Raw genomic sequence first — 288,358 nt, forward strand, 5'->3', positions numbered from 1 at the left:
GTCTCGGCATTGGTAAAGTTAGAGCTATTGGCATTGCTCATGACATTATTGTTGTTTATGTTTTTGTTTTTAAAACATTTAAAGAAACGGCATTGTCATGAGCAATGCCAATAGCTCTAACTTTAACAATGCCGAGACCGTTGCATTGTAAATGCTTGTTCTAGCTCGTTTGGGGCAGCTTTAGGAAATTCCCCACGTGTGGTGAACTTGTATCACTTTTTTGTGTTTCAAACACATTTTTTTTTTAAATTGGTTGTGCCTAGCAAGTCCCAAGAGTCGATACAGTGCAATTTTTCCCAAATCAGACCACTCTTTTTAATGTTATACATTGATGAGTATCAGGTGTTGCATATGTGCCATTTTAAAACTGGGAAGAGGTATATATATTCCCCATTGACTTCCATTAAAGCAGAAGCAATTTTAGACGGATGACAGCTAAAGTAAAAGTCATTTGGACTTCAAAAATCGCGAATCCCCCGTTTGAATCGGTCTGTTGGGATGTAAGGTGTTAATTTTACTGCGTCGTTAACATACATTCAATATGAATTACTTATACTTTATAAGTAAAAGTGAAGCCCTGACATTATACCCTTCTCACCAGTTTTGGTACACCCCAGGCTTCCGTCCGGCACGTACAGCGTAGTAAAACATCCTGCCGAGCAGAGAGAAGCGTGAAGGACGGCAGAGAAGGGAGCAATAGCCGATTCTAGCCTTAAAGAAACTCAACATGGGATAAGATAAGAAGCACATGCATGTCCAGCCGCTTCTCTTACCACCCCTCGAATCCAGCCCAAACATCCGGTTAACCCTAAACGGCCACGCCCCCACGGAGATAGCGCTGATTGGTCCAACATGGTAAGGCCCGCCCAGATCTACTTAATCGTGGATTTACAACACAACCATTGAACACAGTATCGGCCATATTTGCCTAGTATTGAAGAGAAGGAGCTGGGTACCAGTCATGGAAACAAGTGACGATGACGGTCTAATATTGTTCCCAGTTTCAGAATGGTGTGCGCCCTGCGTCTTGGACATCTCCGGAGAGTTCAGTTTTACTTAGTTTTGCAGTTGTATGTACCGCGAGTATGACTCAAGCATTAGAACGCTTTTACAAAAGAGTGGCAGTTCGAAACAAAAGAAAATCAGACATTTAAAACAAGCATTTTCAGTAGAGATAATACAACGGGATGAGGAATTGGGGAAATACATGGAAGAGACGTATTTATTTGTCTCAGGAATAGAAGAAATGTAAGTTTCCAGCTGTCCTAACGACATCTTGGTGACATTCGGAAACAAGGGGGAATCTACATACGAGGGGGCAGTGAGGGGGCAGTGCGAGAGGTGTAGCGGTAGGAGACATCCTGCTAACAAACACACCACCGCCTTTCTCCGAGGCAGAGCAGAAATGCCTCAGAGAAAGGCAGCGTCGTTTTCGGATTCGGGGGCGTGTTTTGCTGTTGTCTCCTCCTTGAGACTTCTTGCAAAAAACACGCCCCCCGATCCGAAAAGGACGGGGCCTAATCTGAATGACTGACCTCTTCTCCAATGGCTGGCCAGCATTCAAGAGGCCAGCCAATGGAGAACAGGGGAGAAGAGGGGCGGGTTCAAGCCCCTCTTCTCCAAGTCATTAAATCTCGGAGCGAGACTGCGCAAGCGCAGCCTTCGCAGCCGAGACCTAAAAAGTGGTATGAGAACCACGACAGTTCTGCAGACAGTGCCTAGGGCACTTAGGGTCACTGGCCCCTTACGAAACCACCCAAGGTAGTGAGGAAGGGGACCCACGGGAGACGGGTGCAGTGTTTAAACTACAGTTGGGATCCCTATTAAACCCTATGGGAAATGTCGCGGTTGGAAATTACAAGAATCTGGACACTTCTAGCGGGAGTTCAAGTTCAGCAGCTTAGAGTTAAGCTTTTGGAGGGCCCACACCCACGACAGTACCGAGGTACCACTGTTACCTGCCCCAGGGAAGCCGGGTGCATAGGTCGTTTTCGATGTCGGGTCGCGATCTCGTTTTCAATGGAAACAGGTGAAGAACTGCTGCTGGCGTGAAGCGTCGTCGATGTCGTGCAGATTGAAGATGTAGATCTTGAAGGTAAGGACCTGAAAGCAGAGGGGACAGAGTCTGGGTCACTAGCCAGTGACCAGGGAGCTCAGGAGAAAGAGCCCTTTAATGTCGGGTGGTTTCAGGTTGAAGACAGGTAGCTTGGATCAGTAGCCATGAGGTCCAGGAGGCTTCAAGGAAGGCCAGCTTCTGGAGGGCAACTGTCCCACAAAGGATGAAGGCCGCTGCGGTCTTAGTGTCCGGATTGGATCCACTAAACCTTGGCAACCGCAACCCATGCAAGGATCACAAAACAGCTACGGTGCAGACCCACGAGGTCTGAGCAAGGTCTCCAGCAAGGAGACTGTAGAGCAGGCCTGGAGCAACCAGGGGAGCCCTTTAAAATAAAGATTGACCTCCGCTAGGGCCTACCAGTCGAGAGACAAGGGACCGCGGAAGGCGGCAATTTGGAGTGCGTAAAGATGAGCCCACGGGTTGCCGGAGCGGGCTGGAGCGTTGTCCTTTGGCACAGGTAATGCTGAGAGGTTGGCTCAATAATGGGCCAAAGCACAACTTCCCCACTGGTTGGAGTCGTGTGCTGTGCAAGAGGTGGCCGGTGTCCTGGGGTATTGGGGATCTCAGCACCCACGGGGTCCACGGTGCTGAGCTTTGCTGTGCCCACTTACTGGCCTCTGGGATGTTGGAAAACCCACCTCAGGGTAGGCAGAAGTCTTCGATGTCCATAGGAGCAGTGGAGTTCCAACCGGGTCACTTGCAGTGTTTCAGGTGCCTGCCAAGCAGGGGGGTAACTCCTTTACCCCAAGGGAGATTTCTTCATTCAGCTGTGCGGCAGCAAGTCGAAGGTTCAAGTCTTTGAAGTCCAAGATTAATCTGAGGCTCTGGGGACCCTGCACCCACCTTTATCCAGAGATTAGGGGAGTGTCTGAATCAGAGCCCACCAATGAGAGTTCAGGCGGGAAAGGGTGGCTACACCCTCTCCCATTTGTGTGTTTTCCCGCCTGGGCAGGGGACAGGATGCCCCTGAACCGGTTTGAGGCGGTGTATGTAGAAGTAGGCACTGGTGAAGCCTACGTGCAAGTTTGAAAGACATCCTATGGTGCACCCACCCAGTTCCAATCCTCATAGTCTGTCTGGGGAGGTGGGAACACCTCCCTGCAACAAGATCCCTATTGTCCAGCTGCTGTGGCTGGAGTTCTGCCCAGCAACAGGCAGCCAGAGTCGTGTGGGTGGCGGGTAGCATCCATTTTGTACTACGTGTGCACTTTTAAATTGGTGTCTAAAATCTGCCGCTTTTACCATATCACCCCTCTAGCAGGGGGAATCATGCCCTCACTCCCATGGCTGGATTGGGGGTATGATTCCACGATCTTTGACACCAAACATGACATGGTTCTGTGCAGTCACTCAAGTTATCACGCTATCGCGATTACTTATAATGCGGTTAAGAGTATATGGTATGGCTGCACTACAAACAACCCAGCAATAGATTTACGAAGGTTGCAGAGGGGCCCTACTCAGGTAGGGGTTCCCCCTCACACATATCTCAGCACCCTGCCTTGTAGGATTAGCAAGGCCTGCCTTACGGGTTACCTATGAGGATATATGTGTTGTATTAAGTGTGATACAGGATACCTATATCCCTGTAAGGGGTGCAAGCACCACCTTACCCAGACTACAGTAGTGGTCTGGTGGTGTCAGTTTGTATGGCTGTCCCAGGGGTGGCACAATAAGTGCTGCAGCCCCTGGTAGGCCTCTGAGGGACCCATGCCCTGGGTACCTAGGGTACCATCTACAAGGGGCTGATAAGGTGTCCTCAGTATCCAATTGGTATGTACCTAGGGTACTCACATCAGTTTAGAGAGGAAGCAGATAGGCTGGGGTCCTGGTTAGCAGGGCCACAGCCTGGCTAGAGTAAGAAAACAGTCAAAACATCAGCAAAAGATTGGGGGCAACTATGCAGTCGATGCCACTCTCCTATATAACCCCCCCCCCCAAATGCAGGGACATTAAACTAACCTTGACCAGTTGAGTCTTCATGTTCTAAATGGAAATATCTGGAGGGGCCATCTGCATTGGCATGGTTGCTCCCAGGTCTATGTTCCACTGTATAGTCCATCCCCTGTAGGGAAATGGACCACCTGAGTAGTTTGGGTATTCACCCTTCATCTGTTTTAGCCATAGGAGGGGCTTATGGTCGGTTTGAACAATGAAGTGAGTGCCAAATAAGTATGGCCTCAGCTTCTTCAAGGCCCAGACCACAGCAAAGGCCTTCCTCTCTATAGCTGACCAACGTTTATCTCTGGGGGTCAACCTTCTGCTAATAAAATCTACTGGTTGATCCTGGCCCTCTTCATTCAGTTGTGATAATACAGCACCTACCCCCACCTCAGATGCATCAGTTTGAACTATGAATTCTTTGGAGTAGTTGGGGCTTTGGAGCACATGGCCTGTTTTAGGTCATCAAAAGCTTTCTGACAGCTGACAGTCCACTGAACCTTTTTGGGCATCCTCTTAGAGGTCAAGTCATTTAAGGGTGTCACAATGGATCCATATCCCTTTACAAATCTTCTCTAGTAACCAGTCAGGCCTAAGAAAGCTCGGACCTGAGTCTGGGTGGTTGGAGCAACCCAGTCCATGATGGTCTGGATCTTGCTCTGTAGTGGTTGAACCTGGCCTCCACCCACAAGGTGGCCCAGGTACACAACCTGACTCTGCCCTATCTGGCATTTGGTAACCTTGATAGTGAGTCCTGCTTTTGCAGGGCTTCCAAAACGTTCCTTAGGTAGATCAGGTGATCCTCCCAGGTGAAGCTGAAGACAGCAATATCATCAAGATATGCTGCACTAAAGTCATCCAGGCCGGTGAGGACTTGGTTCACCAACCTTTGAAAAGTGGCAGGTGCATTTTTCAAACCAAAGGGCATTACAATAAAGTGATAGTGCCCACCAGGGGTTGAAAATGCTGTTTTGGCTTTTGCAGATTCAGCTAACCTTATCTGCCAGTAGCCAGCTGTCAGATCAAATGTGCTCAGATATTTGGCTGAGGCCAATTTATCTATGAGCTCATCTGTTCTGGGAATGTGATGTGCATCAGTCCTAGTGACTGCATTGAGTCCCCGTCCCCTGTAGTCTACACAGATCCTCATCTCTTTCTTACCATCCTGGGTGTGAGGTTTGGGTACTAGGACTACTGGGCTAGCCCAAGGGCTATCTGAGGGCTCAATAACTCCCAATTCCAACATATTTTGGACTTCTGTCCTTATGCAGTCCCTGACATGGTCAGGTTGCCTGTAGATCTTATTCTTCACAGGCAGACTGTCCCCAGTGTCCACTTCATGAGTGCACCAGGTGGTCGGACTTGGAGTCAGTGAAAACATATGTCTGAATGACTGGAGAACTTGTCTGCAGTCAGACTGTTGCTGGGCAGTGAGGCTGCCTGCCAAAGCTACACCATCTACTGACCCATCATAAGGGTTGTGAGAGAGCAGGTCTGGGAGAGGGTCACTCTCCTCCTCCTGTCCCTCATCAGTTGCCATGAGCAAGCCCATGTCAGCCCTGTCCACATATGGTTTCACTCTGTTTACATGAAGTACCCTGTGGGGACTTCTGGGAGTGCCAAGGTCCACCAAGTAGGCGACCTCTCCCTTCTGTTCCAATATGGTATGGGATCCACTCCATTTGTCTTGGAGGGCTGCTGGGGCCACTGGCTCCAACACCCATACCTTCTGTCCTGGCTGGTACACCACCAGTACAGCCTTTTGGTCATGTCAGGCTTTTTGCAATTCCTGACTTGCCTCAAGGTTTTTTGTCGCATTCTTCATGTACTCAGCCATCCGGGAGCGGAAACCAAGTACATAGTCCATAATATCCTGTTTAGGGGGTTTGAGAGGTAACTCCCATCCCTCCTTTACTAGACAGAGTGGCCCTCTGACAGGGTGGCCAAACAAAAGTTCAAAAGGGCTGTAACCAACCCCCTTCTGTGGCACCTCCCTGTATGCAAAGAGAAGGCAGGGCAGAAGGACATTTCATTTTCACCTGAGCTTTTCTGGGAGTCCTTTGATCATACCCTTTAGGGTCTTGTTAAATCTTTCAACAAGCCCATTGAGGATGATAAGGGGTGGTGAACCTGTAGTTAACACCACACTCCTTCCACATTGCCTTGAGGTAACTACTCATAAAGTTTGTACCTCTGTCAGACAATACCTCCTTAGGGAACCCTACCCTGGAAAAGATTCCCAGGAGGGCTCTTGCCACCACAGGTGCTGTGATGGTTCTAAGGGGAATAGCTTCTGGGTACCTGGTGGCATGATCCACTACCACCAGTATGAACCTGTGCCCAGATGCTGTTGGTGGGTCAAGGGGACCAACAATGTCAATCCCTACCCGTTCAAAGGGAACCCCCACCCCAGGTAGTGGTATCAGGGGGGCCTTTGTGGACTTATCTGCCTTGCCACTGGCCTGGCAGGTAATGCAAGAGCTACAAAAACTCTTACAGTCCTCACTCATTTGAAGCCAATGAAAGTGAGGGCAATTCTGTCCCTAGTCTTATTTTGGCCTAGGTGTCCTGCTAAGGGAATATCATGGGCTAGTGTGAGTAGGAAGCCCCTAAACTTCTGAGGTATGACCAACCTCCTGGCTGCACCAGGCTTGGGGTCTCGACCCTCAGAGTAAAGGAGTCCATCATCCCAATATATCTTATGAGTTCCACCAGCATTCCCAGCAGCCTCAGCAGTAGCCTGCTGTCTGAGGGGTTCAAGAGTGGGGCAGCGCTGCTGCTCCAGGCTCAAGTCTGCCCTAGAAGGTCCCCCTGTCCCCAAAAAACTCAACCTTATCAGGTTCAAGTTCATCTGAGACAGTTCCTTCTTCAGGTGTCAGATCCTCCTCTGCTACAAGAGTCTCTTCAGACTGACCCTGGTGGGAAGGCACTGCCTAACCCCTGCTACTCCTCCTCTTGGTAGGTCCTTGGTCCATTTTTCCAGGATCCAAGGCCTGTTCAGTTTCTGTCAGCTTAGCTTTTGACCTTGTCAGGGCAAACACTTCTGCAGGGATACCCAGCATTGCTGCATGGGTAGTCAGCTCCACCTCAGCCCATGCTGAGGTCTCCAAATCATTTCCTAGCAAACATTCTACTGGTAGGTCTGCACTCACCACAACCTTCTTTAGGCCAGTTACCCCTCCCCAAGAGACGTTAACAACTGCCAGAGCATGGTTAGTACTGACATTGCTCGCATTGGTCACTTGGTAAGTTTCTCCAAGTATGATTTGGCTATGATCCACAAGGTCCTTAGTCACCACGGTGACACTAGCCCCTGAGTCCCTGTATGCTAGAGACTCCCTTCCATTTATCCTAGGCTGTTGTTTGTATTTGCCCAGACCACTGGGACTCACAAATAGGGACAGGTCCCCATCACAAACCAGCACAGCCTGAGTAGGTGTTCTGACTAGGCCAGAGTCCTCTCCAGATCCAAGGGTCAACCCTACTATACCCTTGTTCTGTGTACCCTACCTATAGCTGGACTAGGGGGAACAGGTGCCTTAGGGGCAGGTGTAGTGGTACTGGTGGAGTCTTTGGCCTTCTTACAGTCTGAAGTCCAATGGGTTTTCTGCTTACAGTTTTTACACCATGGCTTCCTTGGTTGTTTAGCTTTGTTAGATTGGGGATTTTCAGATGCTGCTTTTTGGGGGCCTGTTGAAGACTGCTGGTCTTTTTCCTTTTCCCCACCCTTCTCAGAGTTTTTGGCATCTTCCTTTTTAGTTGCACCCCCCCCCCCAAGGGCTGGACCTTTTGCTTGATCCTGGTTCTGACCCATTTGTCTGCCTTCTTTCCCAATTCTTGGGGAGATGTCAGATCTGAGTCCACCAGGTGCTGATGCAATAGTTGATTCTGACAGTTATTAAGAATCTGCTCCCTCATGATGAGATTGTACAATCCTTGATAATCATTTACTTTACTGCCATTTAACCAACCTTACAGAGCCTTGGTAGCACAATCTACAAAGTCTACCCAATCTTGATTTTGTGCTTTCTGGGCATCTCTGAACTTTAACCTGGATTGATCAGTGGTTAGACCAAACCCATCTATCAAAGCACATCTCAAGATATAATAATCATCTGCATCCTCTTCCCTAACAGAGAGGAGCTTGTCTCTTCCTTTGTCAGCAAAGGAGAGCCATAAGATTGCTGCCCACTGATCTACTGGGACCCTTTGAACTTTACAGGCCCTTTCAAGTGCAGTGATCCATTTATGTATATCATCACATGACTGATAGGGGGGCACAATCTTATGCAGGTTCCTATGGTCAGGAGCTTTCTCTCTACCTCTAGAGGTATTATTACTGCCACCAGGGGTCTCTAGACCCCCACTTTCTTGAAGCTTTCTGACGCTCCAGGGACTCCCTGTCTAATGCTAACTGTTCTCTCCTGAGCTGAAACCTAGCTTGCTCAAACTGGATCAGTCTGCATTTCCTCTCTTGGGAGGAGTCTCTTCTCTGAGAAGAGGCAGAGGTCCTTTTGGATCTCTCAGAATGGGCAGACTCCTCTGAGGGGGATCTGTTCCTTCTGTTTGGATCCACCACTCTCCCATTAGGGATGGAGGGGGTACCCCTTGGACCTCCACCTCCATGTATAGAGTGGTCTGGTTCTTCCAGGTCAAGTTCATTATCCTCTTCCTGGTCCTCATCAGAGTCCACCACCTGGGTGTCCTCTTCTGTGGGATGCCCGCCCAACCTGTCTACCTCATCAGACACTAAAGTCTGCTTGAAGACTGCAATGAGCAGAATTTCTCTGAGATGTTGTGTGTTGGCACCTTTGGTTGTCTTCAAATGTCTAGCAGTGCACATCTCCCTAAGCTCAGCAAAAGTGAGATTGTCATACCTGTCGACTGGGACCTTTGAAGGTCCTTCCAGGGCCTTATGGGCTCCTGATCCTGAAGACATTTCTAGTGTAGTGGATTGTTGCATCTACCTACACTAGGTGTGGCCTACTGAACCCTTTCTTGAGTTGTAGTCAAGGTGTGCTAAGCCCTCTACACACAACTCCTAAGTTCAGTAGAACTTATTGTATTCTAAGCTGAATTTATATGTACCTTTAGTACCAAAGTGGCTTTCACTTTAGAAATTCAATTTGTTATCTGGTAAAACAATGGCAAGCTTGAATCCAACCGCTGCACACCAATGTGAGAAGTTGGCCTGGCATATGCTGTCCACTAGTTATAGGGGACACCTTGCACCAGTCCAATTCGACTCTTAAGGTGATAGGTTAAAAGACAACCTTTAAAGAAAGCTATCCTAGTGGTAGCTGTGGAGAGCAGCCTTCAGGCTAAGTCTTGAAGGAGTGTCAAGCTTATTGTTTTACCATGGATACCTCTTGAAAGACCAAATAAAAGAGTAGTCCACACAGGTATATATTCAAAATATATGTATTTATTCTAAGAACAAATCCCACTAGTCTCTTGTGAGGCTGGAGGTAAAGATACAATTCAATAAAGCATTTAAACAACAATAAATAGCACTGGAATCACAGGGCCCCAGGGGGGGACCAAACCATATATTAAAAAAGTGGTATAAGAACCACGACAGTTCTGCAGACAGTGCCTAGGGCACTTAGGGCCGCTGGCCCCTTACGAAACCACCCAAGGTAGGGAAATGACGCGGTTGGAAATTACAAGAATCTGGACACTTCTAGCGGGAGTTCAAGTTCAGCAGCTTAGAGTTAAGCTTTTGGAGGGCCCACACCCACGACAATACAGAGGTACCAATGTTACCTGCCCCAGGGAAGCCGGGTGCATAGGTCGTTTTCGATGTCGGGTCGCGATCTCGTTTTCAATGGAAAAAGGTGAAGAACTGCTGCTGGCGTGAAGCGTCGTCGATGTCGTGCAGATTGAAGATGTAGATCTTGAAGGTAAGGACCTGAAAGCAGAGGGGACAGAGTCTGGGTCACTAGCCAGTGACCAGGGAGCTCAGATGAAAGAGCACTTCAATGTAGGGTGGTTTCAGATTGAAGATGGGTAGCTTGGATCAGTAGCCACGAGGTCCAGAAGGCTTCAAGGAAGGCCAGCTTCTGGAGGGTGACTGTCCCAGGAAGGATGAAGGCCGCTGCGGTGTTAGTATCCGGATTGGATCCACTAAGCCTTGGCAACCGCAACCCACGCAAGGATCATAAAACAGCTATGGTGCAGACCCACGAGGTCTGAGCCAGGTCTCCAGCAAGGAGACTGTAGAGCAGGCCTGCAGAAACCAGGGGAGCCCTTTAAAGTAAAGATTGACTTCTGCTAGGGCCCACCAGTTGAGAGACAAGGGACCGCGGGGCGGCAATTTGGAGTGCGTAAGATGAGCCCACGGGTCGCCGGAGCGGGCTGGAGCGTCGTCCTTTGGCACAAGTAATGCTGAGAGGTTGGCTCAATAATGGGCCAAAGCACAACTTCCCCACTGGTCGGGGTCGTGTGCTGTGCAAGAGGTGGCTGGTGTCCTGGGGTATTGGGGATCTCGGCACCCACGGGCTCCACGGTGCTGAGCTTTGCTGTGCCCACTCACTGGCCTCTGGGATTCTTGAAAACCCACCTCAGGGTAGGCAGAAGTCTTCGATGTCCATAGGAGCAGTGGAGTTCCAACTGGGTCACTTGCAGTGTTTCAGGTGCCTGCCAAGCAGGGGGGTAACTTCTTTACCCCAAGGGGGATTTCTTCATTCAGCTGTGCGGCAGCAAGTCGAAGGTTCAAGTCTTTGAAGTCCAAGATTAATCTGAGGCTCTGGGGACCCTGCACCCACCTTTATCCAGAGATTAGGGGAGTGTCTAAATCAGAGCCCACCAATGAGAGTTCAGGCGGGAAAGGGTGGCTACACCCTCTCCCCTTTGTGTGTTTTCCCACCTGGGCAGGGGACAGGATGCCCCTGAACCGGTTTGAGGCGGTGTATGTAGAAGTAGGCACTGGAGAAGCCTACGTGCAAGTTTGAAAGACATCCTATGGTGCACCCACCCAGTTCCAATCCTCATAGTCTGTCTGGGGAGGTGGGAACACCTCCCTGCAACAAGATCCCTATTGTCCAGCTGCCGTGGCTGGAGTTCTGCACAGCAACAAGCAGCCAGAGTCGTGTGGGTGGCGGGTAGCAACCATTTAGTGCTACGTGTGCACTTTTAAATTGGTGTCTAAAATCTGCTGCTTTTACCATATCGCCCCTCTAGCAGGGGGGAATCATGCCCTCACTCCCTTGGTTGGATTGGGGGTATGATTCCTACATGTTTGACACCAAACACAACATGGTTCTGTGCAGCCACTCTCAAGTTATCACGCTATCGCGATTACTTATAATGCGGTTAAGAGTATATGGTATGGCTGCACTACAAATAACCCAGAAATCGTTTTACGAAGGTTGCAGAGGGGCCCTACTCAGGTAGGGGTTCCCCCTCACACATATCTCAGCACCCTTCCTTGTAGGATTAGCAAGGCCTGCCTTAGGGGTGACCTATGAGGATATATGTGTTGTATTAAGTGGGATATAGGATACCTATATCCCTGTAAGGGGTGAAAGCACCACCTTACCCAGACTACAGTAGTGGTCTGGTGGTGTCAGTTTGTATGGCTGTCCCAGGGGTGGCACAATAAGTGCTGCAGCCCCTGGCAGGCCTCTGAGGGACCCATGCCCTGGGTACCTAGGGTACCATGTACAAGGGGCTGATAGGGTGTCCTCAGTATCCAATTGGTATGCACCTAGGGTACTCACATCAGGTAAGTTAACATATAAATTAATAAAACGAATTTCGTTGCATGCACAGCATCGCATTTGGGGTTGCAGTGCACGCAACGAAATTCGTTTTATTAATTTATATGTTAACTTACCTGTAAACCTCCGTAATCCATAGTTTACGACCCTCCACCCTGCCCCTCCCCCTCCCCACGTCACTGCCCTGCAGTTACTCCTACTACCGACCGCGGCTGCTCTAAACCTATGACTTACAGTCTGCATACAGCTCCTTGATGCCTGTAACTTAATCACTGTGCTACATTAGAAGGCTTGCAATTTATGAACTGGAAATAACAAAGTGATCTCAGTGTCAAAAGCAGTAACCCGCTTACCTCAATTAATACAAAACAAATCTGCGATCTGCATGTTACACAATGTGCTTTGCAACAGGCACATTAACCCTAGATGCTACTTTAGGAGTTAAAACTGTGTCTGGACAAAGCACAGAACTCTCCCAGCACTGTGTTAACCACTAGAGTTATCTTACTGCTCTTATAATCCCCTAAAAAATCCTGCGTCTGCAGCAGGTGTCTTAACTCTGCAAGATATTTTAAAATTCAGTCTCTTTCTGACCAATTAGGTAATCTCGAACCGATTGACTGTCGCATATGTGCCTGTTGCCAATCTCTTTACTACAGATTTATTTTTAAATAAGTGTTTAGGTTTAGTGTCAGACTCTACTTTTAAAGCTTTCATCTCTCGTGACTCAACTCACTTTCCTCAGCTGCATCTTGACCCCCAATTTACGGGTTCCCAGAGCATTATTTCCAATACCAGCACTGTTTATAACACGCCTGAGGCACTTAATGTCGGTCACACCTCAAAGCAAGCATATCGCATTGCAGCTGCACTGCATGCTAAGTAAGGCCTGCTCAGAAAAGGTGTATGACACGTCTGATGCACTTCATGTCAGACACACCTCAAAGCAAGCGTACCGCCTTCCAAATACACTGGCCAGGCATCCCTCATGGAAGTCACACGCATGCCAGGTACAGCTGATCCCAGGTAAACACCACGGATGGCAGTCACTCATGTCAGCTGTACTTCATACCATGTACGCCTCATAGCGGGTACACATGTCAGCTTTACTTCACGTGTACATGCATATGGTATTTCTATGTATGGGTCACGCACATTCCATGCCCTGCACACTTCGTGTCAGGCACACTTTCAGTTCATTCATGTCCTGTAAACCCCACTGCAGGGACAGGCAGGTGGACCCCATGACAGGCATGACTCACATCAGGCATAGGCACACCACGGCAGGTACAGTTCATGCTTGGCAAAACCTTAAGATACACCTCCTGCCATCGTCACCTGATTTGACTAGTGAAATACATTGCAAGTACCTTAAAAGCAAACCGTGAAGTCTCAACCCAAGCTCGGTCAGTTACTTTAAGGCAATCGTCAGCAGTCGTTGCAGCAGGATATGTGATGGGATAAGGCTGCCACCCATAGGGCAAAATGAGTATTGTAACCGTATATTTTGTCTGAAATTAACATCTTCATTAGACAACCACAGATAACACAGATTGGAACTTGTAACTTTCAAAGAACAAATTATAGACATCCCACACTCATTTAAATTAGATTGAACAGTCAATCACAAATGTATATATTCTATTAATGTCAAATTGCACCTTTCCATACAATGGTTACACATGTGGCTACTTTATTCAATCTGCTCGGGAGGTCTTGACTCTCGTAAATAAAGCATTCAGCTGAGGGTAAAGAGGTCGTCATCACTCCCCCTCCTGGATATCTTAAATATGGATGCACGCGCCTGCTGTTCTGCTACATTTTCCAACCAATTACTAACTAGACACTCAACTCTGGCAAAATGAGTTATTAAACGCATGGAGAAATGAGCCATTATCCAGTTTAGGTTACAGCTTCCCACGGAAGCAAACAAAGTGCGTGAGCCCCCTTAACATACCCCGGTGTCAGCATACAGCATTGGGACACATTCTGGAAGATTTCGCGAGACCATGGTATGTCGGGTCCAGCTCAGGAGCACCTGCTGGAACCGTAATCCGACTGGTTCCTCTTCATCCAAGAATGACAGAAATCCTTCCACATGCATATATAATGTTCCCGCTGGGAGAAGGAGCAGAAGCTCAGTGGCCAGATGTGTGTGCCGTGAACTCCAGTTTTGCCACCCCCTTCAAAAACACTACTTTAGTTCCGAAACTCCCTCTCACTTCCACACACAAACAAAATGAATGCAGCTGAGTAAAATAAACTAGTTGAACAGTTTAGAGTAGTCCAGTCCCAGAGCTGTGCCACACTGAAATAAGGACCTCCAAAGTCCAATATTTCCTGGCACGGTATTGTGTGAGCCAGTATCACTGGACTAGCACTTACGCTGGGGGACAGGAGTTGCTCCACAAACTCTCTCCACGAGGGCAGGTCCTAGGACCTTTGGGGTCCCGGGCAGAAAGGGATTGTGTGAGGACCCCCTAATTTGCATACAACGTGAAATCACAGAAAATTACATTATAGGAAGTGCCATCAATTGACTATTGTTGAATGACTTTGCAAGAAGCAACTGTCTTGATGCGGATATCAGTAAAACTAAAACAAATATTAACACTAATAAAACAAGCACATATATTTTACATTTCAAATAAATGGAAATACATTATATTAATCACACTAAATGAAAACGTTTGGCCTAGGACTTTCCAAAACTTATAAGCTCAATCAAATATTAACAATTTGTTTCCAGAATGGTACATTAGTCAACATGTGATAGGAAGAGCAGATGGTTTGTGGATAATGACTGCATCATGATTTAGTTTTTTTTAAAGTTGACTACCTGCTGTTTCCTAAATTGGAGCCGACTTCGGGCTCTCCAAATGGATATGGGAATAACATTCCAGGTCCTTAGAGCATAGATGAGAAACCCCTTTTTCTTTTTGTTGCACATCATCTTCCATCTGAAGGTGTCCTTGCTGCTGGTGTGTGGAGAGCCACCGGAGATGGAAGGTTCTCATCCAAGAAGGCAGGTCAGTCCTATAGTGAAAACCTAGCCAAAAGCAGCAGAGCACTGTACAGGGTCAATGACAAGCGTAAGGTTAAGGAGTGATGGGAAAGGTAGCTGGTTTGTGGAATGTTAACATATTGAGAAAGCTTTGCAGATGATGCAGCTGAGCCTGCAGTTGGCGCAAGCCAGCATTGAGGACTTGTGGAGTTCCATCACAGTGTTATAATGAGTTCATATTTTTTCATGCTCTAGTGAGGTGTGTTGCAGCATGCAGAATGCCCTTAAGAGGGCCAGTGTGAATTAAAATTCCAAGATGGTTTCCCAGATACCCAGTGCATGATAGTGTATGTGCAAAAAAGATGTGAAAGCAAATAAAACTGTTGAAATAGTTTGACTTCTATCAAAGGCATCACCCTGGTCACTGAAAAACACCAATAACTACCAGAATACATATGTAGGCTAACAGCAATTATAGACATTTGCCATGAGCCATGGCTACAACATCCCTATCAACATCCTCTGAAGCCTTTAAGTATTCTGATACTAATAATTAGTATGCACATACATGGTTCCAGAGTGCATCTCATTTTGTAAATTAGCATGATGCAACTTCAGTTAACAGACTTGAGATACATCTCCTCTCACTCGATTTCTCCTAATTTTGAACAAAACCTGGAAAGCACACGTTTAAATGCAATAATTAATGCTGCGAGCCAGGGCCATTTCCTTGGGCCTCACAGTGCAGTATAATGGATGCAAGGCCTATGGGAGAGAGACCATGCCTCTAGGGTTGTATCTGGTTAGTATTTTACCATCATGGTTAGCATTTTCATCTCTAAAACAGAGCAAAAAACCTCAATAGAACTTCTAGGTATGCCCAGATGAGGGCCCTGTGCATACTGTGTCACTGGAACCAAGCTATACCTGGCTGGCAATTCCTAACTAGGGCGACACCTGTCCTGGGCTGCTTGAGTTTTGGGTCAGGGAGGACCTGGCCTAGTAGTTCGGTCTGAACTGTTTCCCCTGGAGCAGGCTCAAGACTGATTTGAATATGGCTGGGTCCAAACTGAGATGGTATGCTGTGCAAAATAATGATAGAGTGCAATAAAACCTGAGTAATTACCAGTTGCTGTCATTAATTCAAGCACTCCATTCATCACTTTTTTAAGGACAGTAAAATACAGCCATAATTTGGGCGCATTGGACCCATAACCCCCCGAGCCCACGGTACAACTGCACTTGCTGCACTACTGATACCTATACCCTTCAGAGGGGCCTCTTGCCCTTGCAGCCATGGACCAGTGCTGAAAGACCCAGAACAGCAGGATTCTCCCTTGAGCCTTTCAGCATGGGACCGTGGCTGGTTGGCCTAGCAGAGGATGAGCCTTTCTTGACCTTCACAGTATGAGATCATGGCTGTGCGGTGCATGAGCGAAGGAAACATTGGCATAGTAATGTGGTCATGAGCCCTGATTCAAGAAAATGATGCCAGACAGTAAAACACAGTCATAATCTGGGTGCATTAGGTCCAGAACATCCATGAGCCCTGGTGCCACTGCACCTGCTGCACTATTAATCGCTAAAAGCCCTCAACGAGCCTCACAGCCATACTCCTGCTCTGCTAAGCTCATGGACTGACACCTCCTCCCTTGAGTGTCCAACTACAGCCAGCTACAATGCACAGGGGAGGGAGGGCCTCTCCCAGGCCTCACAGCTCTAGAATATGGCTGCAATGGCCATGGAAGAGAGGCAAGTAGCACAGCAATGGTGCCATGGGTGCAGGTGCAAAGTAAAAGTGCCCCCTCACTCTTTTCCACTGGCTACACAGTAAAACAAAGCCATAATTTGGGAACATAAGGCACGTAATACCCCTGGGACAAGTGCCACTGCAACTACTGATGGCTATGCTCCTGACCGATGGCTATGCCCTGCTCAAAAGAGAATGTATTAGGTCCCTCTAATTTGCATGCAATGTGAAGTCACAGGAAATGACATCACAGGACATGGACGTTGACATTGACCTATGCTCAGAGCCATGGTACAGAGCTGAGAAACAGTTTCAGTGGGGCCCAGATGAGGGGGATACACAAGGCTCACCCCCATGTCTTGGGCCTCTCAGACATGGTGTAGGCAGGGGGTGTGGAATTCCCAGAACCTGACGTTTTGGGTCAAGGGCAACAAGTTGTCATGTTTATTTTGTCTTTGGGACAAGTTGTCTCACCCCCTGCAGCACAAACCTTTTGGCTGCCAGATTACAGTACTACATTATGGATCAAGGAAGGGCACTGTCTGCATTTAAGGTAATATTTGTGTCCATATGTTAAATCTGTTCAAACTTGTATTCATGGCTCATTAATACAAAGCCTATATTTAGGAGGAGCGCTCTAAGGAAATGTAAGTTCAGACTGCACTACTGACAGTGGTTCTAGCATAAAAATGTGTGCACGCTTTTGCAAAGTTTAATAATATGAGGCTCAGTATAATGCTTCCAGGATTCTTTCTGATTAGATGCAACTATATGCAAAGCAAAATCGATGATTCTTTGCTTACAAAATCACATGTTCATAAAAAAGTGCAACTAGAAAAAAACGTTTTATCTACTGTGACATTTTAGATGCCATTTCTTTGTAGCATCATTTAGTAAAATGTGTTGACGCATGCTAGTATTTCCCAAAAATATTTATAATGGAAAATCAATGTAACCAGTTTAAAAAAAATTATAGGAAATATGAAAATAAACAAGCATTGGCAAAGCCTATCGGTATGACATTAGTGGTCAGCCTTTTGGTTTTGTCAATGCAGATCTTGTTCTGACAAGGTTTTTGCAAAACATTGTTGTGGGAGCTGCCAGGCCCTCATCATTATAACAAACATTGTCAAAAGCAAAACTATTTTTGGTCTCAAAAACCTCCCATTGCCACAGTAGTTCCTGGCACTGAACAAAACTACTTTGGGTGCCGACATTCTCTTTGCAAAGAGCAGAATGTTGTCACTCACAGAGAAGCGGCCTGGTAGATAGAGAGGGATAGAATTCTAATAAAAACAAAACTTCTTGGTTAGCGCCAGACCTAAATAGGGGCCTAATTCTTAAAGAAAGACATAAAAGTACACCCATGGTATGTACTTGTATTAGTGCAGATTTATGGCTTTAGTGATTCACAAGAATTTACAGAAGTAGGTCAGGAAATCACACTCCAAGAAAATATTTTTGAACTGATTTTTAGCATGAGTAAATATGTACGTGTAGATTTGCTCATGTGAAAATCTGTTGAGTGGTAACAAGTTCACTTTCCACCAAATACTTTTTTCCCAACCCCTTACTTCTGCCCTTGTCAGGAGGAAATTTCCAACCTTTCTCTGCCTGGGAAAATATTAACTCTGTCTGAGAAAATATTAAAGACTATCTTTTTAAAATCCCATAAAACATGCAAATTAGTAGGTTTGCACAGACTCAGAAGGCATCCCAAACCATGGGGAACCTCCAGCCTCATTATGTAGATCTGCGATAAGGTGGCAAAATAAGGGAATTGCTGGTATTCAAACCCTACTACGGTATAAGCTCTGACATAATCAGAGAGGCTGTTATCAGATCTCTTATATAATGAGATTGCCGCCATAATTTGTCGCCGCACCAATGAAACAAGTGGATTTTGTTACAGGACAAGTAGATTTATGAAGCAACCTGCTCCATGGACAAGTAGATATTTTATTAAATTCTACACCCCTGTGTAGGGCTGAGAGGATAGGGGAGGGAGCCCACTAACCCATGGGCCTCGCAGCTCATAAGCATGGCTGCAAGGCCCAAGGGAGAGGGGCCCTCCCCATGGTCTGGCAATGCTACATCATGGCCACGAGGCATAGATTAAGGGTATCCACTCCCCTAGGCCTCACAACCATGGTCTAGTGCTGTGAGGCCCAGAAGAGAGACCCATGATAGGAGAACCATCTGCCATTGGCCTCACAACAATAGTGTAGCACTGCAACTCAGGGGAAAGGTGTTCACCAAGATCCACAGCTCTGAGACCCATGGGAGTGTTGTTCCATCCTCTTACCTCACAGCTATGCTGTAGTGCTGCAAGGCCCATGGGATGTGGCACCGCTGCCCTGGCCTTCACACCCATGATCTGGTGCTGTAAGTCCCAGGGAGGAGAGCTCCCTTCTCTGGGCCTCACAGCCATGGTCTCAGCCATCGATGCAAGAGTCAAGTAGGGTGGCCAAAGTTCCATTATCACTTCACAGGACAGTTTATGCCTTTGGAGAAACACTGAACGTGTGGAGACACATTTTGTGTGCAGAGACTTTGGAAGATGTTTATTGGGCAGCAGGGGAACTTAGAGTCACATAGCAGATTTTGGGGGTTTCATTCTAAATCCCTTCTCTCAAACATGTCATGTTGAAAGATAACTCAGCTGGAGATTGATTTTATCAAGCATGATTGCTCTTCATTGTTTATTTGATTTCGAATCCCTTTACCACCTCCTGGAGTAAGTTTTGACTGTAACAAGTTTAGGAAATGAACTCTGATATACAACCAGAACAAAAAACTCTTAAGCTTTGAAACACCAGTGGTAAATATCACTATCTACTGTCCAGTCAGTACCCACTGCCACAGGACCTGGTCCAACTGGCAGGTTTTGACCATGGAACTAGGATATTTGACATATAATCTCAGTTTTGTGATGGAAATAATCACCATGTTCGACAGCTGAGCAGAGTTGATAACAGAGTGGTGATTCCTTGGGAGGGGCTGCCCCTTCGCCTTGCCATCAGAATCTGTAGGAGAGTAGGGTCTGCTATCCTATGGTCAACCCAAATTTTTGCTTTTTGCTTCACTGGTTTTTGACATATTGAGGCTGTGGGCCTGCCAATCAGACCCCCAGCCTGCTGTTCTCTCTACTAAATTTACACTATGCACTCTAGGTGCACAACCAATTGGAAGTGGATCACCCTGTGAGCCCCTGTACCAGTGTACACTAGGTACCCAGGGCATTGGTGTATCTAAGGCCTACCAGGGGCTGAAGCATGTATTGTGCCACCCCTGGCCTGGCCTAACAAATTTGACACAACTGGCTGATCACTCAGCCGGGGTAAGTTGGTGTAACCACCTCTTACTTAGGTGTAGAATACCTATACCTAACCTTAAATGGGACACATGTTAACCTATAAGTCACTCCTATGGCAGGCCTTAACAATCCTGAAGGCAGAGTGCTTGGTTCCATGTGAGATGGTGCTCTGGCATGAGCTGAGCCTGTCTGCAGTGGTCGGAACCACTTCCTTCTACTGTTTCCAGATATCGTCATACCATATACTCTTAAGTGCATTATGAACCTCGCGGTTAAATGCTATCTTTGGTTTGGCTTTATCAAAACATGTCGAGTAAGGTGTCATACGAATTGGAATACTAACCCCTCGCCAATTCTGGCGACGGGGTTAGCATTCCACCCTTCTAGAGGGACACGACATGTACAGTACCTGAAACCCGGGTAAAATCAGACATAGCCTCAGCTCCACAAAATGGATGCTGCCACCACAGACACAAGTCTGCCCTCCTGCTGCTGGGAGTCCTTCCAGCTTGGGAGGTGTGGACAAAGGGTTTCCTGCCAGGGGAGGTGCGTGCACCACCCCAGACAGGATTTTGTGTATTGGTCAGGTAGGGCTTGAAAGAAACCAGACATGCCTGAGGCTCACAAGGAGCCTCGGTGCATATGCAAGGTTCAAACCGGTCCTGGGGCACACCAGCCCTGGACCTGGGGCGAGCTGGACAAAGGATTGGGGGTGTAACCACCCCCCTTCCTGGTCCCACCCTTAGGGAGGGACCTAGCAGGTAGTCCGGCCCCTAGAATCCGAATAAAGGTAGGAGCTGTGTCCTAAGACTTTAGACATCCTGGAATCAACTTAACTACAAGAAGAAGACTGGAACTTCGACGCTCTGCCGCACAGAGGACTGAAGCCAATCTCCCCTGTGGTCAGGGAGTGACCACCTTGCTAACGCAAGCACCATCCAGCGAATCAACATCTGCTTTGCCGCCGCCTCCCGCCGGAGCCCGAGCCCAGAGACTGACAAGACCTGGACCTCCAGACCTCTCACCGCCCGATCCACAGTCCCTGAAAAGAAGGAACCCGTGGAGGCACCGAGACACGTGGAGCCAGCCATCTTGAAAAGACCACGACAAGCTGCAAGCGCGACAACCGAGGCTCCCTCCAAGTTGTGCTTTGGGTCCTGAGAAGCCCAACACCCGAGCAGCATCTGCACCAAAGGTGAGCCCTCCAGCATCTCCACGATCTGCGTGGGGCCCCTCTGCATTTTGCCACTCGACGCGCCTAACCGGTTGCTGGCCCATTGGCTAGTGGCCATCTTGGCGACGAACTTCAAGAACTACACCACTGGTCTGGTTGCTCCAGACTGGCCCTTGCTTCCCTCCAAAGGAGCAGTCCCTCTGACCTTGCTGGTCAGAACCATCAGCTTATTTTGTTCTCCACAACAATTGCTTTTGCCAAGGCTTGTTTGCTTCGACCAAGTCGCCAACACCGCCGACAGCGAGAGCCTGCGTGGGACAGCTCGTGAACCGACTCCTGGACGTCGTTGACCTTCAGGGACCACGTGGCTGCAGAGACAAGCTGCACCTTTCCTCCTGTTTGCACCCGACATCGCCTGGTACCCACCTGGTGCCACGCTGGTCACTGGCTAGTGACTGTGAACACTGTCCCCTCTGCTTACAGGTCTTCTACAACTCCGATCCACCCTTGGATCCACCGCATCCCTTCCGGACCGACCGCCTGCAGCATCTTTGTCTTCAGGCTCCATTGAACATATAGAAGAAACCCGACGCACTTCGAGACCTATGCACCCGCTTCCTGTGGGTGAGGTAAAGCTGGCACTCCGGTGCCCAAGTGTAGAGTATCATCTCTAGTGTCTGTGTTTCCAATCTTGAGTTCATAGTCCATCCGGAAGATCCTTTTTGCAGTAACTTTGTAACTTTTACGCACCCATTGAAAACCTATGGGAGCCCGCGTGTGACTATTCGCTCTGCACACGCAACCCGTGGACCTCCTGGTCACTAACTAAAGTTAGGTCCTTGTAGGCCCAGCGATTCTAGAGGCCCTAGGCCTTTTCCCTTTTCTGTTCGTGGTACTTATACCACTATTTTAGTATATGGTTCGAGTGGCCACCAGGGCCTATCCATATAAAGTGCAACTTCTGTGTATTCTAACATATTCTTGTTTAACGATTTGTGCTCCTGTGCTCATAAAGAGTCTAGGGGATACTTTGAGAAATAAATACATATATATTTTCAATATATATCTGTGTGGTGTCCTTTCATTGGTATAAAGGGGGGTTACATTTGGTAAAACAGCCTGCTTAACACGCTTTGACGAGTTTAGCCTCAAAGACTGCTTAGCCTACGCTACCACTAGGGCAGCTAGTCCGAAAAGGTTGACTTACAACCACACCATAAGGGTTGCTTGGCATGGTACAAGGTGGTCACTTTAACTAGTGAACATCATATACCAGGCCAACTTCTCACATTGGTGAGCAGCGGTTGGATTTGAGCTTGCTGTGTTTTACCTCTGTAATTTCTTTGTTACCAATTGAAAGATCATACAGGTACCTTTAGGTACATATAAAACAAGAATAGATATACTTAAGTTCTACTGAACTTAGTTGTTGTAGAGCAAAGGGAGTAGCACACCCTGACTACAACTACTAGATAGGTTTAGTAGGAAAACCCAAGTGTAGGTAGATTGCAACACATCCACCCACACTTAAGAGCAATGGCTGGGGCAGAGGGGTCCAATGTACCCATCTCTGTTGAGAGTGACCCCCAGAGGGCACCATCCATCTTTGCTACCCTAAATCAAAATGAGCTCAGGCAGTTGGCAAATATCAGGGGCCTTAAACAGCCCAAGAATCCTACTTCTGCTGAACTCAGAGAGCTTTTACAGGCTGATGAATATCAGAAAGCTCTCAGGAAAGCCTCCCAGTTAGGCCCCTTAGGGACTGGAACAGGAGGCCCCCCTTCTGAAAATGCTACTGAGGTACCCCTTTCCAATAGTCACCCCTTAGATGAGATTCATACTACAGAGGATGAAAGTGAGAAGGGTACTGATACAGAAGGTAGTGCGGATGAAGGGAGAACTAGCCCAGAGCCAAGTGTTATACGTGGCCCAGCTAACTTAAGGCTACTGGGGACTGACAATGGGATCACCCCATTGGATCTCCCTAGTGGACTTAACCAGGGGCTTGGGAGGCAAAGGAATCACTCAGGTGAATCTAATGCTTCTCATGCCTCTAGAGGCTCTCAAGGTCACTCCAGGAGAAGGATGACCACCCCTCAGAGGAGGGAACATGAGGCCAGAATGCAGGAAGCTCAGCTGAGAATCAGGAATCAGGAGCTAGAAGTAGCTCTGATGGAAGAGAAACTGAGTAAGGCTAGGCGACCTAAAGAGAGTGGGTCTATACCCACTGGTGGCAGCATTGTCCCTAAGGACAAAGATAGGGTCTTTGATAATAGGAACCTGTCCAAGGTTGTGCCCCCCCTACAAAAGTGGGGATGACATCCACAAATGGATGACTGCTCTTGAGAGAGCCTGCAAAGTGCAGCAGGTTCCTGAAGACCAGTGGGCAGCAATCCTCTGGCTCTCCTTTGAAGGAAGAGGCAGAGACAGACTCCTCACTGTTAGGGAGGAGGATGTCAGAAACTACAGAGTCCTGAAGAGTGTCCTAGTTGATGGGTTAGGCTTAACCACTGAACAGTACAGGTTAATGTTCAGGGACACCCAGAAGACACAGGCTCAGGACTGGTCTGAATACATTGAATGTGCCACTAAGGCTTTGGAGGGTTGGTTGCTGGGAAGTAAGGTATCTGATTATACAGGATTGTACAATTTGATGATGAGAGAACAGATTTTAAATAACTGTCAAAACCAGCAACTGCATCAACACTTGGTTGACTCTGATCTGACCTCTCCCCAAGAATTGGGAAAGAAGGCAGACAAATGGGTCAGAACCAGGGTTAAGCAAAAGAACCAGAACCAGGGCCAAGGGGGTGATCAGAAGAAAACAGACCAAAAGGGTGGAGATCAGAAATCTAAAGACCAGAAGTCTTCAACAGGGCCCCAAACTAGTACTAAAGAGGGTGGGTCCCAGCCTAAAGGGAAGAAGAAAGAAGGTCAAAAGAAACCCTGGTGCAATTCTTGCAAGAATACAACTCACTGGACTAGTGATTGTAAAAAGGGTGGAGCCCCCAACACTGTTGCCCCTAAGGCACCTGCTCCCAGTACTACTGTTAGCAGTGTTGGTCCCCAGACAAAGGGTGTAGTGGGAATCACTATGGGAACTGAAGGAGATTCTGACTTAGACAGAACCCTGACCCAGGCAGTCCTGATCTGTGATGGGGACATAGATTTGTCCCTGACTGTGAGCCCCAGTAACCTGGGCAAGTACAGACAGACTCCTTTAATTAATGAAAAAGTGGCTCAAGCCTACAGGGACACATGTGCCAGTGTCACTATGGTGACACCAGGCTTTGTGGACCCTGGACAGTACATACCAGGTGAAAATTACCTGGTGACCAATGCCAGCAATGCCACTACTTCACATAGTGTGGCAGTTGTTAACTTCTCATGGGGATTGGTAACTGGCCTCAAAAGGGTTGTGGTTAGTGCAGACCGCCCAGTAGAATGTTTGTTGGGCAATGACCTAGAGAGTTCTCAATGGTCTGAAGTGGAGTACAGGACACATGCAGAGATGTTAGGTATATCACCACATGTCCTTGCTGTGACCAGGTCACAGGCCAAAAAGTGCCTTACTGAACCTCAGGTCTTGGATCCTGGAACAATGGACCAAGCACCTACCAAGAAGAAGAACAGGAGGGTCAAGGCTGTGCCTTCCCCCCTGCCTCAGAGTGATGATCAACCTTCCCAGGAAGCTGATCTAGAGAACCCTGAAGGAACTGTCCCTGAAGAGCTTGAACCTGATCAGGTTGAGTTTCTGGGGACAGGGGGACCTTCAAGGGCTGACTTGAGGCAGGCTCAGTTATCCTGTCCCTCTCTTGAACCCCTCAGACAGCTGGCTGCTGCTGAGGCTGCTGGGAATGCTCAAGGTACCCATAAAGTGTATTGGGATGAAGGGCTCCTTTATTCAGAGGCTAGAGACCCCAAGCCTGGTGCAACCAGGAGGTTGGTTATACCTCTGCAATTTAGGGGCTTCCTTCTTACCTTGGCCCATGATATTCCTTTAGCAGGACACTTTGGCCAGAACAAGACTTGGGACAGGCTTGTCCCTCACTTTCACTGGCCTCACATGAATGAAGATACCAAGGAGTTTTGTCGCTCCTGTGTGACCTGCCAAGCCAGTGGCAAAACAGGTGGCACAACAAAGGCCCCCCTAATACCACTACCTGTGGTGGGGGTCCCCTTTGAAAGAGTGGGAATAGATATAGTGGGTCCCATGGATCCTCCCACTGCATCTGGGCACAGATTTATACTGGTGTTAGTGGATCATGCCACCAGGTATCCAGAGGCAATTCCCCTTAGGACCACTACAGCACCTGTTGTGGCCAGGGCCCTGCTGGGAGTATTCTCCAGAGTGGGGTTTCCTAAGGAGGTGGTTTCTGACAGAGGTACCAACTTCATGTCAGGATACTTAACAGCTATGTGGAAGGAATGTGGTGTCAACTACAAGTTCACCACCCCTTATCACCCACAATGCAATGGGCTTGTTGAGAGATTCAACAAGACCCTAAAGGGTATGATCAAAGGATTACCTGAAAAGCTCAGGCGAAGATGGGACATCCTTCTACCCTGCCTTCTGTTTGCTTACAGAGGGGTCCCACAAAAGGGGGTTGGCTACAGCCCCTTTGAATTGTTGTTTGGGCACCCTGTAAGAGGCCCACTGTGTTTGGTGAAGGAAGGATGGGAGTTACCTCTCAAAAAGCCTAAGCAAGACATAGTGGACTATGTACTTGGTCTCCGCTCCAGGATGGCTGAGTATATGGAGAAGGCATCCAAAAACCTTGAGGCAAGCCAGGCCTTACAGAATGCTTGGCATGACCAAAAGGCTGTCTTGGTTGAGTTTCAGCCAGGACAGAAGGTATGGGTGTTGGAGCCAGTGGCCCCAGCAGCACTCCAAGACAAATGGTCTGGACCCCATACAATCCTGGAAAAGAAGGGAGAGGTTACCTACTTGGTGGACCTAGGAACTCCCAGGAGTCCCCACAGGGTACTCCATGTTAACATGTTAAAAGCATATGTTGACAGGGCAGACATGGGCTTGCTCATGGCTACAGATGAGGGACAGGAGGAAGAGAGTGACCCTCTCCCAGACCTGTTGTCTCAGAACCCTGAGGATGGTTCAGTTGAAGGAGTGACCCTTGGAGGCAACCTCACTGATCATCAGCAGACTGAATGTAGACAAGTTCTACAATCATTTCAACACATGTTTTCCTTGATACCTAGCCAAACTGACTGGTGTACCCATGTGGTGGACACTGGTGACAGTCTGCCTGTAAAGAACAAGCTTTACAGACAACCTGACCACGTCAGGGACTGTATAAAGGCTGAGGTACACAAAATGCTGGAATTGGGTGTCATTGAACCCTCAGGGAGCCCCTGGGCTAGCCCAGTGGTTCTGGTCCCCAAACCTCACACCAAAGATGGCAAGAGAGAGATGAGGTTCTGTGTGGATTACAGAGGACTCAATGCAGTCACTAGGACAGATGCACATCCTATTCCAAGGGCAGATGAGCTCATAGATAAACTGGCTTCTGCTAAGTTTTTGAGCACATTTGACTTGACAGCTGGCTATTGGCAAATCAGATTAGCTGAGGAGTCTAAGGCCAAAACAGCATTCTCAACCCCAGGTGGGCACTACCAATTTGTGGTGAGGCCCTTTGGTCTGAAGAATGCCACCTTCCAAAGGTTGGTGAATCAAGTCCTTACTGGGTTGGATGACTTTTGTGCAGCATATCTTGATGACATTGGTGTCTTTAGCTCCACCTGGGAGGATCACCTGATCCACCTGAAGAAGGCTCTTGAGGCTCTGCAAAGGGCAGGCCTCACTATCAAGGCCACTAAGTGCCAGATAGGGCAGAGTAAGGTTGTGTATTTGGGCCACCTTGTAGGTGGAGGCCAAGTTCAACCACTGGAGAGTAAGACACAATCCATCAAGGACTGGTCTCCTCCAACCACCCAGACTCAAGTTCGAGCTTTCTTGGGCTTGACTGGGTACTACAGGAAGTTTGTTAAGAACTATGGGTCCATTGTGACTCCTCTTAATGATCTGACATCCAAGAAGATGCCCAAAAAGGTTCAGTGGACAGTAAGCTGTCAAAAGGCATTTGATGACCGGAAGGAGGCCATGTGCTCTGCACCTATCCTGAAAAGTCCTGACTATTCCAAAGAGTTTATTGTCCAAACAGATGCTTCTGAGTTGGGTGTGGGAGCTGTGCTGTCACAACTTAATGTAGATGGTCAAGACCAACCCATTGCTTTTATTAGCAGAAGGTTGACCCCCAGAGAGAAGAATTGGTCAGCTATTGAGAGGGAGGCCTTTGCTGTGGTGTGGGCCCTGAAGAAGCTGAGGCCATACTTGTTTGGCACTCACTTCAAGATTCAGACCGACCATAAGCCCCTCTTGTGGCTAAATCAGATGAAGGGTGAAAACCCCAAACTGCTTAGGTGGTCCATTTCCCTACAGGGGATGGACTTTACAGTGGAGCACCGGCCAGGTACTGACCATGGGAATGCAGATGGTCTCTCCAGGTACTTCCACTTAGGACATGAAGACGAGACTGGTCAAGGCTAGTTTAATGTCCCTGCGTTTGGGGGGGGGGTTGTGTAGGAGAGTAGGGTCTGCTATCCTATGGTCACTCCAAATTTTTGCTTTTTGCTTCACTGGTTTTTGACATATTGAGGCTGTGGGCCTGCCAATCAGACCCCCAGCCTGCTGTTCTCTCTACTAAATTTACACTATGCACCCTAGGTGCACAACCAATTGGAAGTGGATCACCCTGTGAGCCCCTGTACCAGTGTACACTAGGTACCCGGGGCATTGGTGTATCTAAGGCCTACCAGGGGCTGAAGCATGTATTGTGCCACCCCTGGCCTGGCCTAACAAATTTGACACAACTGGCTGATCACTCAGCCGGGGTAAGTTGGTGTAACCACCTCTTACTTAGGTGTAGTATACCTATACCTAACCTTAAATGGGACACATGTTAACCTATAAGTCACTCCTATGGCAGGTCTTAACAATCCTGAAGGCAGAGTGCTTGGTTCCATGTGAGATGGTGCTCTGGCATGAGCTGAGCCTGTCTGCAGTGGTCGGAACCACTTCCTTCTACTGTTTCCAGATATCGTCATACCATATACTCTTAAGTGCATTATGAACCTCGCGGTTAAATGCTATCTTTGGTTTGGCTTTATCAAAACATGTCGAGTAAGGTGTCATACGAATTGGAATACTAACCCCTCGCCAATTCTGGCGACGGGGTTAGCATTCCACCCTTCTAGAGGGACACGACATGTACAGTACCTGAAACCCGGGTAAAATCAGACATAGCCTCAGCTCCACAAAATGGATGCTGCCACCACAGACACAAGTCTGCCCTCCTGCTGCTGGGAGTCCTTCCAGCTTGGGAGGTGTGGACAAAGGGTTTCCTGCCAGGGAAGGTGCGTGCACCACCCCAGACAGGATTTTGTGTATTGGTCAGGTAGGGCTTGAAAGAAACCAGACATGCCTGAGGCTCACAAGGAGCCTCGGTGCATATGCCAGTTCAAACCGGTGCTGGGGCACACCAGCCCTGGACCTGGGGCGAGCTGGACAAAGGATTGGGGGTGTAACCACCCCCCTTCCTGGTCCCACCCTTAGGGAGGGACCTAGCAGGTAGTCCGGCCCCTAGAATCCGAATAAAGGTAGGAGCTGTGTCCTAAGACTTTAGACATCCTGGAATCAACTTAACTACAAGAAGAAGACTGGAACTTCGACGCTCTGCCGCACAGAGGACTGAAGCCAATCTCCCCTGTGGTCAGGGAGTGACCACCTTGCTAACGCAAGCACCATCCAGCGAATCAACATCTGCTTTGCCGCCGCCTCCCGCCGGAGCCCGAGCCCAGAGACTGACAAGACCTGGACCTCCAGACCTCTCACCGCCCGATCCACAGTCCCTGAAAAGAAGGAACCCGTGGAGGCACCGAGACACGTGGAGCCAGCCATCTTGAAAAGACCACGACAAGCTGCAAGCGCGACAACCGAGGCTCCCTCCAAGTTGTGCTTTGGGTCCTGAGAAGCCCAACACCCGAGCAGCATCTGCACCAAAGGTGAGCCCTCCAGCATCTCCACGATCTGCGTGGGGCCCCTCTGCATTTTGCCACTCGACGCGCCTAACCGGTTGCTGGCCCATTGGCTAGTGGCCATCTTGGCGACGAACTTCAAGAACTACACCACTGGTCTGGTTGCTCCAGACTGGCCCTTGCTTCCCTCCAAAGGAGCAGTCCCTCTGACCTTGCTGGTCAGAACCATCAGCTTATTTTGTTCTCCACAACAATTGCTTTTGCCAAGGCTTGTTTGCTTCGACCAAGTCGCCAACACCGCCGACAGCGAGAGCCTGCGTGGGACAGCTCGTGAACCGACTCCTGGACGTCGTTGACCTTCAGGGACCACGTGGCTGCAGAGACAAGCTGCACCTTTCCTCCTGTTTGCACCCGACATCGCCTGGTACCCACCTGGTGCCACGCTGGTCACTGGCTAGTGACTGTGAACACTGTCCCCTCTGCTTACAGGTCTTCTACAACTCCGATCCACCCTTGGATCCACCGCATCCCTTCCGGACCGACCGCCTGCAGCATCTTTGTCTTCAGGCTCCATTGAACATATAGAAGAAACCCGACGCACTTCGAGACCTATGCACCCGCTTCCTGTGGGTGAGGTAAAGCTGGCACTCCGGTGCCCAAGTGTAGAGTATCATCTCTAGTGTCTGTGTTTCCAATCTTGAGTTCATAGTCCATCCGGAAGATCCTTTTTGCAGTAACTTTGTAACTTTTACGCACCCATTGAAAACCTATGGGAGCCCGCGTGTGACTATTTGCTCTGCACACGCAACCCGTGGACCTCCTGGTCACTAACTAAAGTTAGCTCCTTGTAGGCCCAGCGATTCTAGAGGCCCTAGGCCTTTTCCCTTTTCTGTTCGTGGTACTTATACCACTATTTTAGTATATGGTTTGAGTGGCCACCAGAGCCTATCTATATAAAGTGCAACTTCTGTGTATTCTAACATATTCTTGTTTAACGATTTGTGCTCCTGTGCTCATAAAGAGTCTAGGGGATACTTTGAGAAATAAATACATATATATTTTCAATATATATCTGTGTGGTGTCCTTTCATCGGTATAAAGGGGGGTTACATTTGGTAAAACAGCCTGCTTAACACGCTTTGACGAGTTTAGCCTCAAAGACTGCTTAGCCTACGCTACCACTAGGGCAGCTAGTCCGAAAAGGTTGACTTACAACCACACCATAAGGGTTGCTTGGCATGGTACAAGGTGGTCACTTTAACTAGTGAACATCATATACCAGGCCAACTTCTCACAGAATCACTGACACCCCGGTTGTGGTCTAGTGGACTAGTTAGAGTTACAGAACCAGGAGTTGTGTTTTTTAACCCAGGCCTCCAAATTGGCAAAATTGTGAGTTCTTGGGCAATCACTTTTCTGAAATTATTGCCAGGGCCACTGGAATTATGCGATAGTGCGGCTGCTGCATTTTTCGCATAATTATAGATTTGCCACTTTGCCACATAATCCATCATCTGCTGCATATTCTGAATGTATGTAACAAAAACAATTTGTGTTTGTAGCTCAAATGGTTCAAAAGTTCCTAATAACACAACAACATGTGTTGCAGCGCAGCCGAAGATCCTTTGCAAAGCTAGATAGACTAGTTACCTTTCTGTTGCTTATTGCTACATTTGCATGTTAAACTGGTACTAATTAAGACCAACCAATGCCCAGGCAGTGTTAACAAGTGCAAAAATGATTATATAGTGAAGTAATGCTATCATAAAATGTGCCGAATTATGTTGCATAACATGCCTTTTCTTGGTGCATTATTTCCTGATCCCTGCCAAGATTAGGAGTATTTTGATTTAATGAAAAACACTGCTAGTCACAAAGATTTTACAAAATGTACTGAATATTTCCTGAGAGAAGAGAAGTGCGCAGTCATATGTAATAATCACCTAAATGCCGTACAGTGGTAAATATACTGCCTTTTTACCACGTAGTAGTGTACTGCAGACCTGGGTCTTCTAATTTAACAAACTGTTTGATCCCGGGAACATAACACTCTCCCTGTGCCTCGTCCACTGATCTGACTATACTCAGCACTTTGAAATAGGCTTAAGGTGATCAATAGGCACCAAAGGCGCAGTCCCTGGCTCTGGCTCAGCTCAAGTAGAGTTTGAACCACAAGTTCATAAGGAACGAAGCTTTTATGTGGCTTCTGCCTGCTACCCTCTGTCTATCGTATATCAGTTCAGTTGGACACTTCGATACAGAGATCATATATAACATAGCGATTTCTAAACGGTCTATCTATGCATCGCTTGACATATGTGACATCTATAGAACCAACACAATTCACATTCATTCTATTTGGTCCATTTTGTTATTTTTTCCTTCCAAATAGGTCTATCTCCTCCTCTCTCGACACAACATCCAGTAGTTAGAGAATATACAGTAAGTGGCATGTGCATCAGAAGTTCTGAAGAGACATAGTAGAACATGGGTATATATACACATTGTCAAACCACTTTGCATGAGATACCCTATTTCAGCCTTCTTTCTTGTTTCTGAACACATGACACTATAATCTTTTTCATTTTTTGCAAATTATAAGCATGGTGATTTCAGTATAGCTATCTCTGTGTAGATATTGCATGTATCTAATCCTCTGTTTTTTAGGCTTCATTTTAAACTCACAGTATACCCTTGGGTCCATTTTGAATGCTTTTTTATCCTCATCTGTCTACCCTCACTTATCATACTGACCTCGGCTATCAGTTTCTTCACTGAGGAGGCCCTCAGAATGTATATAGTACAATTGAATCTATTTTCGGCCAAGTCTGAACATGTGATATGTCTACAGGTTTTCCACAACGCTTTTCCATCTGTGGCTCTTCCTGAAGAAGGTATGGTTTCACGTCGAAACGCACGTAGAAGAGTGTTCAGAACGTTGGTTGCATTAAGAAACATTTGAATAATAACCACTAGAGATTAATTCATTTTTTCTGCATTGAGATTTTGCTTGTATATATTTCATGAATTTTAAATATATATTTTATGAGATGTTATATGTTTGCACTTTAGTGTTGATGTACTGCGTGGTTTGCAATTGTCCCACATTTGTATTGTTGGTATTTATTGTGTATTGTACCTGTATGTATATCATTAGATGTATTGTGGATTTTTTAAATTTTTTCCACCTTATGATTTATGTTATCTAATTATTTGATGTCCTCGAAGGCTACAATTTGAAATCAGTGTACATATTAAATCACATAATATTAATTATCAATCAAAAAATATAATAAATATTACGAATTTCATGTCCATACATGGTCTTTATTATGTAATGACATGGAAATCTATGTGGTTGCCAAGAGGTTCTTTAATCAATCAATCAGGGAATTGTGAAACGCGCTACTCACCCGTGAGGTTCTCAAGGCGCTGGGGGGGGGGGGGGGGGGTGCAAACAAGAGTCAGCCGAAGAGCCAGGTCTTGAGGCTCTTCCTGAATGTGTGCAGAGTGGGGGGCTCGTTCCAGGACTTTGCTGCAATGTAGGAGAAGGCTCTTCCACTTGCTCTGGGTCTGCGGATGCATGCAGTTTCAGCGAGGGTGAGGTCGGCGGACCGGAGGTTTCTCTTGGGTACGTGGAAGTAGACTCTTTCGTTGAGGTATTTGGTCCAGTGTTGTGGAGGGATTTGTAGGCGTAGGTGAGTAGCTTGAAGGTTACTCTCTTCTCGACGGGGAGCCAGTGGAGGTCTTGCAGATGTTGGGTGATGTGCTCCTGTCGTGGGATGCCGAGGACAAGTCTGGATGCGGTGTTCTGGATGGTCTTGATTTTTTGATGATTTGTTCCCTGCCCTTGGAACCCCGATCTATAACCAGGGGGTCCTTATTTCTTCACACTACTAGCCTCCGTCTAACCAGGATGTGGCATTACAGCTAGAGCTGCCGACTTTGTAATTGGCGAACCAGGTTCCAGTCTTGGCATCAGCTCAAGATACTGTGATTCTGGGCAAATCACTGAATTTCCCTCTGCCTAAAAAACAGAATGTGTCCTTGGGTAATGTAGCCGGTTCTCATGTAAAGCGCTCCAATACCTTCGGGTTGCGTTTACGCTATACAAAACTGCAAAAAATGGGTTTCATTCCTCATTCAAGGCAGTTTGCATCTAGGGTTGCCACTTTGTTGGTTGTCTGTTCCATTCTGTTGTGTTTCATGTCCAAGCCCTTATTTTTTGTCCATATATGTACATAATCAAAATAGCAAATATAGACAGAAAACACATTTAAACGTGTTCTAGAGCTGTGTTCCATCCCTGAGTAATAATTAAGGTAAACATAAGACAGAAACGTCTTGGTACAAATGAATAATACAATTTTCTTTAAAGTGCTATTTAGCATTGTGTCCTGGCCTTCACAGACTCCTAAAACTGCAGCAAATGGCCTGGATTTGTCTCTTGGAAATGAGCCAGCCCTATTTCATCCCAAAAGTTTCAGGTGAGCCTGAATGTGCATGGCGCAGGACCCCTCTTGTGCAGCAATGCCCCCTCCCAGACACCAACACTCATCTCTTTCACAGCTCAAGGGCTGAAAGAGTGAGTTGCTTGTCGTTATGATGGGCCTACCCCTAATCCTGGCAGCACTACACATGTCTGAGAGGTCCAGAAGGGGACCCTAATCCTGGGCCTCGCAGTGCTGGAGCAAAGGTGCCAGGCCCACATCAGGGGGGACAAAGGCACTAGTCCCCATGTTGGTGGCGAGAGAGTCGGGGCCCTGGGCAGCTGCCCATGCTTAGCACCGGCCCTGCTCTCCACTATTCTACTGCAGCACTGTGGGCGTGCTTCCAACACATGGGTGACATTCCATTCTTTCTACAACAGATGCCAGTGCTGCATTGTCTACCACCTCATAAATGTACAGGATTTCTGCTTTTACAGCACTCATCCACAGAGTAAAGTCTCCCCACTGCAGCTGCCAGCCCCTCTTCAAGGCTGCACTTTTCACAATTAAGTCCATGCCACAATTTTTTAACCAGCCAACTCATGGTCTTGTGCTTTTGATTCTCTCACGATCTGGTGTCCCAAACACATATCATGATGAGGTCTTCCTCAGCGACAGTTCATAAAATTCACCTGTTCTCCAATGACTGTAGTAGAACTCCAGCTACTTATGGGCTGCCTGATGAAATAACAATGGTGGGGTCCAAATCTTCTTTGCAGCAATGCTGACAGTAATTTGGCTACCCTACTTTACTAGTCACTGTTGCATCTATTCTTCTCTATGTGTCTTCTCTTCCCCATTGTCATGAAGTACGCTGGTGTATCAGACCTGGGGAAACAGACAAAAGAGAGAATTAGAGACACCGAAAATCTGTTCTTACAGCCGGGGTCACTCTGCACTGCAGACGTGTTGATATCTAAAAGAGAAAACTCTTTTTAGTGTTTTATCAATTGTATTCCATTTCCTAATATGACCCTCAATATTGCCTCTGACAATGTCTGTATAAGTGATCTTTTGTGGTTGGTGGAAACTCTGACTTTCTAGAGCTGAAACATGAAGGAAATCTTTATGATAGATGTACAAAATGACCCTAACTCTAATAAGAATTTCTTTACCAATAAACACCTTCAGTGATTTGTAAATCAACCTTTGCCCTGAATGAATTGCGATGTAACAAGTTCATGAGCTGTGACATAATGAACACACATTAGTGTTGGGTGTATCCTCATTGTAACATACATTCACTTTCCCACCAATGGCAATACCATAACACCATAAAAGACTAAAAAGTAATGTAATGTCTGTTAAGGATGAGAGTTCCTCTTGTGAATAATAAGTGCCAAAGTTTCAGGTGCAACAACTAAGAATCTCAATGCCTGACAAGGAATGCTCTCACACATGAGGAATTTACATTCTATGGGTCTGATTCCCAAAGTTAAGTTACACTTTTCTAGGTATACACTTTGTAGTACGTTTACTACAGTCAATGTTCACAAACTTCAAGAGTAAACACACTACAAAAGTGTAAGTTACATGTCTCCACCTCAGAGTAATGCGATTGGCTTATTCTTGTGTGGTTATTGTTCACCTCTCGCTGGCCCTCCCTAAACCTCTCTAATTCCACTGTAATCCAAACCTTCTAGTTGTAAATTCGACCCTTTTCCCAACCACTTACCTGTGTCCCTCCCATATTTACTACTATTGAATTCAGTTTCTTTACTTCCAATAATTAATTCTTATAGAAATACAATAATCAAAGCCAAACAACATTCACATTGTTCAAAAGTTAAAAAAATATTAATATTGTACAAAAGTTAAAACCGTTTTATCCTATTCATACAGTCAAGTCAAGTCAAGTCAAAGAATTTATATAGCGCACTATATACCCGGAGGGTCTCAAGGCGCTTAGGGAGGGGAGGAGGATTACTTGTCAAATATCCACGTTTTAAGTTGCTTTCTGAATGCTAGGTGGTTCTGGGTAAGGCGAAGGTAAGTGGGGAGTGAGTTCCATGTTTTAGCAGCCAGGTATGAGAAGGATCTGCCTCCCATTGTGGTCTTGTTGATGCGAGGTACAGTGGCGAGGGCTTGGCTGGAAGAACGTAGTTGGCGGGAGGGGGTGTAGAAGGACAGTCGTGAGTTGAGGCATTCTGGTCCGATGTCGTAGAGTGATTTGTGTGCGTGGGTTAGCAGTCGGAAAGTGATCCTCCTATTGACGGGTAGCCAGTGGAGGTCTTTCAGGTGACCAGAGATGTGTTCGTTGCGCGGGATGTCTAATATGATCCTGGCTGAGGCGTTTTGGATTCGTTGGAGTTTCTTCTGGAGTTTAGCGGTAGTACCTGCGTAGAGGGTGTTTCCGTAGTCCAGTCGGCTCGTGACCAGAGCATGGGTGACTGTTTTTCTGGTTTCGGTGGGGATCCAGCGAAATGTTTTTTTGAGCATGCGAAGAATGTTGAAGCAGGATGAGGATACGGCGTTGACTTGTCTGTACATTGAGAGTGAAGAATCCAGGATAACGCCTAGGTTCCGTGCGTGGTCTGTCGGGATGGGTGCTTTTCCAAGAGCTTCCGGCCACCAGGAGTCGTCTCAAGCAGAGGGGGAAGTACCTAAGATGAGGACTTCTGTTTTATCTGAGTTCAGTTTCAGACGGCTGTGTTTCATCCATTCGGCAACTTCTTTCATTCCTTCGTGTAGGTTAGTTTTGGCGGTGCTGGGGTCATTGGTGAGAGAAAGGTTCAGTTGAGTGTCATCCGCGTAGGAGATGATGTTGAGGTTGTGTTGGCGGGCGATGGTCGCGAGGGGACTCATGTATACGTTGAAGAGGGTGGGACTGAGTGAGGATCCTTGTGGTACGCCACAGATGACTTCAGTGGCCTCGGACTTGAATGGTGGAAGGCGGACTCTCTGGGTTCTACCGGTGAGGAACGAGGTGATCCATTCAAGTGCTTTTCCTTGTATTCCGATATTTCTGAGGCGTTGTAAAAGGGTGCTGTGGCAGACTGTGTCGAAGGCTGCAGAGAGGTCGAGGAGGATGAGGGCGACTGTGTCTCCATTGTCCAGTAGAGTTCGAATGTCGTCTGTTGCTGCGATGAGGGCAGTCTCAGTGCTGTGTTTTGCTCGGAAGCCGGACTGTGAGGAGTCGAGGGATTTGTTGGCTTCGAGAAAAGCGGCGAGCTGGTTGTTGACAGCTTTCTCGATTACTTTGGCCGGGAATGGAAGGAGCGAAATGGGGCGGTAATTTTTTAGTTCGGTGGGGTCCGCTGTGGGTTTTTTCAGAAGGGCGGTGAGTTCAGCGTGTTTCCATTTTTCCGGGAAGGTGGCGGAGTTGAAGGAGCAGTTGATGACGTCTCGGAGGTGTGGTGCTATGACGGAGTCTGCTTTGTTGAAGATGTGGTGAGGACATGGGTCTGTGGGGGATCCTGAGTGGATGGAGTTCATCAGGCGGATGGTGTCCTCAGTGGAGATTGGGTTCCAGTCGTCAAGGGTGTTCAAGGGGGGAGAATGTTCGGCATATGGTTCGGTGGGTTGGTCTCCGGGTTGGTTGTCGAAGCTGTTGTGGATGTCTGCAATTTTGTTGTGGAAGAATGAGGCTAGGGAGTCGCAGAGGGTTTGAGAGGGGGTGATGTCGTTGGAGTTGGCCGAGGGATTGGTAAACTCCTTGACGATGTTGAAAAGTTCCTTGCTGTTGTGGGCGCTGTTGTCAAGTCGATCCTTGAATGCTGTTTTCTTGGCCTTTCGGATTAATTGGTGGTGTGTGCGGGTGGTCTTTTTTCCAGGCCTTTTCGAGGGAGCGGCAGAGTTTCTTGGATTTCTTAAGATCATCGTTGAACCATGAGGCCTTCTTGCTGCCAAGTTTGATTTGTCGTTTTTTCAGTGGTGCTAAGGTGTCGGCGGTGTTGGATAACCAAAGGGTGAAGTTGGCGGCGGCTTGGTTTGGGTTAGAAGAGTGGGCTGGGGTGTTTAGAAGGAGCGATGAGGAGATCTGGTCGATGGTGATTTTGTTCCAGTTTCTTTGCAGAGTTGGTTGGAGGTGGTTGGTGGGTTTTGGCTTGTTGTAGGTGAAGTGAACGCAGCTGTGGTCAGTCCAGAGGAGATCCGTAGTGTAGTTGAAGGAGACATGTTTGCTGGAGGTGAAGATGGGGTCGAGTGTGTGGCCTGCGATGTGGGTGGGGGAAGTGACCAGTTGTTTAAGTCCGAGGTTGGCGAGGTTGTCCAAGAGGGTGGTGGTGTTGCGGTCGTTGATCTTTTCAAGGTGAAAGTTGAGGTCTCCCAGAAGGATGTAGTCTTTGGAGGGGATCGCGTGTGGAGTGATGAAGTCCGTGATTTCTTCACTGAATTTTGCGCGGGGTCCTGGTGGTCTGTAGAGGAGGGTGCCTCTGAGTGTGGTCTTGGGGTCGATGTGGATCTGGAAGTGAAGGTGTTCGGAGTTGGCGAGGTTGGTGTCAGAGCTGGTTGAGATGCGGATTGATTTTTTATGGACGATAGCGATTCCTCCTCCTGTGTGGCCGGTACGGTCTTTGCGTGTGATCTTATAATCTTCAGGGATGGCAATGGTGGTGTCTGGGGCGGAGGAAGCGTTCATCCATGTTTCTGTTAGGAAGGCGACGTCCGGAGAGATGGTGTCCAGTAGATTCCATAGGTCAATGGCGTGCCTGTGGATCGATCGGGTGTTGAGAAGGATGCATTGTAGGTGATTGGGGTCGGGAATTTGTGGTGTGGTCGTAGCAGAGATGTTGTCGGTGCCGCTGAATTTGCAGGAGTAGCAAGAGAAAGGTCCATGGGTGTGTCCGGGAGCGGCTTGGAAGCAGTTGGGGGCGCGACCGGGGTTAAGGGCTAGGAGGGTGGTGGCATCGTAAGTGATGCGGGAGGGGTGGGGGGTGCAAGGGCCAGGGGGTCTGGCGCTGGGCGCGGTCCAGGCGCGGACGGGCATAGACGGGCTTACCTTTGGCGCACCTTCGGCGCGGATTGGGCGCGGTCGCTGCGCGTGAACGCTGCGCGCGGGAACGGTTGTCATATAAGGAGGGTGGGGGGGAGGGGCGAGGGCGGCTCAGCTGGGAGGCGGGGCGGGCTAAGTAGGAGGACAACAACAACAAAATGGAGGGCGCTTGGGGGAATACACTAAAAGAGCAGGAAAGTCGCGCTGGCAATCTTAATAATGAAATATGCAAAGCGGCATACAAAGCGCACAGCAGGCAATTAATTTCACACAGTTTCCAGCAAGAAGCGTTACACAACGATACCGGAGCCAAAGGGAGCGACCACTCAGCTGGGAAGCGTCGAGTGAGTCACGGCGCTTCCAGGTAACGGAGCGCTGTTGTAGTCTGTGGGAGGGCGGCTCAGCTGGGAGGCGGGGCGGGCTAAGTAGGAGGACAACAACAACAAAATGGAGGGCGCTTGGGGGAATACACTAAAAGAGCAGGAAAGTCGCGCTGGCAATCTTAATAATGAAATATGCAAAGCGGCATACAAAGCGCACAGCAGGCAATTCATTTCACACAGTTTCCAGCAAGAAGCGTTACACAACGATACCGGAGCCAAAGGGAGCGACCACTCAGCTGGGAAGCGTCGAGTGAGTCACAGCGCTTCCAGGTAACGGAGCGCTGTTGTAGTCTGTGGGAGGGCGGCTCAGCTGGGAGGCGGGGCGGGCTAAGTAGGAGGACAACAACAACAAAATGGAGGGCGCTTGGGGGAATACACTAAAAGAGCAGGAAAGTCGCGCTGGCAATCTTAATAATGAAATATGCAAAGTGGCATACAAAGCGCACAGCAGGCAATTAATTTCACACAGTTTCCAGCAAGAAGCGTTACACAACGATACCGGAGCCAAAGGGAGCGACCACTCAGCTGGGAAGCGTCGAGTGAGTCACAGCGCTTCCAGGTAACGGAGCGCTGTTGTAGTCTGTGGGAGGGCGGCTCAGCTTGGAGGCGGGGCGGGCTAAGTAGGAGGACAACAACAACAAAATGGAGGGCGCTTGGGGGAATACACTAAAAGAGCAGGAAAGTCGCGCTGGCAATCTTAATAATGAAATATGCAAAGCGGCATACAAAGCGCACAGCAGGCAATTAATTTCACACAGTTTCCAGCAAGAAGCGTTACACAACGATACCGGAGCCAAAGGGAGCGACCACTCAGCTGGGAAGCGTCGAGTGAGTCACAGCGCTTCCAGGTAACGGAGCGCTGTTGTAGTCTGTGGGAGGGCGGCTCAGCTGGGAGGCGGGGCGGGCTAAGTAGGAGGACAACAACAACAAAATGGAGGGCGCTTGGGGGAATACACTAAAAGAGCAGGAAAGTCGCGCTGGCAATCTTAATAATGAAATATGCAAAGCGGCATACAAAGCGCACAGCAGGCAATTAATTTCACACAGTTTCCAGCAAGAAGCGTTACACAACGATACCGGAGCCAAAGGGAGCGACCACTCAGCTGGGAAGCGTCGAGTGAGTCACAGCGCTTCCAGGTAACGGAGCGCTGTTGTAGTCTGTGGGAGGGCGGCTCAGCTTGGAGGCGGGGCGGGCTAAGTAGGAGGACAACAACAACAAAATGGAGGGCGCTTGGGGGAATACACTAAAAGAGCAGGAAAGTCGCGCTGGCAATCTTAATAATGAAATATGCAAAGCGGCATACAAAGCGCACAGCAGGCAATTAATTTCACACAGTTTCCAGCAAGAAGCGTTACACAACGATACCGGAGCCAAAGGGAGCGACCACTCAGCTGGGAAGCGTCGAGTGAGTCACAGCGCTTCCAGGTAACGGAGCGCTGTTGTAGTCTGTGGGAGGGCGGCTCAGCTGGGAGGCGGGGCGGGCTAAGTAGGAGGACAACAACAACAAAATGGAGGGCGCTTGGGGGAATACACTAAAAGAGCAGGAAAGTCGCGCTGGCAATCTTAATAATGAAATATGCAAAGCGGCATACAAAGCGCACAGCAGGCAATTAATTTCACACAGTTTCCAGCAAGAAGCGTTACACAACGATACCGGAGCCAAAGGGAGCGACCACTCAGCTGGGAAGCGTCGAGTGAGTCACAGCGCTTCCAGGTAACGGAGCGCTGTTGTAGTCTGTGGGAGGGCGGCTCAGCTGGGAGGGGGGGCGGGCTAAGTAGGAGGACAACAACAACAAAATGGAGGGCGCTTGGGGGAATACACTAAAAGAGCAGGAAAGTCGCGCTGGCAATCTTAATAATGAAATATGCAAAGCGGCATACAAAGCGCACAGCAGGCAATTAATTTCACACAGTTTCCAGCAAGAAGCGTTACACAACGATACCGGAGCCAAAGGGAGCGACCACTCAGCTGGGAAGCGTCGAGTGAGTCACTGTCGAGTGAGTGACTGTCTACAAACTAGAACCCCCAGTATTACATGTAGTATCTGACAAATAGTAACATCAATACAAATTATCTGAATCAAATCCATTATTTAGAAAAAAAGAGAAGATTAAGTAAAAAGATCTTGCCCATATAAGCCTAATATAATGTCCAATTGCAATATTAGAGTGCTTCATAAAACATACAGTGACTTGTGCATCGCTGCATCCTCTAATCCCATACTTCCTTAACACAGGTGGGTTCTTTCTTCTGTCGCCCATAAAAATCAGACAATCTAATAAAAGGTGTACAACGTAATAGTTAAATTTGAACTCACAAAGACAGTAGCCAGGGTTTTCAGTGACTTTTCTTGTAAAACGATCAGTTCTCCTGCTAGGGTCAACACATATTTGAAATCATAAGATTGTACTACGTTCCCTTCTGTCTGGTACGTATAGGGGAAAGTCATGGCATCTCCAAAACTTGCTGTCAGTGCTACTGGCTGCCTCTTCTCTAGATGAAGTCTATCTAAAAGAATATTAGACTCTCCGACTCAATCTTTCAGAGAATATTTTAATGTTTTAAGAGGCATGCTACTAATGGTTCAAATACTGATTCCAAGCTCTGAATTAGCAATAAATTCATGAATGAAATTCAAAGATTGGGAATATCTCGTCAATTAATCCAACAACATTAAGGCGAAAAGGCTGTTTTTTTTTGCTACTTGACCGCATAGTTTAGAAAGGAAACCTCAAGGCGCGTAAATGAGCAAGTAAAGAGCATGAGTCAAAACCCAATGTTGCTTAATTGCCTGAATCATCACATTATTTAGGTAGGTCCAAAAATAATCTTTACACTAAGATTCTCCAAGGAATCCCAATCCAACTCTTATCGAGGGTCAATAATTCTGCACCATAAAAGTGCTTGGGGAATAGACTTACACAGTGTAGCCTTCCTAATAGGTTCAAATGTGTAACTCCCAAATCGTCAATTAAACTATTTCTAAGCATTTACGGTTGATAACATTAAGACTCCACTAGTTGCTATGTGCTTGTCCTATTTTAGATTGTTTGCAAATATGAATCCAAAATATATATAATCCCTTAGCTGCACCAGGGGAATATTATTTAAATACATACATTTTACATGGTAATTTCGAGAAAATCAGGGTTTTAGGGTTTTTCCACATTTACAGTAAGTTTGTTCTATGTACAGTAACAGTACAGTGCGCGTCCTTCCATGTACAGTAAGAGTACAGTGCCTGTAATTTTCTTTGAAGGCCTACTGGTGTATAATCCATTACAACAACCTCATCTGCATAGATGAGACTAATAACATGTAGTGTCCCAATTTTTTGTGAGAAAAAGTTTGTATTTCTCAAGGCACTTGGCAGATCTCAAATGAACAGGCTAAGAAGGGGGCCTAACACACATCCTGACCTTAAACCAGTTTACCAGAATGTTTTCATATAATACACTTGTATCATTTAGATCTACCCAGGCCCAATTATTTCAGTGCAATGTTTTGATCATGGTTAATAGTGACAATGAAGGGGGGCGTGGAGCTCCGCGCCGACCACAATACTTATCCTGGGCTGAGAGCCACGGAGGAGCACCTGGAGACCGGAGATTGAGCTGGCTGACCTGGGGAACCGCGGACGGAGGTGCGGACAAAAATTCTGCCCCTGCTGACTGCAGACGACTGAGTGAGGCAGAGAGCTTGTTCCGGATGTCCCCAAGATGGCACTGACGAAGGCGACCTGAGGCCTGTGAGACTGCCGGAGATCAGTGTTTGATGGAACCCCAGGGACTGAAGGGCCGCTGCGGACTGTGAGTGGTGGCGCCGGATCAGATTTCGGAGCAACCCTTGGGGACCCCTGGTCAAACAGGATTACTTTAGAAGCCATCCCAGAGTCATAGGATGATCATCCAACTACTTTAGAAGTGATTTTCACGTCATCAGACATCATCAAGCTCTTGAAGTCATCAGCAGAGTTTAGAAACTTGAGCCTGATGATTCAAGAATGACTTGAAAATGAGTATCTGATGACTTCACAAGAAGTAATTGTTTCTGATGACCTGAGGATGACTTGAAAATGAGTACCTGATGACTTCACAAGCTGTGATTGAACCTGATGATCTCAGGACGAGTATTTGATTACTTGACAAAAGGAAATTGTTCCTGCTGATCTGAGCATGACTAGAAATTGGGTTTTCAATTATTTCACAAGCACAGCTGAACACTTGAAGAGCCAATTCACTATTTTGCTCCATTTTTATGTTTAACATGTTGACTAGTTGGATGATTTTGTAATTATTTGCTTATTACTGGACAATGAACGCCATTTAGATATTACATAATTGTTTTAATTATCTGCAAATATGCATAATGTCTGATTAAGAAAACTGTGTGGAGTCAGTCACTGGTTAATTAGGACTGGGGGAAATTTGCATTATGCCTGCATGATTCTCGTAATGATGGGAATATTCCCAAAATTATGCTATTTTGCCAGTATGTGTAAATATGCACCATTCATGGTAAAACGTACAGCAAACCCTGCCATTTGTGGTTAACATTTACCGCTAATGCATAGGACTAATAATAATGTTAGCACCTGTTGTTCACTGTTCTTTTGTTTAAATGTGTCCTTGAGCCAAAATACCGAAAACTGATGCTGGGGCAAATTTCATGCTAAAATATAGCATGAAACGACAGATGTCCACTTCGCGCAATTATGTGTAATTTCATGTAATTACGTGAAAGCAATTTACAAAAAATTTGCGCAACCCTAGATACTATTTTTTGGTCTTTATTGACTTTTAAACCATTTGAACTGATATTAATGGTTAGAAGCAAGCATTGGGTGTTAAAAAGATCAATGCATGATACTGATATTGATAAAAATCGGACACTGTGGGCAGAGCTACTAATATTAAATGGCAAAGAACTGAGCAATTAGCGTGTAGTGTAGGGTGTGTGCACATTTTAAAAGGAAAAAAAGGCAAACTATACAGCACGTTTCTGTCACCAAATCCACTTGACACTTTAATTTGATGTATGTAAAGACACACATTTTGGTTAATAGCAACTGAGCAACATTTTTATGCGCTCTCATACAGAAAGGAAGTGGACTAAAAAAAATTAGAAAACATACACTGGGTGAGTTACACCAAAGACACAATGTGTAGAATTCATTACTAGACATAATAAACGCGAATTATGCTCAGTGAGACACACCACTTCCAGACGGCATGCCCGAGGCGCTTTGTATTTCATCATGATCTGCCGGGGTAATAGTTTGGGGTTGATTATCTCTAAAGATAGGCATTTATGGTATTTACTAACAATAAAGGCCAGACTACAGGGGATTCTTTCTCTGTTAGGTTTTGGGGGTCCTGTTGTTTCTGAGAGCACCCGCCCGTCACAGAGGGTAATTGCTTGGATTCTGTGGGAGTGCTGTAAACACAAGGCCTTGATGAAAATGCCCATTAGGTCTGGCAAATGTCATGTTTGGAGTCGGTGCTCGACTCCCTGCGCGTGGTCTACGCTATGGTGGCACCAAGCAGCTTTTCTTTGAAATTAAGTGAAAGGATGCAGCGTGGTAGCGGCTGGACCCTAGTCCATACGCCCTGCCTTTCATTTTAGCATGTATAGCTCCTAGAAACACGCTATGCAGCTGCTTAGGTGTTTTTTAAATTTATTTTAAAACAAAATGCAATGCGTCATTAATAACTACAAGTAAAGAACGTTTCCGTTGCCCCAAAGTTTGAGCCAGAATCATCGAATTTATAATGCTATTTTCCTTGAGAGTGATAGCACAGTGTAAATACCTAATTTGTAGCTTTAATAGGACATGAGGCAGTGTTCAATTAAAATAATGCAGTGGAGTAAAGTGATTTTCATGGGATCACACAATTTGGCTAAATGGGAAAGCTTAGTAAAGTGATAAGAATCAGGTGACAATCTATATGTGCATCTCCATTTGAGGGCCCTAACATGGGACAGTATTTTATGTCAATTTATTAGGCAAAAGCGCTAATTAAAATTACAAAAGCACCCTGCATAGCACTGAGAGCGCTGGTGCAGTCAGGAATCCTCTTTGCGGAAACATTCAGCTGCGGACACGCCCTGCTTCCAAGACGCTTCATTTCCCACTTCCAAAACATGAACCACTGAGCAGATAATAAAATGAGGGACTTCGTAAAAACTCTCGTTGGTGATGGGCGCCATCAAAGAGTGTCGCACCACCAGCACTAAAGACAAACCAGACTGGGTTTTTGAATCCAGGCGTCAGGTCAACATCCTGTCGTTCTGAACAAATCATGTACTATCCCCGTGCCCAGAGAAAAGATCTGACCTGTCCTTGAGTGATTTAATCTGGAGCTCATGTAAAGCAAGTTTCCGCTACATAAAACATGTAGTAAAGAAATCTTGCGCATACTTGAAAAACTAAGAAGCTCAATTTTTGGCATAGGATTAAAAAATATGTACCAACTCATAATTATGTTATTTCCATCTGACCTTTTCCGCAGCCGTTTTTCATGGTTATGTATTGGTTACGTGGTGCTACCGTTGAAACTACATGCCCCATAATGCAATACCGAGAAGAATAAGTAGAAGAAAGGGGACGTTGTTGGTGCCAGAAATGCATCTCAAACTAGCACATCAAACACAGCCAAATGCCAAACTATTTCACACTGTTTTAGATGTGGATTTCCACATCCTTTCACATGCACTCGTCTGTAAAGGTGCTATTGGACTATAGGGACTGGTCAGATTTTTTTTTACACACGCACTTCCGGTAACGCCGGAAATTCTGCAGTTGGAAAGCCATGTTTGGTGAGCGTTGTGATGGCGAGGGCAAGAGAGAGCCGTCGAGATCTTTGGGGATTGAGAGATGGCGATTGCTTTGTGGTTTCTGCAACTTGGTTATCCGGACTGATGCGGGAAGATTTTACAAACAAAATTACTGGAGATTGTTTATCTAGCAGGAGGTATCAGGTATTAATTGCGGGGCACGGTTCTGGGATAGCCTTTTTTTGCGGGTAGTTTTATATTGCGCGAACTCGCCCTGAAGTTATCGGAGCGCTTTATGCGAGCACCAATCGTGTTAAAGACACATTCATTGTTTGGTAGGCACCCGGAAGACAAGTGATTTGCCCAGAATCACAGGGTGTTAAGCCAAAGAAAACCCAAGCTGGTTCCCCAGCTCCAAATTCGCAGCTCTGGCTGTTGGGTCACATCGTCTCCAGGATGGGTTGTATTGCCACGTGTCCCAATATAGCGCGGAATGTATTTTGGTGTTTAAAAAGGCATGACTTCGTTGAGGTTTTCCCAGTAGTACGCCACATCATGCTGGAGGCAAGTTATCCGCTTTTCCATGTGTTTGGATTCAGATGTTCGGATGATCTTAATTGGGGTCAACGGCCGCGAGCGTGATCTCTGCTAGATAAAATAACCGTCCCCTTTCAGTTTTGAGGAAGGGGGATCTAGTACATGCAAAACGGTCACACAAAAGCTTAGTTTCAAGCAGCGACTTCTTATATAAGAAGAGATGTATGGTTCTTCAGATATTTTTGGGAAATTAACTTTTGCTTGAAGCGTAAGGGATAGAGCAAAGCAAACGCGGTCACAGCACACTCCAGCTATCTTCAATGCTCGCTGGCCCCTTCTTTTAAGGAACACTGTTTTACATATTGCGACTTTCGTTAAATACTTTTAAGTGCAACTTTATTTTTCTGAGCACTCTTGGCAGCTGGCGTCCTGTGCTAGTGTGCAGTCAACGAGGCTCTTGTTTTTCGCAGTGTTTTTAATATGAGAGGACTGGCTTGATGTTGAGAAGCCAGGCCCTCCATGAAAATGTTGAGGCCTTCTTATGTGACCAAAACCAGGTCCAACCTGATTTGCTGTGCCTCGTGGAAGTCTAGATTTGCATCGGAAGAGCTGCCACTCCCTTGGGAGTGCCAGATCAGCACAGGCTTCTGCATGGGCGTAGGAAGTGTGGGGGACACAGGGGACATATCCCCCCAGATTTAGGATGGGGTGGGGGGGCAGAGGGGACAAGGGTGGGGTGGGGAACGAGAACATGCAATAATTTATTGTGCCCATCTTTAATTCACAGGGCCTTTAGCGTCCAAAGCACTACCTCTAATGACCCTGCAGGCAGAGCCAGCCTTTGCTCAGATAGCGCCCTGGGCGAGGGACATTTGGCACCCTTGCTGATGGTAGTGAATTGAATGGGGCAACAGAGGGTTACTTTTGTGTACACTAGTCAGTACCTGGGTGAGCAGGGACTCGCACTTGAACACAAACATCCCGGACCTCCCGGAGCTCACCTAAATCACATTTAGCTTAGCTGGCCAGGCAAATGATGCGTTTGATGAGGTTAGCCAGCAGGGGTCAGAGTGTGAAGGGAGGGTACGAAATGGTCTAAAGGGGTATTAATATCACCTGCCATATGATAATGAAGTACTAAAACCACTTTAAAATGGTAAATCAGACAGAAGCAAACAGGCAGGGACAAGGCTGTAGCAATGTGAGAAGGGCGCTGCTGTTGGCATAACCATAATGCACACAGCTCCATGCGCCCCTCAGAAAATTGGTGACCAGGGCTTGGGCTCAGCTCGAAAGGCCCACCCTGACTGCACATGACCTTTCACCAGCCTCCAGTTACCTGCGACCAATCTGACAGTCAGAGGCCACCCGCCCCCTACACTTTTTTGTTGCACTGCTACCCTCCAGGAATTGTTTATAATCTCAGCCGCAGCTAACTGCAGTCTGCACTTCCGAGAGGAAGGGAGATAGGTCCTTTGTTGATTGCTGTCTGATACTGCCCCTCCTCAGCCCTACCCTACCTGCCCACTTGAAGACCCAGGCCTGGAAACAGCAGTAAGATTTGAAGAAGTAAATTAAGAAGATTTGGGAAAATACAGTATTTGCCTGGGTGCTTTACCACTCTTGCAGCGAGCATCCTCAAAACACACACACAGGCATGCACACACATGCATCACGCGTGCACACACACATGGGCGCGCACACACACGTGCAAGCAAGGTTTTCCATGCCCCCCCCCCCCCAGGAATTTTGTATCTCCTATGCCCCTGGGCTTCTGGAAGGAGAATGTTTTGCCGTTCTCCATTTGATGTAAGTGCCAGGAGCAGGCCATGTGTCTAACTCCCATTGTGCCTGTCAGCCATCTGCCCAAATGTCTATTTCCATACCTTCTGTAATCTTTCTGGTTTTGCTTATTCGACCACCGTCATAATGTTCATATTGTAATGATTTCAGCTAAATTAGTTACAGAATTGGGTCATTGCCCTGCCTACAAATACATTTTATGTACTAAATAAAGCATGTGTGTATTGGCCCACCTGTTCTGCCTATTTTCCTGCTGTTTACAACTCAGTCTGCAGCCACCACAATTCTCACTGTGATTAGATTATCCATACAACCACTGGCATATACCAACACAACCACCACTATATTTGCACACCACCACCATCATACATCAAATGAACCCACTTTGGTAAGGTTCACCCACTGTCATGTCCACACTCCCTCTGTCCTTATCCAACACATTCACCATTATAGGTATGCACAACCAACATCTTGGGACAACTTATCCACCATCATACCACGATACCAACAAGATACTCCAGACTTCCACCGGGGTACATCCACATAAATGCCATCATGTACCAGCACATCACCATCATACATCAGCAAAAAAACACTATGCACCCATTTATCACATTTTACAACAACCATCATCATACAAGCCGCACCAGATGTCCACACAATTAACCTCATGTTCGCTATAGTACATCCACAGAACCACCATCATAAGCTAACATAAAGAGAAATAAAATTCCGTAAGAAAGCTATAGTTGATGGGGAGTAAAGCTATGGCAATCTTGAGTTAAGGTGCCTCTTTAACATCCTGTTACACCTCTTTATTAGATAACCTCTTCTGCTATCAAACTCGCCATCACCCTTATTCAACTCCACTCAACGTAACTTATAACTGCACACCAAGTGTTAAGTCTGCAGAACCACAAGTCTGCAGAACCACGAGTATGTCCCATATATTGATACACCCAGCATTAATTGTCTACATCATCTGCAACAGTATGCACACCATTATATATATCTGCACAGCCAACATTCTATGTCTACACACGCTGCCCATGGACAGCCACACAATCCAGTATGTAATGTTGGAATGGCCGTGCCCTGTGTGGGGTTGGCTGCCTTGCGGGGGGGTTGCCTCCGTATGGGTCGGCCACAAGCCCTGACCGTGCGGACGGCTGGCTTTACATATGGTAATAAAATATTACTTTTGGTTTAAAATATAAATAGAACTTCCCTGGAAAAAAGCCAAAGCACCATTATAGTTATATGAAATGTTCAATAACAACATACCGTTTTCAACGGTAAAAACTGAAATAAACCAGTTAGGGTTATCTCAAGTAACTATAACCTGTGCCCTCGCCAGGCATTGCTAACTACCCCACATTTATATCACTCATGACATCTTCTATACCATCATTGATAAGATCACTGTGACATTTTCAGTTAAATTATTGATAAGAAAGCTGTGCATGGTGGGGAAGTGAGTTATAGTTACTTGAGAACTATGACTGGCAAATTTCTGTGTTTTTTTTGAGTTTCAACGTAATGTTACTGAACATTTCCACTTACTATAAGGTTACTTTAACCTTTTTGTTTTTTCAGCAAATATATAAATTCAATCAGGTTTTGGTGTTTTTTTTTTCTATTGAACAAAAAGCTGTGTTAGAACAACCAATATATTGTAGGATACCGTGAAATATGCAATTTTTGTTTTACAGTTGCCTGTGAAATACGGATTTTATAACCGTAACAAGTCCCCAAACCACTCTGCTGCAAGGTTATCTAAATCCTGAATAAAAAAAATGCATATTGTATGGCTAATTATCTACCAGTATTTGTATCTTTTAGAGCTAGAAACAACATTTTCTGGTGAAATCTGTAAATTAAATGGCAATTGCAGTAATTCTATAATGATGCCATAAGCACTGCAGGCAGACTAGCATAAAACCACTTACCCTCGCCATTTCGATTTTTCTAATGAACAAATTGTTTATTAAAGATAAAACCTAAATATTCTAATTCCAACCAGTTCTCATTTTTAGGTGCACTTTGAAGCCAACAGTTTTTTTTAAGTAACCACCCCAGAATGAACATGCAATGTAAAAATCCATAACAGGTAGCTGTGTAATATGGTCCTTTATATTGCTATCTCTTTACAAACCTAGACTATCCTCATTATGCTTTCTACCCCACCCTTGACAAATAATTAAACTCTAATACTAGAGCACTATACAATCTGTCAAGAAATACTCCTGCATCTTACTATCGCCATTAGATTTCCAGTAATGAGATTCTTGACACATTTCTAATCCATGCCTTCAGTGCTGCTCATGGGACATCCCAGGTAATTATCCAGATATATATCGGCTCAAACAACGCAAGTTCAGCTTTTTATCATTTCCTAACCACACTGATTGTTCTCGGCACTGTCGAGATTCCGCTCCTTCACCTCCTTGAACTCATGCAATGGAACGCTCTCCGACTTGTTAAATGACAGAACCCAAACAGCTTCCTATGCATTTTCCAGTTGAGGATGTAACTTCTAACTGTGAATTCACCTCCATTTGTTATCGATTTGGTGTCCAAAAAATGGGATCATACTCAAGAACTGACTATTCACGCTGAACCTGTTTGCAAGGGCATAATATGCTCCATGCTTAATGTATCTACACAGAGAAATGTTCAGTTCAGTGTTCAAATAGTCAACCCTACAAAATGTCTGCAATCAATTTAATTTTGCTCCTTCAGCATTGATGTGGATTTCTTCTTCGTTTTGGCGTTACCAATAAGTCTTCAAAAACAGAACTTCCAATTCATCTACCATTAAAAGGTTACATGTAGGTGAGTAAAACACAGAACTTACACCACTGTAGTAACAGTTACACATATTCCATTTTTTGTTTTTGCTTAATTCCCTCATGTATATGCCTAATAATTGTTTTCTTTGACCCTCCAGGAAATCACTGTCCTTTATTAGCAGAAATGACAGCTAGTGAATGGATTGCACTGCTGTGTCCCTGAATGAAAAGCACATCGTTTCAGGCAGAAGTGAGAGCTTTATAAGTTGCGGGTGATTCTTTGAAAGGTAAGTGATTGATAACATATTAAAAGCCAGGTTTTTTCTTGGCCATATAACCTGCAGAACTTAATCGTACGACGACTCCCCCCCCCCCCCCCCCCCCCATTATTCCCCTTGTTGTTTGTTCACCAAATGGGCCACTTTAAACAAAACTCCTATTTTACTTTTCATTATAGCATGTTTATATGGGCATGTAGCATTTTCAAGCAGTCCTGTCTACCATAACAAATTCAAGAATGGTAATGTTTCCCCAGGTCTTAAAGTTGTCCGGGTCCGTTAATGTTTAGGTGCCCTTCTACCCCTCACTGCCACAGGGACCAGATTTTGTTTTAAATATGTAGCGCACGCTGGGAGTGCATTAAATCGAGCAGCAGTTAAAATATAAAGGGGAAACTTTTTTCAAATCACAGGAGGTGCAGGCTCGAACCTGCTTTATTAACTTGAGTCGACTGCTCTAACATTAGGCCACAGCCTTCGCCACCAAAAACGAGTAAAATCTTTAGTATTGTATACACCAAAGTGCGAGTTGTTGCTTATTTATCTGAAGCAAATTACACCCATTGACAAAGCCAATAGTCCTGGCTTGTTGTAGGTGTAACGATACTTATGTTTTATGGCAAATGAATGGACAGAAGCAGCAAACTTCCAGTGGGGCAGCTCTGTGCAAAGGAAAGTTGTTAGGCTTTAGTGAAGGGCCTGTTTGTTTTTGTTTTGTTATGGGGGCGAGCCTGCAGGCCAGGATCAACCCTGATTATGAGCCCCGGGCCTCGCATAACAAAAAAACAGGCGGTCCTAGACTACCGCCCCCAGGTCTTAAAGTGGGCCGGGTCCTGCCGGTGCTGACCGTTAATCTTTAGGTACCCTTCTACCCCTCACTGCCACAGGGACCAGATTTTGTTTTAAATGTATAGCGCACGCTGGGAGCGCATTAAATCGAGCAGCAGTACTTTCTGTTTGCAGAGGAAGCATGACAGTGTCTAGTGAACATGACTATGGCACATGTTTGTTTCAATGCATCTACATTGGTACAGTCTTTCTTCCAAGTACTCCAGCATTTCAAAAGGGTGAAAGAGGCCGGGACGACAGACTGCTACTTGGGGCTAGAACTGTCATTAGGGACCAGGGGCTAAACACCAGTTATGTGGTGGTGCTTTGTATTCAATTTCTGTTGTCAGTCACGTTTGCTCTTTTATAATTCAAACATTTAGTGCAAATTTTGAGCTACAGAAAAGTAACCCTGCTCTTAGCCATGCCCACTCCTGCTGCCCTAATTGTTATATGAAGATTTGGAGGGGACCCAACTTTTTATCATCAGAGATCTCATCGCACAAAAGTTAAGACCTTTGCTAAAGGTGGACATTTCTGTCCTCTTCCTGAAACTCCAACAGATTTCCTGAATACACAACTTGCTGCTTCACTCATAAGTTCATAAAGGAACTTTTTCTTTCTTCACCTTCTGCCCCCCCTCTTCATTAATGCTTTGCTCTCACCTGTGCCTCTTTGACCAAGTGACCTTATTGTTTCACTTAGGAACCCTGTAACCCTAACCATATCTCATCTGGCACACTGTATGAAATAATGAAATTTGAACTTTTTATAGGCAGCGAAGCGCTATTAAAATTCAAAAATAGTGGTGGTAGCATGATACTGATGTATGTTATTTTGTTTTTCCAGAGTTTATGAAGTCTGTGTGCAGTGGCAACGGCTGGCCATCAGAAGTATGAGAAGGAAGCTGGCTATAAAAATTTGCAATGCCAGAAGAGGATTATGGAAAACTCTGCATCTAGAATCAAACCACAAAGTTGATGGTTTTCGTTAAGCCATTTGTTCTTGTTGCAGTAGTCTGGCCTTTTTTCCCTGGATTTTTTTTTCTGGACTTTTTCTCTTGTTTGGTATTCTGACCCCTGTGGGGCCAAATATGTGCTTTAGATAAATAAAATTACATGTTGACACATCCCGTTTAATCATTTTTCCTTTAACCACTGTTTTGTTTAGTCTTTTGCAAATGGTCACCATGTCAAACAGCGTCAGATAATGCTCTGTACCTCAAAATAAGGCAAATCCCAGTGAGTCAGGAGTATGGGAGTAGCGGCACATGTTAAGCTTATCTGAATGCAAAGGTATGACATTGCTGCAGACCACTTCTTTTGTATGATGGTGCTTGTGATATTTCTACAGCACAAACCTAGCCAAAAATAGCAATTCACAGATTTATTTTATACAAGTGTCTACCCCTCACTGTAGAGTTTAAAAAGTAATCTTTCTAAAGCAGGAGAAAATTAATCTGATTATTAGGACCAGATTTATAGAAGTTTTGTGTCTGGTTTGCTTAAGTTTTATAATGCAGACCTGAATCAAAATCCTTTTCAGGATTTGCAAACCAGAGCAAATTTGGTATTTGGTACAACACTCATCCAAAATGGGAAACGTTTCACGTTTGTCTAGACATAGTATTTTTTGGGTAACGGAAGGGTACCCTTCCATTACAAAACCTTCCATTACAAAACCTAAGCTAGACTCCCGCAGACCACATTGCATTATAGTGCCAATGTGTGTGCATGGCTCTCAGCTGCCTAATGGTGCAGTGGTGCTAGTGAGAGGGATAGACATGACACTTTCCTACTCTCCCTGTTATGCAACACATCCCATTAGGGTGCTGCACTTCGTTCAGTGACAGTTTTGTAAATCTGGGCCTTACTTTAGAACTCGTGGCATTGCAAAAAAATCTTGGTATTGTGTAAAAAAGGCATATTACATCCAAGTTGCCTGTTTTTTTCAGGAAAGTACATTGAGGAGTTGGTCCTCCAAAAGTTTTCCTACCAGCAAATCCATATTCGTAAACTACTAGTGGGACCTTGCGAGGCAATATTGGCAGTCGGCTAATGTGCTCCTAACATGGAATTGTCAAGGTGTAATCCAACCCGGAATTATTTATTAGTGATCTACAGGCAATCTATATTATTAATTAAATCATCTGGGAGTAATCTACACTTGTCCTTCAATTGGATTAAAATCATCCAAGAATATTTCACAATCATCTGAAAGTCCTTATGTGTCATTTATTAATCCACACTCATTCTGTAGTTGTCCTTAAATACTACTGAGTAATCCATGCTCATTTTTGAGTTGTCATTAAATCATCCTAGAGTAATCTACACTCATACTGAAAATGTGATAGGGCCATTCTAAAGTAATCAATAGCCATCCTGAAGTGGTTATAGGATCGTCCAGGAATAATCAAGTCATCCTTAAATTGTCTAGAGCCCATCCTGAAGTAATTCTCAATCCTCCTGAAGTTGTCAATTAGTATTCGTGGAGTTGTAAAAGGTAATCACTCCCTGCCAGTGGAAGTCATCAGAACACCATCCTAGAGTAGTTTTTGTGATTACAGTAAGAGTCATCTCATTTAAATATTCTGCCCTATGGGCATACTTCAGGATGGCTTGGGATGACTTCCCCTGATAATTACAGGAATAGCCTGGCTGAAGTCATCAGATGAGTCCAGAATCACTCCAGGATGATCTTCCTTTTTGACTAGGGACGGCGCCGAGCGGGAGCTGCGGGGCCGCGACGACTGAGAGGGTCCGACTGACGGGTGAAATACAAGTGAGCAGCAGATGACGGCATTGGGGTGAAGAGGCGGATGAGTGGCCCGCGCTATCTGCCGATCGTGTGTGGAGACTTGTGGGGAAATACAAGAGGACGTCCTGGGCCAGGCGACTGTGAGATCTCCGGGATCGGAGCACCGAGGTCGCAGAGATCCGCCATTTTGAAGGCCTTGTTGAGCTCTGTGAACGGGACCCGGGAGGAAGTGTGCCCCAATGCAGAAGGGCTTGATCGGCGGGGCTCTGTAATTTGTGCCCGACTGTGCTCGCTCTTGATGCTGGTGGATCCCGGGGACACGAGCTGAGCCGAGAGCATCGCGACGCGAATGTGGGATGCACTGGAACGGACGCGGAGGAGCTTTAGAGGATCGAAGGTTGTAGCGGCTTCTGGAGGCCATCCAGTGGAGTCTAAGCTGGTGAGGGACCTGACACAGCCGCGCAGCACAAAACTCCGTAAAGTGGTGGGAACCAGAGGCACAGAGAGGGGAGCCGCCATCTTGGTTTTATCTGCGGCAGGAGGACATGCTTCAGGAGGCGAGTGACAGAGCACGTGCCACGGAGGTGCACCCTTTCAAGACGCTTGCACAGGGGGAGCAACTGGCTGGAGGTGTGCTAGAGCTGAAAAGAGATTCAAGGGTCCTTTTGAAACGCGGATCGGGGGCTGGGAGTGCTGCTGCGGCCCTTGACGAGTGCAGAAAGCCAGAGGAGATCAGGCAAAAGAGGTGAGGGTGCACCTGAGATTTGTGGTGGCCTGATAGGTGGTGACCTCGGTGGATCAGAGCGCAACTCACCGCTGTCTGGGGCGGGCAGCACGCCCAGTCTGGGAGTCCCCGCTTGTTGACTGCTTCATGCAGCGGAAGCAGGACGCGGCTGAATCACACCCGGAGGGGCTGATGCAACACCAGGTGGACCAAATATTCAAAGCTATCACGGACACAAAGGACGCACTCCAGTAGACATTGCCCAGATGTCACTGGGGCTGGGCCTCCTACGGGCGGATAATCCGAAGTTGGCCTACCGGGTGAAGCAGATTGAGACCAAGTTGGATGCCCTGGAACCCCCCCAGAAAGCACTGGACTCTCAGATGGGGGAAGTCACTCGCAGGTTGCAGGTACTGGAGGGGAGGGCCGAAGATGCCGAAGGGCACAATAAGCAGAACAACATACGGGTGGTGGGCCTGCCAGAAGGAGTGGAAGGGGACAATATGGTAGACTACCTGGAACAGTAGCTGCGGACTGAGGTTGCTCCGGAAGGCCTGACACCTTTCTACACCTTGGAAAGAGCACACAGGGTGCCGGCCAGACCGCTGGCACCTGGAAGATAGCCCAGGGCGGTGGTGGCCAGTCTACTCCACTATAGGACAGGGTCCTGCTAGCTGTTTAGAACCTGTTCTGGGGAGGGGTTGTTGGGAGAGTTTGAGGGTTGTTTTTGCGGTAGTTAGAACCACTGGTGTGCCACAGGAGGGAGTGCAGTTGTGGATGAGGGATAGTCAACACAATGGGGTCATCACCTGAGTTAAAGAGCTTTACGTGGAATGTACGGGGGATGCATACGATGTTGAGACGCCACAGGGTTCATGCTTATTTGGTGTGTAGGGGAGTGCAGATTGCCTTCCTTCAGGAAACCCATGTTGACCGAGCTGAAGGCCAGGCATTCCAGCGCAGGTGGAGAGGGCAGCTTTTTTATACGACGTAATCTGCTTTTGATAGGTGTAGGAGAGTAGAGTCTGCTATCCTATGGTCACCCCAAATTTTTGCTTTTTGCTTCACTGGTTTTTGACATATTGAGGCTGTGGGCCTGATAATCAGACCCCCAGCCTGCTGTTCTCTCTGCTAAATTGACACTATGCACTATAGGTGCATAACCAATTTGAATTGGATCACCTTGTGAGCCCCTGTACCAGTGTACACTAGGTACCCAGGGCATTGGTGTATCTAAGGCCTACCAGGGGCTGAAGCATGTATTGTGCCACCCCTGGCCTGGCCTAGCAATTTGACACAACTGGCTGATCACTCAGCTGGGGTAATTTGGTATAACCACCTCTTACTTAGGTGTAGTATACCTATACCTAACCTTAAATGGGACACATGTTAACCTATAAGTCACTCCTATGGCAGGCCTTAACAATCCTGAAGGCAGAGTGCGTGGTTCCATGTGAGATGGTGCTCTGGCATGAGCTGAGCCTGTCTGCAGTGGTCGGAACAACTTCCTTCTACCGTTTCCAGATATCGCCTTACCATATACTCTTAAGTGCATTATGAACCTCGCGGTTAAATGCTATCTTTGGTTTGGCTTTATCAAAACATGTCGAGTAAGGTGTCATACGAATTGGAATACTAACCCCTCGCCAATTCTGGCAATGGGGTTAGCATTCCACCCTTCTAGAGGGACACGACATGTACAGTACCTGAAACCCGGGTAAAATCAGACATAGCCTCAGCTCCACAAAATGGACGCTGCCACCACAGACACAAGTCTGCCCTCCTGCTGCTGGGAGTCCTTCCAGCTTGGGAGACGTGGACAAAGGGTTTCCTGCCAGGGGAGGTGCGTGCACCACCCCAGACAGGATTTTGTGTATTGGTCAGGTAGGGCTTGAATAGAATCAGACATGCCTGAGGCTCACAAGGAGCCTCTGTGCATATGCCAGTTCAAACCGGTCCTGGGGCACACCAGCCCCGGACCTGGAGCGAGCTGTACAAAGGATTGGGGGTGTAACCACCCCCCTTCCTGGTCCCACCCTTAGGGAGGGACCTAGCAGGTAGTCCGGCCCCTAGAATCCGCTTAAAGGTAGGAGCTGTGTCCTAAGACTTCAGACATCCTGGAATCAACTTACTACAAAGAAGAAGACGGGAACTTCGACGCTCTGCTGCACAGAGGACAGAAGGAAATCTCCCCTATGGTCAGGGAGTGACCATCTTGCTAACGCAAGCACCAACCAGCTACTCGACGTCTGCTTTGCCGCCGCCTCCTGCCGGAGCCCGAGCCCAGAGCCCGACAAGAACTGGATCTCCAGACCTCTCACAGCCCGATCCACAGTCCCTGCAAAGAAGGAACCCGTGGAGGCACCGAGACACGTGGAGCCAGCCATCTTGAAAGACCCACAACAAGCTGCAAGCGCAACAACAGAGGCTCCCTCCAAGTTGTGCTTTGGGACCTGAGAAGCCCAACATCTGAGCAGCATCTGCACCAAAGGTGAGCCCTCCAGCATCTCCACGATCTGCGTGGGGCCCCTCTGTACTTTGCAACTCGACGCGCCTAACCGGACCCTGGCCCGTTGGCTAGTGGCCATCTTGGCGACCTAACTTGAAAACTACGATGCGGGTCTGGTTGCTCCAGACTGGCCCCTGCTGCCCTCCAAAGGAGCAGCCCCTCTGACCTTGCTGGTCAGAACCATCAGCTTTCTTCATTTCCTACGACTCCTGCTTTTGCCAAGGCTTGTTTGCTTCCTTCGAGTCGCCGACACCGCCGACAGCGAGAGCCTGCGTGGGACAGACTCCTGGACGTCGTCGACCTTCAGGGACCACGTGGCTGCGGAGACAAGCTACACCTCTTTGCCTGTTTGCACCCGACATCGCCTGGTACCTACCTGGTGCCACGCCGGTCACTGGCTAGTGACTGTGAACACTGTCCCCTCTGCTTTCAGGTCTTCTACAACTCCGATCCACCCTTGGATCCACCGCATCTCTTCTGGACCGGCCGCCTGCAGCATCTTTGTCACCAGGCTCCATTGAACAGATAGACGAAACCCGACGCACTTCGAGACCTATGCACCCGCTTCCTGTGGGTGAGGTAAAGCTGGCACTCCGGTGCCCAAGTGTAGAGAAACATCTGTAGTGTCTGTGTTTTAAGTCTTAAGTTCGTAGTCCATCCAGAAGACCCTTCTAGCAGTAACTTTTGAACTTTTATGCACCCATTGAAAGCCTATGGGAGCCCGCGTGTAACTTTCCTCACTGCACACGCGACCCGTGGACCTCCTGGTCACTAACTGAAGTTAGCTCCTTGTAGGCCCAGCGATTCTAGAGGCCCTAGGCCTTTTCCCTTTCCTAGTCGTGGTACTTATACCACTATTTTAGTATATGGTTTGAGTGGCCACCAGGGCCCATCCATATAAAGTGCAAATTCTGTATATTGTAATACTTTCTTGTTTAACGATTTGTGCTCCTGTGCTCATAAAGAGTCTAGGGGATACTTTGAGTAATAAATACATATATATTTTGAATATATATCTGTGTGGTGTCCTTTCATTGGTATAAAGGGGGGTTACATATGGTAAAACAGCTTGCTTAACACGCTTTAACGAGTTTAGCCTCAAAGACTGCTTAGTCTACGCTACCACTAGGGCAGCTAGTCCGAAAAGGTTGACTTACAACCACACCATAAGGGTTGCTTGGCATGGTACAAGGTGGTCACTTTAACTAGTGAACAGCAGATACCAGGCCAACTTCTCACAATAGGGGTACACTGATATGGGTTAGGGCGGGGGTTCCCTTCCAACTGATTCAGCAGTTAGTGGACCCAGAGGGGAGGTTTGTGGTTGTCATGGGGCGTTTGGACGGGAAAGATGTGACATTATGCAGTGTGTATGCCCCTAATGTGGACCAGGCGACCTATTTTGCTCGACTATCGGAGAAGTTGGCGCCCTACTTGACTGGCTCGGTGATACTGGGAGGTGACTTCAACTCTATCACCGATACCGTGATGGATGGGTCTCACCCTCGGTTGCCTGAGGCGCCTATACATATGCTTTCGAAACTTCAACAGGACTGGCAAGATAAGTGGGAGTTGATAGACACATGGCGTGTGCAACATTTAGGGGAGTGAGACTACTCTTATATTTCTGCACTGCATGACTTGCATGTGCGGTTGGATGCCATACTATGCACCCCGGACATTCATGCGATGGTAAGACACAGCGAATATTTAGCGAGGACGATCTCGGATCATAATCCATTGTTGCTGGCGTTATGCTGGACTCGGTAGAGGCCTGCAATTCCTACCTGGCAAATGCGCCCGGAGGCCTTGGAGGACCCGGTATTCCGTGCTGAGGTGCAGGAGGGTATAGAGCACTATTTCCTCAAGAATGAGGGTACAGCATCGACCTTGGCACTGGAGTGGGATGCTTTTAAAGTGGTGGTAGAGGGCTTATGCATAACTAAAATGGTGGGTGTGCGGAAGACAGTCTTGCAGGATATAGAAAAGGAGGAGCTACGGCTGCGTCAGGTGGAGAAAATCCACCCTGAGAGCCCGGGGGTGCAGGCCGAGGTCTTGGCTGCGAGGGAGGGAGTAGCAATACAAGTGGAAAGGTTGCGCTGCTTCGAACATAAAGCATACTTGGTGCGGGCGCATGCGGAAAGGGATAAGGCGAGCACACTGCTGGCCTGGTTGGCCAACCCGGCCCCGAGGGGTACGCCTGTACTGGCCTTGACTTCACCTACAGGAGCACCGGAGTATACCCAGCAGGGGATTAACGGGCTGTTCTTGGATTACTATGCAGATCTATACGGGAGTAAGCTACAGGACACGGGCTGGAGGAATTCCTAGCTGAGGTAAGACTGCAGCGCCTCGAGGAGGACTCACTAGGACGGGAGATCTCAGTGGGGAAATACGTAGTGCGATTACACATATGGCGCGCAAGAAAACGCCAGGTACAGATGGGCTGCGTATGTTGATATCTTGGCCCCTAAACTGCTGGCGGTTTACCAGGAGGCCCGGGACCTGGGGAGGCTGCCTGCCTCCACTCGAGAGGACGTAGCTGGAGTAGATAGGACGTTTGCCTGCACCCGCGGACCGGAATAATTCGTTTTTCCCGGTTTCATCTAGAATCGCACAGTGATCTTCATGATCACAGGAGACAGGACGATTGCCTGTGACCCTTCACCACACCGATCTTTTAACTTTTAGAAGACAGGAGTAGATTCCCTTCACTGGGAAGCCCAAATTTGGAAGAATTCTTGCAGTACACCCTTGCTACTGCGTGCACACTCGCCCTCTGAATCACCCCAGGCCCTGGTAGGCTGTCCCCATTGTCCTTGTCCTGATGAAGACCCACATTGACTAAGACAGTAATGCCCTCCTGGGTTGAAACGTCGACATATCCCCTGGACCAGCTGAAAGACTCTGTATAAAGACCCATTTATTCAGTCTACAGAACTATTCAAACAGCCGTTGTATTCTGGCCTTTTATCAAAGAAACGTCAATACCACGAAAGTCACTTTGTATATATTACGCACCTCACCACAGCACTGAGCACCACATGTCACTTTGTCACAAATTACAGTTTACCTTTTGTCGTGACAGCCGTGCAAATTGAATGTGGGGATTTATAAATGACGTAATTTATAAAACTTTTCAAATACCCCCTCTTTTGGTCTCTATGTGTGTTGCTTATGAGAATTTGTCCTTTATGTGAATTAACCTATGATTGATCCAATGTTTTAAGAAATAGTACACACCCGACAGAACCAATTGTTTGTTCTGTATATGCCTCCACTCGAGAGGCTACCATTATCCCGCTGTTGAAGCCGGGGACAGACTCCTTGAATAGGTCGGCCTATCGCCCGTTATCAATGTTAACATCTGATTATAAAATACTAAGTAGGATTCTCGCGACCCGGTTCCTTCCCTATATGGTGCTGTTGGTCCATAGTGACCAGGCGGGCTTTATCCCGAAACGCACTACGGCGACTAATGTGAGACGCCTCCTCCGTATCCTGGGGGAAAATCATAGTACAGTCCCCACTGCGGCGGTTCTCTATGTAGATATTGAAAAGGCATTCGACAGCCTCGAGTGGCCTTACTTGTTCCGGGTCCTTCGCACTCTCGGTCTTGGTGATTCCTTTGTGGGGTGGACGGAGATTCTTTATAGATCGGCAACGGCTCGAGTACGTACAGGAGGGACGATCTCCCCATCTTGTTTGATAGGACGGGCAACGCGACAGGGATGCCCGCTCTCTCCGTTGTTGTTTGCCTTAGCCATTGAGCCTTTGGCTGCCCATGCCAGACTGGGGAGGCATTACCCCGGGTTAGATCTCCGTGGGGATACGCAGTTTACCTCCTTATATGCTGATGACTTGTTAATCTTTCTGGCAAATACGGAAGCGGCCCTGGAGGGTGCGAAGCGGTTACTCCATGCATTTGGTAGGCTCTCAGGGCTGGGTGTGAACTGGGCGAAGACTTGCTTGTTTCCGGTGGTCCCGTCAGAGGTGGGCCCATCCCAGGTGGCGGGCATTCGCTGGGAGCACCACTGTTTACCTTACCTTGGCACTAACATTTATCATAACCCTGAGGACTTGCTAGAGGGTAATGTGGGTAGGGCCATACGAGGACTTAGGAGCAGCTTTGCGTTTTGGAGTACATTGCTGCTCTCAGTGGCGGGCCGAGTGGCGCTCCTGAAGATGGTGGCGCTCCCTCGATTATTGTAATATTTTCGGACATTGCCAGTCTGGGTGCCGGGTTCCATATTCAAGCAGCTCCACTCCTTGGCTGGGGGATTTATATGGGGGTCTAGCAGACGGCGGGTCGCGCTGACTACAATGATGCGCCCAAGAGCCGACGGGGGTATGGCAGTGCCGGACTTTGAGTGGTACTATTTAGCAGCCCAACTGCAGTGGCTCACTCAAGCGGTGGCTCGGGAGTTCCGGGGCCCGGACGGACCTGAGGGACGGTGGGTTCCACGCCATATCTTGTCCTTTATAGTACTACAGCAGAGGCTGCGCCTTGAGCTGCTTACTAATGAAGAGCAGACATTGAGATTGTGCTGGAACCGGAGCCAGCGCAGAGCTGGGATCGCCCGACCGAATGCCCCAGAGATTCCGCTGGGTATGTGCACAGCCCTCCCACATGTCGGGGACTGGACGGCATTGGCTGAATGGGAAGTACTGGGAGTCCAGGTGCTGGGAGATCTCTATGAAGATGGAGTCTTATTGCCATTTCAGGCACTGCAGGATAGATATGGCCTCCCGGGGGGGGATTACTTGCTGCATTCAGCACTAGTCTCGGCTATGCAACGTTACTGGAAGGCGGGATTGTCGGAGCCACAGACATCGATACCATGCCAGTATGTGGTAATGGCTGCGGGAACCTTCAAGTCCATGCTGACTGAGGGGCTGAATCCATTGCGCAAGCTGTGGGGGAAATGGGAGGCAGACCTAGGCAAGGAGATCCCCGAGAAGACATGGACCCAGCTGGTTAGGAGGGCTTGGAAAAGTACGAGGAACGCCAGATTTCAATTAGTACAGTTTTATATTCTGCATAGAGCGTACTTAACACCTGCTAAGATTAATCACTATTTTGGAATGGACCCTGCCCAGTGCCCGAGATGTAGTTTAGAGGGGGCCAACTTTCAGCATATGATGTGGGGGTGTCCACGATTGGGAACGTATTGGGAGGAAGTGACTGATTTGCTTTGTGAAATCACAGACCGTCACGTGGAACCTGTTCAGGGAACTTGTTTACTGCACTGGTTCCCGCATACTTCTAAAACGAAGGTGACGAGCAAGTTTATAGACTTGGGCCTATTATTAACTAAGAGAGAGATCACTGCGCACTGGAAATCAGCAAGAGGACCCAGCATGGGGAGGTGGAGGGCGGAATTACTCAAATGGGCATTGAGTGAAGATACACTCAGGCTACAACAGGCCCTGCGAACTAATAACGAAAAGGCGCTGGAGGCAGCGAGGGCGTGGGAGGCCTAAGTTACTGCACTGCAGGCGCCTGAGATGGACTCGGAGGAGGGCTCGGCCCTGGAAGGTCCAGCGTGCTCACCAGGCTCCGCAAGACTGGTAGAGTAACACTGGGTATGCTCTGTGGAACGGTTATTGGGCTCCAATAATAGTATGTTAGTCTGTACTGCATTACTGCTGTGGATTTACCTGTACCAGGAGAATCGGATGCTCCTATATATCTGCGCTGCAAGTAGTTAAGACACACCGGTGGTAGGGGAGGGGGGGGGGAGGGTGTATCGGGACAAATGGTTTGAGGCTTTACATGATATCCTGCAATTGTTAGATCTATGTTGGGGCATGACGGCTCACTAGAAATGAATCCCTAGATGGGTCTGAATCTCTGTATTACTGAGTTAGGTACAGCGGTAGCTATGTGATAGACTTTTATGTAATTATTGACTTACTGTGAAGCCGAAGCTGAGAGAAGGGGCGGGAGGGATGGCAGGATCATGTTTTTTGGAAAACCAATAAAAATATAAAATTAAAAAAAGAAAATAGTGACAATGAATTACCCCAGCTGCACAGTTTCTCAAAGAAAGCCTTGATCTGCACAGTCAAAGGCAGCCCAAAAGTCAACAAAACAGAAGCAAAGCTTACCAACCTTTTCCATCGACATCCTGGATGCTCCCCAAAGGGCAACGCGATGGTCAACTGTAGAAGGATATTGTCTGAAACCGCCTTGCTCTATTGGGATAATTCCTGCTCCATATGCCCATGCCTCTGGTTGTTTCCGCTGAGTTTGGGTGCAGATCTTAGAGGGTATAATCAAGAGGGATATCCTTCTATAATTTGAAGGATCATAACTTTGTATCCTCTTGTGGAAAGGAAGAACTGATAGCATCCCACCGTGGGGGATTAGCCTTAAATACTGTAGGCAGCACATTATCTGGTCCCCCCACAGGCGATGGTTTCATGTTACTAATTATTTCAGAATCTGTCTCTACATGGGACAACATTAGCTGATTATCCGACAAGGAATCCTGAACACAATTCGTATTAGTAGACCCATTGGTGTGATATAGCTGTGTAATAAATTCAGTCCACTGGGCTTCTGTCACTTGGGCTTACAAATTAGAAGGTGAAATGACCATTTGACTATTTGCCAGACACCAAAAGTGTTTGGAATCATTTTTGGAATATTTTTGGGGGGGCAGGGCATTGAAACAAAAAGTGGGAAACCCAATCTACCCTTGGAGGCTTTGGCACGATAGCTGATAATGAGTAACTGCGCCTACAAGGATTTTATTCCAAACAATAAATCAGATCATTCAAAGAAATTACTTAATTGGAAAGCCCCAACTGGTAGCTAACAAAAGATTCATCTAAACATCAGTTCAATAATTTTGATATGAGTAATCAATAATAATTTAAACCACGGGTATGGATTTCTCAAAGTATAAAGGGGTACAATGAATTATATAAAAACATCATGACATAGGCTGATAAATAATATACAGAAACTGATAGTGCCTTCAAGTCATAGATGTAAACATCTATTCCAGAATAATCTTATATGTAAATGATAAATCCAGAACAAAACAGGGAACAGTTCCTTAGGGCAAACAAAAACTGCGGAAATAGATGAACTTGTTGACGTTTCAGTCTTTGTGGCATCAATGTCCGTTAGACCATCTTCAGGACGAAGAGTTGTACATAATGAATGTCCCTTAAATCTGGTCAAGTGCTTATCATTGAACCAGGTCAATCACAACTATTAAAATGGAAGTATCCAGGTCACAGACACCAGAGAAATTATTTGATTGAATCCTCAACAAGGTAGAGATAATCTCTTATGTGCAATCCAATTGGATTTGCTATTCAATACTGCTTGCTTCTGTCAAACACAGCATTGGGGCCGGGTCTCCTCAAACGTATCGCTATCACTGCGAGGCATGCTGTATTCAGGTATTGACTTGAAGCTCCGCCCACTCTCTGCCCACATTTTTCATTGGCTTGTGTCATTGTCCTTTGGAAACTGTGGCTTTTCATTTGTCAATGGGTTTAGTAGTCCCTCCTTAGTATCGCCTTGTCTTATTTTGTAACCTCCCATGGTGACACCCCCTGTTACATGTGTTGTTACTTGGTAGGCTTTAATTACAGCCTCTGAGCACTGCTTTGTTAAATGGCAGGACACCCTCTCTCACAATGCTTTTTTTTTCTTTTCCCATAGCACGTGGCAGCGGCCCCTTTGGTTTATTTGGGGCTCAGAATGTGGCTGCATATTTGTTTTTTTCACCATTTATTCGTGTTTTTTTTTTTAACTGCACCATGCCACACTTTCTCTTTAATAGCAGCCCCCCCTTTTCCTTAGACTCGGCTCATCTAAGGAAAGGGACGCAGCTGACATTAAAGTGAAAGCGCGGCATGGGGTGTTTTTACAAACATGCATTTACAATGCAATAGGTATCGCATTTACGAGAGTTTCCTAAATGCGAGACTTATTGTCTTATGTTTTCAATGTTGCCTGCCTAGGCATCAGATGTTTTACATACAATTTTTTAAGCACAGCCTTCCTTTTATACCACACCTTTCTTGGTAGCTTTAAAAACCTGATCTTGGGGAGGAGCCTAGCGCGCAACCAAGATGGCCGCGTAGGCTTGTGGCTCCCGAGGGCCTCCGCAACCTCCCACGTCTATCCTGTCATAATCCTGGTTTTCTAGACGGGCTTTTGTCTATGATCTTGCGCTAAGGTGCCACTCGTTTTCCAAATCGAAATCGGACTCCGGGAACCGGACTGGTGGCGATCTGAAGTTTGCGGCCTTCTCCGGCCTTGGTCCCGAACTCGAGTTGGTGAGGTGCCCGGGTGCGAAGTGAACAACAGCGGCATGCCAGTCTGGGCCTGCCCCGGACCCCGTGCTTTCACTTTCGGTTTCGAGTTGATCTGCGGAAACTGACGTCGGGACTTCGGGTAAGCAGCGCCGAGGACGGAGTGCATGGCCTGATTCTCGAACTGTAAACGGGCCTATTTCAGTTGGTGGCCCGGATCTCCTGCATTGGTCGCCTGGCCTTCCTCCGGGTGCTGGATGATGGCGGCGAGAGTGGACGGCGACAAGCTGAAACCCAAGTCTACCCGGAGGGGAGCTTATACCCAGGCCAACAACATGGAGCGCTATGCGCAGCCAAAGGGATCCCCTAGTGGATCACATAAATCGCCTGAGCGGCCCAAGGAGGCCTCGGGCGCATCGTCCGAATTGACTCTGCTGGATGTCATGGGGGCCATTGAGGAGATGAAGGCGACTGTGAACCAGCAATTTGATACCCTGGCTAATAAATTGGACTCGGTGTTGATTGATGTGAATTTGGTCAGAGCGGACCTGTCCAAAACAAATGACCGGGTCGACTCATTGACTCAAGCGGCGTCGAGCCTAACTGTGGATGTGGCCGCTTTGCAGACGGAAGTGCGGAGGTTGCGGCTCGCCAGTGACCTGACTGATCGTCGCCTTGAGGATTCCGAAAGCAGGGCCAGGCGGAATAATGTCCGTATTATTGGGGTGCCCGAACGATCGGAGGAGTCTGCTGCGGATCTTTTTGTGGAGGATCTAGTGGTGACTCATCTAGCACCCAAGCAAGTTCTTCGCTGTGGAACGGGCCCACAGGATTCCGGGTGGTGCGCCCAAGGTGGGTGCTCCCCCGCGGCCTATCATTGCCCGACTTTTTAATTTTCGGGATAGAGATGCTATCCTTCAGGCATCGAGGGTGGCTGGGCCATTAAAGTTTGAGAACTCTAATGTTAGCTTTTACCCAGACTTCACGCAAGCGGTTCAAAAGCAACGGTTGGGATTTTTGGCCATCAAACGGCGCTTGAGGGACATGGAGCTGAAATATGCGATGCTATTCCCGGCTAGGCTGCGGGTTGAGTTAGAGGGTCGCTCGCATTTCTTTGGCCGGCCGGAGGCGGTTGGAGAGTGGCTGGATGCCCTACCTAGGGGTCGAGGTCGGGAAGGTCGGATGGCGGAGAGCGGAGAGTGCTCGACGGAGTAGGAATAGAACTGGGATCATGGCTATGGACCGGACTGGTAACGTTTTGCACCTGTGGCTGCACTGGACTCCAGTTTGTAACACTTTGCCCTTTGGTATTTGGAGGTTGCGGGGGGCTTGCTGGGGCCCTTTCCTCCTTCTGGGGTTTTTCTTGTCTTCTTTGTAGTGAGTTTCATATTGGGGCGACAGGCACACTGCACGTTGGGGGGGGCTGTTTGGGCTCACGCAGGGGTGCAGGGAGGGGGGAGTTTTGTTGGGGTTGATGGGGTGGGGTTGGGGTTTGTTTGTTTGCATCACAAGGCGGGGTAATGTTTTCTGTTGTGTTATTATGATTGTGCTCTCCGGGAGGGGGATATTTTGTGCTGGGGGGGATGGGGGGTAAGGGGTTGAGACTTCTTTCATGGAATGTGTTATGCCCTGCATAGTATTTTCATATCTTGCAGTTTCCCAGTTCTCCTGCTGTTCAGCCACAGTGTGTGTTTGGAGTAGAATGTTGAGAATGCTGTGATGCATAGAACATTGGGAGTCTGACTGGGTGACAGATGACAGTTACAGATGGGCTGAGCAGCAGGCAGGCTGCTCCTGGTGGGGTTAGATACAACCAAGGGGGTTTGATACCACAAAGGTGTTTGCTGTGACATAGTACCAAGGACTGACCACTGGGCTACCCTACTCACCTTATCTTGTTACCTGTTCTACCTGTTTGATGTACCTGTGAACCATCTTGCTGTACAACTAGAATAAAGGTACTAGAACTAGAACCACTGAGGACAACACCTCAACTTTACACTCACTACTAAACCTGGCATACATGTAGCTTCAGCCCAATAACAACACTTAATGGGCACCCCTAAACTAAGGGTACTGTAACTGTGCAATGAGCGTAAACTGAACACATCCCTGAAATTAGAGATAAACCTGTGATTACCACCCCGACATTACATGACCTTCCCATATGAAGGGAAACAAATACTGTGGAAAATCACACTCCAAAAAAAAACATTACATAAAATTTGCAAACATTTTAAATGCAGAACATCTTAAAATTGTATGCCACACCGGTGAGCGATCTCTCACCCGAAAACATTTACGCCATTCATGTTGTGCAGTCTCCAACTCTCCAATTAGATATGAACAGCTCCAAAGTCGTGTATCAAGAACAACCTCTGAAAATCTGACTTTCCCCAAGTTCACATGAAGCGACATCAAAACTCAGCCTCGAAATGCTTTGCAACTGAAAGGATCAGCATCAAAACTGCCACTCACCGGCGATGTATAACATAACACCGTCTGTCCTCTGGAAACTTTATCGTAGAAACAGCGCTCGTGGAGAAACAAAAAAAACTTGGTAGGCAAAATTACGTGGTTGGCGGATATGGCACGCGCCTCCAATGGCAATTACGTGGTTGGCAAAAATAAATGTTAACCTCTCAAAATGGCGGCACGTATTCACACGCCGCGTCGAGTGGCTCACGGCACGCTCTGTGTGCCCAGCGTCTAACAACCAGCAGTATGAAGACTTCGTTTGACGTAATAGAAGACATAAGAAGCCGCGAACGTCTTCGTGAAGGTAGGCTTTCACGCGCCAAGCACAGCTCGTGCAACGTTTAAATTTAAACTTAAATAGGCGGTTGAGAGTCACCGCGAGCAGGGGCCTCAAAACGGACTAAAATCAATGTAAAAAACGAAACAAAAATATGTCTCACCTGCCACACCACGTAACTCGTAGTCGTCCCCAATTTGCAACTACACTTCACACACTTTCCTTGGTGTGAATTCTCCACGCTGAGAATGGCCCACAAAACTTTTAAATCACATCGAAAACAGCCAATAAATGGATCAAAAACACTGCAGATCCTTTTAAAATCGACGTAAAATCATGAGGCAAAAACATATTTTCAAAGCCTTCAAAACACCACCAGTTTAATGTTGAGAATGCTGTGATGCATAGAACATTGGGAGTCTGACTGGGTGACAGATGACAGTTACAGATGGGCTGAGCAGCAGGCAGGCTGCTCCTGGTGGGGTTAGATACAACCAAGGGGGTTTGATACCACAAAGGTGTTTGCTGTGACATAGTACCAAGGACTGACCACTGGGCTACCCTACTCACCTTATCTTGTTACCTGTTCTACCTGTTTGATGTACCTGTGAACCATCTTGCTGTACAACTGGAATAAAGGTACTAGAAGATCTTACATGGCTAACAGCGTCTACTTCATGTGAGAGTACAACAGAATGTGAATGGGCTGGGGGACAGGATGAAGCGGGGGTGGTCCTGCAGTTCTTGAAACGTATTTCGCCTGACATTGTGTTTCTGCAGGAGACGCACCTCATAGGGAACTCTTTCCATGCCATGAACAGGCGAGGATATCGCCTTCTGGCCCATTTTGGTTTCACCTCTGGCTCGAGGGGAGTGGGCATTTTAGTTAGGACCTCTCTCCCGTTGGAGGTGGATGAGGTGCTCCACGACGACAGAGGGCGCTACACTGCGCTGGTGGGGAGATGGGAGGGTAAGTTGATTTCGCTGGTTACTGTCTAAGTGCCGCCGGGCCTGCAGACGGCCACCTTTGCTGATTTGGGGCGCCTGCTACTTGGGCTTCCGGGGGGGGGTTTTGGTCTTGGGGGGGGATTTTAACGCAGTGGTTTCCGGAGTTGAAGATCGACACCCCCCTAGGGACCTCCCTCGGGCCCAGAACTGGCTGGGGGGCTTTCTGGATACCCTGGGACTGATAGATTGTTGGCGGTTGAAACACCCTGGACAAGCACAATATACCTTCCACTCCGGGGCCCACGGTAGTCTTTCGAGGCTTGACTATATGCTAGTGCCTGCGGCCCAAGCTGGGATGATTGGGGAGGTGCGACACTTGGCCCGCGGTATATCTGATCACTCCCCTCTTTTGCTACACTTAGATATCGCCATGGGGGCGGTGGGGAGGGTGGCGCCGATCAACCCCTGGTACCTACGAAACCCCACGATCCGTGCAGACCTGGTTAGGTCCCTGGAACACTATTTTAACGACAACGTGGGGTCGGTGTCTTCCGCCGTCTCCCTTTGGGAGGCCTTTAAGACGGTGCTCCGGGGCCAGGCCCTGTCTCTCATCTCCCATACCAAAAAATGCGAGGCGAAAGAGGTGGTTCGACTAGAAAATGAGATCACCGAGTTAGAGATCGATTTGGAGCAAGGTGTTACGGATGACAGACTGCATGTGCTGGGGCTTAAACAGGCCGACTACAAGGCGCTGGTTACTGAATCTGCTAAGAGTATGAGCAGGGAGCAACAGGGGCGTTTGTACGATATGGGTGATAAGGCGGGGAAGTTGATTGCCTGGTTGGATAAGAAGGAGAGAGCGAGTCGAGTGGTGCCGGTTGTTGAGAGGGTGGATGGTGTGTGTGTGACGGACCCCGGTGATATTGTTGATTGCTTTGCGGAGTATTTTCACGGGGTTTACTCTCCGGTCTCTGAGCGATCGGAGGAAGACTCTCGCCTGCTGCTTAAAGACATTGCTTTGCCATCTCTATCTAATGAGGATAAATTATTGATGGACGCGGCCCCGTCGCCGGATGAGATTGCTTTGGCCATTCGCTCTATTGCTTCTGGCAAGGCCATGGGTCCTAATGGCCTTCCCATCGAATTATATAAGTTGCACCCAGATAAGATTGCGCCGTATCTCCGGGACATGTTCCTTGAGGCACAGGCGGCGGGCTCCCTCCCCCCTGACCAACATCTTGCTACTATTGTTGTTATCCATAAGGAAGGGAAGCCGCGGGATCGGTGTACTTCTTACAGGCCTATCTCTTTGTTGAACGCGGAGCCCAAAATCCTTGCCAAGGTACTGGCCAATCACCTGATCCGGGTCGTGGGCGACCTGATCCATCAGGATCGATCCGGTTTTATACCCCATCGCAATACCGCTTTGAACCTGCGGCGACTGCATGGCGTCCTCGCTAGTGCGCCATTCATGCGTGAGCCGGCCATTTTGGCGTCCCTGGACGCTACCATGGCGTTTGACACCTTGGAATGGCCGTATATTTGGGCAGCATTGGCGAAGTTTAGGTTCAGCCCGGGGTTCATCGGTTGGGTGAAATTGCTTTATGATAACCCACTGGCACAGGTGGTGGTCAACGGACGGGTGTCGGCTCCTTTTGCTTTGGGTAGGGGCACACTACAGGGATGTCCGTTGTCGCCTCTTCTCTTTGCGCTTTGTTTGGAGCCCCTTGCGGAGTGGCTGCGGTGGCACCCTTCGATGCGTGGCCTTAGATGGACGCCGGAGTACGAGGATCGTGTGTCCCTATATGCGGACGATATCCTCTTGTATCTTGCATCTCCGCGCAAATCGCTCATTGTATTGGTGGATGTGTTGAGCTCCTTTGGTCGCAACTCCGGATTGGTCATTAACTGGGCTAAGTCTTGTGTGTACGTTCTCTCCGGGGAGGCCCCCCCCTTCCGCGGGGGTGCCCTATCCAGGTTGCGCAGTGGGGGTTTAAGTATTTGGGAATCTTTATAACCCTAGACCCGGTGGCCCGGTATGAGCGGAATCTTCTCCCCCCCCTTCAGTGCCTAAGGGCGGATGTGGCGGGTTGGCGGCGGCTGCCGCTCTCGCCACTCGGCCGGGCGGCGTTGTTCAAAATGATGTCGCTGGCACGCTTTTTGTACGCCCTACAGAACACTGTGGACGTAGTGCCGGCCCGCTATTTTCGGGAGGTGGAGTGTCTTCAGCGTCGATTGTTTTGGGATGGGCGGCCGCGGATCGCTCTCGCCAAACTAACCCTACCGTGGTACGATGGGGGGGTCGCTCTCCCTGATATTAAACGATATTATTGGGCCTCCCAGTTGGCTGCTGTCAATCACGGGATGTATGGGCCTGCTTTGAACCCGGCTTTTGAGATGGACAAATTGTTATTGCCAAGCGGGGATTATAATCGAGCACTATACTCGGGGTCCCTTGATGCGCGATTGACAGGCCCGACGCGGGTCGTGGTCCAGGTGTGGCATGCAGCCAATGCAACGATGGGGTGGAGGGATCGCTTGACTCGGGCAACGCCATTGTACGCTTCCCGGCGTTTGGGTTATCTGTGTACTACGAAAGGCTTTGAGAAATGGGATATGATTGGTATCAGCAAGGTAGGGGATCTCTGGACGAAACGGAAATTTAAGACGTTCGACATGCTGAAAACCGAATATCAGTTGAATGATAGGGAATACTTTCGGTACGCTCAGGTTCATCACGCCTTGTGTTCCGTATTCCCGGACGTTGCGGCTATTCCGGAGTCCTCCCCGTTGGAAGATAGAGTATTGGACGGCTATGTGCCGGATAGCACCATTTCGCTGATTTATAAGAAGTTTATCAATGATCGAATGGGATTGCTGACCTCATTGCGGGAGACATGGATTGCCGACGGTTTGAACTTGACGACGAGGATTGGGTGTCAGCGGTGGCCTCCCCGAAAGAGGTGGCTATCCCGGCCCGCTTGCGTTTCGTCCAGCTTAAGATACTTCATAGAGTGTACGTCACGGGGCCTGGTTTGATGCGTATGGGGTATTCGGTGGATGGTCTGTGTAAGCGAGGCTGTGGACTACTGGGGACTTTCCTCCATATCCTGTCGGAGTGTCCGGAGGTGACTCGGTTTTGGTGTAGAGTGCATGCGGTGTTAGAAGAAGTCACGCATGTTGCCTTGTTGCCGGAGGCACGGAGAAGTTTGCTGAATGTCTGGGAGCCGACTGATGACAATGTGATGCAGACGCAGTGGGTGACTCTGGGCTATATGGTAGCGAAGCGTGACATTGCACAACTGTGGGGCTCCCAGAGGCCACCAACGGTCTCAGCGTGGAAGGAACACATGGACTGGTGTATGTTCAGAGAGAAAACGGTGTATGTGGCGAGAGGCAAGCCTGGGAAGTGGATTAAGGTGTGGGGTCCCTGGAACTCCTATCGTGGAGGTATTTGCGCCCCGCCCCAGACGCGAGAGATGGATGCTGCTCTGTCTCCCTAGCCCGCGCATTCCTCTATGCTCCTGCGGCATGTGCATTTGGTTTCTTCTGCTTTGTGTGTGTGATGTTTTTCGTTTTCTTTAAAAATATGAAACCTTTCTTTGCTTGTCTATGGACTGCGGCTGCGGCTGGCTGAGTTGATTAGCACTCCAGTAGCTCTCTTATTGCTTCACCGATGTGGTTGTTAAGATGTGTCTATGCTTATAGTGTGCATTAGCGGCCGGCCTGTTGGTTGTAGGCCCATACTTGTATGTCTCTGAAACTGTAATAAAGGTTTTTCACAAAAAAAAAAAAAAACCTGATCTTTTTCATACAGAATGATTGCTTTTCTTAGAAACCTTAGTTGATTCTCTACCCCTTCTGAAGGTGGGTGGAAGGGGGTTATGAACCACAGAAAGGACCGTCCCTAGTTGTGTCTAAGAAATGCCCAATTTAGTGGGGGCAAATCACAAAAATTGACGGACTGGCATCACACACCACCAGGTGTCATGCTTCATCATCTGCCAGTCCTCGCCCTCTAAAAACCGCGTTTGATAGAGGGCGGGCATACACCTGAAGACAGGGATGCACTTTTAAACTAAGTGGGGGCCCAAACAAAAAAAGGAGTGAGTGAATTTAAAAACCATCATAGTATACCTGAACAATTTTTATTTTATGGGGTTACTATGTGGGATTAAAATATATAAGTGCGGTGAGTGGGGACCTTATCATCCCGTCGCCGCTGTGAATCAGTGATTGTTAATAGGGGGTCAACATGTTTCTGCCTGTATTGTCCACTTGGGTACGTGGCATTCGTCAGGACCTTAAATATTGGGCTCCAATCTTACCACTGGGGGCGTAGGCCTATAGCCAGCTGCCACCTGTTTAGAGAAACCTGTAAGAGAGAGGGGGTGAGACAAACATATAATACTCAAAATGGTTGTCATTCGGTAGACCTTGATGTGTCACAGTCACGCTCCATACTTACTGCTCTCTCCTAAAGTGAAAAAGGTGAAAAATGTATATGAGTGTCAGGCATCTGTGTTCACTCTGACATTCATGTGAAACAAATATAGAAGTCTTACCCTATTGGAAAAACCTATTTGCCCCATGGGAGGGTTAGGGGGGAAATCCTTGTGGCCACATTCTGGTGGGAGACGATAAAGGATGAAGACAAAAGGGTTAAAAACCAGACTGGTTGGGAAGGTATATCAAAGATACTGAATTAGTTAGCAGAAAAAACCGTCAGGGCGTGCTTGGTCTGCTATAGTTTCAACCTGTTGGAAGAAGAAATCAGAACAACGGCTTACAGTTCAAGGCATACTCCCCGCTAGAAAACCTAGTGCTGCATGCGTCCAGCCTCCTCCCCGGTGACATTAAGTGTAGTGCGCAGCAAGCTTTTATACTGTTGGGTGGGGTCGTGGCATGCGATATGGGTTTCAGGTGAGCGTGGCGCACAGTGATGATGCTGAATTTCCTGTGTCCTGAGCGAAGCATGCAGAAAGGACTGCACGTTGCCTGTTTGTTGCCTGACCCTCGTGGGGGTGTGTCAGCACATGGCGCTGCTCTATGACACGCCGCTTCCTGTGTCCCGTCATTACCTCAGATGATTGCCTGGGGTGGGGCGGGACCAGCTGTGGTCCAATGAAAGCGCCTGCCATAGTTTCTGAAGATACAAGGGAGTGATTTAACGTGTGTAGACACCTTATATAGAAATATGGGGGAACATGTGCCCTGCTCATGAGTATTATTTCATGATGAGAGCAGTTTCGAGTATTTACACAGAAGAAAGGAAGAGAAAACAAACCCAGATTGTTTACAGTCAGGGTGACGGTATGGTTAAACCTACAATTAGTGCACAAGTTGATTTTACAGCTACCGCATGATTGCTGATCAAGATGATTCTAGTTTTAGGGAGTAAGGGAAACTACGTATAGCTCTATTCACATGTATTACTGTGTCTATTGTTTGTGTTTTTGTCTTTATAATGGGTACTGTTAAAGTGTATGTTTTAGAGAGCGCTAAGGGAGGTTACTTCATTTGTAGCCATGGGATATCATCGTTCAATCCGTTTTTCCATGTCCCAAGGCGAAACACCCAACGCTGTTCTCTAACATGTAAGACATGTGAGTGGCAGCCATTGCGCTTCTGTACTACTTCCAGTACCGTCCATCTTAGATCTTTATCAGAGTGTTCTTTCTCAAGGAAGTGTTTTGTTAATTTGGTGTTATCTTTCTTCCTTCTGATAGTGCTCCGGTGCTCACTAATTCTGATCTTTACACGCCTAGTAGTCATGCCAACATACATGAGTTGGCAAGGGCATTTGAGTAGGTACACTACATTTTCTGTGTTACAGTTAGAGAAATTCTTCTGAGTCCATGGCCGCTCAGTACCTATGTCCACTTCTTTTGTGGTGGCCGTGAATTGGCATGATACGCAATCGCCACAGGGGTAATGTCCAGTTGGTCGTTGGTGGCCCCATAGTGTCAGTTGGTTGTCATCTGTAGCGGCTGGTGGTTTTGTATGGACTAGTTCATCCTTGATGTTCCCACTGCGTTTGTACGCAAATAGGGGTTGGGTCCAGACTTTGTCGCTGGTGTTTAATATGCGCCATTTCTTTTGGATAATGTTCTGAATTTTGTTGGATGCTGGGGTAAAGGTGGTGACACACACCATCCGGTTGGCCGGCTCCTTTGGCGTATTTTCTAAAAGAGCTGCCCGGTTGTTGTTTCAAGCTCTTTTTTTGGCATTCTTGACCAATTTTTTGGGGTAATTTCTTGCTCTGAGTCCAGGGTGTCTGCTTGTTCATGAAAGTCTAAAATTTCTGAACAATTTCTGCGGATGCGCAGAAATTGCCCTACCGGGAGGTTTTGTCTTAGGGCTTTGGGATGGAAGCTTTCAAAAAGCAGAAGGCTGTTTTTGTCGGTTGCTTTGTTGTGAACTCTTGTGCGTAGGCCTTCTGAAGATAGGTTGATTTCAAGGTCCAGGAATATTGCTCTTTCTTTGTCGATGGTATGTGTGAATCTCAAATGTGGATCAATGCTGTTTACCCATTCCACGAATGATTGTGCTTCTCCATTGGTACCCCTCCAGACGATCAGAACGTCGTCGATGTACCTCTTCCACATTTTGATTTGATCAAGGTAGGGGTTGGTTTCCTTAAAGATATGGTCCTCCTCAAATTGGTGTACGTAGAGGCATGCCAGACTGGGAGCGAATGTGCTCCCCATTGAAGTACCTTTGATCTGGTGGTATATCACGTCCTTGAATTCAAAAAAGGTCTCACATAGTGCCAGTTCTGCGCATTCCATTATGAAGTGTTGTGGTGTGACATAGTTCCAATCTTGGTTTAGAATTATTTGCTCTACCACTTGTAAAGTGCGCTCCTGTGGTATACTGGTATATAGCGCTTCAATATCCATGGTGACCAGTGTGTCTTCCATATGATTGATAGGCATGTCACGTAGGAGACAGAGAACATCCTTGGTGTCCCGTAGGTAGGTTCTTGAATTTTGGACAATAGGTCTCAGGAACCAGTCACAGAACTGGGATAGGGGTTCTAATATAGAACCGATCCCTGAGACTATGGGTCTTCCTGGTGGTGGGACCCTGTTTTTATGTATCATCGGCAGGGTATAGAACCTGGGCATCCTAGGGTTCTCATTAATGAGGAAGTCTGCTTCATGTTGTGTAATCCAGTTGTTGGCGGTGGCTTCTACCACGATGGACTTTATTTTGGTCATTAGGCGTCCAGTAGGGTCCGTCTGATAAACCTCATAGCTGGTTGCATCGGCTAATAGTCTCAGGCACTCTTGATCGTATGTGTTTGTGTCCAGGATCACTGTGTCCCCACCTTTATCCGCTGGTTTAATCGTGATGTCTCTGTTGGTTTTGAGATTTGACATCGCAGATTTTTCTTCCCGGGTTAGGTTTTGGAAGCCTTTTAGATTGTGAAAATCGATCTTTTCAATTTCTGCCAATACTGCCTGTTCAAAAGCCAGAACCTGACATGGAATGGATTGTATAGGTGGGCAAAAGGTAGATTTATTTCTTAGATCAGTATGTCCATCGTACTTCGGGTTTTTTATTTCAGAGTCTCCAAAGAAGGCCCTGAGTCTGATTTTCCGAAAAAAGTGTGCCAGTTCGGTATGTAGGGTAAATGGATCATTTTGGGGAGTGGGTACAAAGCCTAAACCTTTCTGTAGTACTGATTGTTCAGGTCCTGATAGTTGGTAATTACTCAGGTTCACTATGTTCGTGTCTGTTTGCTTGTTGAGGCTGTGGTGCCTTTGCCCCTGCTCCTTGTTACTGCGCCTAGTTGGTCTTCGGCGGTTTCCTCCCAGTGTACTCTTGGTCCTCTCCATTGTTTCTGTTTTCCTCTGCCTCGTCCCCTGCCCCTGGATAAAAAAGGTTGCGGGACGGGATAATAGCCAAAGTTCAGCGGATAGAACGATGGTTGCTGCCAAAATCCATACGGATTCATTGGAGGGGCGTACTTCTGTTGGTTATGGTGCAGTCTTTGTTGTTGACCTTGGTTGGTAGTACCTTCATTGTCTTCTTCGCCGCTTTCTGATGTACTGCGCTCATCTCCTGAACTGAAAGTCCAGTTCAGGGGAGTTGGACGGGGGCGTTGTTGCTGCTGTCGTCTCCTTGTAGGTTGGGGTTCTGGAGCCTTGTCGTAGTACTCATCAGTCGTATAGGGGTAGACTGTATCCCTATTGAATTTCAAGACATCCTTTTGAAGTTTGGTAATCTTTAACTGGGTGAGGAATTTCCGGTATTCTTGATGGTCGTTATTGATATCGTCTAATTTTTTCTTAAAGATTTTGATATCAATAGTCGTTTTAAGTCGACTCTCGCTCTGCTGGATCTCAACAAGAAGGGCATCCGCCAGTTGTCTTGCCGTGTTAATAATGAGCGCCAGCCAGTCCTTGGTACATTTCCAGGCTATACCGGACCGGTTGATCCTGAATTCTTTATTGTTCAGAAAGAGTCTGGGTTCGTTGGTGACTATCAGGCCCCTGGGAGCGGTGTTCTTCCTCAGGTATTCTGTCATAAAAGCTCCATGAAGAGCTGTTCTTATCTGTTCTTTCTTCTTGGTTGTTAGAGCTTCCCATTCGTCAGAGTTTTTTACGGTGCATGCTACTACTGTTTCTGCCAGTAGTGAGGGGGTTCTCAGTATTTCTGTAAAGGTGTCTTCGTCAAACATGACTTCCGTCTCCATTATTAAGGAGGTGGATTGTGGCTACACCACGGACTTCCAATGAAATTATAGTATATGGGACGTTTGGCTTTTATCCAATACAGTCCTCAAAAGACTCCCAGTTGTGGAGTAGGCCCTAGTTAATGTTCCCACAGCCAAGAGGCTGTACAAAGCAAAGAACCACAGTTACACCCAGGGTCTGGAGGGAACTAGAGGCGTTAGGGCACTAGAGAACGGTCAGCCTCCAACCAAAGCTATGAACCACAGAAAGGACCGTCCCTAGTTGTGTCTAAGAAATGCCCAATTTAGTGGGGGCAAATCACAAAAATTGACGGACTGGCATCACACACCACCAGGTGTCATGCTTCATCATCTGCCAGTCCTCGCCCTCTAAAAAACGCGTTTGATAGAGGGCGGGCATACACCTGAAGACAGGGATGCACTTCTAAACTAAGTGGGGGCCCAAACAAAAAAAGGAGTGAGTGAATTTAAAAACCATCATAGTATACCTGAACAATTTTTATTTTATGGGGTTACTATGTGGGATTAAAATATATAAGTGCGGTGAGTGGGGACCTTATCATCCCGTCGCCGCTGTGAATCAGTGATTGTTAATTGGGGGTCAACATGTTTCTGCCTGTATTGTCCACTTGGGTACGTGGCATTCGTCAGGACCTTAAATATTGGGCTCCAATCTTACCACTGGGGGCGTAGGCCTATAGCTAGCTGCCACCTGTTTAGAGAAACCTGTAAGAGAGAGGGGGTGAGACAAACATATAATACTCAAAATGGTTGGGGGTTACCCTTTTCTTTACTGAACTTTGAACTAAACAAATTCTCGAGAGGACCCTTTTTTACAGTATAGTTCTCCATGTTTGTTAATCAAATTAGGGAAGCAGGATATAAAGGTGTTCGATTAAACCAATCAAATCTCTTCAACCTTATTTTCCTGTTATACTCTCCTCCTTAGTTTCGTTTGTTACAGCACCTTCTTTCAAATTTGAATTTAATACACCCTTAATGCCTTCCAATAGTTGAATTTTCTTCACATTTTGTGAGTTTGATAAAACTAGAGCTTTTAGCATCCCCTGGAAAGTAGTCAGTGTGAGCACAGTGAACATAGAAAAATCAGAGTAGCCATCCAAACCTGGTGTTTTGAGCAGAGATACATCTTCAAGATCTCTAGCATCATCAACATGTACTCCACAATAGGACTCAAAATTGGAAAAATGTGGGTCTCTCTCTCTCTCTCTCTCTCCAGCCCTACATCTAATAAGGCTCCAGCAACCCGAGTTATCACCTGGGGAGCGGATAAAAGTTGCATGTCTCGACCCTTACCATAAACATTACTTCTGATACTTTCATTGACTCCTATCGACCCTTCCTTTTTGTTCTGCAAGTAATCTGCAACTCAAAAATGTCTTCACCAATCAACAGAGAGACAGAAAGAGTCAGGAGCTGACTAACAATCATGGTCCACAATAACGGCATTTTCTGCTACTTTTGTAGTTGGTGACTGACTGCAAATTAAAAATGTTAACTGCAGAAGTTAGCGAAATTGTTAAAATAAGGCTCCCATCTACAAACTTCATTTTAGGGTGGCACAGATGCTGCAACCTCTGCTGCAGTTAATACTATGTTGATATTTAGGACTAGGATTAGGGATTGAAGTTTCCAAGTTTGCAGTAGAACTTTTCAAAAGATGAGGTTCCTCTGTAGCTTTAAAGGCTTTTCTCACAAAATGATGAAGCAAGGTAGACATAGCAGATTTACTTTGCTTCTCATGAGACTCTTCGGAGAACCTCCTTGCTCTCTTCTTTGCTCGCAGTATCTCCATCAGAGTTTTATATCCCCCTCCTCGTTCTGCCCTCTCTCAGTAACGTCCAAGGTCTCAATAGTCTTGAAAATGTCAGCTGGCTCCACCAGCTCCACAGAATCAACAATCTCACGTTTTCATTGGAAGACACTACAAAAGCCATCTGCTAAGCCTGGCTAACCTGCCCAGCATTAACACTCACGCCTTTCTTCCTTTCCAGTAAGCTACCTACCATAGACTTTATTACGCTATGGGGCCTCAACTTTTAGATGACATAATTCCCTTATTTTCCTCAAAGTTCCGCAAAGATCTAACAAATTGTAATTATATTTATACAGCGCTTACTACCCCTGATGAGGCGTTGAAGCAATTTACGCCGGGCAGCATGGTTAGTTGTTAGTTCAGTGTAATTGTATACTGTTATATATCAGGATTAGTCCTTGGCATTCAAGTAAATCATTACATGTAGTCAATCCAGTTTGTTTATGGTGGGCTAAATTAATAGGGGTTAATGTGATCATTAGTGGGGGGATTGTGAACTCACGCACATGGTTGGTATGATTAATAGATGAGTTAGAGGAGATTAAGTATTGTTAGTTTGCATAGGTATGACTTAATTTGTAAATGAGGTGTGGGCAATTTGCAGAAAGACAACAATAGCGAATAAGGCAAACATACACGTGATAGAGTAGATTGTACTCAGAGAGAGAACATATGCACAGATTGGAAGGGAAGGCGAGGGACATTTGAAAGAGGAAAAAAGGAGAAGCGACAATCAAATGTTTTGATTAAAATTATCATGATGGATTTACAGAATGTAGAGAATATTTTTGAAAGATCATGTGGTTTGAGGATGCAAAAATGTAGAACAGAAACAACATTATTTACATGTGAAGATTGTGCTTCATATTTTTTACAGCCACTTAAATCACTTAAATCATCAGTCCACTGGTAGACTACTGCTAGACCTCCGATCCAGGCAGGTCAGTTCATCAGCTTAAGAGTTGAAAGTTAAAAATACTGGCTGGACACATATATCAAGAAATATTAAGACAGCCTCAAAAAAAGAAGTAACTTCAAGATCGTGGACGTGTGAGAAAATACACGGGAAATAATGTACACATTGAAAAGTATGTTCTGCAAATGCTAGAGTGGATGTCTTCTGGTGACTATTCTGAGGTTGGTACTCACAGTATTAATTATACAACAGAGTGGGATGCATTTGAATGCCTATGGTTTGCAACCACACAAGATGGAAGGTGAGAACAGCTTCCCAGTCTGTGGAAGCGTATTGCCTGCATTCTAGTGGCTGGAGGGTGGGAGATGGGATGCCTGATTAACTTCTGAAGCACTGCCTTTTGTAGATGATATGGGCGAGGCTGCGGGTTGACAGGGGCCAAGGGCCTTAGCTGAGGCCAAGCCTTTTATCTACATGATCACACTTCACGGCAGAGCCCTCACGCCTCTCTGTGCTTCTGTTGTGGTGCTCCAGGCTGGAGACTAACCTGCTGTGGGGCAGCATCACTAAACCAATACCAACAGTACTGCAGCTTTGTATATTAATCACCAAGTATGAGGAAAACAGATGATGGCAATACTAATACCCCCGACGAAGAGGGCTTGTGGTACACTATTTTAGGCCTGGGCAACAACCTCACTAACCAATCCACTCCACACCAGCTCCTTTTCCCCACCCCACAACACCATTAGCCACTGATACCTACTTTCCCCCAACCCACCGAGCCCCTACCCTGCTGCCTGACTCTTCACAGTAAGCAGAGGGAAGCTTGAAAGGGTCAGGTATGCTGCGGGGTCCTGTAATAGGCAAGGTGGAGCAGGCAGGGCAGGCAAAGCAGGCGGCAAGCAAGAAGCAAACAAAGTTGTTTGAAAATCCTCAGCCACCAAAGAAAACAATCAGTGCCCTATAACAAGCTGGCAAGAAGAACTGTAGAACCGTAAAATAAAACTGTAGTAAGTACTGGCAAACATTGTTCGTAATTGCTGTGTCACTCCTCTTCCCTCCAGCTAACTCGCCTACAGTCACACAAGTAAAACGGGACGTGCCGTGAAACAGGGTGACAATGGGAATATGGATTACACAGGCGTCAGTGAAGCCCGGATCTCACTGGCCTGTGCAGTCGTCCCAGTGCCACTCACTCATCACTCTTTCGTTCTTTGCCTTTCTCACAGCCTGCACCGCCTGTGCGTGCCTGAGCTCTGGATCTCTGGACACCAGACCCCCGAGTCCCAGGGCACATCTGCCCCCTCACTGTGATCCCAGACCTCGCTCGTCCCCCCTCTAGGTCCGTAAAAGCTGGAGAATCATGAAGCCTTCCAGAGAGTTCATTTGAAGCCTTTCACTCCTCTCACCAACGCTGTACATGTGGCATCCTCTGCTTTTTTACTAAAATCTATAATTACATGTGCAGTGACGCCACAGTCACGGCTGAGAACTCCACACACATATGTATGGGCAAAACTTACATTTTGAAGTATGTTTGCAGTACCTTTTGTAGTACTACAAAATTTACTACAAAGTGCAGTTTGAGAATTAGGCCCTAATAATCAAAAATAATCAAAATCATTGCAAGTCTTATGAGAGTCCCGTGGCACTCTGGGACATGTAGTCTACTTGTGCACTTTGCTAGTATGTGTCACAGCCGCAAAGCCTCATAACAAGCAGCACCCACACTCCACATGCACGGTTGACTACCTCTGTGAAGAAGAGTTCAAGCACAAAGACGTTTGGAGGGCTTCATCTCCGTGACCACCCTGATAACAGAGGTACACACTGCAGATCATGACAGTACAACGCCTCCGAGGCTGAAGTCTCGGCAGTGTCTCCGTGGGTATCTGGAGGACTTCTGGAGAATTCTATTAGTAAGCATGGTGCATGTAAATTGGAGACCGGCTCCCATGCCCACTCCTCAGGGCCATATCCATTTCAAACCAGTTCTTGCAGCTAGGATTATGAGTTTCATATTTATTTTCAGCATATACATGAATAGGAGTAGGACTGGAGGAAGATAGAGCAAGACATATATTTGCAGATTAGGAAGAAACAGGAGGAATTTTCATAAGCTCTGGCAATTTTAATCACATAGTTACAGGATGCACAATTTGCTTTATAGTAAATGGACCAACAAACTTGGATTGCAACTTGGAATATTTAAAAAAAATATAAATTCTTAATTACTAACCACACCTTTAACCTACAGACCTGACAGAAAGCCTTAGCTTTCTCTAATTATTTATATAGGAATACAATGGCTCCTGTGAAATAATACAGCCTGTGTTTGTGATAATATGCACAATTGCGATAAGGAGGGTTCAACTTATGTCAGAGGGGGAAGAAACCACATAGACCGATGATTCAGTATAACACAATTTATTAGTTTTCAAGGGAGAAAAAAGATATATACATTGTTCTAAATCCAGTCAAAAATATTTGTGCACAGTGTCCCAAGTGAACAAGGGAACCTAAAACATAAGTGAGAGTGTGATGATTATATACAAGGTTTCCACATTTTCATACAAGTCGACCATTATCAATTATATTTAATGAAAACAGCAGCTATATACAGTGGTAATGGTTCACTTCTTCTATGTGTCAATGACGTTTCGACCCTCTTAGTCAGTGTAGGGTCTCTTCAGGACTGAATGATGTAGGGACAACTATGGAGGAAACGATAAGAAAAGCATAAGGCCCATGTACCGGCACAAATGCGAAAAATGAGAAGGATATGTGTTAAAAAGTACCTATTAGTCCAATTGCGCAGCCTGGTGAAAATGGTGTGCCACATCATGCCATTCGGAGGATAAAAAGTAGATGGTGGACGTAGTCCTGTCACTGAGTCCTGTGTTATGGGTTCATTGAGGCAGATTTACAAGCCCCTTGCGATACATTTATGCCGCCGTTGCGTCACTTCTGTGATGCAGAGCCGGCGTAAACCATGAGCCATGTTGCGCCTTATTTACAATGTGACGCATCTAGGGAGATGCGTCACGTTGTAAAGCCCTGCGCCACATTAAACCTGCGTCAATACCCTGTGCCTGCTTGAAGCAGGCTTAAGGCGTGACGCAGCATGTTAGATATGGGCAGCCCCTGAGCATTGGTGGAGTTGCGTCGCTCTTGCGACACGACTCCAGCAATGTGCCGCCCTTACGCCATCAGATGCGTCACGCATCTGTCAATCCTTGCACCACTATGCGCCGCATTGTAAATGCGGTGCATCTGTGGTGGCGCAAGGGTAAACTTGCGTGACGTATCTCACCTGGCGCATCCCTGCTGATATGCAGGGATGCGCCAGTCCTTGTAAATCTGCCACTTTGTCTCTAAAGAATAATTGTAATCTTATCTTTCTGAAGAACTGGAAAAGTTCTGCCTTTAGGGTAAATAAATTAGTTCTCTCTGTAATGATGATGGACAAACCCTTACTCAACAGTGATATTTCTGAAGAAGACATAACATGATGAGATTGATTAAAAATAGGGATAGTCTCCATTCTATTCATGTCGTGACTTAGTATGGTTGGGGACCCCACTGGTAGTGTTTCCTGTGTGTCTGTCTCTCCACTGGGTATTGGTACCAGGTTTTTGCTTTGGCCTTGCCAGCCCGATCTAAAAAAGGTTGACCTGGGTGTAGGAGAGTAGGGTCTGCTATCCTATGGTCACCCCACATTTTTGCTTTTTGCTTCACTGGTTTTTGACATATTGAGGCTGTGGGCCTGCTAAACAGACCCCCAGCCTGCTGGTCTCTCTACTAAATTGACACTATGCACTCCAGGTGCATAACCAATTGGAATTGGATCACCCTGTGAGCCCCTGTACCAGTGTACACTAAGTACCCAGGGCATTGGTGTATCTAAGGCCTACCAGGGGCTGAAGCATGTATTGTGCCACCCCTGGCCTGGCCTAACAATTTGACACAACTGGCTGATCACTCAGCTGGGGTAAGTTGGTGTAACCACCTCTTACTTAGGTGTAGTATACCTATACCTAACCTTAAATGGGACACATGTTAACCTAAAAGTCACTCCTATGGCAGGCCTTAACAATCCTGAAGGCAGAGTGCTTGGTTCCATGTGAGATGGTGCTCTGGCATGAGCTGAGCCTGTCTGCAGTGGACGGAACAACTTCCTTCTACCGTTTCCAGATATCGCCATACCATATACTCTTAAGTGCATTATGAACCTCGCGGTTAAATGCTATCTTTGGTTTGGCTTTATCAAAACATGTCGAGTAAGGTGTCATACGAATTGGAATACTAACCCCTCGCCAATTCTGGCGATGGGGTTAGCATTCCACCCTTCTAGAGGGACACGACATCTACAGTACCTGAAACCCGGGTAAAATCAGACATAGCCTCAGCTCCACAAAATGGACACTGCCACCACAGACACAAGTCTGCCCTCCTGCTGCTGGGAGTCCTTCCAGCTTGGGAGACGTGGACAAAGGGTTTCCTGCCAGGGGAGGTGCGTGCACCACCCCAGACAGGATTTTGTGTATTGGTCAGGTAGGGCTTGAATAGAATCAGACATGCCTGAGGCTCACAAGGAGCCTCGGTGCATATGCCAGTTCAAACCGGTCCTGGGGCACACCAGCCCCCGACCTGGGGCGAGCTGGACAAAGGATTGGGGGTGTAACCACCCCCCTTCCTGGTCCCACCCTTAGGGAGGGACCTAGCAGGTAGTCCGGCCCCTAGAATCCGCTTAAAGGTAGGAACTGTGTCCTAAGACTTCAGACATCCTGGAATCAACTTAACACTAAGAAGAAGACGGGAACTTCGACGCTCTGCTGCACAGAGGACAGAAGGAATTCTCCCCTATGGTCAGGGAGCGACCATCTTGCTAACGCAAGCACCAACCAGCTACTCGACGTCTGCTTTGCCGCCGCCTCGTGCCGGAGCCCGAGCCCAGAGACCAACAAGAACTGGACCTCCAGACCTCTCACCGCCCGATCCACAGTCCCTGCAAAGAAGGAACCCGTGGAGGCACCGAGACACGTGGAGCCAGCCATCTTGAAAAGACACTCGACAAGCTTCAAGCGCAACAACAGAGGCTCCCTCCAAGTTGTGCTTTGGGTCCTGAGAAACCCAACACCCGAGCAGCATCTGCACCAAAGGTGAGCCCTCCAGCATCTCCACGATCTGCGTGGGGCCCCTCTGCACTTTGCAACTCGATGCGCCTGCCCGGTCCCTGGCCCGTTGGCTAGTGGCCATTCTGGCAAACTATCTTGAAAACTACGACACTGGTCTGGGTGCCCCAGACTGGCCCCTGCTGCCCTCCAAAGGAGCAGCCCCTCTGACCTTGCTGGTCAGAACCATCAGCTTTCTTCATTTCCTACGACTCCTGCTTTTGCCAAGGCTTGTTTGCTTCCTTTGAGTCGCCGACAGCAAGAGCCTGCATGGGACAGCTCGTGAACCGACTCCTGGATGTCGTCGACCTTCAGGGACCACGTGGCTGCGGAGACAAGCTACACCTCTTCACCTGTTTGCACCGACATCGCCTGGTACCTACCTGGTGCCATGCCGGTCACTGGCTAGTGACTGTGAACACTGTCCCCTCTGCTTAAAGGTCTTCTACAACTCCGATCCACCCTTGGATCCACCGCATCTCTTCTGGACCGGCCGCCTGCAGCATCTTTGTCATCAGGCTCCATTGAACAGATAGACGAAACCCGACGCACTTCGAGACCTATGCACCCGCTTCCTGTGGGTGAGGTAAAGCTGGCACTCCGGTGCTCAAGTGTAGAGTGACATCTCTAATGTTTAGATCTGAAGTCTTGATTTCGTAGTTCAACCAGAAGACCCTTTTAGCAGTAACTTTTGAACTTTTACGCACCCATTGGAAACCTATGGGAGCCCGCGTGTAACTTTCCTCACTGCACATGCGACCCGTGGACCTCCTGGTCACTAACTAACGTTAGCTCCTTGTAGGCCCAGCGATTTTAGAGGCCCTAGGCTTTTTCCCTTTCTTAGTCGTGGTACTTATACCACTATTTTAGTATATGGTTTGAGCGGCCACCAGGGCCTATGCATATAAAGTGCAACTTCTGTATATTGTAATACTTTCTTGTTTAACGATTTGTGCTCCTGTGCTCATAAAGAGTCTAGGGGATACTTTGAGTAATAAATACATATATATTTTGAATATATATCTGTGTGGTGTCCTTTCATTGGTATAAAGGGGGGTTACATATGGTAAAACAGCCTGCTTAACACGCTTTAACGAGTTTAGCCTCAAAGACTGCTTAGCCTACGCTACCACTAGGGCAGCTAGTCCGAAAAGGTTGACTTACAACCACACCATAAGGGTTGCTTGGCATGGTACAAGGTGGTCACTTTAACTAGTGAACATCATATACCAGGCCAACTTCTCACACTGGGTGATTGTCTTCTCAGCTGGGGCCTGGTTGTGTGTCAGAGTCGTCTGATCCCCCCCAAGGATTCTGAGAATGTGACTGGTTGATTCCTTCTAAATCTACCCCAGGTGTTCTGTCTATTTTAGTTTCCTGCAGTGGTGTAGTAATCCTCTCTAAGGTATGGGTATGCTCTTTCTTTTGAAAAGTTCTTGATTTCCTTAGTAACCTTATCAGCCTTTTTCTTCAATTCAAAAGAGTTGAAGTTGAAAGGAATACCCTTCTCTCATACAAAAGCCAACAGCCCCATGCATTACGGGATGGATTGCCCTTTGGTCAATTCCTTAGGGTACGCCGTGACTGTACACACAAAGCATACTATAAGCTGAAATATTCAAAACCAAATTGGTCGCAAGAGGTTACCCCAATAGACTAGTGAAGAAGTCTATGAAACGTGCCTGGCATTGCTTCTCAAAACCAAAGACAAACCCACTCTTGATAAAAATGTATGTGTCACCACCTTCGGTACCCATACTAACATGGTCAGCAAACTGATAACAAAAAATTGGAACATAATTAAGAGCACTGAACCCACAATGGAAACTCCTCTGTTTGCCTACAAATGAGGAAAAAACATTAAAGATCATCTTGTCAGGTCAGCGACAGATATAAAGACACACAGAACTAACACATTAGTAACTGCATAGGGTCTACATAAAATGAAAGGGCACCACAAATGTGGAAATTGTGTCTCTGGAATTTCACATTTAACACCAACACATTTGAACATGGTAATGTCAAACACAATTTAGAATCTTTCTCTAACTGCAACAAACGTAATGTGGTGAATTGTATATGGTGTCCATGTGGCCTTCCTTATATTGGACAAACACAGCAACTAGTCAAGGCCCGTATCTGCCAACACAGTAGTCGTATACGGAGATCAGTCACCAATGCCCCCCTAGTATCTCATTATAATGCCAAGAACCACACTGCTGAAGATATTTAATGGCAAGTAATCGATATCGCCATTTTACCTGAGAGAGGTGGAGACATCGCACAGATACTACAGCGTAGCGAATGCGGCTGGATAAATAGAGTTAACTCAATAGAACAAGCATTTACAATGCAACGGTCTCGGCATTGTTAAAGTTAGAGCTATTGGCAGTGCTCATGACAATGCCGTTTCTTTAAATGTTTTAAAAACAAAAACAAACAAAAATAATGTCATGAGCAATGCCAATAGCTCTAACTTTACCAATGCCGAGACCATTGCATTGTAAATGCTTGTTCTTCTAGTTTGTGCATTGGGCAAACTGTAGGATCTATTCACTGGCTCTACGAGGGTGGCAGGATTCTGCATGATATTTGGGCCATAAGTCGGTTGTTTGTTGAACTTTGCTAGTTGTCCGTTGGCTTTGTTTTTGATAATTGGACTGCATGATTTTCCTTTGGTGATGTTAGATGTTCTACAAACTTGAATCTGGGGCAGAGCTTCCACGGCTGAATAATCTTTACTAGCTCATGTTTTTAGTGCTATGGAGAGTGTGTTGATCATACCCTTTAGTTCATTAACTTCCTCCATAAGTTGCTTAGTCTGGGCCTTTAAATCAGTTATCTGGTTTCTAAACATAGCTGTACAAGAACACAAAACCCTATTAGTTGTATCATCACAACTGATACTTTCACCTTCTGGCCTCTTGGAACTCTGTGTTCCTCGGGGATTTCCAGTAGGGGTAAAAATCTATTTGAACATATAATGTCAGACTCAGTGGTGCATGTTAAGGGAGTGTATGAGCTTGGCAGAGAGGAGTTATTACTCTCTTCAAGCAAAGTATGTTCGTGAATAGAGGCTTGTTGGCCCTTTGAAGAGGATTTTTTAAACATATCAGAAATTGCCGGAGTAGCTTTTTTGGAGATTGTGGCTAAAGAAAGGGGGGTGCACTGGCCACGTTGGAAAAACTGCACGGTCCGGATGGGGCAAGTAAAATCTCCTCACAATCACCAACGAGGTTAACAATGCAATCCATGACAGCATGGGTTTTACAGAACGATTGTTTAGATGTTTTTTTTGCTTTTTTGCCTTTCTTCACAAGCACCCCCCCCCCCACCCCACACTATCCAGAGCTTTCCTCTTCCCCATTAGGTTATTCCAGAATTGTTAATTAGAGACAGGCAACACTGTATTGTTAGAAGGAAGAAATTAAGTAAAATGCAGTGGCAAAGACAAAGACAGTAAGTTGTAAACCAGAACTTGCCTCGCAATAGGGTTAAGACTACTTAAAGCATTGACCACCAGCCAAAGGAATGCATAAACTAACATATACAATGATTGAGGATATGGTTCCGTTGCCCATGGCAAGGAGAAAAAGTACATTTGGGGTCGTGGTCCGGAACTGCAAATGAAAAGCGAGTCACAGAGGGGTCGCCCTGCCCTGTCTCAGACAGGCGCAGACGGGCCCGCGCACGACCCGCAGCCGAATTTAAAGCGCCTCCTGGTGCTTTCGGATGACATGGATGTCGTGGTGGCCGGGCAAGGCAGGCTGGGCGATGTAGTCCCCCTGGACCTCCCGGTAACAGCAACAACAGTAGGGGTGTAGGTTGAAGCGGGACCCGTGCTGGATTTCGGGTGACACGGTGGCCGGGCAAAGCAGGCTGGGCAATGTAGTCCCCCTGGACCCCCCCGGTAACAGCAGCAGGGATGTAGATTGAAGCGGGACCCGCGCTGCGGGAGCCCACTGACGGATTTATAGCGCCTCCTAGCGCTTTCGGATGACACCGTGTCCGGGCAAGGCAGGCTGGGCGATGTAGTCTCTCTGGACCTCCTGGTAACAGCAACAGGGATGTAGGTTGGAGCGGAAAGGCTAAACAGCTCTGCTGGGGGAGGGGCACTGTGCTATGTCACAAATGGCAGCCTTGATCGAAAACAATAAATAAAAAAAAGGCCCAAATTATCCTAAACTGAACGGTGGTATCAAAACTCACATCGAAGGGATGAGGGAAACCTCCCGAGTCCATTCCAAAATCCGAGGGAGCGTTGGAGGTCGAGTAATGGTGCCCGCTTGACTTCAGATCTTCTTGCACATTCCGGAGCCCACCCGGCTCAGCACCGCGCCCAGCGAACAGCCCCGCCAACGAACAACCAACAGGGACACCACCAGCACCTCTGTATTTACCTCGTGTTTCTCCCGTCGCCCAGAGCCAGCCACGCCGTAAGCAGTGCGCCGGCTGCAGCAGCGGGTCTCTGTTGTAGAGTGCCTCTGGACCAGTATCACGTCTTGTGTGTCTGTCCTGTGGCTGACGGGTCTGCTTCTGCTCACCAACGTACTTGATTCCTTTAATGTTACTGGCAGCTGTGTGTTAGCTGGTTCTGGCAGTGGTCTGCTGCAGGACGTGGGGAAATGAGGCAGCCCTGTCGCAGAAAATGCTGATCAATCCGCGCCCTAGAGGTTTGTGTACCTCGAAACCAACGAGAGTAGTCCAGCTGTCCTGTTCCCATCTCCAGGTCAACCCCAAAAGTGCGAGCCTACAACACAAGCTGCCCGCCAGACAAAACACATCTACACCCGAGCCCGAGTCTGAGCCTACTAACGGTGCACCATTGCTCCAGAGACCTTCAAAAACCAAGGCAGAGCAAAATGCACACCACCGCCTTTCTCCAAGGCACAGCAGAAAATGCCTCGGAGAAAGGGAGTCTCCTTTTCGGATTTGGGGGCGTGTTTTGCTGTTGTCTCCTCCCTGAGACTTCTCGCAAAAAACACGCCCCCGATCCGAAAAGGACGGGGCATAATCGGAGTGACTGGACCTCTTCTCCAGTGGCTGGCCAGCATTTAAGAGGCCAGCCAATGGAGAACAGGAGAGAAGAGGGGCGGGTGCAAGCCCCTCTTCTCAAAGACATTAAATCTCCGGACTTCCGGTCTGCCGACCGGATGGTCCCGAGACCTAAAAACTACCATTGCTACTACAGCCATGCACAATTTCACACTGGGTAAAACCTTTAAACCCATAATCCTACTACTTCCGATGGTCAATCCCATTGGAACAAAGTAGGCCTCATAAAACGTGGGAAAAAAGCCCAGTTTTGCAAGACCAATTGTTAAAGCACACAATACAGAATTTCTGTATCCTTTATGTAACCGACTCTCCTGCAAGCAGGGCTTTGGAAAATCACAACTGTCAAAGCAGTACGCGTTATTTACTGCAATTTAGTCAACCTGTAAGTGCAAACAATAGCAAAGGTTGCTGGTGTCCCAAGATGGGATTCAAACATAGAGCTGAGATAAGAAAGTCCTACACATTAAGCCAGGACAGCAGTTAATTTATTTGATGTATCCAAATGCTAGAAAAATGAAACACACCAACAGCACTTAATCACAGACTGATTAACCCAGTTCCTGTAATACCTCCCTTCGCCCCCCACCTCACCCACCCTCCCTCAACCCTGGTGAATTTGAAACCTTACAATGTACGTTCTGCTTTTTTTGGAATGCTACCTTTGTCATAGTTCTTGCGATCTATCACAACTAAAAGACTGATGCTTTCTGGCCCAACTTGTATACATAGAATACAGAAAGAATTGAAAGACTGCAAGTGACTATGTACTATTATGAAACATTGCAACCCTTTAGAGAGCACTAAAAAACAAATAGTCAGAAACATGTTATTTGAAACCACAAGTGAGATAAGAGTTATTTGCTGGTTGAGTAGGCAGACAAAAATGTATTTTAAGAAACATTAATCAGCAAAAGCTAAAACCAAAATCTATTTAGTGCTATAAAAGTCGCTACACTAATTAACGTTTTGTTTCAAAATTCCATCATCTCAAGGTTTTTGTTTTGTTTTGTTTGGTGAAGAGGCTGAAAATTGTGCATCATTACATGGGGCCTTTGCAGATCTATTCAGCCTTCAGAGCTCTCAAATATTTGCTCACTTGTGCCTTCAATGGTATCGCTGTGTTAAAAATATAACCTGACGGAACTTTTACAACTGGCTTAAATCAAGGATTTACAGAGAGGTGCTCCCTAAAGGAAGTCCATCACCACCCCTTTTTGTACCGCTTTGTTCGCCATAAGTTGGCAGGGTATGCTCAGACGTGAGTCCCTTGCTCACTTTGCCTCTGGATTCAAGCAAGCCTGGCTGAAGACGGCTGAAATGCCAGAAACCGGTCCTAGGAAGCTTGTTTCCGGTCCAGGGAAGGCATGGCTTGGCAGTTCGGGCTGGACTGTTCCCATGAGGCACAGGGTCAGACTGATTTGCATATGGCCATGTCTGAACTGGGGTGGCAGAGTGGGCTAAAGAACGGTGATGGATCAAACCCAGATCTGTTGACTGGGTGTGAGTGTTTGATTGGTTCTGATGCTCCGTCCATCACCACCCCTTTTTGTACCGCTTTGTTCGCCATAAGTTGGCAGGGTATGCTCAGACGTGAGTCCCTTGCTCACTTTGCCTCTGGATTCAAGCAAGCCTGGCTGAAGACGGCTGAAATGCCAGAAACCGGTCCTAGGAAGCTTGTTTCCGGTCCAGGGAAGGCATGGCTTGGCAGTTCGGGCTGGACTGTTCCCATGAGGCACAGGGTCAGACTGATTTGCATATGGCCATGTCTGAACTGGGGTGGCAGAGTGGGCTAAAGAACGGTGATGGATCAAACCCAGATCTGTTGACTGGGTGTGAGTGTTTGATTGGTTCTGATGCTCCGTCCATCACCACCCCTTTTTGTACCGCATATCCATTAATAAACACAGAGTACGAGAGACCATGCACCAAGAATGCACATAAATCAAGGCGCCAACAGGCATCAATTTTCAGAAACGCCAACAAACGCCCAGGAATCCTTGCACAATAAATTACAAATATGCAAGTAACAGTGCACACAGGCTAAGTCACACATAACCATGTACTACAGAGTAATTAATTACTGCAGTGTATCTAGCCATAAACATATCAAAGTGGTATAAAGAGAAAATCTCACCACTCTGAGAATCATGGATGGCAGAGGCAACTCTGAATTTCTAATATTGGCAGAAAGTATGTGATTACTACAAATGTAAATAACAATAAAAACTATTTTCAAACCAGCACATTTTATATCCAGCCCCTGTAAGGATGAAGCCGATTGAGCAAAAAATGTAAACATGTTTGCAACTTGTCAACACATATTACTGTGGTATAAACACATGACTTGTCACTGGGTTCTAAGACGGTACGTTGTTAAGCACACGGGCATTAATAATATGAAGAAATGTAGAAGGTATCACAAGAAATTATATTTTCGCATTATGTTTATCGCTAGGACACTTGATATTTGAAACAGTACTGAATGTCAAAGCTTGGAAGGAAGGGGTGAAACAAAATATCTCAGGATAATTAAACTGGAAATGGGAACATAGGTTTCTTAAATGCATGTCTTCCAGAGCCTTAGACTTTATTTTGTTCTCTGAAAGTGACAGGAAAGTGGTATCGATTTGTTGGTGTCCACTTACGCATCCAACCCCCTCACCACATCCTTCTTGGATACTGCCTCTAAAGAAATAGAGTAGAATCCAGTGTATCTTATGATTAGATCTGGAGTCATGCTGGAACACGAAGGATGGTCTTGGTTTGCAGGGATCAATAGCTGACTTAGGAATACGAGGGCAAAAGCCAAGACTTCGGTAGCAGAAAGACCGAAGAACAAGTCAATCTCAGTGCAGTGCTTTTCTAATAATCGTTGTCTGTCATGCTCTCAGTTTGTGATCTTTGATCAAACAGATAAATTCCCCTTGATGCTTTTGAGTATGAAGGCACAGTCAATTTAAAAAGGTGCACAAACTGATTTAATTTTGCAGCCAAAACACAATATTTTGCAGGTTACTTAGGACATTTAAACCCAACAAGTCCCTGCTGAGGGTTTCGTTTAATATAACCTTTTAATTCATCATGTTTCAATCAGGCTTTCAACAATGTATCATATCACCCAATCAAAAAGAATGTATCTTTTTTCAGAATGAAATATGTTTCGTACAACAATAAAAGAACTGAGGTTACAATGTAAGGACATTGTGCACTACAAATGCTGTGGTCTCATGGTACTTCAAGGCACAGATAGGATTGTACTTTAAGGACTATTTCATTAAATGGCACTGAGTGGGTGAAGGAAATGGAGGGCTGGACTGTAAATTCCTGTATTTTGACATGTCATTGGCACAGTATAAAGTATTAATAAATACAAAGGTATTTTCTACAATTCGTGTCTTCTGCTTACATACATTGTTTCGTTAAGTCAAATTTGTGTCTGAACATTCTACGTACTAAAAATAGGATTCATATGCAATTGCATAGTAACTAAACATCTGCTTCCTACAGAAAAGTACTGGTACTATCAAATCTAAATTAGGACAATACTGCAGACAAGTGTTATAACCGTCCATTATGAATAAGGAAGTACAGCAGACATGCAGATACTGTCCCACTGAAATTATGGCAGCCCTGTTAGGAAGTATTGATATACAGATACAAAAAACTCAGCAAGTTAGTCACCAGCTGTTGAAATGTGCGCAGCCTGCAAGTCCCGAGTTTCATTCTCAGCAACACCAACTCAGCCTTTCATCTTTCCCAAATTGATATATTGAATACCATTAAATTGAATAGTAGCACCTGTTGTTTACAGCACTTCGTGACAGCAAAAATTGGGATAGACTGAGCAATGTTAAACCAAGATATTATTACTAAGATAGGAGCCATACTGGGAAGGACTACTGCTACCCATAGCGAGTAGAGCACCACTGAAAGAGGCTGCACTGTCCAGTACGATTACAGCGGTCCTGCTGAAAAGTGGTGGTACTACTTCACGGGCCGTATAGGAGACAGTTGAGTAGCTGTTCCAGTACGAATGTAGAAGTGACATAATGGTTTCAGGAAGTACATTTCACTTATACAGTCCATTATTTTAATATCATTGATAATTCAGTGAGTATGGGAACGGCAGCAAGCTCTCCACATGCCACCTTCTAACCAATGGGGAGTTCCCATGGCCCTTGCCTGGCATTTTAGGCAAACTGTAGATATATGAATTTTAAGTGCCCCATCTCATGCAAAGAAGGGTCGTTTAAAAATACACTTTGGGAGAATACTAAGTGGGCAACTTTTGGTAGCGAGCAGCCTTATATAATTAGTTCAGTTGTGGATATTTCACGGAGATGTTCTGAGGACACAACTTTCAGAAGCCAGAGTCTCTGGTCATATGGAAGCAAAACCAAACAGAAATTGTATAAATCTCTGTACTGGGCGGGGCTGAGTTAGCTGCATCTGGTCATTCGGATGCAGTCTTTAACGTGAATAAAGTGATGGCAAAAAAAGGGCGTGGGGGGTCAAGGTGTCAATTTGCATGTATATCTGGGCCAGTTTTTGACCACGAAGGGTTAAACAAGCATTTACAATGCAATGGTCTCGGCATTGGTAAAGTTAGAGCTATTGGCATTGCTTATGGCATTATTTTTGTTTATGTTTTCAAAACATTTAAATAAACGGCATTGTTAAAAACAAAAACAAACAAAAATAATGTCATGAGCAATACCAATAGCTCTAACTTTAACAATGCCGAGACCGTTGCATTGTAAATGCCTGTTTTAAGGGGGCCTCGAATGGGTCTCCATCGGGCTCTGTTTTGTGCCCTGGCATAGGCGGTCCGTTTTTTTTCCGGACTGCAGTGACAGCAGGCACATCGATGTGCACGTGGTGAGGGTTGTAGGGGAAGGGAAATCATTTCAAGAGAGTCCTTTTCTCTCTGGATTTCCCTTCTGTTTTTGAATCTCAGGAGCAGCAACATTTTCGTGGTGTCACCTGGGCTGTAAGTGGAAGCGTTTTCAAAACTATACACAAGCCATAGTTGATGCTTATTTATCTTATGCAACTAACAACTATTGACAAAGCCAATAGTCCTGACTTGTTGTAGGTATGATGTGGCTTGTATGATATATCTGGACGCAATGAGAGGAACAGCAAAATAAAAGTCGGGCGGTACACTGTGCTACACACAGATTTTCAGCTTACGTATTTTTAAGCCACCCCCTTAATTACACTGACCACGCCCCCTTGAGAGACCCCCTCGCCCCCCGTTTTTTCATCTCACTTAAAGCCCTGCCAACGAGTATGTGATGGTACCTCGGAAAACGATAGAACTGTATGACTCGTATATTAGTCCTCGTTTAGGACACTGCCTTCAAGAGGGCGGTTTTAAAGAAACACGGATATCAGCATGGCCAGCCACTAGCTACAGTCGCTTGCTTCCAGGGCAGGGCCACCTTCTGTGCCTTTCCTACGCGGCATCTAAAGTGCAATTTTCGGGAGGCTTAAGAGATCTCCTCTTGAAAATTGCGACATTTATACAAATCTTTACACAATGTATTCCCGGTTTGGCAGCTCCCATGTGCAATCAATTCGCTAAACAGTCATTTAAAGTGCAAACATTACCCTAGACATTGAACAGCTACATATAAAATATATGAATACAATTCGTGTAGAACACATGGGTTTACTTTTTATCGGAAAGGAATCCGTAATGTTAAGGTTGTGTAAATGTGTGTAGTTAATCTGTTGATTATTGGATTGATTGGCACACGTTGTTTCAAAAACGTGTATAGAAAACAATTGATTCCATGATTATCTCTGGGACTGAGCTCATCTCCTCTCGAGTGAGAGAGGGGAACTGGAAATAACCCACTGTGGAACATAACACAACATAGGATGCATGTCAGTGCAATGCAGTACGTTAGCATGTAATGTACATACCACGATAAAATATAACCTCCCTTAATACACATAACGACCAAAACATACTATGACTTAACATGCTATAGCATGTTATAAACAGGCCATAACATAGCCTACTACTGCATACCTTAAGATAAGACCAATAGCATATGTAACATTAATAATTTGAAAAAAATACCACAACATGATATGATAACACAGCATAACATACAACAGGATGCCGTTTAATGCAGTGCAGTATGCTGGCATAACTATAATAGCACACAATACATACCTAAGAATGCATTCCATAAAATAATATACCATAGCCAAACACAATAATCTTAATATATTATAACATAAGATAGCCAACCATGATAAACATAACCAGATGTAAAATATGTAACATAGAGCCCTTAACATAACATATACGCAGTAGTATTTTTAGAAACCCTATACTCTAACACCTACTATACGTGCTCCAGTCCATCTTATCAACTATCTGCAGTGCACTTCGCTCTTTAAACATTTTGTTTTGAGGACTTTTCGTTCACCCCATGTTGTCAACACAAATATCTTTAATGATGCGGAGAGTCAAAAGTGAGAGAAAATTCACCCACAGTAGAGTGCACTAGGAACGTAAGCCTGTCTGAAATCTTCCACTCACTGCACAGCACATCTGCAAACAGCCAAGTTTCTCTGTATTTTTCCCTAAAATCCAAGCAGAATCAGAAAATGTGGGTGTATACAGGTTGACTTCCTGTTCCCTGGATTTATTTGCCTTAATCCTAACGAGATCTGAGAAAAGGTAAGATTCAATGTGTCTGTGATTGTTGTTCAACTTTGAGAGATGAGAGCCGGTGCCTGTCAAAGTCGCTATTAGAAAGAAAGGATATCTCAGACAAACTATAATGTGTCGCTTGGACTGTATATTCCCGAGGCAGGCTGAAAGTACCCAATAACCGTATTTAAGGGCCAGAAACCAGTCGTCAAACACCTCTGTCCGGCGAGTGTCCTGTGTGTTCACGTGCTCAATAAAATCGTCTATTTTGTTCTCACGCCTGAGAGAGAGAAGGCCGGGTCTCTTTTGAGAGGGAGATGTCATCAGCGGAAGTCCCGGGCAGCGCCTCACAATGAAGGCATGGAAGGGGTTGTGTGTGTTCTAGCAGAATACGAGCTTCACCTTGAAGCATCCACCGAAGCTCCAGGGGACGAGCGTACCGTAATTACGAAATAATTGCGCACCTATTGCGACCTGCCGCCGTAGGCTCGCTTCTCTTTTCTTTTGTGCCTTTAGATTTAAAACAATGTCTTTTGAAGAATGAATCTTATTGTCATTCAGGGGAAAACAGTGTAAATACTGGGCAGAAGCTTCCCAAGAGCTAATAATCCACTACAAAGGGATTGAGTAATATTTAAATTGTGAACATGATCCCCGGGATATCCGAGGATTTAAGCAACGCACGGTGCAATCTAATGCAAGTGATGTGTACACACAACTGCTGAACACAAACAGACACTGATTAACAGTACACACAAAATAGCTCATATTTTCGTCAGCGTAAAATCGTTTTGTAGTTCGGACTAACAAACACGTCTTGTTTATATAGCGCCTCACAGTCGCGCTGTAAGTAACAGGAATGAAAACGTATTTTGCAACTTTTTGTGCGAAATCAACTATTTTATAGCAGAAGTTAATAAGTAATTTATCGCGGTTAGTATTTGTTTTAAATGCCATCTTGAACCAGAGAGTCTAAAAGGCAATCGTTTGAAATAACTTTATAAAAAGTCACCACTTACCAAGAATCCCAGCAGTTTTAGGCCGTGTAGCGCCATGCTGGGTGGTGTTATTTCTCACAGGAGCGCTAAGAGCAAAGCGGTGTTCGCATGTGGGCGCTGACGGGCTCCTGGGTGCAGAAGAAACGGCAGCCTGGCTGCTCCTCTCCAACCCCTCCAGCCCCAGCCTCTCCCCAGCTCCGCCGTTCACTGATTGACACAGGACACCTCGCGCTCCCGTCACTACAGGGCGCGGGGAGGGGACAGGTATGTAGATGGGAGGTCAGGAACTGCTGGGTGAGAGAGAGCCTTCCGAGGCAGAGGTGTGCTCGCGTCTTGTCCAGAGCTCTGAACGGGAGCCCACAGGGCGGACAGCCTGTCACTGTGTTTCACTGAAGGTGTTCGGGGGGTCTGGTGTAAGGGTGCAGGGGTTATCGACACTTCATCAGAGAGTTAGTTCCACGCCATAGCAATTACTTGTATAAAGATAAAAGAGTAAGAGAGGGAAATTGTAGAGGTGGTGAAAGAAAGAGGCGTGAGGCGGAATCAACACTAGGGCCCTGATTATAGGGCGACCAGAATTTTAAAGCCCCAAAACGGGTCATTTGACAGAAATAGAAGAAGGACGACAATTGTATTTAAACCAAGCGCATAGAATGAAAGCGCTCTTCAGCAAAGAATTTCAGAAGAGGCAAATAAATACAATTAACATTTTAAAGCCAGTATCATGCCTACTGATTACATTGCTTACTTATAACAAGTTAACTCTTCCTGCATATGAAGGCACGAGCGAAAAGCAAAACAAGCCGAGGGCACCAGAAGACACCACCGCCTTTCTCCGAGGCAGAGCAAAAATGCCTCGGAGAAAGGGAGCCTCATTTTCGGATTTGGGGGCGTGTTTTGCTGTTGTCTCCTCCCTGAGACTTCTCGCAAAAAACACGCCCCCCGATCCGAAAAAGACGGGGCTTCAACGGAGTGACTGGACCTCTTCTCCAGTGGCTGGCCAGCATTTAAGAGGCCAGCCAATGGAGAACAGGATAGAAGAGGGGCGGGTGCAAGCCCCTCTTCTCAAAGTCACTCCAACTCATTAAATCTCGGAGCGAGACTGCGCAAGCGCAGCCTTTCGCAGCAGAGACCTAAAAAGGGCTTAACTCGGCTGAAGAATGGAGAGGTTATGTCACCACACTTCACTAAAAACTTAAGGCACCTCGTTGACTGACCTGGTATGCCATAAGAGAGTACCCTTAGACCTAACATCGTACGGTAATACACCCTGTACACAGAGATTTGTTTGAAATATTTCAGCAGTATTTGGTTCCAATGTATGTGTACACACAGATTTTGAAAAATATACTGAGGCCTCCGTATTTCACCATTCCGTCATGACAATATGGAACACAGCACCTATGGACCTAACACAGTGTGGCAATAGATCTTGAAGAGAGAGATTTGTAAGGAATTGTTCAGTGTTATTTTGGTGCCATTGTATGTATACATATTAATTATGACATATGAAATTGCGTTATACTAAGATGCCTCCGTTTTCACAAGTCTGTATTGACAGGATGTATCAGTTGCTCAAATCACTGTTCAGGTTACCAAACGTTCACTGCGGTAAAATAGTGCCACCACGTAAACTGGTTTCGAGTCTCCCCCAGACAAGATACTGTCTACCTGTTGCTTAAACCAACAAGAGATATTAACCACCACTGATTAGGTGACACGCGCAACAATTCCACACTCCCTGTATAATATGTAAATATGCACGCAGAAATCCTGTGCGCTTGCAACCATATGTAAATATATGTTTACTCTACCACATGCGTTTGCGCGCCCACTCCACTGTGTGCCACACACTTTTATTATTTCCTTTAACCGCGTATCTCACACTGAGGTCTTTCTTCACTTTTTTATGTTCACCGATAACCGGATGAAATGCCTGAAAGGTCATCGCAAGTAAGGCCTGCTGTTCACTCTGCCTGAAGGCGGGAAAATACGGCATAAAATGTCAGTGCACCCAGACAGTGACTGTCATCTGACCCGGAGAGATAGCTGACTCACCCAGCTTCTTGAAAACACCCGCGTAGCATTGCCACGCTTCCAGACACTGATTCACGATCCTGGTAAGGAAGGGCCATAGGGCCACTAATTCACAACGCTTTCCTCAGCTTCCAAACTCTTTTCTGCTACTGATACAGGAACACTTACAGTGGACCGACACTGTGTTAACGATAACGCATCTCTGCCTCCCAAGCACATTCCTCATTCAGTCCATTTGGAACTGCGAGACCACTACGGATGAAGCGAGTCATCCACAAGCCGGTTAGGCCACTTGAATTCTTCAATTGACAGCCTTACCTCACTCACATTGGGGTAAGTGATGTCCGGATATTCACAATGTTATGATTATCCCCTTATCCCTCTATCTAGCTTTCCCCAATGTGTTAACATCACAATTAATGTGAGACTGTTTCCTCGTCTCTTCTCTCCTCACATTACCAGTACCCGGATGGGTCCTCATGTGAGTATCTACCTCCCTTTTATTCCCTTTGTCACGTGTGGCACACCATTTTCACCAGGCTGCGCAATTGGACTAACAGGTACTTTTTAACACACATCCTTCTCATTTTTCGCATTTGTGCCGGTACATGGGCCTTATGCTTTTCTTATCGTTTCCTCCATAGTTGTCCCTACATCATTCAGTCCTGAAGAGAGCCTACATTGACTAAGAGGGTCAAAACGCCGTCGACACATAGGAGAAGCGAACCATTACCCAGGGCGTATCACTGTATATAGCTGCTGTTTTCATTGAATATAATTGATAATGGTCGACTTGTATGAAAATGTGGAAACCTTGTATAAAATCATCACACTCTCTGGAGAAGTGTGGCTCAATGGTTAGAGCGGCAGACCCTGATGCAGAGGTCTGGCCTGGGACCAGGGTTCAATTCCCCGCCTCGGCGGGTCTTGGGCTCAAAATTCCACGGACCTGATAATTCTCGCCTCGGTGCCTATTCCAATCATGGAGTCCAACTCTGGGCAATAGCTTGCTTAATCTCCACAACGGCCCCCACAACGCTAAGGATGCCGGGCCTCCACCTTGGGGGTGCCCAGGAGTGGACACCTCACACCTTGCGGGTGAGTAGTGCACTATACAAGTATCAATTTACATTTACTTATGTTTTAGGTTCCCTTGTTCACTTGGGACACTGTGCACAAATATTTTTCAATGAATTTAGAACAATGTATATATATTTTTTCTTCCTTGAAAACGTATAAATTGTGTTATACTGAATCATCAGTCTATGTGGTTTCTTCCCCCTCTGACATTAGTTGAACCCTCCTTATCACAATTGTGCATATTATCACAAACACTGGTTGTATTATTCCACAGGAGCCCTTGTCTTCCTATATAACCATTTTCCCTGGTTCCTCAGTGAGTAGGCTACCCCTGTTCTGTCCTTCAACTTTTAGCTTTCTCTAAAGCATCTTCTTCAGACGTTTGAATTCTATGAAGGTCAGTTACATGTTCCTGCACTGAAGGAACTGATGCAGACACATGTAACTGCAATGGCAATACTTTAGGTTGTTGCCAATACATACAGAAAAGTGACATTTCTTTGTCAGAATGCTCAACAATTTTGCTAATCATAAAGTCTTACTACAATTCTCTTCTTGCAACACATGTCATACCTAACTGTTAAAATAAATTTGGACAGATACTGATGTTGAATGACTGGCTTTATAGGGGGTGGTCCGACCCATCATTTCGGATGGAGGGGGCTCTGGTGGGCTGTGATAAGATTAAGGGAAATGCTATATGAATCGCCTATCCTTTGAGACCTTTCTGAGATGGAGTGAAGGTCAACCCTTGGGAAGATTGGGTAGGCGGTACAATTACATTGGTGATGCCTCTGGTACAGGGCCATGACATGGAAGAATGAAGATAGCTTGTAGTAGTTTCCAAATGGGACCAAATTCAAATATCGAAGGTCAGTGATGTTTTGCTAGGCACCCATACCTCCAGAAAGATGTAAACTTCACATGACTAGGTTCTATAGATATTTACACTTATACTTACACACCATTGGGATTTCCTATCTGACTCTCCCACATATAATTCACTGCAGCCCTTCTGGGGAACGGAGGAACGTCTAAGATTAGAAAAATGTTGGTTATCAACTCCCCTGATCTCTTTGTGGATCTGAAGGAAAAGTGGGCTGCATGAGCAGGTCCCATGGATGAGACCAATTGGTGGGATGCCCGTATGGCCTAAGGATACTTGCCAGCTCATCACGGCTTTGGCTCATAAAACTCGAAGATCTGCCTCCTACTTACCTTATGCTCAAAAGGCTGTGGCAAGCTTGAAACCACCCTACGCATGAGTACTCTTGCCACCCAGGGATTGAAGGAGCCACTGGGATTTTAGTTTTTTGTGACACAATTCACAAAAATTTTCTCAAGGTTCCACAAAGATCCAACCAATACCAACAGTGCTGCTGCTTTGTATGCTAAAGATAACAGATTATGGCAGTACTAATACCACTGAGGCGAAGGCCTATGGTCGACTTGAAGACTGTGTTATACCTTTTTTATGTGTTTTACTTATTGTGTATGTATAATCTGTATGTTTTTGTTTAACCCTGCTCTTGTTGCTTTTTTGAATGTTCCTCAACTGTGCTTCATTAACCATTTGGAATGGAGTGTTGGTAAGGCAGTTTCCTCTGAGCTGTCTTTGCAACAGGACCTGTGATGCTGTGCTGCCTAATAAAGGAATATTTCTACTACTGGAGTACTTTGAATACTTTCAACAGACTGGTTTGGGCCAGGGCAACAACCTCACTCCCTAGACTGACTCCTCAGACTAAGCAGAGGGAAACATGAAAGGGCTGGGTTTGTTGCAGATGTGGGACTGTCTAATTTCTGCGGCATACTGCATAATGATCTTTAATACCCTACTTTTGTGTCCCGCGCCCAGGAAAGACACAGACACGGGCGTAACAGAGGACACGTCTTTATTCTTCTCCTACAATCCCCGAACTGCCGCTTCTCCCTGCGACTCCTCCCCTTCCTCCCACAACCCGGCCTGGATGTTGGGGCGAAGCTACGCCAGGCATGAGGACATGACATCTCCCCCTTTTGTATTTTAGAGGTTCAGCGTCTCTCTTATAGTTCTTCACTGAGTCGGATGGTGTTCCGAATGTCCCGTCGTGGTCGGCTGGGTCGTGATTGACTGTGAGGGTGTTCACTTCTCTGACCATGTGTCTCCAAGGTTCGTAGTGGTTCTTCATGACTGCTTTCTTCTTAACTTGACACGTCCGTGTCCCAGTCAGGTCTCCGAGCCCAGGTGTAGGCTGTTGGGTTGCATCTTTCGAAATGTGACACATTTCTGGTCATTCTCTTGTTTCCTGACTCAGCCGTGATCATAGTCCCTTTCCTTCTTGATACTTGTAGTGCGTGATGGTGGTAACGGCTGTCTGCTTTGGATTTCCTCTCTTGTCTCACTAGCACCCAGTCTCCTTCTTGGATGTCGGATGTTTTGGCGTGTCAGCGGTGATCAGTGTATTCCTTCATTCTTGCCTTCTTGTTTCAATCCAGTTCGACCAGGCTTTCGTGGTCTGAAGTCATGATTCTGGACCGTGTAATGGCGTCTGTGGTTGGTATCCGGGTGCGAGGGGTCCGCCTGAGCATCAGGGTGGCGGGGCATTGGTTTGTGGGGCTGTGAGCAGTGGTCCTGTATGCTCGGAGTACTTCGTTCAGTGCTGGCTGAATATCACGGTGGGTTAGCTCAGCTTGTTGTATTGTCTTTTTAATAGTGGCCATGAATCGCTCCACCATTCCGCTTGGGGCCACAGGGGAGTGATTTTCCGGTGTTTGAAGTTGAGATGTCTCGCGAAATCTGCAAATTCTTGTCCATTGATTGGTGGACCGTTGTCAGTCTTCACCACCATGGGGATGCCCCATGCGGCAAAGGCTTCATCAATCAGGTATGACGGTGGTCGCTTTGGTAGAAGAAATCTGGTGAGCGATGGGGAAGCGGGAGTATTCGTCCATGATAACGATGATGTATTTTCCCGAATTCAGTGGGCCAAAGAAGTCAACGGCTACGTGTTGCCAGACACTATCTGGGAGGCGACATCTGCAGGGGTCGTGTGGTTCTTCGCGCCCTACTAGTTGACAGTGTGGGCAATCTCGAAGCGTGGACTCTACCATCTGGTCGAGGGAGGGGAACCAGACATGCTCTCGCAGCGCTTCCTTCGTGGCTACTACCCCTCGATGTCCTTCTTGTGCCAGATTTACAGTTCCCTGTCGCAGCTGGGTAGGAATGACAATTCTCTGACCTCTTAATAGTAGGCCCTTGTCACTGATGGAAAGTTCATCTTTGACGTGCTTGAATGCCGCAAGTTCCTGCATGTTGATGGTGTCACTGATCTTCAGGTCCTCTAGATGTCGCCACGAGTCAGTGCGAACCCGATGTATGACATTTTGTATTGTGGCGTCATTTGCCGATGACTCGATGATGGCTTCAAGTGGGACGGCCGGTGGGCAGGCTCGGTCAATGACGAAATGAAGATATTCTTCAGCCACAGAGTGGCACGCCTGCGTCAGAGCCTGGGGGTGCCGTGAGATGTAGTCCGCCGGATTCTCCGCCTTCCCCGGTTTGTGAATGATGGCGTTTGTATAGTCTTGCAGGCGGAGGCCCCACCATTCGATTCGCAGAGGCATTTTCGCCTTGGGGTTCCCAAAGATGGTGATCAGCGCTTGGTGGTCAGTGATGAGTGTGAAGTGTTTACCATACACAAAGAGTTGAAAATGCTCACACGCCCACACAACTGCCAGACTTTTTTTCCGGTTGGGAATAGGCTTTTTCGGTGTCAATGAGGCTGTGGCTGGCATACGCGACGATGTGACGTTGGTCTGCTTCATCATCATATTGCGCCAGAATCGCCCCTAGCCCTACGGGGCAGGCATCTACCATGATTTCAGTCTTTCGTTTGGGGTTGAAGTAGGCAAGGTTGATGGCTGAACTCACTGCTGCCTTGATTTTGTGGAACGCTCGGTCACACGCAGCTGACCACTGGAAGCTTTGTCCTTGTCGAGTGAGTTCTCTGAGGGGGTAGCTGATTGTGGCATAGTCCTTGATGTACCGGGCGTAGTAGCTGGCCATCCCCAGGAACGAGCGAACATCATTGACATCATGAGGTTGTGGAATGTCCGAGAGCGCTGACACCTTGTCAGGGTCCGGTCTAATGCCCTCCTTTGATAAAAATGTGGCCGTAGAACTTGAGAGCTGACTTGTGGAATTCACATTTTTCCTGATTGAGTGTGAGGTTGGTGGTGAGTAGGACGTGACAAACCCGGTCCAGTGCTTTGTCGTGATCTTTCTGGGTTGCACCGAACACTAGGATGTCGTCGCTGTAGTTAAAGGCGTTTGGAATGTCTTGTATCACTCGTCTGACAGCCTCCTGGAAGATCTCCGCAGCAGAGGAGATTCCAAAATTGAGGCTTTTATACCGGAAGAGTCCTTGGTGTGTGGTGAATGTCGTGATGTAACGTGACCGTTCATGTAATTCAAGTTGGTGGTAGCTTTTGTTGAGGTCTAGTTTCGAGAAAACTGTTGCTCAGGCGTGTGATCATGTCACTGATGTGGGGTCCTGGGTGTTGCTCCCGTTCGATGGCTGTATTTCGGGCTCGCATGTCAACGCACAGGCGTACTTTGTTGTCCTGGCCCCTCTTGGGTACGACCACTACCGGGGACTCCCACGGAGTGGGTCCAGTTGATCTCTCAATGATGTCTGCTTTTAATAGGTCTTGGAGTTCGTCATCCACCGCTTGTTGTAAGTGAAAAGGCACTTTTCGGTGATGCTGTGCCACTGGTGTCACTTGCTCAATGATGTGTAGCTTGACTTTGAAATGGGCGAGCTTCCCTAGACCGTTGAACAGTTTCGGGAACTTGTTGACAAGGTCTGGCGAATCGTCTACTTTGTATAGCATCTCGACCAGCTGCAGGCATTCCGCCGTTGGTAAACTGAGGAGGCAGTCTGCTGCTTCAGGGCATTCGATCACGTGAATGTACGTTTGGATTTTTCTGTCCTTGTAGGTCAACGTGGTAGGAAACCGCCCTAAACACAGCAGTGGTTCTCTGGACATCCACGTGTAGACCCGCACTGCGGCTGATTCTAGTTTCGGCTTGGGATTCATGCTCTGGTATTCAGTGGCGCAGATGTAGTTGAGTGACACGCCTGTGTCCAAAACGAACTTGGCCGAGTGGTTTCCTATTCGAATGTGGAGTCGCGGGTATTTCTTCAGTCTATCTGGGTCTGCCAACATACATATTCGTCGCTGTCTTGTGATATAGGAGTGATGGAGGACGACTCTCTGGATGTTGAGCGCTGAGATCGGTAGGAGCTGTGTGACTGGGTACTGGATGTGGACGAGCTCGTCAAGTGGTCTCTCCGGCCTTGTACAGCCCTTGCATGGTGACAGGATCCTGTGGTCTGTCTGGTCTGTCTCGGTTCCGTGCGACGAGCTTGACAGGCGGCTTCGAAGTGATTGTCTTTCCCACATCGATGGTTGTTGCCCAATGGCTGGGCATTGACCTGTGTGAGAGAAGTCTTGGCCTCACCGGTAGCACTGTGGAAGTTGTCTACGGGAGTGATTGTTCTGTGTCCCTCGGCGGGGTGACCTCATGCGAGGCTGTCTTGCGAATCTCCCCGATGAGTGTCGGTCTGAGTGGCGCCTTGGTTCTGCGTGAGAGTGCACGCGGAGGGTTTGCTCTTTTTGCTGGACTTACTGGCCTCCATTTTCTTTGCGTGTTCTTCGGCTTGATCATTAATGCGGGTGAGTTCTTCTATTTCATCTAAGGTGTAGTGTTTCTTCAGAAGTCGGCGACGTAGTGAGTCAGATTGACATCCGTCAATGATGCGTAGACGTAGAGCGTCATCCATGTTGAAGTTGTCGAACTCACAATAGCGGGTAGACGCTTGAGGCGGGAGATGAAGTCGCCCATGGGTTTGCCTCGCTCCTGAGATGCGAGGTTGAAGGTGTAGCGCTCATAATCTAGATTCCGTTTGGGAAAGAACTTCTTATTCAACGCATCTCTTACATTCTCATATGACGCAGCGCTGGTCGACGGCAGGTCTTTGATGATTTGTTTAATGTCTTTACCTACTAGATTGCGTAGGGCTATGAGTTGTTGGTCGGGGTCACAGACTTGTGACCCCTTCATGAAATCCTCGAGCCAGCTCTTCCACGCGGGCCCCATGCTGCTACCAGACGTCAATGGTAGTGGCACAGGGGGGCGCAGGTATGATACTCCCATGGGCATCAGTCCAGGCGGCGGTGCATTGTGGGCCGGGCCAGTCACCGCTTGCTGCGAAGAGTCAGGGTCCGACATGGTGGGGGCACAAGTGTAGTTCTACTAAGCTTCAGTGGCGTCCGCAGCCGCTTAATGTCACTTTTGCAGGCCTCAGGTTTTTTTTTGGTGTGTTGCCTGACTTCAAAATGGCTGCCGCATCAGGACTAGGCTTGACCAATGAAGCGTGCCTGACTTCAAAATGTCCACCGAAGTGGACTCATGCAGGCATGCTTCACTTCTCTCAGAGCCATTGTGGCAGAGCTTACCCCTGTGCTTGTGTCGTCTCTCCGTGGGGTCGTGGTGCTGTCTTGAGTGTTAGACCCTCAGGTATCTCTCTTGGAGTTCAGGCTGCATACGCGCGTTGTCCTTTATTTCGCGCGCTTTCATCTACTCGGCGCGCCGCTCATGGTTGTAGCAGCGCAAGCTTCTTTTGAAGTTGCAAAATTGAAGAGGGGGTGACTCTGCATCCCACCTTCGTTGCCAATTTTGTGTCGCGCGCCCATGAAAGACACAGACACGGGCGTAACGGAGGACACGTCTTTATTCTTCTCCTACAATCCCCGAACTGCCGCTTCTCCCTGCGGCTCCTCCCCTTCCTCCCACAACCCGGCCTGACCTTGGGGCGAAGCTACGCCAGGCATGACGACACGACAGCGAGTTCTTAAACCAACAATAGATCCCTCACCTGAGAATCTGGAGAATTCAGGGGGTCCCCAGGACAGCGTTGGTGGGGATCAAACCTTGATCATTGAAAAACACATTGCAAAGCACTGGAACGCAATGGCTTCCCTGGCTCCAGCTGAATGGCGATCAGCAAAGGGCTGGTGCGCAAAGGAACTAATATACCTGGCAGGAAGTTGAAGTGAAGGCTTTTCTGTTAAGCTGCGTCACGCGATCCGATGAGAGAGTCGAGTGTGGAGCTCGGAGCCGTGCCGTGTGCGTAGTGCGTGGTGCGTGGGGGCAGAGCCTCAAGCAGTAGCGGGCCGTTTGGCTGGTTGCAGCGACGGTGACGGTTGGCAGTGCTGGCGGCTTGTGGCGGCTGCGGCGCCGTGCGATGTGCGGAGGAAAAAGCTTGGTGTGGAGGCGGTGGCGGGATAACGCTGTTGGGGCTCCCGCGATCTTCCTGCAGACTTCCGTGGAGGGAGTTGGTGAGGCTTGCTAACGTGAGTCTTCTGATTTTCTGATCTCCTGGGACCCCCAGTAGCTTCCCCTTGTGGGTTTAGTTCCCGCCGCTCTCCCCAGAGACCCATGGAGATCCATGTTGTCTCAAGACTCTAACTCCCATCCACCAGTATAACACCAGCATAGCATCTGCCTGTAGCCGCCTCCTCTGGACCGTGTTACTCACCGTGTTACTCACAGTGTTGAAGACAGTGGATAGTGTGGCTGCACTAACCTGCACTGCCTTGAACGGCAGCTGCCAAACCTGCTAGCCCAGCCCAGCCCGGTCTGGCTTGGTTGGCTCTGGCCTTGGTCACCCCACTTCTGCCCTGTGCTGCTCTAGTGCTTGATCTGCCCTGTTTCGCTCCCCCCTGCTCCGTCACCCATCCAACATTCCAGCTTACACTTTGGCACTGACCTCACTGGCTTCTTATTGGGACCCCTGTGTATACCCCGTATACCACCTCAGTTCCATTTTATTATAGAACTAATCGAGGTGGCAGGGCTACAAGGGCCACAGGGGTCGTAAGGCAGGTTATTGCGGGCAGGGAGGCAGAGGGCGGTGGAAGAAAGGGGGGGTGTTTAAGAAACAGCACCCATAGCCACCAGTCACGTGAACCCACTGTAAAACCAGTAGAAGTGGAACCAGCTTTTCATTGGCAACGCAGTCAAAACAAGTAGAGCGATGAGATCTGGGAGAACAAGAAAGGTGTTCTCATCACCGAAACCAAAAAAATTAAAACACTGGCAGCAGCGGCAGAGGGAGCCGCAGTGAAAGCTTTTTTATTTATTTATTTATTTATTTTTACATTTATTAGGCGCACAGCTACCCAGATAGGGTTTCCCGGCGCAATGAGTCTTAAATTAGACTAGGTAATTCAAGCCATTTGCTGAGTGAAGAGCCATGTCTTAATGTCTCGACGAAATTTTAGATAGGAGGATTCCGACTTCACATGGTTAGGAAGAGAATTCCAAAGTTTTGGACCGAGGTGCGAGAAAGAGCGTCCGCCCATTCTTGTCAATTTAAACCTAGGGATTATTAGATTACATTGGGTAGAAGAACGCAAAGCGCGGTGCGGTATGTAAGGGCAGATAAGTTCTCTCAAGTATACTGGAGCTGCACCTTGTTTAATTTTAAAAATATGGCAAAGAGCTTTGAATTTAATGCGGTTAATAACGCATAGCCAGTGAAGATCTTGCAGAAAAGGAGTAACAGAGTCTCTTCGCGCAATATGACAAAGAAGGCGCGCTGCAGAATTCTGAACCATTTGCAGCCTCCTAACAGGTTCCTTATTACAGCCTAAGTAAAGAATATTCCCGTAATCCAGTCGGGACATTATAAGGGACTGGACTACAGTTCTTTGGGTAGAAAAAGGAAGTATCCCAATTATTTTCCGCAACCATCGTAATATGGAGAAATAGGTTCCTGCGGTGCTTACTGCTTGTTGTCTCATAGAGAGTTGGCTGTCAATGATGAAGCCTAAATTACGGGCTTGGGTAACCGGTTGGGGAAATGAACCCATTTCTTGAGGCCAATGAGAGAGGTTCCAGAGATGTTCATCTTTCCCCAAAATGATGACCTCCGTTTTATCCCCGTTTAATTACAAGCAGTGGGCATTCATCCATTTCAAAACTTGGAGAAGACCGTTCCGTAAAGAGGATATCGAGTTGTCTTTAGGGGAGGATAACGAAAAGATGATTTGAGTGTCGTCTGCATAGGAGTATAGGGTGAGTCCTGCGTCATCAACGATGGTGGCAAGGGGACGCACATAGATATTAAAAAGTAGTGGATTAAGAGTGGAACCCTGGGGAACTCCATATGCAGAAACTCGAGAGGTGGAACAAGCCCCGGAGGAAAAGACCTGAAATGAACGGTCACTCAGGAAAGAGGACAGCCAAAGCAGAGCTGGACCTTCAACACCTGCTAACTGAAGAGAGTTCAGCAAGATAGGGTGAGACACGGTATCGAATGCTGCGCTCAGATCTAATAAAATGAGCGCCATGGTCTCACCCTGATCTAAACATTGCCGCAATTTTTCAGTTACTCCCAAAAGAGTAGTTTCAGTAGAGTGGTGCGTTCTGAAACCTGATTGGGAGGGGTGCAGATATCCCGATTTTTCAATATGGGTGGTTAAATGAGAGTTAATATGCTTTTCCAATATTTTAGAAAATCCTGGAAGCAATGAAATGGGGCGGAAATTTGCCAAAACCGAGGGATCGGCATTGGGTTTTTTTAGTAATGGAATCACCATTGCGTGTTTCCAATCCATTGGTACATGCGATTTCCGTATTGATGCATTTAGGAGAGCTCTACAGAGACTCAGTATAGGTGGAGAAAGTAATTTTAGAAAATTAACAGGTACAGGATCCAGAGGCGAGCCTGAATTTACCCTGGATAAACAATAATTAAATGATTCCTCATTGAGAAGAGGCCACTGTGAAATTTTCATCGTATTAGGATCGGAATCCTTTTACCCTCTGTTAGGGAAGGCATCCATTTGTCTCATACCTGTAGCAGAGGGAATTAAGTCCTGAGGTAAAGTAGGATCAAAATTGCTGTATATTATCTTTACTTTTTCAATAAAAAAATTAGCAATATTGTTGCATTTAGTAATATCCAGGGCAGGGGGTGCAGGAAGAGTATTTGCCCCGGATAGTTTTTTGACCACTGAGAACAGAACCTGAGGTTTGTTCAACGCATTAGTAATGGTCTTGGAAATATGCAGAGCTGTTGCTGCCTTACAGGCTGCGTGGTATTTGTGAAGGGCAGTCTTGTAATCAATTTTACAATTAGGATCATACAATTTTCGCCACTTCCTTTCCAAACCTTTGCATTGTGATTTCAAGCACTTCAGGTCTTCGTTAAACCATGGAACAGGAGTCCGATGGGAAGAACAGGTTCTCAACGAAAGAGGCAGACAGAGATTTACAGAGGAAAGTAGCCAGTTTGCTGTAGCTTTATTTAAAGAAATAAGTGGAAGTGTTGAGTCTGGAAGATTCCCTTCTAGAAGATCATTTAACGTGTCTATGTTCAGTTTATGCCAAGGTCTCTTATTCCTAGACTCATATAATGGCCTGGACGTTAAGGTATCAAGAACCTTGAGTTGAAAAAAGACCGCGTAATGGTCGGACCAACTTAGAGGCAGAGCTGGGTGATTGCATACAAATGAAAGATTCGAAAAAATAGGATCTAAGAGATGCCCTGCTTGGTGTGTGGGGCCCTTGTTATGCAAAGATAAACCAAGGGCTTCCAAGTTGGCTATCAAAATAGTACTGTCCAAATTCATAGGGTCCTCCAAATGTAGATTAAGATCACCCAAAATCAAAAAATTTGTGGCGTGTAAAATAAAAGGGGCAATTAAATCTGGCAATGATGATGACCAAAGTTTTGCATATCCTGGGGGGCGATAAATAAGGAGACCAGAGATAGTAAGTTGTGGAGAGAGGGCCAATCCAAACAAAGCGGCCTCACAACCTGGGAAAGGTTGGGACTCAAATTTACAAGAATAGCCCGATTTCAAAATAATCCCAATTCCGCCACCCTTTCCCGTGCTCCTATCACTTCTGACAAAGACATAATCGGGAGGGAGGGCCTCAGCAATATCTGGTCCAGAACCATCATGGAGCCAAGTTTCCGTAAGGAACAGGGCATCCGGTTTCCTTGAAAGTAAAAAGTCATAGATCTTATCTTATCTTATCTTATGCTATATTTATAGAGCGCACTGACACCAAAGGTTTCCTGGCGCTATGATTGAGATTGGAGGTGGGAGTCATAGTTTACATGAGTTTTGAGAAGAGCCATGTTTTTAGGCTCTTTCGGAAGCTTAGTAGGGTACCAGAAGTTTTAATGTGAAGAGGGAGGGAGTTCCATAATTTGGGTGCCAAGTAGCTGAATCTACAGCCGCCCAGTTTTTTTAGTTTGGCCGTCGGCGTGGTGAGAAGATGAAGATGGGCAGAGCGGAGGTTACGAACCGGACAGTGAGGGTTCAGAAGGGATTCTAAAAAGGCAGGGCCCTTGGACTGCCGGGCCTTGATATGAGCCCTATTTTTAGGGAGTGAGCGACAATTTAAGCTCCAGAAGTGGAAAACCTTATCCACTCCTAAAGATGACTTGTTCTTTCCAGTGGACAGTCCTGAGTACCTCTGGCGTTTTTTAAGACTGCGGCCAAATGCGAAGTGGCAATTATCACATACAAATCTTTGCTGTATACATGTGGCTGTAGTACATTTGGAAGAGGCCTGAACTCGCAACGACTTTCAGTTTGCCACAGAATATTTAATGATAGTAGGTTTTACAATAACGTGTGAAGGGAGTTTACCTGGCACTGGGCACGGCAGGGCGCGGACGGGCGCAGACGGGCTTGCCTCTGGCGCGCCCCTGGCGCGCCACCGGCGCGCCCGCTGCACGCGAGCGCTGCGCGCTTGCATCCGGCCGTCCAAGTAGAGGCTGGTGCAAGCTGATAGGCTCACGGTAAACTCGCGAGTCACGTGATCGTGATCGTGAGAAAGTCAGTAGCCGAGCGTTTTAGACCAGCGCCATGACTGAGCAGTGCAAACGGCAATAACAGTAAGTTTTTTTTAAAATAAGGAACAAAACGTTCCAATGGTTTCCTTTTTTTATAGTGCGGGTATGCGGGTGACAATCAGGCCGATACAATTTAAAAAAAAGAGAACAAATTTACTAAATGGCGATCACACATAACAATTACAGTATTAAAAAGAATAAGTGGCCTAAGCCCTCAGTGCAGCGATCTAATATTCCTAAATGCAACTCATAAAAACAAGGATCGTCTTCCAAACAAGCGGCATCAATTACAAAAAAAATTAAAACACTGGCAGCAGCGGCAGAGGGAGCCGCAGTGAAAGCTTTTAACCAACCGATGTCCATGTCCCCCCCTGACTCACTGAATCCCTCCCCCCATGGACGAGACCCTGTTGGTAATAGAGACCGCACTTCTTCGTTGTGTCATAAGACTATGCAACCCCTTTCGATTCTATAATATTTATAAAAAAACACCTGGAACAGTCAAGCCCCTTAACCCTCTACAAATTTTGGAGGAGCCTAAGGTTAGCAACTTTCAACAAATAACATAGGCAACCATTCAGTTCATTTATTTGTTTCGAAGGTTAAAAAACCATCATGAAAATACATAATAATCATAATATGTAATCACAAAAAGAACATTCTGAGCAACGTAACAATTGTTAAAAAGTAGACAGAGAAAAAGTTATCCAATAAAAAAGTTAGGTTATTGTAAAAGATAAAAACCTGTGAGCAACAGTGATACAAGACCCCGTATTATAATAATATTTCCCGTACCTCCCTAACCCACCCTTCATCATTCCCTTGTGTTTCTCAATTTAAAAGCAATTTTGAGGAAACTTATAACAGCGAATAAGGTTCGCGTTTCAGCGGCTCTTTGCAAGAACAATAAGGCAGGTTTAGCATGGATAATATTTGAGTCCTTTAAGACATCCACTAAAAATCTTTGGCGCGGTGTTTTATAAAAAGGACACAATAATACAAGATGAAGGGTGTCCTGCGGAGACCTATTGTCGCAGCCGCAGGCACCCTTCTGCTCAATTGTTTGAGTGAAACCTGATGGATAAGCTAAAATATGATGCAACAAATTGAACCTAAAACGAGTCATTAAAAACCTCTCGTGCTGACTGTACAATAAAAAGAGGTATGGTTCCATGCCAGCTTGATTAGAGACAAGGGAGTGGGCAACTGCCGAGGATTTAGCTAAATCCAACTCCTTCCTCCTGCCATTAAATTTGTCCAATAATAAGCTTTGAACGTAGTGTCTGGAGTATATGTCCACCCTGGAGGGGTCCAAGAATAGCATTTGTTCATCAATATCCCCCAGAGTGTCTTTAACATATTTCAGCCATGGGATTTGAAGGCATTTCTCTTTCGACAAGCAATCCTGGATGATCTGTCTGGATAGTCCTGCATTTGGATTTGTCCAAATTTTGAGCCAGGCCAGTATAGGTCTCAGTCTGATAATGTCAGCAATATATGTGATTCCCAGCTCTTCATGAGTAATTGCTGCAGTGATGCTCGGCGGAAGTTTTAACAGTTTTTTTAAAAATTTGTCTTCCTCACTTTGAATTAGTTGTGCCTCTCTGCAGCCCCACACTTCTGCTCCGTAGATGGTCTTGGAAATACTAACTGATCTATACAAAGTCATCACCTGTTCTGGTGACCAACGACCCATTCGACGTGCAAAGCTCAGTATAGCCCCATTAGCTGACACTAGTCTCCTTGCCCTCTCCTCAATCAGCGGGACAAAGTTTAACTTATCGTCAAATAAAAGGCCCAGGTATGGGAATGTTTTAACAGTGTCCAGGACCTGATCCCCCAGTTTGAATACAAATTTCTTTCGTGGTTTCTTCCCCGCTATCATAATGAATGATTTTTTCATGTTGACGGAGAGATCCAAATTCCTCATGAAATCCGCGAAACCCTTGATTAAAAGTTGCAGACCAACAGCTGTTTTTTTAAAAATAAGGAACAAAACGTTCCAATGGTTTCCTTTTTTTATAGTGCGGGTATGCGGGTGACAATCAGGCCGATACAATTTAAAAAAAAGAGAACAAATTTACTAAATGGCGATCACACATAACAATTACAGTATTAAAAAGAATAAGTGGCCTAAGCCCTCAGTGCAGCGATCTAATATTCCTAAATGCAACTCATAAAAACAAGGATCGTCTTCCAAACAAGCGGCGTCAATTACAAAAAAAATTAAAACACTGGCAGCAGCGGCAGAGGGAGCCGCAGTGAAAGCTTTTAACCAACCGATGTCCATGTCCTCCCCTGACTCACTGAATCCCTCCCCCCATGGACGAGACCCTGTTGGTAATAGAGACCGCACTTCTTCGTTGTGTCATAAGACTATGCAACCCCTTTCGATTCTATAATATTTATAAAAAAACACCTGGAACAGTCAAGCCCCTTAACCCTCTACAAATTTTGGAGGAGCCTAAGGTTAGCAACTTTCAACAAATAACATAGGCAACCATTCATACGTCACTAATTAGTAAAATCACACTGTCATTGGTTACCCCCAGTACTAATCCTAGCGTCAGGTTATCTGAGGAGGACTTGAAAACGCCCCCTGCGCTTCCCATGGTAACCTCTCCGGCCACCCAGCAGTCCTTATTTTGTCATTTACTTTCACCTCAGGAAAGTCGCATGTCACTTGCTTTAAAAAATCACTCATGGACTGAAACAACTAAACTAAAATCTAATGCTGTGTTACAACAATCAGACATTTTCACGTCCATGTCACTACAACAATTGTGTTCAAGCCCTTTACTTGCACAAAACAACCAACCTTCAAGCTTCGGAATACCAAGCCCCACCGTAACCCAACGGGAAAGGTCTCCAAAGGAGAATGTCATACCGCTACTACTGCAAACGCTTTCAAACGTAGCAGCAACTACAGTAGCAGTCAGAGCTACTGCTACAGCTGCAGCCACAGCTTTCACAAAGTCCGAACAAGGAACTGATACAAAAGACCTAAAAGATCAGTCGTCACTGGATCTATCCTTTTTTCTCAAAGATTCAGATAAATTATACGATTTGAAATTAGAACCTGATTCACAAGCTGCCCCTCTGACATCTATGTCAAACATTTGGCCACAACTGTTGCAAACTTTCCAATCCACAGTCACGGCATTAAACTATCATTCTGATAAATTGGACACGCAAGTCGACCTTTTGAACACCTTAGCCTTGTTTACAGCAGGTATCGACAATAAGCTAGAGAATTTAAACAATCTAATAATAAGGGCTCAATCATCTTCAAACTTGGACCAGTCAGTCTGCTGTTGTTCACCCATCATTGACAGCCTCTCAGCACTCCCAGCATTTTAAAACTGTGTTTTAGATGAAGTCAAACAACTATCAGGAGGCAGTGTCAGCAAGGGCCAAGTTCAGGACCATGTACAGTGTACAGACCCCATCAAAATAAATGACAAGCCACTGATATCAGGGGCCGACGGGATCCTAGAAAGCAAAGATGCGAAATCCTCTGTAGCATTTAAGTCGCACCATATAGCTCAAGGGTTGATAATGCCGGCCAAGCAGACACCACCGCTGTTGCTAAACCCCCAAATTGTGAGTGGCTCAACAAATGCGGTCGATCCTCCTAAGGTAGACCTGGATCCTAAGCCACCCACCTTGGCCTCACCCCCTTCTAAGATAATCTCTCAATCGCTCCATCCTCTTAGTAAGAGAGAGAAAAAACGTCAACGCAAACAAAGAAACAAATTAATAACAAAACCTGCGCTTGTATCCCCTAAATTGTTTCCACTGTTTAAGAACTCGGATAATAAACGAGCTTTGAGCCCTACTCCATCAAACCAGGACCAGTTGACTACAATAGCTCCTCCAACGCTAAACGTCCAGCAGTTCACTCCTGCACACCACCAGGCTCAAACCAATTCCCCCTCTGGCCGAAGAAGTCCTGCATCAAATCCTCACGAAGTTGTGGCTGTTGAAAAACCAAAAGAGTTTTTAACTGGTATGGACCAAGTAACTGGTCAATTACAAGCAGTAAACACAAACTCGCCTATTGAAACGATTACTTAAACTCAACCCATTCTTTATTCCCGTATTCAAACCGCTCCATTAAGTGCTGGAGGCTACCATCCAAAAGTAACCTTTAAGAACACATTAAAGCTACCTCAGGACTCTTTGACAACTTCGGAAGGGCTTCGAGATAATCCTTTGTCTTACCCTGGAATAGCTCCCGACCCTCTAATTGAAAAAAACACTTTAAACGACAAGGGTCATTGTCAATCAAGTCCTGTCAGCGATTCCCAGTGCTTCAAAATTCTTCTCGACCCTGAATATAAATCAAAAGGCCATCATGATGTTCTCAATAGAACAAACATCATCAAATTATCGAAAGGAGCTCCAGGCCTTGATAAATTGGCATCTGAAGATATTCAATATATAGAATTTCTTCCGCCAAGAGGGTTGCAACCCTCTGAAGTAACCCTGGTGACATTTAAATCTGCTACTTGGGCTCGAGTTCTCCTAGCTTGTAAAGACACTTTTCGGTCATGGGGAATCAAAATCTATCCCCACTTTAACCCAGGCTACCCCATGGCACTAGCCAAGCAACCGGCCACTCAGACACGTCTGTGTCGGACCTTGACCAGTGATAGAAGTAAACCATATTCAATTTTAAAAAATGCAGTAGGAGATGCACCTTTCACAGGAAGTCTATGGTCCGCACTCCCGAATTGCAATGAAACCCAAGACTGGGGGTGGCTATCAGCAGCTTTGTCTTGTAAAAACTTAGCCTGACCATTCGGACAAAAGTTGTCAGAATTGAACCCTTTGGAGGCTGTCAGATTTAACACCCCCAGCCTCAATTTATAAATTCCATAAATCACCAGCTGCAGCCTCACCTCTCCCTGTGTTTATGGAACATTAGTGGCCTTCACCTAAAAATGTCCTCACAAGAGACTCGAAACTTTACTTTTAGTCACAATCTAATTGCTGTTCAGGAAACATGGGCCACCCGCAATTGTCCTATTGATGGATTTATTGAATACTGAAAACCAGCCGTCAGAGACAGCAACCATGGCCGCCCCAAGGGAGGACTGTCTATCTACATCTCATGCAGCCTAAAGGGCCCAACAGAGTTATTAAACTTCGATGAGGACTGGTTGCTTGGAGTTAATGTTAGCTCGTGGTGAAAACAGCGACCTCTGCTGCTGCTTCATGTTTACATCAATCCAAGCGTACGGACAAAAAGGGCTCAGCTAAATCGCCTGCTTAAAATCTTGAGCGATCTGGTTGTGGCCTTTCCCTATGCCGACTGTCTGCTTACCGGGGACTTCAATACTAACTTGTTTCAGGGAAACCCGTCGGATCTGGAAGGTCTTCCCTCATTGTCTTTGTCAGCATTGAAGTCTCAGTCTAAACCCCCAAATCATTCTTACTGCGCATTGGGAGAGCTCTCTGGACGAAAGTTTTCTTTTTTAGACTATACCATTTGTAACTTAGCCATGTTTTCCCACTTGGAAAACTACAGCATTAAAGCTCGATCAGAGAGCGACCATCGCCCACAAGTCGTTATCATCAATACTAATCCAGTTTATCACAATTCCGCCCCAATAACCCATAAGGGAGTCCACTCAGAAAATTTAAAACACTTAAGATGTAACAATGAAATTAGTATTAACATCATGAAGGAATGTCTGTCTTTTACACTAGGTGGCCCCTCTTCCATAGCTTCTCACATCGCTGATTGGTCAAATTTTTTGCTATCATCTGTTAAACCTCTTTCCATTGCATTCGCACTCTCACACGACTATTTGTGGTTCCCAGTTTTCTATTTCAAGCCAAACCATGAAATTAAAGAAGATCAGAAATACCGCCCTGCGGGCAACCAGGAAGCATCATCCAGAATCTAACGATCGCCTGATCGACTACAAAGCTGCCCAAAAAAACTATAGACAGGCACACCAAAAAGACAAACAACTTCACCTTGATCAATTTTGGTGCAAACTTCTTTGGGAAAGTAAATACCGCAACTCAAGAAAATGTTGGGCACTACTGAATAGACAAATTAATGGAACAACCAGACAGGGGAGTGCAAACATTGCTGAGGCAGAATGGGTCACATTTTTGACTGACCATTTTAATGCCAATGGAGGTGCAGACACTCTAGTAACAAACACCTCCATCATGACCAAAGACGGGCGTTTGGAGCGCCAGGATAGCTCCCAAGAGCTGACGCAGCCTCAATGCGAGACGATCTCTATTACCCAAGCAAGGTCCAAATGGTTTGCCACAGGCCTTGTTTAAAGCAAACGTTCCCTATTGGACACAACAATTAGCAACCCTCTTTAGATCTGTGCTGAGTTGTTCAACCATACCAGACTCATGGCGAGGTGCAGAAATTCACCCAATATGTAAGTCCGTCGCCCATTCGTCCCCTAACAACTATAGGTTGATAGCCTTACTGGACAATGAGGCAAAGCACTTTGCGAGCATCTTGCTTGAAGAATTGAGCTCCTGGGCTGACCAAAAAGGTCTGATTCCAAAAAACAAAACGGGCTTTACTGCAAACTTAGGTACAACGTCCAATCTACTGGCATTATCAATACTTATTGATAAATCGCTTATTTCATCTAAGCTGGTCTTTTGTTGTTTCATTGATTTTAAAGCTGCCTTTGATCGGGTCCCCAGGGCAGCACTCTGGGCAAAGTTAAAGAAATGGGGAATCCCGGTCAAACTACTGGAGGCCATTGTCCAATTACACACTAACACCTGGATTCAAGTTAAGGTTGGTACTGGCACACATCTGTCTCGAAAAATTTTAACAACACGAGGAGTGAAATAGGGGTGTGTGCCCCACTGCTCTTTAACCTGTTTATTGCCAACATATCAGTCGAACTGGACGAGACAAATAGCCACTCCCCTAAGATCAGTGGTGTGCAGTTAAGTAACCTTCTGTATGCCGATGACCTTGCACTCTTCAGTCTTACCAGAGTAGGGCAGCAACAATTGTTAAACAAACTACATAGTTATACCAATCAGAACAGCCTAGAGGTTAACTTAAAGAAAACACAAGTGGTTATATTCGGTAGAAAACGCTATGGAGGTGGTGGCTGGACGTGCAACAATTCTGGTCTTGTTGTAGGAAAATCCTATAAATACTTGGGGGTTAACTTTGACTCGAGGGGCACCTTCGCCAAACACCGTAGCGACATTTCAATGAAAGCCACAGCTCTCTGACTGAATTTCTCAAAACTCTCAAAAAAACTGATGGGTCCGAGTCTAACCCCAATGATGAAAGTCATGAAAGCCAAAGTTGGCCCCACGCTGTCATACGGTATTGAAATTTTCAGGGGAAAAATTAGAGCAACATTAAATCAACACGTGACCAAGATTTATATAAGTGTTTTTCATATACCGAAAACTGCCTCCACCGCACAGATTACACTAGAACTGGGCCTTTTAAACTACGAAATCTCCAGCTTAGGTGCCTACTTAAATCTGTGCCATAAGCTAAGGTGGGTTGAAGCTGTGTCTCTTGAGTCAATGCTGTGGTCGGACATTAGCTTTAATAATCTAAGTGGGACCTACACTAAGTTCTTCAATGAATGTGTACAGCAATTTTCAGCAGGCGACCTTTGGAACCTAAACCCCAGTCAAACAGCCTTTAAAACCAGCATCAAGAAGCGCATTTGCATCCTGTACCACACCACCAACAAAGCTTCTCTTGCCAAATGCAAGCATGTATGGGCAGTAATCAATTCTTATCAGTTGGCATCACCGTCATCATATCTGCCCTGTACATATTCTTTGTATCTAAAACTGCGATTTATGGCGCTTAGACTGGGGGAATGGCACCTGCTGAAACACTTACCTATTTTGCGTCGCACGTCAGATAACCAACAGTGCAGGGGTTGCGGGGACCCGGTGGAATCTATGGAGCACGTTGTATACCTCTGCCTCGCACTTTTGACTCAGCGCAGATTAAAATTGAGGCCAGAATGGAATAGACTGGGAGTTCGGTCCTGCAGGCAGGCAATCATTGCGGCTTTGAACCCAGAGAACACAGCCTTAAACATAAGTTTTACAATTTTTATTTATCATGTATATCGTAAATTTAACCAGCAAATTGCAGGCCCGGTAGCAATCTTAAAGAGGGCTACAGGTGACTAAAAGAAAGCTCTAGACCCACAAAACCTCACTCTGGTCTCCCCTGTGTTCTCTATGCCTGCAATATTAGGGTATGCAAACCCGACGATTCTTCATCGATACCGACATTTGACAGCTGTTTTAATGAAACGTTTACACTCTCTGGGTCTCCTTGCAACTCTGGGCCTTCTTCTCAGACTCTGACAGTAACACTAATTTCTTTGTTACATTATCAATTTAAAAAAATATATATTTTGCTGCTACTTAGTTTTAAAACTCGTATTTTTAGATTATTCTTAGTCATTTTAATTACTTATTTTGTATATGTGTGGTATGTATGTCCTGCTTTTATGATTATATTTTAATCAACATAAAGTTATCTTACTACCTGGCAGGAAGTTGTCCTCAAAAGCATCAGGTGCTCTGGGGTAAATGGTGGGACTACTACAGCTGGTCATATATTATGTAATGAATCAAGATGTGTGTAGTTGACTGGAAAGTATTTACTGGGATTGCACTGAGCGAGTTATTATATTTTTTGTCCTGGAAATTAATAAAATGATGGCTATAAAACAAAATTGACTCAATTGTTCGGTGTGTTCATCCATTGGTGGATGATAAACAGCAGACTGATGAACTTCCATGTCTAACTTTTTACATAACACAAGCCAGAATTCTAAGGTGAATAGAGAATCTCTGTCTCTTATCAAAACGTGTGGTACATCTGTAACTGAATGATATTAAGTGCAAATATTTTGCTAACTGTGTAGAAAAGGGCAAGTCATGCAATGCAATAAAATACACATTTGTTTCAATTGATCAACAATTGCAAGAATGACAGTACAATCATGACTTGGATAATCTTACGATAAAGCCCATGGATACTGCGTGCCATGGTCTAAAGGGGGCAGGCATTGCCATTAAAAGACATAAGGGTTGCTTGTGTACACTCCTAATTTGGTCACAGCCACATTGCACATATTACTTCACACGTAGATAATGTTGCCCACCAAAATATCCATTTACTGCTATTATTGTTGTAGGTATTCCAGGATGCCCAGCAGTCCTAAGGTCATGAGGCTAACTCGTAGCTGGCTGCTGTAGCTCAACTGAGTTTCCCCTATACATCACTGATTCCCTATGTAACTTCTTGGCCATCACTGTCTCCCTATGTAACACCTTTCCCATGTCACGCTTCTGTTATGTCCCATGTAACGCTGCTGTAAATGTCTCCAGGTTGGGTCACTTCCAGCATACATATACTGGCAGGGGTGTCCCCTGTCTCAGTGTCAAGGAATGCTGTGATCATGTTCTCCTCTGGAGGAAACTCCCTTCTACTTTTTTTATCCTCTCTGTGTTCAGTGCATAGGCTTAACAACTGCTTATGCGATCTATTTGGACTTGTTCTCCGCTTGTTAACTTGAGGGAGGAATATACCAGGGTTTGTATGCATTAGCCACATACTGGGGATGTTATCAGTTTTTGGAGGTCAGGTACTGGTGCATGTAACTCATGATAACGTCAGCCAGAAGGTGACTGTAATGTTTACTCTAAGTTCTTTCTTTCATCCCAGATACTTTCCCATCCTGCTTATTTCCCCAATAAATACCCTAAAAATCTTCACTCTTCCTATCTTTCCCTATGCTATCCGACTATGTCCCAACTTTGTAACTTTTTCTTTAAGTTGCCCCTGGCATTTGTCCTGATTCTTAACCACTTTCTCTCTCCTCCCTACAAGTCTCTCTGCCTTATGATTCAGTAGATGTCTTTCAAAGACAAAAGGAGGGTGGAGCATGTCTGCACAATACAAAGTAAAAACAATCTGCGATCTGGCTTGCTTGGTGTCCATCCCCTGTGTGTGCACCTAGGGCCGCAAATTGCGATGATAATTTTCTAAATCATTTTCTAGTCTACAGGTGAGATGGGAAATGTTTTGAAAATAAGCAGGGTATTACTCATGGCTTTTGTCATTAGGCTTCTGTGAGTTTTGCTAAAACATTTGTCCTGCCTGCCACCTTTGTGTTTCTTCTTGGCCTTCTGCTAATACCACAGTATACATTATTGAAGAAACTGCAGTCTTGTAGGGTCCCATTCCTTGTAAGCTAGTCCTTACAAGTTAAACATGCAGGGCCTGATACACAAACTGTATTTTGTAGTATGTACAGTAATACAATAGCAGTACTACTTATTACAAAATGCAATTCACAAACCTATGAGTGGAACGCTCCATCTCTTCCATCTCTTATTTGGGGAGATACTCAAACACCTAATGTGGGCATCGCTAGGGGAGTGGCTGGAAAATGGGGCTTTTTACTAAATGTGAAGGGTTTACAGAGGGCTAAGGAGAGGTTAAAGGAAAGACAGACACCCACCCACAAAAGAGTAAGCTCATTGCTATTCACAAACCGCACTACCAAAGTTACTAAAGCCAAAAGGGACCCATAACAGTAGTAAATGTACTCCAGCTAAGGCCTGGAGTCCAGCACCACGAATGGCCAACCACTGATACTTCAATACCCTCCCATAGAGAATAATGGAGGTAGGGACTTAAAAAAACCCTAAAGGAAATAATACAAAAAGAAATTCATTGAGTTTGACTTTTTAAAAATAAATATTATGCAATGTAATAATAGAAAAATGATATATAAATAAAAAACAATTATTTTATGATAAAATGTTTTAATTAATTTTTAATTTAAAAATAAATGTAATTTAAAATAATAGATAAATTCTATACGAATTGTAATACACCATAAGTAAATCTAGATATGTTACTTTAGGTGGATTTTTTTTAAATAAATATTTAAAAGGCTTTTAAATAATAATTTTAACTTAGCATATTTAAATGAATTTAAATATGTAATTAAAAATTAAGGTAATGGTGTTGTAGCCTGTTTGTATTTTGTTCAAAATGTTAAATAAGTATATAAAAATAATAACAATAATATTGAATATAAAAATATTTTTACTGATTTGTTTTAAAATATAATAATCTTTGCACACTTTCCACATGCTTTACCATAAAGTGTGCTCTACCCAATAGTGGGAAATTCCAACTATGGCCCTCATTATGATTTCGGGCGGAAAGCCATCCAACACCTCGTCGGAGGCTTTCTGCCCGACATCATAGGTTTCTGTCACTGCCGGAGGGATACTCGCAGGGGAATTCCGCTCTTCTTCCGACATACTCAGGAAACCCATTGGAGCAGCGGGTGGATTTGTAATCCGAAAATGGCTGCGGAGCCAGCCTCGGTTCAGCCGTTGAGATTACAATGTCACTTTCCACCATGACAAAGGCAGGTGGAAAGTGACCCCCTGGGCCTCCACTATGGGGCCTCGGGGACACCTGAAGTTCCCCCCTAAATATCCCTGCACCATGTGACAGGCACCACATGGGGCCTGCCACACGGTACAGGGATGTTTGAAAACATATATTTTTCTATTGCAGCTTGTGCTGCAGCCCTTTTCCGGCCACCATACAAGCTGCAATAGAAAAATAGATATTTTGACCACCCATAGGGTGGTTGCATCCTAATACTGCGGTTGAAACCGCCAACTAATAGCCCGGTATGGTGTCGGTCGGACGCTTTGTCTGACTGACATTATAATAGGGCCCTAAGTGTAAACAGTTACTAGCAGTAACTGCACACTATGTGTAGGAGAGTGGCATCGACTGCATAGTTGCCCCCAACGTTTTGCTGATGTTTTGACTGTTTTCTGACTCTAGCCAGGCTGTGGCCCTGCTATCCAGGACCCCAGCCTATCTGCTTCCTCTCTAAACTGATGTGAGTGCCCTAGGTACATACCAATTGGATACTGAGGACACCCTATCAGCCCCTTGTAGATGGTACCCTAGGTACCCAGGGCATGGGTCCCTCAGAGGCCTAGCAGGGGCTGCAGCACTTATTGTGCCACCCCTGGGACAGCCATACAAACTGACACCACCAGACCACTACTGTAGTCTGGGTAAGGTGGTGATTGCACCCCATACAGGGATATAGGTATCCTGTATCCCACTTAAATACAACACATATATCCTCATAGGTCACCCCTACGGCAGGCCTTGCTAATCCTACAAGGCAGGGTGCTGACATATGTGTGAGGGGGAACCCCTACCTGAGTAGGGCCCCTCTGCAACCTTCGTTAAAACTATTGCTGGGTTGTTTGTAGTGCAGCCATACCATATACTCTTAACCGCATTATAAGTAATCGCGATAGCGTGATAACTTGAGAGTGGCTGCACAGAACCATGTTGTGTTTGGTGTCAAACATGTAGGAATCATACCCCCAATCCAACCAAGGGAGTGAGGGCATGATTCCCCCCTGCTAGAGGGGCGATATGGTAAAAGCGGCAGATTTTAGACACCAATTTAAAAGTGCACACGTAGTACAAAATGGATGCTACCCGCCACCCACACGACTCTGGCAGCCTGTTGCATGGCAGAACTCCAGCCACGGCAGCTGGACAATAGGGATCTTGTTGCAGGGAGGTGTTCCCACCTCCCCAGACAGACTATGTGGATTGGAACTGGGTGGGTGCACCATAGGATGTCTTTCAAACTTGCACGTAGGCTTCTCCAGTGCCTACTTCTGCATACACTGCCTCAAACCGGTTCAGGGGCATCCTGTCCCCTGCCCAGGCGGGAAAACACACAAAGGGGAGAGGGTGTAGCCACCCTTTCCCGCCTGAACTCTCATTGGTGGGCTCTGGTTCAGACACTCCCCTAATCTCTGGATAAAGGTGGGTGCAGGGTCCCCAGAGCCTCAGATTAAACTTGGACTTCAAAGACTTGAACCTTCGACGATCTGCCGCACAGCTGAATGAAGAAATCTCCCTTGGGGTAAAGGAGTTACCCCCCTGCTTGGCAGGCACCTGAAACACTGCAAGTGACCCGGTTGGAACTCCGCTGCTCCTACGGACATCGAAGACTTCTGCCTACCCTGAGGTGGGTTTCCAAGCATCCCAGAGGCCAGTGAGTGTGCACAGCAAAGCTCAGCACCGTGGACCCCGTGGGTGCCGAGATCCCCAATACCCCAGGACACCGGCCACCTCTTGCACAGCACACGACCCCGACCAGCGGGGAAGTTGTGCTTTGGCCATCATTGAGCCAACCTCTCAGCATTACTTGTGCCAAAGGACAACGCTCCAGTCCGCTCCAGCGACCCGTGGGCTCATCTTTACGCACTCCAAATTGCTGCCTCCCGCGGTCCCTTGTCTCTCGACTGGTGGGCCCTAGCAGAGGTCAATTTTACTTTAAAGGGCTCTCCTGGTTGCTCCAGGCCTGCTCTACCGTCTCCTCACTGGAGACCTCGCTCAGACCTCGTGGGTCTGCACCGTAGCTGTTTTGTGATCCTTGCATGGTTTGCGGTTGCCAAGGGTTAGTGGATCCAATCCGGACACTAACACCGCAGCGGCCTTCATCCTTCCTGGGACAATCGCCCTCCAGAAGCGGGCCTTCCTTGAAGCTTCCTGGACCCCGTGGCTGCTGATCCAAGCTACCCGTCTTCAACCTGAAAACACCCGACATTGAAGGGCTCTTTCTCCTGAGCTCCCTGGTCACTGGCTAGTGACCCAGACTCTGTCCCCTCTGCTTTCAGGTCCTTACCTTCAAGATCTACATCTTCAATCTGCACGACATCGACGACACTTCACGCCAGCAGCAGTTCTTCACCTTTTTCCATTGAAAACGAGATCGCGACCCGACATCGAAAACGACCTATGCACCCGGCTTCCCTGGGGCAGGTAACAGTGGTACCTCGGTACTGTCGTGGGTGGGGGCCCTCCAAAAGCTTAACTCTAAGCTCCTGAACTTGAACTCCTGTTAGAAGTGTCCAGATTCTTGTAATTTCCAACCACTAAATTTCCCATAGGGTTTAATAGGGATCCCGACTGTAGTTTAAGCACTGCACCCGTCTCCCGTGGGTCCCCTTTCTCACTACCTTGGGTGGTTTCGTAAGGGGCCAGCGACCCTAAGTGCCCTAGGCACTGTCTGCAGAACTGTCGTGGTTCTTATACCACTTTTTTAATATATGGTTTGGTCCCCCCCTGGGGCCCTGTGATTCCAGTGCTATTTATTGTTGTTTAAATGCTTTATTGAATTGTATCTTTACCTCCAGGCTCACAAGAGACTAGTGGGATTTGTTCTTAGAATAAATACATATATTTTGAATATATACCTGTGTGGACTACTCTTTCATTTGGTCATTCAAGAGGTTATCCATGGTAAAACAATAAGCTTAACACTCCTTTAAGACTTAGCCTGAAAGCTGCTCTCCACAGCTACCACTAGGATAGCTTTCTTTAAAGGTTGTCTTTTAACCTATCACCTTAAGAGTCGAATTGGACTGGTGCAAGGTGTCCCCTATAACTAGTGGACAGCATATGCCAGGCCAACTTCTCACACTATGAATTTAATTTTGAACATATTCAATTAAATGTAAACATTTTTATATATATTTTTTAAATCCCAAGCACAGTCAAATATTTACATTCACTTATTATGTATCCGAAATTACAAAGTTACATTTAGAATTAATTTACATTAATTTATTTTTTAAAGTGTTTCATTCAATTTTAAAATCTAAACAAGTTATTTAAATCTTATCCTAAAATAATATTTGTATAGCCAATAGGTAATTATAGTTAGAACAAACTTTTCCCATAGACAAAGCATTTTTTGATTTGCTAATAACTTTGGAACCGTTTGACGAATCGTAATTAAATTTTCCCCAAAAAGTAGTCTACTTTGCCTAGTTCTGCATGGAGAGTAACTATAACCGCTGAATTTCTATGGTTTTGGGTGGGTAAAACGTGAACCTAACTATAAAGTCCCTGTAACCTTTGAGTTTTTCAGTGTATATTTATTCCAACTCAATTCTCAGTATCACCAGAAAACAAAATCGCACTCACGAGTTACAAACAAGAAATCTCAGATAAAAATCTCAATAAGAAGCCAATCATCAACTTCTTGATGAAACTTGGTATAGCAAATTAACGCACAATCCCAACCAGCTACACAAACCACATTTACAAACAATACTGGAACAATGGATGGAACTCAACCTAATAGATATGTATGAACAAAAATAGCAAATCCCACAATTCCAACAATATATTTTCTACCAAATATTCAGAAGGATCAGAAAAAATCCAACAGGAAGGCCCATAATCTCAGCCAAAGGATCTCTACTATAACCTGTATCAAATTACATCAACTATTTTCTGGCACCACTGGTTAAAGATCTAAGCTCAGACCTAAGAGAAACAGGTGATCTTTTACAACATCTACAAGACACACCCTAGCAGGAAACATACAAACTAATCACCATGGATGTCACATCACTATACATGAGCATTGAACATGAGACAGGAATTCAAGCATGTGAGCACTTTTTGAAAAAGAGAACATACATTACTTTAAACACAATTAAATGTTGTTCGACATGATAAAAATGTGGTTATTGAACAACGTATTTCTATGCAATAAAGAGATGACCAAACAGCGGGGTCTGCCATGGGATTTTCTTTTTCACCAAGATATGCCACCCTAACAATGGGTTGGTGAGAACAAAACATTGTGTGTGCTTCTGAAAATGACATACATATGAGCAAAACTATCATGTGGCTGCGGTTCATCGATTCTTCATTTGGGATGGCACAATTGAAGTTTGAAAAACACTATAACATCCTCAACAACTACGCGGCCAACTTAAGATTCACATATGAAATAAGTAACTCCAAAGTCTTCTTTTTAGACACAGAAAGATACATATGTGACAATATGAAACATATAAAATTACATAGGAAAATAACAGCAACTAACTCAGTGCTTGTCTCAAATGGAGCATCCACTATGGGGAATTTCTGTGGATAAAAAGAAACCGCTCGCAGAACACAGAATTGGAGAAAAACACAGCTTAGAAGCACAAAAAAGATTTAAAGATTCAAAGCTAGACAATATCCAAAGAAAATCATAAATACAGGTCTTGAAAAGGTAAAATCAATGATGAAATCCAAAATATTATTAAAAAGAGAGAAAAAGAGGGGCGTAGCCAAGGAGGCCAACATTGCGGACGCACCTTAACGTCTCGCGGAGCCTAACCCCCAAGATCTGACATTAAGCCGGAACGCTGGCTGGCATCAGCGGTGCGGACGGCAGGGCACACCCCTAGAAACAACAGAGCAGTATCCTGGGCACCTTCCCAGTGATTCAGACCCTGGGACCTGGTGAGGAATGTCACCTGGGCTGAGGCTGTACTGCCGAATGGCATGAGGGAGCGGTCCACTGCGGGCCTGCCTCTCTGCTCAGGATTGCCTGAGGGGAGTTTGCCGGGGGGCGAAGGCCCGAGGGAGTTTACCCCACGGACGACCGGAAGGGTGCAGGTGGCTGTTGTGGTGTGTTGCTGATGGACCTTAGCGGGAGCACACCCCACCAATCAAGGACCTCACTCCTCTTCAGCCTGGATGCTGGCTCTGTACAGTTCCCCTCTTGCCTGGCTACCACGTGGAGGCCCTAGTGGGCCCTGGCACTAGCGAGTACTGTTCTGGCTGCCCTGGAGCTGATTAGAACAAACCTGGTGTGGCCCTCTGTGGAGGTGGCAGCCCGGGCCGGCCGATGTCCCGAGGGGTGAATTGCACCAGCGGGATCCTGCAGAAATTGGGGGGAAATCTCCCACCTCCCCCCTCCCACTTGATCGGCTGATTGTGGACCAAGCCGGTATGGTGTGCCGGTCTGGCTGGGTCGGTGAGGCCCTGAAGAAGACAACGAGTTGGAGCTGGTCGGGCTTCCGGAAAGGTACTGTACTGGTGTGGGCAGGGGTACCTGCCCGGAGTAAGGCTGTCAGGGCGGGACCCTCCACCCCACTTAAACTGCTCACCCGCTGGGAAAGCTGAGTATCTCTGGGTCTTTTGGCTGGCGGAGGGGTCTGCCCCCTTTGCCCTGAAACGGTGCGCTGCACTTGTATTTCTGTTATCAGCCGGACTACCTACTGGAGGTCCCGGCCTTCACTCCTGGGGCTAAACTTTCTTCTGCCAGTCCATGCAGTACCACCTAACACCGGCTGCGCCAGGCCAAGCCCAGACCCGGGGTGCAGCGGTGGGGGCTGGAGGGGTGTGGCCCCCTTATGAGTAGACCTGCGTCTAGGGGAGGGGCTGTTGTGGGCCCCCCTTCTTACCTGCAGTGACCGCCTCGCCCTGCTGGTGGGGATTTGCGGGCCCCAACTTTGATGAAGGACATTGATTTTCTGGGCTGGACTGCTGCCCAGTGTCTGTCACTGTGGGCCTTGTGGCTATCCGAGGATTCTGCCCACCCCCCACCCTGCTGTTGTCTGGAGCCTTCGGTGGGGAGCCACAGATTTTACATTACCCACCTCTCCGGCCCTCTGCAGAACTGATCCCAGTGCCTCCCTCCTATCCCTGGGGCCCCTGTAACTGAATGGGCCTTTGGGGCGTGCTCCCTGACTGATGAGGGTCCTACCTAACTGATTTTGGATCCCCTCCTGGAGACTGGTCTGGAAGAAACCGATCCTTGGATGCTTGTTTCCAGTCCAGGGAGGACCTGGCTTGGCAGTTCGGGCTGGACTGTTCCCATGAGGAACAGGGTCAAGACTGATTTGCATATGGCTTGGTTCAAACTGAAATGGCATGGTGAGCAAAAAAACGATGGATTTAGGCCCAGATCTCTGTACTGGGGTGAATGTATGAAATTGTTCTGCATTCTGTCCATTAAATGCTGTTTTTGCATTTGGCACCCCGAGTGGGACAGGTATGCCCAGACGTGGGTCCCGTGCTCTCCATGCCACTGGAATCAAGCTATCCTGGCTGAAGAGGGGTGAAACCCTGAAACTGGTCCTAGGATGCTTGTTTCCAGTCCAGGGAGGACCTGGCTTGGCAGTTCGGGCTGGACTGTTCCCATGAGGCACAGGATCAAGACTAATTTGCATATGGCTGAGTTCAAACTGGAATGCCATGGTGAGCAAAGAAACGATGGATTTAGGCCCAGATCTCTGTACTGGGGTGAATGTATGACATTGTTCTGCTTTCTGTCCATCAACTGTTGTTTTTGCATTTGTCACCCTGAGTGGGACAGGTATGCCCAGACGTGGGTCCCGTGCTCTCCATGCCACTGGAATCAAGCTATCCTGGCTGAAGAGGGGTGAAACCCCGAAACCGGTCCTAGGATGCTTGTTTCCAGTCCAGGGAGGACCTGGCTTGGCAGTTCGGGCTGGACTGTTCCCATGAGGCACAGGGTCAAGACTGATTTGCATATGGCTGGGTTCAAACTGAAATGGCATGGTGAGCAAAAAAACGATGGATTTAGGCCCAGATCTCTGTACTGGGGTGAATGTATGAAATTGTTCTGCATTCTGTCCATTAAATGCTGTTTTTGCATTTGGCACCCCGAGTGGGACAGGTATGCCCAGACGTGGGTCCCGTGCTCTCCATGCCACTGGAATCAAGCTATCCTGGCTGAAGAGGGGTGAAACCCTGAAACTGGTCCTAGGATGCTTGTTTCCAGTCCAGGGAGGACCTGGCTTGGCAGTTCGGGCTGGACTGTTCCCATGAGGCACAGGATCAAGACTAATTTGCATATGGCTGAGTTCAAACTGGAATGGCATGGTGAGCAAAGAAACAATGGATTTAGGCCCAGATCTCTGTACTGGGGTGAATGTATGACATTGTTCTGCTTTCTGTCCATCAACTGTTGTTTTTGCATTTGTCACCCTGAGTGGGACAGGTATGCCCAGATGTGGGTCCTGTGCTCTCCATGCCACTGGAATCAAGCTATCCTGGCTGAAGAGGGGTGAAACCCCGAAACCGGTCCTAGGATGCTTGTTTCCAGTCCAGGGAGGACCTGGCTTGGCAGTTCGGGCTGGACTGTTCCCATGAGGCACAGGGTCAAGACTGATTTGCATATGGCTGGGTTCAAACTGGAATGGCATGGTGAGCAAAAAAACAATGGATTTAGGCCCAGATCTCTGTACTGGGGTGAATGTATGACATTGTTCTGCATTCTGTTCATCAACTGTTGTTTTTGCATTTGTCACCCTGAGTGGGACAGGTATGCCCAGACGTGGGTCCCGTGCTCTCCATGCCACTGGAATCAAGCTATCCTGGCTGAAGAGGGGTGAAACCCCGAAACCGGGCCTAGGATGCTTTTTTCCAGTCGAGGGAGGACCTGGCTTGGCAGTTTGGGCTGGACTGCTCCCATGAGGCACAGGGTCAAGACTGATTTGCATAGGGCTGGGTTCAAACTGGATTGGCATGGTGAGCAAAAAAACGATGGATTTAGGCCCAGATCTCTGTACTGGGGTGCATGTATGACATTGTTCTGCATTCTGTCCATCAACTGTTGTTTTTGCATTGGTGTGGCAAAATAAGCACCTGGGCTCGCGTCCCCACTCATATTTAACTCCAGCGTTGTTGTCGGTGGCCCAGACGTGATCCACCTCCATACTGAGATACCGGCCCGATCAGGTCCATAATCGCCAAGATGGGCAAGGGCAGGCCTGCCAGCTCCCACATAGAGACAAAAATGGATCAATTCACCACTGGCTCCTCGGGCCGACCGGAGGGCGATGGGCCCAGCCCTTCGACTCCAGACCTTACTACAATAATACAGGCATTTCAGACTTCGCAATCAGCGGTCGAGAACCAGATACAGGAGGTTCGAATGTACATGGCCCTAATGCGCCAAGACCTCCGCAACGGCGCGACTCACGGAAGTAAATCCCGGATCTCCTCCACTGAAGATGACATCTCCACTCTTAAAAAACACAAGTATCCACTCTACTCACAAGAACGGTGGATCTCCACAGGCACGCGGAAGATGCTGAAAACCTCTCCTGGTGCAACAACATCTGCCTGATAGGCGTCCTGGAGCGGGTGGAGGTGGACTACCTCAGACAAGTGGCGAACCGAGGGGAGTGTTGGATAAAGTCTTGGATGCCAGTTGATCCTTTCTCTTCTTGGTTAGCCATTGAAAGGCCACATTGGGCCTTGATCCCCAGGCCTTCGCCGGGGACTCCAGCTAGCCCCATCATTACCCAAATACTTAACTTTTGGGACAGAGATGCCGTTCTTCAAGAAGATGAACAATAACTAGACCTCCGTGTTGGGGACACTAAAGTACTTCTCTTTCCAGATTACACATGTGAGGTCCAGCAGTGCCAACGCTCCTACACAAGCAGAAGTTGAGAGTGATGGGGCGCCAATATCGCCTACTCTTCCCAGCATGCCTTCGGGTTCTCCACCTGAACAAATCGCACTTCTTTGATACACATGAAGCTGCCTGGCAATGGCTTAGGTGGAGCACCGCTGCATGGTCCTGCTGTATCCCCCTCCTGGCACAGAAAAGCACCCAGCGCCCTGGGAATGCCGATTCTACCCAAACCACGTAGAAAATGCAACCGGTCACGGAAGGGGCACAGGAGGGGTCGATCAATGTCACCTATGGGGTCCTCCTGGGAGGCACCCCCAAGTCCTTCCGGCAAACTGTGAATCCCGCCTCAGGAGGCGAGGAAGAAGTAGCATCTAAAGAACAGGGGTGCTCATGGCAGGTCTTGGCTACCCCCACCAATCTGGCTCCTCTGTCCTACAGCCTCGTCATTTGATAACTAGCTGGCTGTGCTTCTACATGTGCTAATAGAGACCCAGCCCTTTCCTGGAGGCACGGGTACAGCGACCCAGAGGAGGCCAAGGAACTGTGTACACCTCCCCCTGGGCCCCGACCTGTCTGAGGAAGAGTGCCGGCAGCAGACGCAGATATCACGGCGCTCCGAGGGGGTGGGGAACAGCCTCTGTCCTTGCCGTATGACTCTAGACCTGACTGCCTATCCTGGGGCCCCTGCAATCATGCCAGGGGCAAGAACTCGAACCTGATGATGATACTTGCTCCTCATAGTTACACTGTCACGCCTGCCCACCCACCAGGTGGCAACGTTGACTCCTCTGGGCCCCTTAGGCACCCCTGATGGCTAAGCAGCCTCCACTTGTCTACTCCAGTCAACTTTGGCCGATCTATGTTAAGAAGGGAGTGCTCACATCCCATGAAGACATTTAGAATGTGATTAGACACATTGGGGCATATTTACAAGCTGGCGATAAAAAATTATCGCCGCTTTTGCGTCCGTTTTCGGCCGAAAAGCGGAGATATTTTATCGCCTAATTAGCAAGGCCACGCTAACGCGTGAAACCTTGCTGTAGTGTGGGGATTCCTAACGCCCAGCTTTGCATCTCTAATGAGATGCAAAGTGGGCGTTCCTGACCTAACATGACAGGAGAAATGTCACTAAGCGACATTTCTCCTATCATCAAGCCCCACGCTATGAAGCATAGCGGCAGGAAAAGTAGCGATAACCCCTGTTATCGCTACTTTCCTTACGCCTGCTTCAGGACTGACTTAGCCATGATATCCTATGGAAGGTGGATATCATGGCTAAGTTTGTGAGTCCCTATCAGCAACCTAACGCCACACTACATGAGATTATCGCTGGGTTTCCAGCGATAATCTCACGTTAGGCAGTTAGCGTGAGGATTTTTATCGCTGAGGAGATAAGCGTTGCTAATAGCACGCTATCTCAGCGATAAAAATCCACGTTACCCGGCGATAATTATCCTCAACTAAGAGCGCTGAGCGATAATTATCGCCGGGTGTTGCTGATATGCCCCATTGTTTTTTATTGTTTACACTCTCTTTAGGGTGACAGATGTTTCTGGGATAGAAGTATCGGGAGGGGTGGGCGTTGGGGTTATGTTTGCACACTGTTAGTCGCTTATTTGATTAACCTTTTCTTTTCCTCCTTAGGTTTTGGCACACTCTCATGCTGCATTCTTATGTGCGGTCCTGGGGTAACACTCCTTTACCACACTCCACTAGCCCACCTTGCAGAGTGTCACAGTGCCCTTTGGACCCCCACCATATGGGTGAACTGATGCATGTCCTCCACACCCTAAACTCACACATATGAGACCTTCCAAGTTATGACATGGAATGTTAATTTGGTGAGATGATGAAGAGTTCTACCTCTACTCAATTACAGTCTTTTTGATGAGACGATATCCAGATATTGCTGGTGAGATATATGTATATATATATATATATATTACCTACTGGCGGTCACCAGTAGGTAGTTATAGTTAGAACCTAGTTTCCATAGGAAAAGCATTTTTTGATTTGCTAATAACTTTTGCGTCGTTTGATGAATCTTCGCGAAATTCTCCCCAAAAAAAGTCTATCCAGGTCAGCTCCTATCCTGAAAGTTTGGGGTGATTCGTTAAGCGGGGGCTGAGAAAATAGGGGGGGTCCCAAAACGTGTTTTCTCCATGTTAATTTCCATAGGAAATTTTGAGACGGGCTACAGCCCGAACTGCTGAACGGAATTACCCCATTTTTGGCAAAAAGGTAGTGCTTGGATCAGAAAGTGACCTTTTTTTAAATGGTGTAAATCTGTTCAGTAGTTGCTGAGAAATTAAAAAAATAAAAGTTTCGATATTTAGGGACGCGGTGGAGTCGCGACCCCTCCCCACCACGAGCTTCATTCTTATTGGCTGCCACGACCACCAATTCTAATTGGCTGTCAACACTCCAAACCAGGAAGTGTTGGCAGCCATCTTGCGACTCGGTAGAAGCGAGTCACCAGAAAACAGAGAAACAAAGATATAAAACAAGAGAAGGACCCCTTAGGGCCAAAAAAAGCATTTTCTTTTTTAAATCGGCCGAAATTGTTTAAAAACAATGAAGTGCGGGCTCCCACGTTTTATTTTAATGAGGCCCCTGGGTGGGCTAGGTCCCGGAGGCATTTCTTAAAAATAATAGCGGGGACCCGGGGACCACCACCACCTCCCCAGGGCTTCACTCATGTTGGGAGGGGGCACACGGCCCTCCTTCTGGAGCCTGTGATGGCCCTGGGGACTGCCACCCCCCAGGGCTGGCTCATGCAGTGTCCCGGGGTGCCACTGCTGTTGCTATGACAGGGCGGGAGCTGCATGGCTCCTGCCCCTGTCATAGCAAACTTGCTTTGGATTTTGGAAGCGAGAGCAGGAAAACCTGCTCTCGCTTCCAAAATTCAAAGCTGATTGCTTTTCCACATGGGGAGCTGCATGTCAGCAGCTCCCAGTGTGGAAAAGCAATGCCGGCTCCCGCAGGACGCGGGGAGCCGGCGGGACTGTGGGGGCATTGGGGCTCCCCCCCACGGTCCCCAACGGTGAGGCCAGGCCCCTGGGGATGGGGTACTCGGGCCGGAATTGGCCACGGGAGGGGGGCCGACGCAGCCCTCTTCTCTTTTTTTTTTTTATTTTAAATAATGAACATGTCGGCATGCTTCGGGAAATGGGGTCCCCGAGGCGAATGTAAATTAGTGAAAGTGGACTTTTGTTTTTTAAAATGGAGTCACGACTCTAGCGCGGCTCTCAGCGCGGCCCCCCCATGTGAAAGCGATGGGTGCGAGTCTCTCAGTGCGGCACTCGAGTACTTCTTAAGTCTTTCAAACACCGAGGGGTATATTCTAAAGGACACATCGCCGAGTTAACGGCACTTTATAGCAACCAAAATGGTGATAAATTTAACAGACCATTCACAAGCTGGAGCAAACAGCCGATATCACCAGTTTAACAGCGATAGCAGCCTCAAAAAGCATCGTCATGGATGACCCCGGCAAATATTGCTAATGAGATGTAGAGTAGGCGTTCCCGTGCAAAAAGCAGCGAACACATCACTTCGCAAGTTTCTCAACCACCAGCAAGACCGTCGAAGAGAGTACAAAACAGGCGACAAGGTGGGTTAGTAGGAGAAAGATTACACCTGCTCTGAGCTGGTGTACAGTCGGACTAAAACCTGTAACATGAAAGGGAGCCCAGCCCAAAGCCACACCTGAATGACAAGAGATGCAATGGAGCCAACGATCATGCAGCTCGACACGCAACACTCCTCTGACACCCCCCGCCACCAGCCTCTTGTCTGCCATCCCCCCTCACCCCCACCCCTCACAAACAAATGTGACAGCAACCTTAGGAAATCTGGAACGTAACACATTGGCTGATGTTGGAGAATTATAATAAAGAAGATGCATGTGAGGTTGGACAAATAAGAATCTCAGCCATCTATGGATTTACATATAAAACATTTTATTTAAACAAAACAACAAAATAAAAGTAGGTACAGGCATGGCGTGTCAACCCTCGACAATTTGTGAATCACAACCTGCAAGAGAAAAAGAAAGATAAGATTGTGCATCATGCATCCATCAAAGGAGAAAGAGAGAAAGAGTGAGAGAGAGGAAGACAGAGAGAAAGAAAGAAAGAGTGAGAGAGAGAGAGAGGAAGACAGAGAAAGAGAGAAAGAGTGAGAGAGAGAGGAAGAGAGAGAGAAAGTGAGATACAAGGAAGAGAGAGAGAAAGAGAGAAACAGTATGAGAGAGAAGAAGAGAGAGAGAGAAAGAGTGAGACAGAGGAAGAGAGTGAGAAAGAAAGAATGAGAGAGAGAGGAAGAGACAGAGAAAGAGTGTGAGAGAGAGAAAGGAAGAGATAGAGAGTGAGAGAGAGTGTGAGTGACAGAAATGAAGAGATGGAGAGGGAGAGTGAGTGTTGACACTGTGGAGAAAATCATCACAGCTCACCTTCCTGCCACCGGTGTGTCTCCAACCACGTGCCGGGACATAGTGGAGTCCTCAAGTTTAGTCATCTGAAACATAGTATAGAATCAGTAATGGCAGAGTATATACAATTGCACACGTGTAATTCTCTGTTTCGCCCCTCCGCACCCAGGCTGCTACACCCCATCGACTCCCGCCACCATTTTAAAATGTGTTTTACTTATTCTTTCATGATATATATGTATCTTACATTCTTAGCTGACTTACATGGTTTAGTTTACATATGCTTGGTGACTGCATTGTGCCCCTCCCCTAGCATGATTAGATTGTTGGTAGATGTATTTATGTTCTTAAAATGATTCAAGATGTCATTTGTATTTGCGATTGCAATGGTTTAATACTATTTTATTTGTAGATATATTTATGTTTTATTCCTTGTATACTTTGATGGTTTTTTCACAAATGACCAAATAAAGTTATTATGATGATGATGACTCCACATTGGTTATTGAGGAGAAACATCAAGAGACTATTGCATATGATCTTATTCAGTCTCCTCAGTTTCCTGCCATATTAGGGCTGCCTTGGTTGTGCCAGCACAGTGATAAAGCCGGATTCTTTTCTATCTTACCATCACCAAGAATCCTCTCAGGTCGCCAGGATCTTTCTATCTGCTAAATAGTGTAAAGGGGAGGAAATCCAATTTTAACACATAATCAAACAAATGAAATGTGGAACTCTAAAGGATCACTGACTCCGAATTACAAATTTTAGGGGTTTATTACAAAGCCAAAAATAATTGCACATACAAGCACCTCACCACGAGGTTAAGGAAATAAATGGGCACTAATACAAAAAAGATCCTACGCAGGAGTCTCATCCGACCCAGGATAAGAAGTATAGTTAGCTCCAGATTCAGCTCAGATCCAGTTGCCAGAAACCTCGTCCACAGCACAGATTCGATTAGAGCTGGGCCTCCTTAGCTACAAAATTCAAAGTGCAGGTGCTTTCCATAACCTGTACCACAAGCTAAGGCAGGCCTGAGCTGGCTCCCTTGAGTCCATGCTGTGGTCAAACATCAGCTGCAACAACCCTGGTGTACGCAGAAATTATCAAGTAAACTGTGGAACCTTAATCCAAGTAAAAAAGCATTTAAATCAAGTATCAAGAAGCATATCCAACTGTGCTCCTATTTGTCTGACAAGGCGATCCTTGCCAAATGCAAGCACGCAAGCACACATGGGCAGTAATCAATTCTTACCAGCTGGCCTCTCCACTGCCATACCTTACTTGCACATATTCCCTGCACCTAAAACAGAGATTCTTGGCACTTAGACTGGGCGAGTGGCACATTTTGAAACATCAACCCCCTGTCATGCTTGCCCGTCTCGCACTACCAGCAAACTACAAAAATAGCCGGCTCCCGCAAGCGTGCATGTGTGGGAACTGGCCGGGGAGCTCAAATAGTCTCTGATCCCGAGCAGAGATGCTTCTCATTCCTGCCTCGGTAAAGAGTATCCTCTCCGGGTCACTTACCTGCACTTCCGGGTCGTCGTCCATCTGTGTCGGCATCCTTTCGTCGAGTCAGTGTTTCCTGGACCCACGTTCCTTTTCCTGGCTTCTCGCATCAACTCTGGGTCCCATGACACACCGGCTGTAGGCTTCAGTCCCCTGGCGAGTTTAAACCTGAAACAAAATGACAAAACAGAGAAAAAGCTGCATAATTCATTTACGGCACCAGTGCTTTTGCGCTGACTTTACTAACTATAATTTGAATCATTTCTTTAGTTATCTGACATGGGTGCCGAGTTTATAGAGGTCTGCTCTTGCTACTGATTATCTTTAATATTCCTGTAGATTCCTGAAAAAATAAGGAATATTGTTAGGTCTACCTGAAGCTAAGGTGAATGTTATAGATTGCATGAAATTAAACCAGATTGGTCGCACACTGCTACACCTACCAGGCGTGTTCCCCCAATGAAAATGGTCCCTGAAGGTCAGCGTCGGCGGATACACCTATGCTCGAGTGTGAATGCAAGTATGCGTGGCGTGTGCCATCCCTGGACACGTGTTTCGAGGTAGTTGCCTCTCGTCAGCAGGGAGTAGGAAAATGTGTGGGGTTGCTGTGTAAGCTGCTAAAATCGTTATCAGGTCTAGTACCTCCCGTAGCGCGCAGGTGCGTAACCATGAGTCCGTCGACTCCACCGGCTCAAGGGAGCCTGAATATAAAGTTAAACCAGATTGGTCGCACACTGCTACACCTACCAGGCGTGTTCCCCCAATGAAAATGGTCCCTGAAGGTCAGCGTCGGCGGATACACCTATGCTCGAGTGTGAATGCAAGTATGCGTGGCGTGTGCCATCCCTGGACACGTGTTTCGAGGTAGTTGCCTCTCGTCAGCAGGGAGTAGGAAAATGTGTGGGGTTGCTGTGTAAGCTGCTAAAATCGTTATCAGGTCTAGTACCTCTCGTAGCGCGCAGGTGCGTAACCATGAGTCCGTCGACTCCACCGGCTCAAGGGAGCCTGAATATAAAGTTAAACCAGATTGGTCGCACACTGCTACACCTACCAGGCGTGTTCCCCCAATGAAAATGGTCCCTGAAGGTCAGCGTCGGCGGATACACCTATGCTCGAGTGTGAATGCAAGTATGCGTGGCGTGTGCCATCCCTGGACACGTGTTTCGAGGTAGTTGCCTCTCGTCAGCAGGGAGTAGGAAAATGTGTGGGGTTGCTGTGTAAGCTGCTAAAATCGTTATCAGGTCTAGTACCTCTCGTAGCGCGCAGGTGCGTAACCATGAGTCCGTCGACTCCACCGGCTCAAGGGAGCCTGAATATAAAGTTAAACCAGATTGGTCGCACACTGCTACACCTACCAGGCGTGTTCCCCCAATGAAAATGGTCCCTGAAGGTCAGCGTCGGCGGATACACCTATGCTCGAGTGTGAATGCAAGTATGCGTGGCGTGTGCCATCCCTGGACACGTGTTTCGAGGTAGTTGCCTCTCGTCAGCAGGGAGTAGGAAAATGTGTGGGGTTGCTGTGTAAGCTGCTATAATCGTTATCAGGTCTAGTACCTCTCGTAGCGCGCAGGTGCGTAACCATGAGTCCGTCGACTCCACCGGCTCAAGGGAGCCTGAATATAAAGTTAAACCAGATTGGTCGCACACTGCTACACCTACCAGGCGTGTTCCCCCAATGAAAATGGTCCCTGAAGGTCAGCGTCGGCGGATACACCTATGCTCGAGTGTGAATGCAAGTATGCGTGGCGTGTGCCATCCCTGGACACGTGTTTCGAGGTAGTTGCCTCTCGTCAGCAGGGAGTAGGAAAATGTGTGGGGTTGCTGTGTAAGCTGCTAAAATCGTTATCAGGTCTAGTACCTCTCGTAGCGCGCAGGTGCGTAACCATGAGTCCGTCGACTCCACCGGCTCAAGGGAGCCTGAATATAAAGTTAAACCAGATTGGTCGCACACTGCTACACCTACCAGGCGTGTTCCCCCAATGAAAATGGTCCCTGAAGGTCAGCGTCGGCGGATACACCTATGCTCGAGTGTGAATGCAAGTATGCGTGGCGTGTGCCATCCCTGGACACGTGTTTCGAGGTAGTTGCCTCTCGTCAGCAGGGAGTAGGAAAATGTGTGGGGTTGCTGTGTAAGCTGCTAAAATCGTTATCAGGTCTAGTACCTCTCGTAGCGCGCAGGTGCGTAACCATGAGTCCGTCGACTCCACCGGCTCAAGGGAGCCTGAATATAAAGTTAAACCAGATTGGTCGCACACTGCTACACCTACCAGGCGTGTTCCCCCAATGAAAATGGTCCCTGAAGGTCAGCGTCGGCGGATACACCTATGCTCGAGTGTGAATGCAAGTATGCGTGGCGTGTGCCATCCCTGGACACGTGTTTCGAGGTAGTTGCCTCTCGTCAGCAGGGAGTAGGAAAATGTGTGGGGTTGCTGTGTAAGCTGCTAAAATCGTTATCAGGTCTAGTACCTCTCGTAGCGCGCAGGTGCGTAACCATGAGTCCGTCGACTCCACCGGCTCAAGGGAGCCTGAATATAAAGTTAAACCAGATTGGTCGCACACTGCTACACCTACCAGGCGTGTTCCCCCAATGAAAATGGTCCCTGAAGGTCAGCGTCGGCGGATACACCTATGCTCGAGTGTGAATGCAAGTATGCGTGGCGTGTGCCATCCCTGGACACGTGTTTCGAGGTAGTTGCCTCTCGTCAGCAGGGAGTAGGAAAATGTGTGGGGTTGCTGTGTAAGCTGCTAAAATCGTTATCAGGTCTAGTACCTCTCGTAGCGCGCAGGTGCGTAACCATGAGTCCGTCGACTCCACCGGCTCAAGGGAGCCTGAATATAAAGTTAAACCAGATTGGTCGCACACTGCTACACCTACCAGGCGTGTTCCCCCAATGAAAATGGTCCCTGAAGGTCAGCGTCGGCGGATACACCTATGCTCGAGTGTGAATGCAAGTATGCGTGGCGTGTGCCATCCCTGGACACGTGTTTCGAGGTAGTTGCCTCTCGTCAGCAGGGAGTAGGAAAATGTGTGGGGTTGCTGTGTAAGCTGCTAAAATCGTTATCAGGTCTAGTACCTCTCGTAGCGCGCAGGTGCGTAACCATGAGTCCGTCGACTCCACCGGCTCAAGGGAGCCTGAATATAAAGTTAAACCAGATTGGTCGCACACTGCTACACCTACCAGGCGTGTTCCCCCAATGAAAATGGTCCCTGAAGGTCAGCGTCGGCGGATACACCTATGCTCGAGTGTGAATGCAAGTATGCGTGGCGTGTGCCATCCCTGGACACGTGTTTCGAGGTAGTTGCCTCTCGTCAGCAGGGAGTAGGAAAATGTGTGGGGTTGCTGTGTAAGCTGCTAAAATCGTTATCAGGTCTAGTACCTCTCGTAGCGCGCAGGTGCGTAACCATGAGTCCGTCGACTCCACCGGCTCAAGGGAGCCTGAATATAAAGTTAAACCAGATTGGTCGCACACTGCTACACCTACCAGGCGTGTTCCCCCAATGAAAATGGTCCCTGAAGGTCAGCGTCGGCGGATACACCTATGCTCGAGTGTGAATGCAAGTATGCGTGGCGTGTGCCATCCCTGGACACGTGTTTCGAGGTAGTTGCCTCTCGTCAGCAGGGAGTAGGAAAATGTGTGGGGTTGCTGTGTAAGCTGCTAAAATCGTTATCAGGTCTAGTACCTCTCGTAGCGCGCAGGTGCGTAACCATGAGTCCGTCGACTCCACCGGCTCAAGGGAGCCTGAATATAAAGTTAAACCAGATTGGTCGCACACTGCTACACCTACCAGGCGTGTTCCCCCAATGAAAATGGTCCCTGAAGGTCAGCGTCGGCGGATACACCTATGCTCGAGTGTGAATGCAAGTATGCGTGGCGTGTGCCATCCCTGGGCACGTGTTTCGAGGTAGTTGCCTCTCGTCAGCAGGGAGTAGGAAAATGTGTGGGGTTGCTGTGTAAGCTGCTAAAATCGTTATCAGGTCTAGTACCTCTCGTAGCGCGCAGGTGCGTAACCATGAGTCCGTCGACTCCACCGGCTCAAGGGAGCCTGAATATAAAGTTAAACCAGATTGGTCGCACACTGCTACACCTACCAGGCGTGTTCCCCCAATGAAAATGGTCCCTGAAGGTCAGCGTCGGCGGATACACCTATGCTCGAGTGTGAATGCAAGTATGCGTGGCGTGTGCCATCCCTGGACACGTGTTTCGAGGTAGTTGCCTCTCGTCAGCAGGGAGTAGGAAAATGTGTGGGGTTGCTGTGTAAGCTGCTAAAATCGTTATCAGGTCTCGTACCTCTCGTAGCGCGCAGGTGCGTAACCATGAGTCCGTCGACTCCACCGGCTCAAGGGAGCCTGAATATAAAGTTAAACCAGATTGGTCGCACACTGCTACACCTACCAGGCGTGTTCCCCCAATGAAAATGGTCCCTGAAGGTCAGCGTCGGCGGATACACCTATGCTCGAGTGTGAATGCAAGTATGCGTGGCGTGTGCCATCCCTGGACACGTGTTTCGAGGTAGTTGCCTCTCGTCAGCAGGGAGTAGGAAAATGTGTGGGGTTGCTGTGTAAGCTGCTAAAATCGTTATCAGGTCTAGTACCTCTCGTAGCGCGCAGGTGCGTAACCATGAGTCCGTCGACTCCACCGGCTCAAGGGAGCCTGAATATAAAGTTAAACCAGATTGGTCGCACACTGCTACACCTACCAGGCGTGTTCCCCCAATGAAAATGGTCCCTGAAGGTCAGCGTCGGCGGATACACCTATGCTCGAGTGTGAATGCAAGTATGCGTGGCGTGTGCCATCCCTGGACACGTGTTTCGAGGTAGTTGCCTCTCGTCAGCAGGGAGTAGGAAAATGTGTGGGGTTGCTGTGTAAGCTGCTAAAATCGTTATCAGGTCTAGTACCTCTCGTAGCGCGCAGGTGCGTAACCATGAGTCCGTCGACTCCACCGGCTCAAGGGAGCCTGAATATAAAGTTAAACCAGATTGGTCGCACACTGCTACACCTACCAGGCGTGTTCCCCCAATGAAAATGGTCCCTGAAGGTCAGCGTCGGCAGATACACCTATGCTCGAGTGTGAATGCAAGTATGCGTGGCGTGTGCCATCCCTGGACACGTGTTTCGAGGTAGTTGCCTCTCGTCAGCAGGGAGTAGGAAAATGTGTGGGGTTGCTGTGTAAGCTGCTAAAATCGTTATCAGGTCTAGTACCTCTCGTAGCGCGCAGGTGCGTAACCATGAGTCCGTCGACTCCACCGGCTCAAGGGAGCCTGACTATAAAGTTAAACCAGATTGGTCGCACACTGCTACACCTACCAGGCGTGTTCCCCCAATGAAAATGGTCCCTGAAGGTCAGCGTCGGCGGATACACCTATGCTCGAGTGTGAATGCAAGTATGCGTGGCGTGTGCCATCCCTGGACACGTGTTTCGAGGTAGTTGCCTCTCGTCTGCAGGGAGTAGGAAAATGTGTGGGGTTGCTGTGTAAGCTGCTAAAATCGTTATCAGGTCTAGTACCTCTCGTAGCGCGCAGGTGCGTAACCATGAGTCCGTCGACTCCACCGGCTCAAGGGAGCCTGAATATAAAGTTAAACCAGATTGGTCGCACACTGCTACACCTACCAGGCGTGTTCCCCCAATGAAAATGGTCCCTGAAGGTCAGCGTCAGCGGATACACCTATGCTCGAGTGTGAATGCAAGTATGCGTGGCGTGTGCCATCCCTGGACACGTGTTTCGAGGTAGTTGCCTCTCGTCAGCAGGGAGTAGGAAAATGTGTGGGGTTGCTGTGTAAGCTGCTAAAATCGTTATCAGGTCTAGTACCTCTCGTAGCGCGCAGGTGCGTAACCATGAGTCCGTCGACTCCACCGGCTCAAGGGAGCCTGACTATAAAGTTAAACCAGATTGGTCGCACACTGCTACACCTACCAGGCGTGTTCCCCCAATGAAAATGGTCCCTGAAGGTCAGCGTCGGCGGATACACCTATGCTCGAGTGTGAATGCAAGTATGCGTGGCGTGTGCCATCCCTGGACACGTGTTTCGAGGTAGTTGCCTCTCGTCTGCAGGGAGTAGGAAAATGTGTGGGGTTGCTGTGTAAGCTGCTAAAATCGTTATCAGGTCTAGTACCTCTCGTAGCGCGCAGGTGCGTAACCATGAGTCCGTCGACTCCACCGGCTCAAGGGAGCCTGAATATAAAGTTAAACCAGATTGGTCGCACACTGCTACACCTACCAGGCGTGTTCCCCCAATGAAAATGGTCCCTGAAGGTCAGCGTCGGCGGATACACCTATGCTCGAGTGTGAATGCAAGTATGCGTGGCGTGTGCCATCCCTGGACACGTGTTTCGAGGTAGTTGCCTCTCGTCAGCAGGGAGTAGGAAAATGTGTGGGGTTGCTGTGTAAGCTGCTAAAATCGTTATCAGGTCTAGTACCTCTCGTAGCGCGCAGGTGCGTAACCATGAGTCCGTCGACTCCACCGGCTCAAGGGAGCCTGAATATAAAGTTAAACCAGATTGGTCGCACACTGCTACACCTACCAGGCGTGTTCCCCCAATGAAAATGGTCCCTGAAGGTCAGCGTCGGCGGATACACCTATGCTCGAGTGTGAATGCAAGTATGCGTGGCGTGTGCCATCCCTGGACACGTGTTTCGAGGTAGTTGCCTCTCGTCAGCAGGGAGTAGGAAAATGTGTGGGGTTGCTGTGTAAGCTGCTAAAATCGTTATCAGGTCTAGTACCTCTCGTAGCGCGCAGGTGCGTAACCATGAGTCCGTCGACTCCACCGGCTCAAGGGAGCCTGAATATAAAGTTAAACCAGATTGGTCGCACACTGCTACACCTACCAGGCGTGTTCCCCCAATGAAAATGGTCCCTGAAGGTCAGCGTCGGCGGATACACCTATGCTCGAGTGTGAATGCAAGTATGCGTGGCGTGTGCCATCCCTGGACACGTGTTTCGAGGTAGTTGCCTCTCGTCAGCAGGGAGTAGGAAAATGTGTGGGGTTGCTGTGTAAGCTGCTAAAATCGTTATCAGGTCTAGTACCTCTCGTAGCGCGCAGGTGCGTAACCATGAGTCCGTCGACTCCACCGGCTCAAGGGAGCCTGAATATAAAGTTAAACCAGATTGGTCGCACACTGCTACACCTACCAGGCGTGTTCCCCCAATGAAAATGGTCCCTGAAGGTCAGCGTCGGCGGATACACCTATGCTCGAGTGTGAATGCAAGTATGCGTGGCGTGTGCCATCCCTGGACACGTGTTTCGAGGTAGTTGCCTCTCGTCAGCAGGGAGTAGGAAAATGTGTGGGGTTGCTGTGTAAGCTGCTAAAATCGTTATCAGGTCTAGTGCCTCTCGTAGCGCGCAGGTGCGTAACCATGAGTCCGTCGACTCCACCGGCTCAAGGGAGCCTGAATATAAAGTTAAACCAGATTGGTCGCACACTGCTACACCTACCAGGCGTGTTCCCCCAATGAAAATGGTCCCTGAAGGTCAGCGTCGGCGGATACACCTATGCTCGAGTGTGAATGCAAGTATGCGTGGCGTGTGCCATCCCTGGACACGTGTTTCGAGGTAGTTGCCTCTCGTCAGCAGGGAGTAGGAAAATGTGTGGGGTTGCTGTGTAAGCTGCTAAAATCGTTATCAGGTCTAGTACCTCTCGTAGCGCGCAGGTGCGTAACCATGAGTCCGTCGACTCCACCGGCTCAAGGGAGCCTGAATATAAAGTTAAACCAGATTGGTCGCACACTGCTACACCTACCAGGCGTGTTCCCCCAATGAAAATGGTCCCTGAAGGTCAGCGTCGGCGGATACACCTATGCTCGAGTGTGAATGCAAGTATGCGTGGCGTGTGCCATCCCTGGACACGTGTTTCGAGGTAGTTGCCTCTCGTCAGCAGGGAGTAGGAAAATGTGTGGGGTTGCTGTGTAAGCTGCTAAAATCGTTATCAGGTCTAGTACCTCTCGTAGCGCGCAGGTGCGTAACCATGAGTCCGTCGACTCCACCGGCTCAAGGGAGCCTGAATATAAAGTTAAACCAGATTGGTCGCACACTGCTACACCTACCAGGCGTGTTCCCCCAATGAAAAGGGACCATTTTCATTGGGGGAACACGCCTGGTAGGTGTAGCAGTGTGCGACCAATCTGGTTTAGCTTTATATTCAGGCTCCCTTGAGCCGGTGGAGTCGACGGACTCATGGTTACGCACCTGCGCGCTACGAGAGGTACTAGACCTGATACGATTTTAGCAGCTTACACAGCAACCCCACACATTTTCCTACTCCCTGCTGACGAGAGGCAACTACCTCGAAACACGTGTCCAGGGATGGCACACGCCACGCATACTTGCATTCACACTCGAGCATAGGTGTATCCGCCGACGCTGACCTTCAGGGACCATTTTCATTGGGGGAACACGCCTGGTAGGTGTAGCAGTGTGCGACCAATCTGGTTTAGCTTTATATTCAGGCTCCCTTGAGCCGGTGGAGTCGACGGACTCATGGTTACGCACCTGCGCGCTACGAGAAGTACTAGACCTGATACGATTTTAGCAGCTTACACAGCAACCCCACACATTTTCCTACTCCCTGCTGACGAGAGGCAACTACCTCGAAACACGTGTCCAGGGATGGCACACGCCACGCATACTTGCATTCACACTCGAGCATAGGTGTATCCGCCGACGCTGACCTTCAGGGACCATTTTCATTGGGGGAACACGCCTGGTAGGTGTAGCAGTGTGCGACCAATCTGGTTTAGCTTTATATTCAGGCTCCCTTGAGCCGGTGGAGTCGACGGACTCATGGTTACGCACCTGCGCGCTACGAGAGGTACTAGACCTGATACGATTTTAGCAGCTTACACAGCAACCCCACACATTTTCCTACTCCCTGCTGACGAGAGGCAACTACCTCGAAACACGTGTCCAGGGATGGCACACGCCACGCATACTTGCATTCACACTCGAGCATAGGTGTATCCGCCGACGCTGACCTTCAGGGACCATTTTCATTGGGGGAACACGCCTGGTAGGTGTAGCAGTGTGCGACCAATCTGGTTTAGCTTTATATTCAGGCTCCCTTGAGCCGGTGGAGTCGACGGACTCATGGTTACGCACCTGCGCGCTACGAGAGGTACTAGACCTGATACGATTTTAGCAGCTTACACAGCAACCCCACACATTTTCCTACTCCCTGCTGACGAGAGGCAACTACCTCGAAACACGTGTCCAGGGATGGCACACGCCACGCATACTTGCATTCACACTCGAGCATAGGTGTATCCACCGACGCTGACCTTCAGGGACCATTTTCATTGGGGGAACACGCCTGGTAGGTGTAGCAGTGTGCGACCAATCTGGTTTAGTATAGATTGCATGAAATAACGTCACAGAGAACCTTATGTTGGAAAAACTCTAGTCAGTCATTACTTGTTTTTAGGTGGGTTTCTGTACAGTTTTTCTTCTACATTTTTCTTATTCATTACTCTTCAACTCGGAACACTTTATTTCTTATACTTTTTTCCTTTCTAGACATAACCCCCCTTTCGCTTACACCGGTCACCAGAATACATGGAAAAAAGGAATTATTCAAGTAGATACAAACACGCATAGAAAAGACTTAATTGTAGGATTAGAAATACCATGCGTACTTAGCTCTTTTTCTGTCCTTTCTCTTAACAAAGATTTCTCTTGGCTGACTGGTTCTGTCCTGAGTGGGGTGTGACGTGGGACCTTCTGTTTTCCTCCTTGTTTTCTCCCTTCTTCCCAGAGTTACTATTGGTTCTTTGACTCAGTTGGGTACAAGCGGTGACCAAGAGAGGTTGAGGACCTTTTATCATTTGCATGACGTTCCTGCGGAAACGTGAGTAAAACCTGACAGAATGCGAAGCCCTAAAAATCTAATTTCCGCCCTAACATCATCGAAATGAGTCAGGTAACGCTTACAGACTCAGCCCACATGTTGGGTAACCTTCAGAAAGAAACCCAAGCCTTGTTTGCACAAGTGCATTCCCTCCAACAGGGCATGAGGACTGAATCTAGTTTGGGTAACATGGCAGGGGGCACAGGGGTCCAGTTTCCACCTTCCTCTCAGCCTCCTGGTACTAATGTTCCTGTTATACAAGTAAATACACCTCAGTCCATTCCGTTGGCCCTTTCATGAATGTTTTATGGGGGATCCCACCAAGTTTGCTGCTTTTATTAGTCAGTGCCAGCTCCACTTTATGTGTAAGGCCGCATGCTTTCCAAATGACCAAGCTAAGGTAGCATTTGTCATATCATTTTTGGGGGGGTCTGCAGCCAATTGGTACATACCCCTCATAGAAAGAAATGACACATTGCTGCATAATTACACTGCTTTCAAGGGCGAGCTCTTAAACCTGAAACAGGGGACAAAGCACTTAACAACCTACATTTCTACCTTTAATAGATTGATAGCAGAGGCTGGGTGGCCTGAAGAAAAACGTAGCGTCCTGTTCTACAGAGGGTTGAGAGATGACTTAAAAGATCTCCTAGCACAAGCGATCAATCCTCCTATGTCTTGCACTGCCCTTATAGATCTGGTGGTCAAATTAGATCACAGAATCAGTGAAAGGAAAAGAGAAGGAGGGTGGTCAGAAGGCCGCGTCTTTATCTATAAAGAGAAAAAACCTGATCTAGAAAAACAAATAGAAGAACCAGAACCTATGTAGATGGGAAGCAGTAGGGGGGCCCTCAGTGAAGAAGACTGGCAGAGAAGGCGTGGCAAACAAATTCTGTTTATATTGCGGAAAGGAGGGCCATTTCCTTATGGAATGCCCTGTGAAGCTAAAGCAGAAAAAACCTTCGGAAAACTAGTGAGCCCGAAGTCTCATGAGACAAAGACTTGAGGTAGTTAAATGGTTGATTGTCTTGCAGACAGAAGCAGTCTTGTCCTCCCCACGCCATTTCCTACTACCCTCACGCCTGATATGGGGACAACAGGTTATGGATATTCAAATAATGGTGGATTCTGGTGCCACTGGTAATTTTATGGACTTACGTTGGTCACATACTAAGAGCATTCCTCTGGTGTCCAAAACCTCCTGGGAGGAAGTCACAACCATAGACAGCAGTAATCGTAAGTTTGGTCCAATTACACATGCTACTAGTGACTCGAGCTGGGAAAAGTGTCAGCGTAAGGTCTCACAACTGGTTTAATGACGACTGTAAGAGGGCCAAGAAGGCACTACAATTAACAGTTAGGGGGTGCTCTAGATCGGATTTAATTCTTGCCCTCAACAAATATAAGGCCACTCTTTGTAAAGCCAAACGTGAATACGCTGACACCAATTGGAATGATTTAGTTCTAGCAGCAAAGGCAAGAGACTGCCGTCAGTTTTGGTTGATTGTGTCTAAGGGGACTGTGGAGTATTCCATCCCAAACAGTCATCATATCCAGCCGGAGGTTTGGGTGGATCATTTCTCTGGCTTATACTCTGATGATAGGGTCATTACAGATCCCTATGCTGTTCAGTCAGTGCCGTCTTTAGATGTCACTGCTTCTGATGGGCCCACAGATAACCTCCCAAGAGTTTTCAGCCTTGAAGATACTTTGTCAGCAATCCAGAAATTAAAAACAGGTAAAGCCCCGGGACACGACCTGATACCAGGGGACTTGTATAAGTCTGAACCCGCGATATGGGCACCATACATTAACCTTTTATCTAACTGTATATTAGCTGGTGGTGATATTCCCGAAACTTGGAGGGGGGCAGAGGTAATAACCATTTTTAAAAAGGGTAACCCTGCTATCCCCTATAATTATAGACCCATCAGTTTGATTGACAACTTACAGAAGGTTTTTGCTAGACAAGTTTTAGATAAGCTTCAGGACTGGATGGATGAAAAGATGATACTGCCCCCAGCCCAAGCTGGTTTCCGCGCAAAAATTAGCACGTGCGACCAAGCTTTTAGATTTTCTCTGTTAGCATGGAAGTACGTGCTACTCAGGAAACAGCGGCTTTATGTGGCTTTCAGGGACCTGCGAGCTGCATTCGATTTGGTACCACGTAACCTACTGTGGAAGACTATGCTTGTTCAAGGTGCCCCGGCTGACCTGGTGACTGTGCTTGCTAGATTGCATAAGGATAATTATGCCCAGGTTAGGTGGGGGGTAAATGGGGAACTGACGGAGAGGATTCCGATTGATTGTGGGGTGCGTCAGGGGTGTGTCCTCGCCCCCACAGTGTTCTCTCTGTATATTAATGATGTGGTGAGTTGTCTATTGGATTGTAAAAATGACACCCCTTCATTGAATAATGCCAAAGTAGCCATTTTGCTATTCGCCGATGATTCATTACTAATATCCACTACTCCTATGGGTTTACAAGTTTTATTGAATACATTTTTGAGCTTCTGCAAGGAAAGGAGGCTGGAACTGAATACTACGAAAACTAAATTTATGGTGCTCGGTAAATCAAGGGGTTAAGATCAATTGTGAACCCCTGGATCGAGTAAAAGATTTTGATTACTTGGGCATTGGCATAAATGAGTCACTTAGTTGGGAATACCAGCTGGGGAAATGTCTCCTAACATTATGTCAGAGATCGAAATCTGTTTTAAGATTTTTTTAAAAATCCTTCACCCAACCCCTCTCCTCGGCCCTTGAAATATACCGTGCAAAGGCCCAAAATGGAGCACTGTACGGAGCAGAGATCTGGGGGTTCATTCCTGTAAATCAGTTAACGACTTGTGAGAACAACTTTGCCAGGGCTTTGATTATACTACCTGTCACAACACCTCTTATTCCACTTTTTTGTGATCTTGGGTTAAAATGAATTGGTGATCTGGTTGCCCTTAAACCCTTAATCTATTGGCTGCGTCTATGGACTACTCCCCAACTAATTGAATATCGTAACTCTTTACGGGAGGTACTGGCGCTTAATGGGGCTAAACAACTCCCCTAGTTCAAGCACATCGCTATATGGTGCAAGTTATTGAACCTAATGGGTCTATGGGAGTATCCAGAAAGGGCTACCAGTCGTGACATTTTGTCTCTCAAAGCTACTTACTGGAAGGTGGTGGGCGAGCACTATATGAACAACCCAACTAGCGGCCAGTTAACTACAAACTTCCTAATCATAAAATCTTGCTCCCTATTTGAACCGTTCCTTGACCTGATCTCGCCCCCTCTTGCTAAAAGCTTGTACATCAGGATTAGGTATGGTAATCTGTTGTTGAAATTTCCGGGGAAAGAAGCAAAGGGCCTAACTATAGAAACCTGCCCGGCATGCTGCGCAGCTACCGAAACGGAAGAACATATTCTGTTTGTCTGCCCCAAGTATAGGCAGGTACGCAGGAGATGGATTAGACCTATACGCCTCAACATGAGTATTAGGAAGTACCAGTTTGCATTTAGAATTTTAAAAACAGACACTTCTGGACCAATTGTGTTTTCTTTTAGTCATTTTCTGTTATCTTTTTGGTTGATTCGTAAAAAATGTCCTTGCTAATCATGACACCATTTTAAAACGTGTTTTACCTATCATTTTATGATATATATGTATCTTACATTCTTAACTGACTTACATGGTTTAGTTTCCATATGCTTGGTGACTGCATTGTGCCCCTCCCCAAGCATGATTAGATTGTTGGTACATGTATTTATGTTCTTAAAATGATTCAAGATGTCATTTGTATTTGCGATTGCAATGGTTTAATACTATTTTAATTGTAGATATATTTATGTTTTATTCCTTGTATACTTTGATGGTTTTTTCACAAATTACCAAATACAATTATTATGATGATGATGATGATGACTCAACATTGGTTATTGAGGAGAAACATCAAGAGACTATTGCATATGATCTTATTCAGTCTCCTCAGTTTCCTGCCATATTAGGGCTGCCTTGGTTGTGCCAGCACAGTGATAAAGCCGGATTCTTTTCTATCTTACCATCACCAAGAATCCTCTCAGGTCGCCAGGATCTTTCTATCTGCTAAATAGTGTATAGGGGAGGAAATCCAATTTTAACACATAATCAAACAAATCAAATGTGGAACTCTAAAGGATCACTGAATCCGAATTTCAAATTTTAGGGGTTTATTACAAAGCCAAAAATAATTGCACATACAAGCACCTCACCACGAGGTTAAGGAAATAAATGGGCACTAATACAAAAAAGATCCTACGCAGGAATCTCATCCGACTCAGGATAAGAAGTATAGTTCGCTCCAGAAGCATTAGGCAACCAATAACTGCTCCAATCTCTATATTAGAAGTCATCAACCTACAGCGAAAAATCAGTTAGTCTATCCCTACTCTATCTCTAGGGTGACATCCCTACTTAGCATTTCCCCCAGGCACGAGAGTAAAAAGGTGTCAGAAGTGAAGACTTCCTTAGAAGTACACTCACTTTGCTCAGTACAGGGCTCGTTCTAAGATGCTCCTTCTAGCTTCCCATCTAATCCTCAACTGCTCAACCCACGGGGCAATGTCCCTAATTCAAAATCCCAAAATCGTAGAACACGCCCTCCGTCACACCTCTTCAGACAGGTCTTCCTCCTGTACTTTTCCACTGAAACTCGTACTTCATCCAAAGACGGTTAACTTGACCTTGGGTCCCAGGCACCTTCTCCATCGAAAGTATCATCCCTGCATTCCAGTAAACTCCCATGTTGGCTTCTCATACCATCCTAACTCCTAAAACAAAGGGTTAGTCTTCCTAATAAGCTAGGTGTCCTTGCACCTGCAACAGAAACATGGGAAGAAGAAACTTTCCACTTTCTGAGATCTGCTGACTCTCACAAACCCTCAGAACCTTTTCAAGGGAAACAGTTTTCGGCCTACAATATTCAGCTAACATAAGAAATGAATAGGTCTTTCTCTTAAACGTATATGCGCTCAGGTCTTTACAAATTTTAAACACACATATCTAGAATCATACTATAAGCATTAATATTCATTAAATTGCGTACATGAATAAGCAACCTACGTGTGCAGACTTTAATATGGTGCACGTTTAAATCCTAAAACATCACATTATTCGTGGACTAATCCATCATGTATTATCTAACATACATTTTCAACTAAATACTACATTAGACTTCATAAATGACTTAATTAGATTTCTAGTCACACCGAAATATGCTGCTTTTAGCACCACATTTATATTGCAGCCCTACAAATTCAGAATAACATGGCGCTCTATCAACAGTCCCCTTATTAATTGGAAAGAGATAACATTAGCTTTTAGTCTTGATAATTGTAAAGAACATGTTTTTCACAATACAAACAGCCCAGGGAAGGTAGCAGTAATCACCAGTTTCGAAGTCTCTGATTTGCCCGTCATTTACCACAACCTGAAAGAGGTTTTTGATACATAAAAAGCCACCAGCCTTCCGCCCCACAGACCCTATGACTGCAGAATTGATTTGTTGCCTGGTGCCTGCATACCCTGCAGCATGATCTCTGCTTTGACAGAGAAAGAGAATGTGTATCTGCGAGATTACTTGGACAAAATGCTTAGGGTTGGTTTTATTCGCCCTTCCAGATCACCGGCCTCCTCATCTCTCTTTTTTATACCTAAACGAGAAGGGGGTCTTAGGTGTTGTATAGACTATAGAACACTCAGTGATGTTACAATTAAGAACCGGTACCCTCTACCAGTGTTGCCAGATTTTTAGACCCGTCCCAAGCCCAATGCAGCTCAAATATAAGCCCAAAATAAGCCCAATCAGACCAGTTCCAGCCCAAAAACCAGCCCAAATTAGCAAGTGTCCAATTAAGCGCAAATCGACATCAGAACCAATTTTAACGACAAATATACATTCCATTCAATATACAGATGGTGGGAGGGTGTTAACTGGGCACCTGCCTTAATGCTACTTATTTTTAAGACCAGTTCTTCCTGTGACTTTGTCATGTGAAACAGGCACTGCTCAGAATACAGTAGTAGAAAACAAAGAATAAGCAAGGCATAAATAGTGTTCTGTGCAATTTACAGCTCCCTCTAAATTGGATTTTTAATAAAGTCTGTAAAACTCAGTGTCATTATTCATTACACATTAAAAAGCTACATTGAAAAATGGTCACTCACTTCTCGCGCTGAGCAGCAGTTTTGTAAATCTTGTGGTTGTTGGATTTCAGGTATGGCAGTTTTTGGCTGGACGTTGCCTTCAGCTAGCAAGTGCGCATAAGTCCTCTGACACCTGCTCACATTAAAGCCCTTAGTAGGAGCCACTTGGGTTTCTTCCATTACAAGACAGCAAGCAAAGTCAATAGGCACATCCTATGCCTCAGTAAGCTTGTTTCAAGGTGTGAGGCGTGATCATGGGCAGCAGTTTTGTAAATCTTGTGGTTGTTGGATTTCAGGTATGGCAGTTTTTGGCTGGACGTTGCTTTCAGCTAGCAAGTGCGCTAAGTCATCTGACACCTGCTCACATTAAAGCCCTTAGTAGGAGCCACTTGGGTTTCTTCCATTGCAAGACAGCAAGCAAAGTCAATAGGCACATCCTATGCCTCAGTAAGCTTGTTTCAAGGTGTGAGGCGTGATCATGGGCAGCAGTTTTGTAAATCTTGTGGTTGTTGGATTTCAGGTATGGCAGTTTTTGGCTGGACGTTGCTTTCAGCTAGCAAGTGCGCTAAGTCCTCTGACACCTGCTCACATTAAAGCCCTTAGTAGGAGCCACTTGGGTTTCTTCCATTGCAAGACAGCAAGCAAAGTTAATAGGCACATCCTATGCCTCAGTAAGCTTGTTTCAAGGTGTGAGGCGTGATCATGGGCAGCAGTTTTGGAAATCTTGTGGTTGTTGGATTTCAGGTATGGCAGTTTTTGGCTGGACGTTGCTTTCAGCTAGCAAGTGCGCTAAGTCCTCTGACACCTGCTCACATTAAAGCCCTTAGTAGGAGCCACTTGGGTTTCTTCCATTGCAAGACAGCAAGCAAAGTCAATAGGCACATCCTATGCCTCACTAAGCTAGGTCAATAGGCACATGGTGCCTCCAGAGTAGACGCTCGTTTCAAGGGGTGAGGCAAGTCCGTGTAAACATGGTCAGCACAGGGAAACTGCAAATTGTTCATTAATCACTTCTTTGTATTTCAGCTTTGGCAGCTTTTGGGCTGGACACATCAAAGACCTCAGCAGGAGACACTTAGGTTTCTTCCAGGTAGAAGACAGCAAGCTAGGTCAATAGGCACATAGTGTGCCTCCAGAGTAGACACTCGTTTCAAGGGGTGAGGCAAGTCCCTGTAAACATGGCCAGCACGGGGAAACTGCGAATTGTTCATTAATCACTTCTTTGTATTTCAGCTTTGGCAGCTTTTGGGCTGGACACATCAAAAACCCCAGCAGGAGACACTCTTTTCTGTATATTTTTTTTATATCCTGACCACTTGCCCATCTTGCAATACTTAAACTGCCAAGTCAGCTGGGAGCAGAAAAATGATGAACTATTTCACAATGATGCTGGACGAATACCTGAAATTGCAACAGACAATATGCAATCAATAGCCCCATCTAGTGGATTGTTATACACTTTTTATTGAAACAATACATGACACAAAATGAATCCTACACCATTTGTTGCCCAAACCACATTCCTTTACTACAACATTTCAATACTTAGCACCCAGGGGACATGCACCCAACTGATCTGGTCAGACTTTGTCCATTCAGCATTACCCCTTGAGAATTCAATGCATGTAACATAACTGTGCTTTAAGCATGATGTATTGATTAAAAATGCATATTAAACTTGACCAAAAAATAAAATCTCATTTAGGATTCAGATCTCTTTTTTCCTTACGCATTTCCACGTGGTAAGAAAATTAGGGAGGATAATGAATTTGCTGGAGGATCCATGTTTTGTCTAGCCCCAGCTTTTCATTTATAGATAAAGGCCAAAGGTAAGGGCCCATCAGGCCTACTTTAGAACGAGTGACCTGCAACTTCACACTTAAATGTAAACACAAGGAAGGGGAACAAAAGAACACAGCTCATCTCTTCACAGGTACTTGAGAGGCATGCTTGACCTGTCCCAGTATTTACACGCAATTTAAATAGCAGTATTTTATTTCTTTTATAGCGCACTTCATGGTATCAGAAAGCTTAACATAACAGACACATTGACAATAAATCATACATCATGCAAGTGTGTAAATCAACGTACAAGATGTGTTGCATGACTGAAGGGTAAAAGATGTAGCAGTCACACATAGCTCAATGTGCAACAATGAAAGGCTTACTAATTATGAACTGCAAGGAACAATAGGATCTGTGTTCAAAGCACTAGCCCACTAAAGTAGTTGCATTAAAAAAAAACTGTCATCTGCAAATTACATTGTGTAGTGTTTTGCCATAGACACATTCAACTTCTACACTACTTTGATTCAGATCTAGGACTGCACAAAGCAGACATCTAACAGATACTTTAACCTCCAGACTTCTCACCAATTATTATTCACTGATTACTGGGCACCTCTGAAGATGTCTTAGCCCCATCAAATATTAAAAAATGCACTTTGCAACCAATTCTGCATAACAGATGTAGTACCATGCTTCTCCGTGTTGCCACTTTAATTTCTGCTATTTTAAACTGCCTTAAATGAAATGTGTTCCAAGTGAGGAAAGGTGCACAGAAAACCTCACTCTCTTTTGCTTCTAGGAAACAAACAACCCGTACATTTAAATATGGGGATCTAAGTTGGCGGGCATGAATATAGCGCAGAAATTTCAAGCAAGTGGAGGAGACCAGGTTACACGTTCTCGCGGTGGGGGTTTAAAGATTATGCACCCTATTTTGAACAAGCATTGGCATAGCCAATAGGTCTCGCTTTTGGGACCTTATAAGTGTTTAGTCATGCAACAGTTGATGTTGCACCAAGGATATTGTGCTGCATAACTAAATACTTATAATGTCCCAAAAGCGAGACCTATTGGCTATGCCAATGCTTGTTTACTTGTGGTATTCTATATCTGGATACAGTGACAGAAGCAGCAAAAATACCAGTCAGGTGGCACACTATGCTATGCATAGATTTTCATTTTACGTGTGTCTGTGACACAAACAAATACATGATCAAATGTCTTTAAAGTTAAAAGAATGCATTTCTGTAACATGCAGGCGCATTTCAGAGCTTTCCGAACTTGTGCATTGTGTCCAGGCCCGGTTCTAGAGGGTGGGGCAGGCCCACCCAAACTTGAGCCTGGCCCACCCAAACATGAGACTTGGCCCTCGCAGTGAGGACATGAAGGGCAATATAAAATGGGCGCTTTAATTTAAAACGTTCCTCCGAACGTTGTTTTTCTTCATATTCTGGGAGATGCGTTATTGGGCCTGGGCTCAGGTGGTCCATGTCAAGTACAATAGGGGCATGGCGAAGGGAACAAATTCTTTATTTGACACCGAGTACCTTTTGCCTACCGTCCTGTGCTGCGTGGATATTTCCATTTCTGTTCAGCATTTGAGAAAAGAAGTTTGTTTATTCTCATTCACCTTTCCTGACTACCGCAACTGCTTATCAGATCAGGCGGTGACACAAGGAGTAGGTAATCGAATGTATTACTATTCGTTTTTATTTTAAAAATCTGCACAAGCCCAGCAAGGCACATACTTTGCATATGCTTCATTTAAATTGTTTTTATCATTAACATGGCCATGGATGCAAGGCAACAATAAAAAATGTCCAGTGAACTGGTGATTAATAATCCTGCTGGAGAGCAGTCCTTTGCCTGTTTGTAGTTTTGAAATGCAGATAGGCTGTATTTTATTTGGATGGCTCAGTGGGTTACTGCCTTCGTCACAGAGATTCTTGTGTTACTTGCAGCTCAGAAATTACAATCCTAACATAGGACAGTGACCTATGAACTGTCATCAAAGAGCTGCATACAAACATGGATGGTATAGTTAGAACTTCACTTTTTTTTGTGTTACTATATAGTTAGAAATTCCCCAGTCTTTCATTATTTTAATGTTGCTCAAATGAGTTTGGGCCGATATACATTTTTATTAGTAAAGCCAACCCCCAACCACTGGGTATGCTTTAAATCCTGAGTGTGTGCTTTCCCAGCCCAAACCCGCTTAAAATATACTGCCCAACAGTATGGATGACATTTAATTCCTACACCTTGTAATCCTCATTGACTTATGTGACATTCCCGAAAGACTGAATGACATACTTGTATGATTCATTGTCTCTGTATATTGTGTGTGTGATGTAAAGTACTGTGACACCCTACACTGATATGAATAGCGCTATACAACAAATGAAATGCATATGATAGGGGGCTACAGAGACATGAAGGGCACTGTTGGAGGTTGGTAGCAATGATATCTGCTGAAAAAGAGGTCATTGATGAGGCGCCAAAAAAGACTTTCGCACTAGCGCTAAACACGGCCCTGTCATTGCCTTTCTGTTTTCATTTAACTAGCAGTCAGGTCATTAGGGCAGCTGTGCAACATATTTTAAAGTGCGTGCTAATTATATTTATTGCTATATTCAATGTTTTAAGTTTCAGACATCCCTTTTACTTTCCAATAACTCTCGGCATGCTCTGTATACACACAGAATTGATCTGTTGGATCATGGTGACTGCAAGAAAATATAATGTAATCTAGGGCTTGTAGGCTACCACAAGAAGTGAGAAATTGGGCCCGCAGTGGCCCACCCAAATGCACTCTTGGCCCACCCAACTAAAAATTCCTGGAGCCGGGCCTGATTGTGTCATGATGTCTCACTTACCTGGTCGGTGGTTGGTGGTGAGTCACGCGGTCACCGGTGGTGGGTGGCTTGCAGTGGACTGGAAACTAAAGCTGCCTGGCAGCAGGCACGGTGGCACTGGCAGTGGCTGGGCCTAGGCGCTGGCGGGCCTGGGCGCTGGCGGGCCTGGGCGCTGGCGGGCCTGGGGCTGGAGTGACTGGGCCTGGGGCTGGAGCTGGAGCGAGGTGGGCCTGGGCCCGGGCGGCTGGGGCTGGGCCTGCTGATGAGTGCACTAGTAGTCGGAGTCGGACTCGTCGTCAGCATCGTCTCCTCTAAAACACAGTAGACGTCTTCAACACTGCCTGCGCAGCACTGCACTCGTCGTCATCAGCATCACTCAAATCGCCGCGCCGAAAAGACCGTGCTCACGTCAGCCCCCGCATTATATGGGAACCGCGGGGGCTGACCTAAAAATAATTCCCAGGGCCGTCATTGGTTGCTTTTTCGATATGCTACAACATGACGGCCCTGGGAGACCCCCACATTGGCTAATTTGCCTTCAGTAAATATTCTGACTGAGAGAAGGTAAACGGTAAAGTTAGGTGGTGTCTGGCTCTTGAGTCGTGACTGGTCGTTGTGACGTGACGTGACGTGACTTCACATAGTGTGTGTGCACTGTGCTGCTGTGCAGACTTGGGCTACAACAAACAAATGATGGACGGAATGCTGACAATGCAGACATTCTCCCCCAGTCAAGAGATCTGAGTTAAATCCATCGTTCTTTTGCCCACTACGCCACCCCAGTTCAGACATGGCTGTGCAGACTTGGTGCCGCAGCCGAGCCCAGTGCAGGCAGCAACAATGTAACAACAAGTCAACTTAGTTACTTTACTTAAGCCAATGGCAACTGCAAGTCAAGATGATTGACCAATGACTTGCGTTGCCGTTGCCTGGCTTGGTTCGTTGCTACCTGCTGGCTGCTGGCCTGCAGAAGTGATGCTCTAGGGGGTGGGTGGGGGTGGGATGATTGCTGGGGGCTGGACCGCTGGGGCCGGGGGCCGGGAGGTGGGGAGGATTTGATTGACAACTTTGATTGACCGCCAGTCTGCCACCGCGGTGCGCAGTTTAGGCAGAGGCAGGCCCCCAACTTAGGACGCGTCAGGCGTGCTGAGCCTGAGCCTGCGCCTGCGCTCTGAATAATTTGCAATGACAGTGCGTGACTCATGTGCGACAGTCCGAGCGACTGACTGTGGGTGGCATCATGGCATGGCGATGGTGGGCGCCCGCCCCAGGCCAGTAATTCCGCGCAACCACATAATTCCAGCCCAAAAGTAGCCCCCCGCCAGGCATGGGTTTTTCCCGCACAACTGGGAAAAAAGTCGCCCAATTGTGCAGGAAATAGCCCAATCTGGCAACCTTGCCCTCTACCACTGCTATCCTCCCTCCTTGATCAAATAAAGAATGCCAACATTTTCACCAAGTTGAATTTGCAAGGAGCTTACCATTTGGGGAGAATCAAGGAGGGGGATGAGTGGAAGACTGCTTTCTGTGCCAAGTTTGGCCTATACGAATATTTAATAAGGCCATTTGGATTATGTAATGCCCCATCAGCTTTTCAGGTTTTCATTAACGAAGTACTAAAGGATATGTTGGACCTCTTTGTTATTGCTTATATTGATGATATTTTGATTTATTATTTGTCGATACAAGAGCATGAAATCCATGTTAGGAGGGTCCTCGAGCATCTGCGAGACAATCATTTATACTGCAAGCTAGAGAAATGTCAATTTCATACCTTCCATGTATGCTTCCTTGGGTTCATTGTGTCCCCCCAAGGAATCAGTATGGACCCACAGAAAGTAGAAGCCATCACACGTTGGCAAGCACCAATTAATGTTAGAGACATTCAGTGTTTTCTTGGCTTTTCTGCCAATTTTTACAGGTGTTTTATTTTATTTATTTATTTATTTTTTTATTTTTTTATTTTGTCCTCATTTGCCAAACCCTTATGTGTGAAGAAAGAAATCGGCCAACCACCATTCTGTGCTATCTTGTCCTGCCCACCAAACCTTTTAGTGTGCTTTGGACAATTGCACTAAAAACAAAAAACAAATTGGCGGGAGAAGGAGAGGAACAACACACGGGAAAGGATGACCTTCGAAGACTCCATCTAGGCATATTTCAGCCTGTTTGGACCAGAATATCGAAAAAGACCCTTGTTATAGATCCATGGAGCAGGGAAGCTGGCATAATCATAGGACCCGGGGAAAAAAAAAGAAAAAAAAAAAAAACCCGGGAAACCTACTTGCACTGTATCAAATAGTCCCAAAAGGCAATTTTCTTTTTTTTAATACTACAGGGTCTAGCCAGGTCTACTTTAGAAACTTCATATAGTGACGATAACCATCCCATATATGTTGGAGGGGCTGTGTCTCCTTGCCAATAAAATTGCAAAAAACAGGAAGGATCTAGCAGGCCCTAAGATATTTTCATCAATCCCAAAGATGATCAAGGGGAGAGTATTACTAAGTGTAATGTTTAAAATGGAAGATAATGCTTCCATCACCTCTTCCCAAAAATGACTAATAGCTGGGCATTCTTTAAACATATGCACGTCCGAGGCTTCAACTAGGTCACATTTATTGCATTTTTTTTCCATGCTGGAATTTGGCTAACTTTTGAGGGTACAGATAAGCACGATGTAGAGTATATAGATGGTTTCGCCTCAGCCAAGCTGGCTTCACAATCTTATATAGTAAACTAAATGAGATCAACCACAACTGCTGGCACTGTTCGCCGATATAACTACCCCATAACACCTCAGGGAGATTGGTGTCGTCATCTATCTCCTCCAAGATCGCCCAGTACCAACATGCAACCTCCTTTCCCCCCCTGGCCTTGTCACCAATAGATTTTCTAAGTTGCTATACTTTCCCAAGGGGACTCTCTTTCTTGTCAAAGCCTGAGTCCAACTAATCAGCTGCACATACTTAAAGTAAGATAGACCTGACCCAACTTTCTCCCGCAAAACCTCCCAAGGTGTCATTAAACCACCAGCTATCAGCTCTCCCCAATTCAGAATTCCGGCTTCATTTATTGGGCCTGCCAGTCTGTCTTTAAGACACAAAGGAATACCTGGCGAATCCCATATGGGTGCTAAGTTGGGAAAATAGCACAACCCTATTATATTTCTGATTGTGGACCAACTCCTAGCCAATGATTGAAGAATTTTGAATTTTAATTTTTTTTTTTAATTCTGGTCTCCAAACTTAAAAAGAAAGCCGTCAGATGGGAGGTCAGACCCCTCCAACATAGCTCGAAACATCCTCCCTCTAGGGTTGTCCACTGGTGTTTTTAAAAGCATTCTCGAGTAAGATAAATGGAACGCCCAAGCATAGTATTGGACGTCTGGTGACGTTAGACCTCCTTTCTCTCTCCTTCTCCTCAGCTTTTTCCAGGCCAGTCTCGAGGCTCCATTCTTCCAAATAAAAGAGTTAATTCCTTGTTGGCATTTGAATATTTGTTTGATGTCAAAGGCCATGGGGATAGAGTTAAACAAAAAAGAATATTTAGGTAGGATAGACATCTTTATAAGGTTTGACCTCCCAAATATGGATAAGGGGAGATGGTTCCATGCCTTTAGTTGTTTCTGACAATCCTTATATACTCGCTCAAGATTGTGGGTGGCGATTTTACTTATATCTTGGGTAATTCTAATACCAAGGTACCGCATAGAGGACACTACCTCCACCTGCGTGTTGGGGGAGTTCCAGGCCATAATTTCTGTTTTCTTGGAATTTATGTTGTACCCAGAGAATTTGCCAAACTCCTCAGCCTTCCTAATCACTGAGGGAAGAGCCAAATCAAGGTTTGATGTCATAATGAGGAAGTCATCGGCATATAGGGCAACCCGCCTTTCCCATGCTCCAAAGCTAAATGATGGTATGGTGGCCTCCCCTCTAAGAATCTGTGCAAAAGGTTCGATATAGAGGTTGAAAAGGAGGGGGGAAAGTGGGCAGCCCTGCCTTGTACCTCTCGAAATTCCAAAAGGCTCTGTTAGAGAGTTATTTACATTGAGCCTTGCCGTCGGGGCCTTATATATAAGTGAAATCATACGGCAAAAGTTTTCGGGCAAGTTGAATTTCTTCAAAACTGCAGCCAGATAGGACCAATTTACCCTGTCAAAGGCCTTAGTCGCGTACAAACAACAATGATCCTCAAATAGTTAGGATAATGGTTAGATAAATATAGTTCAGAATCGATACTATATTCTGGAAGTCCAGCCGGACAACCAATTTAATTTTGCAATAAAAAAATTCACATATAAAGGAACAACGTACTTGTGGGACACAGTCCTGTATCCGATTAGAACAAATAACATTACAAAACAAACAAAGGCATTTCAGGCAAGACAAAAGGCCTTAGTCGCGTCCAGCGTAAAGGCGGCCAGAGGCAGAGAAAAAGTAGTAGCGATATCAATCGCCCCTACCAGATCTTGTGTGAGGTCAGCTAAATGTCTGCCCTTTATAAAGCCCTTTTGGTCTTTATGAACTAAAGAGCTTATTACCTTCCCCAACCTAGTTGTCATAATAGCGGCAAAGATTTTGTAATCGCTGTTGAGGAGCGAAATCGGCCGATATGACCCACAATCCTTCAAATCTTTCCCTGGTTTAGGTATTAAAACCACCGTGGCGTCGTTCCAGGACTTTGGAGGGTCTCGGCCCTCTAAAAGGATATTGTTGAAAACAGAGGCCAAAAGCGGAGCGATCTCATCTATAAGGGCCTTGTAGAATTCCCCTGGTAACCCATCAGGGCCTGCTGCCTTCCCCCGCTTTACCTGCCCCAAAGCCTTCCTGATTTCTTCAACGGAGATCTCATTCTCCAACAACACACTATGCTCTGGGGATAACTTTGGCAAGGAAATTTGGTCCAACCAGGCCTCCCTCCCTGCCTTATCTTCCCGGGTATCTTCCTTATAGATTTTCTGAAAAAAGTCCCGGAAAGCCCCACCTATTTCATCCTTGGTGGTACGGGGAACAGCTTTCCCCTCCACCTTAATCTCTCTAATGTAATTTCTAGCTTGGTCGGATTTAGTTTTCCAAGCTAGAATTTTTCCAGCTGCCTCACCAAACTCAAAATGAGAGATTTTACTCGCCTCCCACCTTCTAGTGACCCTAGCTTGTAAAAAATTTTCTAGGTCCAATTTTAACTCTCTATATCTTTCATATTCTGCCCCTGATCTGATTTGGGGGTCTAGGGTGTTTTCGATGATCTTCATTTCCCTCTCCAGGTTATCAATACCATCCCTATATTTCTTCCTTCTATAGGAAGCTCTGTGTGTAATACACCCCCTCCAAAAGGCTTTTAAGGCATCCCACATAATGTGTAAATCTGTAGAATCTATATTTGCCTCCAAGAAGTGAAGGGACTCTGATCGTAAAAAGTTAACTTCCTCTTTTTCTAAGAGGATGGTACGATCAAATGACCAGGAAGTATAACTGTGTTTGAGTTCAGGCTTCAATACAAAAAAAATGGCCGAGTGATCGGAAAGATGTAAGGGAAGGTAAGAAATGCCTATCAATAAATCTTTCAAGCTATAGCTAAAAAAAGCATAGTCTATCCTAGATACATGATTATATTTGAAATTCCGAAAAGAAACCCCCAGTGTATCTCCCGCCCTTTCCCTCCAAACATCTGCAAGCCCCAATTGTGACATTGATATTAGGAGGTCTTGTCTAGATCTTGATAGAACACAGGCTCTGGATTTAGCGGATTTATCTAAGTTTGGATCTAAGACAATGTTGAAGTCACCCATCCAAATAACTGGGTCGTGGAAGGCCAGTAGGTTATCTCGAATGCTGTTTAGATGAGAGGGATCATCCTGGTTAGGGCCATAATACCCGACCAAAGTAAGAGGAAAGCCATCCAACATTACCCTTACAATAAGCCACCTACCGCTCCCATCCTCCCTATACTCCATGATTTGTGCCTTGGCTTGTTTTTTAAAGATTAAAAGCACCCCCCTAATGTTTGCTGATTGATCTGTGCATACAAAGTTGTCTACCCATTTTTCCTTTTTCAAGAACTCTATTGTTTCAACCTTGAGGAGGTGTGACTCCTGAATGACGATGACCTGCTTCCTCAAGGGTGAAACAGGTGTTTTATTAGTAACTTTTCTGACTTAGCCTCCCCCATTTCCAAACAACTGAAAAAGGGGGTTAAGTTTCTGTGGACACCTGCTGCCGAGGAAGTTTTTTGTAAATTGAAGGAAGCATTCACACACGCACCCATACTGAGACATTCCGATCCTTCTCGGCCTTTCGTGGTTGAGGCTGATGCCTCACAAATGGCAGTAGGAGGGGTTCTTTCTCAGGCAGACCCAGGTACAGGATGTCTTCATCCTGTAGCAAATTATTCACACAAATTAACACCAGCTGAGTTGAATTGTGCTACAGAAGACAAAGAACTGTTAGCTATCAAAATGGTTTTTGAGGAGTGGAGGCAGTATCTTTTAGGAGCCAACCATAGAATAACGGTCTATAAAGATCACCGTAAGGTGGAGTCTCTAAAATCCGCAAGAGCTTTGTTCATGTGACAACTTCGTTGGACGCAGTTCTTCAGTGATTATGATTTCATTATACAATTCCAGGCAGGAAAGAAAAAAGGAAAAGCAGACGCCCTGTCCCATTTAGGTTACGAAGTTGAAGAACCTCAGAGTGAGGCCCCTCCTATAATAGCTAAGGAGTGTATAATAGGTGCTATTTGTTCTGAAGATGAGTTCCTAAAAACAGTTAAAGAAGCGCAAGGATCTGTAGAATTGGAAGAGGTCATTTGAACTCATGATGTCACTAAAATTCAGGATTTGTTTTACGTCAAAGGAGGATTGGTGCTTCCTACCCATAGTCTCCAGCAACAAGCATTAGAGTTATGTCACACCCATCTTTTTTCTGGACATCCTGGGTATAATTATGGAACTACTGAAAAGCCACTTTTGGGGGCCCAGTATGAGGACCGATGCCAAAAAATACATTGAAACCTGCCATGAGTGTGCACAAGGGAAAGCTTCTCATCAGGCCCCCATGGGATTACTAAATCCGTTGCCCCGTTGTGGTCGATTTATTAACCAAGATGGCCCACTTTATCCCGTTGAAGGCAATCCCAACATCCATGATATTGGCGTCTCTGTTTGTTCAACACGTTGTACATATACATGGCCTTCCCTATGTCCTTGTATCTGATCGGGAAGCTCAATTTATATCCAATTTCTGGAGAGGGATGGGTGCCTTATTGCAAATAGATGTAAGATTGTCCTCTAGTCATCATCCTCAGACGGATGGTCAGACCGAGAGAGTAAATCAGTGTTTTGAGCAGTATATACGAAGTCAGTTGTTACACTCCTTATCAGACTGTGACAAGTTTGTATGGGTAGCTGAATTTTCTTACAACAATAGTTGCCACTCCTCAACTGCTTACTATTCTTTCTATTGTAATTATGGTTTTCACCCATGAACCTTGCTATCCCCGCTTTCTTCTTCCTGTCTTGCTCCTGTAGCTCTTGACTTTGTAAAGAACCTACAAGAAATACACAGGATAGCAATAGTTAACTTAGAAAAGGCTATGGCAAGTTACAAAGGAAAGGCGTATCTCCATAGACGCGCGAGCCTATGTATACCCTAGGGAACAAAGTGTGGCTATCTACTAAGAATCTTGCCCTGAAGGGGTTTTCTAAATTCAAACCCCGAGATATTGGCTCTTACAAGATATGTAAGGTTATAAATCCTGTTGTTATGAAATTAGACCTCTCTGCTGCATTAATAATACATCCAGTGATTCACGTCTCTCTTCTGAAACCTGTAGAAACTGGCATGCGTATCCCTGACACTCCAGCCCCCATGATAGTAGACAATGAACCTGAATACGAAGTCAAGGTTATTATTGACTCGAGAAGGGTGAGACGTAAACTCCAGTATCTGGTACATTGGAAAGAATATGGAAGATCGTACTTGGGAACCTGCCAGTAATGTGCACCCCACTCGTCTACTATGTCTGTTTCACAGAAGACATCCTGATAAACCCAGAGTGGTGGGGGGAACTAAATGGGGGGTCTACTGTCACGCTTGCCAGTCTCGCACTACCGGCGAACTACAAAAATGGCCGGCTCCTGCGTATCGGGCATTCGCGGGAACCGACCAGGGAGCTCAAATAGTCTCTGATCCCGAGCGGAGATGCTTCGCGTTCCTACTTCGGGAAAGAGTAGTCCTCTTCCGGGTCACTTACCTGCACTTCCGAGTCGTCTGTGTCAGTACCCTTTCGTTGAGTCGGTGTTTCCTGGACCCGCGTTCCTTTTCCTGGCTTCTGGTATCAACTCTGGGTCCCTGTTACACTGGCTGTAGGCTCCAGTCCCCTGGGGAGTTTATACCTGAAACAAAGAGACAAAAACAGAGAAAAAGCTGCATAATTCATTTATGGTAACAGCGCTTTTGCGCTGACTTTACTACTTATCTGACATGTGCTCCTAGTTTATGAAGGTCTGCTCTTGCTGCTGATTATCTTTAATGGTCCTGTAGATTCCTGAAAAAATAAGGAATATTGTTAGGTCTACCTTAAGCTAAGGTGGATGTTATACAGTGCATGAAAAAGCGTCACAGAGAACCTTATGTTGGAACAACTCTAGTCAGGCATTACATGTTTTTAGGTGGGTTTCTGTACAGTTTTTCTTCTATATTTTCTTATTCATTACTCTTCAACTCGGAACACTTTATTTCTTATACCTTTTTCCTTTCTAGACATAAACACCCTTTTGCTTACTCCGGTCACCAGAATACATGGAAGAAGGGAATTATTCAGGTAGATATAAACATGCATAGAAAAGACTTAATTGTAGGATTAGAAATACCCTGCGTACTTACCTCTTTTTCTGTCCTTTCTCTTAACAGAGAGTTCTCTTGACTGACTGGTTCTGTCCCAGAGTGTGGTGAGATGTGGGACCTCTTGTTTTCCTCCTTGTTTTCTCCCTTCTTCCCCGGGTTACTATTGGTTCTTTGACTCAGTCGGGTACAATAGGTGACCAAGAGAGGTTGAGGACCTTTCATCATTTGCATGACTGTTAGAAGGTGGTTCTGACACTATGGGCCGCCCTGATTTTCCGCTTTTTGAGCACCTAATTGTTGAGCTTTTACTGTGGGGGAGCCTCATAAGTTTGGACTCACCCACAGTGAACTCATAATGAAAGAGACTGCATGGGGATTTTACTGGTGTCCCCCTGGCTTGACCAGGACACTGCGCAGCAGCTGGAGTAAGGGACACCGGGCTGGTTACATGCAGACACATGTGTACCTGTGTGTGCCCACGTGTAAAGGCTGCGCAGGGGAGATTCCTAGCGTGCGCAGCCAAAGAGCAGGTGCAGATAGACTAGTGTGGCAGGACTTATGCAGAATAGGGTGGTGACATGGAATCGGCTTTATACACTGGAAATAAACATGCCAGGGAAAGTCAGTGTGTTTTACTGTGTTTTTCACTTCATTATTCCCTTATGAGGATGTGGAGCCCATGGGCTAGAGTAACTTCGATAAGGTCGACAGATTCCAGACACGCACTAAAGTCCACTGTAGCGGATGTGAAAAGAAGTATTCTGCAGGGTCCAAAGTCATATTTGTACTGGTTTTGGGTCATACAGGACTGTCATATTTCTCTGAGCCAGCCATAACCAGACCCTGGCTGAGGGCTGACCTCAGCAGGATGGATTGATAACCTTTCTCCCACAAGCAAAGGCCTCCTCTCCAGGAAGAGAAGAAGTGTGGGGCTACAGGCTCATCCATCACTGGGTGCCAGGCACCAGGCTGCACCAAGGAGGGAAGGCAGGGTGGGGGGCAGAGGCTTCAGAGACCATGTGGCCAGAGACACTGGACGACGCCATTTTGAACAAACCCAGAGGCTGGACAAGGAGGGAGCAGGGGCAGGGAAGTGATGTGTCACTGTTGGATAGGACCAACAGAGACTTTCTGCCAGCCCCCTACTCAACTTTTAAAAAGTGCTTGCACAGGAAGAGAAGCTCTCTCTGGGGTGTGGTCTGTTGAGGCGGAAGGTGCTGGAACCTGGCAATGGGCAGTTGGAAGGAGGAACCTCCTGACTGCCCCCCCCAGGGCCCTACCAGTACCAGAAGTGCCCAGGACCGGTGCGTAGAAGCAGGGGCCTCTGCGCAGGGAGAAGAGAGGCCAAGGAGGAGAGCAAGGCGAAAGACTGGTGCAGGGAGCCAGTGAAGACCGCTCCCTGCAGAATGCACCCTCTTGGAGACCCGGAGGGTGAAGGAGAGTGCTCCCAGTGGCTGGGGGTGCCACCAGGAGCAAGAAGACGCGCAAATGGGGCAGATCGGACCCCCAGGGGCTGAGATATGGCCCCTGCTGCAGCGTGGAACATCAAATTTCCCCCCTCGTCTCAGACCAACTACTTCAACATCAAATTCACTCATATACATTCATTGGTGGGGCCCATAACACCAATACTTACACTCTGTTGATCTGCTTTCCTAGGGAAAATAAGCTTCCAAACGCTGACATGAAAGGAATACCTTTACCTTACCCTAAATACATTAACTTCAAACCTAAGATATCCCTCTCATAAGGAGATGGATCATTTAGTTGTTATCTATGATTTTAGTGACTAAACTCATCTATCTACACATTACTTCTTTATCCTAATGCTCTTCTTCAAACAATCGACACAACACATTTGTCAATTAATCAAATATTCTTTATCTAAGAAATATTGCAAGAAACGTTAGAAATCATCATCAGCATTTCAGAGCATCATATTTACCTATTCTGGCTAAAGTCGTCCTCTAAGTCAGTCAGTCAAGGAAGAATTTTATTCAGCAAAGTTAGGCCGCAATTCAGTCTCTCAAAGATTCAGGATAACAGCTGTCCAGCAGTGTCACCGTCCTCTCCGTCAGCATAACGTCGGGAAATCAAGTTCGTCAAAGAAGAGTGAGTGTTAGCAGTTCAATTCCCTACCTACTTTTATAATGAAAATAATGTCAAAAAGTATCAAGATCGGGGTTTAGAAAGTCCGGATTGGTCGACTTGGGGTTAGGAGATGCAGTTCTCAGGGTGTCAAACGATGAACTCATCGTACTTGCTGGTTCCGGTTTTTAAATCAAGCATTGTCTTTGGTATTGGCTACGTTCCCGGAGCGTCCTTGAAGCGTACATGTTCTTCCGGGGTCAGGTCCAGGCCACTGCTGCTGGCGGTGACGCCTGCGCACTTTACCAAGAACCTCGTGTTGTCAGGGCAGTCATGTTTAACGTCTCGTTCAGCCATCTTGTTTAGGCCGAAATGGTCAACTTAAGCAAAAAAAACACAAAAACGTAATTAAAACATAGAAATGGCTAATAAAATGTTATCCCCTTACTAATACCCATATGTGTGTGTATTTATCTAGCAGAAGCAACACTCAGAGCGGTTTATATTCACGAAATAAAGCACAAATCACAAATACATCACCAAAGCAACATATAACATGCAATATTCTAATTTTCTACTATTAATATGCGTACTCAAGTTAGTTTACAATTAATATAGCCATGCAAGGTGCAATTCCCACGTGTAATTCTTTTGTTAGTATGATTGGTAAATGTTCACTGCAAACCAATTCATATGATTACTATTAGTTAATTATTCAAATTATTATAAACATGCAAAATAGGGGGGGGGTATACAAAATTTTGTACTACCCGCTCCAGCACGACCGTTGACCCCTAAGAAGACCGACGACGAAGTGAGTGGGGCTCCGCCGCTGGTCAGAGATGCCCGTGGTGTGGCTCAGGCCCCGGGGGCTGCCCCCAGAAAAAGGGAAGCCGGGGAGCACCGTCGCGCTCCCCTTGAAAATGCCCTGCATGGGGGCCAGGAGCCCACCCTGGCCCCCACCGAAGAGGGAGGCAGGGGAGCGCCGTGGTCCCCCCCGCGAAGAGGTAATCCAGGGAGCGCCGTTGCGCTCCCCATGAAGATGCCCCCGTGGGGTGCCAGGAGCCCACCCTGGCCTCTGCCGAAAAATGAAGACGGGGAGCGTTCCCCGTGAAGGTTGGCAGGATCCCATCCCCGGGTCCCGAAGCCGGGGAGCGCGACGGCTCTGAGGAAGGCGGGGGTGCCAGGAGCCCACCCTGGCCCCCAGCGAGCAGTCGAAGACGGGGAGTGCAGGCGCGCTCCCCGTGAAGAGGAGGCCTGGGCCCAGGACCCCATCTCCGGTCCCGAAGCTGGAGGGAGGCGGGGAAGTGCCGTCGCACTCCCCCAAGGTCCGCCGGGAACTTCCGTGTCTGCCCGCCGGAGCAGACAGACAAGAATGAAGGTGCAGAGCGGCTCCCCAGCAATGGAGGCCAGACGGGGTCCCCGGGTGGGACCGGGGCCCCGAAGAAGTGGCGTGGTACTCGGGGCCCGGCTGGGACCGGGCGCCAGAAAAATCCGGCAGAGCTGCTGGGGTGGGCTCCTCGAGCCACAGGACATGTACCTGGGGTCCGGGTGGGACCGGGCCCCCCACTGAGGCCCAGGAATGCGGCGAAGCCGCCAGCCTCACCAGCGCGGCTCTCCCCGGCACAGCGGGAGAGCCGCTCATCTATTATGCAGGAAAAGGAGCTGAAGCGCCCCATAATGCCTTGCAAAGCATGGGGAAAATATTGTTTCATCGTTTTGGTGCTTGTGGTGGCCCCCAGAGGAGGGAGTCAGCCTCATATGGGTGAAAGGCGCTGGGGGAGCTGCTGGAGAAGCGCAGTCTCCCCCCCAGCGTGAGGAGGAGTCCCACCCTAAGTGTCTTGAGGATTTTAAAGAACCTACTCCTCAAGGGCTCAGCCAGTAGTTAACACCTTCTGGGCTGGAACTTTTGTTCTACAGCTGAGGGTGTATTGTGAAGTGCATCATGGAGTGAAGGGCTGAGTTGGGGATGTTTGGAGAACAGCATCCCCTGGAGATGAAGAGGTGTAATTGCACCGAAATACATTTACTAATGGTTATTTCTTTTAGGGGGACTGATGTTCACTGTGTTTAATGTGATGTGGTGGTGTAAGGTGATGTCATAAACCAAGTGAGATTATGTTGCCGGACATTCCTGCTAGGGTGTCTGGCTGTACATGCGTAATCCTATGATTTCATCTGTGATGCCTTTAGGGGCTGTAATTAATGATCCACAGCTGTGCTGAGTACTGTCATTCTAAAGTGTGCTTAAACATGTATTCTTGCTGCTGCACTTAGGTGAAGACCCCAGACTGCTAGCCCTTAAGATGTAGAAGTGCATACTTTATGGTCAGTAGGAGATGCTCAGTCAGGGTTGTGTGTCACCAAGGCAGGGGTACCCATTTGTAATGCTTGTTGAGGTAATGGGGTGGGTCGCCACTGGGATGGTGCCAGTGCACAGGGCACACGCCCCAGGTTATGTTTAACTAATTGCATTGGGGGCAAGATGATGTGCATACATGGGAGTGGTGGTGATATTATGCAATGTCACAAAGTAATTCCAACAGCTTATGTATATTTGTAAATTGGTGCATAGTATTGAGTAGTGTGTGTGTTTAATAAATGTCCTCTTACTTTTATAAAGCAAAGTACAGACTGGACAATCAATTATTGAGTGTTATTTCTGTGCATCTGCACATGGCGATTACTAGCCCACACCACCTCCATTGAGTAAGCCTCAGACTGCTATGCAACGCTACCCTCTGAGAGTCAGGCGCTACAATTGGGTGTTTGGTTCCCAGTGAAGGACAAATGTAATCATGTTATTTGTGTAGGCCTCACAGATGCTGCCTCGTTTTCCAACAATGACATTCCTGCGAAAACGTGAATAAAACCTGACACCCCTTTTGCGGCACCCATCGGATAAGCTCACGTGTAGGGATTACGGGGAATAAGCCGAATATTTGGAGCACGTCGTATGCATCTGCCAGGCACTGATGAACCTGCGTAGATCAAAACTGAGGCCTGAGTGGAACAAACTGGGAGCGCGGTCCAGCAGGCAGGTCATGATTGAGGCACTGAACCTGGAGAACACAGCCCTAAATATTAGTTTCATGATCTTTGTTCATCTTGCATATCGTAAGTTCAAGCAGCCACTGGTCACTCGGAAAATTCAGGTTCTGTGCCAAAATGAGGAAACAGTCACTGGTGGACATAACAACGGTACATTATTGAAGTAGCCTTTGTCGCATTTTTCTCCTCTGATCCGGTGACTTGACAACTCCTTTCTTAGTTTTACAACATCAAATTATCTCATAAAGTCGATAGGACACGTCGGGTCTGGCTCTTCTCCCAACCAAGAGTTACTTCACGAGCAACAAAGAAAACTTGTTTTATACCGAAAGACAGTCCTTCTTTAATACCAGTGTAACCCTGCTTAAGTAATACGGAACACCATGCTGTGAGGCTGAGGAAAATATGTAATATCAACGTCCTGTTATCGAGCACTGTAACTCTGAACCCCACTTAAAATTGAGCAGTAGAACACAGAACAAGCTAATTCGATCTTGCTCTTCTATTCAACCACTCACCAATTTATGGACAAACTGTTGGACAATACAGTCCTAAGCCCCTCAGAAACTTAACATTTTTTTCATTTTGCACTGGCCTACAAATATGTACACACTTAAGCGTTACTTTGCACTTGTTCTTATTTGGGGGCTACCTCGTTTTTAGAAGGGAACTTTTATTTAAATGTAAATATTAATATAACACCACTTTCTACTTGTTCATGCATGAAGATTATCTTGTCCCAGAAGGGAAATGTTTTCTAAATATTAATATATATCTGTTACACTTTCATTGATTGCAATGGGAGCAGGGCAGTGCCAAATGTCTGACTAATGCTTTTATACACATTGTAATGATTTAATTAATCAAACAATAAAACGAAAAAAAAAATTGGAACACGTGAAAGTAACAGTGAACAAAGATAGAAGAAATACAGTAGCAAAACATATGGAACAGCACCACCAAAGTAATTGTGAAAACCCTTAAATTCTATGAGATTGATCAGGTAGAAAAGTCAGAATGGGGCGGAGACTGAAAACGAGCCTCAAAACAAAGGGAATCACATTACCTAATGCTACTTTGTACCTTTGCCCCGAGAGGATTACAATTTAGGATTAGGAATTATACGCTCATCTTTAAGGGTAATAGTACAACAAATCTTCCAGATATAAAACGAATAAACTCATAAACAAGAACTTTAAAACCCTTTTTTTTTTTTTATGATACTGAGAAGCACAACCTATTAGAGGGCCATAAATATATAACTTATCCACTAAAGGAAGACACAAACTCAAACCATCTCAGATCACAACCTAGGGAGAAAAAATTGAAAAACAAAATACATGGGTAGATGCTAGCTGCCAAAATCATGACAAAACACAATGTGTCAATGAACGAAACTAGCCATAACTTAATGCAAGAACTATCTGCATAAGAAGTAAACAGAGAAAACTGATAATGAGAGAATAATCTTCAAATAGAGAGTGTTGCAGTACTAGTCGTTGGTCATGCGTGGTACTGGCCTTTCCCCAGGTGTGAACTGAAGAATAGTTGCTACTGACTGTTTTGGGTAATTTTTGGCTGTAGTAACTTTATACCCATAAAGTTGTCTCCACTCCCTGTTTTAAGGGGTGAAGATATAGAAGTCTACGTTTTGTAGTAAATTTGCACTTAAAAATGGTGATTAGCCAAAAGTAGAACATTTACTACAAAGAGTAAAAGTAAATTTACATTTGTAAATTTACTCACATGTAAGTTTACCTTTGTGTATAAACCTAACAGTGTTAGGGGCCAGATCACACTCTGCAGACAGGATATCTGTGTGATTCCTTTACAAGTGGAATAAGCCAGACCTGATTGTACTTATTGACAAATATATTTGGCTAAGTCTAAAGTAGAAGTTCCAGGAGTTTGCTACACAGAACCCAAAGTTATACAAACTGATACTCTTCGGCTCCAGAGAAAGAGATCTATATTTTCTTGGTATGGTACCAGAATATTGTGAATTTAAAAACATCTGGAAAAATACAGAGCTTAGCACACCTTCCTAAGATTGTGCCACCTGAAGGCCAACAATTAGAGGAGTACAATGAGGCAGTAATAAGATTAGAAAAGTAATTTGCGACACAAAAACATAGAGGGGGATGAGCAGCACACTGTATGTTAACAAAATTAACAAAATCTCGGATTTGTGACCAATTGGTTAAATGTTCTGACGAGAAGAACAAAGAGAGATTATTGGCTGCTAAAAACATGGCATTATAAGAAGCTGTTGACTTCACAAATAGTATTCAATCCACACAAGGCAAGGCGAAATAAATCATTTGTTGGAACAACTCAATGGTAATATTAGTGAAATTAGTCAAAGAGCAGACAGAGTTTACAGGCTAACACACAATTCTACATCAACTACTGCTATAGGTGTGGGTCGATGAAGCACATGGCCAGTTTCAGACTAAATGCGGACTGACAGGATATATGGCCTGGTACTCCCCCAAGTCCCCTCTTTACCTTTGGTACCCACAGCCCTTGTCCAGATGAGGTCTCCCTCCCTCCTTTAAGGCAAGTATTGAGACCACACCAATTTTTGGGATTTTTTGGATTAGGGGGTGTAACCCCCCCGGCCGTATTTATTGCAAAATTAACAAGCATTTGCAATGCAATAGGTCTCGCAGTTAAACGAGTATAAGCTATTGGCATTGTAATTGACAATGCCTTTTATTTATGTTTTTAAAACGAAAAGAAAAATAAAAGGCATAGTTATTTGCAATGTCAATAGCTCAAACTCACGTAAATGCGAGACCTATTGCATTGCAAATGCTTGTTCTTTACAGTATGTATGTAAAGCGCTCTGATACCTACGGGTCAAGGTAGCGCTATATAAAACTTTTAAAATAAATAAATAAAATAAATGATGCCCTGTTGGTAGAGGAGGAGTCATTCACGAGTGAGTATCACGATCATTGCCCATCCCCCGCCAAGGCTACCAGTTTCAGGCTATCCCCAGTGTCTACCACAAGATGCCACTGAAACCGGTTTAATACTACATCAGCGCAGTGCATAATTATTTACAAATTATGTAGAAATAATTATTATGATTTGTATAACGATCAAATGATAGTTTCTGCCCATGTTGACTTGCAGTCTCGCCCAAAGGATATAGAGAGCGCAGATATGGCCTGTTCGCTAAATTGTTGACCTGTGAGGCATGATGCACGGAATTTACGCCAGTTCTCCAAATTGTACGATGCTCTATAAATCGCTCTTATACCTATTTCTCTATTCTCGTCTCTACCAAGGATGGGAGTTTTATAAAAGGGCTGAACATCAGTATTAAGAGTAAAAGCCAGGCCTGTGGGAATTTTTTGTTCACATAAATTGAATGCGAGGGTAACTTCCATTTGGTTTCATGAAGCCGGTCCCTGAACCAAAGAAGGAATGCCTGCAATGTGTGACTCCCCCGCCCTGCCGCACAGGAAGCCCTATTATCACTTGAAAAGGGCAGCTGGCGAGCGGCCTAACCCCGGCTGGGAGTGCACTGAGATGGGAATCACAACCCTGCTGGGATGAAAGAACCGAGCTCAGTGGACGTTGACCCCCGGAGATAATCTGGATTGTATGTGGAAGGAGGAGGGACAGCCCCTCGCACCCTCCTTTACACGTAAGAGGAAAGATGTTTTTAATTGCCGAACATCTCTAAAAGGTGTCCTTTGGCCAGCACAGTAGTTTCAAAGACGCACCGCGTGAGATAATGGCGCAGTGCTAAACTGCTGCGTGGAATAGGAATCAGGTATGCACCCCCGTCCCCACCGTCCTCTTGAGGCGGAGCCGTAACAATTCAGTATCTCAGAGTGGAAAAGCATTGGCAAAGGCAAGAGGTCGTGCCTTTGTATTTGTGCCATGCAAATTACTGTCTCCGTGGTGGCATGGAGCTGGGCAAACCACACAAAGAACAGAAATATGCAGTCGCCGTTGTTTAAGCTGAAGCGTGGAGTGAAGCAGGGCCACCAGCCATACCAGCTTTGCCATGGCGAGTGAGCGTGGAGAGGGCCGAAAGGCCTGTGCAACGCATGCATGCTACGAGATCTGTCACTCATGAGTGATTTAGTTGTTCGTAATTGGTGAAATAAATATATTTTGCGGGTCCTCAGTATCCAGTATCTCCTATTCATACATGTTAAACGGTCTGACGGACATGAATTCATGCTTGCGTGACATTACCCTTCAACGCTTGAGAAACCCTTTTGCATTTCTGTACTAATGAACATGTACAACCAAAATAATGACGACAATCATACTGCGGAGCATTTCTTTTTAGACAACTACATTCCTTATAGATGCTAATGCTATTTTAAACGTTGTTTCATTTGGGGCGGGTTAAAACGTTTTGTCTTTCACGAGTGCGTGTTATTGACGCCATTGTCTTATTGGAGGAACATTCAAAATTTTGAACTGTTTAAGCTACAGCAGATGTGATGATCGCGCCACTTGTTTCTCTGCTTTAATTATTTCAAGTGTGGGGTAGATATTGCGCTTCGTTTTGCAGGCCGTTTTTTTTTTCTCTGAACGTTTGCCAAGATTGTTACACACGGCCTATTCAGAGTTAGCTTTCTAAGCCCAAAAGTCTGTTTTGGAGGGAATACCCGCCTACTGCGGCTTTCTTCTACCTTAATAGGGCTTCTGTTGTGGGGAGGCGAGGGGAGTGTGTGTGAGGCGAAGGGTGGAGTCAAGAGCTTCGAAGTCAAGTCAGGCCTGGGGCTGACTATCTGGTTTATTTTTAAAATGCTTCTGCGGGGTTAAAATCCCAGCGGAAACAGACCCTTCAAACTCTCAGAATGCGTGCTCAGACACATGCACTTCATGTCACGCTGTTTGCAAAAACAGCCTCCACAACGGACCAGAGGATAACATCCTGGGGATACAAGCAAGGAGAGAAAACAAGCATTGGCCGCACGCGCTTAAAGTAAAAAAAATAAATGAAAGACAAGCCCGGCGGAGCGTGGGCGCGAGCGCTTGGGGGCGGGGGAGCGGACCCTTTGAAGTGCTCAAAGGAGCCAAAGCTATAGAGAAGGGAGGGGGGAGTGGGAGCAGCTGTGCACGTGCATGTGATCGTGCACTCAAGGTTTAGGCCAGCCAAAACTGTGGGTAGCACTTCGAAAATCCCACATTTAAAATGTCTCTTCGAGCCTTTGGCTCGCGAGACCTAAAAAACATTATTTATTAACATTATGTACAATTACGCAGAAAGGCCAAATACATTGTTAGACAGATGATGTCACATGGCTATCCTTAACTCTAATACACACGACACTCCTACCGTAAATCTAACAATGCATATATTCACTTTCTGCGTGTCCCCTCTAGAGCCTACGGCAAGGTCAATGACTGGCAGCCTCCAGATCCCAGCAAACTAGCAAACTACGCAAAATTATTTCGCCGGAGTTGGCTTGCGCAGGGGGTACAGCTTATCGGACGGATACTTTCCCCCGGGCCCCACCTGCGCCCTGTGCCTTAAACTCCATAACGGGGGCTGCAGAAATTCTGCATACCTGTGCCCTGATTCGCATGCGCGTGTGGGGGTGGCCACAGGCCCACTGGAAAGAATGACGCCCCCGCACCCCGACAGCCTACCTACCGGCTGTCACTGCCCCTGGAGTTACATGGTTCTGACCGCTAAGGACCCCCACGCTGGATGCCCGCGAGAACCGGAAGCACTAAAGTGCTTCCGGTTCACGCCCCGCAGAAATGCCCCTATTGGACGCATAATGGGGGAGGTGGGAGTGCTCCCACCTCCCCCTTTCCCCCGGGGACCGGGCCGACCGCCATAATGGCGGCACGCGCTAGTTAGCGCTCGGCCTTGCCCATATGGCCTGGTACTCCCCCAAGTCCCCTCTTTACCTTTGGTACCCACAGCCCTTGTCCAGATGAGGTCTCCTTCCCTCCTTTAAGGCAAGTATTGAGACCACACCAATTTTTTGGATTAGGGGGTGTAACCCCCCGGCCGTATTTATTGCAAAATTAAAAAACATTATTTATTAACATTATGTACAATTACGCAGAAAGGCCAAATACATTGTTAGACAGATGATGTCACATGGCTATCCTTAACTCTAATACAAACGACACTCCTACCATAAATCTAACAATGCATATATTCACTTTCTGCGTGTCATCTCTAGAGCCTACGGCAAGGTCAATGACTGGCAGCCTCCAGATCCCAGCAAACTAGCAAACTACGCGAAAATATTTCGCCGGAGTTGGCTTGCGCAGGGGGTACAGCTTATCGGACTGATACTTTCCCCCGGGCTCCCCCTGCGCCTTGTGCCTTAAACTCCATAACGGGGGCTGCAGAAATTCTGCATACCTGCGCCCTGATGCGCATGCGCGTGCGGGGGTGGCCACAGGCCCACTGGAAAGAATGACTCCCCCGGCCCCCGCACCCCGACAGCCTACCTACCGGCTGTCACTGCCCCTGGAGTTACATGATTCTGACCGCTAAGGACCGAAGACTATGCTTACCAATCATGACCTTACCGCCACAGGACAGCATAGTTGCCCAATTATCTGTCCTCCCCCTCAGCCCACTAGGAAGGTCATGCCCTGTAACTTGCCTGCCCCGGGACTAAACTACAACCCTTCGTCCCAGGCGAGCCGGGTCATTACCCCCTAGGTGCATGTCCATGTAACTATACTCTCGTTCCCAAATTACGCCCCATGGCCTCGGGAAACTGCACGCAAACATGAAAATAGCGCATCCGTCAGCGTACTGCCCTATTGACAGGCTAAAAACGTACACTACTGTGCATGATACTATGTACCAGTGCACTGATGCAAACTTCTCCCTGAGTCACAGGGTAAAGAAGCTTGCCATTTGCGTGAAACAGAACCAATGGGCCAACTCTATTCTTGTTCCCAACTTACGCCACATGACCTTGTGAAACTGCATGCAAACATGAAAATTGAACATCCGTCAGTGTATTGCTCTACTGACAGGCTAAAACTTACACTACTGAGCCTGATACTATGTACCAGTGCACTGATGCAAACTTCTCCCTGAGTCACAGGATAAAGAAACTTGCAATTCATTTGAACAGAACCCATGGGCTACAACAAGTCAGCCGAATCCAACCCGGCGTCGTGGATGGCGAAACTCATGACTCTTGAACTGGAAGATAGTGAGGCGTGACCCATCGCCACGTAGCAGAAGTGGCCCTGACAGCTCGCCGTCATTGCGGTGTGGGTCACCTCCCAGGTGTCACCCTCATGGATCCACCTTACATAAAGGAACATAAAACACAGATGATTATTGCTCCTCGCCTTTGGGTAAAAGATGCGGTTTGCATGCCAGGCCCATCGACTACCCCATAGTATCTAGTGCAAAAAGTGTAAAAACACAGGGTGCGTAGGTATAGTATGATACGACCTGGGCATCTAATGCCGGAATGTGCCCAAGCATAGGTACCGTGATACAAGCATGGACATCCATTGCATAAGTGTTCGGGCACCAGGGCGCTGAGGCACTGTGTGGCACAATACATAAATAGTAGAAGTGCACGAGCACAAAGGGGGTGACGAACCCCAGGCATGTAACTCTTGATTGCACAAGCACAAAGGGTGCATAGGTACCGTGAGACATGGACATCCCAATGCCTCAGCGTTCAGGCACAAGGGTGCCGAGATTTTGCTTGATACAATACATAACTCATCATAAGTGTATGAGCACAAAGGGTGCATAGGTACTGTGTGACAATCCACAAGCCTAACTTGCATACGTGTACCAGCACACAGGCGCAGAGCTATAGGGTGACATAACCAGCTTCCAATGCATACGTGTACGTGTGGTGGGTGCATTGATGCTATTTAACAACAGACTCCTAATTCGTATTCATATTTGTAACATCTTTGTAACAGCACCCGCTTGCTTATGGCACTCTCGAAGGTGTGACCATGTGGCCTGGGATGTAGTGACATCATAAGTACTGATAATGTATGTAAATGACCACCTAGGCAGGCGCCTCTCGAGACTGACCTCCAAAGACTCGTAGTATATTGACGTGACATCGCCCCGGTTTGAAATGCCTTGATGTACTGCCCATAGTAAGCAGTCATGCTTCTACCATTCCGTTATTGGGGCGAAATAACCAGGCTGTCTTCATGCTTGAACAAGCAGGGATATGTTCGCATTCGCAAGGCTTTGCTTGTGGAACTACAAGTATAATGGGTAATATACCGTATATATACACACTTTGCTGGCTGACCTGAAGCAGGGCTTTTAAAACACCACATTGGCATCAGACTTTCAATTCTGACTGCTTAGCATAGCCTCAGTTCCATTACATAAGGTACATTGCATGTGACTTTCAATGAGAGCGCCTAGCATCGCGCCATTTGCATTGAGGGAAGGAACATTGAAAACCATATTACTAATTAAGAGCGCCTAGCATAGCACCAGTTGTATTTACCTGGAGAACATTGAAATCTGACTTTCAACTCTGACCGCTTAGCGTGGCCTGCATAGCGCCAATTGCATTACGTGAGGCACTTTGAAAATCATATTACCATTCAGAGCGCCTAGTATAGCACCAGTTGCTTTCACTTGAGGAACATTGAAATTGGACTTCAATTCTTGTTTAGCATAGCTTACATAGGGAACATTGCATGTGATTTTCAATGAGAACGCCTGGCACACACACTGCACTTCTCTAAGGGTTTTGCCAGTAGGTCCCATATGCCACCCATGGTAAACCAATCCCTGTCATCAGTTAGAGAGCATATGCCCTATCGGCACTGCTCAGTAGTGCCCCTGAATCTAAAGGCCTCTTGCCTCTGCCCATGATGTTGCTTCACATTGAAAACACAGATAGTGAGGCACGGTGGTGTAGAGAAGTACCTTTTACGCACAGTATTATCTGTTAAATTCAGTTGCTTCCCGTACAGTTTTGCAGAGCTCACGTTCACCAGAGGGCACCTTGGCGCTGAAATCACAGATGTTTATTGTTACCCAACTCAATGGTATTCAGTTTATCAACTCAGAAGGATAAAGGCAGAATGAACCCACCGAGATTTGAACCTGGGACCCTGAGGTCAAACACAGGCCCCTAAAGTGGACACATTAGTCCCTTAAGCCCCCCAGCCCCAACTCAATATTGAAGACAGCTGTTGAGACCCCTCCTGTTTCTTTTATATGACGTCCTGATTTTGATCTAAAAGAAACTTTTATAACTTTATATGATATGTGTTCTGCATGGATTCAACAATATCTACAAAGAGGTGGTGTATGTGGTGGCCAACAATATCACTGTATGTCCCCTGCCCGACCACTGTTAGACTGTTAACAGGCTGACCTTATTGCTTGTTGATAAATTTCTTATTTCAAAAGCACTCCCACCGAGTGTTACACAAAAGATTCACTGACCACCCACTCTGGCCTGTATCATTGGGCGTGACATGGGTGTCCAAACAATCAGCCATGCATGTTTTTATAAACCGCTGTATAGTCTGCCTCACCACAAGGTAGCGCGCTAACGTGATGGTAAATGGGATGACTCCAATATGTTCTTATTAAAGGGAATAGTTGCGTACTCATGTTATGCGCTACGAAGGCAGCCTCAGGTGCGTGCGGAGCACACTGCTGTTACGAATATCATACATACTTATATGTGAGCACCGTTTAGCTGAAATATTTTGTAAGCAATGCCCTCAATAGCGAAGACTATGCCCCCTTTGGGGGGGGGGGGCGGTTAATTCATCCCACCCAAAGAACTGTCCTTCACCGGTCCCCAACGGCATTACCCCTAAAGAAGGACTTCCCGCATTACTGGTCAGTGAGGGGTGGGTAGTTGTGCGTCACAAGGTCCCACACAGCGCATAATTGCTGTAAGAGAGGCTGATTGCTCAGACTTGCACTGACTGGTGGAGCAACATGTTTAATGGTTCCCGATAAAAAACACCCAGGCCAGCAAGAAACATGTTTCCCTTAGGAGAGACGCGCCATACCGCTGCCGTGCGCGTAACTTACAAATCTGAGCCGTGCGCGTATATTACAAATCTGTGGGCCGACAGCACAAGGCACAGCTGCTCCGTGCACGCTATCAGTTATCTATTCCTTTCCCACAACCCACTCACCGTTTGCTCCTGTAATAACTGACCGTCCCTCTTACATGAGGAGAAGGCATAGAGAGGACGTAAATGTGACTTCCACACCACTCTAACCAAGCGGCGGCTCTAAACTCCCCACCCCCACTGACATCCCCACGCGAATTGTAAAGTCGCTAAGCTGTAAATTACAAAGTGCAATCGCCTTTGGGTTTTGACATAGATTACAAAACTGTACAGTACACAAGACACAAGAGCAGTTTGTACAGGCACCGCGCATGACATAAGCGAACATGATTAGCTTATTGACAATCCCAGGCAGGCATATCATGCACCTTTGTAACCTTGGTCGCGTCAAAAGGAATTCGTACCAAACACTTACATAAATGTTCAAAGTAAATATAAAATTTGATAACATCTCCCTGAAAACGTGCGGAGTTTCAGGCAAGGACCCTAATGCAATCCGATACTTAACCGTCCAAAAAATGTGCAATGTGTTTCCTCGCAGTGGCCCCCTTAGAACTGTATACTACGAATTTCAGGAGAGCAATCACACCACAGTACCAGAAGCGGCGTCAGTACATTGCTAACAAAAGGGGCCTGATTCTGTTATCAAATGCGTGACGGGCCCCCGGGACGCCCCCCAGAATAATTACTAGGTCAAGCGGGTAACTCGTAAAAGCCTGCTCAAAAGGACCTCTCGATGTACAGCCGTGCGTAGGGAGTTAAATCTTGTGAAGGACTGCGGACTATGGCTGCTCCGCCTCGCTCATTGTTTTTTTGACGCAATTTGGTGCATTCTGGGACTTGTAGTCTTTGTTTGGACCAACTGAGTCTAAATAGGGGACTTCTCCACGAATAGCCCCATACTGGAGCATGTTTATGCCTGGCAAACTTATATCGATAGTTAATAAGAAGCCCGCATTTGCATCCCTATGTGGAAGTATCTTTGGAATTTGTTTTACCACAAATCCCTAAGATGTCCTCAGATAAAGGGACTTCCGGACATTTTTTGTTCCCAGTAATCTGCAGTTCAAACGCGAGCATGAGCAAGCTTGAGCCCCGCTTCGCAGGTTGTGAAGTCAGACTCTCCTATAGCACCATAAATAGACAGGCTTAGTGATGTCACGTGGGTACTCCGCTGTGCGGATTCCCTAAGCCGATAAATGCTGCAGTTAAGGAAACAAAATGGTACACTTCTCAATGCGCACCTCCTATCCAACAGGCAATACCCTTAAAACCAGAAAAAATCTTTCATCTATAAGCGAGGAACTGCTTTCACACTTGCTCTTGCCCAACTGCTGTAGAACTGGCCCCTCCTAAAATACAGGCAGACAATTTGTATCTCTGTTTGCCAATGAAAACAGCCAGTCAATGCACCCCACTTCCCTAAAATTGAAAAAACAGCGCCAAACACAATTGCCCCCCAGGCCAGTCCCTAACAGAATCACAGGATGAAGAGTCGACCCCGAGGCTCGAACCTTGGTTTCACCAGCTCCAAGGTCGTCAGCTCTGGCCGTCAGGCCACATCCTCTCCGTAATGACCTGGCCGGTGCTTTTTCGCTGACTAGAGGCCTCACTCGTTCCACCACAAACCTCTTCACCAGGCACAGCAAAATGCGGCCAAATTGGCATTCTTAGCTAACACTGCACCCAAGCGTACTTTAAAGCTAGCGACAAGTTGCACACCCGCACCAATCCTGCACACCCGAGCTCTGAGGAACCGCCATTCGCACGTCCTCTCTGCCCGGTAAACAGCTGGTCGGTGCTGCCGCACTCCTCGATATACCACTGCTGGCGATGCCCACGCTGCCACTCCCCGCGCTTCTTTGTCTCTGAAGAATGCCGCTGCCCGCGTCCCGCGCAGGGGGACATCAGCAGGGCAGCCTTCTAGTGGCCGCCCGTCGGAGCCTCCCCCCCCCCCCTTTTTTGCTCCACCTCGCTGAGGCCGCACCTCGGGGAGGGGAGGCAGCCAATGGGACTGGCTGGGGGAGGCGTGCCACCAGGGTGGGCGAGGCTAGCCCCCCTTTTAGGCGCCTCACCCCCTCTGATCTTCCTCTGCTTCCTGCGCCGCTCCTCCCGGCCACGCGCTGCCTCCCGCGCGAGATGCCGTCTCTCGACTCCGTTTGGTTTGTGGCCTGGTCTGGCGTCGGCGGTGTGGTGGCTGCATCCACTTGCATCCTTCGTCGTGTGGTGCGGATCCGTTGCGTTGTTGGCCGGCCTATTCGGTTTTTGTTGAGGTGAGTGCATGGGGGTTGCTGCATGCGGCGGGCGAGTGCCCCCCCCGCTCACCGCTTTGATCAGTGTCCGGTGCGGCGGTTGTGTGACGCTCCAGTCGTGCGTCTTTGGTTTTGATGGTTGGGCCTGCGTGGCCGGTTGATCCGCTAACCCAAATCTCCCCCCCCCCCCCCCCCCCCCCCCGTTGGGAGGCGGTTACTCGGTCTGGTTGTCTCCAGGAAACCACCTGGCAGAACAGGCCCGGCTTGTGCTAAACACCACAGGTAGCTGCCGGGCACACATTCCTGAAGGGGGGGTAGCGCTGTAAGCGATGTTTCAGTGGGTTCGGGATTAACGGAGGCCCTACTTTCCGGGACGGAACATGCCTCTTGCATTGTTTTAGCGATATCTTGGTGAAAACCTGCAGTAGAGCGGGGTCCTTGTGTTTAGTGTGTGGCGACATTTTTGGGTAGTCCTCAAACGGGCTCGGATGTAGGGCCTGCTCGGTGCATAAAAGGGCCGTCCACCATATGGGTTTTAAGTGCCCCCTCCTCCCTAACATTCTCACGGGTTCCCCGCGGCTCGTCGCCGGACAGTGGTGGCTCAAGATTTCCGAGCGGTGCTAATGTGCAGTCCAACACGACTCTTGGAAAGGATGAGCCGAGTGTGCGCCGGCACCGGGGCTCCTGCTCCGGCCCGCGCAGGCCTGAGGTTGCGGGTGCGGGTCCGCATACCCGTGGGGGATCTGTTGTGGCAGTGAGCGTCGCGGGGCTCCCTCCCTAGTTAAGTCAGGCCTCCCCTTATCAATTACCTTATTTCCTGACTTCTACAGTATAGGAGGCTCGGGACAGTTCTAACAATGTGTCACGCGTAGTCTAAGTATTTGCCGGTAGCGTGCGCCGTGTGGCTCCCCCTCTCCCGTTCACGGTTGGCGTTCCTATAGTCCAGATGTTAAGTAGCGCTATGTTTCAGAATTTGGCAGCAGTGACCAACTCCGCTATTGTATCTCTGGCGCCCAATACTTCTTCCTGTGTCTCGCACTGTTGTGCGCATTGCCTCTGGCTCCTTGGGGGAGTGGGTTGGCAATATACCCTGTTAGTGTCCCTTGTTCTCCAGTTTGTTGTGGCACCTCCGACCTGTATTTTCCAGGCAGGTTTTGTTTCTTTCTTGAACCTTCTGCGTGCCCCTTAGATGTGTGCCATCTTCCTACTCCTGGACTGAACTTTCTTTAGGAGAATCCTTCCATTGGACTGTTACCCTTGCACTGCGGTCCCCCTCTACAGAGAAGTTTTCTTTCACATCCGGTGTTCCGTGCATAGGCATAATGGCCACCGGAAGGCATCGCATTTCCTTGAAAAAGCCTAGGCCAAGAGACCAGAAACACCTTTGCGTCTAGCAGTCAACAGGTGGGCAGAAAGACAACTTGCAGCAAAAGCCTAACACCCCGACCCCGTACATAAGTTATTGAGCAACAGGGGAGTTTACTGCTAGGGGGGTTCCCTTCTTCACAGCCATTGCCCCCGGCGTTTTCTGAGAGAAAACATATTTTAGTATGTCATGCACTGGATTGATTAGTCCGACTGAGGGTGATGGTGCTTGCACAAAATAAAGCCATGCTTAATTATTTCCTGCAGGTCATCTGCCAACTAAAACGTGTAAAAAAAACAACAAATGTGTCGACTTGTGCCCATGTTTTTCCTCAAATGAATACTATATGATCGTACTCAAAGACTGCACTCATCCTGTGAGAGACAATATCTGCCTGTAAACCAAAAAATTACTTTTGTGTGAAAGTATCATTTCTATTCAATTCAAATACATTTAATTGATTTAGACCTCTTCTGAGATCAACAATTTGAGAGAGATCAGGATTTTGTATAGTTGAGGTCGTTTGACTTCGGTGTAGTTAGTGCAGAGGGTTAAGAGGCCTGCTGCAAAGAACGTGTGCCAAGTAGATAGCAGAGTGCGTATGATGTAAATGGGCCAGCAGGTTACTGTTTTCAAAAGAGGCATCCTTTTGTGACTTGCAATGTAGATCTTAAAGCCCTAATAGTCAACAGCGAATTCAGTGCATCGGAGAGTGTGGTTATGAAGACTTGGTCACGGTAGAGGGGGACAGTGAGAGAATCTGGGGTGGAGGCGGCTTTGGGGGGGCGCCAACGAACATTGTTACACAGGGCGCCTTCGCCAGGCCGGCATCACCGCTTACCGCGAGAGCGCGTGAGTCCTACAACACTTGAGTCATTCCACCCACAACAAGCACAATGCGCAGCGGAGTGTGTTTGATGCTGTTATGTTGTAACTATGTGGGGCGAATGATTGTTAGGGGCAATTATATTCCTCCTCGCCTATGAGTGTAAGTGCAAATGCGGCGATATGTCAAGCGCTCCTAGGCCTTCGGGCCCATGGCGCACTGGTTTCCTGTGCATTGTTTACTTAGCCGCAGATTGGGGGCTTGCTCCTGCTCGGGAAGCTCGCTCGCGTGCTCGATGGGGTGGGCCGCCGTCAGTGTCTTTCCACCTTCACATGATCAGTTTGTATGAGATAGAGGTGGAAGTGAAGTGGCGCTTTACCGTTGTCAAAAACATGCCACGATTTTCTAATGATGCATCCCTGCTATGAAACTTGCCACACATAGAAATCTGAAACCTGAGCAGCTAGGGATGGGAGCGGACAGCTCTCGGGTGGCTGGGCGACTGATCCATAACTGTGGTTAATTCACCTTATGCAAATGGAACCACTGATCAGCCAATAGTTGGGCTTGTTGGAGGTGGTGCCCCCCCCCTTTTGTAGTAAATATAGGGATGCAATGGCTGCGATGAATATGTAATGTACCTGGCGCTCATGTGTAGCGTTTCAATGCCTTGGCATCTACATACACGTTACATTTGTATAATAGATAGGTAATTCACAACGTGCGTTAGATTAATGCTAGCAAGGGCGGAGCGATCAGGCTGTCCACGGGGCTGAAGGCCATAGTCAGTGCCTGAGCAAGCTGGGTAGCCCTGCAGATTAGTTTTTTCCCAGAGGCCACCATCACTATTCACACTATTGTTCCCAAGCTTTCCTTCCGTTCCTGGCTTCATGTTGAAAATGCATGGCTTTATATTTCAAATGTACTCTTTTGCGGCCCACTCGCCATTTTACTAGGGAAGTAGGCCCAGGCTGATTGTGATTAAGTTAGTCATATGTGGTCAAAGATTGGTTAAAGGTTGGATTTGGAATACCGATGTTATTATTGTGAGTTCCACGCTTGAGTCAAGAGGTGCTGCTGTCTTTCATCTTTGCCTTGCTATTCAAAAACAGCTGGTGTAATGTTTTTCTTTCAAATCAATCATAGTGGCAGCTTAGTCTATACAGGAAGTCAGCAGCTTAAGCTGTATTGAGACAAGCGGAGGGCCTGGGGGTTGTGGGTCATACATAACATCTTGAAGGTATGTATTATTGTGAGTTCCACGCTTGAGTCAAGAGGCTGCTGCCTTTCATCTTTACCCTTGCTATTCGGAAACAGCTGGTGTAATGTTTTCTTCAATTCAGTCATAGTGGCAGCTTAGTCTAGGCAGGAAAGTCATCAGCCTGAGCGGTTTGAGACAAGCGGAAGGCCTGGGTTTGTGTGTCATACATGACATCGTTAAGGTTATTCTCCCCGTTCCACAGGGAGGCAAGGTACAGCCCAGAGTGACATGGTCTACCGAGACCTAGCCTGGCTCGCCTCTTCTGCGACCTGTTGAAGTTTGTTTATTATTTATGACGGTGACAGATGCTATCACGGTTGTTGGATAGGCACCAGGGCCAGATGACATTCAAGTGCATTGTGTTCTGGGAACCAAGGATAGGGTCCAATTTTGTAAGCACTAGGAGCGGTAAATATTTGGTGTCACTCATGAGATGCACTGTGTTGGGGTGAATGATATCTGAGAGCTGTACTCCTGCGAAAAGGACATTGCCAAATAGGCAAGCCAATGGCACATCAAGGGGTCATGGTGCAAAATCTCGAAAGTCATTTTGTTAGGTAATCCACCAATACTGCTCTATTTTATACATTCTACGATGTTAATTTGTTGACGTGAAATGTTCACCTTGGCCACGTCACGACCCACAAGAATAAAACTACATGTGGCTTCCCCAGGGATCCTCTACAGGGACACTCTTTGGTTGAACAATGTTTAGCACACCAGGTCACCTATATTGGAACTCCCCACCTCCAGAGATTAGGTCCCGCACAGACCTCATGACTTCCCGCAAACTCTTTAAAACATGGCTAGTTAGACAGGTACATGAGTAACATGCCACCCTAACCGGTTTCAGAGTAGCGCCAGGAAACCAACTTGGTACGGTGCCCTACAAATTTAGTATAACATAACAAATGTTGGATTGGTTTTCATAATCTTTTAGGAGCAGAACATAATGTGTTTGTTGCACAAACTGAGAGATTCGAAAACAGAGCTGTGGAACCACACAGGATGTTTCACAAGGTGACAGCAAGCCATACTGTTGGAATAAACAATTAACGAAAAAAGAATTTACACTATTTTGAAATTAATTGAATGGAAGTCAACAAGTTTAACGATATTTTGGACGGATAGTTATGGTTAAAGGTGAGATAAGGTTACATCGTTTAACAAAATCAATTCTAAAATTGCGGTGCAAGTTGTAGCAGTCGATAACATCAACTAACAACATTATATAACGATCAGTACACAAACGGTAAATATTTTCAGTGCCTCCTAAAAAGACTTTGCACAGATGTTCCCGATTGTTGTGGTTAGCATTAGGTTTTGCATTAGGGAAGGAGGTGCCGAGCCAATTCACGTATTAAAACTGATTGATTGCTACAAATATTGGTTCAAATTACATGCCGTCTTCAGGAATTAAGCTTTAATTTAAGCAAATTAAAAAGTAGGAATGAACCGAAATATTTCAATAGTATTTATCTTGGTTTGATTTATATGAACTATTGTAGAACAAGGCTGGAGTAGGACTCCACCATCTGATTGAATGTAACTTAATCTGCAAGAATATGCAATAAAACTCGAATTATCTGGTTAGTAAGGTACAGAACAGGCACCCTAGGGCAGCTGGGGCAGGAGTGTGCCAGTGCCCGGAGGGTGCGGGTTGCCTGGTTAGGGCTGCCTGTTGGGAGGGAGCACTATACGGATGGCCGCAAGAGCGCGTTTTCAGGCAGAGAAGGCTGAATTGATACTTTTATGGTTGGGTGCCAGATGCTTCAGTTATGCGCGTGTCCCTTGACAGTGTCAGGAACATCCAGAATGCAATGCTGGTGGGCAGCCTGTTGTCCTGCTTTTCAGAGGTGTCTTAAGCCCAGGCATGGCCAAGCATGGGTCTGAGGCCGGTGTCTGCCCTGGGGATTCGTGTTAACAACTTAGAGGGGCAGGGGTCGGACCCCTGGTTTCAAGGGCGAGCCGGGTCAGCTCACTTAGCAGCCTGTCCTTAGTTCACCAATACAGGTCCATTTATAGTGAGTAACGGTAAGGGGTGAACTTCTCCCGCCCTCGAGTACTGCCCGGCAACGAATTACCTATAGCACAGCAACACCGGTATAACAAGGACTGTAGGCAAACCTATTAACTCCTTTCAGCAGCAATAAAGTCCAAAAGCTAGCTTCTATTCAACAAACAAGGAAATTGGATACGCTGTCCCAGTGGAGAGTAAGAAAAGATTGGGATAAACAGCGGGACTAGTATAAGACTATTGCCGAATTTAATGTAACTTAATTTGCAAATAGAAAGGGTAAAACGATGAGATGTTGCTAAGATATGGGTCAGTTTGTAGTAAACAATAGGATAATAAGATGTGAAAGGAAGAAAATTGAGATACCCGTGATGTCAGCTTGTGTTTATATACGTAGGTAAGGTGGTTAACTCACACGTTACCTTCACCCTGCTTATTGTGCTGTAGCTGTTGGGAACACAATTCCAAGCCAGGAAGGCACCTAATTTGGCCAATTGAAAAATCTTAATAGGATTGCAGGTCCATAAGCGCCTATTTCACCAATGCCTTGTTACCCATGCCATATTTTCCAGCCTGAGAAACAGATTTAGGTGTTGCTCTTCTCGCTCAGCCTCTCCTTGGAGCCAGGAAGGTGGGAAACGTTCACAAATTTGGGTCCTCGAGCTGAAAGATGTATTCTTCGGCAGCTCAGTCAGTCATATTGGCTTTATCCGGAGTCATGATAAAAGCCGTCCATTTAGCAGTTACGTTAAAATGTTTTGTCCTGCTGAGAAATCATTCAATCCTCGCAGCAGCAGCAGCGATTCAGGAACCATGACGCTATCTATACATCACCTTTGTAGACAAAGTGGAAATTAAAACCTTCTTCGTGCTAGGATATGAAGGGAATCGATGGATTGACGAATTCAGCTATGGTTCAGTTCTGGCTCCATATGTAGGTGCTAGATCTTCCCATAATTACGTTAGGAAGATCTGCAGTGGCATCGCTAAGAAAGTTAGGAACACCAGTAACGTCTAAGCTGAACGGCAGTGGGGCCAAAAGACATCCTTTGTTAGTCTGCCCTGGGCTTCTGAGTAATGTTGCAAATTAATGCCGTCATTTACGGGTTACAGAACAGGACCCATAATTTAGCCCACTAAAAGCTGGCTCGCAGGGGCCGGGCACCTATAACAGCGAAAGGAGGAAGGGGGGCTCTGGCAGCGACGAAAGCCTCCCCAGAGCTGTGGCGGAGTTACAGGGCGATCTGGAGGCAGAAGGGTACAGTAAGGGTACCTCTGCGACAGGCGGTACAGTAAGGGTACCCCTGTCCGGCACAGTAAGGGTGCCCGAGCCAAGGTCCGGGAGCCAAAGGAGGTTCTGCGAAGACCGCGACGGCGCCCCGTTAGTCCTTCGGGCGGTTGGGGGGGACTGACCAACCGGGGGTGTGCCACAACACGCTCCGCCCCCGTCAAAAGGGGCGGGAGTATGCGACAGATCACGTGATCCAAAGGATGATCTGAAAATATGTGCCGCACTGCAGGGCATCGACCCACCGTGCGTGCTGGCTTGACAGGCGGGCGGAGCAGCGAGGGGCTGCTTGCCCTGGATCGCCCGTAAGATAACCCACTTATCGTCATACTTATGTTGTATGAAATAAACCTGCAGCAGTTCTTCACCCACAATGAAAGTGTCAGTGTAATCTATGGGTGACGTCTGTGCATGAGTGTTGAGTGGAGCGGATGACGGTGTGGTCACTATGCCGCTGCCCGCGTCCCGCGCAGGTGGACATCAGCAGGGCAGCCTTCTAGTGGCCGCCCGTCGGAGCCTCCCCCCCCCCCCTTTTTGCTCTGCCTCGCTGAGGCCGCACCTCGGGGAGGGGAGGCAGCCAATGGGACTGGCTGGGTGAGGCCTCACCCCCTCTGATCTTCCTCTGCTTCCTACGCCGCTCCTCCCGGCCATGCGCTTTCCCACCCTTTCCTCTTACCCTGCGCAGCGGAGGTAGCGCGCTATTGGAATGTTTTAATGTTTTTTCTTGCGTTGCAGGTGGAGTTACAGGGCGATCTGGAGGCAGAAGGGTACAGTAAGGGTACCTCTGCGACAGGCGGAACAGTAAGGGTACCCCTGTCCGGCACAGTAAGGGTGCCCGAGCCAAGGTCCGGGAGCCAAAGGAGGTTCTGCGAAGACCGCGACGGCGCCCCGTTAGTCCTTCGGGCGGTTGGGGGGCCTGACCAACCGGGGGTGTGCCACAACACGCTCCGCCCCCGTCAAAAGGGGCGGGAGTATGCGACAGATCACGTGATCCAAAGGATGATCTGAAAATATGTGCCGCACTGCAGGGCGTCGACCCACCGTGCGTGCTGGCTCGACAGACGGGCGGAGCAGCGAGGGGCTGCTTGCCCTGGATCGCCCGTAAGATAACCCACTTATTGTCATACTTATGTTGTATGAAATAAACCTGCAGCAGTTCTTCACCCACAATGAAAGTGTCAGTGTAATCTATGGGTGACGTCTGTGCATGCGTGTTGAGTGGAGCGGATGACGGTGTGGTCACTAAGGATGCTTCTTCCTGCTCAGCGCCGCTTGCTCCACGCAACAAAAAAGGGAGTCCTGTAACCAAAAAACTGAAAATACATTACGGGCCGCTGGTGGCCCGGGTGCTGTGCCTGTGGGGAGAGCAGAACAAGAGACTGTTCTGCTCCCCACACCCCCTTTTAAAGGGGGGGCACAGGCCAGGCCGGTCTAAACCGGCCTGACCCCCACACTGGATGCCCGCGTGAACCGGGTGCTTTCGGTTCACGCCCCGCAGAAATGCCCCTATTGGACGCATAATGGGGGAGGTGGGAGTGCTCCCACCACCCCCTTTCCCCCGGGGACCGGGCCGACCGCCGTAATGGCGGCGCGCGCTAGTTAGCGTTCGGACTTGCCCATTCTGTCAGTGTGCAGGACCACATCAAAGAGGACAAATGTACACACATTAGAGAATGACACCGAAATGCTTGTAGAGTGTGTGGAAAATCTGCTCTTCCCTTTCAACATGAGAGAAATCAGAGAGAAAAGTGACTTGAGTATGGTGAGATATATTAAGGATAATGTGATGATCGACGGGGAAGCATTGGACCTTTTAGTAGATTCAGGAGCTAAATTAGCAATCCTGCTGAGTGGGACAGTTAGAAGAGTATTGAATGATCATGCATTGGACAATCAGATGTCATACCAACAGCATAAACAGACCAACATTTTATTTAGATGTTGGAATGGTATAAAGTACATGGACAAAGAGATAAAAAGGGAAAGTGTATGTAATGAGTAAAGGCCAAGATATACTATGGTTGATGAATCCCCCATGGAATGATAGCAATGGTGCTGAGACCAGTAAAAGCAGTACCAATAACAGAGGAGAGAGTAAGTGTGGGAACGAGGAGCAATTATATATATGTATAGAGAGATACAATGGTGAGGGTAAAGGAGGCTTTGTGATTTAAAGTTCAATGTGTGATTTCAAAGACGTGTTCAGTGAGAAACTGGCATTTACAATGCAATAGGTCTCGCAACTGCTATTGGCATTGTAAATGGCAATGCTTTTAAAAAAAGTAAAAGGCATTGTTATTTACAATACCAAAAGCAACACCTATTGCATTGTATAGAGCGTTTTTTTAAATACCGTCTACGCTCTGAGAGATCAGTGCCTCTGTATTTTTACTCTCTCGTAGTCAATGGAAAATTCCTGCTGAACATTAACAGCGCGACGGTACATACCACAAACAGGACCAAGGACAGAGTATACAGTCCGGGAACTGTTAACAAGAGGGGCCGGATAAAGAGGGAAGCCGAGTTCGGCAAGAGCAGTCCTTGCTTGGTGCAGCTTTGAGTTCCGTTTTTATTAGGCCTGCGTAAAGTGCAGGTTGTTGTCAATTCCCTACAGTCCTGCGAGGACAGCGCTTGATTCCTACTCTGCAAGTAAGATGTCTGACTCCGACTCCATTCCATATAGATATGAACCCCCTCCTATTGCAGCATCCTATAGGGAGACAGCTGTTCTACAGCAGACAAACAACTGCACAAAACCATTCCGATATAGCAGGGGAGACGCCGGCTAAGGGGAAGTCATTCTGCGGCCAGAAATGACGTTACGTGGCATTGGCAGCTGGAGGATACGACACACACATCTGCATGCCGTATTGCTGCGAGTACTTACCAGTACTCTTTGGTACTTCTAACCCTGCCCTTCAGAATAAAAGTCATTACTATAGTGCCCCGAAACCAGTAACGGCATAACGTTATACCAGGTGAGCGTTCTAGGGGAAGGGAAATCGTTTAAAAAGAGTCATTTTATCTCCGGATTTTCCTTCTCTTTTTGAAACTCAGGAGCAGCAACATTGTCGTGGTGTCACCTGGGGCTTTAAGTGGCCAACAAAATTAGATAAAATACCAGTTTAAGTTGCTCAGTGAGCAACTTAAACTGGTATTTTTCTAATTTTGTTGGCCAGAAGAGAGATTTGTAAACTATGGCGCCAGTCACTCCCCCCCCACATGGAATGCCTGGTGGAATTCAGTTAGATATTTTGGAGCTTAAGCTCAGAGGGTAAATGTTTTTAGAGATAGACCAGACATTGGGTTATTTTGGAATCTGCTGGATGTCCCAGAGTTTGAATAGACTGTTTAGATCGAGTCATAGGTTGTGTTCCAATGATGAAACTCTCTGGTTCAGCTCAGGTTGCATACATGGGTGCTCCCTGTGAAAAGCAACAGCTGAGATAGAATATTCCTGGCTTTGGGGGCGAGGGTGGTCCAGGACGAGAGCCTGCTATAGCTACGGAGGTCATATGAGGAGAAAAAAAAAAGAAAAGAAAACAGGGCTTTAAGTGGAAGCTTTTCCAATATTATATACACGGCATAATTGCCGCTTATTTATTTTATGCAACTAACAACCATTGACAAAGCCAATAGTTCTGACTTGTTGTAGGTATGATGTTACTTGTTATATCATATATTTGGATGCAGTGAGGCGGCACAGATTTTTAGTATACGTGTTTGTAAGCCACGCCCTTAATTACATTGGCCATGCCCCATTTGAGAGACCCCCGAGTTTTTCCATCCCACTGAAAGCCCTGGTTACAAGAAACAGGCAACATCAGTGCACATTAGTGGGAAAAAAATTATAATTTCAAATTTCACATTAGCAAAATTAATCAACATTACACTGAGATCGATAATAACATTATAAGATCAGAGGAGTAGGATAATATGATCAACTGTTATCGTTGCTTCATTAAGTATAGAAACACAAACGGCAATGGAACATAAGGCTGGGGAACGGCGAGCAACATAATAGGCACGCCGCCTTTTGAAAACACTAAACAATAAAGCACAGAAAAAGTACAAGGGCAACATTAAAAACAAGCTCGAGCACCCAGTAGACTAGCACTGCTAAACTCACCGGCATCTACCTGGAGCCACCGTAGTCTTTCCGACAAATTAATTACAGGTGGGGGGCGTGCATGGAGAATTCTATGTCAGGACCGGAGGCTCCGATTATGCTTCTCATTTTTTTACTAGAAATCTCAGCAGCCAATCAGATAACAGTAAAAGTAATATAACACTACAATACCCATGAGCATACTGAGTATCACCTGACAACCATAGAGAAACCCCTATAAAAAGGTCCATAAGAGAATACCATATCCTCTTTCTTTGCTGCTTCGCAGACAGTTAAGTGCTTTACCTTTCACTTGCCATATTACATTGTCGATTTGCTTTGCAGTGCATTTACTGTCGCTTTTATTGCTGTGCTATGCTGTGTCTGCTTCATACTATTGACTGTACCTGTATCTGCGCTTCGTAGGCGCTCTGCACATTGATGTGGTGCTGTCTAGCAATTTCGGTTTTGTTAGCCGGTCGGCGCTCATCGCGCTTTGCGTTCTCTTTGTTTCGCGGGTTTTGTGCATTTTTGTGCTCGATGCAGGGAGCGTGTGTTCACCTCCCCGGTTCGGGCGCTTTGCGCCCACGCTCGTGTTTTGTGGAGCGGGATTGCGGGGCTAAAGGACTACGTGCGTCTATCCCGTAGTCCTTTTTCTATTGTGGACAGGCGGCCCTTATGGCGCATGCGCGGCGGCCATTTGCTTTGTTTACGTTCATTGCGAACATCGCAAATTTCAGCGCGGGAGCAGTGCTTCAATTGCTCATTGCCCACAAGCTTGTCCAAGCCCCCTTCTTACGCCCGGCTGCCGAATTTAATCAGTTTGGGCTGCATAATAGAGCATAGGCTTTGCCTAGAGTGGTGTCATTTCTGGCAAGCTCTGCCTCCACATTTAATTGGCCAAATATTCAGGTTACTTTGTTCCTGTTTTTGTTGGCTTGCCTTGGGGGTTTACCACTCCCCCCCCTTTCATTTGCCTTTGGCTTTCTAGACTTGCAGTGCTTTGTTACTTCCTCTTGTGGGCATTATTAACACTTTAGTGTGTTGCTATGGCTGAATACTATGATGAGGAAGAGTGTTATTATGAAGAAGGGGCCTCTGGCTCCATGGAGCAAGATTTGGATGAAGCTCTTGACGTGGGTGTTCAACACTCAGTAAATAAGGCGCTGGACCGCGCTATTGAGCCCTTAAAACGTCACCTGTCTAATTATGCTCTGCAACAGGGCTGGCTACCTACGTCTTCGGGGCGTTCTTCCTCAAATACTACCAAAGTTGCGAATCCTCACAAGTCAGACTTTGTTAAGTTGGATAAAGCTCTCTCTAATGACCATTCCTATGGTCAGTCTTCTAAGGAGGCTCTGGCCTCTCAGTCTCGCCAGATGGACAATGGTGACACTTCTTCTACCACGTCCTCGGACCATGACGTTTCTCCTCCTCCTACTAAGAAGGCTCGTAAAGAGCATTTTGTGGACGCGCCTATGCATCCCCAACTCCTTACATTTGATCCTTCAGACATTGTGCACCCTAACTCTTCTTCTTGGCTTCCGTCTGCTGAAGTGGTGGAGTATGTCCAGTCACATATTCGTCAACCGTTTGACAAAGAGGTGAGGACCCGTCTTCGGTCTGAATGCTCTCCGCCAGATTTAGCTGATAAATTGGCTGACACACCTGAAGTTGATCCGACTATGGTTACTTACCTTAAAAAATACGCTAAAGATCCCAAAAAAGGTATTGATAGAGCATGGCACTCTTGTCAGGACAAGTTGTTAGATTTACTGGGCCCCCTCACTAAAATTTTGGACTTTGTTATCGGGATAAGGAGTCTTCCACCGCCATTGACCCAGATGAGTTAATTGGGTGGTCTCAGTGGGCCATTTGTCAGTTAGGAAATGCCAACTGTGCCATGTCATGTGAGCGTAGACGCTCTATTCTCTTGAAGTTGGACCCAAAGCTAGCAGAATTGTCCTCTTCTGAGTCTGGCCCTTTGGCTCAGGGATTGTTGTTTGGTCAACCTTTTCTTAAAGAGTTGACTAAATTTGTTGCCATGTTTAGTGGACTCGATAAAGCTCAGTCCTCCCTTAGACGAGCCTTTCGCCCGGTTTTTGAACGGGCCGGACGATATAGGGGATGATCGTTAGGCCGTGGTTTTAACCAAAACACCCAGCGTGGCTATCAGTCCCATCGTGGAGATAATCAGGACTCCGGCTACAACAACAAATCCTCCTTCTATCCCTCTCGCAAAGGACGAAACCAATTCAGGAAAGGATGCTATGGTGGAAATCAAGGAGGACATCACGATTCCTCAGCTTCAGGTGAGCCTGATCTCAGCTTCAGAAGTTTTGTTGGGGGGCAGAATTCAATTTTTTCTTCCCAGTTGGCAACTGATCTCGAGCGATGCATGGGTGTTGGAGACTGTCAAGGGTTACAAGATAGAGTTCTTCAGTTGTCCAATTCAACTTCATCCTCCTTCGCCCCTGTTTTTTTCCCTTCCAGATCAAGCTGTCAGTTCCGCGGAAATAAACTCTCTTCTAAGAAAAGGGGCCATAGTTCAGACCACCCGTCACCCTCAGGGTTTCTCCAGCAACGTCTTTCTGGTCCAGAAAAAAGGAGGTGGTTCCAGACTAGTTCTCAACCTCAAGGATTTCAACGGCTGAGTTGTTTACTGCCACTTCAAGATGGAGGGGATCCATCTTCTGCGGGATCTTCTTCAGGAAGGGGACGGGATGGTCCGTCTAGATCTGAAGGATGCGTATTTGTCAATTCCCATTTATGGTCCTCATCGTCAGTTTCTGCAGTTCCAATGGCAGGGAGTCTGGTACGAGTACAAGGTTCTCTCTTTCGGCCTCTCGTCAGCACCTTGGTGATTCACGAAGCTCCTGATGCCTGTCGTGGAATCTCTGCGAGCTCGTCTGATAATTTATCTGGACGACATTCTCATCATGGCTCATTGCTCTCATCTGTTAATGACTCATTTGGAGTGGTCAATAGATCGTTTACAGTCACTCGGATTTCTGGTGAATCCTCAGAAGTCAGTTTTCATTCCGTCTCAATCAATGGAATTCCTGTTTTTTTTGTCAATTCCCTCACTTGTCAACTCCTCTTGCCCAATCAGAAGATCAGATCTATCAAGAGGGAGTTGAGATTGATTTTACACAAACAGGTTGCATCATTGAGGTCTGTAGCTCGGATAGTCGGTCTGTTAGCTTCCTCGATCCAAGCCATATTTCTGGGTCCTCTCCATTACCGAGCACTTCAGCGACTCAAGATCCGCCATCTCCAGAAAGGCCTCAAGTATTCCGATCAGATTCCTCTTTCAGAGGAGGCGAGGTGGGAGATGTTGTGGTGGTTAGAACACATGGAGTCTTGGAATGGTCGAGCCCTGTTTGGAGTGTCTCCGGAAGTGGTGATAGAGTCTGACGCCAGTGGGTGGGGATGGGGAGCCCGTTGCGGTCAGATAACCACGGGAGGCCGGTGGTCTCAGAACGAATTGTCTCTCCATATCAATTGTCTGGAGCTTCTGGCAGGGTCTTTTGCGATTCGTTGTCTGTCTCCACACATGACGAATTGTTGCATACTTCTCTGCATGAAAAGGAACAAAGTGGGGAGTAGAGAGGTACCACTCACAGGAGTGGTGGAGGTGGATACTTCCTCCCAGTCATAAGTTCATAAACATGGTGATCCACCCACAGATAGGTATGATATGTCAGAAACGCCCACAGAGGGCATGTATCCCACAGTGGTGTTTTGAAGCTTCCCCATGCTTCTTCTTCAGGACCTTAAGGATCCCTTCCTAAAACTCACTGTGATGTGTAAAAAAAAAAAGGAAAAAATGAACAAGGAAGTAAGTAACCTCCTAGGGTAGGTAATGCCTAAATAGGTCTTGTATGGTCCATTAACTTGCTGTAAGGAGAATAAATAACCTCATGAGCTCGTGGACCGAGTGGTGGAAGTGCCAAATAGGCTATAGCTCCCAGGAACAATGTCCAGCCACGATATCCGCCCCGGTCGGCTTCCTTGTTCATTTTTTCCTTTTTTTTTTTACACATCGCAGTGAGTTTTTGGAAGGGATCCTTAAGGTCCTGAAGAAGAAGCATGGGGAAGCTTCGAAACATGTCGACACACTTAGGAGGCACAGCTCATTGAGGCATCCATTCCTCCTCCCCTTCACCTTTTTACTAATACCAGCTCAAACGGTATAATAACTCTAGACCACAGAGCCAGGTATTTTTGAATTCACTTTTTCATTCACTCCTGACCCTTCCTCTCACACCCTCGCATCACACATAGTTGTCTCATTAATATCAGTGCTCCCACGCAAACGTAGGTCGTAGCACGCCCCGTCCCGTAGAGGGGCGGGAAGACCCCTATGATGAAGCATGACACCAAGGGCCCTTTTGGTGTGTGAGGGGTATTTTAACAACTAATGTGTATTCTCCACCACTGTGGGATACATGTCCTCTGTGGGAGTTTCTGACATATCATACCTATCTGTGGGTGGATCACCGTACTTCTCTGCATGGACAATGTGTCAGCGGTCCGGTATGTCAACAAATTGGGGGGGGCGAGGTCCAAGATTCTGGCAGAAATCGCCAAGGATTTCTGGCACTTTTGTCTTCAGAGAAACATCACAGTGATTACTGAGTATCTTCCGAGTATCTTCTGATTGCAGACTGGAATTCTCGTCACCTCCGAGATTTCAGCGATTGGAGGCTTCATCCTCATGTATTCAGGTCCCTAACTCGCTTATGGGGTCAGTGCCAGATCAATCTGTTTGCCTCTCACCTCAACAGGCAACTTCCAATGTTTTTCAGTTGGCGCCCGGATCCGTAAGCTCTGGCCATGGATGCATTTCTGCAGGACTGGCAGTCTCATCTGTGTTATGCCTTTCCTCCGTTTGTAATGATTCCCAGGGTCTTAGCACGCACGAAGCATTATCAGTCGGAATTGATTCTGATCACTCCTCTGTGGAGGGCTCAGGGTTGGTTGCCGGTTCTTCTGGAGATGATTTGTGCAGTGCCGCTCCTTCTTCCCCAGCATTGGAATCTGTTGCTGGACCCTCTCAACAACCCGCATCCACTGATAGTCAGGTCAACTCCTTCTGGTTGCATGGTGGGTTTCGGGGATTGCTGGAAAGTCCCAGGCCTTTCACGAGATGCTACCAGATTTATCAGTGAGGCTTGGTCTCCCAACACACACAAACGTTATGCCATAGCTTGGAAACAATGGTGTAGTTGGTGCCATCAACGGAAGGTGAATCCCGCTTCAGCAGATATCTCTTTGATTGTGAATTTTCTTGCATCAATTGCTTCTTCCGGTCTAGCTTATAGAACGGTTAATAATTTTCAATCTGCCATCTCTGCAGGCCATATAACAATCAACAGAAAACCTGCTGGTGAGCATCCATTAGTTTGTAAGTTACTCAGGGGTATCAGGTTGGTAAAACCACCTTGTCCGAAGTATGTTGATTTATGGGATGTTTCTACTGTTTTGCGATTCTTAGACGCTTGGCCCTCCAATGATTCTCTATCCCGCAAACAGCTTTCAGCAAAATTAACTATGTTATTATGCTTGGTTTCGTGTAAACGTGTTTCTGATATCCGTGCTCTGGATCTTGCAGGTCGTAGATTTTCACCTGAATGCGTCTCTTTTGCTATATCCAGATGCACTAAGTGTAATACTGCCTCTGTTACTTACCCGAGTTTTCCCAATAATCCGAAACTTTGTGTAGTGCAGTGTATTAAGGATTATGAGGTAAGTACTGCTCCATTTCGACAAGATATGCAGGGTCAATTGTTGATTGCTCTGCAAAAACCTTATCGCCCTGTGACCCCAGCTACATTAGCAAGATGGGTGAGATGGCTGATGGGTGAGGCAGGAATTGATGTTACAAAATTTGGTGCATATTCAGCTCGTGGAGCTATGGCTTCCAAAGCCTTTTCTATGGGAGTGAGTTTAATGGACATTATGAAGGCAGCTGATTGGTCATCTGATTCTATGTTTAAGACTTTTTATTATAAACCAATTGTGGATATTGCATCTGTTGTGGTGGCGCAGCTTTGAACAAGCATAATCGGAGCCTCTGGTCCTGACATAGAATTCAAAATTTGCAAACATACGTGACAAGAATTTTCAATTCTATTAAGGACACAGAGGCGAGAATTATCCCACCCATGTTTTTCTATATTTCGAATGTTGTTTACATTATTTGCATTTATTGCATAGGTATATTGTGTATTATATATATACTCCTTGTTCCCCCCCCTTTTTTATTGTGATTCTTCTACCATGGGGGAATGGTATATTACGTTTCTCTATCTCTTTTCAGGTTCTGATCCTAAATGAGGCGCGTTGTTCTGTCTCTTTGGACTGTCTGGTGGCTACCTGCAGGTATGGTTTTTTCTGAGGATGCAAGCATCAAACCTTCTGTTCCAGCCCGGTGGACTGCTGTTTCCAGTGCTTGACCTTCTTTTCTTCCACATTCTTCATGCTGGACTGATTTCTTCACAAGCACCCTTATGCATCAAGCCAAAATCCAGTCGGTAAAATACCGATTCGTTAATAGCTCCCGGTATTGAGGTAAAAATACCCAATCCCAATGCATCAACCCAAAACCTGAGCAAATAACGAATCGCAAAATAAATAACCGCGAACATACCGAATCGCTAATACCCAAAATGCTAATTTACCGAATCGCTATATACCGAATTAGCAATTACCGAAATCACTATTAGCTCCCGGAAACTGCCAATAGCAAATAACGAATCGCACCCCAATGCAACAAAACTCGCTAATAACGAAAATCCCAAGAATCGCTATTTTGCAAGAGCTAAATAAGGGGAATCCAAACCTGGAGGTAAAGTGGAAAAAAAAAAAAGAAGTAAATGCAAAAAAAATAAATACATGTGCGAATGCTTGAGGCAATCACCAAACCCTTAAATGTGGCCCAGGAGACCCTGTTGGCTCCCACAAAATGGCTGCCCTCTACGTGCTTGCAAGGAGGATGCGGATCAATGCAGCAGGACAGCACAGGAGAAGGGTCCAGGAGCGAGTATACAGACTGCGCATCACCTTGCTCGGGCAGAATGAGGACGAGGTGTACCAGAAGTACCGCCTCAATCGTGCCATGATCATGCGCCTGATTGCAGACCTGGGACCATTACTGCAGCACCAGACACACAGGACAAATGCTATCCCTGCGCACGTTCAGGTCTTATGCAGCCTGCACCTACTGGCCTCAGGGAGTTTCCAGGGGGAAATTGCGGTGGCCGGAGGTGTGTCACAAAGCGCACTGTCACGCTTCTTCAGGTGATTCCTAGATGCCATGCTGACAATGCTACACACACACATCAGCTTCCCCACAACCCCACAGCAGTTGGACCGCACCAAACAGGCAATCTACCAGGTGGCACAATTCCCACATGTGATTGGATGCATCGACTGCACGCATATCCCCATATGTCCTCCCGCAGCAAATGAGTACATATTCCGGAACCGCAAGTCATACCACTCGATCAACGTGCAGGTTGTGTGCGATGCCAATAACATCATAACGGACCTAGTGGCACAATTCCCAGGGAGCACACACGACTCCTACATCTTCCGCCACAGTGGAATGCACAGGCGACTAATCAACGGAGAATTTGGAGAGGGACTCCTGCTAGGTACATAGAAATACGCTTCCCCACCCCAACACCACACATGTATGTACATCACCAATGCTAAGTCTATGCTCCTATCTTCTGGGTGACAGTGCCTAGATCCGTTCCAGCGATAGATGGAGAGGGGGTAGGTTACCACGTCCTAGGCGAAGGAGCACGATTTCTCTTTAGTGCCAACTCCACTACGCTGATGGGGCCCTAATCCCTACAACTTGAGGGTTGGGTAGAGGTTTCCAGAAAAGACAGGTAAACCTCTCAGCGCAAAGACGCTGGACTAACCTTAATATTTAGGTTGAACAGGTCTACAGTATCACACCTCACTGAAACCTGTTATTCTATTTTCACTCACAAACACTTTCACTCACTATTTAATTATTTTCTTAGGTCCTGACGAAGCGCATCTGGGATCCCTTAAGGACCCATTCGTAAGCGCGAAACATGTTGACCACTCACCAGTAGGCTCCCCACTCACATTCCTGAGAGCAGCAGTTACTTTCCAGGATCTGCCCTCTTTTATTATTTTTTCATTAAGAGTAGCTCCAGGATAACCATTTTTAATTATTTGCCAGGTAGGGCAGTGAATAAAGGTCTGAAACTCTACCCAGCAATTTTTAAACCGCACCACCCACTTGTTTTCCATTAGGCCCACACACACCCATGCACAACTGCGGCGTCTCCATCAAAAGATCTCCGCCAAAGAGCCCTCTTGCGGGGCCCGTGGGGGACTGCAGCGCCACCCCCACGAGGAGCAACGCCCTATGATGAAGCAAGACACCCGAAAGGGTGTGTGAGGGCACTATTTACAAAAGGAGAAATTCCCCACACCACTTTGAGGGAACAAACACAACCAGAATTCCTCAGGAACAGTTACCCTCTCGTAATATACTGACAGTGCCTACGCCCTGCGTGAATACATACTCACCCCATACTTAAATCCTGCAACCCCGCAGGAACATCGCTACAACGCTGCACACATCAGCACCAGGAATGTGATAGAGCGGACTTTTGGGATTCCCAAGAGCCGCTTCCGAATCCTCCACAAGACTGGCGGCGCCATGCTATACCAACCTGAAACATGCTGCCGGATAATTGCTGTATGTGCAATGCTGCACAACATTGCCACCAGAAGGGGGATACCCATTGAGGTGGACAGGGATGACGACCACCGGGATGACCAACCACCTGCCCAACAACGACAGGCACACATCCCAAACACAGCAGAGGGCCATAGGAGGCGGACATACATAATGCAAAATAATTTTTGAAACATGGGAAAATGAGACATTACAAGTTAGTATGTGGTGCAACTGTTTAATGCACAGTAGCACTGAGGATTGTGCAACAAAACTAGCATTGTAAATCATGCTCCGATTGCATTCATGTAAATAAAAGGTGCCTTAAAGTCAGGCCTGTGCATACACAATAATTGGATGGCCATGGTTGCCCCACCATGGTCCTGCATGCATGTCCAACTGTCTAGTGGCGCTTGCCACGTACCCCAAGCCTCCGCTCAGGTGTATCCAATGCCTCACCACGGCCTGTCCCCGTGGAGGCACGCGAACTGCGGTGCCTGGTGCTGGCCTCTGCCAGTGACACGCTGCTGACACTGGAGGCAGCCTCACTTGTGTCATCCCCTCCCAATGCAGCAGCACTGCATGTGCTGCTCTGAAGGTGTTCCACAGCAGTGGTGATGTGTCCCAGTGACTTAGCGACATCCCCGCAGAAGTGCCCAAGGTCCACCTGCAGGGAGACTGTGCGGCGTGCCAACACAGCGGTGCTGTTGCTGTGCCGTGTTATGGCCTTGGTAGCGGCGGCGGAACGCAACATTAGCTGCCGGTGACTCCTCCTCTGGGACTCATGGCCCTCCCTCATGGCACGGGTGAGCTCATGTACCTCCTCCCTGAGCTGAGCATTGCCCTCTGCAACCGCAGTGGTCTGGTCCCTGACCGCCGTGCCCATGTCCCTGACCGCCGTGCCCATGTCGGTGACTGCTGCAGTCATGGCGCGCATCTCCCTCGCAAGGCGCACAATATTGCAGCTAATGCTAGCCACATGTCGTCCCTGCAGGCGCTGTGTACGCAGCATCCTCTCCTCGATTGCAGAGGTTGTTGGGACATCCTGTTCGGCTGAGGAGACGGAACTGCGACGAGCCCTGTGACGCCGTGCGTGTCTTGAGCCTCCAGGTGGTGCATCAGGTGGTGTGTATGTGCGCTGCCTGGGTGCCAATTGCGGGGGGGGTGTTACCATCTCCTGCAAGGGCGCAACTTGGTGCCTGTGCCTCTGCGCTATTGTGGCTGTACTAGCTGCAGCCTGTTTTGCTGGTGCCGTTGCTTGTGGCGCTGTTGCTGGTGCCTTGGCTAGTGGCGCTGGTGCTGGTGCCTTAGCTTGTGGCACTGGTGCTGGTGCCGTTGATTGTGGCGCTGGTGGAGGTGGTGCTGGTGGGGTGGCAGGTGTTGGCGATGCGTGCGCATCCTGCGCTGTCTCCTGGTCTGACTCGACGGGTGTCTCCGAAATGATCAGCTGGTCGCTGTCGTCAGAGTCCCCAGGTGATGCATCTGTGTGTGAAACAGTGCATGGTTAGTGGGATGATTACACCTACATAGTGTTGTACCCATTAATGTCCCTCTGTGGTCCAACAAATGAACAGTCTCCATCCATGTACAACTGATGTGGTGTATGCTCATTGGATTTACGCCTGTACATGCACACTGGGCTGACTAGACTACAACTCCCAAGATGCACTAGTGTCATGTGTGGAGCTGTCTGTGCCAGAGCTGCAGACACAGTGAGATTGGGCTGGGGGCATGGGTATGGATTTACGCTATGCTGGGTGTGGCACAGGCATGCATCTTACCTTGGGCACTTGTGGCTGCGCCGGACGTGTCCATCTGGGTCACCCCCACGACGGCTTCCCGCTCTATCGTCCCTTCCACAAGGTCCTCCAGGGCTGTGTTGGATGGTGCTGTAGATGTGCCGCCTCCAGTCCTGCTAGCCTCCCGGAGCCTCTCCGCAATCCTCTCTTTGGCGCGCTTCCGCAGGTCATACCACCGTTTTTTAAGGTCGTCGATGCTGCGGGTAGTGACGCCAACCGCATTCACCCTCTCACGGATGCGCAGCCAGATGCGCCGCTTCTCTGTCTCAGGCACCTTGAGGGACAGCTTGCCAAAGAGGCGGTCGTGTTTGCTGGAGACTCCCTCGATAAGGTACTCCAGCTCCCTGTCCGAAAACTTCTTCTTGCGCTTGCGTGCAGATTCTGCGCTGGATGGCACTTCCTGCGCCATGATGGATGTCTGATATGATTTGCAGAATCGGTGTGGCCTCACTCTGCACAGGCAGTCTTTCTTCCCAGCTCCTGTCTGCTCCTCTGTCGAGGCTATGTGGGTGGGGCAGCAGTATTTCCTGGTTGGTGATGTCATCTGCACGTTCCCGGCGCGACGCGGCAATTTGCGATTTCGCTATTACCGATTCGGTAATAGCTAACTCGGTATTACCGAACTCGCTATTAGCTAATTCGGTATTACCGAACTCGCTATTTGCTAGTGAGGCCGTTTGCGTGCCCCGCTATTAAGGAATCGGTAAATTTAGCGATTTTTAAGGAATCGCTAAATTTTACCGAATCTGTTGATGCATGCCATTTACCGATTCCTTAATGGCGATTCCTTATTTTTCGCTATTAAGGAATCGGTATTCGTTTGGTTGATGCATATGCCCCTATAACTGTTATATTTTACCAAAGAAAGAGGATATGGTATTCTCTTATGGACCTTTTATAGGGGTTTCTCTATGGTTGTCAGATGATACCCAGTATGCTCATGGGTATTGTAGTGTTATTTTACTTTTACTGTTATCTGATTGGCTGCTGAGATTTCTAGTAAAGAAATGAGAAGCATAATCCTCGCCTCCGTGTCCTTAACAGAATTGAAAAGTCTTGTCACATATGTTCGCAAATTTTGATTTCTCAGCCTCACCCTGAAAGTTGGAGTTCAGCAGGGAGCCTCTCACAGCCGCCATCTTGCTTGTAGCACACTGTATTGTAATAGGTAAATTAGGACAGAACTCCCTGTAGAAAGTAAAGGACTTGTTACTCCTACATTGGCTGGACGGTCTTGAGTCGTATTCTTCACCTTAACCCACTCACCTTAATAAGTAGACCGGACTGCTGTGACAGTGCGTGTCAAGTCGACGCAGCACTGTGTCGGGACGTGGGAATGCAGGCAGTAATGGCTCCGTCCACTACATCGTCGGAAGTGGCCCGCTCAAGAGCAACAAGGCAGACCCAGCGTGAAGCACCGGAGCGCCGAGGAACGGACAAAAGCAGCAACCCAGGAAAAAGCTGATGCACGGACTCAGAGAGTCGAGGCGGCAGCCATGGCAGACTCCTCCAAGCCGGGAGTTGTGACCCGGAAGAAAGACGCGCGAAGAGAGGCTGCTGGACCCTCAGTGGTGGATCTGATGCGGAAAGGCTCCTGTACGCTTCCAGGCCAGGAGAGGCAGCGACAGGTTTCGTATACTGTGGGGGAGAGTGGTCTTGCTCTCGGCTCATTTCCCCTAACGACAACAATAGGCAGTAAAACTATTGGAGCTGAAAGACTTCCGCTTGAGGAGATCGACTCGGGCAGCCTAACTCTGTCTCAGCAACAGGTAGAGTTACACGCAAACTTTGAGGTGGGTACACAACTTGGTATACACAGGGATACTGTGGCCCCCATTATTAATGAATCGTCTCCTACAGTGGAGAGGGATCCTGGTCTAAGTAAGACTGCTGAAACAGATACAATCGAGCCACTTAGTAAGCAAGCGCCACCGCAGGATTGTCTTAGCCCAGGGTCACACAATCAACCAGGGCCAGCAGCTAATACAAACATTGACCCGAATCAGGCTTTAAGTGGGGCCCGGGAGACGCCTAAAAGTAAGGGAGCCACATCAGCTCTGGATAATTGTGGCGCTGCCAGCTTAGTACACATTGAACTTGAGAAAGAAGCTAGCGACTTTTTTTCTTTTTCTGATGAAGCAGAACTGGGGGCTGCGTGGGGTGACACATCAGCCTCATATCTGTCTGATGAGTCTGACAGCGTAACGGACGCGGAGGGAGAGCCAACTACTGTTAAAACTAAGCAAAAAATCCTCAATAAGCGGGGTAATAAGTGACATGGAATGGCTCTTCACTGGGACCACACTCATACCGAACAGCTCACTCCGACAAATGTAATTTCTCCTAATAACCCGCCGGTTGCATCTATAGATACTGTCTTACAAGCGATAGCCTCACACCGCGAAGAGACCTCGCAGGGGGCAAGCAGCTCTCCGTAAGGTACAAGGTGTGGTGAGGAAGCTGGCCAAAACGTGTAGCTCTTTTGGCGACCGATTGACTGAAATAGAGTCCAGAAGTCTGGCTAATGAAAACAAAGTTGTCGCGGTCCAAGAGCGGGTGGAGTCAAATGAACCACAGATAGGGGATATTAGATGGAAGTTGGAGGATTTTGAAAGCCGTCAACGCAGAAACAACCTGCGCATATTAGGAATACCCGAGAAATCTGAGGGAGAGGACATCCGCTCATTTATGGTTAACATCCTCCGAGACTCTCTGCCGGAGCTTTCAAATTGGAATTGGGACATTGAAGTACAACGAGTACATCGTATGCCTCTCACTCAAAAAAATCCTGATAAACCTGGTGCATACCCAAGGGCTATCTTAGTTTACTTTGGCAATTTCCTGCTAAGACAGGCAGTGTTCGAGAAGGCGCGGCCTGACGCCAAACGTACATCCAAAGATATTACATATTTTACTCGCCCTGACTTTTGCCATACAACCGTGGAGAGAAGATGGAGGCTGCGCCAACTTATAAAACCTTTTCAAGACAAAAAGGCAATAGTGTACCTCAATAACCCAGCATGGTTGAAAGTTATTTACGGGGGGCAGTCGAAATTTTTTGTCTCAGAGATAGCCGCACAAGAGTATCTCGATAGCCTAAAATGACCCCACTGAGGGACGAGTTTGTTTGTGTCATCATTTAAAGTAAGTTAAAATATGCTTAAAATATGTTGATATGCTTATATGATGTGAGGTATCGGTGGGCCGTGAGATATTGTTCAAGAAGAGAGCAATTTGTGGGTTAATATCCAGCTTTAGTAGGCATTTTGTATGATAGATAAATACAACCACTGCTAACTTATTTTTCTCTTCTCTCTCTCTGAAATTTTTTTTTTTGTCAATAAGGAGTTGAAACGTAAGAGGAGGAGAAAAGGGGGAAAAGGGGGGAAAGAAGGATAGAGGGTAGAGGGCAAAAGGGAAAGAAGGAAGGGGGAAAAAAAAAATTTAAATAAAGAGGGGGAAAAGGTGAAAAGGGCGGAGAAAGCACTTAAAAGGGGGGAATAAGAATTTCAAAATAAGAGATAGAAGTTTAAATCCCCCCCCCGGAGGGCGAAAAGGCAGAGAAGAAGAAAAAAAAAAAAAAAAAAAAAAGGGGAAAAAGGAAGAAAGAAGGGGAAAAAAAGGGAGGATTAGTGGGGGAAAAAAAAAAGAGGGGGTCCTTTATTCTCTATTCTCTCATCTGGCTTACTGGTTGGGGGCCTGACAGCGTGATGCACTTTCATCACATCTAGACTCTAATGGAGTCTTGTTGCCTCATTTTGGGAGTAGGGGGGGGCGGGTTGGGAAGGGAAGGGGGGGTGGGTGAGGAACGGAACAAAGCTAATAAAAAACAGACAACTCCATATAAAAGAATCCAAACAATCATGATAAACTGAAAAACGCTTTGGTATTGTAGGGCAAATACAGATTTGAGTATTAGCAAAAGATCAAACTACTCAGTACCATGGGGAGGATAAATATATGTAGCTGGAATATAGCAGGGCTACATGACAGAGGTAAGCGAGGGCGGCTGTCGGAGATAATAAAACGAAATTCCCTAGATATAATATATGTCTGCAAGAAACCCATCTACCCTGGGCAATGCGAAGTTTACTCAAAATTCAGGGGTATAACTTATTGGCAACTACAACTCAAACGACAAATATTCGGGGGGTGGCCATATTAGGCAAGAGCTACATAGGGATGCCCATACGCCAAGCAGTCGATCAGTTTGGTAGATGGGCAATCGTGGAGCTTACTGTAGGGATAACCATCTGCTCTGTCTATGGGTCAAACCTAGACCATCCATCTATGTTCGAAAGTTTAGAACTAGAGTTGGCAGGCTGGCCTGGTCCACTAATCTTGGCCGGTGATCTTAATGTCACACTTGACTCTGTCAATGATACTCAAGGCAGACATAGCTATTATGGTCGAAAACCGAGAGTATTTAGAGCTATTAACTCACTTCTTATGAGCCATAATCTAGTCGATATCTGGTCCCTCAAACACCAAGGGGACCCGGGGTATACATTTTTCTCAAATCCACACAATAAATATAGCAGAATTGATTATATATTTACCACCAGAAATATCTCCGACTCAGCAACAATTGTAAAACATCCTAAATTAATCTCAGATCACAATGCCCTAGCTCTCACCATCAATTTAACGAACACTGCTAGGAAACCTTCTGTTTGGACTTATGATAGGAAACTTTTGGTTAATAGTGATTATGTTAATTTTATTAGGAATTGGGCTCAGCACTACTTTGATATCAATCGTTACAGTGCACCTAGGAATATAGTTTGGGATTGTTTTAAAGCTGCACTTAGAGGGAAAACCCTCAGCTATGTAGCCAGGATTAAGAAACAACAGACCGCAGAGTTTAACAAGAAATTAGGGAAATTAGCCAGCTTAGAAGCCGCGCACATCTTATCGCTAGTACAAAGAACAGATGGGTCAGATCTACTTCGTCAGATCTTAATTGTAAAAAGTGACCTGAATAAAGAAATAACAAAGAAATCTGCTGAAACTTTTAGAACCCAGCAAAGAAATCTCTATGAGAACGGAGAAAAAGTTGGCAGACAATTGGCCCTACGAACAAGACAAAGGGCCTCCCAAAATACAATCCCCTCTATTAGATCTAATGGTAAAGATTATACACAAACAAAGGATATAGTTGATATATTACAACATTATTACCAGAGTCTATATCAGAATGACATTCCATATAACCTGGAGGAAATAAATAAATTTTTGTGCAACTTTGCAACTCGCTCAGATAATAGATTAGATAATACCACTAAGAACAACTTGGAGGAAGAAATAACATTAACCGAGGTAGAACTTGCCCTTGCGGAACTTGTTTTGGGGAAAGCAGCAGGCCCTGACAAACTGCCATTGGAGCTATACAGAGTCTTAGGCAAAATAATATTACCACTTTTATTAGATCTATTTCTTGGTATTCAGTGGAATGGAAGCACGCCTGTATCTTGGCAACATCATCATCTTCCCCAAAAAAGGCAAACCAACAGACTCTCCATCCTCTTACCGCCCAATTTCACTGATTAATTCAGATTCGAAATTATATGCAAAAATATTTGCCAATCGGTTAAGGAGGGTCATTGCGCATCTGGTCACCCCATGGCAACACGGTTTCATTCCAGGGAAGGGCACTATGGATCACATTCGCAGAGCAATAACACTATTCGATATTACCGCAACAACTGGTGGCCAGATGTCAATGATTCTTCTAGATGCCGAGAAGGCATTTGATAGAGTGTCATAGGAGTTTTTGTGGGCTATTTTAGAGCAATATAATTTTGGGCATGGTTTTTATCAAATCAATTAAGGCTATGTATACTGATCCAAAGGCTAAGCTTCAGGTTATGGGGTGCGAGTCAAATACCATCAAAATCTCGAGAGGCACAAGGCAGGGATGTCCATGTTCCCCGATATTATTTGCCCTATACATCAATCCTCTGATACTTAAAATCTTAGAGAATAGTAGAATTACACCAGTGGTGACAGGACTATTTGAAACCAAAGTTTTAGCCTACGCTGATGACGTGGCTGTTGTAACACCTGATCCCGAGACAGCCATAACCAAGATAGAGGTAATCACACAGCAGTTTGGTGTTTATTCGGGATATTCCCTGAATAAAAATAAAACTATTATACTATGTACAGAAAATACACAGTTTATAGATACCAGACGGACCGAATTAGCAACTTACTTAGGGGTCCGCATATCTGCTACAGTACTAAAAATTTCCAAAGCTAATTATGAACCCCTGATTGATTTAATTAAACAAGATTTAACAAGAGTGAATAGCCTGCAGCTATCTATCATAGGGAGAGGGAATTTTATTAAAATTACTGTCTTTCCTAAAATACTGTATTTGTTTCGTGCAATTCCCCTGTTAGTAAGACAAATTTATTAAAATTTTGGACTCACAGTTTTCTAAATTTGTCTGGCAAAACGGCAAGATTAGAAGATCGCTTAAATATCTGTCTCTTCCACCTGATAGAGGGGGGCTCGCAATCCCACAGCTACTTTTATATTTCTGGGCTGCCTTTCCCCAACAATTCGCCCCATTGGTTAACCCAATTGCTAGTGGGGAAGAGTCCGATATACAATCTATATATGAACTAGCCCTCGGTCATAGTACTAGAGGATTATTCTTGAGACAACTTGAGCCTAGCTATTATAAGAAGGTTAAGTTCAAAACTGTTACTGGGGCATGGAAAGTTTGGCGTAAATTAACAAAATATATGAATATTCCTAGACTAAGTCGATATACTCCACTCTGGCACTCTTGTTTATTACCGCAAAGCATGAATGATTCTGTCTCGGCCAGGTGGGAGAGACAGGGAATAATTTCCCTTTTTGATTTTTTGGGTATAGATATGAAGGCTAGTTTCACTACCCTCCAATGTCAATTTAACATACCTGAGACTGATTATCTAAAATACCTTCAAATAAGATCAAATATAAATTCTCAGCTATCTAGTATAAGTTGGATCAGAAGCTCTCTCATCGAAGCTACCTTCAGGCCTTCTTCTAGAAATGGCACAATCTATACGCTCCTCCATGAGAACTCACCAGATGATATAGTACAGACTGAACTATTATGGATTAACAGGCTTGATAACTGAAACGTGAGAGGAGAGCATCTCTTTGTATGTGGATGACATCCTCCTGTACCTTGCCTCCCCCAAGGTGTCGCTCCATAGAGTACTCAATATATTCACACATTTTGGGAACTATTCAGTGTACACAATTAATTGGAGTAAATCCTGAATGTACATCCTCAGTGGAGACCCTCCCCCCCACCAAGGGGATGTCCTATTCAGGTTGCAAAGATGGGCTTCCAGTATCTGGGAATTTTCATCACGGCAGAGCCTAGAACCTGTTATGAGCGTAATCTGCTCCCCCCCTACAGAGGCTGAAACAAGATGTATCACATTGGAAGGCGCTCCCACTCTCTTTGCTGGGTAGGGCAGCGCTTTTCAAGATGATGTTGCTGCCACGTTTCCTGTATGCGTTGCAGAATTTCCCAGATCTGGTCCCAGCGAGGTGCTTTAAAGAAATAGAGGGCCTCCAAAGGGAATTGCTTTGGGACGGCAGACCCCGCATAGCGTTGCAAAAACTAGTTTTGAGCTGGTATGATGGGGGAGTGGTCTTCCAGACATTACAAAATACTATTGGGCCGCCCACCTGGCCGCAATCAATCATTGCACTTATCGCTGATGGGATGACCCAGGTTACAGAATGGATAAATGGTTGCATCCGGGTGGCAATTATAATATGGCCCTATACTCTAGGACCCAAAGGTTTTCCCTAACAGGACCAACCAGCCACTCAGTACAGGTTTGGCACGCAGCAAATAGAAGCCTGGGGTGGGACCAGAAGCTTACACTTGCTACTCCTTTGTGGGATACGGAACAGTTAGGTACCCTGAGGACCTCGAAGGGATTTGACAAGTGGGATTTAATTGAGATCTCGAAGATCAGAGACCTGTGGAAGAATGGGAGGTGGTAACATTCACCTTTTTGCAGCAGGAATATGAGCTAGCAGACACTGAGTACTTACGCTATCTGCAGGTGCGACATGCGCTCATGTCAAGTTTACCAAAGGGTGCCTCTCCCCCAGAATCCTCGCCATTGGAGGACAGGTTGCTTGCTGGATATCTGCCTGACTTACAAAAAGTTGATTAACAACACTTTAGATCCCCTTTGACTGATCAGGGAGCGATGGGAGAGATACAGACTGGAACTCAATGATGAGGAGTGGCAGGAGGCTGTGGCCTTCCCGTGAAAGCTTGCGATCTCCTCCAGACTACATCTGGTTCAGCTTAAGATATTACACAGTGTGTATGTCTCCGGGTCTCGACTTGTCAGCATGGGAAGAGTGGATGAGGGAATGTGCAGAAGACAGTGTTGCCAAGTGGGTACATTTATGCACATAATATGGGAATGTGGGTATGTCCAGACTTATTGGCATTGGATTCACGACTGTATGAGAGTGGTCTTTGAGTTAGACATTAGACCAGAAGCTAAAAGATGCCTATTAAATGTCTGGGAACCCACAGACTTAAATCGCAAAGACAAAATATGGGTCACTTTGGGTCTAATGGTGGCTAAAAGAAATATTGCCCAGTTGTGGGGTTCTGGGATAATGCCTAAAATTGGAGCCTGGAAGGTGGATATGGACTGGTGTATGGCCAGGGAAAAAACTGTATAAGTTGCAAGTGGGTGCCCCAAGAAATGGACCTCTATGTGGAACAAATACCGGGGTAATATTTGTGTCCCACCAGTTATCCCCTCCTTTGAAGAACCTTCTATGTCATAACTGCTGAAATTTAACATGTATCATTTGTGTAACTCATTGTTAACAGTTGTAACTGCGTATTTAACTCTATATCACCCCTACTTTTTGAAAGCAGCAAGGTCGATTCTCTCGGTTTAATAAAAATAATTATTTTTAAAAAACGTATTGTAGTAAACTATACAAAATCTCTTCAATGAGTCTTTGGTCATGCATGCTCGCTCTTTCCTGCCCATGTAAACTTATCTATGAAAAGACCCTCTCAACATTGGCACTTGAGACAGTCAATGCCAAAACAGTCAGTACACAATTTGCTAACTCTGGCCACTGACATAGCTTTCCATGCCAATACTGGTGCACCTCAAGATTGCGATTTTCTGGGAAAGGTTCTGCAACATATGCGTTTATTTAAGAGTTTTATATAGCGCTAGCTAGATCTGGAGGTATCAGAGCACTCTACAACATATCTCGTGAGGCAATTGGTTACACGAGTCACAAAGGAACATGAGAAAAGTCTTCTTATTGCGGTGTCTAGTTTCTGCGCTTAGCAAGATGCCTTTGGTGAAGGGGCTCAGTCACATTGTGAGGCATCTCTGTCTTCGGGTGAGATTGGTTAAGGAAAAGGTGTTTGACCTGGATTTTGAAGTTTATGAAGGAGGGGTTGGTCCTGATGTGTACTGGTATGAAGTTCTAGATTTTGGGCGCATTTCCCGCGAAGAAGCGAGACAGGGTTTTTTGTTTGCGGGCTTTCGGCGGAATGAGAAGAAGGGTATTGGTGCTCGTGAGGTTCCTCATTTGTCCTGCCTTTTTGAGTTTGGAAGCCAGGTAGGCTGGTTTTCTGGTGTGAAGAGCTTTGTGTGAGACAGGCAGATCTGAAGTTGGCACGCATTTCGATTGGGAGCCATTTTAGTTCTCTTAGAGAGGGAGACATGTGGTTGTATTTCTTTGCTACTGTGATCATCCTAGCCACTGCATTTAGGGTTACTCGGAGGGGAGCTAAGTGAGATTTTGCCGTGTCTGTGAGAGTTGCATTCCCGTAGTCCAATCTGGACAGCACCAGTGATTGAGTGGCCAGTTTAAGGTCGTTAGGGGGGGGTGAAAGGTTTATTTTGTTGCGTAATTTTAGATTCAGGAATGCGCTCTTTGCTGCGGTCTTGATATGTTTGTCCATGTTTAGGCTTGGGTCCAGGGTGATACCCAGGGATTTTTACAGAGTCTGCCAGGGTGAGCTTGCAGTTCAGAGTGTCAATGGATTTTAGCCATTCTGTGACTAGTGGGGTCTGCTCCTTGTTGGAAATGAAAAGGATTTCTGTTTTGTCTTAAGGTGGTTGTGGGATAACCATTGTTGGACTTCTCGTAGGGTGTTGTTTAGTTTCTGTAGGTCTCCTATTGAGGATGTTTCTGGGCATTATCTGCATAGAGGTGGAAGGGGATGTTGGCTTTTTTTTAGTATGGAGGTGAGGGGCTCCATGTAGATGTTAAACAGTGATGGGGAGAGAACGGATCCTTGTGGGACTCCCCTGGTTATGGGGAGAAGGTCAGACGTGAAGTTGTTAATTTTTATTGTTTGTGAGCGGTTCTGAAGGAAGGAGGTAAACCATTGTAGGACCACCTCGTCTGCACAAATTCTTTCTCGGAGTGCATTTATGAGCAGATTGTGGTCAACCGTTTCAAAGGCTGCCGATAGGTCAAGGAGTATGAGTAGGCAGCCACGGTCTGCATTGAGTGATATGTAGACGTCATCTGAGATGTTCAGGATCGCGGTCTCTGTGCTGCAGCCTTTTCTGAAGCCAGATTGTGAGTATCTAGAAGAATGTTGCTGTCAATGTGTTGGTTAAGTTGAAGGAGAACACACCTTTCCAGGATTTTGGATAGGAGAGGGAGATTGGAAACCGGCCTGAAGTTGTTGGGGTTGCTTGGGTCTGAACCCATTTTTTTAAATAATGGTGTGACTTGGGCCATCTTTAGACAGTCTGGCATGATTCCAGTACTCAGGGAGCTATTTATGATCTGGGTCCAGAGGGGGGGGGGGGGGGGGGCTAGGGTGAGGTTGAGTGCTTTTGCCAGTTGGACGGGATTCTGATCCTCTATGTGTGAGGAAGGTTTGGACCTGATAATCATTTCTGTGATGTCTGCTTCAGAGATGGGGTTGACTGTCTTCCAGCAGCACGGAGGGTGCCGGGGGGGGGGAAGGGGGTGGTTTCCTTCATTGCTGGGAGGCAGGTTGTGGTTAGTTGCCAGGAGGTGGTCACCAAGGGAGCGTTCGATCTTGATGATTTTATTGTGAAAGAAATTAGCAAAGGTGTCACATAGTTCTTTGGAGGCCTGTATGGTTGATGTGGGAGGTTTGGCTGTTTGTTGTTTGGTTAGATTGAAGAGTTCTTTTGGACGATTTTTGGCGTTGTCTAGTGCACCCCAGAAGAAGGTCGATTTTTAATTCCTAATGTGCTTATTGTATTTCCTGCATTCTGATTTGAGTTGGTCAAAGTGGGTCGAGGATGGGTTGTTTCTCCAAAGTCTTTCTGCCACTCTGAGGTGTCTTCATTCAGAGTTTAGGTCTGTATTAAAACCAGGCTCTCGATGGGATGTTAGTTGGGGGGGGGGGGGGAAGAGTAGTGTTCTTATCCTTTCTTCCAAGTCAGCAAGGGGAATCTGTTTTAGTTTTCTTGCCCAATGAAGGAAATCCTGTGGACGGGTACGGCAGTGGGTCAGATGGTTAATGTGAAATAAAATGATGTGGTGGTCTGACCAGTAGACAGGGAGGATGTGGTCGATAGTAACTGTATCTTCCTGAGCTATAATGGCGTCCAGGATTGAGCCTCTATTATGCGTTTGCTCTGTGCAGTGCAGTTTTGGGTAAGGTTATTATTGAGAAGATTGTTTAGGGATTGGATCAGAGTGTTATTTGCATCATTCCAGTGCAGATTGAGGTCCTCTAATATTATGTTGTCGGAGTCTAGGAGAGAGCAGTGTGATATCAGGTCAGAGAGGTGCTCTCCGAAAGTGGGAGTGTTGCCTGGTGGGTGGTAGAGGTGATAGCAGTGCATCGATTTGTTGTCCTTCGTCTTAATGGTGGAGGATAGATATTCAAATGTGTTGTAGGAGTGGGAGTCTAATTCGGTTATAGAGATGTTGCTCTTGTGGATGATTGCAGTACCCCCGCCATGGTGGTTCTTTCTGCCTTTGTTTATGATTGAGAACCCGGGGGGCACAAGCATGTTCAAGAAAAGTAAGGAGGATTTGTTGAGCCAAGTTTCTGTGATAAACACGATGTCAATGTCATGAGTTAGGATGGTTTCCGACAGTTCTGTCGCAGATCTGCAGTTTATAAGCATGCAGTGGGTCGTTGTCTTGTTGTCAGGTTTCTTTGGAGGAGGGGCCATGATGAATGTTCGTGAGGAGGGCCGGTGGCCTCTCCGTTCTAGGTGTGGTGTGATCTCTCCCGTAACCCTTGATTACCTAGATCGTGTAGTTGGGGATGTTAGTTGTGGAGGAGTCGTAGGAGTTGGCAAGAACAGTTGCCTCTTCCATTGACATTGCGGCGCTTGTTCTTTTGGGTCTCTGTAGCTGGTTAATGAGGGGGATTGAGATCCAGTTGTGAGTCCGTGGATTGTGAGGGCTTGGGTGTATTTTGTTGGGGACAGTAGGAGGGGAGTGTAAGAGTTGGATAGGCTCCAGATGTGTGGTGATGTTTGATAGTATTTTGCTTAGGCCCGGTGTTATAATCTCTAGTTGGCTTTCAACCCGAGAGAGTCTTAGAGACATATTCAGTGAGTTGGGAGAGTTTTGATTCAAGATGTCTTGTGAGGGATAGTCTATGGGTGGTGTGAGCCTGTCGGTGGGAGGGTGAGTTATTATATCATTGGCACCTATGTTGCTCCTGTGGTTGGCCGAGGGCATGTGGTGGGAGTACTCTTGTTGAGTTTTAAATAACGGTTTATTGCGTACTGTTGCGTGGAGAGAGTTGGGAGACTTTGAACGTGCATCAGTTCCCCTGGTTATCCGAATTTTTGGGAAGTGGAGGAGAAGGTGTCTGTGGGGGGCCGGTGAGTGTTAGAAGAGACACATATTTCTTCAGAGTTATTGAAGTGGTAAAACAAGTAGCCGTACTTTTTAAAGTCCGTATAAAATTCCCCTTTACAGAAGGGATCTAAAACTTGTGCAAAGTACCACAGTGAGACTTCATCGACTTCAAATGCCATGGTTGGTGAAGGGACATTTCTATGCACTGTAAAATTAAATTTCCTGAATTGCCCCTCGACATTTCTTTACTAAGCAAGTGGCAAGCATTCTAACATAGAACAGGTTGCAGTGCCAAATTCACTAAAAGTGTCGCCCAGCCTACTCTCTAGGAGATGTTTAATATATAATCAATTTATACTTTCAATAACATCTACACCAATTACGGTGAACATTTGGTAGACAAGGGTGTTTTTAGACTCTAGGATTCTGATTATGTCCACTACCGCAGTCATGTTTTTCATGTATCGATTTTGACAGGTCATCACACAACTGTTTCATATGCAAAGTTGAATAACAGCAAACAAAAGCAATGTCACTTCAATCTTTGTTGAACATGGTAGTACATTCTGCAGCAGCATTCTAAGTGACACTCTCTTCCATGTTTTCCACAAGGTCTAGTGTCATGTTGTCACAAGTATCCTTGGTGACAGCACTCTTTTCACATGTACCTGTCACCACACCTTGCATTGAATGTTTAAAGCCTGGGGTGTTTGGCAGTTCACCTACTATCAATACTGACTCACTATAAAAGGGGGCTGATGTATCAAAGGGTTTCACCTATTCTCTGTCTATGGGTAAATGTGACTGCACATATTGGGAAAGAGTCTTATGAATCCAGCCATATTACCATAAGTAGCCAACATATCAAATATGAGTTTGATATTTCCTGATTCTCTACAGTTTATAAAATAAGTAAATAAGACCTAAAACATGCTTCTAACCACTGTTCCCAAAAAGGTGCGCGTGCGCGCACCTCTCTTCCTGTGAGCGCGCACTCCTGTGTGTGGAGTGCGCACACACAGGACATTCCGAGATCCCGAGAGAGAATTCGCGCCGCCGCTTTAAAAAGCGGGAAGACCAAAAATGGGGTTTGGCTTAAGAAGCAGCAAGGCCAAGCCAACTAAACCGAAAAAACAAGAAGAAGAAGCGCCAGTGCTGCAAGTCATCCGAGAGCTGTTTTCTAGTGCATTCAACAAAGCAAATGCTACAACAACCACTTTTTCCGTTGGATTTAATCCAAAATTATTTAAGAAAAATCACATAAAATACATATCAAAAACACAATTTACCTATAAATCAGAAATTCTTCTTTTCACCATTACAAAAACCACCCTTTCCTTTTTATTCACACTATTCTCTGAAATTACCACCTCACATACTTAGATGCACATTCACTCACCAGATCTCACAGTCAATCATCAACCTCAACGATCAATGCACTAGAAAACAGCTCTCGAATGACTTGCAGCACTGGCGCTTCTTCTTGTTTTTTCGGTTTTTTCGCTTTAAAAAGCGAGCGGCGCGAAAAGCACTTCTTTGATATGGTTTTGCCAGCAGGAGTGCAGGTAAGGCTGGCTTGGGGCACTTGCTGAATGTTTTGGGCGTGGCGCTGTGCGGGGAAGACTGTGGGATTTTGTTTAAGTATTCGTGTTAATCACAGCCCCTTCACGAGCTGTGATTAACATGAATACTTCAACAAAAGCCCACAGTCTTCCCCGCACCGCGCTTTACTAACGAAAGAGTAGAGCAAGTTTAAAAACACAGTGGTTTAGGGATTGTGGGAAACACGCCTTGCAGCTCGTGGACTCGCTTGTGCCGTGTATAATAAGGCTACCTCAAGAAGCATGCAAAGCAAGAGAAAAGGAAAGTGCGGAGGGAGGGAAGGTCCAGAGAAGGGAGAATTCGGCAGAGAGGACACCATCCTGACAATGTCTGCCATGGACATCCCCACAGCGGATGCCATTGTGCCGTCTTTGCTGCAGCTTAGCCTCACTCGAGCAAAAATAAGTTATTGCTCAGCCGCACAAAAATGTGGAATTTCAGCCATGCCCCAACTCTGTGACTAACTGCGCCGAAAACAGTTGCAGCAGCATAAGCAACTAGGATTAGTAATGAGACACTTACTTTTGCAGCAGCTGCTGCCAACGAGCCTGCTCCTGCGCCTTGTTGCCACAACGACTCAGACTGTGATGGGCCACCCCGCTGCGCCAATGACTTTCCCCTGAAGCAGCTCAGACTGTGGTCCAGGCCTCGAGTCGAGGACCGTGCCAACGCAGCATTTGATAATGGCCTCAGTGCTGCTGGACACGCAGCAGGTTGCAGTATCTGCTGGGGCACTGTCACTTTTTTTGTCAGACGGGTTGGTGATGATGTAGTCAGCAAATTACGGTACTTAATAGTCCGACGCAATTATGCATGGTGTGAGCACTCAGTAGGAACGGCATGCGCAACCTCGCGGCACGGGTGAATTAGTTACATTTTAACCTCACCTGCCTGAGCCCTGTACGAGATGGGCGAGCCCCACAAACAAGCCTGCAAGTTGCTCGCGGCGGGCGCTGTCAGCTTTCTGTCTGTAGTGTTAATTTACAGCGCTCCTGTTTGTTTTGAGAGCCCAGGACTCGTCAGGCTGACAGAGCCGCGCCCCGGGGAATCGCAATCACGGATTATGCTACATTATGGCAGTTGGAGTGAGTGAGCTTGCCAGCAGCCTTAACTCTGCTGGGAGACCCACGCTGGCTGTAGGAGCATTGAGCGCACCACGGATGGCGCACTGCCACCCTCAACAGTGAGTGATACTTGACAGGGCTGCCGCTGTGTTTTTAAACTTGCTCCACACTTTTGTTAGTAAAGCGCGGTGTAGGGAAGACTGTGGGCTTTTGCTTAAGTATTCATGTTAATCACAGCTCGTGAAGGGGCTGTGATTAACACGAATACTTAAACAAAAGCCCACAGTCTTCCCTGCACCGCGCTTTACCAGTGCCTAATTTGTAAAATAATAAGTGCCGGGGCCCAAAAGTAATCGTCTGCCTCCCTTATTCTGCCTTTCTATCTCCTGATCTTGGTCAAAGTATGAAATGTAAAAAAATAAGTCCCGGTGCCAAAAAATTAATGCTGGTGGAAAACACCTGCAACCACTGGCTCAAATGAAGCACTTCTTCAGCCTTTCCTGTGTATGTGGCTGCATAGACATGGGTGTATAGCTCAGTGTGACCCCTGTAGGGAACTGTTCAGGTATGGGTCTGCGTGCTTTGTAATGTAGAACCCTGTCCTCCCGGGCACAGACCCATGCATCCCTTCTGTGCTGTGCTAGAATAGTGTGCCTGCATAGACCAGGCTTTATAGCTCAGGGGAGCGCCTGTTCCTGTGGAGAGCTGTCTGGGTAGGGGCTGCTTACTACATAGTGTAGAACCCTGTGCTTCCCGACACAGACTGCAGGGCACCTCTCCCGTGTGCCCATTTGAAGAGGTGTACACAGATATCCTGCTGTGCTAGACTGCCTCTTCTCCGGCTGTCCTGTGTACATCACTGCACATACAGCGAGGCTCCAGTCCCTGTGCAGAAAGCTGTATGCGCAAGGAGTATTATTGGCACTCATCTGGGTAATGTTGGCCCAAAAGATTGATTTTCTTTGTCCAAACTAATGCTAACTAAAACCAGTTTAATCTTGTAGCAACTGTCCAGGAGCGAGAACGGAAACAGTGAGGAAAGAGAGAGAGGTAGGGACATAAAAGGAAAGGAGTGATAGGGAAGGACAGGGCCTCTAGCAGAGGTGAAAGGGAGGTAAAGGCTAATGGACAGGAGAGTTAGAAGGGCAAAATGGAGGGAGAGATAAATGGAATAAGGGGAGAGGGATGAGACAAGGCGATGATAGAAACAAAGATCACCTGTGTGATTGAAGGATCAGGGAAAACTAGAGAAAAGGAAGGAAAAGTAGGAAAAGAGAAAAACAAGTAAGGAGAGGTGAGGACAGAAGAAGAGAAAAGCAAAAAGAAGAGGACAAGGGGAGCAATGGGAGGAGACAGAGACAAAAGGACAAGCAAGACACATGAAAGAGAAAAGGTCAGAAAAAAGGGTTGGGTTAGAAGGAGGCATAGAGTCTTTTGGGGGTCCACTGCCATTGATGTAGTATCTTAAAATAACTATCTTTCAGACGGGCCTTCCTTAATCCTCAATCATGTTCTTCTTATGGCTCCTCTGACTCCCCCTCAAAGAATTGTGTCTGTAATTGCACTTCCCTCCAATTATGAAGTACATTTGAGGTGGCTTGCAAGAAGAGCTTAGCAATTAGAGTTGCATATATGGCAGAATCCGTCCCACCATATTCCTTCCAGGTGAATAGATATTGAAGAATTGGGGACTGTGGTATGTAGATAGGTCATGGGTCCAGTTTTCCACGTATTGGGTGCACCAGTAGAGCATGTTTCCACTGTAGGGTATGTGGGATAGTATGAGATTGCACTAAGTCCTGGAAGGTTCTAACTAAAGTATGTCAGTTATCCCTGTCATCTTGCAGGCTCTCCCTATTGCTCATCTAATTTCTTCTCCCCTAATTTCATTCTGACCATTCCTTTATAATGGCATTTTCAGCTGGAGAACTGCATGTACTTCAGGCAGTCTATGGACCCTCAGCCATTGGAGTCTTGTGCTTTTCTAAACCTAAAGTGTACTTGCCTGTGTAACCAATTCATGTCATGTCATTGCAAATCTGCCTTAAGCCCCTTAACGTGGGTTGTATGTGTGGAAATGCACCGTCTTTTCAGTTTTTTAAAGCAAAAGTTTGGAATGATATTTGGCGTTGCGCACAAGCGCGGTCTGGTTCCTGACGCACTAAGCCATGGCTGCAGTGCACGGAGATCCTACACTGCTGCACACAGAGGAAATTAATTAGAGGGAACATTGCTTCTAACCCCTGAATCTTGAGACCAAAGACCCGAAAAAAGCAATAGAAAGAAGAAACAATATTTTAGTGACATCCCTAAAGTACAAAACTCAAGCAGTATAATATTAGCCCTGTCTTTCTTGCTGCTACCTTGTATAACAAAGTTACATTGTATTGGCCTCTTCAGGAGGACATAAAGATGACTCTCACTCTCTTTTTTCCATTCTTTGAATGGCATTTAGTGTGTGGTTGTGCAGGTGTTTTTTCAGTGTTTATATGTTTACACTGTTGAGGGTCATTTCCCTTTCGGTGGGGTTTTAACAGTTATTATAGGTTTAAACCCAACGCAGGATAGCCTAGCCATATCCTATGCAAAGTACATGCACTTCCTCTTAGATATGATGAAGAAAGGTACTTGGCATGTGCTACGGCAAGGGGTAATATCCTGTGCACTGTACATACAAGCCAAGTCTGTGGTCTAGCTGCAATATTCATACGTGTGACCTGCATCTGTGCCTGTGCAAAACAAATAGAGAATACAGCCCAGGGCTCAAAATATGGAAAAATGTTTGTTAATGAGCTTTATGGTTCTACATTAAGATTACAAACTAATCCAACAAAAAGCTTTAAAAATACCCAGAATACACTTAAGATTGAGTGGGTGTTATAGTTACGATTTTCAATCATTTGGAGAAAATATTATGGAAATCTCAAATTACATCTGTTAAATCATTAATGATTTCACACAGAACATCAATCTTAACCTCATCATTGCTAACAGCGCATCATTCAGGGCCTAGGGCACAGAGGAGATAACTTTTGGCTGTGCCCTACATGCAGTATGATTACCCTTAAACCCATAACTGCAGAAGCACACAGTTGCACTTCCACATCTCCAGATTTGTAATTTCGATGTTGCCATTGATTTGTGAATTTACAGACAAGTCTACCAACTGTGCAGCTGACAGCAATATGATGTGGGGCTCTTTTTAATTTTTTTGCAGTTTTATATGGTGCAAATACGACCTGAAAGTATTGGATCTCTATACATGAGCACCAGTTACATTACACAAGGACACATTCATTATTATTATTATTTCTTTTTTTTATGGTACGGGGGTTGGAATGATTTGCCCACAACCAAATGATGTTGAGCCGAAGCAGGGACTCGAACCTGGTTTCCTACTTCCAAAATCGGCGGCCCTGGCCTTAACACCACATCCTTTCCAAACCAAGGCTCTTCTGGCCTTGTTTTGCTGTTCAGCTGCCCCACAACAAACACTGGCGCAGCAACATTGCTTGACTGCTCTTCCAGGGACGTCAGATGTTACTGCAGGGAATTTTCATCTTTGCTTTGACGTCAGCACCTGCCGGAGGACTTTATCTCACACATCCGACAAACGTCTCACCTTGCATACCTACCTTGAATGCAGGCCTGACCTGCGAAGCACTTAGGAAAGTTTCAGTCAAGAGGGCACTTGAAGGGAAGAACCGAGATGAGCACAACGAGGTTATAGTTCCGAATAAAAGAGAAGAACAGAAAAGAAGGTCCGGGTGAGGCAGCAAGACACCAAAGACAGATCAGTGGACTGACAATAGGCTTTTCATCACTTCCAGGAGTCAGGGTCCATGGTCTGAGTGGATGGTCCGTAATGCATGTCGTTGCTAATACTTTCACTTTTTGAATCACTCCTTAAGAACTGTATTTTATATGAGGCCGATATTGGCAGTGTTTGATGACGATAGAGTCAGAGTTGCGCTCGGCTGACGCTATACATGAATTTGAAGCAAGAAGGAGAGAGAGCTGTGATTCTATGGAGGGCCAGAAAGTGTGAGTGCAATTTGGCCTATATGGGAGTTAATATAGCATCAATAGCTTACATATAAAAGGCTTGTTGGCAAGGGACTTCATCATCAAATAAAGGAACTGAGGGCAATAAACATTCATTAACATTACCAAAGATAACGACGAAGACGGTTTCTCAGATAAAAGTAAAGGGAGGTTGCCTGTTAAGTACGGTTGAGATGGAGCAAATTACATCATAGAATCGTCATCAATGAGAACATGACACCTCTTTACACACTGACGCTTGGTCGTATTTCTTGCATCAACATTATACATTTCAATAATTTTCACCTCAATGCCAACATTTTTATAAATTAATCGACTCATTTAGGTACTGCTCTGTTATGTGCATTTGTATAGGGTGCATGCTTGCATTCAATGGGTGGTGGGATGGCTTTCCAAACAGTTCTAAGGTTTCTGTCGTGGGCCAGTTGGTGAACATATGTTATCAGTAGTATGAATAGTATGTCCTCTGCTTTGCCTGTTTTCAGAGCTGTAAGATAATGCTTCTTTTTGTATAGTCACCCCCTATTTTTCCAACTGATGTTGCTGGTTTTTTGGTCTTGAGAGTGCAATAAGGCTTGCTAGCCACACCTCAGAGCCAGAGCGCTTACCCTGAAGTGTATGTAGAATTGGCTGTACCCGAATAAAATTGGCTAACTTACCTGTAAGACCCTAGTAAATAATAATAACAATAATACTTCTTCTAAAGCTCTATGGTTACACCATACTGTGTGTCCCTGCACTAAGACCAGACTATCCAAGGGAAGAGCAGTGTATTAAAAAGAACAATGGCTCACCCAGAGCCTAACCTAAGACAGCCTAAACAGCCAGATTTTGAGCAGTGTACGAAAAGTTGTCTCAGATGGTTCCATCCTCTGATGGACTGGGAGGGAATTCCGTATTTAACTGCTTGATAGCAGAAAGAGCAGGCCCCTAGGCGGTCCCCAAAACCACGGGGTACTGACACTAAGTTGGAGCCCATGGATCTCAGGTTGCCCCGTGTATGGAAGGGCTGCATCAACGAGGAGAGATATTGAGGTCCCCTGGCATTAAGAATTTTGTGGCAGAAGCACATAGCTTTAAAAGTGATTCCCTTCTCAAGTGGGAGCCAGTGAAGTTTGACAAGAGCAGCACTGGCAGATGCCCTTCTGGAGAGATTTAATACCAGTCATGCACCCTTTGGAGTTTTTTCAAGCCCCTTTTGCCACTCCAAGGTAAAGGACGTTACAGTAGTCTTTGAGGCCATCAGGGCCTGTACCAAGGTTTTTCTTACTGTCACAGGAAGAAGGTCAAAGATAATTCTCAGGATTTTAAGAATACCTAAGCAATTCCCAGATCCACTGCTTATCTGACTCTCAAAGGACAAGTTAGGGTCAAACCATACACCCAAATTTCTTACTTTGGATTTGGGGTCAGGAATGTGACCTAATACATCTGGCCACCAAGCGGGGGTCCGGTTAGAAGGAGATTTACCACCAACAAGGACCTCAGTTTTATTGGCATTAAGTTTCAAGCAGCTGCCTGACATCCATGCCGCAAATTCCACCAGACAAGATTTAAACTGCACTGCAGCCTCATTCCCTTCCTGAGATAACATCACAATTAGTTGATAATTATCAGTGTATGACACTAATTTCACATTGTGTCTCGATGATCTTGGCCAAGGGGCACATGTATAAGTTAAATAGAGTTGGGCTCAGAATAGAGCCCTGCGGCACCCCCTGTTTTAGCAGCAATATATCAGGGAAGAAGAGCCTTTGGGCTACTTGGAAAGCACGATATTGTAAAAAGGAGGCTAGCCACCGCAGCGCACTACCACTGCCTCAAGCCTCTGTAAAAGTAGGCCGAGGGATACGGTGTCGAAAGCCATGCTGAGGTCCAATAGCACCAGACCAGATGTCTGTCCTCCATCTACACAGCATCTGTGAGTTTCTGTGGCCAGCAGTAATGCGGACTCCGTAGAGTGATGTACCCTAAACCCTGACTAAGAAGGACGTAACAAATTGTTAGACTCAATGAAGCTCATAAACTGCCTATTCACATGCATTTCAGTTATCTTGGCAAAGAAAGGTAGAAGCGAGATAGGTCTTAGATTTTCATAATGCTAGGATCTTCTGCAGATTTCTTCCACAAAGGGAGCACAATGGCATGGCTCCATTTTTGAGGAACTAGCCCCAGCTGTAGACACACTGTTATAAACTGCCGTAAATAAGGGAGATTATAATCCATACTTTAGGTCAGAATTCTGGGTGGAGCTGGGTCTAATGGGGACCCTGTTTTAATTAAAGTGAATAGACGTTTTAGCTCCTCTAAGGAGGAAGTTGTAAAGTTCACAAGGTGCTTCCCTGAGGCTATACCCTCTATTCTAGTTACTGGTCCACAGCCGTTCCTGGCCTCCACCGGGAACGAGTCATAAATCTTTGTGACTTTAGTTGCAAAGAAAGCAGCAATCTTATTGCAGCTATCCTAGGACGGCGTCCCTGTTACAGTGATACAATCCAAGGAAGACCAGCAGTGAAGGCTGCAAAACAAATCTATAAAGGACTTAGTCCAACTCTCAATCTTCTGAGTATACAGCTATCTACAGGTGCTTCTAATAAGCTTATGATATTGTTATTGATCTTGGCCCATTTCCTCAACATTGCAGTCCTATTTCTTTTGTTTAGCGTAGCTGGATTAGGAAACAGGTCTTGAAAAGGCATAATATAATGATCAGTTCAGGGGATCACAATAGGGGCTTCCACAATCAGCGAGGAGAAGTTAGAAGAAATGGGATTTAAAGTATGCCCCAACGCATGGGAGGCCCGGATAACTACTGAACTAAGAGCAAAGGCTTTAGATCCCCAATTAATGTCCAAGCCCCGCTACACAAACTATCATCAAAATGGAGATTCAGGTTGCCTAGAAGAATAAATCTATTGCAACGTAATACAAACTGGGGAATTATGTCTGCTAGAGCCGAGATAAACTTTGACGTCTGTCCGAGGGGAGGGAGGGGTAAATTAAAAAACCTGTAAGAGCACAATTGCTCAAGAACTTCAGAGTAAAAAAAGGCTACCTCACTCTCAACCAGATCTATCTCTGTAAATGAGCAGCTTATCTTATGTTCAAAAATAATTGCAATACACCTCCTCTCAGAGGAGTGATCGTGCCTCACAATTCCGTACCCATCAGGGATGGAGTCCAAAATATCTGGGGCGGCCATCTCCGGAAGCCAGGTCTCAGTGAGAAACAAGGCATCCGGCTGCTGTTCAGTAAGAATGGTAAAAATCTCACATTTGTGTTTGGGTAGCGAGCAACAATTTATTGTCATACAACGCAACCTACGACCTGTCTCTAAGCTTACCTCCGCTAAGCCGATCTCCTGGCCATTCAGGGACAAACCGCAGATGATGCACACTGAGAATGGAACTCCTACCTGTAGCGAGTGGTAGCATTCCTCTGTTATCCCAGGTGCTAGCTGCCTTAACTTTGTGACTGTGTAGCATATGACTTGGGAATCTGGACCAGCAGGGGTCCTGGCCTCAAGCCCCTTCCGGACATGGACAGGCGCAGACGGCCTTGACTTAGGCACACCCATGCATCGGTAATGTTAAAATAGCTCATCTCAAGATGGGCGTGGCTATTCCGCATCCAGCAGCAAAGAACAGGGTGGGCCAAAACAAACAGTAACTGGGGCCCAGCAGCCTCACGCACATCAGGAGAGCTTCCTCTTCTGAGCGGTGATGCTGGCAAATACGGCAGAATTAAAATAACCACTAAAACCAAAACATGTGAAACTAATTCATAAAAAGCTTTTAAAGACCTTAGGGGAGCCAGGCACCTCCATGCACGCGAGAGTGCTACACTGAAAACAACTAACACCATCTAGACATCGTGGAACACTGCACTCCCAAAAGAGTTGTGAACAGCACGCTCAGACAGTAGAGTGGGAAGAAATTTTACTGGAGATCAGGTTCGGCGTGTCCATGCATTGGCCATGTTGAAATAGCCCACCTCAAGAAGGGTGTGGCTATTCCTTGTCCTGTAGCAAATAACAGGGCAGGCCAAAACAAACGCCAACCGGGGCACAGAAGCCCCACACACGTCAGGAGGGGAAACATCCATTACAGCGCAGACATTACAACAACCTACCTGAACAACGCAAATGCCTTTACATCACATCCCATTACAATGGATGCCCTTACAACGCATGTCACTACAACCCATGTCACCACAACGCATGCCATTTCAACACATACCATTACAACGCATGTCATTACAACGCATTGTAAGGTAAGCAATGGAGATATTTTTAGTATTAGGGTGGGTATGGGTGTTGGGGTACATGGGAATAGTCATTTTTACCCCTACACAATCCAACACTTACCCTACTGTTGCACTCACTGGAGTGGGAATAGAAGCTTTTACCCCTACACTATCCAACACTTACCCTACTGTTTGCCCTAAAAGTATTATGCGTTGTAATGGTACGAGTTATAAAGGAATGCATTGTAATGGTAGTCTTAAAAAATGTGTTGTAATGATATGCGTTGTAAAATCATGCAATGTAATGATAGTTGCAATGTAAAGACTGTTGTAAAAGCATGCGTTGTAATGGCATGCGTTGTAACATCATATATTCGTCAGGAGAGCTTCCTCTTTTGAGTGGCGAAACTGGCAAATAAAGTAGAATTAAAATGACAACTGAAACCAAAGCACGGGAAACCAAATCATAAAAAGATTTTTTTTAAAATAACAGAGGGGAGATAGGCCCCTCCCTCCATTCGAGAGTGCTACAAGGAAAACAAATAGATCAAATAACACTCCAGACAGAAAGGTACACCACACTCCCAAAAGAGTGGTAAATAGCACGCTCAGACAGTAGCGTAGGAAGAATTCCCATGGCATGTTAGAGGGGTAACCCAGGGCTTGCAGAAATGATTGTGCCACCCTGAAGGTCCCCCAAGTAAAACAAATCCCCCAGTCTGCAACTGCAGACTGGTAGAGCAGACATGCGCTACTAGCCCTACTTTGCCATTGAAAGCAATGGCAAACAAGCCATTTTCCCTTGACGTGTGTGAGTCCCCCTTCTGGCAGGCCCATGAGCCCTAAAGGCAGGGTGCAACATATGATAGGTAGGACATGTACTTTGCATGTCCTGACAGTAAAACATGCAAAACTGCTGTTTTACTGTGGAAAGACTTGCTCACCTCATTGGCAAGCACAGAGTTACACGATGACCGCTAATCTGTGCTAAGTCCGGAATGGTGCAACCAAAGTAGGCACTCCAAGGTATCAAACAACTCATTACATTAAGCCTGACTTGTACCTCAGTTAGAAATTAATGTAACTTGTTGCAGTGTTCAGCTTTAGCAAAGCGGACACTTATTTGCCTTTAAAACTTCTGTGCCTTCCTGGGCACAGATGGAGTCTGCTCCACGAGACAGCTTTCTGCCCTCCTGAAGAGATGTTCCAAGGAAGGAGACCAATGAGGTATTGCTTGCCGGAAAGATGTCACCTCCCTCCTGCAGGTAGCCACTCGGGTGCTAGCCCCAAAAGGCAGGCTTCAAAGGCGAATCCACCTTTGAAGGGCAGATGTGTAGCCCCAGAGGGGAGGGCTGCCCCATTGTTGAGGTAGACAGGCAGGCACAGAAAGTAGAGAGGGGAAACCAGTTGCCAAACCGGTTTCCTCAGGCACGTGTAGCCCTGAGGTAGCCACACCCCAGGGGTAGGCTAGGGAGGTCTGAAAACAGAGAGAGGGTTCTCGCCATCTTGGGAGTGGGAAGAATGGTGCATTCTGGGATAGCCAGATGCCACACTCCACGGGAAGTGTTCACCATGTGGGAGAGAACCTGGTAACCCATTGGCTACCAACCGCATCCTGGCCTGAGGGCACTTTACAAGCATAAAGGGGGCACCCTTGGCACTCAGATTTCGACCAACTTGGAAGCAGGACCGATGGTGGCACAGACAAGCAAGATGATGCCGGTGTAAGACGCGAGCTCGTGTCACTCTCCTGCCTTGAGTTTCCCGTGTTCAGAGGATCCCCGTGGGGGAGTATGCGGTCCGACTTCTGTGTCTGCGATTGTTGGCGGGGTGTGGCCGGCATGAGAACGGACGAAGTTGGCCGATTCAGGCTGCGGCTATCACGACTTCAAGCACGGTCTTTATGCTCCCTTGGACCTACCACTGCCTGCTATTGCTCAGGGATATTATCCTGGGGAAATGAGGAATACCCGACCGCGGGAAAAAGAAAACTGCCTCAGCCAACATAGGTCTGGTGGCAGGACTCCCTCCCTCCGTTAGCTCTCAGCAGGATCCCAGTAAGGAGATGATGGGGGGGGAAGAAAACCGAAGGAACTTCTGGCTAGGGCAAATCTAAGCCAAACAGTCCGGATAGTGGATCAAAACACTGTAGATGATCTGGAAAGGCAGGCTTGCCTAATGATACTAAGTGGTTTCAACCACTAGCCCTGCCTTATTTACGGTTAGTAGCAAAGTTCCCACTGTGGATAATGGAGGACTGTGTCTGGCAAGTTGGTCTGGGATTAAGGTAGACACCCCGCTGGAAAGAGGGAATGCGGAATTACCCCACTCTGTACACCTAAGAAAAGTGGAAGTTTCAAATAGTGGCGTTATTCAACATATCAAAACGTTAATACAAAATAGTGAGCCCAGTTTAACTTCAAAGCCTGGTGAGGACACGTTATCCCAGATATCTGACTGTGCTCTGACTTCAGCCATAGCTTGTGGTGTAGATACTGTAACTGGAAACAGTGACCACGGTTTTGAAAATCAGAGACAGATGAATGGATTACACCCAGAATCTCAGTTGACGGGACAATCAGTGATTACTGGTCTCATGGAGATGCAAGTAACCGGAGCCATGGGGGGGTGAACCCGAAATACTTCTAACAGTAGGTCAGAGTTGGAATTTTATTGGGAAGAAGCCAATAACCATGGTTAAATCTCCTGATACTGGAAAGATTTTTTTCGCTTACTGATGATTCATATCTCTCCAACATGGAGAATTTGTCATCTTCTTTAAGTGATGAGCCGGTCTCCTATTCTTCCTCCAGCAATGCGCTTGATAATGCTGCTTGCTTAGCACAGTCCAAATTGTCAGGGAAGGGTGAGAGGAAAAAAAAGAAGAAAAGAAGGTGAGGCTGTTGTGAAGACTCCGATAGGAGCAGGAAGGAGGCCTCTATGGAGACTTTACAATGGGACTATTCGGCAACCAAGTTGGTTTTTTCGGCAGAGGAACCTGGGGGAACTCCAAAAGATCTCAAGGACATGACAGGGGATATGTCTTCAGAACCATCTACAGCTGAAGGCTCGTTGGCCCTAATTCTCCAAACGATAAAAAAGTGCAGGGAGAAGCCCAAAGTTTGAGCCGCCGAGCATGGCTAGCTACAGAAAAATTGCACAGAACTATAATGAAAATGAATAAAACATGCTCAGACATTGCTGGCAGAATAACTATGGTGGAGGAACAGACAGAATGTCTTTAGTCTGAAGTCAAGGCTCTCAAAATACAGAAATCATCACAGAAAACAGCCATGGCTGACGTCTTCTGGAAGTTGGAGGATCAAGAAAACAGATTGAGGCTAAACAACTTGAGAGTTCTTGTGGGTGTCTGAGGGAGTGGAAGGCCTAGATCCAAGACCCTATATAGTTCTATTATTAAAGGGCACCTGCCCGGAAAAAACAAATTGGTATTGGGAGGCAGAAATCCACTGTGCTCACAGATTCCCGCTGATGGTGAAGAAGTCTTGGCCCAATGAATTAGAGAGACCCAGGCTATAGTGATCTATTTCGGGAATTTCTTGCTGCGTCATGAAATATTTGAACTAGCCCGCCCTAATTTGAAAAAGAGTTTGAGGTTGTCAGATTTATCTGTTAGACCTGACTTTGCACATGCCACGGTAGAGACGCGATGGCGGCTGCAACAACTTTTTAACCAGTTTCAGAAAATTGGTGCCGAAGTATACCTCAAAAACCCCGCCCATTTGAAAGTGGTGTATAAGGGACACACCCACAGTTTTATTTCTGAGATTGTAGCCCAGGAATATCTAAAAGAGATCAGTGGTGAGCTGGTTCCAAGTTTGGAAATAAATAGCTAGAGGCCGTAAAGGCAGCCCGGGGTAAAACCGAGGCTAGTCAACTAGTTAGTTGAGGAAGTTAATGGGGGCTACCGATCTCTAAGTTCTGATTATACTCTGAGAAAATTAGCCACTATGGTTATCTTTGGGCTTTTCTGTTTTTTTTTCTTTTCGGTTCTTTTTTTGGGGGGGGGGGGGGGGGGGGGGGGACTCATGCAGGGAGTGACAGGGGAAGCAGGCTTCCACAGGTGCTATCGTTCAGGCATGCTGCCTGATTGCTCATTTGGTGGTGGGGGATTGGCATGTGGGGAGTTCAGGGGTGGGTTATGGAGGGTGGAGGGAGGTCAAGAGGGGGAGCTACACAATTAATACAAAGGGTACATAGACAAAACAAGAAAAGGGGGAATGGTGAAATCATTGGTTGACTAGTGTCGCAATATTATGAGTGGCAACTAACAGGGAGCTAAAAGGGAGGGGATGAGTAAATTGAGAATTGCCTCTGTGAATATTTGTGCTCTTAATGATAAAAAGAAGAGGCCCTAAGTGGCTCTAGAATTACAAGCATGAAAGTCTCAATGAGACACATATTGAGGGATCTCAACTGTCACTGTTTGATTCGTTGGCGTATAAACTGATTGTTGGTACTCTACAAGGTACACGTACGTGTGGGGTGACAATTTTAGCTAGAAGTTCTTTAGGTTTCTTCACACAAATGCATTCAGATAGATATGGAAGATGGGTTATTATGAAGTTTTGCTCTACTACAAGAAGATTTACTTTGTGTTCTGTGTAGGGGTCCATTTTAGACTATCCTGGGTTATTCGACTGGCTTTCTAATGAATTAGTATCATGGCCGTCACCTACAGTTTTCTGTGGGGACTTAAATATTAATCTATCAACTAGCTGGTCTTGCGCGGAGCATTATAAGTATTGTGGAAGGAAACTAAAAGTATTTCAGTCTCTTAGAGTTCTCTGTTAAGATTATATGTTGATGGATGTTTGGCAGATAAAGAGATCTATGGAACACTGCTTTTCTTTTTTTTCTTTGCCACATCAGTTGCATGCTCAGTTACATTTTCTCCTTGTATCACATTCTGTCATTCAAGATTGTAACACTGAGATCTACCCACGGGTCATGTCGGACCATAACCCCCTTGTTCTGCTGTTAAAGAATGGGGGCTCTGTCAAGAAGGGAACTCACTGGAGATTTGAGCGAGCGTTATTAATGAACAGTGACAATCTATGTCACATGAGGCAATGGATACCGACATTCCTTTGGGAAAATTTTGGATATGCCTCTGTGGAAGTTGTCAGGGAATTTATGGAAGCAGCCCTGATTCAGCATTAATCTCCATCTTGGATGACCTCAAGAACTCCCTTAATTCCAACTACTTACTGCACTACTTTTACTTATACTACAACAGTATTTGGGAACACAAATTGTTGGCCCAAAGATTAAATGACATGGAAATTTAGGGAAATAATGATTCCCAAACGAAATATAAACCTTCCTAAAAGACATAGCCCACATTGTCATATTTCCTCCGTTCTGCTATTTGCTATTTGCCTACCAGATGGGTGTCTTCCGGGTTCAACAACTGCTTCCCTTTTTTCCATTGTACATGCGCCCACTTCCTAGTTTTGTCACAATCAGCCTGCAACAATTAAGGTAATAAAACCAAGATCATCTTAACACTTGAAAAAACCTTCAGAACTCAAGTCCTCTGTACTAGGTGAACCACCTAGTAGCAGCTGAACAGTAAATGCTAAAAAAACATCTTAACCTCGATTCTTTCAAAACAGAAATACTCACTTGTGAATCATGGCAAAATTATGACCCTACATCTACCTGGCATCCAAGGATACGATGGTCACCAACCAAACTGATTAAGGTGAAAAACCGGGGTGTACTTATGGATTCAAACCTCTCACTCCAAAAACAAGTCACCCAAGTGCTCATTCTACGCAATGCATATCTTTGCTTACTTAGGCCTTTCTCACTGGATTTAGGCATCATGAACCGTGTTGTTGTCACATCTTTGTTTGGCAGAAGAATTCGGTATTCTCCAAATCACATAACACTCCAGAGGGCTCTGTCAGGTCCTACTTCAGCCATTCATTCATTCATTCATTCAGAAAACTTTATTCGGATAACTTAATATCCATAAAAGCACAGCAGCATACAAAATGAAATAAACAAATGGAGAGTAGTAATAAAATCCATTAGCAATAGACAATTTTCTGTGATAAATATACCAAGACATACATAAATATTTAAAGGCTCAGGGGTTACACATTGTCCGTCGTTCTCGAATGGCAGTACTCAAAAACCCACTAATACGAAAAAACAACTCTTCGTCGTCCAAGGTAAGTAGCCTCAATTAAGCATTGTTCAAAGTAACAGGCCTACGCTTTTAAAAAAAATTGGGTTAAAAACCTCTTAATATACTTTAAGTAATAATTACAAAAGAACACAACATTTAAAATAGATTGCCCATTCAGACCATCACATGGACAAGGTAAGTGATCGAGGTTGGAGTGAAAACCAAGAGGAAAGCATAGAGCATATTTAGCAGTACCTGCTCTTAAGCAAAATAAAAGGCTCCTTTCCCAATGGCTCAGAGGTAAGGTAAGATAGGAGGCTGGGGAGTGCCTGTGTTGTTCAATAGACATAAAGCTAGAGGCAAGAGATTTTTTGGATTCCTTCTCGATCCTTTCGGTACTGTATAGTAAATAAAAAGCTCTTCTGAGTTCATTTTTGTGTGTTGCTTCGGCTGCGCTCAGATTTAAAAAATGCTTTCCTTATTAACACTACATAGACTTTGATACACTCCAGACAGCCAAGGAATATCCATTCCTCTATCATATTTAAGACAATCACTAATAATCTCTCTGGTTAAAGAGGCAGCCAGATTCTTCTAAACCTATAACCAGAATAGAGCAGGGCGAGCTCTTGCAAAATCTTCAATATAATTTAAACTAAGTTCCTTGTGACAAATACATTGGGGGGGGTAGAAATTGGGATGCCTAATAGCTTCCTGCAAAATCTATTCTCTTCCTGCTGGATACAGTAGCTATTGGCGTTACCCCAAACCTCTGCTCCATAAGTGGCTATAGGTACGCATTGAGATTTTAAAAAAATGTAAATAGCTAAAATAGCACCTGTTCTCTTTGGACGAGGGAGACTAAAAACCCGAGTTAATGGCCTTTGAGAACTTGCTCCTGGAGTGGGCCAAATGCTCAGTCCAGGAACCATTCTCTGTATAGACCACCCCCAAATAGGGAAAAGTATTGGTGCTCGTCAGTTTTTGACTGCCCACAGTGATAAAACTGAGCTGCCGTTTCCTTGGGCCACACGACATTATAAAAGACTTTTTAAAATTAGTGCATAAATCCAGGCTGCCCATATGTTCAATGAAAGCCTGTACCAAGATACGCAGAGAATTCGGGGTGCGGCCTATAAGGACCGCATCATCTGCGTATAGTAGTACAGGAATAGGTTTCCCGTTAATTTTGGGAACGTCTTGGCTTACCGATTTTAATGTTTTATTCAGTCCATTGATGTAGATGATAAAAAGGAGGGGGGCCAAGACACATCCCTGTCTGACCCCTCCTTCTACATCAATGGCCCCGGTAACCTCGCCCCCACAGCCGATCCTGACTTGGGCCTTAAGATCTCTGTGGAGATGTGCAAGGAAATGTACCAGGGGCTCATCCAGACCGTAGTCTAAAAGGATAGTCCAGAGCCTGGACCTGTTCACGAGGTCAAAGGCAGAGGACAAGTCCATGAAGGCCAAGTAGGCTGGGGAGGCCCGCGCAATGGTATATTTCCCAACCACCAGATTAAGATTCAAACACTTCTCATTGGTGCCAACCTTACTACGGAAGCCAAATTGGCAGGGCTCTAAAATACCACTTTCCTCTATCCACTCAAAAATCTTATTATATAAACTCTGCCCAGGATTGTTAGCGTATTATCGGTCGGGAGATAGGCCTGTAGCAAATGGGTTGAGAGCGATCCCCCTTCTTAAAAATCGGGACGATAATACTTGTGGCCCAGGTGCTAGGTATAGGGGCATACTTTTAGATTATCAAACACGTTCAATAAAAGGGGTGCCCAAAAAACTGGATACTAATTAATTAAATCAATAGGTAACCCATCAGGACCAGGGGCTTTATTGCCCAGGCTCTGATGTATTGCATCTTCCACCTCAGACTAAGTTATGTCTATGCTAGTCAATGGTCTGGGTACATACTGGTCTGAGTCTTGGGTGGGGGAAGCATACATTTGTGAAAAATGGTTTACCCACGATTCACTTGTGATGGTACAGCTAATGGGAGTTAATAGCTGGTTCATGGATCGCAAATCCCTTACCGCAGACCAAAATATATTACCCTTTTTAACGGTGGCCACTGTAGACAGGGATTCCCAACGCTCGTTTAAAAGTATTTCTTTACGGTTGGCAACCGCTATTTTATACCTTCACCTAGCTGTTTTCTTTTTTTTTTTTTGTCCTCATTGTGCAATACCGGGTTTTTGAGATTTTTCAGGGATCTCTTGACATTTGGATAGCTCTCTTTCGTGACTCCCATTATAGAGAGTTGTCAAGGATGCTGTATCTCTTTGACCCTTTTACGGAAGGTGTTTGGAGCTAGCCATTCAGGCTACTCTAGTCGTCAAGACTTCAGGTGTATTGTTATTGCATAATCATTGGACCCATGTTTAACTAGTCGAGACATTTTGCTGTTCCCAAATTTCCCAGAATTTAAATCTTTTATTGGCCCTCCCACTCCTATCTAGTCTTGAAATCCTATGTACAGTATTTACCCACCCCATGTGTGAGGGGGTGTCAGATCTTAACCAATTCACACATATTTCCCTCCTGGCAAGAAGAATTAAGGTAAAGAGCAGATTTTCTTGCTCTTTCGTTAATTTAACAAGTTTTGCCCCTTCTTCTCTAATCCCAAATATAACCAGATGGGTACTTACATCAACTGGATATTTAAATACCTTCTCCAAGGTTTTGGACACCTCTCTCCAAAAGACATCAATCTGGGGGCACTGCCGAAACATATGCAAGTCGTCTGCTTCAACTTCATCACATTTCGGACATTTTTTCGGAATTGAATTTTTGAATTTCGAAAGCTTTTTCGGCGTCCAATACGCTCTATGAAGAGTGAACAGATGATTTCTTCTTAGGGCAGCAGATTTTATAACACCCCAGCATTTCCCCATAGATACTTGCCATAGGTTTTCGATGTCATTTGTCGGCAGTGCATTACTCCAGATCTTCTCTAATGTCTTGAGGTTGTCTTCTCCTGTTTCTATAAGCATCCAATACCATAAGGAGACTTCTGCCTTATGAGTTCCGATATTAAACATTTTAAGCTCCATTTCTCTGTCTCCTTCATAGGGTTCCGTCAGGGTCTTGATCCAGCTGGATAGTTGATAAAACTTGAATTTAGATAGAGAACCTCCCATGATGTTATTTAGTAGGGACCAGCTTATGATGTGATCCTGTTTTATCAGTTGCCCCCATCTAGTAACCCCATTTAGTAAGAGAGGAGTTGAAAGACTATCTTGGAGGCATTCTGGCGTGCCAGGGGACTCCCATATCGGGGCGTATTCACTGTAGTAAGGGATTTTAGTTGATTTTCTTATTTGTGTCCACAGTTTGACTGCGGATAGGAGGACCTTTAGTTTTATTTTTTTGTAAAATTTTGGGTGGCCAAATTTGTATAAAAAATTTCCCACAGGTCTCGTTATGGCTTGCAAGTGAGGTGGATAAGATTCGTAGTCATTTAATAAGATTCTTGCATATTTAAACTGGAAGGCCCGACAGTATTGCAATAGGTCTGGACTAGCTATACCCCCTTGATCTTTCTTCTTTCTAAGTTTATTCCATGCAATTCGGGGGAATTTATTGGCCCATATAAAGGAGTTTAGCTCTCCATGCAGTTTCTTTATTGATGTTCTATCAAACTCTAACGGGATCGTGCTAAAGATATAAGTAAGTTTTGGTAGTATCATCATTTTGATGATGTTTGACCTTCCCATAAAAGTTAACGGCAAACCACAAAGTTTTTAGAAGCTTTCTAGTTTCACTAAGGAGCCTTTTAAAATTTACTTCCGCAATTTTATTTATATCAGTATCAGTAATTATGTCTAGCCCTAGATATCTTATTTTTGTTTTTATCAAGGGGTGATTATTGGTGCAGTTCCACACCATAATTTCAGATTTTGCTTGGTTGACCGTATATACAGAAAGTGCTCCAAACTGATTGATAGAAGCCTCAATGTCAGGAAGAGATGTTAAGAAATTATCAGTAAAGATCATCAAGTCATCTTCAAAAAGGGCAACTTTTTTCGTCCATCCATTATAAGCGAACGGGGATATATTAGAGTTGTTCATTAATTTTGTTGCTAAGGGTTCTATATACAGATTGAAAAGAAGGGGCGACAGAGTGCAGCCCTGTCTAGTTCCTCTCGTAATTTGTATCTTATTTGAGAGGCTATTGTTGACTAGGACTCTAGCTGAGGGGTTTTTATATATTAATTTAATTGAATCTTGAAAATTGTCTCCGAGTTTATATCTACTCAAAACCGCGTTCAAATATGCCCAGTTAACCCTATCAAACGCCTTAGCTGCGTCCAAGGTGATGATAGCTAGTGAAAGTTTTTCATGAGTTGCTATGTCTATGGCTGCAGTGAGTTCCTGAGTTAGTTCTTGAATTTGTCTGCCCTTCATAAAACCCTTCTGGTTGTTGTCAATTAGGGGATTGACTACCTTAGTCAGTCTTGTTGTTAAGATTTGGGTATACATTTTGTAGTCACAGTTTAGAAGGGATATGGGCCTATATGATTCACACTGGTCTGGGTTTTTTCCGGGTTTCAAGATAATACTAATAGCTTCATTCCATGAAGTTGGGAGATTCTTTTTATTGATGAAAATGTCATTCATTAATTCACTGAGATGTGGAGTTAGGGCTTTGCTTAGTGACTGATAGAATTCATTTGGTAAGGCGTCTGGCCCGGGTGCTTTTCCCCTTTTAAGATTCCTAATAGCTTCTATGACCTCTTCTTCATCTATTTTCTTGTTTATTTCTATCCTCTCTTGCTCGCTGATAGAGGGAAGGTCTATAGAATCTAAATAGCCTTGGGTTTGGGCCTCAGTCGCATAGCAGTCCTCTTTATAAAGACTACTGAAGAAATTTTGGAATTCTTCTCTGATTTCATCGTCTTCTATTGTTAATATTCCCGATTGGCCCTTAAATATCTTGAGTATCTTGTTTCTAGTTTGTTCAGTTTTTAGTTTCCATGCTAGCAAGTTCCCGCATCCTTCCCCATACTCGTGTTGTGAAAGTTTGCTCATCTCCCATTTCTCTTTTAATTTAATCTCTATGTGGTCAGCTAGATTTATCTTTTTTTGGTTCCTTTCCATTATCAATTGCGCTCTATTTGAGACTGATGCTTCTACTGCCAATTTGGTATCAATAGTTTGTAATTCATCCTCCATAAGTTTGATCTTGGATTTGCTCGTTTTGGTTTTCCAGGCGGCAATGTTTAAAATGTTTCCTCTCATAACTGCTTTATAAGTGTCCCAGACTATTTGTGGCGACATCTCCATTTTATTGATCTTAAAAAATTCTGTTGTTTCGGTCATGAGATGATCTATGCTCTGGTTATCCAAAAAGATTGTACGATCTACTGTCCAGCGCCCTGGAACGCTGTTTTTTTTCACCTGTAAGTCCAGGGCTATTGCTGAATGGTCGGATAAATGTGCCGGAATATGATCTAATCGAGTAATATTTGGCCCTAGACTGGAATCATGAAGAAGGAAATCGATTCGGGAGGAGTGGCCCAGTCTTTTGTTGTGGAAAGTAGATCCCTTTTTTCCGGAGTTTTTTTCTCTCCAGATATCCACTAAACCAAGATCTTTTATGCTCAATGATAACCATTGTCTCATGTTTGGTAGGTTTAGTTCTTTCCTTGAAGGATGCCTGTCGAGATTTGGATCTAAAATGATGTTAAAGTCCCCCCCCCAAATTATGGGGGCTGTTGATGATAATAGCCGAGTATAGAGATTTTGCAGAGGTTCAGAGTCATCACAATTGGGACCATAGTATCCAACTATTGTAAATGGATTACCTTGTAGTTTTATGTTAGCTACAGCCCATCTCCCTTGTTTGTCAACTATACTCGCTGTGACAGCTACTTTAGCAGCTGTTTTAAATAAAATAATAACTCCCTTTCTATTACAATTCTGGTCCGTGCAAACGTATGAATCTATCCATCTAAGGTCTTTTATAGTGTCTGCCCATTCTTCCTTCAGCAGATGAGTTTCTTGAAGGATCAAAATATTACACTCGGACAATTTTAAATATTCTAGTATCACCCTTCTTCGATTTTTACTCCTAAGGCCATTAACATTCCAGGATAAAAATTTTACAGTCAAAGAATCATCCATGAGATACTTCTTTTTTCTTTTGTGCTGGGCGAAATTTCTATTGCACTTAGATCCCCTTCCATCTTCTTGATTGTATTTTGAGGAAGTTTTTTTTATTTTTTTTTCCCTGATTTGCTTCCCACCCTTTTTATGCATTTTTTTTTACTTGTTTGAATAACAATGTCTCTAGAGACCCACCCTGAGGAAGCCTCCCTTATTTCCATTGGCAAATTAATTTGCCGTTTTGAGCTCTTTGTCTACCAGTCCATAACTTATTTTCTTATTGTTGTTCCTTTATTTGTATTAGTAGTTGTTCAACCTCTCTAGGATCTCTAATATTGTGCATTTTGTTTCTCCACATGATTTTTAAAGAGGCAGGGAATTTCATCTGCACAGTCGCCCCAAGAGATTTTAATTCTGACATAAATTGTCCAAGTTGCCATTGTCTGTCTTGCGTGACCTTGGCGACATCAGATCTAATTCTAAAGGACCAGTCGTCCTTGTTGTAAATCCCTTTTTTTAAAGCTTCACCCAGTATTCTTTCTTTGAGAGAGTAGGATTTGAAATTGACAAGAATTTTTCTCGGGTTTTTCTTAAGATTATCTTTCCCAAATGGGTCTCCATGTGCTCTTTGTATATCTTCAGCTAACACTTCTAGATCTGCCCAAGGGAAGTATTCTTTAAGTAAGCCCGTAACAAAGCCTTTCATATCTCCACCCTCACGACCTTCTGGAATATTAAGAAGTTTTATGTTATTCCTTCTGGATTGGTTCTCAAGCGACTCCAGTTTATCGCGAAGGGCGGTCTCATTAGATTTCAAAATGCTGATTTCCTTTTGCGAAGATGCTACCTCCTTACTCAGAAATTTCACTGTGGTTTCTACTATTTTAACTCTTTCTCCCAGAGCATTCAACTTAGTATCAAAAGCTTCGCAGGTCTCTTGAATTTTTAGTTGGTTTTTCTCTGAGATTGCAAAATTGTTCCTCATCTCTGCCAAAACAGTTTCAAGTAGGCTACTCGAGGAGGCTGTTGGTATCTGATGGTCAACCATGTTGGAATCGAGTGACACACCTTCGGGTGAATCGGCCTGGGAGAAATCGTTAACTACAGTGGGTATACATATTGGACTCAACTCCCCCCTGGTCTTTGATGCCGATCTTGGGTCGGAACTAGGTTCAATCATGGCCGCTGTTTCTGTCTCACTCGAGCTGCTCCTGACATTGGGTCGGATCCCTACCGAGTTCATGGCAGTAACGTTAGTTTCTGCCAACACGTTATCTTGGTCTACACTGGCTCGCAGGGTGGTCACCACGTTTTGGCTACTCAGTTTTTGACCACTCAGCTGTTTTTCCTCTTGGGTCTGGATTTTAAAGAAAGATCTAAGAGAAGGTGTAATTTTAGGTTTAAGGCTTGTCTCTAAGAGGGAGTGGTTTGCCTTGTCCTGCTTATTTTTATTTTTTAAATAAGAGGTTGACGATAATGATTTTGTCGCAGTGCCTCTCTTTCTACGCTTAGACTTCTTGGTGCTGGTAGGGGTAATCTGGGAGTTTTTTGAGTTAGGGCTAGTCGAAGGGCATTCAGCCAGAAACCTAGCTGTTTTCACATCTGAGGTACACTTTGGGTTTGAACCCTACGCAAATCCCTGTTAGCTTTAGAGCACTCATGGGCAAACCATCTCGGATCCTTTTTCTCCACAGGGGCAGGTTTCAACAGGAGTGTTTTTGTTGCCAAACAGTTTGGTAAAATCCTGGACTACCTCTGGGTGGGGGTCCTGAATCGATAGACAGGAATTAATGAGGGGCATATTGGCCTTCACTAATGAATTGAACAGTTTGCCACTGTCAACATCGCGCCATGTTAATCCTAAATTACCTGTTGAAGGTGTTAAATTCCTAGTCCCACATTCAGTGGAAAACACGGGCCGGGGGGCCGATCTCAATACTATTTTGATCGGGTTATGATACCCATGACTCATGACAATAACTTCTGCTGCCATCAGATGATCCACAAGGAGGGGTGACATGAAAATAAAATCAATTATTGATGAACAACCCCGCCCTCTAAATGTTGGTATTTTTTGAGAGATAGCAGGTGAAGTGCCGAAAACATCCATGACATTAGCAAGATTGAAAGAACTCAAAAATGCACCTGGCTCATTACCCTTGCTAATGGAGGGACCTAAATTATGTGTCTCTGTGCAGTGTGATATATCAGTACATTTCACATTAAAATCACCTCCCAAAAGAATGCCAGTATTTCCAGCTGAATCCAACTGACAATCTAAATTAGAAATAAAATCAAAAAGCTCAATAAAATTCCTGTTGGGAATGGTGTAAAAATCATTGTTATAGAAATTGATCAAATAGAAAGAAACTCTCCTTTTGTAAATCAAAACTTGAAAGTTGCGGCTGTTGGTTGATAAAACCTTAATGCTGCCAGCAGAGGGTCGGCCGGATTTAGGGGAGGGAGCCACTATACTAAAACAATGAAACCCATCAATATATAAATTGTGAGTGGCCCATGTCTCCTAAAACATGACATAATCCTGTGCCATTATTAAGCTCAGCCAATCCGGGTCACCAAGCCTCGACTGTAATCCTACCACATTCCAACTTAGAACACACAAATTGGTGTCAGCCTTAGCCTTAATAATTTGTTGTTCGCCAACCGACATATCGGTTGGCGTCGGAGTTACAGTGGCTCAAGGTGAGTCTGTGTGGGCTAGTTGGTCTTCCAGTAAGGGTGATTGTCAATCCTTGACGTCCAAGTTGAAAAGGCCTGGAATCTATAATCTGCCAAGAAAGGTGCACAAACATTCTCAATTAATCTAAATAGTGGTTTATAAAAATAGCACAAAGGAAGCGCACAAATGCTAGAACTTTGTGTAGATGATTGCTCGCAAAAGCTTAGTAGGCGGCGATCCATATGGGGCCTGCGAAAATTAATAACAATGCAGTCGCCACTTATGTTCTTAGGGGAAGGGCCAACCCATCCTACTCCTCTGACCATGAGAATCTCATTCGTGTAAGATGGGTGAAATCTTTTATGTTTACTTAACCAATCCACAGTCTTATTGCGCAAGTCAACCCAGGACTCCCTCTGGTCCCAAACAAGATTAGGGACGCCAGCCAAAACCAATACGTAGGGGCAGGTGGCTGGGGGTAGACTCAGTACATCGGTATTGGGTCTCAGGCAATTACCCCTAGGGCGATTTGAAACACTCCTGCTTGGGTCACTAGCAATGGCCCCAGACAGTAAATGCTCAAGGTGACTGCTACCTGGGTCAAAAGTGTTTGCATTAGATGACTGAGACATATCCTGTATATTCCCCACCCTAGACCCAGGCCTAAAGTCTGACACGGGGGCTTATTTAGAGTGCAACATGTTAAAATGAGAATTAACAGGTGGAGTGATTTTACACAAGGTGGAGCTTGGTGGTTGTAAGTTAGACCGAAGGTTATTATCTGCCGGCATTGGCGAGCTTCCCCCCGCAAACACATTCAAAACTAGATTCACCCTACTGCCACTTAAGTTGTCCATAACAGTGTCCACATGCCTTAGTTTTTCCCAAAGAAGATTAAAGTTCCTGTCAATCACCTTCTTAATTTGGACCAAGGCAGTTTCCAGAACTTTCTCGACGGTGCTTACAAGGTCAGCGTTCCCAACAGAGTCCGCAACAATACTATGCCTTTCTAGATGTGAAACAGCATCCGTCTGGGTACCCATAGAGTTGGTTAAAGTAACTTCACTAATAACTACAGGGTTAGCAACTCGAGGGACCTTAACATTTTTCATTGGGGGCATGCCTGCACACCTCTTCCGCTTGATCGGTGAGGCTTTCACCTTAGTGTTCCTTTAGGATTTGGCAGCCTGTGCTCTAGTATTAACACATGAGACAACAAGGACCTCCATTTTAGATCTATCGGTATTTCGCAGAGAAGAGTTCAGAGACAGCGTTTGGGTCACAGTATGCAGTGACCTTTCTGGTGCATTACCTAAGTTAGGACCATCCAGTGATAAGCATGTCTGTGACGTTACAGGGTCCAAGGAAAGACGTCGCTCAGCCCTTTCAATCTCATGCGTAAGCAGAGATTCTGCTCCAACAATGAACGCATCCAAAGTCCCGACTACTCCTCTATGCTTATTCATGATGTAATAACTATGCCTGGGCTAAATCTCCGTTCCGCTCGCGGAAATTGCGATAATTTGACATTTTTCGCATTCCGCGGAGAGAGCGAAAATGTCAAAATCTCCGCATTCCGCAGCTTAGCGATAATTTGTTTCTTGCTCGCACTGTAAAATAATACATTTTCGCGCGCGATCGCCTAACCTGAATCCCTGCGTTCGCCGACAAGTTTTCCCGATCCGGTCGCATTCTCCACGAGATGTTGGATTGTTGGTAGCCATTTGTGCTGTCTCGCGACAGTTCGCGCCCGCAGTAATGTCATTGGTCGCGCGATCACGTCTTTCTTCTCGCGATCATGCACCGCGAGAAGAGTGAAAACAAGATGGCCGTGCCCGCGAGCAACCGCATGGGTAAGTTGGCAAGCCGTGACCACGCAGAAAATACCGCGAACGGGCGGGAAAAAAACTTCTGCATCTTCACGATATTTCCGCGTGTTTGCGGAGATTTTTAACATTTTCGCGATAATTTGCGAAAGTCACTTTCGCAAATTCCGCCCACCCCTAGTAATAACGAGGTCAAATTACCCAAATATAGTGAAAGCAATACGATACAGATAGCGGGAACAAAACTATAATAGTGAGTTTGACAGTACCTCATGGCTTTACGGAATAAGACCTAATCAAGGGACATCAACGTCAAAGGCCCTTGGTCCGGGCTTCGTCCGTGCACGTCCCGTGCTGCGGGATTCTGCAGGAGCTTTTCTAGCACCTCCTGACGCTAGAGGATGACATGAGTCTAACGGGAGGCAGGCTGGTAGATGTGGTCCCCCAGCACCTGCGGCAACAAAAACAGCAGCTTGTGAATTCGGCACCCGCCCTGCGGGATTCTGCAGGAGCTTTTCTAGCGCATCCTGACGCTAGAGGATGACGTGCGGCCGGCGGGAGGCAGGCTGGTAGATGTGGTCCCCCAGGACCTGCGGCAACAAACACAGCAGCTTGTGAATTTGGCATCCTACTTCAGTCATTTGCGTTTGGTTTTAAAATTCCACACAAGACACATCCTGTTCCAGGCAGGGTTTTTCTCTCCCACTATGGAATGACTGGGTACTAAAGAGGGAGTCCTGATTGCTTGCACCTCCCTCAGTAGTTACACCTGTGTGCCTCACTAGAGCAGTCTTTATAACAACCCTGTGAGTCTGTGTGCTACTGTTGTCTGATATAGCAGAGGTCTGGTCACCGTAAACCAAGCTTTTTAGTCTCTTGAATGTTGGTACATCTACTTTGTTCATGCGTGCAAGAAAGCAGCCAGAAAATATAAAACCCCACACCTCCCACTTTGAACTACATCCAGAATGGTAGTGAGTGAGGAAAGCAAGCATGACCCATCCCGTAGAGGGGCGGGAAGACCCCTATGATGAAGCATGACACCAAGGGCCCTTATGGTGTGTGAGGGGTATTTTAACAACTAATGTGTATTCTCCACCACTGTGGGCTACATGTCCTCTGTGGGCGTTTCTGACATATCATACCTATCTGTGGGTGGATCACCGTACTTCTCTGCATGGACAATGTGTCAGCGGTCCGGTATGTCAACAAATTGGGGGGGGGCGAGGTCCAAGATTCTGGCAGAAATCGCCAAGGATTTCTGGCACTTTTGTCTTCAGAGAAACATCACAGTGATTACTGAGTATCTTCCGAGTATCTTCTGATTGCAGACTGGAATTCTCATCACCTCCGAGATTTCAGCGATTGGAGGCTTCATCCTTATGTATTCAGGTCCCTAACTCGCTTATGGGGTCAGTGCCAGATCAATCTGTTTGCCTCTCACCTCAACAGGCAACTTCCAATGTTTTTCAGTTGGCGCCCGGATCCGGAAGCTCTGGCCACGGATGCATTTCTGCAGGACTGGCAGTCTCATCTGTGTTATGCCTTTCCTCCGTTTGTAATGATTCCCAGGGTCTTAGCACGCACGAAGCATTATCAGTCGGAATTGATTCTGATCACTCCTCTGTGGAGGGCTCAGGGTTGGTTCCCGGTTCTTCTGGAGATGATTTGTGCAGTGCCGCTCCTTCTTCCCCAGCATTGGAATCTGTTGCTGGACCCTCTCAACAACCCGCATCCACTGATAGTCAGGTCAACTCCTTCTGGTTGCATGGCGGGTTTCGGGGATCGCTGGAAAGTCCCAGGCCTTTCACGAGATGCTACCAGATTTCTCAGTGAGTCTTGGTCTCCCAACACACACAAACGTTATGCCATAGCTTGGAAACGATGGTGTAGTTGGTGCGATCAACGGAAGGCGAATCCCGCTTCAGCAGATATCTCTTTGATTGTGAATTTTCTTGCATCAATTGCTTCTTCCGGTCTAGCTTATAGAACGGTTAATAATTTTCAATCCGCCATCTCTGCAGGCCATATAACAATCAACAGAAAACCTGCTGGTGAGCATCCATTAGTTTGTAAGTTACTCAGGGGTATCAGGTTGGTAAAACCACCTTGTCCGAAGTATGTTGATTTATGGGATGTTTCTACTGTTTTGCGATTCTTAGACGCTTGGCCCTCCAATGATTCTCTATCCCGCAAACAGCTTTCAGCAAAATTAACTATGTTATTATGCTTGGTTTCGTGTAAACATGTTTCTGATATCCGTGCTCTGGATCTTGCAGGTCGTAGATTTTCACCTGAATGCGTCTCTTTTGCTATATCCAGATGCACTAAGTGTAATACTGCCTCTGTTACTTACCCGAGTTTTCCCAATAATCCGAAACTTTGTGTAGTGCAGTGTATTAAGGATTATGAGGTAAGTACTGCTCCATTTCGACAAGATATGCAGGGTCAATTGTTGATTGCTCTGCAAAAACCTTATCGCCCTGTGACCCCAGCTACATTAGCAAGATGGGTGAGATGGCTGATGGGTGAGGCAGGAATTGATGTTACAAAATTTGGTGCACATTCAGCTCGTGGAGCTATGGCTTCCAAAGCCTTTTCTATGGGAGTGAGTTTAATGGACATTATGAAGGCAGCTGATTGGTCATCTGATTCTATGTTTAAGACTTTTTATTATAAACCAATTGTGGATATTGCATCTGTTGTGGTGGCACAGCTTTGAACAAGCATAATCGGAGCCTCCGGTCCTGACATAGAATTCAAAATTTGCAAACATACGTGACAAGAATTTTCAATTCTATTAAGGACACAGAGGCGAGAATTATCCCACCCATGTTTTTCTATATTTCGAATGTTGTTTACATTATTTGCATTTATTGCATAGGTATATTGTGTATTATATATATACTCCTTGTCCCCCCCCCCTTTTTTATTGTGATTCTTCTACCATGGGGGAATGGTATATTACGTTTCTCTATCTCTTTTCAGGTTCTGATCCTAAATGAGGCGCGTTGTTCTGTCTCTTTGGACTGTCTGGTGGCTACCTGCAGGTATGGTTTTTTCTGAGGATGCAAGCATCAAACCTTCTGTTCCAGCCCGGTGGACTGCTGTTTCCAGTGCTTGACCTTCTTTTCTTCCACATTCTTCATGCTGGACTGATTTCTTCACTTTAACTGTTATATTTTACCAAAGAAAGAGGATATGGTATTCTCTTATGGACCTTTTATAGGGGTTTCTCTATGGTTGTCAGATGATACCCAGTATTCTCATGGGTATTGTAGTGTTATTTTACTTTTACTGTTATCTGATTGGCTGCTGAGATTTCTAGTAAAGAAATGAGAAGCATAATCCTCGCCTCCGTGTCCTTAATAGAATTGAAAAGTCTTGTCATGTATGTTCGCAAATTTTGATTTCTCAACCTCACCCTGAAAGTTGGAGTTCAGCAGGGAGCCTCTCACAGCCGCCATCTTGCTTGTAGCACACTGTATTGTAATAGATAAATTAGGACAGAACTCCCTGTAGAAAGTAAAGGACTTGTTACTCCTACATTGGCTGGACGGTCTTGAGTCGTATTCTTCACCTTAACCCACTCACCTTAATAAGTAGACCGGACTGCTGTGACGGTGCGTGTCAAGTCGAGGCAGCACTGTGTCGGGACGTGGGAATGCAGGCAGTAATGGCTCCGTCCACTACATCGGCGGCAGCGGCCCGCTCAAGACCAACAAGGCAGACCCAGCGTGAAGCACCGGAGCGCCGAGGAACGGACAAAAGCAGCAACCCAGGAAACAGCTGATGCACAGACTCAGAGAGTCGAGGCGGCGGCCATGGCAGACTCCTCCAAGCCGGGAGTTGTGACCCGGAAGAAAGACGCGCGAAGAGAGGCTGCTGGACCCTCAGTGGTGGATCTGATGCGGAAAGGCTCCTGTACGCTTCCAGGCCAGGAGAGGCAGCGACAGGTTTCGTATACTGTGGGGGAGAGTGGTCTTGCTCTCGGCTCATTTCCCCTAACGACAACAATAGGCAGCAAAACTATTGGAGCTGAAAGACTTCCGCTTGAGGAGATAAACTCGGGCAGCCTAACTCTGTCTCAGCAACAGGTAGAGTTACACACAAACTTTGAGGTGGGTACACAACTTGGTATACACAGGGATACTGTGGCCCCCATTATTAATGAATCGTCTCCTACAGTGGAGAGGGATCCTGGTCTAAGTAAGACTGCTGAAATAGATACAATCGAGCCACTTAGTAAGCAAGCGCCACCGCAGGATTGTCTTAGCCCAGGGTCACACAATCAACCAGGGCCAGCAGCTAATACAAACATTGACCCGAATCAGGCTTTAAGTGGGGCCCGGGAGACGCCTAAAAGTAAGGGAGCCACATCAGCTCTGGATAATTGTGGCGCTGCCAGCTTAGTACACATTGAACTTGAGAAAGAAGCTAGCGACTTCTTTTCTTTTTCTGATGAAGCAGAACTGGGGGCTGCGTGGGGTGACACATCAGCCTCATATCTGTCTGATGAGTCTGACAGCGTAACGGACGCGGAGGGAGAGCCAACTACTGTTAAAACTAAGCAAAAAATCCTCAATAAGCGGGGTAATAAGTGACATGGAATGGCTCTTCACTGGGACCACACTCATACCGAACAGCTCACTCCGACAAATGTAATTTCTCCTAATAACCCGCCGGTTGCATCTATAGATACTGTCTTACAAGCGATAGCCTCACACCGCGAAGAGACCTCGCAGGGCGCAAGCAGCTCTCCGTAAGGTACAAGGTGTGGTGAGGAAGCTGGCCAAAACGTGTAGCTCTTTTGGCGACCGATTGACTGAAATAGAATCCAGAATTCTGGCTAATGAAAACGAAGTTGTCGCGGTCCAAGAGCGGGTGGAGTCAAATGAACCACAGATAGGGGATATTAGATGGAAGTTGGAGGATTTTGAAAACCGTCAACGCAGAAACAACCTGCGCATATTAGGAATACCCGAGAAATCTGAGGGAGAGGACATCCGCTCATTTATGGTTAACATCCTCCGAGACTCTCTGCCGGAGCTTTCAAATTGGAATTGGGACATTGAAGTACAACGAGTACATCGTATGCCTCTCACTCAAAAAAATCCCGATAAACCTGGTGCATACCCAAGGGCTATCTTAGTTTACTTTGGCAATTTCCTGCTAAGACAGGCAGTGTTCGAGAAGGCACGGCCTGACGCCAAACGTACATCCAAAGATATTACATATTTTACTCGCCCTGACTTTTGCCATACAACCGTGGAGAGAAGACGGAGGCTGCGCCAACTTATAAAACCTTTTCAAGACAAGAAGGCATTAGTGTACCTCAATAACCCAGCACGGTTGAAAGTTATTTACGGGGGGCAGTCGAAATTTTTTGTCTCGGAGATAGCCGCACAAGAGTATCTCGATAGCCTAAAATGACCCCACTGAGGGACGAGTTTGTTTGTGTCATCATTTAAAGTAACTTAAAATATGCTTAAAATATGTTGATATGCTTATATGATGTGAGGTATCGGTGGGCCGTGAGATATTGTTCAAGAAGAGAGCAATTTGTGGGTTAATATCCAGCTTTAGTAGGCATTTTGTATGATAGATAAATGCAACCACTGCTAACTTATTTTTCTCTTCTCTCTCTCTGAAAATGTTTTTTTTTGTCAATAAGGAGTTGAAACGTAAGAGGAGGAGAAAAGGGGGAAAAGGGGGGGAAAGAAGGATAGAGGGTAGAGGGCAAAAGGGAAAGAAGGAAGGGGGGAAAAAAATTAAATAAAGAGGGGGAAAAGGAAGAAAGAAGGGGAAAAAAAGGGAGGATTAGTGGGGGAAAAAAAAAAGAGGGGGTCCTTTATTCTCTATTCTCTCATCTGGCTTACTGGTTGGGGGCCTGACAGCGTGATGCACTTTCATCACATCTAGACTCTAATGGAGTCTTGTTGCCTCATTTTGGGAGTAGGGGGGGGGCGGGTTGGGAAGGGAAGGGGGGGTGGGTGAGACAGGGAACAAAGCTAATAAAAAACAGACAACTCCATATAAAAGAATCCAAACAATCATGATAAACTGAAAAACGCTTTGGTATTGTAGGGCAAATACAGATTTGAGTATTAGCAAAAGATCAAACTACTCAGTACCATGGGGAGGATAAATATATGTAGCTGGAATATAGCAAGGCTACATGACAGAGGTAAGCGAGGGCAGCTGTCGGAGATAATGAAACGAAATTCCCTAGATATAATATATGTCTGCAAGAAACCCATCTACCCTGGGCAATGCGAAGTTTACTCAAAATTCAGGGGTATAACTTATTGGCAACTACAACTCAAACGACAAATATTCGGGGGTGGCCATATTAGGCAAGAGCTACATAGGGATGCCCATACGCCAAGCAGTCGATCAGTTTGGTAGATGGGCAATCGTGGAGCTTACTGTAGGGATAACCATCTGCTCTGTCTATGGGTCGAACCTAGACGATCCATCTATGTTCGAAAGTTTAGAACTAGAGTTGGCAGGCTGGCCTGGTCCACTAATCTTGGCCGGTGATCTTAATGTCACACTTGACTCTGTCAATGATATTCAAGGCAGACATAGCTATTATGGTCGAAAACCGAGAGTATTTAGAGCTATTAACTCACTTCTTATGAGCCATAATCTAGTCGATATCTGGTCCCTCAAACACCAAGGGGACCCGGGGTATACATTTTTTTCAAATCCACACAATAAATATAGCAGAATTGATTATATATTTACCACCAGAAATATCTCAGACTCAGCAACAATTGTAAAACATCCTAAGTTAATCTCAGATCACAATGCCCTATCTCTCACCATCAATTTAACGAACACTGCTAGGAAACCTTCTGTTTGGACTTTTGATAGGAAACTTTTGGTTAATAGTGATTATGTTCATTTTATTAGGAATTGGGCTCAGCACTACTTTGATATCAATCGTTACAGTGCACCTAGGAATATAGTTTGGGATTGTTTTAAAACTGCACTTAGAGGGGAAACCCTCAGCTATGTAGCCAGGATTAAGAAACAACAGACCGCAGAGTTTAACAAGAAATTAGGGAAATTAGCCAGCCTCATATCTGTCTGATGAGTCTGACAGCGTAACTGATGTGGAGGGAGAGCCAACTACTGTTAAAACTAAGCAAAATATCCTCAATAAGCGGTGTAATAAGTCACATGGAATGGCTCTTCACTGGGACCACACTCATACCGAACAGCTAACTCCGACAAATGTAATTTCTCCTAATAACCCGCCGGTTGCATCTATAGATACTGTCTTACAAGCGATAGCCTCACACTGCGAAGAGACCTCGCAGGGCGCAAGCAGCTCTCCGTAAGGTACAAGGTGTTGTGAGGAAGCTGGCCAAAACGTGTAGCTCTTTTGGCGACCGATTGACTGAAATAGAATCCAGAATTCTGGCTAATGAAAACGAAGTTGTCGCGGTCCAAGAGCGGGTGGAGTCAAATGAACTACAGATAGGGGATATTAGATGGAAGTTGGAGGATTTTGAAAACCGTCAACGCAGAAACAACCTGCGCATATTAGGAATACCCGAGAAATCTGAGGGAGAGGACATCCGCTCATTTATGGTTAACATCCTCCGAGACTCTCTGCCGGAGCTTTCAAATTGTAATTGGGACATTGAAGTACAACGAGTACATCGTATGCCTCTCACTCAAAAAAATCCTGATAAACCTGGTGCATACCCAAGGGCTATCTTAGTTTACTTTGGCAATTTCCTGCTAAGACAGGCAGTGTTCGAGAAGGCGCGGCCTGATGCCAAACGTACATCCAAAGATATTACATATTTTACTCGCCCTGACTTTTGCCATACAACCGTGGAGAGAAGATGGAGGCTGCGCCAACTTATAAAACCTTTTCAAGACAAGAAGGCAATAGTGTACCTCAATAACCCAGCATGTTGAAAGTTATTTACGGGGGGCAGGCGAAATTTTTTGTCTCGGAGATAGCCGCACAAGAGTATCTCGATAGCCTAAAATGACCCCACTGAGGGACGAGTTTGTTTGTGTCATCATTTAAAGTAAGTTAAAATATGCTTAAAATATGTTGATATGCTGATATGATGTGAGGTATCGGTGGGCCGTGAGATATTGTTCAAGAAGAGAGCAATTTGTGGGTTAATATCCAGCTTTAGTAGGCATTTTGTATGATAGATAAATACAACCACTGCTAACTTATTTTTCTCTTCTCTCTCTCTGAAAATGTTTTTTTTTCTCAATAAGGAGTTGAAACGTAAGAGGAGGAGAAAAGGGGGGGAAAAGAAGGATAGAGGGTAGAGGGCAAAAGGGAAAGGAGGAAGGGGGGGGAAAAAATTAAATAAAGAGGGGGAAAAGGAAGAAAGAAGGGGAAAAAAGGGAGGATTAGTGGGGGAAAAAAAAAAGAGGGGGTCCTTTATTCTCTATTCTCTCATCTGGCTTACTGGTTGGGGGCCTGACAGCGTGATGCACTTTCATCACATCTAGACTCTATTGGAGTCTTGTTGCCTCATTTTGGGAGTAGGGGGGGGGCGGGTTGGGAAGGGAAGGGGGGGTGGGTGAGGAAGGGAACAAGGCTAATAAAAAACAGACAACTCCATATAAAAGAATCCAAACAATCATGATAAACTGAAAAACGCTTTGGTATTGTAGGGCAAATACAGATTTGAGTATTAGCAAAAGATCAAACTACTCAGTACCATGGGGAGGATAAATATACGTAGCTGGAATATAGCAAGGCTACATGACAGAGGTAAGCGAGGGCGGCTGTCGGAGATAATAAAACGAAATTCCCTAGATATAATATATGTCTGCAAGAAACCCATCTACCCTGGGCAATGCGAAGTTTACTCAAAATTCAGGGGTAAAACTTATTGGCAACTACAACTCAAACGACAAATCTTCGGGGGGTGGCCATATTAGGCAAGAGCTACATAGGGATGCCCATACGCCAAGCAGTCGATCAGTTTGGTAGATGGGCAATCGTGGAGCTTACTATAGGGATAACCATCTGCTCTGTCTATGGGTCAAACCTAGACGATCCATCTATGTTCGAAAGTTTAGAACTAGAGTTGGCAGGCTTGCCTGGTCCACTAATCTTGGCCGGTGATCTTAATGTCACACTTGACTCTGTCAATGAAACTCAAGGCAGACATAGCTATTATGGTCGAAAACCGAGAGTATTTAGAGCTATTAACTCACTTCTTATGAGCCATAATCTAGTCGATATCTGGTCCCTCAAACACTAAGGGGACCCGGGGTATACATTTTTTTCAAATCCACACAATAAATATAGCAGAATTGATTATATATTTACCACCAGAAATATCTCCGACTCAGCAACAATTGTAAAACATCCTAACTTAATCTCAGATCACAATGCCCTAGCTCTCACCATCAATTTAACGAACACTGCTAGGAAACCTTCTGTTTGGACTTTTGATAGGAAACTTTTGGTTAATAGTGATTATGTTAATTTTATTAGGAATTGGGCTCAGCACTACTTTGATATCAATCGTTACAGTGCACCTAGGAATATAGTTTGGGATTGTTTTAAAACTGCACTTAGAGGGGAAACCCTCAGCTATGTAGCCAGGATTAAGAAACAACAGACCGCAGAGTTTAACAAGAAATTAGGGAAATTAGCCAGCCTCATATCTGTCTGATGAGTCTGACAGCGTAACTGACGCAGAGGGAGAGACAACTACTGTTAAAACTAAGCAAAAAATCCTCAATAAGCGGTGTAATAAGTCACATGGAATAGCTCTTCACTGGGACCACACTCATACCGAACAGCTAACTCCGACAAATGTAATTTCTCCTAATAACCCGCCGGTTGCATCTATAGATACTGTCTTACAAGCGATAGCCTCACACTGCGAAGAGACCTCGCAGGGCGCAAGCAGCTCTCCGTAAGGTACAAGGTGTTGTGAGGAAGCTGGCCAAAACGTGTAGCTCTTTTGGCGACCGATTGACTGAAATAGAATCCAGAATTCTGGCTAATGAAAACGAAGTTGTCGCGGTCCAAGAGCGGGTGGAGTCAAATGAACTACAGATAGGGGATATTAGATGGAAGTTGTAGGATTTTGAAAACCGTCAACGCAGAAACAACCTGCGCATATTAGGAATACCCGAGAAATCTGAGGGAGAGGACATCCGCTCATTTATGGTTAACATCCTCCGAGACTCTCTGCCGGAGCTTTCAAATTGTAATTGGGACATTGAAGTACAACGAGTACATCGTATGCCTCTCACTCAAAAAAATCCTGATAAACCTGGTGCATACCCAAGGGCTATCTTAGTTTACTTTGGCAATTTCCTGCTAAGACAGGCAGTGTTCGAGAAGGCGCGGCCTGATGCCAAACGTACATCCAAAGATATTACATATTTTACTCGCCCTGACTTTTGCCATACAACCGTGGAGAGAAGATGGAGGCTGCGCCAACTTATAAAACCTTTTCAAGACAAGAAGGCAATAGTGTACCTCAATAACCCAGCACGTTGAAAGTTATTTACGGGGGGCAGGCGAAATTTTTTGTCTCGGAGATAGCCGCACAAGAGTATCTCGATAGCCTAAAATGACCCCACTGAGGGACGAGTTTGTTTGTGTCATCATTTAAAGTAAGTTAAAATATGCTTAAAATATGTTGATATGCTGATATGATGTGAGGTATCGGTGGGCCGTGAGATATTGTTCAAGAAGAGAGCAATTTGTGGGTTAATATCCAGCTTTAGTAGGCATTTTGTATGATAGATAAATACAACCACTGCTAACTTATTTTTCTCTTCTCTCTCTCTGAAAATTTTTTTTTTTCTCAATAAGGAGTTGAAACGTAAGAGGAGGAGAAAAGGGGGAAATGGGGGGGAAAAGAAGGATAGAGGGTAGAGGGCAAAAGGGAAAGGAGGAAGGGGGGGAAAAAAATTAAATAAAGAGGGGGAAAAGGAAGAAAGAAGGGGAAAAAAGGGAGGATTAGTGGGGGGAAAAAAAAAGAGGGGGTCCTTTATTCTCTATTCTCTCATCTGGCTTACTGGTTGGGGGCCTGACAGCGTGATGCACTTTCATCACATCTAGACTCTATTGGAGTCTTGTTGCCTCATTTTGGGAGTAGGGGGGGGGGCGGGTTGGGAAGGGAAGGGGGGGTGGGTGAGGAAGGGAACAAGGCTAATAAAAAACAGACAACTCCATATAAAAGAATCCAAACAATCATGATAAACTGAAAAACGCTTTGGTATTGTAGGGCAAATACAGATTTGAGTATTAGCAAAAGATCAAACTACTCAGTACCATGGGGAGGATAAATATACGTAGCTGGAATATAGCAAGGCTACATGACAGAGGTAAGCGAGGGCGGCTGTCGGAGATAATAAAACGAAATTCCCTAGATATAATATATGTCTGCAAGAAACCCATCTACCCTGGGCAATGCGAAGTTTACTCAAAATTCAGGGGTATAACTTATTGGCAACTACAACTCAAACGACAAATATTCGGGGGGTGGCCATATTAGGCAAGAGCTACATAGGGATGCCCATACGCCAAGCAGTCGATCAGTTTGGTAGATGGGCAATCGTGGAGCTTACTATAGGGATAACCATCTGCTCTGTCTATGGGTCAAACCTAGACGATCCATCTATGTTCGAAAGTTTAGAACTAGAGTTGGCAGGCTGGCCTGGTCCACTAATCTTGGCCGGTGATCTTAATGTCACACTTGACTCTGTCAATGATACTCAAGGCAGACATAGCTATTATGGTCGAAAACCGAGAGTATTTAGAGCTATTAACTCACTTCTTATGAGCCATAATCTAGTCGATATCTGGTCCCTCAAACACTAAGGGGACCCGGGGTATACATTTTTTTCAAATCCACACAATAAATATAGCAGAATTGATTATATATTTACCACCAGAAATATCTCCGACTCAGCAACAATTGTAAAACATCCTAACTTAATCTCAGATCACAATGCCCTAGCTCTCACCATCAATTTAACGAACACTGCTAGGAAACCTTCTGTTTGGACTTTTGATAGGAAACTTTTGGTTAATAGTGATTATGTTAATTTTATTAGGAATTGGGCTCAGCACTACTTTGATATCAATCGTTACAGTGCACCTAGGAATATAGTTTGGGATTGTTTTAAAGCTGCACTTAGAGGGGAAACCCTCAGCTATGTAGCCAGGATTAAGAAACAACAGACCGCAGAGTTTAACAAGAAATTAGGGAAATTAGCCAGCCTCATATCTGTCTGATGAGTCTGACAGCGTAACTGACGCGGAGGGAGAGCCAACTACTGTTAAAACTAAGCAAAAAATCCTCAATAAGCGGGGTAATAAGTCACATGGAATGGCTCTTCACTGGGACCACACTCATACCGAACAGCTAACTCCGACAAATGTAATTTCTCCTAATAACCCGCCGGTTGCATCTATAGATACTGTCTTACAAGCGATAGCCTCACACCGCGAAGAGACCTCACAGGGCGCAAGCAGCTCTCCGTAAGGTACAAGGTGTTGTGAGGAAGCTGGCCAAAACGTGTAGCTCTTTTGGCGACCGATTGACTGAAATAGAATCCAGAATTCTGGCTAATGAAAACGAAGTTGTCGCGGTCCAAGAGCGGGTGGAGTCAAATGAACTACAGATAGGGGATATTAGATGGAAGTTGGAGGATTTTGAAAACCGTCAACGCAGAAACAACCTGCGCATATTAGGAATACCCGAGAAATCTGAGGGAGAGGACATCCGCTCATTTATGGTTAACATCCTCCGAGACTCTCTGCCGGAGCTTTCAAATTGTAATTGGGACATTGAAGTACAACGAGTACATCGTATGCCTCTCACTCAAAAAAATCCTGATAAACCTGGTGCATACCCAAGGGCTATCTTAGTTTACTTTGGCAATTTCCTGCTAAGACAGGCAGTGTTCGAGAAGGCGCGGCCTGACGCCAAACGTACATCCAAAGATATTACATATTTTACTCGCCCTGACTTTTGCCATACAACTGTGGAGAGAAGATGGAGGCTGCGCCAACTTATAAAACCTTTTCAAGACAAGAAGGCAATAGTGTACCTCAATAACCCAGCACGTTGAAAGTTATTTACGGGGGGCAGGCGAAATTTTTTGTCTCGGAGATAGCCGCACAAGAGTATCTTGATAGCCTAAAATGACCCCACTGAGAGACGAGTTTGTTTGTGTCATCATTTAAAGTAACTTAAAATATGTTGATATGCTGATATGATGTGAGGTATCGGTGGGCCGTGAGATATTGTTCAAGAAGAGAGCAATTTGTGGGTTAATATCCAGCTTTAGTAGGCATTTTGTATGATAGATAAATACAACCACTGCTAACTTATTTTTCTCTTCTCTCTCTCTGAAAAAAAAAAATGTTCTCAATAAGGAGTTGAAACATAAGAGGAGGAAAAAAGGGGGGAAAAGAAGGATAGAGGGTAGAGGGCAAAAGGGAAAGAAGGAAGGGGGAAAAAAAATTAAATAAAGAGGGGGAAAAGGTGAAAAGGGCGGAGAAAGCACTTAAAAGGGGGGAATAAGAATTTCAAAATAAGAGATAGAAGTTTAAACCCCCCCGGAGGGCGAAAAGGCAGAGAAGAAGAAAAAGAAAAGAAAAAAAAGGGGGAAAAAGGAAGAAAGAAGGGGGAAAAAAAAGGGAGGTTTAGCGGGGAAAAAAAAGAGGGGGTCCTTTATTCTCTATTCTCTCATCTGGCTTACTGGTTGGGGGCCTGACAGCGTGATGCACTTTCATCACATCTAGACTCTAATGGAGTCTTGTTGCCTCGTTTTGGAAGTAGGGGGGGGGCGGGTTGGGAAGGGAAGGGGGGGGGATGGGTGAGGAAGGGAACAAAGCTAATAAAAAACAGACAACTCCATATAAAAGAATCCAAACAATCATGATAAACTGTAAAACGCTTTGGTATTGTAGGGCAAATACAGATTTGAGTATTAGCAAAAGATCAAACTACTCAGTACCATGGGAGGATAAATATATGTAGCTGGAATATAGCAGGGCTACATGACAGAGGTAAGCGAGGGCGGCTGTCGGAGATAATAAAACAAAATTCCCTAGATATAATATGTCTGCAAGAAACTCATCTACCCTGGGCAATGCGAAGTTTACTCAAAATTCAGGGGTATAACTTATTGGCAACTACAACTCAAACGACAAATATTCGGGGGGTGGCCATATTAGGCAAGAGCTACATAGGGATGCCCATAAGCCAAGCAGTCGATCAGTTTGGTAGATGGGAAATCGTGGAGCTTACTGTAGAGATAACCATCTGCTCTGTCTATGGGTCAAAGCTAGACGATCCATCTATGTTCGAAAGTTTAGAACTAGAGTTGGCAGGCTGGCCTGGTCCACTAATCTTGGCCGGTGATCTTAATGTCACACGTGACTCTGTCAATGATACTCAAGGCAGACATAGCTATTATGGTCGAAAACCGAGAGTTTTTAGAGCTATTAACTCACTTCTTATGAGCCATAATCTAGTCGATATCTGGTCCCTCAAACACCAAGGGGACCCGGGGTATGCATTTTTTTCAAATCCACACAATAAATATAGCAGAATTGATTATATATTTACCACCAGAAATATCTCCGACTCAGCAACAATTGTAAAACATCCTAAATTAATCTCAGATCACAATGCCCTAGCTCTCACCATCAATTTAACGAACACTGCTAGGAAACCTTCTGTTTGGACTTTTGATAGGAAACTTTTGGTTAATAGTGATTATGTTAATTTTATTAGGAATTGGGCTCAGCACTACTTTGATATCAATCGTTACAGTGCACCTAGGAATATAGTTTGGGATTGTTTTAAAGCTGCACTTAGAGGGGAAACCCTCAGCTATGTAGCCAGGATTAAGAAACAACAGACCGCAGAGTTTAACAAGAAATTAGGGAAATTAGCCAGCTTAGAAGCCGCGCACATCTTATCGCTAGTACAAAGAACAGATGGGTCAGATCTACTTCGTCAGATCTTAATTGTAAAAAGTGACCTGAATAAAGAAATAACAAAGAAATCTGCGGAAACTTTTAGAACCCAGCAAAGAAATCTCTATGAGAACGGAGAAAAAGTTGGCAGACAATTGGCCCTACGAACAAGACAAAGGGCCTCCCAAAATACAATCCCCTCTATTAGATCTAATGGTCAAGATTATACACAAACAAAGGATATAGTTGATATATTACAACATTATTACCAGAGTCTATATCAGAATGACATTCCATATAACCTGGAGGAAATAAATAAATTTTTGTGCAACTTTGCAACTCGCTCAGATAATAGATTAGATAATACCACTAAGAACAACTTGGAGGAAGAAATAACATTAACCGAGGTAGAACTTGCCCTTGCGGAACTTGCTTTGGGGAAAGCAGCAGGCCCTGACAAACTGCCATTGGAGCTATACAGAGTCTTAGGCAAAATAATATTACCACTTTTATTAGATCTATTTCTTGGTACTCAGTGGAATGGAAGCACGCCTGTATCTTGGCAGGATACCAACATCATCATCTTCCCCAAAAAAGGCAAACCAACAGACTCTCCATCCTCTTACCGCCCAATTTCACTGATTAATTCAGATTCGAAATTATATGCAAAAATATTTGCCAATCGGTTAAGGAGGGTCCTTGCGCATCTGGTCACCCCATGGCAACACGGTTTCATTCCAGGGAAGGGCACTATGGATCACATTCGCAGAGCAATAACACTATTCGATATTACCGCAACAACTGGTGGCCAGATGTCAATGATTCTTCTAGATGCCGAGAAGGCATTTGATAGAGTGTCATAGGAGTTTTTGTGGGCTATTTTAGAGCGATATAATTTTGGGCATGGTTTTATCAAATCAATTAAGGCTATGTATACTGATCCAAAGGCTAAGCTTCAGGTTATGGGGTGCGAGTCAAATACCATCAAAATCTCGAGAGGCACAAGGCAGGGATGTCCATGTTCCCCGATATTATTTGCCCTATACATCAATCCTCTGATACTTAAAATCTTAGAGAATAGTAGAATTACACCAGTGGTGACAGGACTATTTGAAACCAAAGTTTTAGCCTACGCTGATGACGTGGCTGTTGTAACACCTGATCCCGAGACAGCCATAACCGAGATAGAGGTAATCACACAGCAGTTTGGTGTTTATTCGGGATATTCCCTGAATAAAAATAAAACTATTATACTATGTACAGAAAATACACAGTTTATAGATACCAGACGGACCGAATTAGCAACTTACTTAGGGGTCCGCATATCTGCTACAGTACAAAAAATTTCCAAAGCTAATTATGAACCCCTGATTGATTTAATTAAACAAGATTTAACAAGAGTGAATAGCCTGCAGCTATCTATCATAGGGAGAGGGAATTTTATTAAAATGACTGTCTTTCCTAAAATACTGCATTTGTTTCGTGCAATTCCCCTGTTAGTTGAAGACAAATTTATTACAATTTTGGACTCACAGTTTTCTAAATTTGTCTGGCAAAACGGCAAGATTAGAAGATTGCTTAAATATCTGTCTCTTCCACCTGATAGAGGGGGGCTCGCAATCCCACAGCTACTTTTATATTTCTGGGCTGCCTTTCCCCAACAATTCGCCCCATTGGTTAACCCAATTGCTAGTGGGGAAGAGTCCGATATACAATCTATATATGAACTAGCCCTCGGTCATAGTACTAGAGGATTATTCTTGAGACAACTTGAGCCTAGCTATTATAAGAAGGTTAAGTTCAAAACTGTTACTGGGGCATGGAAAGTTTGGCGTAAAATTACAAAATATATGAATATTCCTAGACTAAGTCGATATACTCCACTCTGGCACTCTTGTTTATTACCGCAAAGCATGAATGATTCTGTCTCGGCCAGGTGGGAGAGACAGGGAATAATTTCCCTTTTTGATTTTTTGGGTATAGATATGAAGGCTAGTTTCACTACCCTCCAAAGTCAATTTAACATACCCGAGACTGATTATCTAAAATACCTTCAAATAAGATCAAATATAAATTCTCAGCTATCTAGTATAAATTGGATCAGAAGCTCTCTCATCGAAGCTACCTTCAGGCCTTCTTCTAGAAATGGCACAATCTATACGCTCCTCCATGAGAACTCACCAGATGATATAGTACAGACTGAACTATTATGGATTAACAGGCTTGATAACTCAGACATAGACATTGACAAGGTCCTGGCTATGTCTTCACAACTATTACTTTCCACTAATCTAAAAGCACAACTGTACAAAACCATTTATAACCTCTACTTCACCCCAGCTAAATTATATTTATGGGGTAGAAGAAGCAATGATCAATGCCCAAGGTGTAATCTGGGACCCGCTACGCTAACACATATGTTTTATCACTGTGATAAGCTGACACAATTAAAAAAATGATATGGGAATTCTGGGAGGAGATCTTTGGGCGTAAATTGCCAGAGTCACCTACCATCTGTATGCTTGGGTATGATGGCACGCTAAAACTGAACCCTAGTGAGGAAGCTATTCTTTTTATTGGAACTGAGATATACAGAATTATTCTTGCAGCATTATGGAAAAACCAGGATGCCCCTAGTCTTCAAATGTGGCTATCCAGATTTTTGTCCATACATAATTACGAGCTAGCAATTTATGCCACTAGGGGGTTTAAGTCCAAAAAACGAGGCGATAAGATCTGGTCCCCTATCACAGCTTGGGTTACTGCAGCTGTTTCAAATTAATGTATAAAACCTTTGTTAATATGTTTTTTACATTTTCTTTTATTATAATAGCCGTTATAGCTTTATTTGGTCTCTGTATGAACCCTTATGTTTGTATTTCTAGACTCTACGTGTTTTTAACGCATTATCTGGCTTTTGTATTTGTCATCATAACATTTATCTTTCGTGTGGTATGACCTTATTGTTTGTGGGGTTTTTTTTTTGTTATTTTACTTTTTGGAGTTGTCTAAGATAAAAAAAAGAAAAAAAGAAAAAAAAAAAAAGAATACCAGTAGTTCTGAAAAAAAAAAAAAAGTAAAGCGCGACCAAAGTGAAATCCTCCTCGGAGAAGGGGCGTGGCCATTCGCCTAAACAAAGAACACTGAGACGGATGTAAAGGGCGGACTAAGTAGTCATATTTATACATTTATTTATGTGATTTTTTTTATATAAAACAGGATAGAGGAGGAAAAGTACACCCCAAGATAAAGGGAACAAGCAGCAAACATTAGGAAAGACGGAAGGGAGAGGACGCAGGGTGCCGGCACCCCAGAATGCAGAAACACCCCAGGGGTCGTGCCAGGACACACACCAGCAGGGGTATCGGCGGGACACAAGGCTGGGCACACACCCGGCCAGGTGCAGCGGGACGCCCCCCAGACAGTGGTAGCACAGCCATCTGGAGGACATACCCAGGCAGGAGCAGCAGATCACACAATCAGGACGCACCAGCTGCCCACGCCGGTAGTGGGTGACTTAATGGAGGCTTGTCAGTTGGCGCACATGTTGATCCCCGGCATCTGGATATGCTCCTGCAGGGCTCTGCTGTTCCTCTCCTCTGCCATGGTGCCTGCGGGTGGCTGGAGGTGCCCCACTCCCCTCTCCGATGCCTCCTACCTCCTGGTGGACTCTGGGCGCAGGGGCTGAGGCCAGGTGGCGGGCTCCTCTCGGATTGCAGGCAGCGCGGCATTACATTTAGTAAGTAAGTATATTCTCATTTAGCCTCCACTATGAATTGCAATACTTGTCCATTTTTGTGTTGCTTGTTCGCGCCACCCCCGTAATTTGATTCCCTCTGAAAAGTTTCTCCCCCGATGCTTTACATTCTACTCTGCGCATGCTGAATCTAGGAGAACAGGTTTGCCCGCAATTTGTTTTTCATAATTGTTTGGAGACGCTGTGATTCCGTGCACACGTGCAGGACACCCAGACGAACGTACACAAACATACACACCAAATCACACAAACCGACGCAGACAATAGATTGAATACACGCTGAAACAACGCACATACACAGTCTCACACTGTCACACGCACAGGTACATACACCGACATAAAAACACATGTAAACTCAGGGACATGGTGCGGAGACACCGAAGTACGCACACAAGAAGCCAACACGTGCACACAGGCAATACATAGGCACATACGGCAATACATATGTACATGCACATAGACACAAATACCCCTGTGCACAAAAGCACACAGTCACACAAACACAGCCCAAATGTGAATTCTCTACCTAACGGAGTGCAGTGGATCTCTGCCGGGTAAATAGGTTTAAGTGCCATTCACCGCACTTGCAAGCACCCTCGGGCTGCACATGCTGAAACACGGGATGGCAGACTCCACGGCAGGAGCAATCTGGTCGGTGCAGGTGAACTTCCTTCCGCCTTCCACGATGCCTTCACTCGCATTCAAAGTGTGACGTCACTTGGGTAACGAGTGGGGCACGCGCGCGCCAAACCGAGACATGTGGTTTCAATTATCGCGCCCGTGTCTGTGCACAATAATTGAAACCACATGGCGGCGGTGTGGGTAACCGACACCAATAGGCCATGGGCGGAGCAATGCGCCCGCCTTTGGCCATTTACGTGCTGTCTTTGTTAAAAAGACGCACGCAAAGGCCAATAGTGTGGGCCAAAAGGAAAAGCATACGCACAAGTGTGTGCGATTCCTAGGTCAGTTTTTAAACCCCCTACATGAGGTCTCTCACTGGGCGCGGACCGAAAAAAGCAAGGGATTTGAACACATGATTAAATTAAAAGAAGGGCAGTGCTAGCCCGGGACAAGCTTAGGCCAATATCGTTAAGGGTAAGGTAAGATTTGTCAGTGTACCTTCATAAAATGTGCAAGGAAAATCTAATTGCATCCGTGGAATCCTCTTTATTTATTTTGCCCATAGTGGTAACGAAGAATCAAACTTCAAGTGGGCGTAGACATAAGAAGCCTGAATAAGAACATCTGTGTTGAAGGGCATTAATTGGATAGAATGGAGTGCATGTTATTGATGGTGCACGGAGCAAATGGTTTTTTTCTAAATTGGGCTTAGAGTAAGCACATCATCAAGTGCCTCTACAACAGAAGCTTCGTAATCAAACAGCTTTTATAATACCTAATGGTGATTTTCAGCTCTGGAGATTTTCCTTTGGACATGCCTCAGCAGCAGAAATGTTCTCGCCAATATTATGTCCAATTTGTTTGAAGGCATGGATAGCGTTCAAATCTTCCAGGATGACATGCTTATTTTTGAAAGGGACAGATCAGAAGAATGATGGCAGGGTAAGGTAAGCATTGAAGATCCTCTGGGAAAGTAGTCTGAGACCGAGACGGGTGAAGTGTACATTTGCGGTACAGTAAATAGAGTAATTAGGTCATGTGTTAACACCAGGGAAATCAATCCAAAAGGAAGGCTACTCCAAACATGATTGTGGGACCCCTATTGCAGACTGACCGTCACTCTTAATTCTTGAACTATGGGGCGGCACCAACTGTAGTGAAATGCCAGGTATACACATATTGGATGAAACATCTAAACTTGCGTGAACACTCTTTCCAGACTCTTCATTTGTATAGAATACAGAAAACTCATAAAGTTAACATTATACCTGCTTAGAGGAAAGGAATTGCTATACACAGCGTGTGGTCAAGATAGGAGAAACTACATCAAATGCCCTGAAGAAGTCCGAGAGGACGAAACGCGTTGGCTACGTTTTAACCAATTATGAAGGAGAGTCATGATTAAAAGTGCTTAAAACAGACATGCTGGATTGGTGTTATATATAATGATAACAATTGACTTATGTTATATCATCTGAAATTGTGTTTTGCTGAACTCAATTGACAATGGAATAATGATTATGATATAATGATGGGTGCTGGGCCAAATTAGCTGATTCGAGGCTACTAAAAGGCATCTCTGAGGTGCAGAAGCCTGCTAATAGGGAAGAAGTGATGTCCTTTTTAGGTCTGTGTGAGTTTTGCTCAAAATGTATTTGTAACATCACAGACAAGGTTAAACTACTAACTTTAGTGTCTTGTGAGTTAGCGATGACCTTTTGGTTCTTGACAGAATCCGTAGAACTATGACGTAAGTGTTCGGGTGTAGTGAATAGAGTTCATGTTTAGAACGTTGAGCTCACAATTACACGCTGAGGAATAAAGATGTGTAATACTAAGCTCTGTATGCGGTGTATTCATTTACAAGTACCCAGGATACACTAACAAGACTACTAAACAAAACAGGGAAGAGTTTCAGTAGAGTTGGGAAACAGAAAGAGACTTTTGAAGGTGTAAAGAGGGACCTGTGTGAGGCCAAGATCCTCTGCAGGTTTGACGCAAAGGAAAGTATATGAATTACCTTGAATATCAGTGAAAAGGCTTGTGTGTAGAGGTAACACAGACCACATATGGAGGGGAATCAACTGTTGCAATTGCTTTTAGTGTTTTGAAAGACACAAAGATCATATTCCATAAGCGAAAAGGAATTGTTAGCCTGTGAGTGGGTACTGAAGAGGTACGGAAATTATGTGTGGGGAAGGAGGACAGATAATTAGCCTTTTTCATTTTAAGTAGGACCAATTTTCACTCATCAAAAGCCACTGACAGGATACTTAGACTGCACTAAATTCTAAGAGTATGATTTTAAATTGTAATATCTACCTGGGTGAAACAACACAAGAGTAGATTGCATGATGAGGATAGCTGGTGATTATAATGCAAACAGAGAGAATGACACTTGTGACGACTTGATATGTTTTGTGGCCTGTATTGTAGAACGTTGTGTTATATGGGCGGCGAGTGAAGCCTGGTTTAGACAGCTGAGGGGACGGGGGCATTCGAAAAGCAGTCAGGGCGTATACCATGTCCAGGTGGTCTGGGAAGAGGAACTTCTCTAGATGAACCCATAATTTTGTCAAGATTAATTTTGAACTTTCAGGAGAGAATGGGTTACTGTCTAGAGAGGACTAGTTCATTCTGCCTAATGCGGAGGGGAACAGGCTGCTAGACTTAGTTCATAAAGGGAACCTAGACATTACCAGCTGCAAGAAGAGATTGAGGGAGTCATTCTGGGATGGGATGTTGACAGGGCACAAGTCCTAAAAAAAGAAGTGGGGGGACTAACCAAGTTAGGCATATAAGAACCTGGCACTATATATACTATACCAAAATTAGGTATAGTGTGTATAGAGTCCAAGTGTGCCCAGAGATAGGCAGAGGTTAAGGTTGGATAGAACCTTTCTCTCTAATTGTGGTAGCTTGGTCGAGCAGTAAGGCAGTGTCAGAGGACAGTGTTAAGCATTTGATGTACCCTCTCAGTCAGCAAATAAATTCAAACACTGAAGAACTGAACTCTAGGCCAATTGTTGTTATATAAAAATATACTGTTGTTTATTTTTAGAACCCAGCAAGCCTGGCACAGGTAAGCATTAAAAACTTTTCAGTAATAAGATGTTGGATATAGAACAGTTTAAAAATGCAATAGAAGTTGTACTTTGGTTGATTTACAGGGGAGCAGTAGTATGTAACACCTTACAAATGCAGTACATTTAAATGAATAGGATTTTTCAGTAAATTACAGGTAAGTTACTTTTTACATTACTTTTCTAACTCAGTGCTGGATATCTAGATTCAGCACTGGGACATTTCCTGCAAACAGCTAAGTAAACACGTTTTAGTTATTTTTGCGATTTTTAAAGAATATTTTTAGATATCAAAACTCCACACACAAACTTTGAGGAGAAAAAGTGGCAATGTTATCCTATGGAAGGAAAACAGGTTAACGGTTCACAGGTAAGTAAACAACTGTGGGAGTTAACGTTCTGGGGTTAGACTCAGGGTTCTCCCAGGGTCAGTGATGCACTGTTGTTGCACCCTCAGCCGCACTAGGGCGGCCGGGTGCAGAGTGTTGAGGCCCAATGTTATCCAAAGGGGGATAGAGGGCCTATGGTTGGAGGCTGCTGGTAAGCAGGCCACTGGGTTGTGGAGCAAAGCTCCTAGGGTTAAGGTCAGGGCAAATGGGGAAACAAAGTAGCACAAAAGGTGCACCCTCAGTGGCACTGGGGTGGCCGGGTTCAGAGTGCTCTTTCGACGTCGGGCGCCCTGTTGTTTTCTATGGAGAACCTCCCGTTTGCAAAAGCACTACAGGCAGGGAGACGAAAGCCTTCTGGGTGCGACCACCACTTGGGGAAGTAAGTTGGGAAGTTAAGGGTTGGTTAGGCACCGTCGGTTTGGGCACACTAGGCCATGGGGCGTCGGGTGCAGGGGTGCATTTTGAGGTCGGATCTTCTTACCAGCTCTTGGTCGTGGTTAGGGGGGCCTTCTGGATTTAGGCTGCAGGCGTCGGCTGGAGGCTTGAAGCAGGTCAGGGGTCACCAGATCTCGGGTCAGGATTGCTGTGGGGACCTCATCGAGGTGTTTTTCCACTCGAGCTCGGGCCAGGTTCAGCGGGTGCAGAGTGGCTGGATTTGCGGTCTCTGGTTGGCACCAAAAGCTGCAGTTTGAACAAGTCCAGTGTTCACGGGAGATTCAGTCTTGGAAGTGAAGGCAGGCAGGTCCTCCGGGGTTTTTGAGGATGCTGGCTGCACGACACACTGGGATTTCGCAGGAGCAGGTGCGAGGGGAGACAGGCTGGTAGGGCTGGGGCCAAGTTAGTGGGCGTCGTCCTCTTGTTAGCTCTGCACGGCTCTTCGGTCCTTCTTATCTTCTTTTCTTGTCGTTTCTGGATCTGGGGAAGCAAGGCTCAGGGTGCCCCCTAAATATTAAATTTAGGGGCATTACAGGTAGGTAAGGGGAAGGGATCAATGGTCTGGGGTGGGTACACCCCATATTCTGCCACTCTCCAGTGAGAGGGGGGCAGGAGCCTGTCTCTGGTTGGCTGGGTCCCCCCATCCTCAAGATGGCAGGGACTTGAGGTTGTGCTTCACCTCCCCCACCTGAGGGGTGGAGATGGCAGAGGTGGGCACACCTCTGTTCCTCAATTGTTTTTCCTGCCATGTCTCCCGCCCAAAGTGGGGGGTAGAACCAGTGGGGACCAGTTGCTGAAAGCAGCAAATGGTCTGGAGAGGCTCACAAAGGCGGCATGCCTTTGAAGCTTCTCCTTTGTGAACCCTGTCTCTGGTTGGCTGGGTCCCCGCAAACTCAAGATGGCAGGGACTCGAGGTTGTGCTTCACCTCGCCTCCCCCACCTGAGGGGTGAAGTTGGCAGAAGTGGGCACACCTCTCTTCCTCACTTGTTTTTTGTGAACCCTGCCCATCCTGGGGGAGGAGGCTTGGCACCTCGTCCCAGGATGTGCATTGTTTCAGGCCCCTGTGAGCAGCAGCTCTCGACCGAGGGGTCCAGAAACATGTCTGGTGGTGGCAGGCTAGGCAGCCACTCAGTCAGGTCACTAGCAGTTGGTCGAGTTTCAGGGGGCATCTCTAAGATGCCCTCTGTTGTGCATTTTACATTAAATCCCACACTGCCATCAGTGTGGGTTTAATGTGCTGAGAAGTTTGATACCAAACTTCCCAGTCTTCAGTGTAGCCATTATGGTGTTGTGGAGTTTGTAATGACAAACTCCCAGCACCATATACTCTTAATGGCAACATTGCACTTACAGTGCCCATGAATGGGCTTGGGCACTGTAGGGGTACAGGGCTCATGCACCTGTACCATCACCATTGGCATAGGGCACCCAGCTAGAGGGGTGACTGATGTATGCCAAGGCAGTGGTTTGTGGGCATGTCACACAGGGATGTGTGCCATGTCGACTCTTCACTTTGTTCTGGACCAAGACACGCAGCCTACAAAGGCAGTGTGTGAGTGTCAGGGTACAGGGCCTCTAAGGTTGGCACAATTAGTGCTGCAGCCCTGAGATGCCTTCTCTGGTCACAGTGCCATGGGTACCTGTGGTACCATTTACCAGGGGCTGACATGTGGCCAGAGATGCCAATTGGGTTTAGGCGTCAATGCAGTTTTAGGGAAGGAGCATAGGCCCTAGCTAACTGATTAGCAGGAGCCCAGGGCACACTTAGTCAAAGAACATCAGCAATTCAGCAAAAAGTGGGGGCATACCATGCAACAAAGAGGGCACTTTCTCACACAACCCCCCCCCCTCCAAAAGAAAGATGGTGAGACTAACCTTGCCCTAGAGAGTCTTCATTGTCTAAGTGGAAGAACCTGGAAAGTCCATCTGCATTGGCATGGGCAGTCCCAGGTCTGTGTTCCACTTCAAAGTCCATTCCCTGTAGGGAGATGGACCACCTCAACAGTTTAGGATTTTCCCCTTTCATTTGCATTAGCCATCTGAGAGGTCTGTGATCAGTTTGAACTAGGAAATGAGTACCAAACAAGTATGGTCTCAACTTCTTCAGGGACAAAACCACAGCAAAGGCATCCCTCTCAATGGCACTCCAACGCTGCTAGCTGGGGAGAAGCCTTCTGCTTATAAAATCAACAGGTTGGTCTTGGCCTTCATCATTGGCCTGGGATAAGACCGCTCCTATCCCTAGCTCAGAGGCATTAGTCTGCACTATGAACTGCTTGGCATAATCGGAAGCCTTCAGAATTGGTGCTGAGCACATTGCTTCTTTCAGGGCGTCAAAAGCCTTTTGGCAACTAACTGTCCAGTTAACCTTTTTGGGCATCTTCTTGGAGGTGAGTTCTGTGAGGGGAGTCACAATGGACCCATATCCCTTCACAAACCTCCTGTAGTACCTAGTCAAGCCAAGGAATACCCTGACTTGGGTCTGGGTTGTTGGAGCTGCCCAGTCCAGGATGGCCTGGATCTTGGTCAGTAAGGGCTGTATCTGGCCTCCACCAACAAGGTGGCCCAAGTACACCACAGTGCCCTGCCCTATTTGGCTTTTGGATGCCTTGATAGACCTGCAGTTTGCAGGGCTTTTAAAACCTTCCCAAGGTGGATCAGGTGATCCTGCCAGGTGGAACTAAAGACAGCAATATCAAGATAAGCTGCACTAAAGGACTCCAACCCAGCAAGGACTTGATTCACCAACTTCTGGAAGGTGGCAGGGGCAGTCTTAAAACCATAGGGCATAACAGTGAACTGATAGTGCCCATCAGGTGTGGAGAATGCTGTTTTCTCTTTTGCTCCTGGGGCCATGTCAATCTGCCAGTACCCTACAGTCATGTCAAAGGTATTTAGAAATTTGGATGCCCCCAATTTGTCTATCAACTCATCTGCTCTTGGGATAGGGTGAGCATATGTCTTGGTGACAGAGTTGAGCCCTCTATAGTCCACACAGAACCTCATTTCTCTCTTTCCACCCTGTGGGTGAGGTTTGGGGACCAGAACCACTGGGCTAGCCCAGGGGCTCTCAGAGTGTTCAATAACACCTAACTCCAGCTTCTTGCTGACTTCAGCTCTGATGTTTTCCTTGACTTGATCTGACTGTCGATAGATTTTGTTTTTGACAGGTGCACTGTCACAAGTGTCCACATCATGGGTACACCAGTTTGTCAGACCAGGGGATTAAGAAAAGAGCTTAGCATACTGCTGCAAGACTTGTTTGCAGTCAGTCTGCTGTAGGGAAGAGAGGGTGTCTGAAAAGACAACTCCATCCACTGACCCATCTTGTGGGCTGTAGGAGAGGAGGTCAGAGAGAGGTTCACTCTCTGCTTCCTGTTCCTCATCAGTCACCATCAGCATGGTGATATCAGCCCTGTCATTGTAGAGCTTTAGGAGGTTCACATGGATAACCCTTTTGGGTGTTCTGCTTGTGCCCAGGTCAACTAAGTAGGTGACCTCACTCTTTTTGTCTAGGATAGGGTAAGGGCCACTCCATCTGTCCTGGAGTGCCCTTGGTACCACTGGCTCCAACACCCACACATTTTTCCCAGGTTGAAATTCGACCAGTGCAGCTTTTTGGTCATACCAGTGCTTCTGAAGCTCCTGGCTGGCCTCAAGATTTTTGGATGCCTTTTCCATGTACTCAGCCATTCTGGACCTTAGGCCAAGCACATAGTCCACAATATCTTGTTGGGTTCTTGGAGAGACGTCTCTCAACCCTCTTTTACAAGACAGAGTGGACCCCTCACAGGATGGCCAAACAGAAGTTCAAAGGGGGAAAACCCTACTCCCTTATGTGGCACTTCTCTGTAAGCGAAAAGTAGGCATGGTAAGAGGACATCCCATCTCCTTTTGAGTTTCTCAGGTAGCCCCATAATCATACCTTACAATGTCTTGTTGCATCTCTCAACAAGGCCATTGGTTTGTGGGTGATAGGGTGCAGTAAACTTGTACTGCACTCCACACTCTTTCCACATGTGTTAGAGGTAAGCAGACATGAAGCTGGAACCTCTGTCTGAAACCACCTCCTTAGGAAACCCTACCCTGGTGAAAACACCAATGAGGGCCTTGGCTACTGCAGGAGCTGTAGTAGTCCTAAGTGGAATTGCTTCAGGGTACCTAGTGGCATGATCCACTACCACTAGTATGACTTTGTTCCCTGAGGCTGTGGGAGGTTCAAGTGGACCCACTATGTCCACACCTACCCTCTCAAAGGGAACTCCCACCACAGGCAGTGGTATCGGGGGGGGGGGGGGTTTGGGTGGCCACCTGTCTTGCCACTGGCCTGACAGTTAACACAGGAGCTGATAAACTCCTTCACCTTTTGGTGCATCTGGGACCAGTAAAAGTGGCTAACTAAGCTTTCCCAAGTCTTGGTTTGACCCAGATGTCCAGCTAGGGGGGTGTCATGAGCTACAGTTAGGAGGAACTCCCTGTACTTCTGTGGCACTACCACTCTCTTGGTGGCTCCAGGATTGGGGTCTCTTGCCTCAGTGTACAGTAATCCCTCTTCCCAATAAACTCTGTGGGTACCCCTGACATCTCCCTTTGCTTCTGAAACAGCTTGTTGCCTCAGGCTTTCAAGAGTGGGACAGTACTGCTGCCCCTGGCACAGCTCTTCCTAGAGGGCCCCCCTGGGCCTAAGAGTTCAGCCTGGTACGGGTCAAGCTCCATAGGCTCAGTTCCCTCTGGGGTGTCCAAGTCCTCTCCCCGATCCTTTTGCTGAACAGAAGCTGTTTTCCCAGTCTTCTTACCTTTTGTCTTGATAGGTTGGGCCATACTTTCAGGCTCCAACACTTTTTCACCCTGCCTTTTGCTCTGTGCTTTTGTTTTTACACACACCAATTCAGGGATATCCAGCATTGCTGCATGGGTTTTTAGTTCAACCTCAGCCCAGGCAGAGGTTTCCAGATCATTGCCAAGCAGACATGCAGCTGGTAGCTTTGGAGAGACCACTACCTGTTTCAGGCCAGTAACACCCCCCCAGTCTAATGTCACCATAGCCATTGCATGATTAATAGTAACGCTGTCAGCATTGGTGACTGGTTAAGTACACCCAATCAAATATTGCTCAGGGGAAACCAGTGTGTCTTTCACCATAGTGACACTGGCACCTGTATCACTCAGAACCTCTATCCTAGTTCCATTAATCCAAGGGTACTGTAAGTATTTCTTTACGTTGGGTGGCCACACAGCTACAGTGGCAAACTCAACTTCCCCGTCTGAAACTAGAACTTCTTCAGTGTGCAACCTGATTTGCTCTGGGCACACTGTTGATCTTATCTGGAGACTGGCTACACCGGGAGAAGCTGTAGCTGTAGGACTATGGGCCTTCTTGCTAGGGCAAGCCTTGTCTCCAGTTAAGTGTCCCAATTTCTTACAGTTGTTACACCAGGCCTTTGCAGGATCAAAGTTCTTCCCCCTATAGAGCTGTGGAGTATAGGGAGTGTTTTGGGACCCACCCCCCTGTGCAGGTTTTTGGGGCCCTTTAGAAGACTCAGACTTTTTATCTTGGGGATTCTCACCACCTTTTGTGACCCCCTTCTTTTGGTCACCCCCGGTGGTTGTCTTGGTCACTCTAGTCTTGATCCAGTGGTCTGCCTGCTTTCCCAATTCTTGGGGAGAAATTAGACCTAGGTCTACCAAATGCTGATGTAACTTTTCATTCATGCAATTACTTAAAATATGTTCCTTCATAAACAAATTGTAAAGTCCAGTAAAGTCATGCACATTGTGTCCCGTTAACCAACCATCTAGTGTCTTTACTGAGTAGTCTACAAAATCAATCCAGGACTAGTTTTGGGTTTTGTGAGCCTTCCTGAATCTAATTCTGTACTTCTCAGTTGTGAGTCCAAATCCCTCAATCAGAGTTCTCTTCATGAGGTCATAAGACCCAGCCTCTGGCCCAGAAAGGGTCAGGAGTCTGTCTCTGCAGTTCCCGCAGGAGTGCCCCCAGAGAGGTTTCTTCACTTTCCTCATGTCACAAGCCCTCTCAAAGGCTGTGAACCATTTAGTGATGTCATCACCCTCCTCAAATTTAGGGACAATCCCTTTGGAGATTTTAGGATCACAAGATTGCTCTTTGTCCTTATTATTTGGATTGCTCCCACCATTGATGGGTGCTAAACCCATCTCCTTTCTTTATTTTTCTTGAGCCAGGAGTCGGGACTCTAGATCCAATCTTTTGGCCAGCCTTGCTAAAAGGCTGTCCTCCTCATTGAGGCTGCCCTCAATGTCCTCGCCAGGACCGGAACCACCTGTGTGGCCTCCAGGTCCCCAGAGGTTAACTCTTGGAAGCATGGGGACTGGGACCCTGTCTTCCCTAGAAAGTGGGGGAGGTGGGTACCTATCTCCATCCTCCTCACCTCCTTCCCCTTCTGGTTGGTCATCACCATTCTCAGATGGGTGGGCCTTAGCATACTCAGCTAACAGCTCCTGGAGCTTTTGTTTGGTTGGATGTGAGCCCATGGGTATGTTTTTAATTCTGCATAAGGACCTTAACTCCTGAAAAGACAGGTGAAGGTAAGGGGTGAGGTCAAGCTCCTCAACTATGTCATGTATGCCATCTTTGTGATCTTCACTAATAGCTGAGTTCTTATTGTGAGACATTCTAACAAGAAAGTTCTAACCCCTCTACCCTTGACTATAGTGAGTTTTTATTTTCTAAAATTCTAAAGGGACGTAAGGAAGGCCCTAACAAGACTGTTAGAAGTTTGGAAAAAATGCCAATTTGAAAAAATCTGAATTCTAAAGGTAATTTAAGAGTATTGTCGTGTGATCAGGTTGTAACCAAGTAGTCCAACAAATGCAAGTTGTGTATCCCACCGCTGATCCACCAATGTAAGAAACTGGCTCTATATATACTACACCAAAATGAGGTATAGTGTGTATAGAGTCCAAGTGTCCCCAGAGGTAAGCAGAGGTTAAAGTTAGATAGAACCTTACTCTCTAATTGTGGTAGCTTGGTCGAGCAGTAAAGCAGTATCAGAGGACAGTGTTAAGCATTTGATGTACCCACGCAGTCAGCAAATCAATCAATCAATCAATCAGTCATTTGTTAAGCGCACTACATACCTGCGAGGGTCTCAAGGCGCTGGGGGGGGGGGGAGGTGGGGACGCTACTGATCGAACAGCCAGGTCTTCAGTATCCTCCTGAAGGTCAGCAGGTCTTGGGTCTGTCGTAGGCTCAGTGGGAGGGTGTTCCATGTCTTGGCGGCGAGGTGGGAGAAGGATCTCCCACCGGTGGTTGTTTTTCGGATGCGCGGGACGGTGGCGAGTGAGAGGTCGGCGGAGCGTAGCTGGCAGTTGGGGGTGTAGAAGGAGAGCCGTCTGTTGAGGTAGGCTGGGCCGGTCTTGTGGAGTGCCTTGTGTACACGGATGAGGAGCTTGAAGGATATCCTCTTGTTGATATGAAATGAATTCACACACTCAAGAACTGATCTCTAGGCCAATTGTTGTTGTATAAAAATATACTGTTGTTTATTATCAGAACCAAGCAAACCTGGCACAGGTAAGCATTAAATACTCTTCAGTAATAAGATACTGGATATAGAACAGTTTGAAGATTCAATAGAAGTTGTACTTTGTTTGATTTACAGGGGAGCAGTAGTATGTAACACTTAGCAAATGCAGTACATTTAAATGAATAGGCTTTTTCAGTAAATTGCAGGTAAGTTACTTTTTACGTTACTTTTCTAACTCAGTGCTGGATACCTAGATTCAGCGCTGGGACATTTCCTGCAAACAGGTAAGTAAACACGTTTTGGTTATTTGTGCAATTTTTAAAGATTATTTTTAGATTTCAAAACTCCACACAAACTTTTTGGAGAAAAAGTGTTATCCTATGGAAGGAAAACAGGTTAACGGTTCACAGGTAAGTAAACGACTGTGGGAGTTAAGGTTCTGGGGTTAGACTCAGGGGTCACCCAGGGTCAGTGATGCACTGCTGTCGCACCCTCAGCGGCACTAGGGCGCCCGGGTGCAGAGTGTTGAGGCCCAATGTTATCCAATGGGGTATAGGGGGCCTCCGGTTGGTGGCTGCTGGCAAGCAGGTCACTGGGTTGTGGGAGCAAAGCTCCTAGAGTTAAGGTCAGGGCAAATGGGGAAACAAAGTAGCACAAAAGGTGCACCCTCAGCGGCACTGGGGTGGCCGGGTGCAGAGTGCTGTTTCGACATCGGGCGCCCTGTCGTTTTCTATCGAGAACCTTCGGTTTGCAAAAGCACTACAGGCAGGGAGACGAAAGCCTTCTGGGTGCGACCACCACTTGGGGAAGTAAGTTGGGAAGTTAAGGGTTGGTTAGGCACCGTCGGTTTGGGCACACAAGGCCATGGGGCGTCGGGTGCAGGGGTGCATTGTGAGGTCGGATCTTCTTACCAGCTCTTGGTCGCGGTTAGGGGGGCCTTCTGGATTTAGGCTGCAGGCGTCGGCTGGAGGCTTGAAGCAGGTCAGGGGTCACCAGATCTCGGGTCAGGATTGCTGTGGGGACCTCATCGAGGTGTTTTTCCACTCGAGCTCGGGCCAGGTTCAGCGGGTGCAGAGTGGCTGGATTTGCGGTCTCTGGTTGGCACCAAAAGCTGCAGTTTGAACAAGTCCAGTGTTCACGGGAGATTCAGTCTTGGAAGTGAAGGCAGGCAGGTCCTCCGGGGTTTTTGAGGATGCTGGCTGCACGACACACTGGGATTTCGCAGGAGCAGGTGCGAGGGGAGACAGGCTGGTAGGGCTGGGGCCAAGTTAGTGGGCGTCGTCCTCTTGTTAGCTCTGCACGGTTCTTCGGTCCTTCTTATCTTCTTTTCTTGTCGTTTCTGGATCTGGGGAAGCAAGGCTCAGGGTGCCCCCTAAATATTAAATTTAGGGGCATTACAGGTAGGTAAGGGGAAGGGATCAATGGTCTGGGGTGGGTACACCCCATATTCTGCCACTCTCCAGTGAGAGGGGGGCAGGAGCCTGTCTCTGGTTGGCTGGGTCCCCCCATCCTCAAGATGGCAGGGACTTGAGGTTGTGCTTCACCTCCCCCACCTGAGGGGTGGAGATGGCAGAGGTGGGCACACCTCTGTTCCTCAATTGTTTTTCCTGCCATGTCTCCCGCCCAAAGTGGGGGGGTAGAACCAGTGGGGACCAGTTGCTGAAAGCAGCAAATGGTCTGGAGAGGCTCACAAAGGCGGCATGCCTTTGAAGCTTCTCCTTTGTGAACCCTGTCTCTGGTTGGCTGGGTCCCCGCAAACTCAAGATGGCAGGGACTCGAGGTTGTGCTTCACCTCGCCTCCCCCACCTGAGGGGTGAAGTTGGCAGAAGTGGGCACACCTCTCTTCCTCACTTGTTTTTTGTGAACCCTGCCCATCCTGGGGGAGGAGGCTTGGCACCTCGTCCCAGGATGTGCATTGTTTCAGGCCCCTGTGAGCAGCAGCTCTCGACCGAGGGGTCCAGAAACTTGTCTGGTGGTGGCAGGCTAGGCAGCCACTCAGTCAGGTCACTAGCAGTTGGTCGAGTTTCAGGGGGCATCTCTAAGATGCCCTCTGTTGTGCATTTTACATTAAATCCCACACTGCCATCAGTGTGGGTTTAATGTGCTGAGAAGTTTGATACCAAACTTCCCAGTCTTCAGTGTAGCCATTATGGTGTTGTGGAGTTTGTAGTGACAAACTCCCAGCACCATATACTCTTAATGGCAACATTGCACTTACAGTGCCCATGAATGGGCTTGGGCACTGTAGGGGTACAGGGCTCATGCACCTGTACCATCACCATTGGCATAGGGCAACCAGCTAGAGGGGTGACTGATGTATGCCAAGGCAGTGGTTTGTGGGCATGTCACACAGGGATGTGTGCCATGTGGACTCTTCACTTTGTTCTGGACCAAGACACGCAGCCTACAAAGGCAGTGTGTGAGTGTCAGGGTACAGGGCCTCTAAGGTTGGCACAATTAGTGCTGCAGCCCTGAGATGCCTTCTCTGGTCACAGTGCCATGGGTACCTGTGGTACCATTTACCAGGGGCTGACATGTGGCCAGAGATGCCAATTGGGTTTAGGCGTCAATGCAGTTTTAGGGAAGGAGCATAGGCCCTGGCTAACTGATTAGCAGGAGCCCAGGGCACACTCAGTCAAAGAACATCAGCAATTCAGCAAAAAGTGGGGGCATACCATGCAAGAAAGAGGGCACTTTCTCACACAACCCCCCCCCCCCAAAAGAAAGATGGTGAGACTAACCTTGCCCTAGAGAGTCTTCATTGTCTAAGTGGAAGAAAGTGGAAAGTCCATCTGCATTGGCATGGGCAGTCCCAGGTCTGTGTTCCACTTCAAAGTCCATTCCCTGTAGGGAGATGGACCACCTCAACAGTTTAGGATTTTCCCCTTTCATTTGCATTAGCCATCTGAGAGGTCTGTGATCAGTTTGAACTAGGAAATGAGTACCAAACAAGTATGGTCTCAACTTCTTCAGGGACAAAACCACAGCAAAGGCATCCCTCTCAATGGCACTCCAACGCTGCTAGCTGGGGAGAAGCCTTCTGCTTATAAAATCAACAGGTTGGTCTTGGCCTTCATCATTGGCCTGGGATAAGACCGCTCCTATCCCTAGCTCAGCGGCATTAGTCTGCACTATGAACTGCTTGGCATAATCGGAAGCCTTCAGAATTGGTGCTGAGCACATTGCTTCTTTCAGGGTGTCAAAAGCCTTTTGGCAACTAACTGTCCAGTTAACCTTTTTGGGCATCTTCTTGGAGGTGAGTTCTGTGAGGGGAGTCACAATGGACCCATATCCCTTCACAAACCTCCTGTAGTACCTAGTCAAGCCAAGGAATACCCTGACTTGGGTCTGGGTTGTTGGAGCTGCCCAGTCCAGGATGGCCTGGATCTTGGTCAGTAAGGGCTGTATCTGGCCTCCACCAACAAGGTGGCCCAAGTACACCACAGTGCCCTGCCCTATTTGGCTTTTGGATGCCTTGATAGACCTGCAGTTTGCAGGGCTTTTAAAACCTTCCCAAGGTGGATCAGGTGATCCTGCCAGGTGGAACTAAAGACAGCAATATCAAGATAAGCTGCACTAAAGGACTCCAACCCAGCAAGGACTTGATTCACCAACTTCTGGAAGGTGGCAGGGGCAGTCTTAAAACCATAGGGCATAACAGTGAACTGATAGTGCCCATCAGGTGTGGAGAATGCTGTTTTCTCTTTTGCTCCTGGGGCCATGTCAATCTGCCAGTACCCTACAGTCATGTCAAAGGTATTTAGAAATTTGGATGCCCCCAATTTGTCTATCAACTCATCTGCTCTTGGGATAGGGTGAGCATATGTCTTGGTGACAGAGTTGAGCCCTCTATAGTCCACACAGAACCTCATTTCTCTCTTTCCACCCTGTGGGTGAGGTTTGGGGACCAGAACCACTGGGCTAGCCCAGGGGCTCTCAGAGGGTTCAATAACACCTAACTCCAGCTTCTTGCTGACTTCAGCTCTGATGTTTTCCTTGACTTGATCTGACTGTCGATAGATTTTGTTTTTGACAGGTGCACTGTCACCAGTGTCCACATCATGGGTACACCAGTTTGTCAGACCAGGGGATTAAGAAAAGAGCTTAGCATACTGCTGCAAGACTTGTTTGCAGTCAGTCTGCTGTAGGGAAGAGAGGGTGTCTGAAAAGACAACTCCATCCACTGACCCATCTTTTGGGCTGTAGGAGAGGAGGTCAGAGAGAGGTTCACTCTCTGCTTCCTGTTCCTCATCAGTCACCATCAGCATGGTGATATCAGCCCTGTCATTGTAGAGCTTTAGGAGGTTCACATGGATAACCCTTTTGGGTGTCCTGCTTGTGCCCAGGTCAACTAAGTAGGTGACCTCACTCTTTTTGTCTAGGATAGGGTAAGGGCCACTCCATCTGTCCTGGAGTGCCCTTGGTACCACTGGCTCCAACACCCACACATTTTTCCCAGGTTGAAATTCGACCAGTGCAGCTTTTTGGTCATACCAGTGCTTCTGAAGCTCCTGGCTGGCCTCAAGATTTTTGGATGCCTTTTCCATGTACTCAGCCATTCTGGACCTTAGGCCAAGCACATAGTCCACAATATCTTGTTGGGTTCTTGGAGAGACTTCTCTCAACCCTCTTTTACAAGACAGAGTGGACCCCTCACAGGATGGCCAAACAGAAGTTCAAAGGGGGAAAACCCTACTCCCTTATGTGGCACTTCTCTGTAAGCGAAAAGTAGGCATGGTAAGAGGACATCCCATCTCCTTTTGAGTTTCTCAGGTAGCCCCATAATCATACCTTACAATGTCTTGTTGCATCTCTCAACAAGGCCATTGGTTTGTGGGTGATAGGGTGCAGTAAACTTGTACTGCACTCCACACTCTTTCCACATGTGTTAGAGGTAAGCAGACATGAAGCTGGAACCTCTGTCTGAAACCACCTCCTTAGGAAACCCTACCCTGGTGAAGACACCAATGAGGGCCTTGGCTACTGCAGGAGCTGTAGTAGTCCTAAGTGGAATTGCTTCAGGGTACCTAGTGGCATGATCCACTACCACTAGTATGACTTTGTTCCCTGAGGCTGTGGGAGGTTCAAGTGGACCCACTATGTCCACACCTACCCTCTCAAAGGGAACTCCCACCACAGACAGTGGTATCGGGGGGGGGCTTTGGGTGGCCACCTGTCTTGCCACTGGCCTGACAGTTAACACAGGAGCTGATAAACTCCTTCACCTTTTGGTGCATCTGGGACCAGTAAAAGTGGCTAACTAAGCTTTCCCAAGTCTTGGTTTGACCCAGATGTCCAGCTAGGGGGGTGTCATGAGCTACAGTTAGGAGGAACTCCCTGTACTTCTGTGGCACTACCACTCTCTTGGTGGCTCCAGGATTGGGGTCTCTTGCCTCAGTGTACAGTAATCCCTCTTCCCAATAAACTCTGTGGGTACCACTGACATCTCCCTTTGCTTCTGAAACAGCTTGTTGCCTCAGGCTTTCAAGAGTGGGACAGTACTGCTGCCCCTGGCACAGCTCTTCCTAGAGGGTCCCCCTGGGCCTAAGAGTTCAGCCTGGTACGGGTCAAGCTCCATAGGCTCAGTTCCCTCTGGGGTGTCCAAGTCCTCTCCCCGATCCTTTTGCTGAACAGAAGCTGTTTTCCCAGTCTTCTTACCTTTTGTCTTGATAGGTTGGGCCATACTTTCAGGCTCCAACACTTTTTCACCCTGCCTTTTGCTCTGTGCTTTTGTTTTTACACACACCAATTCAGGGATATCCAGCATTGCTGCATGGGTTTTTAGTTCAACCTCAGCCCAGGCAGAGGTTTCCAGATCATTGCCAAGCAGACATGCAGCTGGTAGCTTTGGAGAGACCACTACCTGTTTCAGGCCAGTAACACCCCCCAGTCTAATGTCACCATAGCCATTGCATGATTAATGGTAACGCTGTCAGCATTGGTGACTGGTTAAGTACACCCAATCAAATATTGCTCAGGGGAAACCAGTAAGTCTTTCACCATAGTGACACTGGCACCTGTATCACTCGGAACCTCTATCCTAGTTCCATTAATCCAAGGGTACTGTAAGTATTTCTTTACGTTGGGTGGCCACACAGCTACAGTGGCAAACTCAACTTCCCCGTCTGAAACTAGAACTTCTTCAGTGTGCAACCTGATTTGCTCTGGGCACACTGTTGATCTTATCTGGAGACTGGCTACACCGGGAGAAGCTGTAGCTGTAGGACTATGGGCCTTCTTGCTAGGGCAAGCCTTGTCTCCAGTTAAGTGTCCCAATTTCTTACAGTTGTTACACCAGGCCTTTGCAGGATCAAAGTTCTTCCCCCTATAGAGCTGTGGAGTATAGGGAGTGTTTTGGGACCCACCCCCCTGTGCAGGTTTTTGGGACCCTTTAGAAGACTCAGACTTTTTATCATGGGGATTCTCACCACCTTTTGTGACCCCCTTCTTTTGGTCACCCCCGGTGGTTGTCTTGGTCACTCTAGTCTTGATCCAGTGGTCTGCCTGCTTTCCCAATTCTTGGGGAGAAATTAGACCTAGGTCTACCAAATGCTGATGTAACTTTTCATTCATGCAATTACTTAAAATATGTTCCTTCATAAACAAATTGTAAAGTCCAGTAAAGTCATGCACATTGTGTCCCGTTAACCAACCATCTAGTGTCTTTACTGAGTAGTCTACAAAATCAATCCAGGACTAGTTTTGGGTTTTGTGAGCCCTCCTGAATCTAATTCTGTACTTCTCAGTAGTGAGTCCAAATCCCTCAATCAGAGTTCTCTTCATGAGGTCATAAGACCCAGCCTCTGGCCCAGAAAGGGTCAGGAGTCTGTCTCTGCAGTTCCCGCAGGAGTGCCCCCAGAGAGGTTTCTTACTTTCCTCATGTCACAAGCCCTCTCAAAGGCTGTGAACCATTTAGTGATGTCATCACCCTCCTCAAGTTTAGGGACAATCCCTTTGGAGATTTTAGGATCACAAGATTGCTCTTTGTCCTTATTATTTGGATTGCTGCCACCATTGATGGGTGCTAAACCCATCTCCTTTCTTTATTTTTCTTGAGCCAGGATTCGGGACTCTAGATCCAATCTTTTGGCCAGCCTTGCTAAAAGGCTGTCCTCCTCATTGAGGCTGCCCTCAATGTCCTCGCCAGGACCGGAACCACCTGTGTGGCCTCCAGGTCCCCAGAGGTTAACTCTTGGAAGCATGGGGACTGGGACCCTGTCTTCCCTAGAAAGTGGGGGAGGTGGGTACCTATCTCCATCCTCCTCACCTCCTTCCCCTTCTGGTTGGTCATCACCATTCTCAGATGGATGGGCCTTAGCATACTCAGCTAACAGCTCCTGGAGCTTTTGTTTGGTTGGATGTGAGCCCATGGGTATGTTTTTAATTCTGCATAAGGACCTTAACTCCTGAAAAGACAGGTGAAGGTAAGGGGTGAGGTCAAGCTCCTCAACTATGTCATGTATGCCATCTTTGTGATCTTCACTAATAGCTGAGTTCTTATTGTGAGACATTCTAACAAGAAAGTTCTAACCCCTCTACCCTTGACTATAGTGAGTTTTTATTTTCTAAAATTCTAAAGGGACGTAAGGAAGGCCCTAACAAGACTGTTAGAAGTTTGGAAAAAATGCCAATTTGAAAAAATCTGAATTCTAAAGGTAATTTAAGAGTATTGTCGTGTGATCAGGTTGTAACCAAGTAGTCCAACAAATGCAAGTTGTGTATCCCACCGCTGATCCACCAATGTAAGAAACTGGCTCTATATATACTACACCAAAATGAGGTATAGTGTGTATAGAGTCCAAGTGTCCCCAGAGGTAAGCAGAGGTTAAAGTTAGATAGAACCTTACTCTCTAATTGTGGTAGCTTGGTCGAGCAGTAAAGCAGTATCAGAGGACAGTGTTAAGCATTTGATGTACCCACGCAGTCAGCAAATCAATCAATCAATCAATCAGTCATTTGTTAAGCGCACTACATACCCGCGAGGGTCTCAAGGCGCTGGGGGGGGGGGAGGTGGGGACGCTACTGATCGAACAGCCAGGTCTTCAGTATCCTCCTGAAGGTCAGCAGGTCTTGGGTCTGTCGTAGGCTCAGTGGGAGGGTGTTCCATGTCTTGG

At 46.3% G+C, this 288,358-nt stretch overlaps 1 long non-coding RNA gene across 1 annotated transcript; it reads left to right on the forward strand.

The window, feature by feature from the left end:
• The first annotated feature begins 45,685 nt into the window (after positions 1-45,685).
• LOC146871772 (uncharacterized) lies at positions 45,686-53,023 on the forward strand. The gene is made up of 4 exons (XR_014959601.1): positions 45,686-45,869; positions 50,748-50,840; positions 50,956-51,084; positions 52,753-53,023. It is a non-coding gene; the product is annotated as an uncharacterized LOC146871772 (long non-coding RNA).
• Positions 53,024-288,358: the final 235,335 nt, after the last annotated feature.

The sequence above is a fragment of the Triturus cristatus genome, chromosome 1_1 (assembly GCF_964204655.1).
Source record: "Triturus cristatus chromosome 1_1, aTriCri1.1, whole genome shotgun sequence".
In the NCBI taxonomy this organism is placed as follows: Eukaryota; Metazoa; Chordata; class Amphibia; order Caudata; family Salamandridae; genus Triturus; species Triturus cristatus.